This window comes from Meriones unguiculatus, chromosome 21, assembly GCF_030254825.1.
Source record: "Meriones unguiculatus strain TT.TT164.6M chromosome 21, Bangor_MerUng_6.1, whole genome shotgun sequence".
Taxonomy (NCBI): Eukaryota; Metazoa; Chordata; class Mammalia; order Rodentia; family Muridae; genus Meriones; species Meriones unguiculatus.
In genome coordinates, this window is record NC_083368.1 from 12,174,124 (window position 1) to 12,462,481 (window position 288,358).

Consider the following 288,358-nt stretch of genomic DNA (forward strand, 5'->3'; position numbering starts at 1 on the left):
GCTTGTCCATATGGTATGTATGTATTTGAGAATAACCTACAGTGACCAATCCTGGGCTGGCTCTCAGACTGGTGGCACCACAGTGGGTGAGTCAGTTGACAGGGCCATCTCAGGGACGGCAGCTTGCCGCAGACCAAGCATCACTTTTGGATGAATGACAACACTCACACAGCAGTGTCTCTAGGGCAGAATACAGGAGACAGAAAGTCTTGACTAGTGGAGGGAGCTGCTCCAGACCAAGATCCAAGAGTACCAGATGACCCCAACTGCCAAGATCCACAATAGTAAAGACCCTGAGGAGGGGGGCAAGGACTGAATTTGGAAGTCAGTGGGATCAGACCCACTTCCCAAATGATCTGCAAAGTAAAACCTTGTTTAACTCATATATTGCAACTTTTCTTCTTTGGAGGGGGGGAGAGGTATGCAAGCAAGGAATGTCTTACTGCATAGCCTCCACTGGCCTGGAACTATCTACGTAGGCCAGGCTCATCTTCCAAGTGCTGGTAGTAAAGGCATGTGTTACCACATGGCTGTGACTTTTAATGCCACGTTGCTGAGACACTGGGTGATAACTAGAGAATCTTTCTGGAGTGCCGTGTCCCTTCCACGGCTTCTCTACCTGGCCTGCAGCTAAGACATTGTGGCCCAGACCTTGGGCCTTCACTGTGCTCAAAGGAATTATACTCACTCATGTAAAGGGTGGGCTCTGAAACCCTTCACCTCCGTCACGAAGGTGAAAAGGTCCAGGCAGTTCCAGGCAGTCCTTGGGCATGGTCCTGAACTAGGTCTTTCCCCAACCCCACAGGGCATTTCCACAGCCAGAGTTCCATCTTCCATCCAACGTGTGAAAGATCACAAAGATGGCAGGAGACAAGGCCAACCGCAAGTATGCAGCAACACAGTGTCACTTGAGATGGACAAGAGTTTGCCAAGTAACAATGCTGTTCTATAGTCACAGTCCTTCCGGCAGGATCCTGCACTGCCAAACCACTGGTGTGGCATTCAGCCTGGACTGGCCAGCACACTGCAAACTACTCAATAGCTAGGGCTGGTCGCATAATGCACCTGCCCAGCTATGAACCAGCAGCCTTGGCTCTTCTGTGTACCTCTTCACCTAAGCAGCGGCCAGGGTGCACACAGCAGACCCTACATGGATGCTGGCTTCTTCCTGCCGGCTGTCACACTGCAGCAGCATAGGGCAGAACTGCCCTTGCACTTGAGTTCATCTGAAGAGCCAGGCTACCTGAAGTCATGCAGAGACTTGGGGTTAGGGTTAGGATTGGTCTGCTGGCTACACACCTGTGACAGGCCTTGAGGAAGTCGCTGTGGCTAAAATAATAACTGCCCCTAAAGCCTCAACAGCTGTGCTGGGGCAGTGGCCAAGGAGCCTCAGCTGAACAAATCTCTTGCACATGCATCCCAGCACCTTCCTCTTCAGTACTGGAGACTTGAACAGTATATTGTCACAGTCATGAGGCCAGGCTGAGAAGGGACACCTTTCCTCCTGGCCCCCAGCATACTCAATCAGGATGCTGGCCCATAAAGCCACGCTCACTGGGTGACAGCTGCCCTTTGTATGGGACACCAACACAGCTTTTGCCCCCAAAATGTCACTTCATCTTCCATAATTGAAAATGTAGGGGCTAGTGAGTTGGCTCAGGAGGTAAAGTGTTTGCCACCAAGCCTGACCACCTAAATTGGGGCCCCAGAACACATATGGTGGGAGGAGAGGACCAACTCCCCCAAGCTGTCCTGACTTCCACACATTCACCACAGCAAACCCTTGCACATACACACAAAAACACATCCAAAATAAATGCATGAAACTGTATTTAAAAGGAAAATACAACACCTGCTTTTATTTGTCTTAGTAACAGTGCAACTTACAGGCCGGCAGGGAATGACCACAAGAGAGCTGGACTCGGTAATGTTTACATTTTATTTACGTCAGTAGCACTAAAATACATTACACCTTGAGGGTCACAGTTCCACAACACACATTAACACCAATCCACACTCCATGGTAACCGCCCACACCACCTCCCACCAAAATCAAGCAAACACTTCCTGGTAGTCTCCTCAAAGCTTAGGTGACCCTGTCCCGGCTCCTCGCTACGGCAGTGCCCATAACTCATAAAACTTCTCCTTTCCACACTGCTGGACCCAACCGCTGGCATCTCAAGCCCACCAACACTACTTATGATGTACTCACTTGCAAGGGGAAAAAGTTCTAGCAACAGATCCTCATGGCCAAAAAGCAAAGGAACATGTCCCCAAGAGGCACATGCAGCCCAGATGTGAGACAGCATTAAAACTACTTGGTGCTCAGTGCAAACCGCAGGTTAGGTGACAGCATGGCATGGATTTGTGGCAGTGTGATGCTTGTGAAGGGGCCATTATTTGCAATCTAAAAAAACTGAGGTCAAGCTTCTTGCTCCACAGCTGACTATTTAGCATACGCCTCTGTGTGCTGTATGTTTGTGTAAATAGTCAGTAGCACTGACCTAGGAAAGCTAGAAATGGTATTGCTAAGCAAAACCTTTTGACTGAAAAAAAAAAAAAAAAGACAAATATCTCTATAAGAAGAAAAGATGAGATTTCCCAAAAACTAAACTATATTTGGTGTCGAATTTTGACTACCTCAAGAAGATTAAAAGTTGAACAATAAAAATAAATATAAGGAAAGACTCTATATCTGAAGTGGCTCCAAATGGCCTATGTGTTGCCAGAGTACCGTGAATCAAAAGCAACCTGACACCCATGGCTCAAGACGCATCTTACATTACCTGTAAATTCCGCTGTACTTAAAACTGCACCCTGTACTGCCGCCAGTCTATCATGAACACATACCCAGATCCCTACTGGACCCTATGGGCTCCTACAGCTACAAATACCTCAGTGTTCGGAGCAGGGCTTGGGCTGCTGAAAAGAAGAGGCAGATCCTTAAAACTCAAGAGGAAAGCGCTGTGGATTTAGTGTTGGGGAAAAGCAGAGTTACAAGGCTAAGGCAGTGTCACAAGCTTATGCAGGCCACCCGGGATTGTCACTTCCGTCTCCAACACCCCTGATCCTACCGATCCGTGGGCATACGTCCATAATCCTGCTAAGCGAAGTGGCCCTGGGCGGCACTGAAAGGGTGCCGCTGCTGTGCGCTTGCGCACCACACACGAGAGCGGCTGCTGTGGCTGCCGCCAAATCCAGCCTAGCGGTTCCCTTTGGTCGACTTCTTCTTCTTCGTGTCCTCTTTCTGCTTCTGCTTCTTCCTCTTGCCACCTTCTTTGGGCCCTAAGGAAACATGGCTTGTGAAACACTGCACACCAGCAACCGCATCCCCATCAGGTGGGTCACTCACTAGACACTTCCCCATGTACGAAGAAGGCAACAGAACAGACATTAACAATGTCCACATCAGAAATGAACTACTGTTTGGAAGAGCATGCTTGAGACCTTCCACGTGGCTCCCAGAATGCCACTACCACACAAGGAAGTGTGCAACTCACAGAAAGCATCCTGCATTTACCCAGCCACAGAACCAGCTCTGTGAAACAGGCTCTGCCTCAGTCCTGCCAAGGCCCTACCTGCAGAATGAATAACCCTGTCATCTACACGGCCAGGCAGAGTAGAGACCCTCCACAGCTCCCTGCTGCAAGGGGCAGCCTATTTGTCTTCCATAAAAACAAAGCCTCTCATTTTTCCTGTCATGAAAGCCAACAAGTGTGTGACCTTACCAACCAAGGCCACAGTAAGATGGACAGAGGCTCAGCCTCTGGATACTGCCAAGAAGCCAGGAATGACTCTGCCTTCAGTCCTGCAGCTCTCAGACCCTGGCCATATGGAGTAGGTAGGCTGTGGGCCTGATGCTGAACAAGAGCCACAAAAGAGATCTCAGAACTCCAACAGATGCCTACAGATACTTCAAAATGCCGATGGTGAGATCCATCAAAATCTCAACACATGAGTTAGCTGGGGAGGTTGGGAGTGAAAGCATGAGAGGCAAGCCAGCAGCAGGATTAGATACAGGCTCTAGCTCTGTGAATTGCAAGCCATGCTCTGTGAAGGCCACACCCCACAGAGCTACTGAGCAGGCCAGGCCACGTTTGGCAGAAAGAGGAAGGAAATATTTTTTTCATTCATGACTTTTCTCTGATAATTTCACTGAATAATTTCCATTTTTAATGGCCATGTATTCTTCACACTTCACAGACCCATGTTGTGTGGAATCCAAAAAATGCAAAATGCCACTAATCCTTTTCCACCAAAGTGCAGCTTGCCCTCAACAGAACAAACCTTCAAGGCCACAGAATAGCCCACGAAGAAGGAAGAAAGGAGAGGAAGAGCGGCCAACATATACTGGACCCAAGGTGGTCCACAGTTCCAAGGTGCAATCTATCTCTCTCTCTCTCTCTCTCTCTCTCTCTCTCTCTCTCTGACACACACACACACACCAGACCAACAAATCAAAGTGCATTTTGTTTCTACCCCATCACTAGCATAGCTCGGGCCAGAGCCACTTAGACCACTACTATTCTAGCTGACTACAATCCAATCTATGATAAATTCTTGAGGGTCTGACAATCCCAGGTAGCTTTAATTGCACAGTAAGGCCTTCTCTCTTTTTTTGGGGGGTGGGGGGTTCTCTGGACTACCTTGGGTCCAGGGTTTCTCTGTGTAGCCTTCGCTGTCCTGTACTCACTACGTAAACCAGGCTGGCTTCAAACTGGAACTCCAATAGTCTCCTGCCTCTGCCTCCCTGAGTGCTGGAATTACAGGCGTGTGACACCATGCCCAGCTCTAAGTTTTCATCTAGGAAACCCTGCTTCCTGGTGCCAATGGGCCTGGCTGCATATAGGCTGTACCTGGCAGCTGCGAGGCTGACAGCCAATGGGAGCTGCAATTGGGATGATCTGTACAGTTTCTTGGTGTGCTTTTTTAGGAAAACTTGCCCCAAGACTTGGAAATTGAACCAAAACCAGTAACAATGGCAACACCACTGAAGGCTGCACTGGGTGAAGTGTGGCAAGCTTGGCCTGGGACATCTTGCCTCTCAACAGTAATGAGGAAAGGTCTAGGCTCGGTCCCCAACCAACAACAGAGTGCCAGTTTACAAAGACTTCTCTGTTGGCCAGAGGACGACAGCAGCTTGCAGTACAGAGCAAGTGACTGCCCAGGTCACAGCTTTGTTGTGGAAATCAGAAACCGCTATGTACCGTAGCTAAGTTTCTAATGTCCCTCCCAACGGGTTTTTGTTTTCACTTTGTTAAGCCAATTTCTGGTGTAGCTCAGGTGGCAGTTTGGAGAACACCACTTCAAAACAGGTCATCATAGAGAGAAGGTAAGTTAAGGGTTACTCACAGGTTTGCGTTTATTTTTGGGTTTTGTTGTTGTTGTTTTGTTTTCCTGTATGAAAGCATAGCTCCTTAATGGAAAACATGAGCAAAAGAGCGAAGCAGAGGAAGTGCCAGCTACACCCAGAGCCATGCTGGCAGGTGCTCCTGCCTCCAGACTCAGAGCACACAGGGAGGGCCACCTCACTCACAGCTTTCCAGCCTCTCATACCCAGACTTTCTACAGGGATCCACAAGCCCACTAGTTCATTCAAACACACACACACAAAGCTACAAGGAGAGCATGATTTGCTAAACTCCACTGTTTCCAGATCAGCCTTTGGATGATCACCTTTTGTTTAAGAGACGTGGCCCAGGACCAAGAGAATTGCCATTTGCCAGAGTTATACTTCCTGCCCGCATCCCGCTGTGGCAGGCCTATGCACTTATAAACAAGCTCTACAGGCAAGCCTGTCCCTGTGCACCTTCAGAACACCAGGAGATTAAAGACAAACACCTCACAGGACAAGCTTACGGCATCTTTATAACTGAAGAATGGGGGAAGGGTTCCAAAACCTACAAGCCCGATCTGTTCTGTATCTCTCGCCACCCCTCCCAATCTTCTTGGGACTATTCAGCACTGGAAGCAGACAAGGCATCAAGGGAGGTGTCCACCGCCACTGAGGCTACTCAGTTGCAAAGAGCTCATATCCCAGTTACCCATCTGTTTTTGCTGGCATCTCCCCACAAGGTCACTATGCTGGCTACCCAAAATTCCAGTAATCCTTCACCCATGGAGGACTCTGGGTAGTGTGTTCTCTTCTGCTCACCGAACCCTAGAGGACACCTGTTTCATTCTCTGAGGAGAACCAAAGGGTCTTGAGGTCTTGACTTTAATACAAACTTCTGAGAAGCAAAGGAATACCTTTGCCCTATTTCCTACTTGGAGCACTTTGCAACCCAACTCGACATGGACCACCAAGCCTCATGTCCATAGTTTGGCCTACAGTGTTTGCACAGCCACAGGCACAAACTTGCCTTACAGACAATAAAAAAAAAAAAAAAAAAAAAAAAAACCACACTGATACAGGGCTTGGGTCTGGCTGGAAAAGCTCTATGTGTATGCACACACTAACCACCAGAATGTTCTGAGGAATAATCCTGGAGATGTACGCATAGCTGAGTAGAGCTGCATGGTGGACAATCCCTTCATGAGTACAGAGGAAGAAGCCAGGGCCCCACCTTGATCTGTCGCTCCTGGGAACCTAGCTCAACTCTGCTCTTCTGTCTGAAAGTAAAGCCAATAAGTGTGAGTGGCCTTGGGGCAAGTCAGGTTCAGTGACAGATCTCAAGCTCTAGAATCAAAGTTATAAAAAGGAGCGTTTACGGACAGAAATAGTACCTAGCAATTCCTTAGCGGTCAACATATTTCATACGCATCAGAATACTGAGACCCCATTTTAATCATGGGGTTGGCTTTGAGCCATGCAGCTAGGCCGTACATAGAGCAGCTGTGGAAGATGAGCTGGGTGCAGGTATCCTCTCTGCCCCTTTTCGGCAGGCCTGGCACCTACCCCCAACTCCCCATGCCCACTTAGGTTAGAATGCAGCAACACAGGCCTGGCTTCTGTTCTTGCTGTCCTGGGTCTGGGGGCAAATCACTTTGGGGTTGCTCCACACCAGCTCCCTTCTGCACACCTGCTGAGGTCATAGGGGCATTCCAGTGGCCAGGAACCCGCTGCCTGCCCTGCTCTTCATCTTCCCAGTTGCTTTTAGACACAAGTTTAGCCGTCGGGGCAGGCCTGGGTGGCTTCTGTGGGTGAGTGCTGACAGACGGGGCCGAAGTCTGGCCTGAAGCTGGGGCCAGGGGTCGGGCCCGGGAGGGGGGCCGAACTGTTGCTGGGGCCGGGGGTGGGGCCGGGGCCGGGGCCGGAGCTGGGGCAGGGGCCGGGGATGGGACTGGCACCGGCTCAGGGGCCAGAGCTGGTGTGTGTTGGCCTCTCCGATGGCATTCTTCTGCAAAGGCGTTCTCGTCGGCCATACCTGAAAGCACAGCATACCAGGGACAGCTGTAAGCCTTGGCCCTCCCTTGGGAGCAAAAGGCTTCACATTCCATTCCTTCTTCCCCAAAAGATGGCTCTATCTCAAGAGCCACCATACATTTATAAAAGTAGACACTATGCATTCCCTCCACTGCTCTGCTGAGCCTGAACATTCTCTTCCCACTGAAGGAAAGAGAACAATCCCAGAGAAATCAACTGTCTCTGCTGCAATGCCATCCAGGTTCTCAGCAAGCAGTTAAAGCACAAGGCCCAGCAGATACCAGCAGATACTGAAGATGATTCTTGGCAACGCAACAATTCAACCCTGCAAAAACACACCAGACACAGACCAGACATGTTCACAGGCCAACACCTAGGAGGCATCACCTCTGAACAAGCATGAAGTAGCTTAAAGAACTGCAGAACCCTCAGGCACTCACTCTGCCCAGCATGCCTGCAGGGTGGAGCCAGGCTGCAGGCAATCTCCCGGAAGGCAGCACAGCTCATCACAACCCCCCACAACACTTGACAGCCCTCACTCAGAAGGCTTGTTATCTTTAGCAAAACAGAAGGGTTCTGAAGGTTTTATACACTAGATACTGAACATGAAACAAGAAAGCAACAATTAAAGGATCAACTTAGATTTCCTCAACTTTGAGTAACAGCACTGTTATTATACCAACCATAAAACTAATGGCAGTGACTCTCCATTCTCAACACTCAGCTCACCAGGAGGAGGAAGAGCTCACCTCCCACCTGCAACCACCCACTGCAGCCTGTGCATGAACTCAGCAAGAGACATTCGAGGGCAGCCTTCCTTTAGTGGTAACCCAACACAGGTACAGCCGTCCCACATGAAGTTCTCCTTTCATGCCTGGGAGGCACTCGCTCAAGGAAATGTGGTAAGTATTTCAGACCAGCCCTCATCTAGACACCTCAAATGGAGGCAGGCTCTGCTGGGCCCAGACTGTGGCGAAGTCTGGTAGGTAACAAGAAAACCTGACCCCCCCACATTTCGGGGGCCTCTTGAACTGGGTAGTGCAGCTGGGTGGGAGTGGCACAAACCTTTAGCCTCAGCACTCTGGGAGTCACAGGCAGGCAGGTCTCTTGAGTTCAAGGCCAGCCTGGTCTACAAAGTAAGTTTCAGGACAGTCAAGACCACACAGAGAAACCCTACCTCAAAACAAACAAACAAACAACTGTGGTAATACGTCACACCTGGGGCTACAGGGCCACCAGAGCACTGAGCTTGCAAGCTGGATGCTTACTGGCATTCAGTGAAGAAGCCTTACACACTCCATTTTGCATCCATTTAACCATGCACAAAGGTCAGCCAGCAGCTCCAGCCTGTCCAGAAGTGCCACTGTCTCCACCCCACTATTTGTAACCATCCTACATGTTCTGCCAGAGGCTGGGCATCCTCCTGAGCCACACACTTTCTGCACTGAGCTGAGGGTAAAATGTGACACTGGCAAGCTTGCATATCACAGACTCCTCTGCAAACAGTAAACACGTGTGAATGAGACCAAACCCTGAGATCTGGGAGCCATCTTCAGGCACACTGTATTCAAAGACTGTGCAGGGGAAAGGCACAATTTGGGGAGGAACAGGGGCTAGCACGACCTGGGGTTGCTGAAATGAACACATTCCCTGACTACTCAACAGACACATGGTGACAGGGTTCAGAATCTGAATGACATAAATGATGGCATGTGGAAAAATTGTGAATGCTCACCTGGTCCCTTGGGGTACTGTCAACTATCCCTCAGGTGCCCCACAGCTGGCCAGTCACTCCAACACTATGGAGTGACCAAGCACATGAAGGAGGCCCAGACTATTATCTCCTGAGCAGAGAACCATACCTGTAAATTCGTTCCATGCATGGTCATACATGCCTGTAATCCCAACCCTGTGGGCACTGAGGTAGAATGACGATGCTCTAGAGGTCAGTCCGGACTACCTATTAAAAATCACCAGTTGGTGGTGGTACATACCTTTAATCTCAGCACTCATTAAAGAGAGGCAGAGGCAGGCTGCTATCTGTGATTTCAAGGCCAGCCTAGTCTACAGAGCTAGTCTACAGGGTTCCAGGATAGGCAGGGCTGCACAAAGAAACCCTGTCTCAAAAAACAAAACTAAACAGCTGGGGGTGATGGCTCACTTTAATCCCAACACTCAGGAAGCAGAGGCAGGAGGATCTCTGTGAGGCCAGCCTGGTCTACAATTTGAGTCCAGGACAGACAGACAGGGCTTGTTAGCTACAAAGGAACCTTGTCTCTAAAGGACAAAAAACAAAACAAACAAACGGCTGGGGCAGTGGTGACACTCGCCTTTATTCCCAGTGCTGTGGAGGCAAAGGCAGGTGTATTACTGGGAGTTTTGAGGCCAGCCTGGTCTACAAAGGAAGTCCAGAACAGCCAAAGCTGTTTCTCTGACAGAGAAACCCTGTCTGGAGAAACCAAGAGAAGACAAAAGCAAAGAACAAAAGCAGTTCAAGGCCAGCCTGGAACTGCATAGTTTCAGATATGTTTATCATAACCTCACAATTAAATTAAAGGAAAGGAGAGGAAGAAATGACAGGAAGGAGAAAGGGAGGGTTGATCACGTTGTCTGTGTATAACTTGTAAAGGAAACCACTTATTTTCATGTGTGATGCCCCATACAACAGCATGCAAACCTTTATTTTGGGGGTGTGCTGAGTCTCAGGACAGCAGCCCCTTGCTCATCTCACTCAGTGACACTCAGTGCACTTACCTCAGTGACAGGACAGGCATCCTCAGGTCTGCCCAGAACCAGGCTCCCATCCAGCTACAAGAGGGTGCTCCCACATTCTGCTTCAGAAGCACCCTTCCCAACAGTCCTGCTGGATCTGCAGACTCTACCTAGATGCACCCCACAAGATATAACCCCCAAAAGGAATAAGCAAATGTCCTAACATGCCCTCACGCCCTCAGGGAAGCTGTCTTGGTAAGCTTACCATCCCTGTTGGACAAGTTCCCCACATTGGCTTTCTGAGCTTGCCTCGGACATCTATAGCAGGAAGCCAGTCTCTGGGAGGACGACATGTTTCTCACCGCAGGTTCTCTGCACTTAAACCCCCTACACTCCCCAGCCTGAGGAATACAGAGTGTACCTGCTTTCAGAGCACCTTCAAAGAGCTCTGTACTTCCATGTTGAGGAGTCAAACACGCAGAGAGTAACTAACTGGATTTTTGTTCTCTCAGGACAAAGGGCAAGATAGCTCGGAGGGTAAAGATGCTTTGCCACCAAGGCTAGCCTGATACCCGGAAACCTCAAAGTGGAAGGAGAACCAATTCTGAAGTGGTCCTCTGATCTGCACTTGCACAATATGATGCACACATACACACTCAAAAGTAAACCTAATAATTTTACAAACTAAGCTCTTACTGAATGCTCTTCCAGAGGACTAGGGTTCAATTACCAGCACCCACATGGCAGCTCACAACTGTCTGTAACTCTTAAGATCTGGCACCCTCATACAGACATACAAACAGGCAAAAACAACAATGCACATAAAATATATTTTTTTTAAAAAAAATAAGATTTAAATATTGAAGTGGAAACTTTTTTTTTTTAAGATTTTATTTATTTTGAATGCTCTATGTGCGTGTACATCTGCAGGCCAGAAGAGGGGGTTGTGAGCCACCATGTGGTTGCTGGGAATTGAACTCAGGACCTCTGGAAGAAAAGACAGAGCTCTTAACCACTGAGCCATCTCTCCAGCCCCCAAAATATAATATTTTAAAAAAATAAACTATTAAGAACTACAACCCTGAGCCTCACCATCCTTCCAGAACCTGGTCTCGTTCTCATGACAGGTAACTAGGATTCAAAGCAGATGTGGTTTTATGCTTGGGGGCCCTGTGGTAGAGGGCAATACTTCTAGGTTTGTGGCAACTACCCACAAACCCTCTCATAGCTGCCACCTTCCTGTTCAAAGTACCCTCCAGCTCTCAGGGCTTTTCTAAAAATCCTTACTCGGAATCCCCCTGGCCCTGGCCCTGGCCTAGCACTGGAGAGCATGGGGATATGGACCACAAATTGAAGTACCTGGGAAGTCAAGTCATTCCTCTCCTCAAGCATCCTCACTAGGCCCTTCCTAGAAGGGATCACTCACCATGTATTTGTCCAAGCACTCCTTCCAGCCTGCTGTCCTCACAATACAGTAGAGCAGTGGCTCTCAGCCAGCACCCCAAAACAATGAACAGGCTGCGGTGACAAGACCTCTGAAGCTTGTCTACTTAGCAACTGCTGCCTCCAAGGCAGTCTGGACCAGAGCAGGCACAGCTGACCACTGGTACTTGGTACTTTACCAAGCCTGATTCCTGTGTAAAAGGAAGCAGCTGGGTTGGGTTACTGATCCAGCCCCAATAAAGATGGCCCCATAGACTGAGTGCTCTGTGCTTGCAAGCTCCAACAGCAGAATCCCAACAGCAAAGGCAGCAAGTCAAAGGCTCTCTTAGCACAACAAATCAATTTCTCTAAAGTACCATGCTGTGACTTTCATCTAAACCCGCTGGTCTGTGTCTTCATGGCTGCCTATGAGCAGCAGTAGAGGTGCTCTATGGGCCCAGGAGCATAGCCAGTCCATGGAAAACACTGTCTACATGGACCTATCTGTCCTGTTATGGTGGGAACTCACAAAGGTACAGATAACCATAGCACCACCACCTTCAAAATGAGAGCAAACACCTAGGCTCAAATACCTTCATCCTTATCCCTTAGGGTAAAGATGCCTTACAGTTTTGACAAGTTGGCAGCTGACTGAGGACCATCTTCATATCCTGGTCCAAAGCACATACTCCCAATATATAGTGGGCTCATTCTTGCCAACCACGGTATTCACAGCAGACTCTAACAGAGCTGGACACACACACACACACTGTTGCTTCATCATAGAGCAGACAGACACCACAGAACCCAGAAGTAAGGTGGCACCACTTGTCCTACCACTCCCTGTCCCACTCAGAACCTTCTCATGCAGCCTGCAGAGGCAGGGTTGGAGTGCTTGTATGACCTGGCTGTGCTGTTGGTGGGCTTCCTTCTGAAAGTAAAACCACATGTGGTTCTGCCCTCCCCCCAACACACACACACACACACACAGATTTATCCCTCAACACCCAATCAGGCCTAGAGTAACAGGAAGAGCTAGCCCATAGCACAGTAGGTAGGGCTCAGAGCTCATCCACAGGGTCCTCAAAACATACCATGTGCTGTGCCAGTGGCTAGGAGAAAAAACAAATCTTGAAAGGCAGAGCAAGGGCTGGGCATAGTCACTCTAAGAGAAAGTGCTCATTTAGCATTTGGGTCCACACCCAGGACCCAAAAGTCTTTAAAAGGATGAAAACTTGTAAGCAAGGCTGAACATCATAATGTCTTTGAGAGCAAAACAAAGTCCCATCAAAGAAATGGCACCATAAACCAAGGTTCTCAACCTGTGTGTCACAACCCCTTTGGAGTGTTGAAAACCTCTTTCACAAGAGTCACTTATCAGATACCCTGCATATCAGATATTTACATTACAACTAATAACAATAGCAAAATGACAGTTATGAAGTAGCGACAAAATAATTTTATTTTGTTGGGGACAAGGCTGAGAACCAATGCCATAAACTCTAACAGCAGATATCCTCGAAGCTTGATTCTTAGGAGTGGCTTGCTGCGTCCATCTGTCTGAGGGACTCATGTGTCAGGAGCCTAGTATGCACAGTAGTGAGGCAGGCAGAATGCTCCAGAACAACACAACACAAGTATCTAGTTTCTGAGATTAGACAGCATTCACACTTAAAGACTACAGGAGGAGCCCTTCAACTGATCAGCTCTGCTCTGTTCCCTTATCTTCCCTTAACTTCACAATTTAATAGATCAGACTGGAATGAGAATAATAACCCCAGGATTACACAGGGTCCAAGTATCAAGTAAAGCCTACACTGATAGGAAAACACATGCGCAAAGGAGCTCATTTATGCATGACAGTGCACTGACAGAACCTATCAGAACTCCAGGGAAGGACTACTTCCAACTTCACACACAGCAGTTTAACTTCACCTAAAGATAAGCAAGATTTCAGGTTCATAAAAATCCACAAGATCACTCGGCTACAAGATGGCTGGGCCCCAGGCAGTCTGCCCAAACCTGCATGGCTTGAAGCAAACGCCAGCAGCCACCAAGCTCCAGAAAGAACCTGCCCATGACAGGTGCCTCACTTCATCTCACCACACTGCCATCTAGCCAAGGCAAACTGGCTCTGAAGCCTTCCTCTTCTGCTATGGGATAAACAAAAACTTTCTACCCCAGCTCCATCCAGACAACCTAGCAGCAGATAAACCCAAGTCAGTGCCTGGAGGCAAAATGAGTAAGAAGGCCTTCAGAAGGCCTGTAAGCACAAAAGACCCAATCCAAGGGATCAGCTGACCTGCAAAAGACATAACAGTTCCAGTGGAAAGTACCCTTAATGTCACACAAGTAGGAATCAACTGTCATGCATAGAAGACAAGCCAGGCCCCCAGCCAGCATCTCAGCATGCTCACCACTGGCAGCTCTAACATATGTTCAGGAGGAAACATGTGGGTCTGTGTGCACCCTGCATCTCGGTGAGAATACCAGGCCTTGCACAACATTTAACTCACTTCACACACAAAGCCTACACTGAAATGTCAATAATGTGCTGCATCGTTAAGATTTACAGAGGCAACAAAGTTCAGAGCAAAGGTGCTTGCCATAAAGGACAATGACCTGAGTTTCCTGGAAGACACTGACTCTTCAATGCTGTCCTCTGTCTTCCACATGTGATAGAACACACATGCACATACAAGCAAATGTAATTTAATGGAAGATTTCTGGAAAACACAGAAGTGAGCATTTTCTGCAACTGAAACAAATATGCCAGGTCCTCCTGGCAATCCTTCAAAACCAGAGAAACGATCTGAGCTTCAGGAACACAACCTTCCTGCACAGTATGTGACCAGGCAGGGAAGGGCCTGCACGGACACCAGAAGCACAGTCTACTGCAGACCTGGGCACTGCTCCCATCACAGCACTCCCTGTAGCAACTCTCAAGCATACAGAACAAACAACTTTAAGGACTGAGCTCATCATCTCAGCCAGAGCTACTGGTTCCTTCCTGAGCACAGCCTAAGCAAGTGCTAACTGCCACTGGACCTCATCTAGTATAACACCTGTGACCACACGAGCTCTATCACTGCACCATCACTCTTCTTTAAACACTCACCACAGTTTTGGTTTATACTCTGGCTACACTGTGTAGCCTGAGTGTGATCCACATTAGGTTTGGAAAAATTGGCACAGGGACTAGAGTTCAGAGTGTTCAGAGGTTAGCAGTGCTAGTTGCTCTTTCAGACAACCCAGATTAGATTCTTAGCATACACATCTGCCCTATTCTAGCTCCTGTGGGCACGATGCATCCATATGGTACATGAATACATGCAGCCAAAACACCCATACACAACAAACATAATCCATTTTTAAAATCTGGCACAGCTGGCTGGTTGTGGTACACACCTTTAATTCCAGCATTCATTCAGGAGACAGAGCCAGGTGGATCTCTGGGTTCAAGGTCAGCTCTACAGAATGAGCTCCAAGACAGCCAGGGCTACACAGAGAAATACTGTCTCAAAAAACAAGAAAACAGCACAATTTCTGCTAACCAATTCTTGAGGCATTTATTTCATTTTATTTAAAATTGAGGGGAGGGTCTACAACCCTCTGTATAGACCAAACTGGCTTTGAACTCTGAGATTCCATTTTCTCTGCCAGAATTTGTGTTAAGAAACACACAAGCAGGCAAAACCTGCATTTTATCAGGAGACCTAGGAGCCAAGGAATCCCTAAAGTATTGATTTCAAACAGGGTAGGTTTACGCTACCCACTAGCCGCTGATACCTTCTTTTTTTTTTTTTTGTTTTTCTGTCATGTCAGATAGACTGGCTGTGCTAGAATTCACTCTGTAGTCCAGGCTGGCTTCAAACGCACAGTTCTGACTGCCTCTGCCTATGGAGTGCTGGGATTCAAAGTGCGGGGCTGTTTTGATGATGGAATCCAAGCCAGGATTGACCCTAGTCCAAGTCAAGCACTGAGCCACATCCCAGGTCAAATTTATAAAACTATCCAAATTATCCCAGGACAGAGATTGGTTATGAGAGCTTGCATTTGTTTCTGAAAACATCCTGCCTTGGAACAAGTTAAATAAAATTTTAAAACAAACCCATGATCTGCCAGTATTCTGAGCCAGGACACTGAGGTCACCCAGAAGCCGTGACAGAAATACTCGGCAGCTGTCACATGAGTGTGGTACAACTTCAGATGCCACTGAGTCTAGCTAAATGTGAATGCATTCCTGCTCATTTCACACAGCCTCCCCTCGCCCAAGTACATGAGGAGAAAGAAAGCTCAATTTTATTCAATGCCGCCCTGACCCTATCACCTGCTGGCCTACAAGATGAAGTCAGTCACAGCTGGTTCGAATATATGGCAGGCCCTGGAAGACAGGGTTCTTACTCTTAGGCTAGTTTCAAACAAGGGTAGCAAGAGGTTAGTGCTTCCAGTCTCCAATAAGCAGAATGGGGAGCAGCTCTGAGAGGACAGTCATAAGTAGAAGAGCAAGTATGCAGCAGCCAGAAAGGGGAAAACCAAGTGGAGCGTGTATAAGGCCAGCCTGGAATGAAGGAGGGTGAGATGCAGGGAGAAAAGTATGTGTAAAGGTCATCTTGCCATGATCTAAACTGGACTAAAGTGAATGGAGAAGAGTTAAGAAACACACAAGCAGGCAAAACCTGCATTTTATCAGGAGACCAGGAGCCAAGGAATCCCTAAAGTATTGATTTCAAACAGGGTAGTAATTTATTTCTAATTCAGGCTAGACAAGTACCCTACCACCAAGTCACATCCTCAACCTATGAAGAATCTTCAAAGGCTACTTACTAAATATAACCTTTAGGGTCAAAGATAAACAGAGTGATTATGAAGGTAACTGGTGACTGGGTGTGATGTCTCACACACCTGTAATCCCAACATTTATGATGCTACAGTAGGAGCCCCACTAGTATGAGGCTAGCCTAGGCCACACACAAAGTGAGTTTTGAGATGGAGACCCTACCTCTGTGCTTAAGAACTATAGAAAGCACCACAGTTGATGACAAGAATGCCCAGCTTCTGCTGGGAGCTGTGTGTCACAAGCACCCTGAAGTTTCAGAGTCACAGTGGACAAAGAGCCAAATGACTCTGCCCCAGTGCAGTTGGTATCCCCTAACCAGAAAAGTACCAGTTCCATATGATGTCCCCATATAGTATACAAACCATATTCCTCATACCCATTAAAAACCCTGAGTAAAGATGGCCATAGCCAATCAGTTCTCAGGCTGGCAGGGCTGGGACTTAATGGACTTAAGAACACCAACTGTTCCCATGACTGAGGCCAAATGTTGTCAGTTGTAAGACAGTGCTGCTTAGCAACTCCCCACACCCCACAGCTGTGGCCACTCCTGAATGCTTCATGTAGCACCCTCTAGAACCAGAGCCAGGCCTTATGTGGAACACATGCAAGGCAGGTCTCTGCACCCAGGCACCAAGCCAGGTTTCACTGCCCTCTGCCATATGCTCACCAATAACAGGGCAACAAGACTGAAAGGTGCTGGACATAAACCAGATGCCACTTTTAATTTTCTTAAATATTTATTTATTATGTATATAGTGCTCTGCCTGCATGTATGCCTACACACCAGAAAAAGGCATTAGAGTACATTTAGATGGTTGGGAGCCACCATGTGTGTGGTTGCTGGGAATTGAACTCAAAACTTCTGGAAGAGCAGTCAGTGCTCTTAACCTCTCCAGGCCCCTATTAAATTCTTTAGGAGTCATTTTGGAGCTGGAGGAATGGCTCAGCAGCTAAAAATATGCCCCTAAAAAAACAAAATAATGCTGGGTGGTGGTAGCAGCACTCAGGAGGTAGAGGCAGGCAGATGTCTGAGTTCGAGGGTAGCCTGGTCTACAGTTCCAGGACAGCCTCGAAAATAAGTCTTACTGCATCAATAGTGCATTAAGAAATGGGATCACAAGCTTCCACTAATTTGACCAAGAGTGAACCAACCAAGAGTGAACCAAAATGGGGGTTTTTTTACTGATTTTTTTGAGACAGGGTTTCTCTGGGTAGCCCTGGCTGTCCTGGACCCACTTTGCAGAAGAGGCTGGCCTTGAACTCAGAGATCTGACTGCCTCTGCCTCAAGTGCTGGGATTCCGAGCATGCATCACCACACCCATGAATTATCCACTTGTGTCTTTTGTCCATGGTCACCAGCTTGTCTGTTATCAGTTTGTTGTCTGTCTGATCTCTTAACTGTGTGTATGTCTGTCCTATGTCTCTCTAGCCTAACAATAGAGGCTGTGCTCTCTATTGAACATCAGAGGCACCATGGCCTTCTTTACAGAAATTTTCAAGTTTCACAGGGTAAGTTACATTACTGTTCCCAATGACTCAGAACCACACACTTAACAGTGTTTAATAGTGATTCTAACTATACATTTCTGAGGGTGTGCAGCATGTCCCCTACAGCCACCCTACAAGAGCCTGCTGCACTGCCAATCTTCTGAGAAACCACTTGTAAATCAGGTAGCACCAGTACTAATGACAAGAAGATAGCAGAACACAGCTGAAGTCAATCTTATAAAGGCACAGACTCCAAAGCCAGCTCCTGGGTCCTGTCCTGTCCTCCTAGACCACCCAAACACTGTGCAAAGCTAGAGGTAATCTGCAGGCTGGCGCTGCTGCAATGAAAGAGACAAGGTAGTGGAGCAGAAGCAGCTATTACCCAGGAAGAGCAACACTGGTTGCTGACCCCTAATTCCATTGTGTCCCAGCCACAGAATGCTGACACCCATGGCAGGTTCTCACTCTTCCATACATCATAATCAAGACATACCTAGACACCATCTCCCAGTTCATTCTAGGTTCTTGATATCAGAGAGCGAAGGGGGGAGGGGCTCTCCTGTTATTACAAAAAAGTTCCAAAGACAATGGGTGAGTTTCAGGATCTATTTCCCCCAAACTGGTTTTTCTGTGTATCCCAGGCTGTCCCAGAACTGGTTCTGTAGACCACCAGGCTGGCCTCTAACTCACAGAAATCACCCTGCACGTGCGTGCCTCTGTCTCACATGTCCTGGGATTAAAGGCATGTGCCGCCACCACCGAGCTGAAGGGAGGGCTTTTTGTGTATTAATCTTTCGAAAATGAGCCTATCACAAAACATGCCATCAGTGGGCAGGAGAGACAGCTCTGCAGTTAACACATTTGGTATTCTCCCCGATGGTAAGTTTTGGTTCCCAGGTCCTGAAGCAACCTTCTCACCACCTATAACTGCAGCTCCAAAAAAAAGACACCCTCTTCCGGATCTCTATAAGAGCCTGCACTTATATGTACATACTAACAGAAACACATAATCAAAACCAATTCCTGGGGCTGAAAGAAGGACCGGCAGCTAAAGTATGTGCTCTTCTGGAGGATGCAGCTTTCACTCTCAGGATCCACAGTTGCAGTTTGCAACTATCTGTAACTCCTAGTTTCCAAACGCACTAGACATGCATAGTATATACATATGTACAAACATACACATAAGCAAAACATACACAAGTTTTTTACTTTTAAACCCACTGTTACTCTAAAAGTATACAGCTACATAAATGATAATTAGTTGTACAATTATATGTAAAATGTTTGTTTTTTAAATCAAGAATAGGAGCTAGATAGCTTCGCAGTCAAAACCATTGGCTAATCTTCCAGAGGACCAGAATTGAATTCTCAGCCTAAGTATGGACACTCACAACTGTCTGTAATTCTAATTCCAAGGTATCTAAACTAATGCCCTCTTCTGGCCTCCTCAGGCACTGCATACGCATGGTGCACAAGCACACAGGCAGACACTCACACATAAAATTAAAATAAAATCAACAATGGCTAGAGGTAGTCGCAAGCCAGGCTCTGCGGCTGAAGGGCTGCCAAGCTTATAGTAGGCACTGGTTTATGCCTCAGCAATGAAAACAGTTTAAAATAAATAAAAATACTAAGAACGAACCTGAAACTTGCTAAGCCAGGAATAGATGGTAAAAACCACCCCAGACAGTATCACAAGCATCCCACCCCCAACCCAGGTATTAAAAAAGTGAGGAGGGATGGCAGAACACTCATCTAATCCCAGTGCTCAGAAGGCTAAGATGGGGAGGTCTGGAAGTTCTAGGCCAGCCTGGTCTACAAGTTTCTGTCCATCTCTGTCTAAAAAGAAATACATATGAATACATGTGCTCAGTGCTGCTGGAGAGACTGTTCAGCTCCTCCATGAGACCTGGGTTCAAATTCCAGCAGTTCACTCCCAGCACCCACACAGCAACACAACAAGCGCACATTTAATGCACAAATATGAATGCAAGGAAAACATCCATAAACATGCACAGTAATTTTAAAAAAGAAAAGGAAAGTCAACCTAGATATGCTTGAAGTGAGCTGCCAGTCTGGAAATACTAAACTTACTATAAGGTACACTTGGAATAGAAATAAACCCTAAAAACCAAAGTTATTAAAATAAAACCTAGCCCAACAAGATGGCTCAACAGGTAAAAGTAACTGAGTTCAACCCCCAGGATCCCTCCATCCCGACTCCCCCCCCCCTCCACACAGTGAACAGAATACAAACTCACACTGAAAACGTAGTACTTTTAAGAATAAAAACATGGTACATTTTTTATAGCAAATAAAAACATTTGCTAGAAGTTTAGCAAATAATGTTGGCAATCAGTTTATGAAAGAGCCAGTAAGATGGCTCAGCAGTTAAAGGAATTTGCTGTCACACCCTACTACACAGGTTGGGTTCCTAGGTCCCACATGTTGAAAAGAATCATGTATGCTGTGCACGTGCAACCTAAACATACACACATGTATATACAATCACAAATGACGTAACTAGGGAAATAGCAGGGCAAGCCCTTAATCCCAGCACTTGGGAAACAAAAGCAAGCAGACCTGAGGCCAGCCTGGTCTATAGAACAAGTTAGTTCTAGGACAGCCAGGACTACACAGAGAAACCCTTGGGGGGTGGGGGTGGGGGACATCATCACAATAACAATGTGACTTTTTCTTCTAAGACCATGGTTTGCCAACCAGAGTTCAATCACATAATGGAAAACAATGACGTTTTATTTTTACATGTATGCAGTGCACATGGAGAAACACTCATAAATAGTTCTTTTAGAAAACTTTTGAGAAAGGTATTTTTAACAATCCCCAGTGTTTTCCCCCCACCCCAAACAAGTTCTCATATCACAGTGTCCTGCGGAGATTGAGGTTACCTAGTCAAAGAAACCCAGTCTCAAAAACACAACAGAGGCAGGTGATGATGGTACACACCTTTAATCTCTGAGTTTGAAGACAGCCTGGTCTACATACATAGTGAGACCCTGTCGCAAAACAAAACACAACAATGGGGGGATGACAATGGGTGCCTGCACTTGCAGGTAAGGGTAGGAGATTAAGACCCTCTCTCTCCCATCACTATCTGCCAAAAAAAAAAGTGGAAGAGATATGATATTCCTTAAAGAGTACACATGCATCTTGATGAACAAAACTAGAGTTGCTGCAAAGACACTTATCCCACTGTACCTCAAGCACCTCAACACCATAGAATACCCCACACTTTAGCAGTGCAGGCTGAGAACTTTGGTGTATCATCAGCTACATACTGCTACTGAACTCTGCCCCAGTAGGGCGTGGTGATGTAAGTAAGCCTTTAATCCCAGCAGTCAGGAAGCAGAGGCAGGCGGATCTACAAAGGTGTAAGAAGACAGTTGGGGCTGTTACACAGAGAAACGGTGTTTTGAAAAACAGAAGTGAGAAAGAGAGAAGAGACAGAAGAGAGGAAGGGGAGAAGAGAGAGAGCTGCTCTGAACTAACTCCACAAAGCAAGCCATTTAATATTACTGTTTGTTGCACAGCCTAACAGACTAAGCTCCAGAATCAACTCTAAATTTTTGTTGTTATAAAAAGGGAGAGGGGGGAATAATCCCTTACTTCACTGACTCATACCAAGCTGGAGGACACAGAAGGAAATGAGTGAAGCAAAGAGAAATTCACGGAACACAGGTGCTGCCTAAGCAATGACTGCACACAAGTAGTCAGCTCTTGAGCATAATAACCACAAGCTTTCAGCTGGTTTTCTAAGACCAAAGGAAAAAAAAAAAAAAACACTGAAAAAGAGAGACCTTTCTTTTCAAGGTGACAAAGGGACCTTGTTATACAGTAAGTCACTGATGAATAACGTCATCACACTACAACTATTCGAACCCTTCCAAGTGGGATCCACCCTGGAGATTCAGCTCTCTGGAAACCAGATTTAACAAGTGAGTATGTGTCTACACAGCCAGCAACAGAAGAACGAAATAGGATGACAGCTCTCAAGTATAAACATCAAGCAATGGTCCATGTGCCCTCCTCCACCACCAAGCATTTCTGGGCTCTAGCACACCTTGTGTTGTATGACCTCCAATGCTTCAAGCTCCAACATCCCAGTGTACTGCACATGTGCAAAACTAAAACTGAGGCCAAGTACTTGCTGTCTCCTTTCCGTTTCCATATCCTTAGGCAACACCAGAGCTTCTGTATCATCCTGTTTCCAGGTACCTAGCTTGACGTGACCACAAACCGTTTGTTAAACAAAGCAAAAGGCACCAGTGTGTCTGCATACCCACCTCATCCAAAGGCATAGGAGTCACAGCCAGCTCACTAACACATGTTCAAGTGCTTCATCCTCTGCTGTCTTTAGACCATTCACTTTGTGACAAAACTTTTCTTCTCTCCTATGAGAATTTTTAAAATAGCTATTCCTTATTCCAGGAGTATCAGGGTCCTTACAACAATCAGCAAGAATGTACACACTACTCATTCTTAAATGATGGGGCAGGGGCTTAAATGCAAATTTAGTTTAATATTACCTAACTTTTAGCTGGAATTGTTTTAACCACAAGTTGTTTTTGCAGACTGAAAAAGATTTTTACTGGCTCTTCAATCATAATGTTCCACGCACACTGCCCTGAATGATCTTCTGTAAAATAATCCTAAAAATCTACAACAGTTTTCAATGAAAACTTTTAGACTAGTTCCTTTCCTCACACAAATGTTATAATAAAATTTGTAATAACAAAGCATGGTGGCGCATGCCTATAATCCCAGCACTTGAGGTAAAGGCAAGAAGGTCTAAAGAGTTCAAGACTAGACTGAGCTGCTTAGAAAATATTTCAAAAATGTAAGATGAGGGGATATGAGTGGTAAACTGCCTGTTTAGCATTCATCAAGCCCTGAGAGTTCAATCCCCAGCACTGGCCCACCACCCCAAGCCCCACCCCCACCAATCACACTAAATTGTTGCTCATTAGTTACAGGTCTTCATATATCTCTGCATACACTGAAGACAGGTCTGTATGTAACTTCTACTCAGAATCCACCTTAATGATAGAAGAAGGCACCAATAAAGTGACACTAGAAGCCCAGGCACAAAATCACACAGACACAAGAAGGCTGCAGACCCCACTCATGAAAGAATGCACCAAACACATTCGCATTTATTTTCTTTTTTTTTTTAAGCAAATGACAAAAGACCCAAATTAACCAGCTTTTTTAAACCTAAGCTTAACATTACATATTTAAACAATTGTCAGAACTGACAAAGTTGCCAGCATCCATGCACAACTAGAAAACATCCTTAATTTACACTAAACCAGAAATGTATTACCATTGATGCAGTAATAGCTTTCGTCACTAAATACTGAAAATAAAATTGAAATATTTCTGTAGAAGATTCGTCTGGCAATGTTACCATCACAGCAGGCTGACACTACGCACTCACATTTCAACACAATGGGAAGCAGATCCATGCTGGTGTGAAAAACAGTCTTGTCCTAGCACTACTCAAGAGTCACAGGGCTCACCTCAGATTACGTTTTGTTTAAATCAAAGTGCATACAGAGATTACAACAATTTTAAAGACAAAAAAAAAAAAAATGGTCCTATTTTGTGGTCCCAACAACAAACTCAGAAATCTATGACAAATAGGGGCTCCGATGAGCTGTTTTATAAATACTTTAGATTAGGTACAGTTATACAGAAAGTTGAGTTCGTTTGAAATCTTCAAAAAAAAAGTTCCTGTTATTCCTCAAATGGTGCTTGTTATGGTTTAACATTTCAGTTAAATGCGTGCGTTGAATTACTTGTTATCCAAGCGTAGCAGGTGCTCCTTACCATTTATTGTCAAGGACTTTAACTGTCCATCTTCTTCAACTTCTACTCTTTCTTGACCATTCTCCACAATTCTGTAAGAGATGGTTGATTAAGAAACCTCTCTTCACTGGGGATGTACGTATCATGAGTTTCTCTAGCAAACTTACAGCCCTTAGAACCACAAAACTTTTTATAATATTCTCAAATGTTTGAGTATTTCTACAACAGGCCCATGAAAACTGTATCAAGAGTTCTTTCTAAAATTCCTATCTTGTCAAAACTAAGGTCAGACTCAAATACATGAGATGTTACTAACCACAAAGAGTAAGGCTGGGGTTGGGGTGTGACTAAGTGGCTCTAGGCCAACTCTGCCACTGGGGATTTCCTGCTCAGAGCCACTTTCCCTATGCAACACTGACAATGCCAAAGAAGCTCATTACACATGACCACATATTGGCATGCATCAACATAAAATTAAGAAAATATTGAAACAAAAAGCTTTAAAGCTTTAGCTGATTTAGAAATTAAGCACACAGCTGATACTTGAGCTCCAGAAGATGTGCTAAGCAAGCACATGAAACACTGTGCCATTGTACCCTACTAAAAAGAACAAACTACTTACTAAGCCACAGGTGATATGCATGACTATAACCTAGCACTAGAAAGACAGGCAGCAGAATTAGGGGGTTCAAGGTCCTCTAGATCTAGCATGTCTCAAAAACATAAATACATAAATAAAAGCTTTAAGTGATGATGATGATAATAAAAATACTCGAGGCTGGAGATGGCTTAGCTCGGTTTGCAGGACGCTTGTCTAAAATGGGCACGGTCCTGCAGTTCAAGCCCCAACACAATAGTGTCACAAAACTGTAACCACAGCACTGTAATCCCAGGAGGCAGAAGAATCAAGAAATTCAAGAATTTTGCCAGGGGTGTGGTGCCACATGACTGTAATCCCAGCAACTGGGACACAGAGGCAGGCAGATCTGAGTTCAGGGGCAGCCTGGTCTACAGAGCAAGTTTCCAGTATGACTAGGGCTACACAGAGAAACTCTGCCTGGGGTAAGAAAATAAATAAATTCTAGATCTTGGATAAGGTGGATCTCTGTATCTCTGTAAACTGGAGGCCAGCCTAATCTAAGTGAAAGTGAATTCCTCTCGTCTGAGTTTACTGCCTCAAAAGTAATAAATTAATTTAAGAAAAATACCTCTTTGTAGTGATTTTTTTGCCATTAATTATCTTAGTTGAAGTTGATATTGATTTGAAGTTGCCCATTCCACTGCCACCATATGATGCTGAAGAGAATGAAGTAAGACCCCCATGACCTATTGACCCAAACGAAGAGAAGCCTATAAAGAAACAAAAAATACAGTTAAAGGCTGCATACTCCTTTAGTTTCATGCAAAAATTACTAAGTTCAAAATTTATAAGCCTCAAAGAGGGCCAATGAGATGACAAAGTGGCTTAAGGTACCAGTTGTCAAGCCTGAATTTGATCTACCCACATGGTAGAAGAAGTGACTACAAAAGTCCTCTCTGCCTCCATGCACACCAAGTGCCCATTCATACACACAAACATGCAGAAACATACAATTTTAAGCTTTTTTTATCCAAAAGCTGCCTCAAAGAGCCATATGTGAAGATCTTGGTGTAGCACATGACTTTAATCCAAGCATGTGGGACAATGAAGAGGGAGGTGGATACCTGTGAGCTCAAGATCATCCTAGAGATTATGTCTGTGTTTCAAGGAGAGATGAGGACACAATATGTCAGTGAAGAGCATGGCCATCATCAGAAAGAGGTATAGATACTTTTGTTTTTTTAAGATTTAGTTATTCAGTATGTATACAGTATTCTGCCTGCATGTACACCTGCAGGCCAGAAGAGGGCACCAGTTCTCACTATAGATGGTTACGAGCCACCATGTGATTTCTGGGAATTGAACTCAGAACCTCTGGAAAAGGAGCCAGTGCTCTTAACCTCTGAGCCATCTCTCCAGCCAATAGCTACTTTCAGTGGTCTCTCTCCACCCTCTCAGAGGGAACAATCAGGGGAGGGTGGAGGGCGGAGAGGATGGAACAGGACAGGAAGAGAGACTGACAGGAGGGAACTTGCCATTAAAACCTGATGGATAGTAGGGTGCTGTGGCACACACCTGTAATCCCAGCTCTTGGGAAGCAGTGACAGGTGGATCTCTGTGAGTTTGAGGCCAGGCTGGTTTACAAAGCCAAGGCTACATAGAGAAACCCTATCTCAGGGGAAGAGAAAAAATGGACAACCTACAACCCACGTAGAAGGAGAACATCAACTCTAAGAGATCTCCCTCTAGCCTCCAAACAAACACCATGGCATGCATACGGCCAAATACTCACACAGAGAATAGAAATTTTTTAAAGCTAACAATAAGGCCCTGTTTTCTCATATACAGATTCTGAGACCCCCATGAGTACATCACAACTGGTGCACATCTTATGAGCACCTTAATGCAGGGACTACTACATACCCTACCATACCCACAGTGGTGCCAAGGCTTTTATTTTGAGGCAGGGTTTCTTTATAAAGCCCAGACTGGGCTCAAACTTGGAATCTTCAACTGGCATCCAGTGTGGTAGTATTACACCATTACCTTCACACGGAGCTATACACTAAGAATGTCTACATCTCTCAAAATAGGAAACAGATTTCCAAGCAAAGAGACCCACTTGCCTAGCACCATACAAACTTCAAACTATGCTAGCTAAAAGATCAAATCTACGACTTTAATACCTGTATCAAAAGCAGGAAATCCACCGAAGGCAGGAAATCCACCGAAGGCAGAGAAAAAGGAGCCAGTACCTCGGTTTCTACTTCCTCGGTGACCTCTTCGGTTCCCCAAAAAGTCATCAAATGGGTCTTCTAGAAACAAATAAAAGAATTTGTGTTATAAAAAAATTAACTTTATTCTTTCCATAGGAGAAGGAAAATGAGTTAATGCCTTGACATAATCTATTAAGATTATCTTACAGCTCTTGACAGGTAACAGCTCTTGGCAGGTCTGGAGCACATGTGCCCATCAACTTTCACTTACTGGTATCATTCAAATAAAGCTCAATTCTACAAAGCCAATGATCAAATTCCTAATAAGAATAACACATCCACATATACCTTGCTCTTCATCAAGCCTTCAGGGGGCAATTCAACAAAGCTTTTTGCTCAGGACACAATTAGGCTCATTATAAAAGGTATTTTGAGGCCAATGTTGTGATTCACACCTCTCATCTCAGTGCTCCTAGAGGCAGGCGGATCTCTGTGAGTTCGAGGACAGCTTAGTCTGCAGAACAAGTTCCAGGATACCCAGGGCTACATAGAAAAACCCTATCTCAAAATATAAAAACAAGCCAAGCATGGTGGTACATGCCTGCAATCCCAGCACTCAGGGAGGCAGAAGCATGCAGACCTCTGTGAGTTTGAATCCAGGACGGCTAAGGCTACACAGAAAAACCCTGTCTCAGAAAACAAACAAACAAAAACAAAAAACAAACAAACAAAAACACTCAAAAAGATGGTTTCAACCTTAGGTCAAATTTGTCATTTTTCTTTTTAGTTATTTTATACATCTGTGTATCTTTGCATAGGTTGGGTGAATGTGATACGGGTGCACACAGAGGCCAAGTATCAGATCACCTAGAAGCTAAAGTTAAAGGTAGCTGTGAGATGCATGACTTGAGTTCTAGAAACTGATCTTCTGCAAGGATAGTACCAATGAGCCATCTCTCCAGCCTCTGACCTTAGATACTTGTACAGACAGGAGGAGGAGGAGCTTTCTCCAAAACAATCCAGAGTCCAGCAAGGAGGCCCAAACCTTTAAGCTGGAAGATACAGATCTCTGAATTTGAGACAAGCCTAGTCTACAAAAGTTCCAGGACAGCAGCAACACATGAATGTAATTGCTTGTGACTCTAATAAAGTTGTCCCCAAAAGTCCCTTCTCGTTTCTATTTAATTTGATGACTCAAAATCTTTAAAAGATAGGGCTGTAGAGTTGACTGAGAGATAAATAGCACGTGTTAACTTTCACAGTTTCAGTTCCCAGCAGCCACATTGACGCTGACATACTCTTCTGGCCTCCACGGATAGGGCCCATGTGATACAGACACAGAAGTAGGCAGACACTCAAGAACACACAGGAATCTGAACCAATGTTAATCTAAGCGAAGTACTCTTGCTGGAACAAGTGACTATCACTTAACTGGAAACATGATGATGCTCCTGAAAAGAAAAGCTCAACGATGACTCAGCAAGGAATACAGGTATCAACACTGCAATCTAAAGCCAGAAGCAAATTCAGTTTTTTATTATGGCAGCTAACAACATAGGATTTATAGCTATTACCTTTTAAACCTTAGGGTTTTCATTTCCCCTAGAAAAAAGGAAAATCTGTAAAGAACCATACACTACATACTTTCAAATGTAAATGTATAGACATTCATAGATGCATAAATGACAAAAGGGCAAGAGAGTACAAAGCAGGAACTAATGGCTGTCTGAAATCAGATGAACACAACATCCTAATAAGCCCTGGTTCCTGAACAGACATCTATGTCCAGCATTTCCCAAAAGAAAGGCTATGTTCAGGGTTAGACCACAGAGACCAGAGCAAAGGCTTGGTGTACTCCAGAAATCCAGAGGTGGGCAAAGAGTAGAAGCACAAGAAGGTTATTCTGAACAAGGCTGATCAGGCAGCTCTGCCTGAGGGCCCTGGCTAAGTGGCCCTGGCCAGCTTCTTCCAAGATGCTTCTTCCAAGATCTGGCAGTGGCTGGATGACAGGAACTTGCGTGTGTTCACCAAGAGGACCAACTCTACCCAACCCCAGAGCAGGTCAACCAGGTAGACAATTGGAGTAAATTGCTGTCTGGGCTGTGACTAAGGGGTATCATCTTAAAAAAAAAAAAAAAAAAAAAACCCTTCCCCCAGATTTTATTTTTAAATATGTACATGTATGTCTGTGTGCAGGTTTCTTCACTTGGGAATAACGCCCATAAACCAGAAGGGGGCACGGGATTATGAACTGTTTGACCTGAGTGCTGTGATCCAATATAGGACAGACCTTAAAGACTGAGCCATCTCTCCACCTTTTTCCTGTTCTTTAATCATTTAAAAGATAAAGACTAAGCAAAATTTCCCAGTAGCTATGAAGACTGCAAATAAAACTTGGACATTTACTATGAGGCTCTCTTTATTAGCAGCCAATAAGTCAAGTATGTATGCCACTGAAGTTTCCTAGACAGAAGACCTGCAACGTGGTGACTCATGGCTCGTTTTTTTAGATTTGTTTATTTATTATTTATAAAGCATCCTGCCTTCATACCAGAAGAAGGCACCACATTTCACTATAGATAGTTATGAGCTACCATGTGGTTGCTGGGTATTTAACTAAGGACCTTTAGGAAGAACAGCCAGTGTTCTTAACCTCTGCACCAGCTCTCCAGGCCTCCGCGATTCATGTTTTTATAATGCCCAAACAAAAACAGAAGAATCACAGGCTAGTATAGTGTTTATAACTTTAATCTTAGCACTTGAGACAGAGGAAGAGAGATCTCTGAGTTCCTGGCCAGTCAGGATTATATAATGACTCTATCTTAAAAAAATAAATAAATAAAACAATCTCCAACAGCTGGGCTGAGGGTGGAGCTTAGGTTCTATCCCCAGCATTTGTGAACCCAGCACCTAACACTTGGAAGAGGCAGAAGGACTAGATGTTCAAGTTTATCCTCAGCTACATAGCTGAGTTTGAAGCCAGCCTAGTCTCTGATACCCCGTTCACCTGAATTACAAGAAGGTAAAACAAGCTATGTGATAATTCACCAACTGGGGTTAATCCAAATCATCATCATGAAAAACAATTTTCCACAGCTGATCTTAACCCAACCAAGCCTTTGTCATTTTTGAAATCTTTAAAAGTATATGTATGTACACAATTTGGAGTGGAGATACTTACATGCTTTTATGGAGGTCACAGGACAGTTTTTCTCTCTCCTTTCACCTTTACTGTCTTTGGATGTATACAAACAAGTCATCAGGCTTGCACAAAAGTACTTTTAACAGCCAAGCCTTGCCCCAACCATGTCTTTATTTTGCAAATGTTCAAGTTTTATTTAGTGGTCTCGTTTGTTGTTCTTTAAAGGGTACAAAACAATATAAAAGGAGACATTTATGGTAAACTCAAGGGTTGTAAGCTGAAATTTCTCCTTATTGGTTGTTCTGGATTATTTGGGGGCTGCAGTGTAGCTAACTCAATGGCTATTTGCTCTATCCCATGAGCCACCAAAACATCATTTTCAGTTACCAGGTTCAAAGAATGAAAACAGAACAAGGGCTAAGATGCCTCAGCACATAAATACAGCTGGAGGCACGAGTGCAATTCTTGGAACTTACACTATCAAGGTAAAATGTTCTCTGACTTCCAATAGTCAACACACATGATCACACATACTTTAGTAAGTAAAACTTTTAAAAAGGAGGCTGAAGGGGGCTGGAGAGATGCCTCAGGTTAGGAACACTGTTTGCTCTTCCAGAAATCCTGAGTTCAATTCCCAGCAACCACAAAGTGGCTCACAACCATCTATAATGATATCTGGTACCCTCTTCTGGCATTCAGGTGTACATGAATACATAATAAATAAATCTTAAAAATAAAAAAAGGGGGCTGAAGATGGCTCAGTAGGTCAGAGTACTGACTGCTTTTCCAGAGGACCCAGAGGGTCAAATTCTCAGCATATACATGGTAGCTCACAGCCATTCATAACTCTAGCCTTGAATCAGACTACCTCTTCTGGCCTCTGCCAGCACTAGTCATGCACCATACACATAAAATTTAAAGGATGTCTGAAGGAGAAACTTTGTGTGATTCTGTTCTCTGACACTGAAATAACCAATATTCCAGTGACTGAGAAAAATACCTAAGTGGTGGTGGGGGGAGGTGGTGGTGGGGAGGGAGAGAGGAAGGAAGATTAAGCAACAGAAAAGTCAACAAAAGCCTGAAGGAGGTAAATATGTAATACTGATGAAATGCCCAAATTTTACATTTCACACTAATTTCAAATCTGATGCTGCTGTGAGCCCCCTACCAGTGAAAACCCAGAGGAAAACCATGCACTCAACACAACTCACACAACAGGAAGAATGTACTAATGACTCATGGCCCAAACACTCCATCCATCCCCTGTGCTTCCATTATCAACTCCCAAACACAGAAGCCAAAACAGAAAAGGAAAAGGGGAAAGGGACAAGGTGGGGGATGGGGAGGGACACACATACAGAATATACAATGGGAATTCCTAAAACCTAAAACCTCTGTGACTTTAAGACCAAATTATCAATACTACACATTAGCACAGCACTTAAGAGCTAGGCTTTCCAAGGCCAACCTGGGTAATTCATTGGGACCTACTTCCCCCCCAAAACTGCTAAGCAGTTGCACATGGCCCCTAATCCTAGCCCTAAAGAAGCAAAAGACTGCTATATATTCTCAGCTGGCCAAGGCCACATGGTGAAACCAGTTCTCAATAAAAAACAAACCAACAAAAAAATACAGGGCTAGAGAGATTGCTCAGTGGTTAAAAGCACTGGCTGCTCTTCCAGAGTATCTGGGTTTAATTCTTAGCACTCAAATGGTAGTTTACAACTATCTAACTCCAGTTCCAGAGATCTAACACCTTCACAGACATACATGAGGGCAAAACACCAATGTACATAAAACAAAAATAATTTTAAAAGGAAAAAGAAAAAAACAAAACAGCCAGCCATCCTAAAGAGACACAAGGGCAAGCAATAATTCCGCTAAGAGTTAAATTTAAAGTGCTCACTCATTACAACTACTCCAGTTTTTCAAGTGGTATCTTTTACACTTCAAGAGTGGAAAATGACTACTTGGAATTAACAGAAATAAAACCACACTGACCCACAGACTGACAGCCAGAATGGAGACAAGTAAAATATTTCATGTATGTTAAACAGATTCTGTCACTTCCAAACTTCTAAGCAATTTTGTTTACAACTAATCTACTTCATAAGGAGCCCTAAAGACACAATAATCACATACAGGGACACCCAATGGCTCTGTTAGTGGGCTAAGGGGTCCTTTCTGCTCTGTTCTAAGATAATGGTTCAGTATTTAGTTCTATCTTCTATGTTAACTGCTCTCATGAAATGTGAGCCTACTCTGATCTTCCACAAGGTAAATTAGGGAACACATTGCCATTGTTCCTAAGCCTACACCAGGATATACCTATTCAGAATGCAGGGCTCACCCGTGAGTTGTCCACTGTCAACAACACAACATAAAGTATATGAACTAAGCCAGGTGTGATACACACTCCTTTAATCTTAGCACCTGGGAGAAAAAGGCAAAGGCAGGGTTTTGGGGCCACCCCGGTCTACATAGCAAGTTTCAGGCCAGGTGGGGCTACATGTAATGACCTTTTCTCAAAAAAATTAAGTTTTTTAAGTGTGCAACTTGTTTTCATTTTTTTTTCCTTTTTGCTGTTGTTATTGTTTGTTTTTTTGGGAGAAGGGAGGAGTGGCAAATAGGAAATGCTACAGAAAAACCTTAAGAAAGTACATGAAAATTTCATTGCACTGCTCAAAAAAACTGTGGAAGTGACCAGGTATCAGGCTCCTATAGCAAAAAACACAAACCTTAAAAAAACCTTAAATTAATCATGTCCTCTACTTCAGCAACCTTGAATCAATCAGATCATTCCAGAAAGAATCACCAAAGTAGCCTCCATCCTCCTTCCTCATGGCCAGGACAAATTTGAGAGCACAGTTAATTATCAATCTCTAATTTAATGTGGCATCTACATACACTTCAACAGTCCATTTTTAAGAGTATGTAAGGAAGCTAATGAGAGATGCAAGCAAGCTATAGTCTAAAAGCCAATGAAAATGTAGCATTTTAACAACTAGCTGGAAACTGGTCTATAATGTGTTTCTATATACTTTTAAATCTTATCCACCACTCCCCTTCAAATCCCAATGGGAAAATAATACTTTGTCCTTAAAGCAATTGAGGACATCAATTGATCAAACCCAAGATACATGCATCACCAATCCAAGTGCAAGATTAACCCATCTGTTTTGTTGCTGCTACTCTAATCTCTGCATTACATTTTTCCTAACTTCCAGTTGTTCTAAACATTCTCAGCTTTCAGTATTTTCTTGCTCGAAACTCCTAGTTCCTAAACTGTATAGACTAAGATTTAAACCTAAGCAACTGCTAAGAGTCTTGCTGGGCTGGAATCTCATCTCAAAAGATCCTGGGATCTTATCTTACTTTCAGCTCCCAAAAGTAATCAGGATTAAATGGAATCATGGACCGAGGATTATCACTGGTTACTGGAGAAACTGGATACTGAGGTGATAGGAAGACTCACTGAGTCCTCTAGCATGTGGGAGTTGCCTACAGCATGCCTGCCCCAGGTCAGTAGGGACCACGGAATACCTATACTTTGGTTGCAGCACTCTGAGGAAGTTTTTGTTTAAATCACTAAGTACTTTGTTACAGCACTCTCAGTACTACCTGGGCTGTGAGCCTAGCCATCCTACAAAGTGCACTGGTCTAGGGCATCTGGGCCCCCTCCCCTCCCTGGTCTTGAAGTCAACTTTCGTAATCTGACCAAATACAACATGGTGGTGATAGAAGCATCTTTTTATTCTAGGTAATCTTTAAATAAAATAAATAAACTTTCTTATAAAACAGAGACCCAGGCCATTCGTTTTTGTTTATTGTTGAACAAGCAGCGCCTCGGGTTCGGGCCCACTGTGATCCTCCTCGCTCAGCAGCTCCTCATACTCCTCGCTGAGCTCCTCCGCATCCCCGAGACTGGCTTCCTCCTCGCTGGAGATGAGGTCCAGGTCCTCACTGAGAAGTCCGCCCTGGCCCCAGCTATAGCCTTCACTCGACTCATCTTCACTAAGGTCCAGCTCCTCACTGGATATCACATCCAAAACCTCACTGTGCTCGTCACTCAGGGTGTCTTCTACTGACTCCTCAAAACAGGGCTGGTCTAGTTCTTCACTAGGCTCCAAGTCCTCACTGGCCACTTCCTCGAATCCTGGAGAGTAAAATGACTGACTCACTACATTAAATTTATGGCTCAGAAAAATTACCCTCCACACAATTACCCTCCCCCAGAAAGTTTCTTCCCAAGGTTCTCCACACCATGGGCTTCTTCCAATGACCTGGGCCTACTAGTCCTTCCCCAGAGTTCAGAAGTCTTTGTGAAAAAGAACATACTACCAGGTAAAGGGAAAGGAAGACCCTCTCTCTGCCAATCAAAGGCAGTTTGGCCATTCCTGAGAATTAAAATAAAATGGAGTTGAACCCACATAGGTCTCTAGGAAAGACTTCCTGCCATGACTAAATAGAATCAAAAGTCCTCTATTGGGTACTTATCAATTTTACACTACCAGGTTTACATAACCAGGACCCAAGTAATGACGTCCTGGGTCAGCAAAACACATGAAGAGATCATCCTAATTTAAATTTATACACATCCTGTTTTCAATCAACATTTAAACAAAGGTTCAATTGTGGGAGATCCATATTCTCAGAAAGGTTAGCTAGCCTAGTGAGCTCCTTTGGAAACTGCCTATATACTGGCCTTCCTGGAAAAATGCTAGTCACAGGGAAAAGTGTTTCAGCTTCTGCAGGATCCCAAAGCATCTCCCTCTCCAAGGTCTCTAAGGTGAGGACCCCAGCTCTCCACCAGGGGAGATTTTTGAGCATAGCGTAGCTCAACCATATAACAGGACATGAGGACACTGTGAAATCCCAACAATTGGAAGGTTGACTAAGGAACAGTCTGGTCTACATTTTAAAACAAAAATCTGAAAAATGACTTTCTGAGACAGAAAAGGGATAGGGACAAGGTCTATAAAACCCAGAAGCCTGAAACTAGGATCTGTTTCAGCCTCCCAAGTAGCTGTGATTACGAACACAGTACATTATACTGCATCCAGTATATTTATAATAGACTAAGGTACTCTGAAAAGCTAAGCCAAAAAAATAATGATAAAATAAATGGATTACAGAAGTTGGCTGTATGAAAACTTAAAACTGAAAAATGACTGGCTACAACCAAGACACTGTGACTGGGTTTACGAGGGCTCTGGGCTGCTAACCAAGCACTAGATCCCCCAGCCCTGTACGAGGGACCCAGTCTACACTCCACATACCACCAGCAGGCTGCACGGTCACCTCATACACGTAGTAGCCATGGAGCAACTTCTTTTCCTGTGCGAAAATCCTTACTGCCTGAAAATGGAAGTCCCCTAGAACACCTACAAGAATGGATTGAAGAAATATCACTGCCACACTCATCACGGCAACACAGGGAGGGAGTGCATACCTGAGCCATACCTGAGGTGGAGAAGATCTCAGCAAGCCTAGTATATTCTTGCACTCCTGATAAAAACTTAGGCACATCTAATTAAAAGCTCTAATACATACCTTGAATAAAATAAAAAAAAAAAAAACTGTCCAAAGACTAGAGTGTTAGATTCTTTTTCTCAATGAAAACAAGCACTGTTAATTCACTAAAAAAAGTACATGCTTCTTTTTTCAGTGCTAGAGACAGTGCTAGAAATAGAATCCAGAAATTGTACACACGAGGCAAACATCCACCACTGAGCAATATCTACAGCACTTAATTTTTACCTTTCACCCTAAGTGAGATTTTTGGGGGCTGTTCTTACTTTTTTTGTTGCAGTCTTAACTGGCCTCAAACTCATGTTCCTTCTGCCTCAACTTCCCAAGTTCTAGATTACAAAGATGGGTATCACACAACAGGATTTAATTTTTTTTTTTCTTTTTTCAAGAGAGGGTTTCTCTGTATAGCTTTGGCTGTCCTGGACTCACTTTGTAGACCAGGCTGGCCTCACACTCACAGCCATCTGCCTGCCTCCCTGAGTGCCAGGATTAAAGGCACACGCTACCATGGCTGGCTCTATTTTTTTCTTTAGTCAAGAAAGATAAAGCAAGGGCTGGAGAGATGGCTCAGAGGTTAAAAGCACTGGCTATTCTTCCAAAGGTCCTGAGTTCAATTCCCAGCAACCACATGGTGCTCACAACCATCTATAATGAGAACCCATGCCTTCTGGCCTACAGTCATAAATGCAGACAGAATAATGTATAAATAAATACATAAATAAATCTTTAAAAAAAAAGAAAGATAAAGCAGTATTTCAGATGCCTGACTTCCTCAGAGACAGAAAAGTTAGCCTCCTTTATCTTACTAACACCCAAGCTGCAGAAGACAAGTCTTTCACTCAGCAGATAGGACATCAGAAGAGACTCAACCCAACATGCTGCCCCACACAAACCAAGTTGTAAATTACTAAATGCTAACTTTTGAAGAAAAAAAAAAAAACCCTCAGTAATTTTATTGTTTTTCTTATTGCTAGGTAGAGTAACATCCACAAAGCTGGTACTGCAGCTGGGCATGATCTCATCTAATCATCTAGCTATATTTTAGCACATTCAGGTAAAAAAAATACAAGTGTTTGTTTCTATCATATTACAAATATTGTCTGAAATATGTAGAGGCCAGAAGTAGAGATTTACTTTTTTGTTTAGTTTTTGTTTAGTTTTGTTTTGTTTAGTTAGTTTGTTTGTTTTTTAACCTGAGTTTCTCGGTATAGCCTTGACTATCCTAGACTAACTATAAACCAGGCTGGCCTGTAACTCAGAGATCAGCCTGCTTTTGCTGACATCACAGGCATGTGCTACCAAGCCCAGCCTTTTGTTGTTGTTGTTTCTTTGAGACAGGATTTCTCTGTGTAGCTATGGCTGTCCTGGACTCGCCTGGTAGACCAGGCCTGCCTCTGCATCCCTGAGCGCTGCGATTATAGGCATATGACACCTTTTACTTTTCTTTTTAATACACATTTATTATTGTGTTCCTGTGTAAATACTCAAGCAACAATCTTTATTTGCCTCACTCTTATTAACTTGTTTACAGAGCCTTCTGTTTGTTTTTCTGTAATATTAAACAAGCAGGTTTTCAATGTCAAACTGCAATCCATCCCAACCCTCACTCACAATAACCTTTCTATTTAATTTCAGTTATGAGTGAGTATGTGCTCTCTTGACACTCACTGCTTTCCTTCCCTCAGAAAGGCAAAATAAATTATCTCTCCTCCCCACCCCTCTCTTTCTTTAAAAGGCAGGATAAAGAAAAAAGTCTCTCTTTCTCCCTCCCACCCCACACCCATTGAGATCAACTATAGTATCACAACATGAAAAGTCCAAGACCTACCAGATCCTGGGTGTCTTGTTCCTCTTCATACCCATGACATCGTGACATGCAGGGATCCTACCTGTCTCTCTTTGCTATTACTAGTAGAAACAATTGTCCTTTTTCCTCCTGCGAGGTTGCTGGTGATGTTCATGTCTCTTCAGCCTCACAGCATGTTTCCTTTCTCAGTGCACCAGGACAAGAGAGGCAGCAATAACATGTTCAACCCTGACCTCCCATTATCAAATGCTCACCAAAAGGGTCTCAGCAATAAAGAAGATTTCTAATAACTAAATGACAGCTAACAAGGTCATGGAAAGGCACCTGTGCACAATATACCTCAGAGTCCAGGGTCAGGCATCAAACTAAGGAAAGAGATGGGAGAATCTATTTCCCCACAATCCAACAGGTGCTATCCTAACACCATCTGCCTTAACAAAACTACCCTCACACTCCTGATTCCTCCTGCCTTGCTCTAGATGCATCCTACAGAAAAGAGAATTATTTATGGAAACCGTATGTTCTGAACAGTATCTATGATGCCTAGTAAATTTCACAAACTCACTAATACATAAACTAGCTTGTAGAGTGGAGATAGGTCAATGTCAAGGTGTCAGTATATCTAAAATCCTGAGTTCAAATCCTGAGCACCAGAAGCAAGAAATATTTTTTAAAAGAGAGAAGGTCATATTTCCAACATCCTGTCCTACCCCATCCATGCACTCACTGGAGGGCAAAAACAAATTAACTAGGATGAATACACTAGAATATTTATTGCTAAAGTCACAAATTAAAAAACTCTGACAAGGTCGGCAGAAAATGTTTAATGACTCCACTGTTCTATAAAGATAAAGGTCATAACCCAGCACAACGTTAAATGCAAAAGGTGCCACCAGGCCAGACAAAAGGTTGAACTGGTAGAACGAAGTACTTACCAAAGAAGTCAAATGAAAATGGGTCCCTTCCTCCAAAAAATTCCCTGAAGACATCATCTGGATTCCGGAACGTGAAGCCAAACTCAAATGGACTGTCAAAGTGACTTCCACCTATACAAGCACAGCAAAGTGTTTAGCTATGAATTCTGGCATTTCTAAGCAACTGCTTGTTTATAACCCATTATATGCTTCATGGTCTAGAGAGAGAGAGCATATTCTATACATCTAAAACTGTAAGAACCAAAAGCCTTATCATTTATGCTAACTGCACTTTGCCTATCACTGACCACATGAGTGCTCGGATCTCTAGGCCTATGAATTTCCAATCTACAGTGCTCTTTAATATCCGAAATCTGACTAAATTGCTGCTCATTGTTTTTGCCAATAGTTATAAAGGTTTATGAAAGCCAAGAATATATTCACTCCACCAATTCCCCATAGGTACATTAGGTCACAGCAAGACTTCTAAGGACCATGCTGAGCACTTTTTTTTTTTTTAAGATAGGATTTCTCTATATAACCTTGGCTATCCTGGACTCGCTTTATAAAACAGACTGGCTTCGAACTTACAGAGATCCACCTGCCTCCCTGAGTGCTGGAATTATAGGCATAATCCACCATACCCAGCTTGAGCACCATATAGGTAGTATCTACTGTTTAAACCTTAATGGGTTTACTGCTAAAAACAAAGTGAGGTTATCTATCACAGTTAACACCTCAACATAATTTCCTAATTTGACAAATGTGTGGTGGATTTTCTCCCCACTCCTTTTTTTGATGCAAGGTCTCACTACGTAAAAGCAGGCTGGCCTTGAACTCTCAAACCTCCTATCTAATTGTCTTTTGTTTTTTTATTATTGTTGTTGTTGTTATATTCCTTTAAGGAGTCAAAGACTTACTGCAGGAGAACCATAATCATAGAGTGAACTAAAACCCACCAGGCAGGCTTTCAACTCACAGACACTGTCCTGCCTTAGTCTCCTAAGGTATTAGGATTATAAGCAGGTACTACCATGCCTGGCCAATAAGAGATTCTTTTTAATGTTTACTTCTCCATGTTTATTCAAATTTACCAATTTCAAGGCTAATCTATATTGACCATCAGGTACAAATCATACAAACTCAACAAAGACCTTTTTGTCTCCAAAGAGAAAATTCATTGACATACCTCCTCCTCCACCACCATTTAATCCTTCTTTGCCGTATCTGTCATAAATGTCCCGCTTTTTTGCTTTAAATTTGAGGAAAAACAAAACAACAATCATTATGGGTAAGTTCCTTCAAACTCTCAAAATTCAGTCAGTCAATATTTCCTGTTTTAAATCTATATCCAGACTTTAAAAAAAAAAAAAAAACAACAACCTTGGCTTTAAAAGAAAGAAGGCAGGAGTCTTAACTCCCTGCCCTCTCTCCTAAACAACCAGTTGGCAAGCTTATTTGTAAGTACTACAAATGCTTACTACAAAAGTCCGGAGGATAGATGTTAAGCTATCAGCCCTGGGCAAAAAGTGCAAAGTGGATAAGAATACAAAAGGAGGCAGGCCTGTGCTGCACTGCACAAACTCAGGTTTTGCCGAGTTGACCCAAACACTTGGTTGATGGGTACTGTGCTGGCATTCACAAGCCCTGCAGCCTTAGCACTCCCGACTAGGACAGCAAAAGTATAGCTGCCACTTGTATAAATCCTTCTGTTTTCCCCCAAAATCTCATATTCTACAACAATAAAATCAAAGTTGAAAAAACTTGTAAGAACAGTAACATAAGCTCTAAGGCCCAGGCTCCAGGCACTAGAGCATAATAGTCCCACAATTATTAAGACCCTGCCATATTTGCAGGATTTCTGTTATCAGTGTCTTAAGTAAAAAGATAGATACTTGTGAAGTAATGTTTCCAGGGTTGCTTTTAAAACTGGGGAGCGTTTTAAAAGTAAAGTATAGTATAGTATAGTATAGTATAGTATATATACTGTATCAGAGTATAGATAATGCAAGGGGCTGTATGCCAACAAGCTGGCTCAGTGAGTTTTACATCAGGTTCCTTGTCGAAACAGATTTTTTAAGATAGTGGCCTATTACTATTTCCTATGGTCAGTGAATCAGTACCTAACTTTTTCTTAAGATGTATTTATTTATTATATATACAATATTCTGTCTGCATGTACATCTTCACTCCAGAAGAGGGCACCAGATCTCTTTATAGATGATTGTGAGCCACCATGTGGTTCCTGGGAATTGAACTCAGGACCTCTGGGAGAGCAGTGCTCTGAACCGCTGAACTAAGCCATCTCCCCAGGCCCAATACATAACTTTTTAAATGCCTCTGCTTTGACTCATGCCAGGCCACAGCAGGGATGGTGCTTAAAATGTGGGCGGTACTTTTCCAGTTTCTGGCACTGTTGCCAGTCCTATAGATAAAAACTTCTTTCCTTTATCACAAACTCAAAATTTGATAGCTGCCCTAGCTGACAGCTAACCTTCACCTAACTGCAAAATATAACCAACTTTCACAGAGGCATCTAATGTCTATGCTCTAGATCCCAGGTCAGGGATCAAAGTCTAAACTGGAGCAGAATGTTCTAACCCTTCCTTATCCAAGTAGTAAAACCCCATTTACAAGGTCCTGCTGAAATACAACAATGGCTAGAGCCCACAGCCTACAGTTCATGGTTAGATGTATCAGACACAAAGACCACAAGAAAATAAAAACCCTTCGTAAGGGCAAGCAGTCTAGCTGGAAGCAAATAAATTCTGTGTCTATACTCTGCTACCTTTGGAAAGCCTTATTCCAACTCACCCTCTAAGAGCCCTTCACAAACTCAGATTTACTTACCATCCGATAATACCTCATATGCCTCGGCTACTTGTTTGAATTTCCGCTCTGCTTCTTCTTTATTTTCAGGATTTTTGTCTGGGTGCCATTTAAGTGCCTGTTTCCGATACCTTGAAAAATGAAAATGCTGTACTGAGCACATATGAAGACCATAGAATTTTAATAACTACCAAAAGCAGCCAGGCATGGTAGTGCACACCTTTAATTCCAGCAACGGGTCTTTGAGCTGAGACCAGCCCGTGAGATCCTGTCTCCAGAGAGGGGAGGGAAGAAAGGAGGAAGGAAAGGAGGGAGGAAGTAAAGAAGGGAAGGACAGACAAAAAACACCCTACCCTTAAAATGGCTATACTATTAGGTGAAATTAATACTATCTTAGCAGTAAGGCCCTCTTTTCCTGAGAATAAAATAAGCAAGTTCTAATTCAGGATACTAATACAAAGTGGCAAGAAGAATTACTTTTTTTTTAATATTTTATTTTTTTATTTTTTTAAAGGATTTATTTATTTATTACGTATACAGTGCCTGCAACCCAGAAAAGGGCATCAGATCTCATTATAGATGGTTGTGAGCCACCATGTGGTTGCTGGGAATTGAATTCAGGACCTCAGAAAGTACAGACAGTGCTCCTAACCTCTGAGCCATCTCTCCAGCCCCAAGAAGAATTACTTTAAAAATTTGTATTTTGATGATCCAAGTGTCAAAATTACAGGCTCTGGTGATCAGGTTAAGCATGCTCAAAATATTTGTTTAGACAAGGCCTTATCCACTGAGCAGAACAGATAATTTAAATAACTTCTGTTATATTTCTACTTGCTCAGCCAGCCCTTCCTCCACACACCAGTGTAAAGGAAGCACAGGCCACACCATACGCCAGACTCCTAGTATCTTTTAAATAACAACCTTTTCTGGATTGCGTGTCTAAATAAAACGGAAACATCAACTTTTATGGCTAGAGTATGGCCACTGATAAGAGTACCTAGTATGTACACAATTTTAATTTAAGCAAAATATACGTATTAATTAGGGTAAATTCAGTGGTAAATAAGTTGTGTCCCTCATAACCCAATACTAGAACTAAGTAAGACTCTCAAGTACCGAGTGTCCTGTTTAAATTAAGGAGCATATAAAAACCAACTGTGAACTTGACAGAATCTAGACTCACTTGGAGGACAATCTCAACAAGGCACTGCCCACCCTGAGCTGCCCTGAGGGAAGGTCTGTGAGGGACAGCACCATTCCATAATCAAAAGTCCTAAACAGCAAAGAAATCAAGCTGAGCACAAGCAAAAAATATCTACACATTCTTTTTTCTTAACAATTGATATAATGTAACCAGATGTTTGAAGATTCTGCCATGACTTCCCAACAATGATGGGCTTATACGGCTATATCCTGAAATAAGCCCCTTTCTACTGTTTCTTTTGGGACATTTCATCACAGCAACAGAAATAAATATAACAGGAAGACTCAACTGGTTATGCCCCTGGGTTGTCAGGGGCTAGACATGCAAAAAGGATCTGATGCAATCAAGTGAGTTTTACTAGGGCTAGAGAGATGGCTCAGAGGTTAAGAGCACTGGCTGCTCTTCCAAAGGTACTGAGTTCAATTCCCAGCAACCACATGGTGGCTCATAACCATCTATAATGTGATCTTGTGCTTTCTTCTGGCCTACAGATACACATGCAGGCAGAATACTGTATAAATAATAAATCTTTTTTTAAAAAAAATTTTACTCTGAACATGTAATGTACACTTGTAATAAGAAAAAGACAAATATTCTGCTTTAAACTTATAATGAGCTTATAAATAAAGCCACTGCTTAAAAAGATCTAGCTATAATATACATACAAACACACATATATATGAAAAAAAAATATCTAGCTAGATACAGCTCTATTGAAAACACTTATAATCAATAGTCTTTCGTAACTCCCTTTTGTTTAAGGGTTGTCTTTCTTACATAGAGAACCTTTGTCTTAAGAGCGTATAAAAGCCAGGACAGAATTAAAGTTGGTGGTGGTGGTTGACAGGAGTTTTACTCCATCCACCACGCACCAAATATGTATTTTTCTGCTTGTGTATGTTTGTATGTATAGATGTCTGAATAATATATGTATATACAAGTGTGTAAATATCTTGTGTATATGCATGTACATGTCTGATGGGGGACCCCTTGAATGTACATATGAATGTGTACATGTCTGCATGTTTGCCTGTATGTGTGAACTGTACTATGGAATGTGTGGGAAATGTATAATCTGTGTGTGTGTGTGTGTGTGTGTGTGTGTGTGTGTGTATCTCCCTCTAACTCATAAAGAGTTATAAGTCTCTGAACTCGTGCATGGGCTCCAATGCTCATTCCTGAGTCAAAAGTTTTCTTCAGCAGTATAAGTAATTAAGTAGTAAACCCTCAGAGAAAAGTCTGAAGAATAATTAATCTGTTAACTCTGTGGACATCGCCTCGGTTTTTTCCCTAGTCTGTCAAAGCTGGACTTTGACACCTCGTTACACACCAACTTTTTTTGTTTATTAAGACAGGGTTTCTCTGTATAGCCTTGGTTGTCCTCGACTCACTTTGTAGATCAGGCTAGCCTCGAATTCACAGATATCCACCAGCCTCTGCCTCCTAGAGTGCTGGGATTTCAGGTATGTGCCACCAAGCCCAGCTTTTACATCAGCATTTCTAAAAATAATGGTGAAAGCTTACAAGTGGATACTAGACATATAATATAGAATAAACCTACAAAATTCTGAACACCTAAAGAAGGTGAGCTAGGGGTTGAGAGATGGCTCAGTGGTTAAGAGCACTGTCTGCTCTTCCAAAGGTTCTGAGTTCAATTCCCAGCAACCACATGGTGGCTCACAACCATCTATAATGAGATCTGGTACCCTCTTGGCAGAACACTGTAAACATAATAAAAATAAATCTAAAAAAAAAAAAAGTGAGCTAGAAGACAGACCCTGGGTAAGATGATCAATCCTCACTCAGACATTGAAAGAAGGAGAAAACAGGAAACAGGACAGGAGCCTACCATAGAGGGCCTCTGAAAGACTCTACCCAGCATTGTATAAAAGCAGATAATGAGACTCATAAACTTTGGGCAGAGTGCAGGGAATCTTAGGAAAGAAAGGGGAGATAGAAAGACCTAGAGAGGAGAAGAGTTCCACAAGGATAGCAACAGAACCAAAATATCTGGGTAGAGGGATCTTTTCTAAGACTGATAATCCAACCAAGGACCATTCATGGAGACAACCTAGAACCCCTGCTCGGATGCAGCCCACAGCAGCTCAGTATTCAAGTGGATTCCCTAGTAAGGGGAACAGGGACTGTCTCTGACATGAACTCAGTGGCTGGCTCTTTGACCGCCTCCCCTGGATGGGGGAGCAGCCTTACCAGGCCAGAGGAGGAAAATGCAGCCATTTCAGATGAGACTGGATAAGCTAGGGTCAGATGGAGGGGAGGAGGACCTCCCCTATCCATTGACCTGGAGAGGGGCATAGGAGGAGATGAAGGAGGGAGAGTGGGGATGGGAGGGGATGAAGGAGGGGACTACAGCCTGGATACAAAGGGAATAAACTGTAATTAATATAAAAAATAAAAATTAAAAAAAATAATGGTGAAGGGTTACAGATATAGTTCAGGAGGCCTAGACTGGAATTCAGAAACACCAGGGAAAGAGAAAGGCATAATAAAGCAGCACAAAGTAAATATAGATCGTACCCACTGGAACTGTGGATGGAACACAGGGCCTCTAGCACAGAAGGACAAAGGTCCTTATTTTAATATTTCTATTTTGGGAAAGAGTCTGAGATGTCAGGTTTTTGGATGTGTGCGCAAGTGTGTATATGAGTGTGAAAGCCAGGTCCACCTCCTAAAGAACCAACCATCCAACCTTTTGGGTTTTTTTAAAGACTGGTAGGTCTTTCTTCATAGAAACCTAGAGATCACCAATTAGGTAGGATGTTGAATGAGTCCCATGTCTAAGCAGAAATGTCAGCATTTTACTTTTTTTTTTTTGTTTTAATATTAGCATTTAACTTAAAATTAAACCATAGGATTAAAAGCTACTTTAGGTCTGTGGTGGGCAGTAATCCAGTGGCTGCCTATCAAGTATGAGGCCCTTGGATTAGATCCCAGTTCATGGTGGGTGCCATGTTCGGGGCTTGAGAGCACTTGTTGCTCTTACCAAGTTTGATTCCCATTACCCATACGATGGTTGGAGCTATCCATAAAGCCTGTACTGGGGGATCATATACTATTCTCTTCACCCTCGTTGGACACTAAGCACAGGTATACATACAGGCAAGCAAAACATTCACATATAAAACGAATAAATCTAATTTTAAAAAAGGAAAACAAAAGGTTTATTAAGTGACACAAGTTACTCTGTCTATTACCAATGACCCATGACAGAGAATACTTCAGAAATGAAATCACTTACGCCTTTTTAATGTCCTCAGGTGAGGCATGTCTCTGCACGCCCAGAACTTCATAGTAATCCACCATGTTTTAACAGTGTTGGAACAAATCCTGCAAATACAAAAATACAGTCCATGATAACACTGCCCTATCGGTGAAAAATTAGGGGGAAAAAATGAGGTGAGTGGTTCCTTCTCAGTACCTACTGGCCCAGGGAGAACTTCAGGTAGCCAGCCACTAGCCTGTATCTTAGGGCAAGACATTGTCCATAAAATGGGTTCAAGAATATATCCTGGGCTAGAGATGGCTCAGAGAACACTTGCTGTTCTTCCAAACGTCCCTGAGGGAGTTCAATTCCCAGCAACCACATGGTGGCTCACAACCATCAATAGTGAGATCTGGTGTGCATGCAGAATGTTGTATAAATAATAAATAAATCATTTTTTTCTTTTTCTTTTCTTTCTTTTTTTTTTTTTTAAGAATATCCCATCTGAATGGTGGCATACACCTTTGATCCCTGCGCTTAAGATGTACAGGCATACAAATCTGACTTCTATGCTAGCTTGGTCTACAGAGTAAGTTCCAAGTCAGCCATGGCTACAGAGAGAATGACACACACATACACCCCCAGGAGGGAGGATCATTCCCAAACTCTATCTAGAAAAAAAAATGCTTGGATGACCTAATAATAGCTTCAACTATTAACAGGTCACCCGGCTCTGAGGCAGAAATCAGGTGCCACTTGACCAAAGGACTAGCTACAACTGCTTTCCTAGACCACAATCCACTTGGAGAGATTTGGTGACTTCCTTCCCCCGGTGAGTTTCTCCAACAGGCATAAGGCAAGACTGCGAAGATGAACACACTAACCCTGCACTTAAAAGCACCCTTTCTCAGAACCATGTTCTATAATGGGGGTGGCAGCAGCCCCTGATGAAGTTATCCATGAGAAAACCCAACTGTGCCAACAATCTTCTATCAGAAAACCAAAAGGGATAGCAGTAAACAACCAAAGCGGCCAGAAAACACCTCTTCCTCCCTACTTCATTAAATGATACAGGGTTGTGGCAGCAAAGGATCTAAAGCAACATTTTAAAAGCAATGCTAACTACAGGACCCAAGAGACAACTAAGGAAAACATTGTTATGCTAATCCACTCTAAGAGAACAGAGAGCTTTAGTAAGCGCCAAAGCACATGTCCTCTCCTTCCTCTCTAGTTTGTCTAATATTTCCACTGATGTTCATCTTTCCATTATGGGCAATACAAGAACCGGAGCTGACACTAGGAAGGCCAAATAAACCAGCCATGAACGCTGACTACAAGGCAGTGGGGTGTACAGCATCCACTGGCAGTCCTGGTATTCAGGCAATACTTGAATGCTGGCCATCTTAAATGAAGAGTATCCCCTTGAGTTAAACAATTCATCTGGAGAATCCTGACACTGCTAGAGCTGCCAACCCCTTGAAATGGACACTGATTTAAGCTCAATGATAGGTCAGTGTATTTTTCCAAAGCCTTGACTCACTCACTGGTGTCCACTTCTGTCCTATCTCACCATTTGAAATCACCTGATTTAAGCTCAGGAACTCTTAAACTTCCTAGTACCACTGTGTACAATTGAGGGCTATCCTAAATCTCTTTCCTGTCTTCTCAAACCTGCCTTCTTACTCACTGAAAGGGACTCAAAGCCTCTTCTCATCATCTATCTCCCGTTATATAACACCATGAGTCCCAAATGGAAGCCTAAGACTGTAAACAGGCACATGACTGTACAAAATAGCTACTTGGATACCAAGCAGATTTTCTCAAATAGAACATGACCAAACCTTAACTCTTGAGCCTCCCCACTCCACCCAACACACACCTCTCTAGAAAATTCTACCTTTATTATTCTACCTTATTACCTCAAAGCTGCTACACCCACCACATAAAGAAATTATGTAAAGGTAGTATCTTTCACTCTTCCAAAACAGCTTCAACTCCTCTACCTTCAATGTTGCCCTTACTCCTGCAAGGGCCTTTGGGCCACCCCTCTTCTCAATGAAGACATTGAGACATTATTCAAAAGACATTATTCAAAAGAATAATACATTAGGCAATATCAGCCATAAGGGACTAAGTCAACTGGGAAATTAAGAGAACAATAACTCATTGTATTAACTAGTGTCAGTTATGAGAGAGGAAAGCGTTACAAAATACAGCAGAGCACAAACAAAGTTTAAGAGCTATCCCAACTTAGATGAATCAAGTTGGGTATGGTAGGAGGATCAGGAATTTAGGAGACACATGTAACCCTGTCTCAGAAAACAAACAAACAAAAAAACGTCTTTTGGTTTCTTGTGGTTGGTTAGTTGGTTTTGTTTTTTCCCCCAGTCAGGGCTTCTCTACGTAGCTCTGGCTGTCCTGTAATCCACCTGTCTCTGCCCCCTGCGTACTGGGACTAAAGGTGTGTGCCACCACCGGCAGCAACGCTTAACTTTAAAAGTACCTTCTAAGCAGAGTGTGTGATGTTGCATGCCTTTAACCCCAGCAGTTGGGAGGCAGAGGTAGGCAGGTGGGCCAGACTTGTCTACAGATTCCTAGGACATCCAGGGCTACATTGAGAAACTGTCTCAAAAAAAAAAAAAAACCAGAAAAAGGAAAAAGAAAGAAAAAAAGGGAGGGAGGGAGGGAGGGAGGCTAAATAGAAAGAGGAAGGAGGGGAGGGGAGGGGAGGGGAGGGGAGACTGTCTGAGTCTCTCTGTAGATTAGGTGTCTTGTCTGTTCATTGTGCTTTAGGATTGTTTAGTTGGTCTCTGGCCTCTGCTCTTCAGGTATCCAAGCATCCATATATCCAAGTGATCATTAAGACATTGCTAGAACCTAGGCATGGTGGCATACACCTTTGATCCCAGCACTAGCTGGGCAGGAGTAGGTGGCTCTCTGTTGAGGTAGAAGGCACATAATGAGACCAAATCTCAAAAAAGAAAAAACATTGCTGAAAGTCCCCAGAAGGCAGCAGCACCCAAGTAAAAACTTTCCTGGCCAGGAAGGATGGACCCCTGAAGAGACCATGGATGGCATCCTGAGGCAAGTGGACTGCTAAGGAAGACTAGACAACAGAAACTTCTCCATCATAGCAGGAAATAGTGGTACAGACCTATAATCCTAGCTAAACTGAGGTAGTCCTGTAGATGTTCTAGACCTTGGGATGGAGATAGAGTACAGAGTGTTTGAACAAAGCCCTGGGTTCAATTTCCAGCAACTCATGACCTGTAATTCCAGAACCAAAGTAGAGAAAGGGGATCTGAAGAAAAAAAAACTTTTACACATAGCAAGTTCAATGCTAACGTGAGCTACAGAAGACCCTGTTTCAAATATATATGAATATGAATAAATACATAAACAAATGATTCTGAACTAGAAGTCATCGGCAGGGAATCAAACACCCAGTAGCAGGGTGTTTGATACCATGTGTTTAACTAAGGTATTCAAGGCTCTGAATTCTACCCAAACACTAAACTTCAGTCAAAACTGTAACCATGTTACTTTCTGGCCCTACTATCAGCTTCAGAAATAATTCTGTCCCTGCTCAATGTCTTTTATATATACATGTGTCACTTAGTGGGTAGAGGGTTATTCTGGCACACCAGTGGGCCTGAGTTCAATCTCCAGTACTAACAAAAATGGATTGTAGAGGCACATAGGCCTTTCTTTTAACCCCAGCGGTGAAATCTGAGAAAGGACTTAAAGTTCATCCTATCTCAATCAGCTCTAGGCCCATCCATGCTAGTCAAACTCTTACCTCAAAATAATAGAAGGCTGGATTTTCTGCCCTTAGTTAAGTTTACTACCTATTTGTGTTAGCGCCATCTACAGGGGATATGAAGCACTTGCCCACACTGACAAGCAGGCATGTTTGCACATATGATATATAAGGCAAGCCTGTGTCCATAAAGTCTGGAAAAGGGGGGAAACTACAGCTTTGATTCCTATTGCTTTTATCCATTTTCCATCTAACTGTTGGCCCTTTCCTGCTGAGGTCACTAAAAAGCAAGCTTTGACTCTGTCTTCCAGTATTTACTCTTTCAATACAGGGACACGCAGCAGGGGCCAGGTTCCACTAAGTACAGGGAGAAGGGCCAGCTAACAGTGCTTCTACTGAGATGATTGCATGCAGCTAAAACTGAATTAAGATAAAGGCCAACAATGAACTACAAAGATAAATAAAATTCAAAGAAAGAGCCATGCATAAACAGAAATGAAGATGGATGTACTAAGGAGATTGGTCCAATTCAACACGGTGATATATAACTGATGGCAGTGCCTACCAAGAGGCATGCACTCCATTCAAACAAGCACTCAACTGCTGTATTATCCTATGTGAATCCAAAGTTGTTCATCCACTTAGGATGAATGTAGACTAGTCACACTAAATTACTAAAATATTAAAATATCTAAAACCCAAATATACACTAGACATTAACAGAGAACAAGTTTTATCCTATTTGAATCCAGAACACCAACTAGAAATCCATATCCAATGCACTGTTTGACAATCAAGTATCAAAAGTCAGCTGGGTGTGGTGGTGAACTGCTTTAATTCCAGCACACAGGATACAGACACAGGGATATTTTGGTTTCGAGGCCAGCCTGGACTTGAATTCCAGGATATCCAGGGCTACAAAGAGAAACCCTGTCTCAAAAACTTTAGAAAGAAAAATGTTCAAATCCCTTCAACTCACTCATTGTGTTGGGAGAAGGACATTTGGTGGTAAAAGGCCTCCCATATAGCAGTCAGACTCTACCACTGAGATACAGTCATCTGACCAGTACCCCTTAAAGCAAAGTTTCACTAAATTATTCCAGGTGACCTTGGATCTGGCAGTCCTCCTGCCTCAGACTCCTGAGTGGATGGTTCTTACAGGCTTCAGCTACGAGGCTCTATAAATTTATTAAAGTTACTTAGTCTTGCCAATCCAAGATACACCTTGTCTGAAATTTTAATTTATCCAAGATGAAACTGCTACCAAAAGCTTCTGTCTTATATAATTCAACTAGGAGGGGCATTGTGAAACCTCTCAATGTCTACTCATTATAATTTATAATTCCTGGGCTGGAGAGATGGCTCAGAGGTTAAGAGCTCTGACTGCTCTTCCAGAGGTCCTGAGTTCAATTCCCAGAAACCACATGGTGGCTCACAACCATCTATGAGATCTGGTGCCCTCTTCTGGCCTGCAGATAGAACACTGTATATGTAATATATACAGAGTTCCAGGCCAGTCAAGACTATATAGTGAGAACTTTCTTGTCTCCACAAAAAAAGAAAGGAAGGGAAGGGGTTGGGGGGTTTGGTTCACAGCACCTACATGGCAGCTCATACCTGTCTACAATTCCAGTTCCAATAGACTAAACACCATCTTCTTGTTTCATGGACACCAGTCAAGTACATAGTGCACATATATACCTGAAGGCAAAATACTCATACATGGAAAATTATTTTTTTAAATATTAAAACATATCTATTTGACAGCCAAAGCACTGACAGGAGTTCAAGAACAACCTAGGCCACAAGATAGTCTCAAAAAATGAATACCACACCCAAAAAAACTGAGCATGGGTGTGGAGGAACATCGGGAAGAGAGGAAACACTAAATGAAGATGTTCAAAGGTTACACAAGTTGCTAACCCAAGAGAAAGATATCAGCTTTTTAATAAATACAAGTACACTAAACCACTCCCGACTGACTTGTAACATTTTGGGGGCAAGACCACAAACCATGCAAAAACCTACTTCACAAGCTGGAAAACCTACCTGCCTTTGATCACCAACCACGACTCGAGACACACACAGTAAGATGTCCTCTGAACACCACATGCATGCTGTGCCATACATGTGTCCAGAATTCATACACTAACATGCACAGCATGGCTTTTTTTTTTTTTTTTAATTTTGGTTTTTCTTTTCCCACCACCACAGGGTTTCTCTCTGTGTAGCCTTGGCTGTCCTGGAACTCACTGTGCAGACCACCTTAAACTAGTACTTAAACTAGTTTACCTTAAACTAGCTCACCTTAAACTAGTACTCTCATGGCACACTAAGGACATTCTAAGGGTAGAATTCCTGATGTGAGTGTTGGGAACTGAACTCATGCTCTGCAAGAACAGTACCAGCTGCTAGGTAAGAAGCTAGCTTCCCCTCCTGAGAGAAGAAAGCAGCAGGGTAGGCTGGAAGGAAGGAGGATATAAGCAGCATGTGCAAGCACTTTTTGAATCTCAGATCTAAACTTACCCTGGTTTAGTGACTGATTTTCAAGTAAAATGCATTCAATCCTCAAGATGACCTTATTCCATTCCTTTGGACTTTTCTCCTAAAACCACTGGCAGGCCCAGAAATCTGCCAGGGCAGACCTACACGTTGATGTCCATGAAGGCCTGGGCAACAATTTTTTGCAAGAGTCTTGCCAGGTCACTAACAAAAACAGCTCTTTTCCTTTCCAACAAAGGAGGATCAATACTGAAAAGGAGAAATGCAATCCAAGGCCATATTCACTAAAGACTCTCTGCTATCTCTTACAAAAAGGGTCAAGTGAAATGATAAACACCTTTAAGCTCAGCATTCTAAAAGCAGGGGTAGGGGATATTTATGAGCTTAAGGCTAGCCTGGTCTATATAGATAGCCTGTCTCCCAAAACAAAACCAAGAAAAAAATTTAGGAAGTTTTACTGGGCATGCTGTCAAATGTTTTTAATCTAGGCACTTGGGAGGCAGAGGCAGGCAGGTATGAATTCAAAGTTAGCCTAATGTAGAGGAATTTTAATACAGAACATGGCTGCCTGGCAAGAGATCACATCCAAAGACCTTCTAGGTCTGTGTGATTTTGCAGGAATACAAACATGCCTTTAATCCAGAAGAGGCAAGCAGATTCTGAGTTCAAGGCCAGCCTAATATAGAGCAAGCTTCAGGAAAAGGTAGTACATGCCTTTAATCCCAAACAACAAAGGTAAAATTGGCTTGTAAAAGAAAGCACCCATGTTTGAAAGTAGTTCTAATTCAGCGGCAGAAAAGATTTGACAGACTAGAGTATGCCCAACTCTCATGAGGAAAGGGAAGATACTAAAAGGCAATGCAAAGAGAGAGGGGAGGCAGTTTTACCAGGACAGTAACAGACGAGTTGCAGACAGAAAACTCAGGTGAAAACGAATGAGCCAGAGAATGAGAAGGAGCAGCAGATTGCTGGACTTCGATTGAGATCAAACAGCAATTCAGAGACTGAAAGAAAAGGCAGTCTGAGTACATCACCTGGGAGAGGAGTTTGAGCCAGAACAGCTGAATTGAACCAAGCAGCCCAAAGCTCAGAAAGAACAAGAACGGGTGAGATTATTAAGTCTCAGAGGCTAAAAACATTCTATGCCTAGGTCAGACTGTATGGAGGCTAGAAGGCTCCAGGACTAGGCCTAGGTCAGCAACCAGAAGGCAGTTAAGCCTCCAAAACATCAACTGAAACAAGTTTCTTTTACAAACTATTCTACATATTCAGCTACAGGCCATATTCAAGTAAAGAAGGTTTTCACTACACACACAGTCTTGGAAAAAAAATAATTAAAAACTACTATTTTTAATTCATTAGAAAAATTCTATGTGGTGGCATCACACTAAACTATTTTCAGCAAATGTGAAATGGACCAAGCTAGATCTACAAAAAACTAGTACCTAGGAGGTTGAGGTAAGAGTGGAATTCCAAGCCATGGAAACATTAACGAAACCAGTAACTGCCTTCAGTAGCACGCACCTGTAATCCCAGTACTCATGGAGGCAGAGGCAGGTGGATCTCTTGAGTTTAAGGCCAATCTGGTCTACAAAATGAGTCCAGGAAAGCCAAGGCTACACAGAGAAACCGGCTCTCAAAAAAAAATTAAAACAAACAAAAAAAAGTGTTAACTACCAAAATCAGTACAAAAATTTTAGAAGGAAATAAATTATATGCCAGAGACATTTCCCGAGTATCATTTTATCATCTCATGAATTGCCAGAATATATTAAATATATCAATACCTCAGCAAGGTAAGGCACTTGCCACCAAGTCGAAGTTTAATCCCCAGGACCCACATGGAAGGAAACTCCTATAAGTTGTCATCTGACCTCCACAAATGAAACATCTCTCACTGAGTAGGGGAGCAGAACCACAATACACACTCCTTACATAGCTTTGATGGGAAAGAGAATTTTAGCTAGGATCTCACATAGAAGCAAGTGTGTAATTCTAGCTACTCAACAGACTTAGGAACAGTTTGTTGTTTTGTTTGTTGGCCGGTATTTTGTTTCGAGACAGGGTTTCTCCGTACAGTCCTGGCTAACCGGGAATTCCCTCTGTAGACCAACCAGGCTGGCCTCAAACCCAGAGATCTGCCTGCCTCTACCTCCCAGTTGCTGGGATTAAAGGAGTGTACCACCACAGTACCACTAGGTACAAACTTTTTTGAAAGCAGTCTCAACAATTTAGTGAGAACCAGTTTCAAAACTTACCACTGGGAAAAATCCTGGGGTTGTGGGTAGGAAGAGGCAGAAATAAAGTGCCTGCCAAGCAAGCTGTTAGAACTGAGTTCAGATCCCCAGCATCCACATTTAGCCAGAGCAGCAGAGCTGGAGGCAGCCAGAGGCAGATCTGTGGCACAATGCACATTTGATATGCCCCAGATTCAGTGGGATACCTCTTTCAAAAAAAAAAAAAAGGTTGAAAGCACCCAATGGCTACCTCTGACCTCCACAAGCACACACCCACATAAAAACATACCTCACATGAAACTTTTTTCAGGTTCAATGTCATTCCCTCCCCCCACCCAAAAAAAATACATACACACACAAAATTTTACAGGGAACAAAAATCACATGATGCATAAGGAAACCACCTTTCTGAAGCCTCAACATTCCTAAAACACTCATGTATTTTAATACATCACAGTTCAGCAGTGTTGAGGCCAGAAGCAATACCTTTGTTTACTCAGAATGCCTGAAAGGTCCTTATTACTCAGATTAGGTAGACATTTTAAGAGAAAACCACAACATAGGCAAAGTACAGCTTTTGAAATTAACAAAAACTGAAACCTCTTACATGAAAACTGACCCCAGGATATAAAAGTATTTTTAGCATTTTGCATTCTCAGGTAGAAGAGTAACGTGGAAGGAGTCAAGTGTGTTCTTCCTTGGTCATCCAAAATTATGGAGTTTGACAAAACACTTTATCCCTAGCATTATCTAATAAAAAAAAAAGAAAATTTCCTAAGCCAGATATGGTAGCACACTCCTTTAATCCCAGCTCTTGGGAGGTAGAAATCGTAGATTTCTCCAGGACAGCCAGGGCTACGGGAGACCATGTCTCAAACGAAACTAATTCCTACTAGCTGGCTTATCTACTAAGTCAGTCTCCAGGCTTTCCCTTTGTTTTGTTGTTTTTAAGCAGAGTTGAAGTTTATTAAAGGATTTAACAGACTTAAACATGCTTGGGGAGTACGCAGAAGGGGCAATACATACCCCACTGTGTGGTAATGTGGCCTCAGGAGAAAATGGCCCATTTTTCCCTCTCACATTATCTTATTAGGGGGAAGGCCACACTTGTGGAGTCCAGAAGACAACTTTAAGGAATCAATTCTCTCTTTTCACCCTTATGTGGGTCCTAGGAATCAAACTCTAGTACTCATGCTTTGCTTTTGGTGCTGAACCACCCAAGCCCAATTATGATACTAGCATCATTTCTGTCATATTCTTTCACCAGCTCATTTTTCTTCTCATTCACCTAAGTTTTTCGCTTGTTCTCCTTTTAATGAAGTGAGGTCTCACTATACAGGCCAAGATGGCCTCCACCTAAAATTCTCCAGCCTCATCCCCTTGAAAACTGGTATCAAGACTCACAACAGACCACTGCTCACTGACCTCGTTTTTATTCCCAAGATTAAACTCTTCTAACTTCTATACATGAGAAAAGCAGCATAACAATAATTTGCCACTCTACTCCTTCCTACAAAGCAAAGCTGTAACTGCAGGCCCTTCACCACTCACCACCAGATGGTGTTCTGGATTAATTTACTACATTTCTTTTTTTTTTTTTTTTTGCAAAGAAGTAAAAAGAAGTCGGTTTTTTAAGAACACTGCACCCAGGCTAGGTGGTGCTCTCGCCTATAATCCCAGCACTCAGGGAAGCAGAAGCAGGTAGATCTCTGTTAGTTCAAGGCCAGCTTAGTCTACAAAGTGAGTTCTGGACAGCCAAGGCTACAGAGAAACCCTGCCTGGAAACAAAAATTAATTAATTAATTAATTAACTTACTTATTTATTTATTTATTGTGCAATGTTCTATTACCTGCATGCCAGATTTTATTTATTTATTGTGCAATGTTCTACTACCTGCATGCCAGAAAAGGGCACCAGATCTCACTACAGATAGTTATGAGCTATCATGTTGCTAGGAATTGAACTCAGGAACAACCTCTAGAAAACCTGCCAGTGCCTTAACCTCTGAGCCATCTCTCCAGCCTCCCTCACTTCCCCTTTAAGATGGAGGGTCTCGGGTACTTGAAGCTGGCCTGCAACTCTGTAACCTGGTCTGGAACTCACTCTATAGCCAGGGATGACTTTGAATTCCTTCTGCCTCCACCTTCCCTGAAGCTACTGCTGGGATACAGATGTGTATCACTGCCCAGCTTTAAAGGATTTTATTTGTGCCACTATGACCAGCTAAATAAACCTTAGAAAAATTAAAATAAAAAAATTTAAGGGAGTAAAAAAAATCAAGTAGAAGGGCCAATTCTGTTATATTTGCTTGCTCTTTGGGAAGGCATCAGAAGTGGTCTCAAAGTCTATGGGCATCCTTAAGCATTATAGTGTAAAAGGCACACTATCATATTGGGAATAGACAGTGATAACAAAGTGCCTTCCTTAAAACTCTAAGGATGTGGTGGGGCGGTGGCGCATGCTTTTAATCAAAGCACTCGGGAGGCAGAAACAGCCAGATCTCTGAGTCTGAGGCCAGCTTGGTCTACAGAGTTCTAAAACAGCCAGAGCTATTACAGAAAAAAACCCTGTCTTGAAAACAACCTTGAAAAAATCTGGGTTCAGCCAGGTGTGTGCCATAAACCTTTAATCCCAGCACTGGGGTAGGCAGAGGCGGCAGAGGCAGGTGGATCTCTGCCCGGTCTACAAGTAGAGCCCAAAACAGCCAAGGTACACAGAGAAAAACCCTGTGTTCAAAAACAAAACAAACAAAAAAAACCTGGGTTCTGAGTTTGCTGGGTGAAAATTTTAATAGTTGCTATGGGCACAATGCTGCTGGTTCACACAGGAAAATGGTACTATCACTTAATACTGAGAGCAGCTTGAAGAGCAGGGTGTTTCAGGGAATTCTAATTCCATTTTCACAATTTGCAAGATATTCATCACCCAACATACTATGTCTGTCCTTAACCCAAATACTTCACACCAAACAGAACAAGAAAGTGCTTTCTTTTTTTGGGGGGAAAGAGGGTCACCCTACAGACCTCGATGACATCCAACTCAGGAGTCTAGCCTGCCTCAACCTCAAACAATAATTTCTGTTTGGTATTTTTGCTTGTTTTTTTCTGGGACTGGGTTTCTGGTGGGTAGCCCTGGCTGTTCTGAACGCCAGGAGTAAACAAACCTGGCTGGCCTCCAACTCACAGAAATCACCTTGCCTCTGCATCCCGAGCGCTGGGATTTAGGTGTGCAGCACCCTGCCAGCAAAGTGTTCTGCTCTAAAGCTCAGTGACCTGAATTCAGCTTGTTCATCTTCCACTGCACAAAAACAACTTCAAAAGCCAATTTCTCAGGCTATGGAACTGGCTCAGCTGGCCAAATAATTTAGTCCCACAAGTCTGACAACCTAAGTTCTATCCCAGGACTGACTCCAAAAGTTGTACTCTGGGCCAAGCATGGTGGAACACTACTGTAGTCCCAACACCCTGGAGGCAGATATGTGAATCTCTGAATTCAAGGCCGGCCTGGATCTACATACTCAGTTATAAGGCACCTACAACTAAAGTGAGAACTGTAATATAATAATAAGAGGGAAAAAAAAAAACAAAAACAGGGTATGGTGGCACACACCTTTAATCTCGGCATTTGGGAGGCAGAGGCAACCTGATGAGTTCCAGGGCTACATATTGAGACTCTAAAAAAAAAAAAAAAAAAATACAAAAAGAACCACCTCTAAATTCTAAAAAAATCAAAAAGAAAAAAGTGAGAACTTGTTCTGTAGATGAAAAAAAGACATCAAGGGAACATATGCCGTAACATTTCATATACTTACACAAATAAGTACTTTAAAAAGCAAATTTCTCGGGCTGGAGTGATGGCTCAGTGGCTAAGGGCACAGTCTGGTCTTCCGGAGGACCTGGGTTCAATTCCCAGCACCCACATGGCAGACACAAGTGTCTGTAAAGCCAATTCCATGAGATCCAACACCTTCACACCAATGCATATAAAATAAAAACTAAATAAAATTTTAAAAAAGCAAATTTCTCAATGGTGGGGCACTACCTTTAGTTCCAGCACTGGGGAGGGCAGAGGCAGGGGGACCTCTAAGTTCAAGGCCAGCCTGGTCTATAGAGCAAAGTTTCTGGACAGCCAAAACTACATGGAAAAACCCTATCTCCTGTCTCAAAAGGGGAAAAAAAAAAAAAAAAAAAGGCCACTTCTTCAAGAAGCAGAGACACAGTGATGTCAAAATCTGAGCGGTCTGCCTGGGCAGAAGTGTGAATGGAAGAATTACAATTTTTATTTTCTCTCAAATCCCCATACCTACACAAAGACAACATTTCTTCTCACATGTCATGGTTTTCCTAATTCCAAAGGCCCATAGGCAGTAGTGGCGCATGTCTATAATCCCAGCACCTGGGGAGGCAGAGGCAAGTGAACCTTGTGAGTTCGAGGCCTGCCTGGTCTACAAAGTGAGTCCAGGAGAGCCAAGGCTACACAGAGAAACCCTGTCCAAAAATAAAAAAAATAAAAAATAAAAAGCCTCACATGCATTTCATTGCAAGTGTCTGCACTGATAACAGTAATCAGGTGTGACATTCCAAAGGCAAACAATGGAGTCCGGAAACAGTTGCAAACAATTCCTTTCGGGTATCAAGTCTTGTGTGAGGTTTACTTTACAACCAAGAACAGACTAAGTTAGGATACGTTTTCTTTAGGCTGTCCCCTCCTTTGGCTGCTAAAGTCTAACTTTTCTACTGAAGCAGTTAATGTAGCTATCGTTTCTCTAGCGAGCAGAAGGTGCTAAGTTCGATTCCCTAGATTCTAGGGTCTAAAACGTGCAGGATACTATAAAGCCTGACCACAGATGTATGGTTCAAATAAACACGTTAATAAAAACAACGTGGGTGCACTGTGCCTACACTCGCCACCTGCTTAAGCATGCCTTAAAAGGTGGGTCCATCCCCGCCATTCCCTTTCACCGGTTCACACACAACTTCGGTAACACAGCTTTTAAAACTTAACAACACATCTTGTAAAATAAAAATTTTAAAAAATCGCCGTCTCCAAAAGTTTAAGACAATATTATGGATTGCAGTGTAGATAGATTTCTCTTGTCTACACAAATTAAGACTTAGTGTAAACTTCATTCAGTTACATAAACCTTAGTTACATAAAACACAGTAAAGTAACCTTCAAGGCCAACAGCAAACGAGTTTTGGAAGTAAGCTGAGCCAGGCAGGTCGCCTAGCAAACTCCCCAACAGTCCTGGGAGGACCCTAGAAACCGCCGTTGCCCTCCTACACGGCCCCCTAGGCAGCCTGGGCCGCCTGAGCCAGTGATCGCGCCTTCCATGGAAGACCTGCTTTTCGCAAGCCACCTGACCCCTTGCTTGCAGAATGCACTGAGGATGCCAGGACAGGGTGACACAGGCCTCACCGACTCCTGCGGCTCTGCGGCGGACCTCGCGCGTGCCGGGCTCAACCGCCACTGGGGACCGGGGAGCGGACCCCAGCTAAGCCCCGGGCTAGGTCTGACCCGAAACGGCTGATGCTTTCCACAAACCCAGTCTAGGAACGGCCCGAACCAGAAACACCTTAGGCCTCAGGCCTAGTCCCCAGACCACAGCTTGGACTGGAAGCCGTGCGGCCCTAGCCGGCAGTCCCGGCCCCAGCGTCGGCCCGGCTTCCCTGCTCCTGTACGGCAGGCGCCGAGCGGGCTACCCATCCGCAGGCCCTCCCGTCCCGCCGCGGCCAACCCTGCCCTCCGCCTCGGTCCGCGGACCCCTCACCGAGGACGTGGCGGCGACCGGGGGAAGTCGGGCGGCTGGTCTCCTCGCGGCCCTGGCACAGCTGGGCTGGTGGCTGTGGTGGCGTCTTCTCGCGCTTTCCTTTCTCTCTTTTTCTCGAACAACAAACAGGAAGTGCGTCACGCGGCGGCGGCGCGGCGACGTCGACTTCCGCCCGGCCCTGAAGCCACGCAAGCGCAGCAGCAGCTGTCCGCTTCCGTACGCGTCGGCTTCGACAACGTTCGTGTTGCGTTCGGGAAGATTCTGCTAAGCTGCGGACGGCAGGGCCCCGGAGAGGCTATATAGGGGAAGGCGGACGAGCGGAAAGCGCCACCCCGCGCCAGCCCTGAGCCTGGAGGCATTCAAAGCCTAAGGCGATATGTGGACAAACGGTGACTGACCCTGAGGCCTGCAGTTGCCCGGAAGCAGGCAGGGAGGAAGGACGCCTGTGACTGTGCAAACTGACCCATGAAGTTCAGAGATTGCGATCTGATAGCGTAGTGTAGCGTAGTGTGACTCACAGGCCCGTGGAGAGTTGTGGTCCCGAGGTTTGAAAGGCAGGCCAGGCCAACAAACAGTCCCGACTTCGGTCCTCCTTACAGCCCCAGGCCCCAGTCCTCACCACTTATTTGAAGCGTGAAAGGCCCCGCCATTACCAGCACAGAGTGCCTAATCCAGCGTCAGGATTTCAAATACCTTTTTACCACATGAAATTTTTTTTTCTTTGCTCTTTGTTTGTTTGTTTTTGTTTTCGAAGATGGAATTTTATTTTCCCATTGTTAAGACACTGAACCCAAGGCCTCATACATCCTAAACACTCTACCTACCGTAGAGCCCCTGTCTCAGCCCTCATTTATTTTCTGACAGGATGCCACTTAGTTGCCCCTCTGACCTTGAACTTTCCAGCTCAGACTCTCAATTAACTGAGGCTACAGGTTTGGATTACAAACCTCCACCACCACCAGATCCAGTTTACCCTGAGATGCTGAACAGAAAACATTTGGCACATTTCTTCTCCTTAAAGAGAAATAGCAGTTCCAGTTGGGCTTCCTCAAGCCTTTCCCAAAGTGGGTGGGGGTGGAGGTTCATTTGCCTAAGACACACCTTCAAATGCCATACTCAGTGTGCCCTGACTTTGAGGGCCCAGTGAACTGATTTCCTGTTACAGCCTCTGCTCATCTACATGGACAAGGCATGTAAGTTTCTGAAGCCAACAGGAGTGCTGGATATTGATGTTGATATAATGCCTTCATGTGCACAAAATTGTACACACCTTTCTCTTGTTAATAGGCCTACCCTCCATCTAATCCAGATAAAAATTACAACCGGTCGTTCTTGTAGAGTAAACTTTTGCGCTGGGCCAACAGACTGGGCTAAAAATCAAAATGGAGTCACTGGGATCAAAAATCAAACAGAAGCAAGTTACCTGTTTGTGCCGACTAGTTTTAGGTCAGTTTGATACAAGGTAATAATCAGAAAGAAGGGAAAAGGATCAGAAAAGGGATCTGGTTTGTAGGCAACCTTGTAAGGCATTTTCTTAATCAGTGATTGATGTGGGAGGGCCCAGCTCTTTCTGGAAAGGGCTACCCCTAGGCTGTTGGTTCTGGGTTCCATTAACTAAGCCCCTTGAGCCTAGCATGGTGGCCCCTGCCTTTAATCCCATCACTGGGGAGACAGAGGCAAGCAGATCTCTGTGAGTTCGAGGCCAGGTTGGTTTACAAAGTGAGTCCAGAACAGTCAAGGCTACACAGAGAAACCCTGTGTGTGTGGGGGGGGAATAGAAAGCCTCTTGAGCAAACCAGGAAGCAGCATTCCTCTACAGCCTCTGTACCAGCTCCTGCCTCCAGGTTCCAGCCTAGACTTCCCTGCATGTTGATGTTCCTCGTTATTGTGTAAACCAAATACCCCATCTCCCAAATTGCTTTGTCATGGTGTTTCAGCATTACAGCATTAGTAACCCTAATTAAAAAACGACACTTCCTTGAAAAGATTCCCCCAAATGCCCAATTTCAATTGACATGGTAATTGACGTCTTAATCCTTACATGTAGATTATAACCTCTCTTAACCTAGTTAGCCTATTGGTTGTCTTTCTATTGGTTGCCCATTATGCTAGAAAGTAAGTTTGAAAGACCCACTGTTCTTTGTGCCTCTCTTCAGCCTTTCCTTGATCAAACAATACCAAAGGAAGATTTGCCTGATTGTAGAATTGAAAATAAAGTTAATTAAGATTGAATTTAGTAACCTAGAACCCCTGCATAGATGTAGCCCATGGCAGTTCAGCCTCCAAGTAGGTTCCATAGTAATGGGGACAGGGACTGTCTCTGACATAAACTGATTGGCCTGCTCTTTGATCATCTCACCCTGAGGGAGGAGCAGCCTTACCAGGCCACTGAGGAAGACAATGAAGCCACTCCTGATGAGACCTGATAGACTAAGATCAGAGGGAAGGAGAGGAGGACCTCCCCTAACAGTGGTCTTGGGGAGGGACATGGATGGAGAAGGGGGAGGGAAGGTGGGATTGGGAGGGGATAAACTTTAATTAATAAACTTTAATTAATAAAAATAAAAATATTGAGCTTAGCTATGGTAGCACACACACACACACACACACCCTGTCTCAAAACAAAAAAAAAAAAAAAAAAAAAAAAAAAAAAAAAAAACCACTGGGCCCAGGAAGCACCAGCTGGGGCGAAGAGCAAGGCGGTGTTGACACAGGGCTCTTTAATCCCAGGACTCAGGGAGGCAAATCTCTGTGGGTTGCAGGCCAGATTACACAGAGAAACCCTGTCTCAAAAAAGGGGAAAAAAATTAGAGGTAATAGTCACAAATTATTTTACAGAGTAGCACTCACGGGGAGACAGAGGCAGCGGGTTCTCTCAGTTCCAGACCAGCTTAGTCTGCATAGTGAGTTCCAGGACAGCCAAGACTACACAGAGAAACCCTGTCTCCCAGATGGGGGTGGGATGAGAGACACAGGAAAGTCTCCTTATTCCACCATCACTGAAGACTCTGGGCCTGCTCACTAAATTACAGTGCCAGCCATCTTTTTTTTTTTTTTTTTACATTTATTTATTGTGTTCTTGTGTGACAGTCATTCTCAACTAACTAGTAAATTCAATGTCAGCTGGAACTACATAAGATGCTGTCTCAAACAAAAAATGCAGCTGAAGCTGGCCTTAAACTCCTGATCCTCCTGCCTCCACTTCCTAAATGCTGGGATTATAGGTTTGTGTCAGCCTAAGGGGTTAGAAATAGTTTTGGGGCTGGAGAGATGGCTCAGTGGTTAAGAGCACTGTCTGCTCTTCCAGAAGTCCTGAGTTCAATTCCCAGCAACTACATGGTGGCCCACAGCCACCTATACTGGGGTCTGATGCTCTCTTCTGGCATGCAGGTGTTCATGCAGAAAACTCATACATAAAACAATAAATAAAATCTTAAAAAAAGAAAGAAAATCAGCAAGCATTCTTTAAAGCAAAAAAGATTAAAAAAAAAAAAAAAAGAAAGAAAGAAAGAGTTTTGACAATGAAGATGGCCAGAGACTGACCCCTGCTTCTGGTAATCCTGTAAATGACCGTAAATGACCGTCTGGGTTCTCACCTTAGGTTTCTCTTGAGCCAGAGCCACCCTCGTCTTCTCTCAATAGACTTTTAGTCTCCACGTTGGAGTATGCGTTAGCAATCAACAGTTTCCCCGCTCTGCTGAGAAGCTCAGGAAGATAAATAGAGGGAACAGACCCCAACAAAAGAAATGGGAGTGTTTGTAATGAATTCCACCAGAGAACTGATCTGCCCAGTCCTAGCATGCTCAAGGACTCAGTCCCAGCAACACACACACACACACACACACACACACACACACACACACAGGTTCACCTCTGAGTAAATAAGATTTTCACACTGAGCTAGAAAGTAAAGAGATTCCTGTTTCCAGAGGTGTCCAAGCAAAGATTACAGTGGATAATATGTCCTGAAAGTCCAGGGTCCATCACACTTGGCTTCCTTCACCATCATCAATCTGTGTTCTTATTCCTTTTTTATTTATTTTTATTTCATGTGCATTGGTGTTTTGCCTGCCTGTGTGTCTGTGTGAGAGTGTCAGATTCCTTGGAACTGGTTACAGATAGTTGTGAGCTGCATGTGGTTCCTGGGAACTGAACCTGAGTCCTCTGGAAGAGCAGCCAGTGCTTTTTTTTTTTTTAATTGTATGATTTTTAAATTTTTTTAATCTTAATTTTTATTAATTACAATGTATTCATTTTGTAGCTCCCTGTAGCTCCCTCCCTCCCCCACTCCCCAACCAGTGCTCTTAACCACTGAGCCATCACTCCAGGCCCTGTGCACTTATTATTTGTGGGTGCAGAAAGTTGAGCACCAGTGGCCAGCAGAAATGGAGTGACCCAAGGCAGGCTCACAGCAGAAGTCCTTGTATCGTTGTAAGCTTGTGGGGAAATTGCTCACATTCACACATCCAAGCTGTCTGTGGGCACCCAGAAAACACTCACATTTGGACTAACCACATGAAGCACCAGCAGAGTGCTATGTAAATGACAAAGTATTCTGGCTGCCTCCTGAGGGTCCTCCAGCCCCAGCCTCAGGGAACTAGCAAGGCTGACTTGTGTTTCTTTGAGACAGAGTCCCACATGGGCCAGGTTGATCTCTCCCTCACTGAGTGGCAGAAGAGGACCTAGAACGCCTGACCTAGAATGCAGGTCCTTCCTGCCTCCGCCACACAAATTGAGACTTCAGGCATGTACCATCCATCACTTGAGTATCTCTTTTCAAATGCACACAATTCTAGAGAGGCCAGATTTTAATAAAAGTGCTGAGAATGTGGGAAGCTCCCAAGCAGTCCCTTTCATTTTTCTGTGGGTGTTAGCGTGCAGGAGATTCAGCTGACCTGCCTTCAGGGACCTAGCCATTGCTTATGTCATCACCTGCCGCTGCCAGGTATGCCAAGTGTGTGCAGGATATAAGCCACTCCTGTTCTCTCCCTGTTCCAGCGTCTCTCTGTTCCCTCCATTTTATTTCCTCTCTATTCTAGATGTCCCCTTCATCTCCATCCCTGCACCCTCTCTCGGCCCCCACCACTCATTACTTGCTCTCTCGCTGCCTCTACACCTACCTGCCTTGGTGACCCCTCACCACATCAGCGTTATATATCTTAAGACTAGGACCCTAAGCAAACGCCATTCTACCATGACATTCATTTGGCATGAAATAAACCAGATGTAAGGTAAAAGGGGCCTTGGAAATTGGTAGAGGGGGACTCCATTGCCCAGACCATAGAAGAGGCTTCCCAGCTGTTCTGGGTTCTCAGAAGTGAGAAAAGGTATGAAGATGTCCTCACCCACCCCCAACTTGCTTAGCACCCAGAAGGAGGAGGAGTCTTTTGTCTTGCCTATCAGAGTTCCAAAGGCCAGCTAACTTTGCACTGCAGAGTAAGAATGAAAGTGAATGCACTGTTCTCTGAACACTTTGACCCGGGAAATGACAAGCACAGAAGACATGAAGGTCCGTGCCCTGAATTCCTGTGTGGCTCCTGCTCATGTGGGGAATACATCTCTTCAGAAAGAACCCTTCAGAATGGCCTCTTGTTTGCTTGCTTTGTTCTACCACCAAGGTAGAACAAATTTGGGCAGACCTCTTTTCTAATTGACTTTTAGCCCTACGAGGTGGTTGTCCAGGACTGATAACCTACAGGCATGAGTTCTCACCCTTCCTTTACTTTCCTCCACCTCTCCCTCTGCCTTCCCCACTCTCAATCCTCCCACCACTGGCATGAACCAAGGAGCTGGACCTATTGACAAGTAGAAGATTTGTATGTTTGCACGCTCCAAGGCACAGCAGGGTACCCTATTCTCCTACTGCCAAAAACACAAGCAATTCATCGAGGCAGCACAAAAAAGGCAAGGCCAGTTATAAGGCACTGAGAAGGAATAGGACCCTTCACCCCAGACCCCAGGGTCTGGCTGAAGCCTCTTGCCAGATGATGGTTAAGAATTCTAACACAGGGCAGCTGGGCAGTGGTGGCACACACCTTTAGTCCCAGCACTCAGGGAGGCAGAGGCAAGTGGATCTCTGTGAGTTCGAGGATGACCTTGTCTACAGAGCAAGTTCCAGTACTGTCAGAGCTATTACACAGAGAAACCATGTCTCTAACTAACTAAATGAATGAATGAATTCTAGCACCGTGTCTGAAGAGATGGCTCAGTAGTTAAGACTATTAGTTGATCTTCCAGAGGACCTGAGTTCAATCCCTAGCACTCACATCAGGTAATTCAGAAGTGCCTGTAACTCAGCTCCAGGGGATGTGATACACTTTTCTGACATGTGCACATATATGTGGGTTATCCTCCTTAGCTCCTCTCTTTGAAAAGACACAAGTTATCAAATCTATGTCAAAGTCTTTTTTTTTTAGGCTGGAATGAACACATATTTAATCCCAAAATTTGATCGGCAGGGGCAGAGGAACTATGTGACTTCAGTCCATCCAAGACTACAGAATGAGACTGTCTCATAAAAATAAAATAAAGATTACGAGCATCACTTGAATATAGTTCTCTAAAAAGAAATCCTCAGGCTGTAAACACAGGCAGTACTGATATTACTACCTCCATTCTCCTTTTAAAATCTTTTAAATTATTTATTTATTTTTGTTTGTTGTTTGTTTGTTTGAGGCAGGGTCTTACTGTTTTGCTAAGTAATCCTGGTTGACAACAGATAATCCTCATGCCTTAGCGCCTGGAGTTCAGAGACTACAGTTGTGAGCCACCATATTCAACATCCCTTGACCTTAACCATTTGGAAAAAGTGTTCACAGATCTGGGAGGGTAAGACAGAGCTCCAGGCAAGCCCTGTGTGCACAAGCTCCTGGGTGATTCAGCCTCCTGAAAACAATATTCTCAGTGTCCACAAAGACACACAAACAGAGCTAATTTTTCTTTACAAAAAGGTTTTGCCAACAAAGTGTGGTGGTGTACTCCTTTAATCCAGGCACTCTGAAGGCAAAGGCAGGTGCATCTCTGTGAGTTCAAGGACAGCCTGGTCTATAAAGTGAGCCCAGGACAGCCAAGGCTACACAGAGAAACCCTATCTCAAAAAAAAAACAACCAAAAGGTTTGCCATAACCCAAAACTGGCTAGCACTAGCAAGCACACCAGAACAGAAAATTCACTAAGTTTTTATTATTGTTTTGTTTGTTTTGTTTTTTTTTTTTTAAGACAGGGTTACCCTGTGTCATGGCCTTGGCTGTCCTGGTTTAAATATTTTTTCAAGATGTATTTATTTATTTTATGTGTATGAGTGTTCTATCTGCATGTACACCTGCATGCCAGAAGAGGACATCAGATCCCAGTATACTTGCTGGGAATTGAACTCAGGACCTCTGGAAGAGCAGTGTTCTTAGCCATCTCTCCAGAGCTAATTTTATTATTGTTGTTGTTGTTGTTGTTAAATCAAAGATAGCTAGATTGCTAAGGGCCAATATTCCACAAATCTTTCCCACCTTGCAAAACTTTTTTGCCCATCTTCTTCCCCCAACCTCCAGACAGGGTTTCTCTGTGTAGCCTCTGCTTGGCTGTCCTGGACTTGATTTGTAAACCAGGCTGGCCTCACAGAGATCCACCCAGGCTCTATGCATTTTTTATCTTTCCAACCTAGTAAAACTTTGTTCATACAAAATCACCACAGCCTTCCTGAAACATGATGACCCAGACTTCCCCTGTCTTCTTTTCTTTACACCAACTCTTTTAGAACTAGCCAGTCACAAGACAGTGAAGAGGTGAGATTGTCCCAGCCAATGGGGAAAAGACACACTCAGCACTTGTGTTAGGATAAAAACCTAGCTGGGCATTGGTGGTGCACTCCTTCAGTCCCAGCATTTGGGAGGCAGAGGCAGATGGATCTTTGTAAATTCCAGGCCAGCCTGGTCTACAGAGTGAGTTCCAGGAGAGTCAAGGCTACACAGAGAAACCCTGTCTCAAAAATTAAAAAAAAAAAAAAAAAAAAAAAAGTAGGTTATAGATGTGATATCTCCCCTCTGGGTATTTTTCATAGGATTGGGATTGGAAATGGGTGCTCTGTAACCTCGATGCTAGCTCTTGGTATAGATGCTTTGCGCTGAGCTCCTGCATAGGACCCCAGCAGAGTAAATCAGTCAGTCATAGGAAATGCCCCCAAATTAAACAAACTTAATAACAGAGTCCCAAGCAGACCAGCTCTTCCTGAAAATGGAGCCTTTGGGGACAGTGACTAGGAAGTCCCCATTCTCTAAGGCTCACAGAAAGGAACTCAAGCTAGCCACTGCTCCCATGTTTCAAACACCTATTGTTTAGCTATTGCCTAGTGGAGTGCCCCTCCGTTTTTGCCTTTTTGTTTTGTTTTTAAGTTTTTAGTTTTTCGAGACAGGGTTTTTCTGTGTAGCCCTGGCTACCCTGGACTCGCTTTGTAGACCAGGCTGGTCTCAAACATGTTTCCCAGGGAAGCTGAAAACTCCCCATGAAGCCAGGAGATAGTCCTACTTTCAGTTCCCAAGGGTTGAGATTGCAGGTGCCTCATCATGCTTGGCTACTGGGGGCTTTTTTCCCCCCTAGATAGGGTCTCATCCTATAGATTAGGATATGCTGAAATTTACAGCGGTCTTCTTGCATGAGCCTCTTATGCCTTCACGGCGTTTGGACCCACCTGTGTCTGCCTAAGAAGTTCTGGGCTTAAAGGCTTCCTTTTTCTCTTATTCATAGGATGCATCAGACACCTGCTTGGATATTTCTAGTTTTGTTCTTTGAGACAAGGTCTTACTATGAAGCCATGCTAGCTTGGTTCATGGCCATCCACCAGCTTCTGCCACCTGAGTCTTGGGATTGAAGGTTAAAGGCATGGGACACAATGCCCAGCTGTCCTTTGTCCTTATAAGCACAGCATTCCTGGGAAGGTTAGAGGACAACTTCCAGGAGTCTCTTGTTTTCTTTCACTTTATTGAAACAGGGTCTCTCTTGCCATTCTGCCACTGTTCTGTGTACTCCAGAATAAGTTTTTATAGGTTCTAAAGATTCCGCTCAGGCCGCCGGACTTGCACAACAGGCACCTGCTGAGCCTTCTCCTTAGCCCTCTCTGGTCTGTTTTCCCTGTCCAGTCCTCTCAAGCTCCCAGTCATTGTGCTACGTGACTAGATCCTAAGATAGTCCAGACAAGTCACCTGGTGCAATGTCCCACACAGAGCCTCTGTCAACTCCTTCCTTGTGATTATTCATCTAACTGAAACAGACTGAGCTGTCAATGAAGATGACTTCCGGTAAAGCTTCTGTCTGTTTAAGAAGAGTGCCCCAGAGGAGACATGGTAGACCAAGACTTAAAATTCCAGATGCTAGGCTCAGCTTAGGTTTTTGCTGTCCAGCCTGTCTGCTCTTAATCTGGAGACACAAAGTACTTCCCACTTTTGCTTTCTCACTGATGGAAGTAAACCTTGATTACTCATTACTCCATTGCTCTGTCTCTGCCCTGGTGCAAATCCTCCTCAGAGGCCACAAAAACCAAGACTGCAGCTAGAGCTGGGATGAGAGGGGATGAGGGAGGAGACGTCTTTCCTCATCCCTGATAGTTACTTGTCCTTTTATAGCAGGAGCAAGAGTATTCCTGGAAAGAAGCTGTGTTTGCAAAGGCTGATTGAATAAAACTTCAATGGCTGTGGAGAGTAGGGAATGATGCAAGTCCAGAGCTTAATTGCAGTTTATATTTTGGGCTATCTTTAGTCCATTAAATAACCATTCCTTGATCCCCTCTGTAACATCCCCAACATTATGATGAAGAGAAAAAATCCTTTGGAATGTCCTATTTAACAAATCCTTATGCTATGCTAATCAAAGCTTTTAGTTAGCTGCTGAATGCTGTTAGTTAGCAGCTATAGCCAAGCGTTCTCTGATGTTTCTACCAATGTATTTTATTTTTCAGGTTTTTGTTTGTTTTGCTTTGTTTTTAGACAGTGTCTCCCTGTGGAGCCCTGACCGTCCTAGAACTCATTATGTAGACCAAGCTGACCTCAAACTTAGAGATCCACCTGCCTCTGCCTCCCAAGTGCTGGGAAAGATCTGTGGATAGTGTCACAAAATCACATACTTGCCTACAATTTTTTTCTGTCTTTTTGTATTATATTATTATTAATTATTATTAGAGAGTTTGTGGTGTCTGAGGCTGGCTCCCAGGGCCTCTGGCACTCTAAGCAGGAACTGAGATCCACCCCTGAGCAGCACCCAGCCCTGATTCATTTCCTGTTTGAGATGCTGAATTGGAAGGTATGAAGGTCAGAGCCTGGGTCCTAACAAGCTAGTCCTAGCCATAAGTCCTCAACATACCAACTAAACAGACTAGTAAGCGCAGAAAGCAGAGAAAGATTAATTCAGTGTGTCCACAATGAAAAGAGAGACAAACAAAGGGGGCCAATGGTGTCCCCCCATGCTGTTTCCAGGGTACCAACATCAGGTTTAGGGAGTGTTTGCTGGTTTGTTTGAGACAAGGTCTCATAGCCCTGGCTGTCTATGTAGACGGAGCTGGCCTCAAACTCACAGACATCTGCTCTCCCTTGCTGAAATTAAAATCTAAGACACCATGCCCATTGAGGTTGAGGTTTACCCGTTAAGTTTAGGGTCGGCACAGGAGGTATGCATAGATAAAAGTCCTGTTGCGGTGAGGTCCCCTCATCACTGACCATCATTATCTCAGCTCCAGTCTCTCTGTCAAAGCCATCTGACACATTAGGATTTTGTTTAAAAAATTTCCTGGAAAAAAAATTTTTTTTTTCCTGGGCTGGAGAGAAGGCTCAGCGGTTAAGAGCACTGGCTGTTCTTCCAAAGGTCCTGCCTGAGTTCAATTCCCAGCAATCACATGGTGGCTAACAACCATCTATAGTGAGATCTGGCGACTTCTTCTGGCATGCAGGCAGGATATTGTATAAATGATAAATAAATAAATCTTTTTTAAAAAATTCCTAAATAAATTCTCTTCAGATTGCTAAGAGAGCTCTAGCCTTCCTGGGGAAATTTTAATTCTTTAGAGTCAATTGTTTTGTCACTGGTAATGCTGTAGGGCATAGGCCAGAAGAATAGCTCTACACTGCTGCCTGCAATGGCCTGAGGGTTTTTTGTTTGTTTGTTTGTTTTGTCTTTTAAGAGGCCTCTACTCAGCCCGACACCAAAGGCATTCTGAGAGGCAGAGGCAAGTGGATCTCTATGAGTTTGAGGCCAGCCTGATCTACAGAGCAATTTCCAGGACAGTCAGGGCTACACAGAGAAACCCTGGGAGGGGAGGGGGCTCTACTCAGGTAAGACTGGATTCTTGATTTTGAAGAAAAAGAATTTCAGAACAAGCTAGTACAGAATTATCGAAAGGAAATTTAAAAGAAAAAATGTTTAAGATAAATTTATTTTATGTGTATGAGTGTTTCGCCTGCACATATGTATGTGCACCACATACCTGCAGTACCTATAAAGGTCAGAAGGTGTTAAGAACCCTGGAACTAGGTCATGGATAGCTGTGAGCCACATGTAGGTGCTGGGAAGCAAACTCAGGTCCTCTGCAAGAGCAGTAAATGCTCGTAACTGCTGAGCCATTGCTCTCATCAGACTTGAAAGGAAATTTTAACATCAGTATGCTTGAAAGAGAAACATCCAGGAACAGGGAGAGACATATCTGAAAACTGTGGGCCTCTCAAGAGACAGTCCCTCAAGTATTTTTGGGCTTTTTGTTTGTTTGTTTGTTTGTTTGTTTTGTTTTGTTTGATTTGGTTTGGTTTTGCAAAGGTTTCTCTGTGTTGCCTTGGCTGTTCTGGATTCACTTTGTAGACCAGGCTGGACTAAAACTCACAGAGATTCACCTGCTTCTGCTGCTCTAGAGCTTAAGCCACCACCTCCTAGCTTGTTTTGTTTTGTTTTGAGACCCTGTCTTAAAACAGAGAGAGAGAGAGAGAGACAAAGGGGGTGGGGGGAAGAAGGGAGAGAGGAAAGGAAAAGAAGCTGCTTGTGTTATGCCCAGATCTTAAGGTCTCAAAGACCACCAGGAGCTGGACCACATATGTAAGAGCAAAGAGCTGTATTCAGGGTTAAACCAGGTCTCTTCACAGGTCACCAATGCGGTGGATCAGAGAGGAGAGCCCCGAGCAGGATAGGATTTTTATTGGGGTTTGAGGAAGGACCCGGAAATTCTGGCTTAACAGTTACAGGACTGAGTGACGTTCAGCAAGGGCAAGCTTGTTGCAAAGTGGTTGGCTAACATAACATTGAGGGAGCTATTTTTAGACCTCAGGACCGTTAGGTATTTTCTGTGCCAAGAAGTGTTCTACTACAAGGTTGGTGGGCTGCTCCGCACAAACGCCCCACCCTGTGCTAAGATACCTTCCCATTCTTGTGATTATCCTCAGGCTGTTCCTTAGGCAGGGAATCTTGTTTCTGGAATGACCTTGTTTCTGGAATTGGTGGCCTATGGCCTAGTTCCTGGTGACCTTGGGGTAGAGTCCCTAGTTCCTAGTGACTTTTGGGTGATCTTGTTTAGGCCTAGTTCCTGGTAGCCTTTGAGGGTATCAGGCCTGGTACTCTCATTTGCGACATGCTCAAAGCCCTGGGTTCAATTTTAAGCACCACATAAAATCTAGAATAAATATTGCACACACGTAATCCCGGCCCTTGGGAGATGGTGGCAGTAAGATCAGGAGTTCAAAGTCATCCTCAGCTACATAACAAGTTTGAGGCCAGCCTGGGCTACATGAGACCCTGTCTCAAAAATACTATATTTTTGTTTGCTTTTTGAAACAGGGTTTCTCTATGTAGCCCAGGCTATCCTAGAACTTACTCTATAGACCAGCCTGGCCTCAATCTCAGAGATCTGCCAGCCTCTGCCTTCTGAATGCTGAGATTAAAGGTTTGTGCCACCACCACCCAGCTTTTTTATTAAAGGAGACAAAAGACGGCCTACCTAATGGGTCTTATACACACTCCCAGATAGGTCCCATCCCAGTTTCCCACCTAAAAGTCTGATGACATAAAGAGAACACTGAATGTAAAGAAGGGCCAACTCCCCCACAGTTTACTCCTCATTTACAGTGTGTGATCTAAAACGAGTCACATGGCATCACACAAAGTGTGTGGCTGGCAGTACGATCTTGAGAATCCCTTAGTCACAAGGACTTGCTCCTGACCTGAGGATCAACAGCATTCAGCGAAGCATTCAGTGCTTCCTATTGCAGACTTCTAGAAAGCAGCAGAAAGGGTGAGGATGCTATTCTCCAGCTGACCCTGACACAGCTGGCAGCAGGATAAAATTAGGAGGGCCCTTCCCACTACTGTACATAGACTCATCTGCAGCCCCTAGCCTAATAGCGTAAGTCTGTCTGGTCTAGCCAGGTAATAAAATGTTTGTTTGTTTGAGACAGTGTTTCTCTTTGTAACCCTGGCTGTCTCAGGACTCATTCTGTAGACCAGGCTGGAGTTAGATCAATGCCTCTGCCTCCCAAGCGCTGGGACTAAAAGGCATGCACCACCACTGCCTAGCAAAATCAGTTTTATTACAGTAAGAAGAAGGGGTGCTAGAGAAATGTCTCAGTGATTAAAAGCACTGGCTGTTCTTCCAGAGGACTTGGACTTGTTAACCACCAAACATGGTGGCTAAGAACTATCTGTCACACCAGTTCCAGGGGATTTGAAGCCCCCTTCTGGTTTGTATGAGTACCAGGCACACATATGGTACACAGACATACACATGAAGGCAAAAAACGCTCATATGCATAAAATGAAATCAGATAGAGTCCTGGTTCCTTCTATTATTTTAGGTATATGATGTTTTGTCTGCATGTGTATCTCCGTGACACATGCATGCCCGCTAGAAAAGGGTGTTGGATTCCCTGAAACTGGAACTATGAACAGTTATAAGCCACCACACGGGTGCTGAGTACTTAACTGGGGTCCTTTGCAAAGGCAATATGTGCTCTTAGCCACTGAGGGTCTTAACCACTGAGCCATCTCTCTACCCCATTCCCCTCCCTTTAAAATTATTTGGATGAGTGTGCATAGATTTGTACACACACTGATCTCTACTTGGGAGCTGCCGGGAGGATGTTAGACTTGAGAGCTGAACTCAGGTCCTGCAGAAGTACGCATTCTTAATTGCTGAGTCATCTCTCCAGCCTCGGCAGTGAGGTCACCTGAGCCCTGCTCCTATCTCCTCAGCTGGTAAAATGACAAAAGGCTCACCAAGTTGGGCAAAAGTGCTTGTACAGTTTCAGATCTGTGAGGACTGTGTGCTGAGAAGTTTGAGACGTAAATGGCTCAGACAAGGACATAACACATGTCACCCTGTGTGAGCATGACACTGTTGGCCTCAGCATACCGCTCTTGGCACAGCTGCCTCAAGCCTTTTTTTGGGTTTTATTGTTTTCTTCCAGCCACATGTAGTCGAGACTGTTCCTGAGCTCTTGATCCTCCTACCTGCGCCTCCAGAGTGCTGGGATTACAGGTGGTAGGTGCCATAACCAGCTCAAAGACATCTGTGTGTGTTGCCTGGGACCCTCAGAGGCCTAACCAGGATGTCAGATCTCATGAGAGTGGAATTACAGATAGCTGTGAGCCACCATATGGGTGCTGGGAATTGAACCTGAGTCCTCCGGAAAGGTAATAAGTATTCTTATCCACTGAACCATCTCTCCAGCCCCTCAAAGACATTGTTAAGTCAGACATAATCAATGGAGTCTGATAACAATTCATGAGACAATTCCTAGCACCTACACGGCAGCTTACAACTGTCAGTAACTTCAGTTCCAATGGCTCCAACACCCTCACAGGCATACATGCAGGCAAAATGCCAATGCACATAAAATAAAATTAAATAAATCATTAAAGAACAAATTCTACCTCAGGAAAGCCAGCTCCAAAAGGAGCCTAAGAACAGAAAGATCCTGTTTCCCTTCATTTGTTACTTTACTTCAGAGAGAAATACATTTCAAGTGGGAAAATTACAGCAGCTGTGTTGCTCATTCATGAGAATGAAGTCACAATGGTCTCATTGTTAGGATGCCAAGGTGACAAGCGATGAAGCCCAACAATGACTCTCATCCTCTCCTGGGATTCCAGCTCAGGGTTAATGAACCTGAAAAGAACACATAAGTCCCAAGCTGCTTTGCCAGGCTAATGCGACTGACTCTTCTGGTCACTTGAGTGCAGAGCTTCAGTGCCACTCCAGAACAGTCTTACCCCATCTGCTCAGGCTCCCCCAAACTGTCAGTCAGGCTGCACATAACCGCAGCTTCTGGTGTGGCAGTAGGAGGTACACAAGGTCCAGATGCCTCTGCAGGGAGGGGGGGCTAGACCTACAGAGTCTGTCAAGCTGCACGGCCAGCTTTCCGGGACAGATGGAGCCTGGTCACAGCTCCTCTGGGGGTGGGCTACATTTTTGTGGGGTGGATGTGGGGAGATGGGGAACCCAAGACACAGATCACCTGGGTTGGAGAGCTTTGCATTCCAGAGCAGATTAGATAAGGTAGGGATTGTAAAAACCAAAAAAGAAAAAACAAACAAACAAACAAACAAAAAAACCCTCCCAGGTCAAAGCTCTTGGCTAGCATTCCTGTAGCCAGGCTTGGCCATATAAATAAGGAGGGCTGGTGGAAGAGGTAACATAATTAGGAGCATTTTCAGAAATTTTATTTTTGGCAGTGGTACTGAGGGTTTAACCTAGGGTCCCACGCATGCCAGACTCCTAAACCCCAGCTCTTTCCTTTCTCATTTTTTCTTCCTTGCTTTCTCCTTCCTTCCTTTTCTCCTTCCTCTCTTTCTTGTGAGAGGGTCTCACGTAGCCCAGGCTGACCTTAAAGTTTCTACATGACTAAAGATAACCTTGAACTTCTGATTCTCTTGTAGCCTTTGATATGAAGGAGCTATATACAATGCATTCTTAGCACCGTGTAGCTGAGACACTGGTATATCTAAAGCCAGGCCCTGTCGTTGTAGAGGTCTGGGCCAACATCACTTGTGGATACTGACATAAGAGACGGAAGCGCATTCAGGGTTCCACCACAGCACATGAAATAAAACATAGCTCTTGCTTCACGGGAGTAAGAGTTCCTTCTGAGCCAGTCGGTGGTGGTGCACACATTTAATCTCAGCACTTGGGAGGCAGAGGCAGGCTGATCTCTTTAGTTTGAGGCCAGCCAGGTCTACAGAGCTGGTCTACAGGTCTACATAGAAACCCTGTCTCAAAGGACAAAAACAAAACAAAAAAAAAAAAAACAAAGAAAAAAAAGTTCCTTCTGAGCAGAATGAATGAGTGGAACACAGACTCAGTTTGCCTCAATTGTTACCATATAGGCAGCCAGCTTCTGGGTTGCCTAGAAACCTATGATGTCATCAGGTGCCGCTGCCAGGTGCCAGGTGTGTGGTTCAGCTACACACCAGATATGAAAGGATCAACCCACCACCTCTCTCGTGCACTCTCTGCTTAGGTTTCTCTCCTTTCCTGTGTCTGGGGCATGCTCCTCCCCCCCCATGTCTCTCACTCTGTCTCTCTCAGCCCTCATGGCTCACTTAGGCCCTAACTAACTCCCTTCCCCTTCCTCAAATAAATCTCTTCATATCCAGATCTTAGTGTGTGTCTGCTTTTTTAAATCTATCCTAACACCAATGGCATAGGTGGAAGTGGTTGCATGAACTTTTATAGTCATAAATCAATGCATTTAGCAGTTACATAGGTGGGGACATCAGGGAGGACAATTACAGCAAAATAGGGACATCTCTGCTATAGGTCTCAGGCTAACAGGTAACTGGTAACAGTTGGGTTGGTGGAAGATGATGGTCTAAGTTAATGTACCCCAAAGGTTTTGAAACACTTAGCAGTTGTTTTCACTGAAAAGTGTTGATTTTTCACTTTGGTCCCTGAACAAACTGAATGAAGGTTTGGGCAAGGCTGCTCATACCTGTATACAATCCTTGGAAAGCTGAGGCAGGAGAATCAGTGAGTTCTAGGCCAATTTAGACTACCTAACTTTTTTTCTTTTTTAATGTTTGCTTGTTTTGTTTCTGGGAGACAGGATGGCCAGAGCTGTCCTGAAACCTAAGGATCTCAAGCTGCTCTGGGACTCAGAGATCCTCCTATGTCTGCTTGCAGAGTGCTGGGATTAAAAGCCTGTGCCACCACACCTAGGCCACAACGCCAAGCCCTAAAACAAAACAGTGAGCCATCTCTTCATTTAGTGTCTGGGCCCTTTACTTCAGCTGAAGATGCAGATCAACAGAGATAAGCATGTCCTAGAGCTGAGGTCACCTTGGTGAGGACAATTTTTCCACTAGGATGAAGGTACACCCTAAAGCAGAAGGGATCATCCGGTAGGAACCAGGTGACTGTCCCCAAGCGAAGACAGGGAGAAGAAACATTTGGACCACCTTACAGAATGAGGCTGTGATGGAGAGGACCACACAGACTGGAATTGCTTAATGTGCACTCTTCCCCTTGCCCCAGTCCCTCCTTTACTTGAATCCAAAGCCCGTGTACCTTGGAGGTGGACTTGGAGATCATTGGACCCTTTGTGTGCTCCTCTTCTCCCTGAGGCCACACGGAATCTCTCTCTCTCTCTCTCTGTCTTTCTCTGTCTCTCTCTGCATTTTACCATTGTATTCCTCTTTAATTGACATATGGGGATAGTAACAGCCTATCTTGTTGAGACTACAGAGCCTGAGCTTTTGTCCTAAAACTCTAGTTAAATCTTGTTTTGAGACAGGGTCTCACTGTGTGTAGCCCTGGCTGTCCTGGAATTAGGCAAAGCAGGCTCACTTCAAATTCACAGAGATCTGCTTGCCCAAGTGTTGGGTTAAAAATCTTTACCAATACAGCCAACCTCCACCCAGGGATGCCACGCTAGAAGCAGAGGTGGGTGACAACTGGCTATTCAGGGATGACAACTTTGGCTCTGGATTTGTAGCGTTTTAACTCTCCATAGTCAGGAAGTACTACTCAGTCCCAGCTACTTAGTACTACTCAGTGGGGTACTGCCTCCGGCTCATCCACACAGCAGAAAGTACCATGGAATCCATCTCAGGGAGAGTCAAAATCCAGGATTCAGCCCACCAGGTGGCTCCAGTAATGGCCACTGGCTGAACAGAAAGAAAAGCAAGCTTTACTGTATTACATTCCACCAGCATCTTTGTTTTAGTCTTTAGGGTCAATTGACTCAGCTTACTTATGCACATATGCTGAATCCCACGAAAACCATAGCAAAGCAGGGCCAGGGGTTGAGGGTCAGAGTCCTTCCAGGAGCTATAGACTCCTGGGTGGCTGCTGAGAGAACTTTGGAAAACCAGAGGAAATGGATTAAGGTGTGAATAAAGGATGTCTTGTCATGCAGATGAAAGCTACAGCAGTGGTTAAATCACCTGGCACATTTCTTGAGACAAGAATACCAATTTATAATTGTGCAAATTTCCCCACAGCAGGGCCCCTTTCAGAGCTAGTCTGGAGAGTCCAGCTCAGGTGTCCTCCAAGAGCTGTGTTTGGGGGCAAGGGCACCAACTGTGCCTGAAGAACAAGGCTGACTTGCTTTTCAGTAAGTCTTAGCGGCAGGAGAAATGTTTCAGCCTGTAAAATAACCTGAGTTCATTTCCTGGGTCATGCCCAGGACGGGCAGAACTAACCCCCACAAGTCAGCTTCCAGCTTGTATACCCACAAGTGCATTCTCACATATCACTCACCACAAATAAGAATATGCTGGCATGTCACTGAAAGCAGAGCAACCTGAGGCTTCAAGGACAGGAAGCATCTCACCATTCCTTAGGGTACTACAAGCCCACGCAGTCCCTCAGCTCCAGCTCCCAGAAGAGCAATGCCTCTAGGACATGGAAATGGTTTTCTGTGTTCACACCTCCATGCCTGGCGCCTGTCTCTCTCTCTCTCTCTCTCTCTCTCTCTCTCTCTCTCCCCCCTGGATTTTCGAGGGAGGGTTCTTTGTGTAGCCCTGGCTGTCCTGGACTCCCTTTTGCAGACCAGGGTAGCCTTGAAATCACACAGATTCACCGGCCTCTGCCTCCAGAATGCTGGGATTAAAGGTGTGCCCAGCACTAGGGAGACCGAGGCAGGAGGACGTCTGAGTTCAAGGCCAGCCTGGTCTACAGAGCTAGTTCTAGGACAGCCAGGGCTACACAGAGAAATCTCAACACACACACACACACACACACACACACACATATATTTCTATATCTATCTGTATGTGTATATATAATTTAATATGTAGCTCCATAGCTGCTTCTCTAAATGCTTATTCTGCTGAGATTGTATATTGTATATTCTGCTGAGATTCACTGTATTGTACATATTTTTATGTATTTACATTTATTTATATTATATATATATAATTTTAATTGTATAAACTTTACTATAAAAGCTCACAAGTACATAAAAAATTAACACACCAAAGTTAATCAGACCTAAGGTTTACACAACTCAGTGAACTTCTCTGCAGTTAGATAAGCATTTAGAGCAGAAGCTATGAGACTAGACTTTAAATTTTATACTTTCCGTATAAAATATATCAAATATGTTGGGGTTTTTTGTTTATTTGTTTTTGTATTTGTTTGTTTTGTTTTGTTGTCTGTCATTTTGGGTTTTTTTTTGGGGGGGGGTCAGTTCTCTGTGTAGCCTTGGCTGACCTAGACTCCCTTTGTAGACCAGGCGGGCTTGAACTCAGCCATCTGCCTGCCTCTGCCTCCTGAGTGCTGGGAAGCCACCGCCACCTGGACTAGCAAGTACTCTCAAGTACCATGTTTTATGTACTTATCCATACCAAAAACAAACTTTAATATTTATTTATTACTTAATAGAGTGTTTTGCCTGCATGTGTGCCTGCACACCAGAGGAGGGCAACAGATCTCAGCGTAGATGGTTATGAGTCATCATATGGTTGTCCGGAATTGAACTCCGGATCTTTGGAAGAACAGCCAGTGTTCTTAACCTCTGAGCTAGCTCTCTAGCTCTCCAGCCTCCCAAAAATTGTTTGCTTGTTTGTTTTTAGATTTATTTATTATGTACACAGTGTCCTGCCTACATGTGAGCCAGCAGGCCAGAAGAGGGCACCAGATCTCATTATAGAAGTTATGAGCCACCGTATGGGTGCTGGGAATTGAACTCAGGACCTTTGGAAGAGCAGCCAGTGCTCTTAACCTCTGAGCCATCTCTCCAGTCCCCCAAAAAGGTTTTTAATTTAATTTAATTTAGTGTTTTAATTACTCAATGAGGGGGCTGGAGAGTTGGCTCAGCAGTTAAGAGCACTTGTTCCTGTAGAGGGCCCAAGCTCATTGTTCAGGATGTACGTGGCAGCTCACAACCAGGCGTAACTCCAGTTCCAGGAGATCAGATGCCCCCTTCTGCCCTCCTGTTCTTGGGTATTAGAATGGTGCATATATATGCTGTTAGGGTCTGAGAAACATTGAAGAAAGATCTAAGACTAAAATAGTATGCAAAAGCAAGGAGGGCTGTTTATTCTGCAGAAATTTACCAGCACACAGAGGCCGATATCCCTTAGAATGGGGACCACGAAGTGAGCATGCGGGCTCGATTTAAAGGCAATTAGGGGATTTCCAAAAGGAGTGAGGTAACCTTTCATTTGATTGGTTAGGAGTGATTTGATTCAGGAGGTAATGGGGGATTTAGGATTGGCCAAACATTTCAAAACTTCCCAGAGTTGCTAAGGTCTTTTCCTCAGGTTTGCTAAATCATTATACTTAAAGGCTCAAGCCCACGTGTTAACCTTTAGGTTGATTGGCTGCCTTCAAGCTTCAGTTTTTCCAGAAACTGTTTCTCTATGTTCCAAAAAACAGAAACTCAGGCTTAGTTAGACAATGAAACCTGTTAGCTGAAAATGAAACCTGTCATGGAGTCAGATTAGCCAAACAGTTTGGGGCCTTCTGGGCATCTCTCAGGGCTTTGAAGTCATTAGACCTCTCAATGCATGCAGGCAAAACACTCATAAAAGAATTTTTTTTTTCTTTTGACAAAGTTTCTCTGTGTACCTCTGCTGTCTCTGAACTCTTTCTGTAGACCAGGCTGTCCTTGACTTCAGAGATCTGCCTGCCTCTGCTTTCCAGAGTGCTGGGATTACAATTAAAGACGTGTGCCTCCAGTCCCGCATCTGGCTGGGATGCAGATATTACTAAACTCAAGGTTGTAACCATAGACTAAGCAAACATATGAAAATACTGTTTTTACCAACCTTGTTTGAGATGTCTTTAGAAAACACACATTATGGTCAGACGGTGGTGGCACTCAGGAGGCAGAGGCAGGCTGATCTGTGAGTTTGAGGCCAGTCTGGTCTACATAAAAAGTTCCAGGACAGCCAAGTCTACACAGAGAAACCCTGTGTCGAAAAAACAAAAAGAAAAAAAGAAAAGAAAAGAAAAAGAGAATAGAAAGAAAGAAAGAGAATAGGAATTATTTTTGTAGGCAAATTTGGCTCTACCAGCCGTGTGAAGTTCCTTGACTCTCTAAACTGTCTCAGTTTCTTGAAAGGATCTCTGGCTCTCAGCAGATGATTACCTCTACTCTAATCTTCCTACCACCGCCTTGAAGGCTTTCAAGTTCAGAGACCCTAGGATAAAAGGTAAGGATACTGATGTCTTTGTCTTCAACCAAAGTGAAAGAGATGGACATAAATGAGGCAGAGACCTCACTCAGCCTTTCATCCTGAAGCCCCAAGGAGGAGCCGATGCTTTCTTAAGGACAGTTTCCAAATGCCTGTTTCAAGCATATGAAAGCTCACCTTTAATCCCAGATCATGGGAGGCAGAGGCAGGCAGATCTCTGTGAGTTCAGGGACAGACTGGTCTACAGAGTAAGTTCTAGGACAGCAAGGCAACACAGAAAAACCCTATCTCAAAAAAAAAAAAAAAAGCTCAGTTCTTAGATTGTTCCACTTGGCCTGGCCCCATTCAACATCTATCTATATGTGTTAAAGGTCAATACTATCTTGAGGATAGGCAGAGCAGGGGTGTGAGGAGGTGGAAAAGGTTCTGGAGACTCTTCCAAGGCCCACGTTGCTCAGAGAGTAGCCAGCAAAGCTGAGAGGTCACCTTGATGAAGAAGCCAGGGTTGAGGACCCTCGGCAGATGAAGCAATGCAGGTTGCTGTTGAACTAAGGGTTCCAGCGCTAACCCCAACAGGAAGCAACTGGAGACAGATGTTCAACCTGAGAAGCAAGGTCTCAGGGTTACATGAAGGGTTGTCATTGAAGCCTCTAGACTGAAGGAGTGGAAGGACATTTGCTCCTGGGAGTGGGTAGAACAGAGTACACACATGCACACACACAGGCACACATGCACACAAGCACACACACCATGACGGGGGTGGGGGATAGTTTAAACAGTTGAAATGACACAGTGCTGTCTGGTCCTGGGGCTGTTCCTGGCTTACATAAGACTTACTCGCCACCAATTGTATGAATAACAGCACAGACATCTCCTTCGGCCTAAGCCCAAGATTCAAGGAGCACTGAACAGCCCTCCTCCAGCCAGCGCCTTGGAGGGAGGACAACAGATGTCTTCTGGAAGTCCCTCAGCCTGGTGGCCAGAGACATCTTCAGGAAGTTCCACAGGCTGATAGTAATGGCTGAATGGTGTTTCCCAAGAGATGCGTGGAGACGGGTAGTCCTGGAGCAGTGTGAGGTCTACCTCGGTGTGACCCTGTTCTTAGAGGTAAAGGGCTTTGAAGCTAGGGAGCTGCAGGCCAAGAAACACCCCGAACTGTCACATGCTCTGACAGACGGGCAGAGCAGGAAGGACCCTTGAGGAACACAGCCCCATGCACCTCCTCAAACTCACCGTTCTGAATTCAGATGTGGCCAGAGGGTACATGCCTGGTCTGTGAGAACAACAGGTGGCAACAGCTCCTGACTCTGTTCAGGGGGCTTCAGCTGGGTCTGATCCCCACCTGGCCTCACTACAAGGCCTCTCTGTCTAGAGTCTGCCCTGACTCAGTGCCTCCAACAGCCTTGTGTTTTTTTTTTTTTTTTTTTGAAGATTTATTATTTATACAGTTTTCTGCCTCCACAAGGAGATCAAAAGAATAAAAAAATCTGGGCTCAGGGGTCTTTTCTAAGACTGATAATCCAACCAAGGACCATGTAGGGAGATAACCTAGAACCCCTGCACAGATGTAGCCCATGGCAGCTCAGTATCCAAGTGGGTTCCCTAGTAAGGGGAACAGGGACTGTCTCTGACATGAACTGATTTGCCTGCTCTTTGATAACCTCCCCCTGAGGGGGGAGCAGCCTTACCAGGCCTCAGAGGAAGACAATGCAGCCAGTCCTGATAAGACCTGATAGGCTAGGGTTAGATGAAAGGAGAGGAGGACCTCCCCTATCAGTGGACTGGGGAAAGGGCATGGAAGGAGAAGAGGGAGGGAGGGAGGATAGGATTGGGAGGGGATGTGGGAGGGGGCTACCACTGGAATACAAAATGAATAAATTGTAATAAATTAAATTAAAAACATTAATTAAAAAAGGATTTATTTATTACTTACGCAGTTTTCTGCTTGCATGCCAGAAGAGAGCACCAGATCTCATTATATAGCCATCATGTGGTTGCTGGGAATTGAACTCAGGACCTTTGGAAGAATAGCCAGTGCTCTTAACTGCTTCAGCCCCTCCAACAGCCTTTTTATTTTTTAATATTTTTATTTATTATGTATACATTGTTCTATCTGCACGTACACCTGCACGCTAGAAGACACCAGATCTTATTATAGATGGTTGTGAGCCACTATGTGGTTATTGGGAATTGAACTCAGGACCTCTGAAAGAGCAGCCAGTGCTCTTAACCTCTGAGCCATCTCTCCAGCCCCTCCAACAGCCTTTTGATTGGGTCTTTACTTTTTTTTTTTAAGTTAATTTTTTTATTTTTTACAATGTATTCATTTTATATCCCAATTGGCTCCTTACTATCTTATCTAACTACCTGCACTGCCTCTCTGTATCTGTATCAGATTTCCACCTTTACCTTCAGCAAGGCCTCCTTAACCCTCTTGTAGCTCTTCTGTAACGCAAATAAATACATATCTCTGAAGTATACTCTGCAAGCTGAGACTTAATACTACCAAGTAAGTTAGGAAAAGAACCTGTGATGGCTGAGGCAACAGCTATCAAACTCAGAATAACCAGCGAATTACAGCCAACAAAGAAATTGACCTAGCTGATGAATTTGTTATTCAATAAATTCTGCCCTGTCTCTAGGAGTGTGCTTAGGACAACAGGCCCTGCTGGGGTCCCAGAGAGGGCCATGGCTGCTGAAAGGAAGTGGGCCTTCTCAGATCACATTAGCACTAGGGTGCATTTGTCTGCACTCTCAGATGCTGGATGTTAGAGGCTAAAACTCTGATTTGTTCTGCTGATTGCTGGGTGGTGGTGGTTCAGGTCTTTAAACCCAGCACTTGGGAGACAGGACAGCCAGGGCTCTACACAAAGGGTGTAGGTGGCACATGCCTTTAATCCCAGAACTCTGGAGGCAGAGGCAGGTGGATCTCTGAGTTTGAGGCCGGCCTGGTCTACAGAGTGAGTTCCAGGACGACCAGAGCACAGAGATACCCTGTCTTGAAAAACAAAACAACAACAACAAAAAAGACTTGTTGACCGACTCTGGGGCTGACTTTCTTGGTCTAGGATCGCTGGCTTTATTCCACCCACCCAATATATCCGGGCTTGAAAGGAGGCCAGGGAGCAGCAGCAGGTGCTCAAAGCGCAGGGGCAAGGCTGCAGCGGGGGAACACTTCCTCCTTTGCACAGTGAGGGGTCAGGATCCTGTCTGTGGGCCATCAACCTCTTTGTGCACTTGTGTGAAGTATCAAAGGCAGTTGGGATGGTGAAACAGACACTGGAAAGGTGACCAAAGAGCAGCAGCACGGATTAGTATCCAGCAGGTTAAAGTCTCAATGTCAGGACTGGAGAGATGGCTCAGCACTTAAGAGCACTGTCTGCTCTTCCAGAGGTCATGAGTTCAGTTCCCAGCACCCACCGTTTATAATTTCAGTTCCAAGGGATCTGACTCCCTCTTCTGGCTTCTGCTGGCACAAGGTTCACACACCCATACACATAAGAAAAGTTTCATTCAGTTGTGGTGCAAAACAGTCAGGAGTATGTGAAATGGCTCAACAGGTAAGGATGCTTGCCACCAAGCCTGATGATCTACTCCATTTCTGTAACCCAGGAGGTAGAAGAAACAAAGCCTAAAGACTTATATACAATTATATACTCCACTCTCCACGTGCACCATAGGGTCACTGCAAAAGCATTGTGACTATTGCTTTTAATCCCAGCACTCCCACGTAGAAGCAAGAGGATCTCTGAATCAGAGGCCAGCCTGAATTTTATAAGACAGTTCCAGGACAGCCATGGCTGCGTACCTTTTCAAAAAGTAGACAAAACAAATCCCCCCCCCAAAAAAAAACACAAGATGTATAACAAATAAATAAATGGCAAGGAGTGGTGGCATACTCCTTTAATCCCTGCACTCAGGAGGCAGAGGCAGGTGGGTCCAGATTTGAGTGGGTCCAGGACAGCCAGGGCTGTTACACAGAGAAATCTTGTCTCTAAAAACCATACTACTGCTAAGAACAACAATAATAATAATAAATAAATAAAAATAAAAAATTTACTTCCTCTGGAAATTAATTTCAAATCAACCAACCAACCAACCAATTAATCCTTGAGAAAGGCCAGAGAGTGTCAAGTCTAAATCTCTGTTACCAAACCAATCTATTAAGATTCAGGACTGGGGGAGAGGAGGGGGAAGATTCACTGGAGAAGCCAGAGGTGGGTGGTGGTGGCACACACCTTTAATCCCAGAATTTGGGAGGCAGAGGTTGGCGGATCTCTGAGTTTGAGGTCAGCCTGCTCTACGTCGTAAATTCCAAGACACTCAGGGCTACACAGAGAAAGCCTGTCTTTTTTTCTTTTTTAATTTATTTATTGTGTATACAATGTTTTGCCTACATGTGTGCCTGCCAGCCAGAAGAGGGCATCAGATCTCGTTATAGATGGTTATGCACCACCACATGGTTGCCGGGAATTGAACTCAGGACCTCTGGAAGAATAGACAGTGTTCCTAGCCTCTGAGCCATCTCTCCAGCCCAGAGAAAAAAACCCTATCTTGAAAAGCCAATAGATTATTTTATTTTATTTTTTTATTATTTTGAGACAGGGTTTTTCTGTGTCACCCTGGCTGTCCTGGAACTCAGCGTCGCCACCTCCCAGTCTGTTGGGGCTGTTCTTAGCATATAGCCTGCCCTTGATTCCCAGTATGAAAAAAAGAAGGAAGGAAAGAAGAAAGGAAGGAAGGGAGGGATGGAGAGTGGGTAAGAAAAAAAAAAAAAAAAAAAAAGACCGCTACTCCAAGTGAAGCTTCTGTGAAAGGCAAACTTTCCTCTTGATCAAGAGGATGTGTTTGGAAGATTGAGCCACAGAGACAGGGAAGTACACTTGGCTTTATTCTAAGTCAGGTTGTGACTGTGTATTTTCCGAATTGGCTGGGGTGGTGGTTTGAATAGGAATGATCGAAACAGACTCCTGTGTTTGACTGCTAGGCCCATAGGGAGGGGCACTACGAGGAGGTGTGGCCTTACTGGAGTAGGTGTGGTCTTGCAGGAGGAAGTGTGTCTCTGTAGAGGTGAACTCTGAGTCTTTTTTATTTGTTTTTGTTTTTGTTTTTCGAGACAGGGTTTCTCTGTATAGCCGTGGCTGTCCTGGAACTTTTTCTGTAGAGCGAGCAGGCCTTGAACTCACAGCTGTTCACCTGCTTCTGCCTCTCAAGTGCTGGATTAAATGGGTGTGCCGCCATCCTCCCATGGGGCTTAGCGGTTTTCTAAGGTCAAGTTAGGCCTAGTGTGGCAGTTTCCTTCTGCTGCCTGCGGATGAAGTTGTAGAACTCTCAACTCCCTCTCATCACTATGTCTGCATGCAAGCCAGCTGCAACTAAATATTTCTTTTATAAGAGTTGTCATGGGGGGCTGGAGAGATGGCTCAGAGGTTAAGAACACTGGCTGCTCTTCTGGAGGACCTGAGTTCAGTTCCCAGCAGTCATGTGATGACTCACAACCATCCATAATGAGATCTGGTGCCCTCTTCTGGTGTGCAGGTGTTCATGCAGACAGAACATCATATAAATAAATAAATAAATAAACAAATAAATAAATAAATAAATAAATAAATATTAAAAAGAAAAAGTTGCTGTGGTCATGGTGTCTCTTCACAGCAATAAAACCCAAACTAAACTGAGATTTGACCTCATATTCTTATTTAGTTGGCTAATCTCAAAAGAGGAAATGAAGAAGGAAGGGCTCAGTTCCCAGCAACCACATGATGGCTCACAACCATCTATAGTGAGATCTGGTGCACAGACAGAATGATGTGTAAAGAATAAATAAAATCTTTAAAAAAAAAAAACAAAAACAAAAACAAAACCATTTGTATAAAATCTTTAAAAAAGCCGGGCATGGTGGCACATGCCTTTGATCCCAGCAGAGGCAGGCAGCCTGGTCTACAAAGTGAGTATAGGACAGCCAAGGCTACACAGGAAAACACTGTCTTGAAAAACCAAAAAAAAAGAAAGAAAGAAAGAAAGAAAGAAAGAAAGAAAGAAAGAAAGAAAGAAAGAGAGAAAGAAAGATGAAATATTTGAATTCCTTTAATCATAACACTTGGGGGAGAGAGGCAGGCAAGTTCTCTATGAGTTCCAGGCCAGCCTAGTCTACGTAGAGAGAGTCTGTCAAGACAAAAACAAGTTTAAATTCCTTGTCCTAAACAGCATTGTGAAATCTGATAGAAAAGGCTCATCTTTATTATTTCTTACTGAAGGGAGAAATGAAACAGTACTAAACTTTGAGAAGGACATTCCTGGGCTCTGTCACAGCCTTGTGACGGGAACAGCCTTTTGAGGACAATTCATGCAATGTTTGTTTTATTTTTTTATTCTCTTTGTTGCCTTTAAAAAAATGTTTATGGGCCGGAGAGATGGCTCAGTGGTTAAGAGCCCTGTCTGCTCTTCCAAAGGACCTGGGTTCAATTCCCAGCGCATGGCAGCTCACAACTGTCTGTTAATGCTGATTCCAAGAGCTCTGACTCCTTCACACTAATGCATATAAAATCATTAAAAAAAGTTTATGGGTATGGGTGTTTTGCCTGCATGTGTATATGTATGTGCCTGGATGAGAGAAGAGGGCATCGGAATCCCAGGAACTGGAGTCACAGTTATCATCTATGCCATGGGCGATGGGAATCAAAGCTGCGTCCTCTGCAAGAACAGTCAGAGTCCTTAACCACTGAGCCATTTCTCCAGCTGAGAGTCTTATTTTCTGACAGTCTTATTATGTAGGCTAGGCTGGCTTAGGACTTGTGATCTTCCTGATTCAATATCTAACTGGTGGATTACAGGTGTGAGTTACCATGCTTGGCTTTCATTCCTTTGAGTCAGGGTCTCTCTATGTAGACCTGGATGTCCTGGAACTCTCTTTGTAGACCAGACTGGCCTATAACTCAGAGATCAGCCTGCCCCTGCCTGAGAGTGCTGGGATTAATGGTATGCACCCTCACGTGGGTCTCTGTTTTTTATGTGTGTGAATGTTTTGCTTGCATGTATGTATGTGCACCAGATGCATCCCTGCTGCTCATGGAGGTCGGAAGGCATTAGATTCTCTGGTACTGAAGTGGCAGAAAGTTGTGAGCTACCCTGTGGTTGCTGGGAACCAAATCCATGTCTTCTGCAAAAGCAGCAAATGGCTCCTGATGTTAAACCTCAAAATAGTGAGGTGAAAGACCAAGTTCCACATTATTTAATTAAAGCAAGCTCTATTTAGTACTGGCCATGAAGACGGACACTGGCCTGGTCCATGTCTAGGATTCTAGGGAAAAAATGTCTCTGATTTTAGGTCAGTCAGGTGCTCAACCCCGAACAAGGCTACAGTACTTCCTGGCTTCTTCCTGTTGTATCGTCAGAATGAAGAACCAAACACTCTCAGAGACAGCACTGTTGCAAGCAAAGTTTTTACTACAGCCGGCCAACTTGTTCTCCATGGGAGGAGGAGTAAAGCGGCATCTAAATTGCAGCAGGGACATTCTTTTTTTTGTGTGTGTATTTAGCATAAAGGTGTCAGATCCCTTGAAATTGGCATTACAGACAGTTGTGAACTGCCATGTGGGTGCTGGGAATTGAACCCAGATCCTTTGGGAAGAGCAGACAGCGCTCTTAACCACTGACCCATCTCTCCAGCCCCAGGATATCCTTATAAAGCTCCTTCATGACCTTTGCAAGCAAAGGTGGAAATTTTTGATTAGTATTTAGAATAAACACATTATTACAAGATTTTAAAGTAATTGTGTCAGCCAGTTTTGGAAAGTTACGTAGACCTGGTTTTCCAGAAGGTCTTTGTCGTCTGTTGGTTTTGAAAAACAGTCTGCACAATAGGGACATAAATCTCATTTTACCTAAGAAACCCAAGTACAAATATTCTAGAAAAAGTGTGGAAGCTGAAGAGGAGGGATAATGGCTGCCCTGTTATTTAACCCATATTAAAGTCGACAGTGAAGGCAGAAATGGGGAGTCAGCGTCTAACACTCCAGTCAGGATAAGCACACATCCTGAAGTACTACTTCCTGCTTCAGGGTGCTCAGCCACATCCCATGCAGGTGAGTCAGCCAACTTGTTTAGGGAAGTGGAAACTTGTGGCTTGTTGTGTGCACAACAGTCTCCAGCATCTCAGGAAGTATCTGTCCTTAGGCAACTGGGACTAACAGGTTAACTTTACCCCTTACACTAGTCTCTGAGACTTCGGAGACCCCTCCACCTTTACAATTCTTAGTTGAGATATAATGCATATACAACAAACCCCCCTCTCTCCTTTTTTTTTAATTTATTTGTTTTGTTTTGTTGTTTTGTTTTGTTTTTTTGAGACAGGGTTTCTCTGTGTAGCCTTGGCTGTCCTGGAACTCACTCTGTAGACCAGGCTGTAAAACCACTCTCTTAAAGTGTACAATTTACACTTTTACAGGTTCACTGATCTGTACAATGGTCCTGAGGATCCAAACCCAGAGCTTTGCTAACACTCCACAACCTGTTCCCTTTCAGCAGTCATACTCCACCAAATACCCTGCGCTGCTCCAGCCTTTCCCCCTGCATCTGCCCACAAGGAATTCAAGCAACACACTTTTTTTTTTTGTAAGTAGATTTATTTTATCAGACACAGCGGTGTCTGCCTATGTCTGAGGTCATAACATTGGCTAGGTGAGGTTTGTACATCAATTAAGCATAAGAGAAAAACAGGCATCACCTTTGACCCAGTTATTCATAGATGAATTTGCACAAGTGGACAAAGTTAGGCTTGTTAGATTTGTGCTGGAAACTCCGCTGCGTTGGTCACGGGGCAAAACCGCCCACCAGCCCACAGGCTCAAGCCAGGATGGGAAGTAATCAGAACAAGCACTGAGCCAGGAAGTGGAGTATTACAGAAGCCCCCAGGAGGAACCAGAGGTCTTGTGTTCCAGCCTGCAAGGATGCATGCAATGCATTTTTGTTGTCTGACTTGTTTTTGTTTTGTTTTTCATTTGTTTGTCTGGCTAGGAGCTCGCTTTGTAACCCAGACTGGTCTCAAATTCCCAGCAATCTGACTGCCTCCGCCTCCCAAGGGTTGGGATTAAAGGTGTGGCTACATACCGGGTTTTTACTGTTTCCGTTTTTTGAGCAGTGTCCTGGCTAGGTTTTTGTTTTGATTTGATTTGATTTGGTCTTTCTTTCTTTCTTTCTTTCTTTCTTTCTTTCTTTCTTTCTTTCTTTCTTTCTTTCTTTCTTTTAAGACAGAGTTTCTCTGTGTATCTTTGGCTGTCCTTAAATTCACCCTATGGATTGGGATGGCCTCAAACTCACAGAGATCCACCAGCCTGTGCCCCCCAATGCATGTGTTCCCCCACTGTCTGGCCTGTGTTTTGTTTCTTAAGGCAGGGTCTCTTGTGCTGAGCCTGACTTTGAACCTTCTGCCTCTGCCTCTTAGGTGCCGAGATTTCATCCCTGAAATTGCCAGTGTACTCCTTTCCAGCCTGTGGTGTACATGTGTGTATATGCTTGCAGAACATCTCTAGCCCGGAGACTTTTTTTTTTCTTTTTGGAGGGGGTGATGGAAAATATTTATTTTTATGTGTCACCGTGTGTGTCTGTGTGTGTACGCACACGAGTGTGCAGGTGCCTGCAGAGGCCTGAGGAGGTTGTCAGATACCCTGATACTGGAATTATAGGTGGTTGTGAACCTCAGGATGTGGATATATGACTGAGCACAGGCCTTCTGAAAGGGCACCGAGTACTCTTAACCAGGGAGCCATGTCCCCAACCCCCTGGAACAGGTTTCTTGAGGCTAGAAATAAAAGGGAAGGGCTGGAAAGATTGCTCAAAGGTTTAGGGCATTTGTTGTTCTTTTGGTTTTTGGTTTGGATTTTTGAGACCGGATTTTTATGTGTAGCCTTGGCTGTCCTGGATTCGATTTGTAGACCAGACTGTCCTCGAACTCTGCCTTTCCAAGTGCTGGAATTAAAGGCTGGAATTAATGTGCACATGCCTGGCACATTTGTTGTTCTTACGGAGAACACATGGTTCAAGTTCCAACAACCAAATGGTGGGTGACAACCATTCATAACTCCAGTTCTAAGAGCCCTGACATCCTCTTCTGACCTCCTCAGGCACTAGGCATGCACACAGCACACATAAGTACATGTTGACAAAACACTAATAAAGTCAATTAATTAAAAAAAAAAGGCAAAGGTTAGGGTAGAGGGTGAGGAAGAGAGGGTCAAAGAGGCAGGGTCATGTGACCCCAGCACCCGGTTCCTGGAAATCAGGAAAATCAGGGGTTCAAGGTAATCCTCAGCTACATAGTAAATTTGAGGCCATCCTGGGCTACATGAGACAAAACAAAAGATGTCAAATAAGCCTAGGAAAGATAAATCCCAAGCAGATGACTAAGAAAACCACCACATGTGTCAATCGTGGCACAAAGAGCCCACATTGGCTCTGCAGTGCCTATTCAATAGGGGTCCTGTGGCCAGTTGTCCCGAGACTATGCCGTTTGACTAGGCATGTTGGCACCTGCTTTTGATCCTAGCACTCTGGAGGCAGAAGCAGATGGATTTCTATGAGTGTGAGGTTAGCCTGGTCTACACGCAGGACAGTGAGTTCCAGGCCAGCTAGGGCTATAGAGCGAGACACAAATTAAGAAAAACCTGTGAGGTTTTCATCTGCAGGCTGTGGAGCCCGTTATTTCTGGGTGCTGGGGAATGGGCTGAGAAAATATTCTCAGGGGCCACCTCCCCAGAGCATCTTTTGGAGAAGGCTGTCAGTGTGACTAAGCTATGCTTCCTGACGTCAGCAAAGGCTCTGCTCCATGTTGAACTGTGTCCCCAATTTTGTATGTTGAAGTCCTACCACCAGGACCTCAGATTGTGACTATGTTTGGAAAAAGGCCGCTTTGAGACAAAAAGAGGTCACTGGGCCTGGTTCTTATCCAATGGTAGGGACTCTTTATGAAAAAGGAAAGCTGCCCCCAGGGACAGGTGCACATCAGGGAGATGATTGAAGAGACTGGATAGCTGGCCAGCTTTGGGTGATGCCTAGGGCAGATTCCTCAAAACGGTGGAAGGAGACAGCCCTGAGACATTTGGTTTTAGACTCCATCCTCTTGAGCTCAGAGAACTACCTCACCCTTATTTGCCCTGCCATTGGTCTATCTCTGTCTATCTGTGTCTATCATCCATCCTTCTGAGTTGAGTGTAGAAGTCAACTGTCAGGTCCAAAAGAAACTCCAGCTTCCAAAACTCCAAATATCTAGAAACAGGCTCAACTTTAGGAGAATTTCTGACAGTTAGATAAAGCCAGCATTTCTCAGGAACCCGAAAAGCCAGCTTCCCTCTACCAAAAGGAATCATTTCTCTTACTTCTAGCAGAAGGGACATACAGTACCTTAGTCTCTTGTATTGCTGGGAAGAGAAACTATGATCATAGAACTCTTGTAAGAAGAAAGAATTTAATTGGGGCTTGCTCACAGTTTCAGAGGTTAAGCTCATTATTCTCCTGGCCGGGGGCTTGGCCATGCAGAAGCAGACATGATAGCTGATAGTTCTATACTGATCTGCAGGCAGGAAGAGAGACTACTGGGTCTGGTCTGAGCTTTAGAAACCCCAATACTGCTGGGTGTAGTGGCACATGCCTGTGATCTTAGCCCTCGGGGAGGCAGAAGCAGGCAGATCTCTGTGAGTAGACCAGCCTGGTCTACAAAGTGAGTCCAGGACAGCCAAGGCTACACAGTGAATCCTTGTCTCAAAAAACTAAAAGGGAAAGAAAAAGAAAAATAGAAAGAAAGAAGCCCCAAAGCTGGGCTGGGTGCCAGTAGCGCATACTTTTAATCCCAGCACTCTGGAGTCAGAGGCAAGATCTCTGAGTTTGAGGCCAGCCTGGTCTACAGAGTAAGTTCCAGGACAGCCAGGGCCACACAGTTATCTCAAAATAAATAAACAACTAAATAAATAAAACAAAAAGGGGCCAACAAAACCACACCTTAGATGTCCCTCTTAAACAATGCCACTCCAGAATTCCCAAGCATTCAAATCTATGGGAGCCATACCCAAACTGCCATATTTGGCTACCTCTGGTGCCTATCAGCATAGCAAAGCTCATGCTGGTCTCCAGGTTCCCTCAGCACCACAAGAACCTTTATACGCTTCAAAGTCTGCGCTAGCACCCTGGCCTTCTCCTACCCTAAACTCCCTCTTCCTCATGAGCTTTCCTCTCCTCAGCTACTCAATTTCCTTATGACCCTGTTCCCATTATATATATTTTTTCTCTCTTGTTTTTGTTTCTGTTTCTCTTTTCTCTATTCCCTGCTATTCTTTCCTCTTGCTCAGATAATCCTGGCAATGTCCAGCCCTGCTGACCATGTTCAGTCTACTTCTTTCTCTCTCTCTTCCAGATGCCTCTGGCTGTTCTCTCTCTCATATCTACACAAACCTTCCCCTTAACCAAGAAGTGGTCACGTGGCCAGTTTATACAGGATCAGTGGAACAGCGGAACAAATCCTTTAAGCTGGGGCTGCAGAGAGGACTCAGCAGTTAAGAGTGCTGGTGGCTCTGGCAGAGGACCCAGGTTCGGTTCCCAGCAGTCACACAGCAGCTAACCATATGTAACTGTAGCTCCAGAGTGCAGGGGGCACAGAGGTCTCTATGCTCATAGGTGCGGATTGGGGGAATGGTAAACACAGGGGTTGTTCCTTCAAGGGAGGGAATGCAAAACCTGTTTTCTGCCCAGAAGGCTGGAGTGGACTTGCTTTCTAGTGGTGACCTTTGTGCTATGTGGCCTAGAGACCTTCCCAGCACCAGACCTTTATGATAGGTTGTTCTTCTCAGCTGATCTATAGAGCCTCTTTATGGACTTTTCATACAGTTTCATGTAGTCACGTCTGATCTGTATTTAGCTTTCTTTGTTTCTCAAGGAGATTTATGTATGTTTTGTTGTGCGCATGGGATTGAGTTAATTATCACCAGATAGTTTTCAGGTAGTGCTGTGCTTCAATATGCCAAAAAAAAAAAAAAAAAAAAAAAATCACTCAGGGTCAGACTCCTGAAGTTTGAACCAAACCAACACCCACTATTAAGTTATGTAGTGCCAAACTGCCTTCTCGCTTCCCCAACCCCCCAAGGGGTGGGGGGACAACACCCTCTTTTGGCCTCTGTAAGCACTTCACATACGTAGTATACATATATGCAGGCAAAACACTCATTAAAAATAATAGGGCTGGACAGATGGCTCAGTGGTTTAGAGCACTGTCTACTCTTTTGGAGGTCCTGAGTTCAATTCCCAGCAACCACAGGGTGGCTCCCAACCCTCTCTACTGGGATCTATGACCTCTTCTAGCGTGCGGGTGTACATGCAGATACGAAAGTCAAATATGTAAAATAAATAAATCTCAAAAAATAATAGCCATAAATTAAAATAATATGCTCTAAAATGTTGCACAGAATTAAAAGTCTCAAAGATTTTGTATCCTCTCTCCCCACCCTCTTTCGTTTTTTTGTGCTGGGGATGAAATCCAAGATATAGCACATGTGAGTCAGGGGCTCTTACACTGTGGAAGAGTTTTAGCTCTCTTCTCTGTAAGATATTCAGCTGTGGTCTCCATCTCATCTCTCTCCCTGCCCCTCTCCTCTTTTTCTTTTTTCTTTTTTTTTTAATTTATTTATTTTATGTATATGAATGCTCTGTTTTCACACACACCAGAAGGGGAAATCAGATTCCATTACAGATGGTCTTGAGCCATCATGTGGTTGCTAGGAATTGAACTCAGGACCTCTGGAAGAGCAGTCAATGCTCTTAACCGCTGAGCCATCTCTCCAGCCTTCCTCTCTCTTTTTCTGATACAGGGTCTCATCATGTAACTCTGGTTGGTCTAGAACTTGCTATATGGACCAACCTGATCTCAAACTCACAGAGATTCTCCTGCCTCTGCCTCCTCAGTGTGGGGATTAATGGTGTAAGCCACAATGTCTTGCCAGGCTTTTTGTTTGTTTGTTTCTCTGTGTAATAACAGCCCTGGCTGTTCAGGACTGGCTTTGTAGACCAGGTTGGCCTTCAACTCACAGTGATCTGCTTGCCTCTTGCTCTTGAGGCCTGGGATTATCATGCTATCATGCCCAACTGGGCTATGTTTTTTAATGTTTAGCCTCTGGTTTGTTAACTATCTAAACATTGCAGCAATAGCTGGTATCTTTCTCTGGTCACTCGGCTAGATGGCAGATCTCTTTGTAATATTCTTATTTATTTATTTACTTATTTTTTGGAGACAAAGGCTCAAGTAGCCCAGGCTGACCTCAGACTTGCTCGATAGCTGAGGATGACCTTAAGCTTTCAGCTCTGCAGCCTCTGCTTCTCTGGTACGAGATTACAGGCATGCTCCTCCTACGCGGCTCTATGCAGTGCTGGGATCCAGCCTAGTGACCTGTGCATGCAAGGCAAACACTGACAAGCAATAGGTTAGAAACGGGGAGCTGGAAGTGAGACTAGGGCGTCTACAGGCCTGGCTGTGACATGACTGAAGGGCTCTAGCAGGCCCGAGGATGGCAAACATTGCAGACAGGTTTTTGCCCTTTTCCTCTTCATTCTTAAAAACTGGCTTCCAAGCTAGTTTTCCTGAAGCTAGCTCCCAAGTTCTGTTTCCTTATTTGGCTACTGACTCATTCCTGAGACAAAACACCCAGGTCCAAAATTCAAAAGTCTTGATTCGGCTAACATGTCTAATCAGAATTTACCAGCTCTGCCTAGCACAGACTCCCTCTTTTCTCCTTAAAAACCCATTCCTGCAGAAACCTTCTCTCTCTCTTCTTTTCATTGTTTGCTTGTGCTTGCTGCTGCTGCGGCCCTTGCACACCCTCCATACATTACCCCCCCCCCAACACACACGCACACACTCTTTGTTCCTCCAGGATAAGAAATCTCCTTTGTGCTGAGAATTTGGTGCCTGGGTATGTCCTGTACCGATTCCAGGGGGCTGACCTCCTTTACAATGAATGGCCCTGTTATTTTCAAGAGGGGAGAGTGGGTGTGTTGGTCGGTAATTTAAAAAAAAAAAAAATGAAAAAAAAACTGCACAAAATTGTTTAGTTTTCTTGGGCTGCAAAGCACCCACTCAAGTTGCTTGCCCTAAAGAAATATGGCCTGCCACCATTTTGGAAGGTGACATTTGAAATCAAGTGTCATCGGGCCATTCCTTCTAGAGGTGGGTCTGTCCCACGCCTGCTTCAGCCACAAGTCCTAAAGTCCCCGGTGTAAACACACCTCTCTCCAAACAGCCTTTTGCCACACAGCCTGTTTCCTTGGGAGCTGGTTTGGATAGTCTAGCAGGGGAGTGTAGCTGATAATATGCCCTTGACCACTCTTGACCAAAGACTGGTAATCCTCTGTAGGTCACCGTCTTCAAGTCAGCATGCAGCTTTGAGAGGAACCTAAACAGAGCTGGGGGAGGCGGGAGAGAGAGAGACAGGTCTAGCTAGCCAAATCAGCAAATCAACTCTAGCCATCCATGGGGTAACACATGTTGCGGCCAGATGACCCTCACATCTTTTTTTTTTCCTTCCTATCATATCTACTTACCCTTCTGCCTGGTTGTGGTGTTTTGATGAGATATGTCCCCCATAGGCTCACATATTTGAACAACTGAGCCTCTATTGGTGGTCTGGAGAAGTTATGGAAGCTTAGGGGGTAAAGCCTTGTCAGAGGAAGTGTGTCGCTGGTGGCCAGCTTTGAGAGTTCCTATGTCCACTTTGCTTTCTCTCTGTGTGGTTGAATATGTGACCTCTCATGTCAGCTTCCATTTGTCCTTCGCCATCATGAACTCTCCCTCTCAGATAAATTTCTTCTTCCTTAAATTGGTTCTGGTCATTAAAAAAAAAAAAAAGAAGTTTATGTATATATGTATGTGTTTGTGTACAGGTACCCAGAGACCAGGAAAGGGCATCCTGTTTCCTGGAGCTGGGTTTATAGGAGTTTGGGAATGGAACTCAGGTCCTTTGGACAAACAGCAAGTTCTTCTAACCACCGAGTCATCTCTCCAGCTCTGGTCATGGTATTTTACCACAGAAACAGGAAGTAACTAATACACCGATACTCTGAGCTGGGGTCTGTGCCCTCATATGTGCTAGGCAAGCATTTCACTGCCGAACCACACCCCAGCTTTCCCTTTGCTTACAAGAGTAGCAATCATTATACTCAGGGCCACCTTAACCCAGCATGACCTCATCTTAACTACTTACTCTGCTCTGCAAAAGCCCTGTTTCCCATATGAGACTGGAACATCAACATCATTTCTAGGAGACATGGTTCCAGGGGTTTGTTTGCACGTAATGAAAACCTTCCCTGCCCCTCTGGGCTGTCTGGGTTCAGCACACACAGTACCAGGAGGACAGAGACTCTCACTGCAACAACAGGCCAGGAGACTCACAGCTGACTCACCTTGGCTTTACAAACTCACACACAGAGCAAACTTTGACTGTGGGTGAATAATACATGTTTATAAGTGTATGACATGGAATGTTTAGGCTGTTCTAATTAGTGAGGCACAAACTCATTTGAACTGTTACTGAGGGCTGGGATACAGGTTGGTATAGATAGCTTGCCTTGTTGGATAGAGCTTGCCTGGCGTGTGGGAGGCACTGGATCCTATTCCCAGCATGGCAAAAATAAAATAAAAGATAAAATATCGCTGCATTTACAGTGGGCTCTGGGTCCCTAGGGATTTTTCTCTTTCAATAAATAGTCAACTTTTTGAATGACCACAGTAATTAAACTTTTGTTTTGATTTTTGTTTTCTGAGATAGTGTCTTACTCTGTAGCTCTGGCTGTTCTGGAACTCACTATGTAGACCAAGCTGGCCTTGAACTCACAGAGATCCGCCTGATACCCTGTGCTACTACAGCAGCTGATTTAAGATTATTTACTTTTATTTAATATGTATGGGTGTTTCACCTGTGTGTATGTCTGTGTAACACTGTGTGCCGAGTACCCACAAAGATCAGAGGTCAAATGAGGTCAGCTGATCCCCTGGAACTGAACTTACACATGGTTGTGAGCTGGCATGTGGGTGTTGAGGATTGAAACCAGGTCCTCTGAAGGAGCAGCCAGTGCTCTTAACCAATGAGACCTCTCTCCAGCTCCCTTTAATAATTTTTAATGTTGTTCTAGTTTCATTTCTGTTACTTTAATAAAACACTCTGACCAAAAGCTACTTAGAGGAAGAAAGGGCTTATCTGCCTTACAGGTTCAGGCCTGAATCCATCATTGAGGGAAGTCAGGGTAGGAATTCAAGGCAGAAATTTGAAGTGGAAACCATAGAGGAATAGCTTAGGTTTATAGGCTCATGCTGAGCTAACTTTCTTTCTTTCTTTTTTTTTTTTTTTATACTTTGTGATGTTTTTATTTCTTACGTTTTTTTACCCTTCTTTCTTTTTTTAAAGATGTATTTATTATGTATACAATGTTCTGTCTGCCTGTATACCTGCAGGCCAGAAGAGCACACCAGATCTCATTATAGATGGTTGTGAGCCACCTTGTGGTTGCTGGGAATTGAACTCAGGACCTCTGGAAGAGCAGCCAGTGCTCCTAACCTCTGAGCCATCTCTCTCTAGCCCCTAACTTTCTTACACAGCTGAGGATCTCTTGTCTAAGCGTGGTACCTCCCACAATGGACTGAGGCCTCCTATATCAGTTACCAATCAAGACAGTTCCTCACATATATGGCCACAAGCCAATCTGATATAAGTAATTTTTCCGTTGAGGCTTCTCTCAGATGACTTGAGGCTGTGTCAAGTTGACAAGGCTAACTAGGACAGATGTTAATCATAGGTTTCATATCTCAAATGTTGGAAGTAGACTGTCTAAATAATGGTTGTGAATCAATGCTCCAGCAAGGCTGACTGGGCCAGAGACCACAGGTAGCTGTCCTTCCTGCCACACAGCCTCCACTGGCGAGGTATCTCCTAATGGCAACCTGTCCTTGAGCTGGAATCTGAGGGAGATCTTAGCAGGGACAAACAAGCTCATCAGCCAAACCTTTTGGCTTTCCTGCAGGAACTGGCACCTCCGTTTTCAGCCAGACAAATTTCTCCTGAAATCTCCGGTGAGTTTGGAGCTAGGCCCAAGGGTTGGGGTGGAGAAGCCTTGCTGCCAGAACAGAGGCTGGAGGTGGGGCTGTCGTGGCTCCCTCCCGAGTGCAGCCTGGTGATAACTCATTGATTGAAATGTAAGATTCTTCCAAGGGTGAGTGAGGTCTAAGGACCCTCATGGGCAACAGACAGCAACGTCAGGACAACTCTGTGGTGGGGGGCTGTAGTACCCAGAAGACCCTGTATCTTATCCTAGCACGGTGACAGTAATACACAAGCCAGCGCCTCACCCGGGAGCTTCAGCTGTGAGGGCTTCGTATATAGTGTCCATTCTTTAGTATATAGTACTCACAGGCACTGGGGATGACATCAGCCTCCAGAGGGACTGACCCCCATGCTCAGAGCCCACCATCGGGCCTGGGGAGGGCTCCTCTGCCTACAGGAGAGCTAAGGTGTGAAGACCCACTCTGGGTTTCGGAGCTAGAGAGGTACACTAGCTGTCAGTCCTGTAGGAAGGCCATGTGGTCTCCGACAATTCCTGTTCTGACCGTGTCCAGGTGAGAAGCTCCTGTCTTGTGGGTCTCTGCTTTTGTAAGTCTGGGATGTGGCTCACCATTCATGGTCATGTGGGTGGGCTTTGCCTGGAGCTAGGCTCTGAAGGAAGGGTCACCATCAATCATAGTACAAGATTGGACCTCACTTTTCTTTTTTCTTTCCTTTTTTTTTTTTTTTTGTATATAATTTTTTGGTTTTGTTTTTGTTTTTTCAAAACAGGGTTTCGGTGTGTAGCCCTGGCTGTCCTGGACTCACTTTGTAGACCTGTAGACCAGGCTGGCCTTGAACTCTTCTTTCTTTTTTTGACATTGCAGACCTAAGCAACTATGACTAGGTCTGGAGACTGGCACCAGGGCTCATGAACTGACACCAGGCAAGGACTATATCAAGCTGTATCTCCAGCCCCTGAAAACTTCAGCTTGAAATACCACACTCCACTTCACCAGGCAGGGAACCCCAGAGCAAGTGGATATCCTTGCTCACCCCACCCGGGCCTCCTGTCTTCCTTTCTGTATGTCTGCTCCTCTGGACAGGTTACCTCCTTCATCTGGGACCCCCTCCCTGTCTGCCCCACCTGCTAGTTAACTTCACCTCATTTTTCAGAGTTCATCCCAAATCATATTTATTTATTTGAGACAGGGTCACTCTGTGTGGACTTAGGCTCACTATGTAGACTTAGGCTTCAACCTTACCGATCAACTGTTTGTGCCCTTTTCGTGCTGGGGTTGAAGGCAGAGAACACCACAGTAGCTCTAGTCATTTCTAAGATTTATTTTATTTTATGTGTGTGGGTGTTTTGCCTGTATGTATGTTCATGCAGTGTCCACGGAGGCCGAAAGAAGGCATCAGATCCTTTGGAACCGGAGTTACCCATGGCTGTAGTCTGGCATGTGGATACTCAAACCAGAGTCTGTGGCAGAACAGCCAGTACTCTTAACTGTTCAACCATTTCTCCATCTCCTATTTCTTAAAATTTAATATTTATTTGTACTTAATAAATATTAAGTGTGAATGGGTGTTTTACCTGCCTGTATGTCTGTGTACTGTATGCATGTGTGGCTCAAGGAGGCCAGAAAAAGCTGTCAGATCCATGTGGGTGCTGTGAACTGAACCTGGGTCCTCTGTAAGAGCAGCTAATGCTCTTAATTGCTCAGCCATCTCTCCAGCCCGTTTATTGATTGACTGATTCATTCATTCATTTATTTATGAGACTAAAGTGCTGGGATTAAAGGTATGTGCCACCACTGCCTGGCTCCAAACCATAGTTTTAAAAAGTGTCTGTTTTGTTTGAGACAGGAGTTTATAAAACTTAGACTAGCTAATACTCACTACGTGTGGGAGGCTGGCCTTGAACTTCTGAGCCTCCTGAATGAACGTTGAGATTGTCGGCGTGGTGCTGTCTCACCTGACTTTTGTGGCCCTCTCCGTCAGATGACTCTGAGGTGTGGGGTTCAGCACCGTCTCCTTTGCCAGAGGCTGAACGGGTCCCGGATGTCCGCTGGCGCTGCTCTCTACACAAGTAAGCCCGGCATGCGGGGAAATGGTGACAACGGTCTGTGCCTGCCAGGCACGGGCTTACGCTCAGCTTCTACCCTGAGAACCAGGGAACTCTGCATTCATAAGAAGTCTCTCCTCCTAAAGGATGGCTTCCCTAGACCTTTCCTGAGCTGGACCCAGGGTTCAGTCGGGGCCAATGCTTCTTATGTGAGGAGGTATCACACATAACCAAGGAGCGTGAGCTGCAAATAATTGCTAGGCAGGAAGGGATATTTGCTCTCCTTTGCTCAGCAACCTCTTCCCCCAGAACCCACTTGGCCTTAACACAGGGCACTCAAACAGTCAGAATATGGAGTGTGGGGGACACCCTTTTGTGCATAAGGTTGATTAGGGCTAGAAGGCCTTAGGACCCACAACCCAGGAGATGAAGAAGGAGGACGAGGAGGAGGAGGAGAAGAAGAACAAGAACCTTGGGCCCTTGGCTTTCCTGGAAGAAATGAGCCACTCTTTATGGTCGTCTTGGCTGATGTCAGTGTAGGCAAATACCCTGAGGTATCTCTGTCAGCCGAGGACGGCTTCGTGGGCTGTATCTGGAAATCCCCATCGGCTGCCACACCCTGCCTGCCTGTGAAGGCTGAGTCAGAATAGCAGCCTGCACCAACTCGCATCTGCACCAGGCCAGGCAAAGTACTTCTTGAACTCTCATAGCCCCAGTGAGCTATAGTTCTGTCCCCAGCAGTCATCTATGCCTTTAGCACTTCCTCATGACACTTCTGTCTATGCTGCCACAGGCTCTTCTGAGGACACCTGGAAAGACAGATGACTGACCTAAGGGCTAAGTGTGTGTGTGTGTGTGTGTGTGTGTTGGGGGCGGAGCACTACCGCCAGTGTGGACTCGGGAGTCTCATGCTCTCTCGGGAAATGAAAATGGCTTCTTCAGGTGTGGACTGGTCAGTTGACTGCAGAGCCCTGTGGACCTACAGGAGGACAGACATGTACATGCCTATATTACCATCATGCCTGCGCGCGCGTGCGCGGGCACACACACACACACACACACACACACACCCTATGCACTTACTGTTATAATACTAATGAATGTGGCATTCCACAGATCTGGTACAAAGGAGGTTTATCATAGGAAAGAGGATGCCCATGACAGAGACAGAGATAGGGAAAGAGAAAGCAGAAGAGGCTAGTGGGGTACTTTTTAATCTGTTCCACACCTGGTGGACACCTGGCGGCAGCAGGTGATGATGTCAGAGGTTGCTAGGCCGCTGAAAGGAAGACGCCTGTGCGCTACGCCCCCCTTTTGTTTAATTAAAATACGGCAAAGTTAGGAAGGTGAGGTGGGAATAAAAGCATTTTCTTCGAAAAGGCTGCTTCCTGCTGGCTTGGAGGTGACATCTTTGGGGACCTTAAGAGAATGGAGGTGCTGGCGAAGTGCTGGGAGAGCCAGCTGTTTTACTGCTGTCCGGAATCTGTGAGAACATCTGCAGCAAAATGTAGGCCCAGCTGACAATCTTTGAGGTTAGACTAGAGCACCTGTGGGCAGCTGTTTGGTGCTGTTGTGGATGTAGGAAACACCTAGGCTTGCCAGGATGCTGAAACACGTATATGGGCAGGAGACAAAGTTAAGCAAGTTAAGGAGAGAATTCTTTTTTAGGTGTACATCTGAAACTTTTGGACTCATGGTTTTGGTAGTCGGGGGAGGGGAGCCCCAAAACTAGGGAAAAAGGGAGAAATCCCATCCTCTGGAATAGGCAATCGGTGGGAAACTTCAGCTGTTGATTGGCAGTTCTTATCTGCAGTCCATTCAACTTGAGAGGTGGATTCAGGTGGATTTCCTATACAGGAATACTTTTTTTTTTTTAAATAATTTTTGCCTTTTAAAAATTTTATAATATTAATTACAGTTTATTCACTTTGTATCCTAGCTGTAGGCCCCTTCCTCCTCCCCTCCCAATCCCACCCTCTCTCCCTCATCTCCTCCTTGCCCCTCTCCAAGTCCACTGATAGGGGAGGTCCTCCTCCCCTTCCATCTGACCCTAGCTTATCCAGTCTCATCAGAACTGGCTGCATTGTTCTCCTTTGTGCAAGAATCCTTTTTTAAGTTTACAAAGAACATAAGCTTTAAACATGTTACCATTCCCATTTTTTGTTGTTATAATCTGCAGTAAAACACACACTGTCGAAAAAGTCAGTAGATACACATCTTTGTGTCATAGCATAGCAGAGGCTTGGGAAATGATTTTGGGTTAACAGCATGAGCACTCTTTAAGGTGAGCTCAGGGAAGACAGAAGCCTTATTCGAAGTAGGGGCAAAAGCTCACTTGATCTTGGAGAGAGACTTTTTCCTTCTATCCAGAAGACTGGATGTATGTAAATTTAGCACAAGGAGAAACATTTTTAAGTCTATTTTTAAAAGACAAACCAAAGGAACTCTAAAATCTTGAGTGTGGAATCATGATAGTGGAGCATACAGTAGATTTTTTTTTTTTAAACCGGAGTTAGGTTACTAAATCAGAGCTCCAGTGATTAATGTCAAAGCTCTGGACAGTGTTAATAGTATAGCAATGGGGGGAAATCTGAAGCATTTTTAATTAAAAAAATTTTTTTAATACCTTAAAACACTTACTTATGGAGGCCAGCCTGGTCTACAAAGTGAGTCCAGAATAGCCAGTGCTACACAGAGAAACCCTGTCTTAGATCCTAAAATAGGTCCTCACAACTTAAGCTTTTATATCCTCAGGCCTTATAGAAGCTTTACATCTTTCTTCTTCAATTATTTACCACAAGACACAGTGACTCAGTCACTGTCCTTTAGCTAAAAGGATAGTAAAAAGTTATATATGAGACCTGTTTTTCTGAGTCTGGTAATAAGATAGACAGGTATAGACCTAGTGGCAGCATCTCTAGGAGTGAGGATTAAGGCCTGATTTTTTTTTTTCTGTCTAGGACTCGTTTTGTAGACCAGGTTGGACTTGAACTCATAGAGATCTGCCTGCCTCTGCCTCCCAGAGCGCTGGGATTACAGGCATGTGCCACCCTGACCGACTAAGGCCTGATTTTTACATATGAAGAGGACTGGGAAGGCATCTGAAGTTTTGGATTCTACTGTTAAACTGATAAATCTTTCACTATCTTTTAAACCCATCAGAGACCTGAGATAGAAGGCAGGGTCTTAGATGGAAAGAAGGAAGAATTCTGTCTACTCCCAGGACAGAAGTTGGCAATGTGACCTTGAGACCTGGGTGTGAGGTTAAAACAGACCTGCAGTGTTACCCTGGGCTCACAATGGAGGTCACTGAGTCTGGGAGCAGTCAGTTTGAAGGCTGGAAGTACCTGTGATGCCTGAGCTGGCTGGGCTGGGCCTCTATGCCCAGCATGGGAGCATTCAGACTTCTAGTGCTCAGGCTGCCAATGGGCAGGGCATGGGTTAGTGGGCTGCTGAGGGTTGGGGCAGCTATAGGACCCCGGTATATCTACTGGTTACATTTGAAACAGGTCCCTGGCAGAGTTGACTTAGGCTGGACCTCAGAGTGATGTGACTCTTGTTTCCTCTGCAGGAATGCTGATAACCTCAGAGCAGCAGCCAAGGCCTGGGCCTGGAGCGTAGCTTTCTGCTGTAGCAGAGCCTGTCAAGAAGAATCAGCCACCTCCTCTTTGACTTTAAAGACTTTAAAAACCATTTCTACCAACTCCTGTATGAGGGATTAGGGACCATGTGTCTATCTAAAATGGATTTAAATAGGTAAATTTTGCATGTTCCTAGTTACTTTCCATTTAACTTTGAAAACATGTACAGGAGGCTAAACAAAGCTTCATCTTGTAATTAATCACATTGGTTCTTAGAGTGAATACAAATATATTTATGGAGCCATTAAAGGATTTGATTATTTATGAGATGATTGACTATTATTAAAGACGAGGACTTTAGGTATCATTCCTGTTAGGTCGGAGCCTTAAAAATCGTAAACATGGTTCATAAAGAGCCTGGGAACTTTTTTGACCTTTATGGTGTGTCACTATAGAGCATAACAATATCCTATATGACTTAGTTTATAAAAAGTCTATGGCTTATAAAAATCTAAAGCCATACTATAGATTAGAAACAGTAGCAAAATAAGTCTAAGCATATTTAAGGCAGTGATTTTTAACCTTTTTTGAGAGTGAAGATAGAACAAAATAGCCAAGTTCTGGCATTGCAAACAATTGGCTATCTCTAAAAGTGGTATATTCACCTTAAAAGTATCCTTGGAGTTATGTCTCCTGGTTTAAGATTATCTAAGCACAAGATTTTAAATAATAACCCCAAGTTATGAATTTAACTGAATCCTTTTTATGATCCTGTGAAGAGTTTAAGTTAGCATGGGTATAGTTAGCCTGAGTATAACTCCATTTTAAAATAAAGAGCCATCCTAACTAGGACCTGAATTCAGGTACCAGGAAATATCACAGAACGTACACCTGGCAGAGAACAAAGTTAACTCTCCTAGCAACGGCCTCCAGGAAATATAGCAGAATAAATGTTTCATAGAAAATAGAGACAAACTCCCTGGAAATAATCAATGGAAATTGGATGGGAATCAATCAGATGGGAAAATTCTCCCCAATGTTTCAGATATAGTTTAGAAAAGTAGCCATTGTGATTATATACTTTACCCATTGTGATTATATGCCTTAGCCATTGTGATTGTGTGTCTCAGAAAAGGTCACCCCACCCTGCTAAACTTCATCCAATTCTATAACGCCAAGGCTTGTGTTCCCCTGCTTGCTGCCATGGAAACCCCCTGCTCACAGACTTTCCCTTTAAAAATCCTGTTCATTTAGAGCTCGGGGTCCCACTTCTCTACTACTGCGTCAGTGAGACTTGAGTCCCAAGTTCAATCGCTCTTATAATAAAGCTCTCTTGCAATTGCATTGAGTTGTCTCCTGGTGGTCTCTGAGGGTCCCATGAACCTGGCATTACACCTGGACTTCAAAAACATGCCTGGGTCTGAGAAAGCATGAACAATAACCCATTTCTAGAGTCAGCAATACCATAGAACAGTATAAACAATTTTAAAATTACATTTGAATTCTATATACCAGATCCTTTGGCCAGAAAGCCTGGAGATGAACCCTCAGCACAGGAAGCTGTTGGCAGGAGAAAGAAACAGCTTCATTCATGCATCCAAGAACTAGCAAAGACATTGAGGGGAATAATTTTTAACAAGTGGAAACCAGATACAATAACTCAATAACCTCCCTGAAAACAAGAAATAACTTAGTAAAGTCCCCAAACACTTGACCAAACAAATTAAAGATCACTTAGAAAGCTTTGTCTAGCTAGTCACAATGATGCCTCCTTACCTGGGTGCTCTCTTACTTGGGCACACTTTGTTACCTGGACACACCATGAAGTCCCTGAATTGAAGAATCATGAGTTTCCCTGGGTCCCCTAGATCAGCACCAACCAATCAACATAAAGATTATCTAACCATATTGGGAAATCTCCTAACTGTCTTGAAATTGAGCCTGCCTGCTCACTTCAGGATTGCCATTCTATGGAATGGTGGCCCCAGCATCTGACAATTTCTGCAGAATGAACGCTCCTTGCTTTTGCATATTACCTGAGTCTGAAGTCTTCCTTCAGCGATTCCCAGACCTAAAAACATAAGTAGTTAGACCTACATTTTAAATTAGCTTGTTAATCTGAATAGATCTTTATAACCTTGAAAGTTGACCATCACATTAAAAGCATTTTGAACCAGGGTTGAATCACATACATAATATGTCCTAAAAAGTATGACTTTGGATTTCTAAAAAATCCATACCAAATTAAAATGAGATTTGTTGATTTCTTAGTCTAAAAGGAGATAAAATAATAAACAGAGAGTTCATTAGGACTAAGAGGCTTTACAATTGCTGCTTTATACTATGTGGTTATCTTAAGATGGTGGAGTCACATGGCAGGTGGTTTGACATGGCTGTTTACATACACATTTGTGCACATGCTTATGTCCTAAACACAAGTTGAACTGAGACTTCAAACACTGTGCCCAATAAGTAAACTATAAATTCCTAGATAAGAATTCACAGTAAGCCAGCAGTGGTGGCAAGCATTTAATCCCAGCACTCAGGAGCATCTCTGTGAGTTCAAGGCCAGTCTAGTCTACAGAGTGAGTTCCAGGACAGCCAAATCTACACAGTGAAACCCTGTCTCAAAAACCAAACCAAAACAAGAGTTTATGGTATAATCTTAAGATACATATTTTTTCTTTTGAGAGCAGAGTGTAAAGAAATCAGAGAGGGAGCTGGATAGATGGCTCAGCGGTTAAGAGTACTGTCTGCTCTTCCAGAGGTCCTGAGTTCAATTCCCAGCAGTGACATGGTAGCTTGCCACCATCTATATGGGATCTGATGCCCTCTTCTGGCATGTAGGTATTCATGTGAACAGAGCACTCATCTCCATAAAATAAATAAATAAATAAATATATATATATTATTCTTTTTTTAAAAAAGAAAGAAAGAAATCAGAGAGAAAAGATTTTTAAGAGTTGGGAAAAAAAAAAAGAGTTGGGAGGTAGAACCTAATTGATGAGAGGCTTTGGGAGCATAGAGCAGAGTTTAGATATCTGGGAGTCACTTGTCTCTGGTTGTAAGAATTTGAAAATGTGGCAGGCCAATATTTTGGCCTTTAATGTGGCCACGTTTTTGTAATAGAGTGTCCATTGAAGAAAGAATGTGCTTGCAGTCCGGCTGCAGGAGGTAGGGAGGGATGAGTAGACCTGTACGTACGGAGGGAGAGGCTGAGAGTCGAGCCACAGGGAGAAATTGGACTCTAAGGAGAATTTAGAACCAAATTGACAGACAGGAGGTTTACACATACCTCGGAATTAGTCAGTTAGACAGAGTGAGTGACAGAGCAGTCTTTCAAAGTATAAGCCTGACACATTCGGCTGGTGATACCATAGCTGCTGGCGCTGACTAGCTGAAGGTAGAGCCAGACAAACATATTATGTACTCACTTATAAGTGGACATTAGTTGTTAAGGAAAGAATAATCATGCTGCCATCCATGGACCCAGAGATGCTAAGTAGCAAGATATGCTCAAAAGGGAACACGTGGATCTCCCAAGGAAGGAAAAATAGAATAGATTTTTCAGGAAGACTTGGGCTGGTTAGGGATGGGAATAGGAGGGACCAGGTATCACGGGGAGGTGGAGGGAGAGAGTACTGGGAAAGAGGATTGAAACTGGTAGCACTTAGGGGACCATGTGGAAACCTAATGTTAGGGTCCACAAATCACCAAAGAAAGACCCCAGACTTAGATGGTATGCAAAAACAAAGAGTGTTTATTCTGCAGAGGATTCCAGCATGCTGGGGTCACCAACATAAGAAAATGGAGGCAACCCAGCTGGCTTTATAGATAGTCAGCTAGAGGAATTGCAGGAATGACTAGGTGACCTTTACTTTGATTGAGGGGCAGCTGGCCAAGGGGTATTGGGAGCTGGAATGGAGGGAACTGAGAGAGGCTGGAACAGAGAGAGAGTGGGGGTGGCGGGGGCGGTGTCCTTATTTCCCGAACATATTTGGCACACCTGACAGTGGCATAAGCGATTGCTAGGGCCCTGAGGGCGGCCAGCAGAATTCCCTGAGCATTAACAGGCATGGCCAGCCACTTCTCTAGGGGAGCATATCTTGTTTATCTAGTTGAGCTCATACTGTGGGAAACTCACTATGTAGAACAAGTTGGCCTCAAACTCACAGAGCTCCACCCTCCTCTGCTGGGATTAAAGACCTGCCCGGTGCAGTGAGTGCTCGGGGAGAAGTGTTGTGAATGTGCACATATGCAAATATGTATCTGACTGTGTCTCTGTGTGTCAGAAGCAAGTCTAGGGTCCTAAAGAAAGACCACCACTCCAGGTGGAGGTCTGGACAAGGCAAAGCTTCACTCTTGATCAATCAAAAGTGTGTACTGAGGAGAGTAACACAGAGACAGAGTGCATTCGGTTTTTAACTCAGGTGGTAACTTTGTCTTTTCATTATTGGCTGGAGTCCTACCTCCCAGTCTCATTCAAATGGCTAATCTGAAAGAAATTTGTGTACAGAAAATAAAGGAGAAAGGGAGAAGGGCTCACTGTTCCAAGGAGAAAAAGGACATTCTTTGTTCCCAGCCAACAGGTTCCTGGGATATAACTGGGGGTCTTTCCAGTAAACAAAGGTTTTACTGGGGAGGGGATATAAAATTTTTGCACAAAAGTCTTAGAAGGTAGAATAAATTAAAAAAAAAAAAACAAAAAAAACAACAACAATGATTCCTTGTCCTAAATACAATTTTTATAGTATTTAGTAGAAAAGGCTCATATTTGATATTTCTTCTTCTGCTGCTGCTTCTGCTTCTTCTTCCTCTCCTCCTCCACCTCATCATCATCATCATCATTCTCTCATATATTGCATCTGGACCACAGTTTCCCCTCTCCCCCCACTCCTCTCAATTCCTCTACCTACCCTCTCCCCCAAATCCACTCCTCCTCCATTTCCCTTAAAAAACAGAGCAGGCATCCCAGGGATATCAACCAAACGTGGTATAACATATTACAATAAGACTAGGCACAGAACCTCCTGTCAAGGCTGGATGAAGCAACCCAGTAGGAGGAAAAGGGTCCCAAGCGCCGCAGAAGAGTCAGAAATACCCTCCCGCTCCCACTGTTAGGAATTCCACAAAAACATCAAGGTACCGAACTATCACATACATGCAGAGGACAAGCTTTGAAGGATCAAGGTTTAGTAGTTGCACCAGAAAAAAATGCAGACAGAGCCACCTTATTTGTATTTGGGACATAAATTATACCCTCAGACTATTATGTCTCAGAAAATTCAATTAAGGAAAGACAACCTAAAAACTTTAAATGATTTTCAAAAGTTGTTAGGTGATATTAGTTGGCTTAGACCTCATTTGAACTTAACTACAGGAGAGTTGAAATCACTTTTTGACATTTTAAAAGGAGAGGCTTGTTCTTTGTCAAAAAGGGAATTTACCAAAGAAGCTCATAATGCTTTACAAAAGATAGAATCAGCTATTGAAAAACATATTCAATATGTAGATTATTCAAAAGAATGGGGTGCATATATTTTGGCTACTGCTCATACTCCCACTGCTGTACTGTGGCCAGAAGAACCATTATTATGGTTGCACTTGTTTCTCCTGTGCAAGTTCTAACGCCGTATTATGAAGCAGTGGCTAGTTTAGTTCAAATGGCTTGCATAGAATCTCGAAAGTATTTTGGTAGCGAGCCCTCCTTAATTGGAATTCCCTTTACCAAACAGCAAGTAGATTGGTTGTTTCAAAATGCAGATTGTTAGGCCATAGCTTTTGCTCATTATTTAGGACGTATTGACAATCATTATCTAAAAGATAAATTACTTCAATTTGTCAATGAGCATGCTCTTGTATTTCCTAAAATATTTTAAGCAAAAGCCATTACCTCAAGTTCCAACAGTATTCACAGATGGATCTTCAAATGGAAGAGCTGTATATGTACTGCAGGGACAAACTTTTGTTTTGCAAAAGTTGCCAGCCTCAGCTCAAGTTGTAGAATTATGAGCTGTAGGTGCAGTCTTTAAAAATATAGCTTTAACTTATACACTGATAGCCATTATATTGCTAAGGCTTTGCAAGTCCTAGAGATTACAACATATGTTGATCCAGCTAATAAACAAATACAAGATTTATTTAGAGAGATACAACAAAGTATCCAGAACTATGTGCAGCCTTGTTATGTAGGGTATATTAGAGCTCGTTCAGAACTTCCTGGACCTCTAACTTTAGGGAATGATTTAGAAGATCAAGCCACATGTTTGGTCGGATTAACTCAACAAGAATTGGCTCAACAATCTCATGCCTTACATCATCAAAATAGAGCTTAAGAAAGCAGTTTAATATTACCAGAGAAGTCGCTAGACAAATTTTAAGATTATGTTCTTCTTGTTCTGAACAGTTTAATATACCTCAATATGGTGTCAATCCTAGAGGCTTCACTCCCAATCATTTATGGAAAATGGTCATAACTCATGTCCCAGAATTTGGAAAACTAAAATATGTTCATGTAACAATTGATATTTTTTCAGGATATATCATGGCAAATCCCTTAACAGGAGAAGCCACCAAACATGTTATAAGTCATTGCTTAAAATGTTTTGCTGCAATTGGTATTCCTTCTATTATAAAGACTGATAATTGCTTGGGATATACAAGTCAAGCTTTTCAGCATTTTTGTACACAAATCAATCGAAGTCATAAAACGGGCATTCCATATAATCCTCAGGGTCAAGGAATTGTGGAAACGTGCCCATGGATCTCTTAAGAACCAATTGCAGTAGGGTTGGGGATTTAGCTCAGTGGTAGCTGGGTTCAGTCTTCAGCTCTGGAAAAGAGAGAGAGAGAGAGAGAGAGAGAGAGAGAGAGAAAGAGAGAGAGAGAGATAAAGCTTATTTAAAAAAAAAGACTCCAGTGTATAATCCTTAAAAAACAACCAATTGCAAAGAATAAAAAAGGGCAAGTTATATCCCCAAACACCACAGAATTATATTAATCATGCTCTCTTTATTTTGAATTTTTTAAAATGTGGATCTACAAGGCTGTTCTGTGGCTTATTGATTGTGGCACCCTAATACCAAAGATAATTACGCCCAAGTGAAATGGAAATACCCAATTACTGGAATATGTCAGGGCCCCCACCCTGTATTAATATGGGGAAGAGAGTATGTTTGTGTTTTTTTGCAGGACGCAGAAGGAGCCAGGTGGATCCCAGAAAAGCTGGTGTGATTTGCAGTAAATGCTCCCCAGGAGGAGGATGTTGCTGCTGCAGACCATAGTGAATTCTGTCTTGATGGCAAACGGAAAGCTGTATTGGGCTTATGCTCCTAACCCACCTTTGTTTCATTCTGCTCCCAGAAGATGTGTACAGAGAAACCTTTTAGATACAGTGTGAGTGGACTTGATTAGTCCAGGACAATTAATCAGGACAATTCTCAACAAACTCGTGAAGAATAGGAAAGAGACTGACTATGGGACTTTGGTCTGATTCTGGTTTTCAGCAGACCTATATTTGGAAGCTTGTTTCATATGCTTTCAGGAGGCTCTGTAACTGCCTATCTATATTCTCCTTATGTTTTGTTGTTTAGGAATGTTAACATTTTTATACAAGATCTAACCTTTAATATTTCTTGCCATCAATGTAAACTAATAAACTATTTCTAAGCTTTCAAATGGACAGTAGGTCCCAGTTCTTCGACAGCCTTATTTTATTATGGTTCCTGTGAATGTTTCTCAGGCTTGATATTCTGATAAGGGATTAGAAGCAGACCTAAAAAGATGGTTGGGTTAATTATCACAGGTATTATGGTCCTCATGGTCATCTTTTATAGGACTCGGCTTATTACTCTTAGGAGCATGTCTCCTACAAGAGATAATTAAAACCTTCATCAAGGCCTTCTGGAATGTTAAAGCTGATCTGCACAAGATTAAACTCCAGTGTCTACCCTAGCAGAGTTTGGTAGTCAGAGATGGGTAAGACCTCTCTGAGGTGTATTCAACCTAAGGCAAGGCATGAATGGTGGAATTTATGTACCAATGATGGGTAAGAATATATCTTTTAAGAGAGACAACCTAAGACAGACACAATCTTCTGCTCCATAGCTCTTAAGCTATGGTCTTTTAAAGTATAAAAAAGGGAGACCTTTGGAGAGCTGCTTGTTAAGCTGCTTTGTTATTTATCAAAAAACATATTTTCACCCTGGCCTTTACCTTGAGACAGAGAAAAGAGGAAGTTCCTTAGAACTTGTTCCAAGTTCCTTAAAGCTTGTTTGTATGACCTTGGACCATACCTGCTATAGGCAAGTAGTTTTAGAAGTCTGGCAAGTTCCATGAACTTTTTGTATTGATGTGACTTGTTTTTGCTTTGCCTATAAAAAAATGAATCATGGAATAAACCCATGTTGTAGTCTTACTGACTGCCCTCTTGAGCAGATCCTGTGTGTATTGTGACTTGCTTTAATTATTTCAATCCTCACTCCCCACTCAGGAATTCTGCTGGCTGGCATCCACCATACCAAAACAAAAACAAAAACAAAACAAAACAAAAACACACACAAAAAAAATTAAGATAGGATTTCTTTGTGTACCCCAGAAATATTCTATGTAGATCAGGCTGGCCTCAAACTCTTCCTGCCTCCACTTCCTAGTTTTAGGTCTCAAACTTAAGACAAATGGCTAGCTGGGGTACATATTTAACAAATCAAAGTGGACGCTGGCCTGCAGGTTCTCCCAGCAACTCTCAGTAACTGTTACAAAGTCACCCTGGCTGGCATACCCTACTCCTTACCCTAAACTCTCCAGCCCAGGGACTGGTCCTCTTCTCACAGCTTCTCTTCCCAGCATTTTGGCTACATCACTCTCTTGGGCTCATGTCCTCTTGGCTCCTGATCCCTTTTCCTACCCTTTTTCCTTTTTCTCTTTCACTCTTTTTTTCCACTTCCTTTCATAGCCATGTTCACTTTGGACCCCTCCAGATGCTTCCAGATGAGGCTGCTTTCTCCCTCATATCTACAATACCCATATAATAGTTCACAACTGTCTCTAACTCCAGTTCTAAGGGACTTGACACCTTCACAATAATGCACATAAAATAAAAAATTAAAACAAAAGTAAAAACAAAAAACCCAGTAGCCTACAGAATGGAAAAAGATCTTTACTAACCCTCCATCTGACACAGGGCTAATATCCAAAATATAAAAAGAACCCAGGGAATTAAACACCAACAAGCTAAGTAATCCAATTATAAAATGGGTTACAGGTTGAGTGATGATAGTGCATGTCTTTAATCCCAGCACTCCTGAGGTAGAAGCAGACAGATCAGGGTTTAAGGTTAGCCTGGTCCAGGACAGCAAAGACTACACCAAGAAACCCTGTCTTGAAAAATGAAAAAAAAAAAAAAAAAAAAAAGGCAGGGGTGGGATACAGAGATTTCTCAACAAAGAAATCTCCAATAGCCAAAAAGCACTTCAACAACTGTTTAACTTCCTTAGTTATCAGAGAAATGCAAATCAAAACAACTTTGAGGTTCCATCTTACACTGGTCAGAATGGCTAATATCAAAACCTCAAGTGGTAACACATGCTGTCCAGGTTGTGGAGAAAGGAGAACACTCCTCCATAGCAGACTTGTACAACCACTTTGGAAATCAATCTGGTGGTTTCTCAGACAATTGGGAATAGTTCTACCTCAAGATCCAGCTATACCATTCTTGGGCATATATCCAAAAGATGCTCAAGTACACAACAAGGACATTTGCTCAACCATGTTTGTAGCAGCTTTATTCGTAATAGCAGAAACTGAGAACAACCTAGATGTCCCTCAACCAAAGAATGGATAGAGAAAATGTAGTAAATTTACTTAGTGGAATACTACTCAGCTGTTAAAAACAAAGACATCATGCAATTTTGTAGGCAAACGGATGGTGTTAATAAATATCCTGAGTGAGGTAACCTAGACCCAGAAAGACACACTTATATGTGGATCTTAGTAATATAGTACAAGATAATCATGCTACAATGCACAGACCCAAATAAGCTAAGTAACAAGAAGGGCACAAGGGAGAATGCTTGCATCTCACTCAGAGGGGAAGTAAACATGGAGGGAGAGAACTGGGAGGAAGGAGGGATGGGAACAGGGGTGGTGATCAGATTTGTGCGGGGGACTTAGAGAGAGAATGGAAATCCATGTGCGGAAGCATTTCTGGTCCTGGAACCCTAGGGAAGTGACTCTAGCTAAGAATCCTCACAGTGGAGGATATGAAGCCTGCAGTTGCCACTTTCTGTAGGCAGGTGAGACTTCCAGTAGAGGGGGGTGGACACCAACCCACCCATAAAACTTTTAATCCAGAGTTTGTCCTGCCTATAAGAAGTCTAGGGATAGTGATGGAGCAGAGATTGAAGAAATGGCCAACCAATGACTGGTTCAACTTGAGACCCACACCATGGGAGACACTATTAATGATACTCTGTATAATTGCAGACAGGAGTCTAGCATAATTGCCTTCTGAGAAGCTTCATCCAGCAGCTGATGGAAACATATGCAGAGAATTACAGCCAAACAATAAACTGAGCTGGGGGAGTCTTGTGAAAGAGCTGGAGGAAGGATTGAAGGAGTTGGTGGGTGGTGGTCAAGGGCATAAGAAGACCTACAAAGTAAACTAACCTGGGCCCTTGGGGCTCACAGAGCCTGACCAACCAACCAAAGGGCATGCATAGGCTGGACCTAGGCCCCCTACACATATGTAGCGGATGTGCAGCTTGTTCTCCATGTGGGTCCCCTAACAATTGGATTGGGGGTTTGTCTCAACTCAGCTGCCTGCCTTTGAATCCCTTTCCTATAGCTTAGCTGCCTTGTCTGGCCTCAGTGGGAGAGGATGCCCTTAGTTGTGCTAAGACTTGATGTGCCAGGGTAAGTTGGTATCCATGGGAAGGAAAACAGAGGGAGAGGAATGAGGGTAGGACTGGGAGTAGAGGAGGGAAGGGCCTGCAATCAGGCAATAAAGTGATTAAATGAATGAATGAGTGAATGAATAAAAACCAAACCAAACTGAATCAGAACCAAGTGACCAACCAACCAAACACAAAACCAGGCATGGTGGTGGCACACACCTTTAGTTCCAGCATCCCAGAAGCAGAGCCAGGCAGATCTCAGAATTCAAGGCCAGCCTGGTCTACAAAGTGAGTTCCAGGACAGCCAGGACTATACAGAAAAATTCTGTCTCAACACCCTCCCCTCTCCCCCACCAAAAGAGAGAGAGAGAGACTAGAGAAGAAATTAGAGAAAAGATATATAGAGAGAACATAGACTAGCGGGGTTGTAAGGAGAATGAGTAGCTGAGGAAAGGGAGTCCTATGAGCAGGAGGGAGTTTAGTGCAGCAGAGGAGGTGAAAAGGGCCAGGATGCTACTGTTGACTTTGAAATGTGTCATAGATACTTGTGATACTGAGGGAGCCTGGAGGCCAGCACGAGTTTTGAAATGCTGAAAGGCATTATAGGTAGCCACTTGTCCCTTGAGCCAAAGGTAAGGGAAATGGCTCCTTTTGGTAGACAGGAACTGGCTTCACAGCTCCTGAGGAGTTCTGGCTTTTGTCTAACTGCCAGAAATCCTCCTTTAGTCCAGGTTGTACCTGTTTCTGGATATTTGCACTGTGTTTTGGGGCTTGTGAATTGGAGTTTCCTTTGGAACTGACAATCTGCTTGTAGCCTGCTCAGAATGTCCTTCCTCAGAGAGGCTAGGTGACCTGGGAGTAAATTCCCATTCCATTTTCCCCAGTCATTTTTCTGGGATGGCACTCCTGGGCTGTGAGGGGCAGGGATTGACCATATACCAGCCACCAAGAGGGCAGTCCTGAGGATTGTAAAACCTCATAGCCACCTTGCTCAGAGAAGGAGGTCAAGGCCCTTGCTATTGGCTTCCCAGGAGCCATAATAGTTCCATCCTCCTCTTCCTCTTCCCCTTTGTCCAGCTCTGCCTTTGCTGTACCAGGTGATGTCTCCTCTCTCCTCAGCCTCCTGGGCTTCCGGTGGTGGCCTCTGTGAAGCCCTTTTCTGGTCATAGGAATTTCAGGTGAGCCACATAGCCACATAGCGTGTGCATCCAACCGGGAACAAGGTCTTTTCCCCAAGACCTGAACGAATGGGCAGTGTGGATGTTTTCAGACACTGGCTGACAGATGAGGATATAGCTAGGACAGAAGCCCTTCTGGGCAGGTAGTCAGATCTGACCCCGAAGGCCACCCAACCACCTGTTCCTGCTCCAAACACAGCTAGGCAGACCTGTCTGCCCTACCCACCTATGACTCATTCCCACCTACACGCCTCCACCTTACACATTTACATTGCTGGGGAGCCCCTAATTCCTCCCATCCTCTCCTCTGGGGCAAGCCGGGACTGGGCAGCAACCTCCACTCAGTGCCACCCTCAAGAAACACCCCCCAAATAACCCTGAGAAAGTCCTCATGATGCTCCTGCTGATAGTGGGCTCCCTGGGCCCTCCTCTGCTCTGGGCTAGGCTCCTAGTCATTCAGTCATTTACACGATAGCCAGAACAAGCTGACTCTGCCATCTCAGAGACAGAGGCCCTTTCAAAAGAAAGGGAATTTCAGGGAAGATCTGGGTGTTTCCAGGAAAGCATGTCTGGGCAGGATACCCAGACAGGAACTCTAAAGTTTTCTAGGGCAATGCCTTGAGGTGCTGGTGCCCACAGGCACACAGCCTTCCATGGGAAGCCCCTGTGCCCCAGTCTAACTCAGTCTTGCCTGCAAACTGTTCTTTTCAGTTTGGAGCAGGGAAATTTTGTTCCTTTCTTCTCCCAAGGCTGTTAGATGGCTGCTTATGGGCAAGTAGGTCTATCTGCTTCCCTGTGTTTTCTGTCTTTCATCCTCTCCTATGTCCTTCATCTTGCAGTCCCTGCTCTGGGTTCATCTTCCATCTTGCAACCTCCTTCCTGTATCCAGAAACCTGTATCCTGTTCCATCAACCCTGCGTCTTGCATTCTCCATCATGCATCCTGTATCTTTCATCCCCCATGCTGTGTATTCCACCTTCCTTCCTATATCCTGAGTCCTCCATTCTTCATCCTGTATCCTTCAGCAAAAGTGCCTGGGGCATTTGAGGCTAGCACATCCTATCTCAGCCATGCTGTGGGACTTCAATTTAACAGCTCTTTGTCTTGAGCTATTGTCCTCCATTGGGCTTCTGCTCATTAGATGCCCTGCCCTAGCTATCTTCAGACATGGCCAGTATCCCCTGGAGAGACCAGAGTGAGCAGTGGGTTGATTATAGTGCACCAGACAGGGACCCACAAAAAGTTAGCCATCTCCCAGGTCAGGAGCTCAACCTCAGAGCAAAGAACATTTGCTGCTTACAGCTCTTGGGTCCTTGCTGTGTAAGGACATTTACTGAGTGGGCTGTTGCGTGCCGCTTGGCCTGGGTGGGGCTGGCAGCTGAGCTAGCTCTGTGTGGTGCTGTGGAAGCAGTTCCCATCGCTGGCTTCTTTGAATTCCTTGAAGGTAGGAGTAGCCTGGCCAGCAACTCAGCTCTGCTCATCTGTCCACACTGAGCCAGATGGCTCCTGCCTTGTGGGGCGAGGCTCCCTGAGTCATTCCTGTTACACCCAGAACTTGGCCTAGGACCTCCATGCCCTGGAATGTGTGCTTCCCGACTGGAGCTTTGCATCTCTCGTCTTTCCCAGCCTGCATGGATCCTGGAAGCTCCCTGAATAATTCCTAGATGCCTTTGCAAGGCCACCTCCCTATTGTCTCACATGGCCAGTCCTATGCTTACCAGTCTTCTCCCTTTGGGTGCCCACTGTCTTCTCCCATGAGGTCCAGCTGCACTTGGAATCCTGAGTTTGTGAAGAGGCTCAGTGCTAGGAATGGTCCCTTACGTGACTTAGGCTTGCTATGACACACAAATTCAGAAATAACATCAACCCATCAGGCCGGTCAAGGTGTATACAGATGGCCAATGTAAACAGCTGGTGCATAGCACATACCATCTACATGTCTGTCTGTAGTGTCTATGGTCGTTGACCCTAGCAGAATCTGAAAGGCAAGCCCTGTGCCTGATGGTATCCTGACACTGTTGAGGAAGCTTACTCTTTTTCTTTTTCATTTTTGGTTTTTCTGTGTAGCCTTGGCTGTCGTGGACTTGCTTTGTAGGCCAGGCTGGCCTCAAACTCACAGAGATCTGCTTGCCTCTACCTCCCTAGTACTGGGATTACAGGTGTGTTCCACCACACCAGGCTAAGAAGCTTAGCCTTAAAGGGAAAGAGACAGCCTGAGAGGAATGCCATGTACAGGTTAACTCGTGACACCACATTCAAGCGATCAAGGGACATGTAGTTTATCGTCAAACTCACATGGTGTGGGTTTCATACTTTGGAGTTTTCCTTGTCTATCTGAAGTTCGGGCCTGGGCAGGAGCGCAAATGCCCAGTGTTACCTGTAGTGGCCTCCAAGAACACGGAAGGCTTCAGCAAGGTCTATTGTGATTATAAGCTGTGAGGACTTTGGGCTGGGATTGTGGGGTCTGCTTCCTCCTATCACCTCTAGCAGAAGACAGGTGAGGAGCCTCAGGGAGGAGGTGTGAGGGCTCCAAGATAGAGACATAAGGGAGGCCAACAATGCCAGCCTCAAGTTTTTTTGGGGAGACTCAGTGGGAAAAAACACAAAGCAAAACAAGATGGACAGGTCTGGAGCCAGGGGCAGCATCCAAGCATCCTAGTTCCTTTTCCCCCAGAACCCTGCCATTTGACGGCTCTTGAGACTAAGATTGCCAGAAACTCTACCAGGACATAGCTGCCTTGTTCTCCTTGCCTGGAACCAAGGTGAAGAAATACAAGGTGTGGCTCCTGCTGGCTTTCCCTTCTTCCTCTGGCCTCTCTCTATTTCCTTTTTTTTTTTTAAAGTTTCTAATATATATACTTTTTTTATTATTACAATTTATTCACTTTGTATCCCAGCTATAGCCCCTCCCTCATCTTCTCCCAACCCCACCCTCCCTCCTTCTCTTACCATGCCCCTCTTCATTTCCTCTTACCTCTGGGGCAAGTATGGTTAATTCTCCTTTCTCTCTTGCTCCCTCTCTCTTGACAGTCTCTCTATGTAGCCTTGGCTGGCCCTTAACCCGAGAGAGATATGCCTGCCTCTGCCTCAGGATTGCTGGAATTAAATGTGTGTGCCCACTATGCCTGTCTTCTGTCTGGTTCTTTTTGTTTGTTTTTTATCTTTTTGAGACAGGGTTTTGTGTGTGTGTGTGTGTGTGTGTGTGTGTCTTTAGCTGTCCTGGAACTCCGTCTGTAAACCAGGTTGGCCTCAAATTCACAGAGATCTGCCTGACTTTGCCTTCTAAGTGCTGAGTGTAAAGGTGTGTGCTACAACCACATGGCTATCTCTTGTTTTTGTTTTTCAAGACAGGGTTTCTCTGTGTAGCCTTGGCTGTCCTGGACTAATTTTGTAGATCGGGCTAGCCTCAAACTCACAGAGATCTGCCTGCCTCTTCCTCCATCTCCCTGGGTGCTGGGATTACAGGTATGTACCTCCCACGCCTGGCTATCTCTGGGTCTTGAGAGGACTGTTTGAGTTGTTTCCTGACCCTTGCCTCACTGCCTCACTGAGGCCCCACCTGGGTAAGATGGTTTTCCCACTCAGGATGGACCATAATCTCAGTGCTGACTCTGCCATGATTCACCTTTCATTTTTCAAACATTTAGTTCTTAACTTTAAAAAAAAAGTCTAATTTTTTAATAAATATTTATTTCTTTACTATGCATACAGGGCTCTGCCTACATGTTTGCTTGCACACCAGAAGAGGGCACCAGATCTCATTATAGGTGGTTGTGAGCCATCATATGGTTGTTGGAAATTGAACTCAGGACCTCTGGAAGAGCGGCCTTAACCTCTGAGCTATCTTTCCAACCCAGTTTTTCTTAACTTTATGAAAAGAATATTTTGGGCAGACAGGGTGACTCAGAGAAAAGACACCTACTGTCAGGATTGATAACCCGAGTTTGATCTCCGGAAACTATGACACAAGCACTCCATGAGATGGTTCTCTCTCTCCTCTCTGTCTGTGTGCTGTGTGCACAAGAGCCATGGAGGTAAAAACAGGGCATCAGATCCTTGAAACTCGAGTAATGGTGGCTGTGATTCAGCTGTAAGGCACTTTCTCAGTTACTGATGGAGGAAGGACCAGCCCTTTGTGATTGGTTCCATCTCTGGGCTGGTGGTCTTGGGTTCTATAAAAAAAGCAGGCTGAGCAAATCATCGGAAGCAAGAAAATAGCAGCATCCTCCCCGCCATCAACTCTTGTCTCCAGGACTCTTCCCTGTTTGAGTTTCTGTCCTGACTTTCTTTGATGATGGACAGTGATATGGAAGTGTAAGCCAAATAAACCCTTTCCTTTCCCTACCCCAATTTGCTCTCTCTCTTTGTCTCTCTTTTTTTCTTTCTTCATGAATCTTTATTGGCCATGGCTACTTGAGGGGGATGAAAACAGGGAGGAGTGGGTGGCAGATACCAGCTCTGCCACACTAACTCCAGAGTCTATGTGAGCATAAAAATGTGCTATATAAGCATAAAATTATGCTGCTAAGACGAGGAGACACGTTTCCTATGGGAATCCGCTTCCTGGAAGTCACTGGATGTTCCCCCTGGCCATCTACGCCAAAAAGATTTTCATCTACTCTGAAAATCCTGCTTTTTCAGATGAAGAATTGAATGAGCCTTTTGATTTTTTTCTCTATAATTCCTGTTACAGCACAACTAACTATTCAAGGAAATATATTTTTGATAGATTATTAAAAGCTTTAGCAAGAATAGAGTAAAAGAAAAATAAGTAATGAATCAGATTTAGTATTAGAAAGCATTATAAGAATAGAAAAAGAAATAATGGGCTCCTTCTTAGGAAAAAATAGCATAAGCAAGTACAGCAGGCTTGAGCATGCCTCCCTTTAACGTCTTGTTTCTAAGGAAGATTATAAATCTTTAGCAAGACATATGGGAGGATGGTTGACCAAGGTGTATTTAGACTTTAACGTAGAAAAAGACTTTGGCAGGTATTTGACTTGGCTGGGAGGACTATTACAGCTCCTGACTTCCCCCTTCACTAGTCAGTGGTAATGAAACCATAGTTTGAGTTTTTGTTTCTTGTTTGCGTTGATCAGAAAGTTACTAGGCCAAGATTTCTTGTGGGCATTGCTTTATGCTTAGCTGCACTTTCCAGTTAAAACATAAACTTTGTATCCTTGGTAAAAGTTTAAATGTTCTGGAAAGCATGCCAATTTTAAGGTGCTTCCTTATGAAATCACTATAAAATTATTAGCCTGACTTCAGTAAAATTACAGCAGGGTCAAAGCCATCTTGGTGTCGTCTCTGACTGTCATTCGCCTGAAGCTGTGCCTTCCTGATATCCAAATACCCTGATACTCCCGAGGTTGTGGGACTCGGCTGGGTCGGTCCATGGCACAGCTCTGCTTCAAAAGGCTTGTAGGTGATGGTGAACACGCCAAGGTAGCGGCTGATTATCTCTGGTTTGGTTTCCACTTGGCTGAAAGTCTTGCCATTGTACAAGCCCAGCATGCTGCCTACCATCTCAGGCAGGACATGTCCCTCAGGTAGGTCTTCGCCATCTCGGGCTTCTCCGTGGGTGGCGCCTTCTTCTTAGATTTTCTCAGGTGGCAAGTGCTGTTCTGTGCAGGCCACAGTTCAGGCTCTGCCTCTGGTGGATAGGGCATGTCCTGCTGGACGTGGTCCAGGTCCACACTGTGGTTGGTGAATGCGTGGAAGGTCTGCTTCTTCTGCTCCTTCAGCCATCTTGGTGGCTGCTCCGGTCTTGGTGTTTCTTTGCAGTAAGAGAAAGCCTAAGACAGTCCGGTTGTATGTCTGTGCACCACATGTGTGACTAGTACTCATGGAGACCAGAAGAGGGTATTGAATCTCCTGGAACTGGAGTTACAGGCTGCTGGTGTTATAAAATATAAGAAGGTGGTAAGCGGGTATGATGGCCAGCCCATGCCAACGTGTGCCCGAGAAATTACACCATGCAACACATCTGCTATAAAGGGGCTTACTGGGAGAAGGGAGAGAGTAGGGCCTTTGATCCCAGAATTTGGGAGGAAGAGGTGTGCATATCTCTGTGAGTTTAGGCCAGCCTGGTCTAATAATTTCCAGGACAGCAGAGCTATAAAATGAGATACTGTCTTTTTTGTTTGTTTTTCAAGAATGGGTTTCTCTGTGTAACAGCTCTGGATGTCCTGGAACTCACTCTGCAGACCAGGCTGGTCTTGAACTCACAGAGATCTGTCTATGCCTGCCTCCTGAGTGCTGGGATTAAATAAACAAATAAGCAAACAAACAAAAAAATAAAATTAAGGGGCTGATGAGATGGCTCACCGTTAAAGGTTGATCCCTGGAGCCTATGAGGTGGAAGGGGAGAACAGACTCCCACAAGCTGTTTTCTGTCCTCTGACTGTGCACACCTTCCTTTGCCCCCACAAATCAGAACAGCCTGGAGAGCTACCCTGGCACTAGGAAAAGCAGGTTTGCATTCCTACTATCTGGTGGTCACCACACGATGGAGAGACACGAGGACAAGTCTGCTCAGTCTGTAAATAGATTAAAATGCCATGATTTTTCAGTTGCTCCTAGCAGTGTCTGCGAAAGGGGCTGCAAGGGACCTCTATTGGAGAGTGGTAATTGTGCCCGTCAAGCTGCAGACTCGTGTTGACCACTAGGTGGTGCATGCTCCCTGTTCAGACTGAGCCTGACTGACATCGGCCACTAGGTGGCACAATCTCCCCATTCCCACACAGTTTGCAAGCAGCAGGTGGTTTAGGAAGGATCTTTGTGGCATGCACCCACTCTCTGCACTCATCAGTGCAGGTCAGAACTGTAGGCATGCTTTGGGGCTGGTAAAACAACAACAACAACAACAAAAAAAAACAGCACCATCTGTGAGAACACGAATGCATGTAGGTCTTAACTTAAAATGAACTCAGCAAAGCCTTTCTTAAAATTTGGTGTGTGTGTACAGGTGTGCGCTTGCCACAACCTGCTCATGGAGGTCACAGAACATTCTTAGTAGAGTCTCTCCTGCCACCTTGTGAGATCCAGGGATCCAACTCAGGTGGAAAGACCTGCAGACAAGCACCTGAGCCATGTAGAGGGGCCCAGCAAAGCTTTCTTGGAGCAGATCCACCACTCACCAAATATTTCTGAGCACTTACTGTGCACTAGGTGTTATTCTAGGTGCTGAGAACCCAGCAATGTGTTAAACAGACACAATAATGAAACTTAGACTCTCAGGAACAGGGAGAAAAAGATGAGTGCCATGGTGCAATGTGCCAGATGGGAAGTAGTGTGCCAGAAGGGAAGGAAGCTGGGTGATGGTGCACGCCTTTAATCCCAGCACTCAGAAGGTAGAGGCAGGAAAATCTCTGAGATTGAGGCCAATTTAATCTACCCGGTGAGTTCCACAACAGCTGGAGCTACACAGTGAAACCATGTCTTGAGAAACAAAACAAGCAAACAAAAAGAAGCAAAGGAAGATGAACTTGTTAGAGATAGAAAAAAACTAAACTGTGGGGTTTTCTGCTTGTTTGCAGCTGGAGTCTGTTGTCAAGGTGGCTTCAAGCAACTCTAACCTCAGCCTCCCGAGGAGCTGGGGTCACACACGGAGGTTGCACAGCTGGCAGGACTGTTATAGGAGCCACCCAAACTGCCACAATAGAGGTTGAGGGAGAATTAAGACCGAACTTGAGGTTGGGTGTAATGGCACAAACCTTTAATCCCAGCACTGGGGAGGCAGAGGTGGGTAGATCTCCGAGTTGGAGGCCAGCCTCATACTTGACTACATAGTAAGTTCCAGGACAGCCAGGGCTAAGTATTGAGACCTTGTCTTAAACAAACAAAAAGGTCACACTTGGTGCCATTGTATGCCTCAGTTCTGGCCAAGACAGAAAACATCAAGAGGACTTCCCAGAGCACAAAGCCCTTTGTCTCTTGGGTGTGCACATGACCGGGTTATCAAGGTGGTTAAAAGATAATAGCATAGAAGTTGGGGAGCTGAAGACTGTGATGGTGAATCTTTTCACTTGAAATGCAGCACTGGATTAATAGAGTACAACTTTTGAGTCTTTGTGAGGTTTTTCAGGAGCCCATTAAGATGCAGGACTCTGGCCCATGAATAGAGTCCTTGCATGGGCTCCTAATATTGTTGAGAGTGGGGGAAAGGAGGTGCGGTCCAGTTCAAGGAAGTGGTCACTAGAAGCATATCCTTGGGGACAATCCTGTCCTGGCCGCTTGCTGGCCCTTCTGAGATGAGTTCTTCATGGCTGCATATTCTACAATGATACTTTGCCAACCTACATGAAGCAAATGATGATATACTGAACTCCTTAAAATTAGGAGCCAAAAAAAAAAAAAGTTCCTTCTTCTCTTTGATTCAGGTAAGAATTCAGTCATAAAATAAGAAAGGGAACTTACATGGAAGGCAAGGATGGCCTAATGTATAAGGCAGCCTGCAGCTGAGAAGCTGACTAGAAAACCAGGAGGGCTGAGCAGGTACCTGTGTGTTTGATGCCTAAGGTATAGTCAAAGCCATGACACCTGTAAACTTCCCAGTGACATCTGACTTGAGAAGTGACCGGCCCAGCGAGTGATGGCAGCAGTAATACCAGAAGCCTATGCAACTCTGCCTTAGAAGGTCTTAGCATTGAAAAAAAAATTGTTTTCTTTCTTTTTTTCTTATTTTAGATGGTGTCTTGCCATGTTGCCCAGGTTGGGTTCAACCTTTTAGGCACAAATAATCATCCTGCCTTAGACTCCCCAGAAGCTGATAATAGATATGTACCACCACATCCTGCTTAGAAATTTCTGTTTTCCAGAAATTACCTAGATAGGATTATCAAGGATTCATGATAATCATACATGCCTTTAATCCCAGGACTTGGGAGGCAGAGGCAGGTGGAACTCTCATAGTTAGAGGCCAGACTGGTCTACAGAGTGAGTTCCAGGATAGGTAGGACTACATAGAAAGACCCTGTCTCAAACAACAACAAAAACAGTGTTGATTAGTTGGTAGAGAGAGTATTTGTCTATCATGCATGATTCCCAGCACTACATAAACTTTAGCCCTTTGTGGGTGAAGAGACACAGGAGTTCAAGGTCATCCACAGCCACATAGTGAGTTCCAGGTTAGCCTAAGCTACACGAGGCACACTTTCAAGGTTAGCTAGGACTGCTTGTTAGCAAATAACTTAAGCCTGACCATCCGGTTTCACTGTCTGTCCTGCCCCGCCCCTTATGAGCTAATTGTGTTTTCCCTTTTATAAACTCACTGTGGAAAATGGGTCGATATCACAGTTAGGCTTTTGAGTTCCTTTCCATGTCCCTGGTCACAGCCAGTCTTAGGGTTTGGGGTGTTGTGTTCAATAAACCATCCATACCTGACTGAGACTGGAGTCTGAATGGTTTGTGTGGTTATTCTTGTACTGTAACAGTCTATCTGAATAGGAAAATGTTGCTTATTTCTAGCTATTTACTATCTGATTAACTTTGAAAACAACTACAGGAGGCTAAATAAAGCTTATTTCTGTGATTAACTAAACTAGTGCCTAACATGACCATAAGTTGGACTACTAACTTGCATTTCTTTCTTTTCCTTTTTGTCTTTTCTTTCCTTTTCTTCTGTTACCCTTTTTCTTTTCTTTTTCTTTCTTCTTTTTCTTTCTCTCTCCTTCCTTCCTTCCTTCTCTCTTTCTCTCTTTCTCTCTCTCTCTCTCTCTCTTCTTTCTTTCTTTCTTTCTTTCTTTCTTTCTTTCTTTCTTTCTTTCTTTCTTTCTTTCTTTCTTTCTTTCAACACAGGACTTCTCTGTGTAGCCTTGGCTACCCTGAATCACAGTGATCCACCTGCCTCTGCCTCCCTGAGTACTGGCATTACACCCAGCACCACCACACCCAGCTTAACTTGCATTTCTTAGTTATCCTAAACAGTTTGTAATAGTAGTTTTCAAAAGGACTAAAACATCACATTACACTTTTAAATGAATTACATAGTACAATACTTTAAAAGAGTTGAAACATGTATACAGTATGTTATAACAAAATATAACCTTAAATTTGTATCAATATACAAAAGTTTATACCAATGTAAAATATTTGAGTCTTGTTGCTTTCTAGTCTAACAGTAGATTCAATAATCTACCCTTTTATCCTATCATTCTCATATCACCTCTTTTTTCTTTTTATCCCCTCTACACCCTTTCCCCTAACATTAGATAAGAAAGAAGAATAAAGGAAAGAAACAGAAAGAAATTCCTGAATTTAACCTCTTTTAGTTTGTCTCCTCCCTGACCAAGACCATTAATAATTTGCAATCAATCCCCCTTAAATGATGACTGTTGGTATAACGTTTTTGTGGAATGTAAACAATTTACCCTTGTTCCTTCAAATGCTGATTTCTCTACCCCACTATCAGGTTTCAATCCAGACATTGCATTGTGATGCTTATTTTCCAAACATCACCTGTCTCAAGTTTGTGTAAACATGCCACCATTTGTTCTCTATATTGTCAATTAAAACATCCACTCAGTGCTGAGCAATGGAGAGAATAGGGTAGGACATCCTGGTCTGGAGGGGAGGAGAATGAAGTGAGTGGGAGGAGTCAGAGGAGAACTGCAGGAGAGGACTTGGAAGCATGAGGTGAGATGAACAGGACCTTAGATAGGACTACAAGCAAGTATAAGGTGGGAAATCTGAATGGGAGGAAACTATGTGGGCTTGGAGGTTTAGGATAGAGTAACCATTGCCCAGCATTGTGCTCTATGTTAATTAAATAAATCCTAGTCTCTGTGTGGTGATTTGGGTATACAGCTGGTTTAGTATACACTGTTTAAAAGATAAATCAATGATAAATATCATTGATATGATAATCAACAACAGATGACAAACGTCTATTACCCACGGAATGACCAAAATCCACCCACCCAACCTCTTGGGAATGAGGTAACATTCTCTTAAAATTGCTTTCTGCTGTATGGGGCTTGATGACATCTTCTGGGGCCCCTAAGAAAATTGGGATATTGGCCATGTCCTGGGAGATCTAGCTGTATCATTTGCTGTCCAGTCTCTGTGGGATGGGAAAGTATACAGGGCTTAACTGAAGTCTTGGCTGGAACAGTCTGAGATGCTGGACCATCTTAGCTAGCCACTTTGAAGTTGTCCTGGATGCAGATTCTTGAGGAAATAGCAACTGAGGCAGTCTATGAGGCTGGATGATCTGGGATACTTGTCTTTATTGGTGTCTGGTCCTTCTGTTCTGAAAACACAGAAATTTTGAAAGGTGATATGCATTTCTATATTAACATATGTATGGAACGTATGGCGTGCACAAATCCGAGAAAGATGATTTTTCTGCTCTTTGTTTGCAAGCGAAAGGCATCAAACTTGGTAAGTCCACGTGGACCGTATAGACATTCATGTCTCAACCAGTCTCAGAGATGCTCCCAAGTAGACAAATCAGCATATCTATCATCTGTTGTGTTGTTCTTCTTGGTTTCTTCTTTCTGTCTGTAGCCAGAATTTTCAGGTCTCCCCTGGTCAAATGTAATCCTTATTAATTTTTAGGAAATCCACACCTTTTCACTCTGTGGAAACAAAGACCTAACTACCCACCTCCTCATGCAACACATTTCCACACTTCTACCCTGAAGTTAAACATCCTTAAAATATAAAAACTGATCTAATTTAATAGTCTTTTCTTAATTTTTTTCATCATTTGTGCTACTTTCATTTACATTAAAAAATTTAGTCAATAAAGCATTATTTAATCTATCTCTGGGAGATTTCATAGTCCCCTTCTGTCTAATCAGCATTTCCTTTAACGTCCTGTTAGATCTCTCCACAAGTGCTTGTCTTGTAGAATTGCAAGATATGTCTGTAACATTTTCTATGCCATAATGTCTAAAAATTTGTTGTATTTTACTGGATACATATGTCAGAGAATCATCAGCTTCAATCTGAAAAGGCATATCCAAAATAGCCATCACCTCTAATAAAAGTAAAATCTCAGAATCACCCTTTTTAGAATTTAAGGCAAAAGTTCATTAGAATTCTGAATATGTATCTATGGTTTGGTGCACATACTTTAATTTTCCAAAACGGAACACATAAGCTATTGCATGACATTGCTCTAAAGTGGCATCATCAAACAAAATATGTATTCCTAATTCAGTTTATTGCCCCTTACCTAGCAACTGATCCTTGACAGTATAAATATAATACCTAGTCTGATGATGCTCTAGCTAGTATTTCTACAGGGAGCCATGCTAGAATTCCGTCACAAAGTGGTGCTGTAGGCTTTAGATTGGATTAGTCTGCTGCTCCCTCGTTGTCATCATCATCATCATGTTTTTTCATGACAGGGGTTCTCTGTTTTAGCCCTGGTTGTTCTGGAACTCACTCTGTGGATCAGACTGCCCTCGAACTCACAGACCACCTGCCTCTGCCTCCAGAGTCCTAGGATTAAGTGCGCGTGCCACCACTGCCCAGCTCGATCCTTTATTTTGAATCGAAGGATTTTCCAACTTTTCTATCACCTCCACTCTAGCACTTCTTAGTTTTCTTCTCAGACTGTTTTATTGTGATCTTTCTTAAAGAGGATATACAAAATTGTAATCATTACCGAAATATAATTATTTGATAATTGAAACAAAACTATATGGGATCCGAATGCCCTCTGCCATTGTATTTTCCATTTTTTAACATAGAAAATTTCTTTTTTTCTTTTACCTCTCTCCTTCCTTCGGAGACTTAACCTTTTATGCATATTCACAAAGCATCATATTTTCTTTTCCTTTGGAGACTTTATTATGCATATTTATAGAGTATTTTCACTTACTTTTTTTCTCGCCTTCCTTTGAAGACTTTATATTTCTTTCTCCTTCTTTGGAGGCTTTCTCTTTCCTTCAGAGATTTTATCTTGCTCTTTACTTTCTATGTGCATTTATTTTTCTTTTACTGCTTTGTAACTTAATATTTTTCTGCACTTAATTTTCTCTAAACTCTTTCCCACCTTTAAGCAGCTTATTCTTTTTAGATTACTTAACTCCCTCTTTAAGGACTTCACTTTATTATTTTTAAGCTATTTTTTTCTATGACTCTTTATACCTGTTTCTTTTTTCGTTTACTGTTTTCAAATTGAATACATTACCCTTTTAGAAGTTTGGGACTTCAGCTTTTCAGTCTGGGCTTGGATTTCTTGAGTCCTGTTCCTGGTACTCCTTCTGAGTTGTTAAGTTTAGCACCTGGTGGTGGCAGGTGGCTCTGCTCCCTTAGGTTGGTCCAGCACTCGGCCCCTGCTGTGCTTCTGCATGGTGCAGGATCCTTTTCCAGTTCAGCTAGCGCATTAAAATTGAGTGCTGGCCCTGACCCAGGCTTTCTGCTCACAGGGAAGAGGCGGTTTGTCTAAGAGGCTGCCCTTGCCAGTTTTGGGGCTGGGGACAGTGCCCTTCCATGAGAGCCTCATGTCCTCTGGAACCATGGCTACTTGTCCCAGCTCTGAGCAGTTGCTAGCTTGTGGGGCATGATCTGGGCTCTGGTCCGCCAAGCCTCCCACTGAATAGCATGGGCTGACCTCAGCTGCTCCCCTTCTTTCAGCTCTGGGAAGGGAACATTTTCCCCACTTTCCACATGGGACTTTTCTCAGGCTCTAAGCTTGGATTTTGCCCAGTGTTGGTGTGCCAATTATAACTGTTGGGTACCAATTATAAACGAACTTTATTGGACAGGCAGCTCCCAACGACACTGAAGCCTTTTATTAATTACTAATGCTCGACCTTAGCTTAGGTTTGTTTCCAACCAGCTGTTTTTTTTAATTTTTATTAGTTTATTCACTTTGTATCCCAGCTGTAGCCCCCTCCCCCATCCCTTCCCAATCCCACCCTTCCTCCTTCTTCTTCTCCTATGGCCCTCCCAACCATTATACTAAACCATTTATACTAATCCACGTGGCTTGTCAACTTTCCTCTGTCCCGTCACCTGTTTCTTTTTGTGTCTGGCAACTCTGCCCACCTTAAAGACTTTCCCAAAGTTCCTAGCTCTGCCTGGAAGTCTCACCTTCCTTTCCTGGCTTTGAAGGCCTTTTCCTGCCTTCAGCTCTTTATTAAACCAATCAAGAAGTATTGGGGCTGGAGAGATGGCTCAGAGATTAAGAACACTGGCTGTTCTTCCAAATGTTCTGAGTTCAATTCCCAGCAACCACATAGTGGTTCATAACCACCTGTAATGAGACATGGTGCCCCCTTCTGGCCCGCAGGCAGAACACTATACATAATCTTTTTTTTTTAAAAAAAAAAAGATAATGTGTGTGTGTGTGTGTGTGTGTGTGTGTGCGTGTGTTTTAAAAGTGTTGGAGCCAAAAAATAACAATACCAGTCTGGCCTGTACTTAGTCTCTTGTTGATACAGAAACCAGCATTTGAATAACAAAGACAATCTTAACACAGTTCACAAAAAGATCACCCAAGTACAGGCTCTAAGAGCAACAATCAATGAATGGGACCTCATGAAACTGAAAAGCTTCTGTAAAGCAAAGGACACTGTCAGCAGAACAAAACGAATGCCTACAGATTGGAAAAGAATCTTCAGCAACCCTCTGACAGAGGGCTAATATCCAGTATATATAAAGAACTAAAGAAGCTGAAAAGCAGCAAACCAAGTAATCCAATTAAAAAAATGGGGAACAGAGCTAAACAGAGAACTCTCTGTAGAGGAATATCGAATGGCAGAGAAATGTTCAACTTCATTAGCCATCAGGGAAATGCAAATCAAAACAACCCTGAGATTTCTTTCACCTTACACCCATCAGAATGGCCAAGATCAAAAACTCAAGTGACAACACAGGCTGGAGAGGTTGTGGAGAAAGGAGAACCCTCCTCCATTGCTGGTGGGAATGTAAACTTGTACAACCACTCTGGAAACCAATCTGGCGCTTTCTCAGACAACTAGGAATAGTGCTAACTCAAGATCCAGCTATACCACTCCTAGATATATATCCAATAGAGGCTCAAGTATACAATAAGGACATTTGCTCAACCATGTTTGTAGCAGCTTTATTTGTAATAGCCAGAAGCTGGAAACAACCCAAATGCCCCTCAACTGAAGAATGGATACAGAAATTGTGGTACATCTACACAATGGAGTATTACTCAGCAATGAAAAACAAGGAAATGAAATGGTGGGAACTGGAAAGGATCATCCTGAGTGAGCTATTCCAGAAGCAGAAAGACGCACAAGGGTATATACTCATTCACATAGACATATAATATAGGATAAACCTACTAAAATCTGTACACCTAAAGAAACTAATCAAGAGGGAGGACTCTGGCTAAAATGCTCAGTCCCCATCCCGAAAGACAAAGAGGATGGACCTCAGAAGAAGAAAACAGGAAACAAGTTAGGAACCTGCCACAGAGGGCCTCTGAAAGACCCTGCCCTTCAGACTATCAAAGCAGATGCTGAGACTTATGGCCAACTGTTGGGCAGAGTGCATGGAATCTTATGAAAGAAGTGGGAAATAGTAAGATTTGGAGAGGACAGGAGCTCCACAAGGAGAGCAACAGAACCAAAAAATTTGAATACAGGGGTCTTTCCAGAGACTCCTACTCCAGCCAAGTACCATGCATGGAGATAACCTAGAACCCCTGCACAGATGTAGCCCATGGCAGTTCAGTGTCCAAGTGGGTTACATAGTAATGGGAAGAGGGACTGCCTCTGACATGAACTGATTGGCCTGCTCTTTGATCACCTCCCCAAGGGGGGAGCAGCCTTATCAGGCCACAGAAGATGAGATCTGATAGACTAGGATCAGAAGGAGAGGAAGACCTCCCCTATCAGTGGACTTGGGGAGGGGTATCGTGGAGAAGGGAGAGGGAAGGTGAGATTAGGAGGGGAGAAAGGAGGGGTTTATGGGGGGATACAAAGTGAATAAAGAGTAATTAATAAATGTTAAAAAAAGAAAAAAAAAAAAAAAAGAGAATGTGTGTGTGTGTTTTAAAGGTGTTGGAGCCAAAGAATAACAATACCGAAGTCTGGCCTGTACTTAGCTCTCTGCTGATACAGAAACCAGCATTTGAATAACAAAGACATCAACACAGTTCACAAAAAAATCACCCCAACACAGCCTGGGCTATGTCATGAGACAAAACACCAACCAACAACAGGCTTCTTTCCGTTAGCCTGACTGATCACCAGCTTCACATTTCTACAACTCTTCCTTCTTGCTAAGTCTTAAGTGACGTACTAGCCAGTATGTGGAGATTGGAATGGAATGGTGTAGGTCCAGAGGCTAATTACTTACCTTAACTTAGGCCAGTTCTAGCTCTCAAGTACAGCCATTCCTTACATCCGTTTGAACTAATATCTGTGACTGATTAAAAACTCTTGCAATCTATTAACTTAGTGTTATCTTTTACCAATCCCCAAAATAAGAATGTCATCATAGAGCATCTTGGGCCTATAGAAAAACTGCCATATTACCTGCCTCTTAACAAATTAACTGCCTCTTTGATGTACCTAGAAGTGTATTTTAAACTTGCCTTGATTTACAATTTTTGTTCTGTAAAACTATAAAACTTCACAAAACTGTTTCCACATTGGAACATAGAATTTGGGGCAACTTGAATCTGTTCCCAGGCTGTGGTCACTCAAAATGGCTCCAGAATAAAGCAGCTCTTATCCTAAAGGGATAAGAGCAGACAAAAGTTTTCACTGACAACCTCATTCCTAAGGCCTTAGCCATTCCTCTGACCAGGATGTGGTTGGCGTGATCCACCCACCTCAGTTAGACTTCTCCATAGCCAGGACCTGCTGCCTTTTCTTAACCTGCACATGCTAGAGCAGGTCAAGAGCTTTTTGTCCATAGTTACAGCCTGGTTAAGGCATAGATGGCCTTGCTTTCAGCCTGGATTTCTGAAACATGATCTGGGTAGGTAGCCCTAGATAGACTACACAATCCAGACTGGCCTAGGACTTGTAACTCTTAAGGTGTGTGTCTCCACAGTTGGCTCTCATCGTGGTTTTCAACATGTCTTCACTAAACCTAATCATTTCTAGTTTTTGCTGTTTTTAAGGGGCTGACAAATCCAAGTTCGCACTCATGAGAGACAAGTGCTCTCTTTTACTTTACATGCAGAGGCCACTGTATGGAGTTATTAACTGGCCTGACATCAATAGTTTTGTATTTGTGGGAACAGAGACACTAAGAGGAATACTTAGACCACTTTTAATAGTCAGAACATGATATTTATGCATTAAGTTTACTATCTTATCTGGTATCCCAAAACAATTTTCTTTCTCTTTTCTTTTCTTGGACAAGGTTTCTCTGTGTACTCCTGGCTATCCTAGAATTCAGAGGTATGCCTCTGCCTCCCAAGTGCTGGGATGAAGGGGGTGTGCCATCAATGGCCTGGCCCAAAACATTTTCTTGCAAAATAACAAAGACTGCTGATCACAGACAACCACTACTACGTAACAGTGGTCCAGTAACTTTGAAATGTGAACCTGCCACAAAATTCACAGCCCACACTCATGGACTTACTATGTACATCCTGTAGAAGTACAGTACCTGGAAAGTGCACTCAGTTGAAGTATGCTCATGTGTATAGTCACCCAACCTTCAAGTTTCTGGAACAAAGGCCTCCATGTGTTCAGTGAACTCATGCATTAATCTGGACCCCTAGTCTGTTTAGGTCACTAACCAACACCAGACCTTAAGGCCTTTTGGGCCTGCTCAAATGCAGTGCTGTCTGGGGAGCATGGGATCTTCTTCTGGGAGGCCTGTGGCCCTTGGAGTGGGTAAGTATGCCCTGGAGGCAATGACACTAGTGTATAATTGACTGTAATGACAGTTTGTTTCCTGTTGAATGTCTGGGTGGATGCGAGTGAAGGAGCAGTGGGCTCTTAATTTCCATTCGAGTAATTATAAAGTTTTCAGTTTATACTGCTTTCAGCAAACTTTTAACTCTAACACAAGCATTCCTAAGCATGTACACAAGGTGCCAGCAGTTCAGTGCACTACAGTTCACACTGGGTGGCTCCAGACACACTGTGCCCACTTAGTGACAATGCACACCTGGTGCTTATGATGTGGTTGGAGAACACTTATCTGGTAAGCCCACACACACCAAAGCAAAGCTCTCTAAGCATGTAAAAGCCCAGGAGAAACACCTGTAATAACCAACCACTAGCCCAATGTTTAAGTCTGAGAAAAAAAGTTACCCAAAGAAACTAGGCAGGGGTGGTGCATGACTTTAAAAAGTTACCCAAAGAAACCAGGCAGGGGTGGTGCATTTGCCCCAGCATTTGAGGGGCAGAGAGGCAGGTGGATCTCTTGGAGTTCGAGGCCAGCCTGGTCTACAAAGTGAGTTCCAGGACAGACAGGACTACACACAGAAACCCTGTCTTGAAAAACCAAAACCAAACCAAACCAACAACAAAAGACCCAAACCCACCAGCCCCCCCCAACCAAATCCAACCCAACCCAACCCAACCCACCCCCCCCCAAAAAAAAGTTACTGAAAAGTAAGCAAAATAGGCACAAACACAAAGGCACCTAAAACAATGAGGAAATGAGAATCTTCCTTTAGGAAGATTGTATTTTTCTCTTAGTAATTTAATATAAGACCCAATGAGCTGACACCTGAGCCTCTTATTCCTGGTGGGTATTCCAGGGATGATGCTGGCCCCAAATAGCTGAATTCAAGAGATCATAGGTTGCTTAGCTTCCTATACTGCACACATATGTGACCTGGAAAAGTAAGTCTACTAGAGCAGAACACAACTGACCAGTGACCTGGGGCAGCACTCCAACATGATCTTGGGGAAAAGATTTAATGTAAATATTCATCCATCAGGACATACAAATAAATAAGCTCAGAAGAGCCGACAGAAAAAAAACCCACAAATATGCAAACTGCCAATTTATCTTCAGTTTCAGATACTTCAATTCTAAAATACTAATACACAAATTAATAAAAAGATATAGGACATTCAATATAAACATCCCCAAACAAAAAAAAAATATATATCAAGGATAGATGCTATTTCTTCCTATGTATCAAGACTACAAATAGCATTTAAACACTTTATTATTCAAATTAAGAAATTACACATTTTGTCTGATAATGGTCATTGTCTTAAAAGTGTCATTCTGTTTTCCCACATTTAAAAGTATATTGCTAATTCTGGTCACCTAACCCCAACAGCACAAAGAGCCTCCTAGCACAAAGATGCTGGACTTGGTAGAAACGCAGGATCTGGAGTCTTCACCAGCTCTATGTTGATCCTTGCATGCTGACCTCCCAGATGCTTCCCTGCTTCCTATCTGCAGAGGCTGTGGTCACCATGCAACAAGTCGGACCCTGATAAAGTGCCTAAGTGAGAACCACCTGGCCTGATGCTCTTCCATGACACATGCCAGGGACACTGTCTTCTTATCAAAACAGCGACAGGAAGCAGAGGTGCTGAGGCCTGGTAAGAACCCCCAAAATGCCCAAGATGATAGGCAGTATTGCTGGGCCAGGAGGGCGTGTGGATCAGGGAGAGACGCAGCCCGCCACTTTGGTTCAAATGACTTTAATAAAAGCTGCAGTGCCCCCATCCCCCAGCTGCCAACTCACTGCAGGTTGACACAGTATCTCAGGAAGTGCAGGGACCCTCCTCCTCTGCCTCCCTGGAAAGCTTTCCAGGCACAAAGCAGAGACAGGCAAAGAGCAATGAGGGCAGCAGCCACCTCACACCCACACAGCCATGTCCAAACCTCATGATGAAAGGTCAGCAGGAGTCCGAAGACAAACATGCGAGTCCCACTTGGGGGACATGGCTTAAAAAGCACAAATAAAATAATACTAGTGTTATCCATTTTCCAAGCCTAACCACTTTGGGAAAAGGCAGCAGGAAAAATGCCTTCAGTTTCTACAATTAGGCTTGTAAACAATCAACCACATGAGAAGCAGTGGCTCAGGGCTTTGTGTATCAGCCCCAGATTCTGTCTGCAGATATCTGACCCAGGAGGGAATATAAACTAGGTCAGCAAGGCCAAAGCTTCATCTTTGGTTAATTTCACTGAGTTGTCACTACTCTAAAACCTGTGCTCTTCTTGGCAAAATTACTAAACCAGCCACATGGCACATAACAATGGTTAAGTTATGTGAAAAGCAATGTCCATCTATGTAAGTGACTATGTCACAATAAAAATCATCTAAAAAAAAAAATCAGAAAGGAAGGAATGCCAGATAGAAGGCCTGAGGAGAGCTAAGGGTCCCGCCTGAGTGCTCTCATGGGTCTGGGAGGTGCTGGCTGCCTTTGGGTCAAATCAAGTTCCCTGGGCTCAACTCAGCTCAAAGCCAGCAGCACACTCGATGGCATACAGCAGCTTGCTTCGAAGCAGGGCTTCATCATAAAACTCTGGGAGCTTCAGCAGGTTCATGCAGGTGCTGGCTGTAGGTAGCCGTTCAAGGTCAGAGCCTCCATTGTGAATGCAAAATGCAGGGTACAGCTCCTAGAAGACAGGGCACAGGATATGGTTAGAGGGCTCTGGCACAGCCTGGAGCCCACCAGATCTTGCTTGCCAGAGATGTACTGATACTCTGGCAGCTGCTTTTCCCAGAAGTATTTTTTCTTTTAAAAAATGTTTTTATTTTAAATTATGTATATGAACATGTATGTGTGTCTGTGCATGTGAGGGCAGGTACTCAAATTCTAGAAATGTTTGGATACTCCTGGAGCGGAGGTTCTAAGTGGTTATAATCTACTAGACATGGGTGCTGGGAACTGAACTCAGGTCCTCTAATAAGAACAGTATGGGCTTTTAACCACTGAGCCACCTCTCCAGACCCTTGCCTTTTTCGATATTTTATGTATGTATGCATGCATGCATGTATTTATTTTTGTTTTTCTTTTAATGATGTTTAATTTTATGTGCATTGGTGTGAAGATCCTTTGAAATTGGTGTTACAGTTTTGAGCTGCCATATGGGTGCTAGGTACTGAACTCAGGTCCTTTGGAAGAGCAGATGGTGCTCTTAACCTCTGAGCCATCTTTCCAGCCCCTATTTTTGTTTTTTTTGAGACAGGGTTTTTCTGTGTGGCCACGGCAGTGATGGATTTCAATCTACCGAGCAGGCTAACCTTGAACTCGAAGATCCACCTGCTTCTGCCTCCCCAGTGCTGGGATTAAAGACATTTGCCACCATCAACCTGGCTTCATTATGTTTGTAAATATCTTTAAAAATTCTATTTTATTTGTGAACATTTGTGTGTGGATGTACATGTCACAGAACATGTAGAAGTCAGCAGACAACTAGTTGGAGTCAGTTCTTTCCTTTTACCACATATGCTGGGGTACTGAACTCAGGTGGTTAGGCTTAGTGGTAGGTACTTTTACCTACTGAGTTACCTCTCTAGCCACACACATACACATGTGTATGCATGCACATGCACACTGGTGTTTTGCTTGTATTTATGTCTGTGTGAGGGTGTTGGGTCCTCTAGGAGTACAGTTACAGACAGTTCTGAGCTGCCATGTGGGTGTTTGGAACTGAACCAGGGTCCTCTGCTCTGACCAATCTTTCTAGCCCTATTTTTCTATTACATAGAGGATTCAGCTCCAAGTTATGGCAAAGATTAGATAAATTGCTTAATATGCTTATATTAAAATTGGAAAGACAAGCTGCATGTGGTGCACGTGGTGGTACACCTCCCCACCCCCTTTTGGTTTTTTTGTGTTACAGCCCTGGCTGCCCTGGAATTCTCCTTCCTTCCTTCCCTCCCTTCCTCTTTCTGTTTTTTGTTTTTTTTTTTAAGGTAGAAGTTCTCAGGGCTGGCAAGATGACTCAGTAGGTAAGAACACTGTCTTGTTCCTCCAGAGGTCCTGATTTCAACTCCCAGCAACCACATGGTGGCTAACAACCGCCTATACCGGAATCTGATGCCCTCTTCAGAGAGAACACTGATACATTAAAAAAAAAATTTCTCTGGGTAGCCTTGGCTGTCCTGGACTCACTTTGTAGACCAGGCTGGCCTTGAACTCACAGAGAGCTGCCTGCCTGTCTCCTAAAGTGCTGGGATTAAAGGCATATGCCACCACACCTGGCTACCCAACCCCCTTTAAAAAATTAGTTTATTTTTGTTTTATGTGTATGAGCATTTTGCTTGCATGTATGTATGTATGTGAACCACATGTGTGCCTGGTGCCTAAAGAGTTCAGAAAAGGGCATCAGATCATTGGAACTGTAGTTATAGCCAGCTGTGAGGTACAGCTCTTAGCTAGTAAGTCATCTCGTCAGCTCCTGATACCCACCTCTTATCTTAGGAAACCTCTTACTTAGGAAACTGAGGCAGGACTAAGATTGAATTGTGAGTTTGAAGCTGGACCATACTACTAAGTCAGATCTACATCTCAAAAAAGAGGGAGGAAAAGAGAGAGAAGCAAGACAGAAGGAGAAAGAAAATGCTCAAAAGGGAGAAGACAGCAAGAGTAAGTCGGGTCATGTCATATAAACTATAGTATGCATACTGAACTTAGAAGCCATGTAGATGTATCAACAACACACACAAACAAACATGACAGAAATGCAAGCAAAGTACAATCTTTATACAGAGAGCAAGTAATTTGAGGGACCTGTTCACTGGAGGCTTACCCACATAGCCAGCATGATTTCAAGTTACCAAAAAATTTTAAATTGAGCCAGGGAATGGTGGTGAAGGCTTTTAATCCCAGCACTCGGGAGGCAGAGGCAGTAGATCTACTTGAGTTCAAAGCCAGTCTGCTTTACAGAGTAAGTTCCAGGACAGCCAAGGCCACATAGAGAACCCCCGTCTTTCCAGACAGACAAAACAAAAAATAAATAAAAACTAAATCATAAACCATGAAACACATATGGAGGTCACACGACAACTCACAGGAGTTAGTTCCTACTTTCAACTACGTGGGACACAGCAATCAAACTCAGGTCATCAGGTTTGGAAGCAGGTACTGAACCATCCATCTCACCAGCCCCATAAATGTTTCATTTTGTTTTTTGTTGTTTTGAACTGGCAATACAGTCTGAACTTGTGTGAAGGGCAAGATGGCTTCCAGGTGTTAATGAACTTTCAGAGCTGATACTCAATGAAAGGGACAGCTCTGAGGACTTTACTCTAGCTTTTCTCTATGTAACCTAACGGCTAACTAGAAAAGCTCTTTCTAGAAAGTTTTAGTTGGTGATGAAATGATATATACTTTGAACATGACTATAGTTGTGTGTGGACACTAGCATCACTTGGTTAGAGGTGACAGGGTGCTGAACCCACAGACCAATTCCAGCCCAGGGATGAGTCTCCTCTCCCACCTTGCTTGCAACAAGATCTGAGGAAAAGTTACATCTGTTTGTTGCTGCCAAGAAAGATTCAAACCTAAAAACTGAAAAACAAAACAAAACAAGCAAACAAACAAACAAAAACCTCCAAAAACAAACAATTTCTAATGGTTTCTAATGTTTCTCCCATATAATCATGTCATAGACAGGAACATAAAGATGAGCCAAGAACATGCAGCTTGTTTACAGCAATATCTTGTCTACTGTACTGGGTATGTGGACAAGATGGTACCAATGAATGCTATCTAAAGATCTGACAGTGCATGCTGATTATTGTTGTTTTTAAAGGTTCACTTATCTTTATTTCATATGAACGTTTGCCTGCCTGAATGTACGTATGTGCACCACATGCATGCGTGGCGCCTTCAGAGGCCAGAGAATTGGATTGTCTGAACTGGAGTTGAAATATGCTTGTGAGCTGCCACATGAGTGCTGTGAACTGAACTCAGGTTCTCTGCTGAGTCGCCCTCACAGCTCATGTTGGTTATTTTTAATGTATAATACAGAACCCCTCATTACTTTTTCTTTTCTTCCTTTCCTCCTTCTTCTTTTCTTTTTTTTTTTTTTTTTGGCTTTTTCAGACAAGGCTTCTCTGTGTAGCCCTGGCTGTCCTGGACTCACTTTGTAGACCAGGCTGGCTTGAACTCACAGAGACTGGCTTGCCTCTGCCTCTCAAGTGCTGAGATTCAAGGCTAAAGGCATGTTCCACCACTGTCCAGCTATGCCGCAACTCTTTTTATTTTATTCTTTATTTTTAAGAACTCCTCATTTCTATATTACAGATACCCACAATCTCTTAGGTATGTCAATAGACATTTAATGCAAAGAAGAAAATGTTTTCCTCTCTCCCCACCCCACCTTGGTTTTTGGAGATGGGGTTTCTGTGTGTAGCCTTGGCTGTCCTGGACTTACTTTGTAGACCAGGCTGGCCTTGAACTCACAGAGATCCACCCATTTCTGCGTCCCAGAGTGCTGGGATTAGAGGCATGTGCCACCATGTACAGCTTCTTCTCTTATTCTCTATCAGCCCACCATGGCCATCATTCTGTGCCTTTGTCTTTTTCTCTGTTAACTATGCAGTGTTCCCATCCCACTGCATAGGAGCACAGGCAGAGTGTAAAGAACTACTTGTTTGTTTGAGACTTATTTGTGTTAAATTCAGTATGTAATAAAGGATGACTTAACTCCTGATCCTCCTGCCTCTGCTTTCCAGGTGCTACAATGGATACAGGTGTCTCTCTACCTCTAGAAAGAACTTTGTGATTAAGTTCACAATTACACATGTCTGTAGGCTAAATACATATCTGTTAGATGCTGATGGTAACTGCAGACCTGTATATGAGGGCCAAGGAAAGAAAGGCTAGATGGTACAAGTAACCAACAGCAACACCTTATTATTACCCAGGAATACCATCAGGTACCATCTCACACCTGAGCTATGACTGTGTTCTTTTCCACACATAACAAAGCAGAGAGTGCTCTGAACTGGCTTATTCTCCCAGCTTGGCTAGTATAGATTTCAGATGCCTGTCTAGTTCGCCCCTCTTTGCAGATGTCAACAAGATGAGGCCCACAAAATGGTACCTGCATATCTGACTGTTGACTGGGATTTTGGGGGTCTCTGCTTTTCAGCTGCTGCGACTTGAGTAAAGACAAATCATTTAAGGCCACATTCTGGGTCACTACAACATTCATTACAAATACTTCAAGCTGTGGCTGTTGTCCCAGCATTTGAAAGGCCTTAGCCTTCTGTGCTGGCTAGTCAACTGACACAAAGCTGGCATCATTAGAGAGCGGGCCTCAGCGGAGAGAGAGCCTTCTGAAGATCAGGCTGTAGGCAAGCCTTAGAGCAGCAGTCGAATAACCCCTTCACAGGACTCACCTAAGACCATCAGAAAACATGGATATTTACATTATGATTCATAAATGTAGCAAAATTACTATTATAAAGTAGTAACTTTTTTTTATGGTTGGGGGTCACCCATACCACAGCATGAGAAACTATAGTAAAGGGTCACAGCATGAGAAAGGTTGAGAACCACTGTTGTAGGGCATTTTCTTGATTTGTGATTAATGAAGGAGGTCCCAACCCACTGCAGGTGGGGCCAACCCTGGGCTGATGGTTCTTGGTTCTTTAAGAAAGCAGGCTGAGCAAGCCAGCAAGCAGCATAGCCTCTGCATCAGCCCCTGCTTTCAGATTTCTACCCAGCTTCAGTTCTAGTTCTGACTTCCTTCAATGATGAACAGTGATGTGGAAGTGTAAGCCAAAGAAACTATTTCCTCCCCAAGTTGCTTTTAGTCATGGTTTTCTTTTTTCTTTTTTTTTTGTTGTTTTTAAAGATTCATTTATTATATGTATACACACCAGAAGAGGAAATCAGATTCCATTACAGATGGTTGTGAGCCACCATGTGGTTGCCGGGAATTGAACCTCTGGAAGAGCAGCCAGTGCTCTTAATCTCTGAGCCATCTCTCCAGCCCCCAAATAGTAACCCTGACTAAGGTACCTCTTCTCCTCCAAATTAAAATTAAAAGAATACCTAACACATTTACAAAAAAAAAAAAAAGAGTTGATATTTTGAAGTGGTACTTGGGTTCTAAGTCAGAGTTTTTACATGCTAACCGAGTGCTTTACTTGTAAGCTATATATCCAGCCCAAGATAATGCTGAATAAAAGCAGCAGCTTAATGAATGAAACAAAGAATAACAGCGGCCTGAATGGGAAAATCTTTTCTTCTTCTGCCTAACTATTGCTCTGCTTCTCATTTGCTTTGTTGACAGATTTTGTCAGAAGGAAAAACATATCCAACAAAGTAAAAAACAGTAGTTACTTTTCAACTATTACAGCAGAACAGAGAACAAAATTTAAACAACATTTACCTTGTGACAGTGGACTCCTGAGGAGCCTGACACAAGGCATGACACACTCAGCTAGCAGTCTGAAATTGCCACTTCACCAGACTGCCGCATGTGCCTCTTGAACTCAGCATGTATCTTATGTTTTCCTCACTGAATAAGGATACAACCTGGAAAGTGCCATATAAAAATCTAGATGTGCCAGGCATGGCAGGACATGCCCTTAGTCCAAGCACTTGGGAGGCTGAGCTACGTAACAGAGACCTTATCTAAAACAAACAAAAGACCTAAATGTTTATCTATTGTCCTGTCAAACCAAAACTTTAAGATCTATGTGTGGCTATAATGTTTAAATCCTTATTGGGGTCTGAGTGTGAGGCTGCAGTCCTGCAAATTCCAACAATAGGAGGCAGGAGGTCTGCTGTGAATCACAGGCCAGCCTGGACAACCTGAAGTTCTGTTTCAGTGAAACAGAAGCTGGCTGAAATATATTAACAATACCCTGTCTCAAAACAAACCACAAACATAAACAAAGCTTTCTCTTTTTATCTCTAATTACAGCATACTGTGTCACAATGAATCTCCCATAAAGAATAGGAAGCAAAGCAGATTCAAGCAACATTACATTTCTAAATATGCAGTTCTGAGTACACAGGGGCAGCCAGCTACTCAAGTGCTTGAAGAAACAGAAATAAAAGCATCACAAACTTAAGACAGAGATTTGATGGAAGGGTCATCAGTGTCTTTGTAAATAGAAAGTTCACTTCACAGTGAAACACTGTGTCTTATTTCTTTCATAATGCTAATTGACTTTCCTACTTGGAATCTTAAAATTGAAAAGATGAAGTTCTTTATTGAAATGTGAGTCAAGGGCACCATTTTATACGTAATTAAATACAATACAATGAAGATTTGCATTAATTAAGAAAGAAAAACCATCATCAATTTACTGTGTGGCCTGATGGTAACTTAACAATTTTTCCACAGCACTTAACGATTTTTGTCTGCAACAATCCCATTTATTAAACATATCAGCTCTAATTAGCTTTTAACAGATGCTGTTTCCCCAAATACGTAGAGGGTGAGTTTCTTACTATTTGCAGCCCATCAGATCTATGTCCTCTCTCTATGTCTGTCTGCTTTGGAGTATTCACAGCCACCTCTGAGAAGCCACAAGGTCAATGTGCTTTCCTGACTCTGACACAATTGTAAAAACTTTCTTGGAAGGCAAGTTCTTGCTATATACTATGGAACAGCTTGGAACTACTAGTCCTCCTGCCTCAGTTTCACAAAGTGCTAGATTACAGGAATGCATTACTATGTAACTTTTCCTTTCCTAGGTGAAACAGCCTTGGTATACTTTCTTTATTGAACAGTTCATGTTCATCTTGTTTTCATATTTTCCATTTCGTGATTCCTGACAACTTTCTTGTAGTTGTTTTTCTGAGATAGGGTTTTTTTTGTTTGTTTGTTTGTTTGTTTGGTGTGTGGTATGTTTGTGTGGATGGGTATGGGTGTGCATGTGTAAGCAAGAGGCTGGATAACTTTCTCAATAGTCCTCCACCACACACACACACTACACACACTACACACACACACACACACACACACACACACACACACTATATATATATGCACATACGTATACACACATACACACACACACTATATATGCACATACGTATACACACATACACACTATATATAGTGTGTATGTGTGTATACGTATGTACATGTAAATTGAATGAGATCACAGGACAACTTTAAGGAGTATGTTCTCTCCTACCACTTTCTTTCAAAGCAGAATTTATGCTGCATTTTTGCTGCACTGTGTAATACACGTTAGTTACCTGGAGCATCTAGTCTCCAATTCTCAAAGTACTGTAGAGTGCTGACATTACAAGAGCACAGTACTGAATCAGGATCATACTCAAGTAGTCAAGCTGGCAGGGCAAGTGACTTTACCTGCTGAGCTGTCTTGCTGGCCCTCCATTCATGTTTTAATATAGGGTCTTTCACTGATCTTCAAGCTTGCTAATTCAGCTTGACTGGCTGGCCAGCAGGTTCCAAGGATTCTCTTGTCTTCATTTCTCTAGTGTTGGGATCACAGGCCCAGCCTTCTTTAACTGAGTAATTGGTATCTGTTTATTTTGTTTTGTTTTGGAGACAGCAGGATCTCACTATATAGCTTGGAACACACTTTGTAAACCAGGTTAGCCTACATCCCACAGATATCAGAATCCTGGCCACCTGAGTGGTGGGATTAAAGGCATTTACCACCTTGTCTGGTAGGAACTGGGTATTGAATTTAGGTCCTCCTGCTTGCATGGAAAGTACTAATTAATTTGAACCATTTCTCCAAACCTACAAATAATTTTAATGACTAAAAAACAGTAAGTCAAGTTATATGAGATTAACACTTATTTTCAGAAGTAATCAAATGAGGCTAGGATAATATAAAGCCAGTGGTAATAATAACCATGACCAAAAATCTACTTCTGCTTATTTCCACAACACCAACATTTTAGGTTGTATAGTCTTCAATTCAGAGTAGAAATGGATCACCATGGATTGATGAGGCTGATGATTTCAATTCCAGGCAGCCTATTTAAACACAGGCTCTCTAGATAACAAAAGCCTATGTACAAGTATCACAGCACTTAGTACTTAACATGGGTCAGAAACAATAACCATATAGTAGTCAGGTCTGTATGGTTTTAAAGAAAAATGGCATGAAAAATGCATACCTTGAACCCCAGGAGAGGGGGGCGAGAGCAGCTTGTTACAAACTTCAGCAATTTGCGCTTTTCTTCATCAGTGAAACCTTCTACAACTCTCCAAAAGATTTTAATGACTGGATGATCGGCAGAATAGCCCCCTACAACAAAATGAGCACATGATGCATTAAAAATAAAATTGAGCCAGATATAGTGGCAAACACCTCTAATCTCAGCATTCTGGGAAGCAGAGGCAGGTGGATCACTTTGAGTTCGAGGCTGGCCTGGTCTACAAAGTGAATGCAGGATAGCCAAAGCTACACAGAAAGACCTTGTCTCAAAAAAAAAAAAAAAAAAAAAAAACCAAAACAAAACCAAAACAAAACAAGCTGGGCAGTCCTGGCACATACTTTTAATCCTAGCACTTAAGAGACAGAAACCAGTGATCTCTGAGTTTGAGGCCACCCTGGTCTACGAGCGAGTTCCAGGACAGTCAAAGTAACCCTGTCTCCAAAACAAACAAACAAAACCAACCAACCACAAACAACCCCCCCCACACACAAATCAATGCAGAAGCAACAAATTTGGGAGTGTAACACCAATGTTTTGAGGGGCCTGTCAGAGAGGGGAGTAGGTTTTCTAAGAGCCAAACTGGAGGATACCTGCCTCTGGTCCTTGGTAGAGGGGCAGGTGTGACCAAGATGGAACAAGCCAGAATAGCAAGATGAGGGCATGAAATGATGCCTAGCAAACACTAGAAACCAAGACCATGTGCAGTAGACCCTTCTTGAGCAGGAACTGACACTTGGCTATACATCTAAAAAAATGGCAGACCCTGACATCTTCTTCAGAGAGCTAGGCATTTGGCCAATGTGATCTCCTTGTCTTGATAATTTTATTGTCTCCCTTTCTGATAATAAGGTTCAGACTGTGGCTGACAACCAACCCTGCCTGTGATTAGACACAATTCTAAAATGTACTATATGCTACTTATAGCTTTTAATCTCATTAAGTGCTTCCTAAAACTAAAATAATTGCTATATATTGTCCCCTCATTGTTAATACTCTAAGAAATAACATCAATAAGATATCTTAAGTGCATTAATTGGCACCAAAATGATTATGGTAATATTTTATATCTATTTACTGGAATAGCTGGAATCCTTAAAGTTATAAGCTCGCCGTGCAGACAGGGAAGGAAAACAACCCAGGGCAATTTCTTGGCAAAGAAAGGTCAGAATGATGGCATTTTCTTAACATATGAATGGAGAGTGCAGATACTATGACCTTATTTAATGCCTTATATTATGGCATTATCTGTTTTTATGTAAGATTAGGTTTCAAACAGGAACTACAGAAGAAAAAGATGCACACACACACACACACACACACACACACACGCACGCAAATTTAAGTGACTTTTAGTAAATTTAGAATCACCAACACATCCAGATTTAGAATAATTCCATTTTTCTCATGAAGATTCCATGGGCACTTCTGACCCACTGTCTCTAACTCCACAAATGGTGCATACAAAATGCCTTTTAATCGAACACAGGAACCTTAATTAGTTTTTTTTCCTTCTTTCCCCTTTCCACCTGTCTCCCTCTGGTCTCACTTTGTAGTCCAGATTTGTCTTGAGCACAGAAATTTTGCCTCAGCTTCCTGACGTCTATGCCTAGCTTAGATTTTTTTTTTTAATTTAAAAATTATATTTGTATATTTAGTTAGTGTGTATCTGTGGTTTTTCTTTTTCTACCATGTGGGTCTCTAGGATCAAAATCAGGTCCTCAGGCCTGGCAGCAAGAACATTTTAGTCCTATACTTTCTTTTTTATTTTGTGGTAAAACATACAACATAAAACCTACCACTTAAACCACTGTGACAATTCAAGAGCATTGATCCCATTTATTTTTCCATACAACTATCACTTTCAACTGTAGTAGGATCCCTACCCTGCCTTTTTCCTTATTAATCTCCAGTTCAGTCTCCTTTATGAGTCTATGAGCCTCTTTCTGGTACCTCATATAAACAGAACCATCTGCTACCTGTCCTTTTTGTCTGGTCTCTTTCACTTAGCACAATGGGCTCAAGATTCATCCATGCTGGGGCCTGTACACGAGCTCACTGGGTCTAGGCACCTGCCACAAAACCTGATGATCTGACCTAAACTTCTTGGTTTCCCATATTAAAAGAAGTGACTTTCACAAGTTGTTCTCTGACCATCACAAAAATGCTGTTGTGCGCGCGCACACACACACACACACGCACACACGCACGCACGCACGCACGCACGCACACACACACACACACACACACACACACTGGTAAAAATATTTAAAGAGAGGAGGCTGGAGATATAGTGCAGCAATTATGAGTACTGGCTACTCCACAAGAGGACCCAAGTTTGAGTCTTAGCATCCTTCATGGTGTTTTACAACTACTTATAACTCAAGTACCAGAGGCTCTGACACTACATGATATACAAATACACATTCAGGCAGAACACCCATACACATAAAACAATTTCTTGTTTTGTTTTTGCTTTTGAGACAGGGTTTCTCTGTGTAGCCCTGACTGGCCTGGAACTCACTCTATAGTTTAGACTATCCTGAGATTTATCTGTCTCTGCCTCCTGAGTGCTGGGATTAAAGGCATGTGCTACCACTGACTGGCTTGTTCTGATTTTTCATTATTTGGTGGTGATGGAAACTAAGTCCTTTTTTCCTTGAGACAGGGTTTCTCTGTGTAGCCTTGGCTATCCTGGACTCCTTGTAGACCAGGCTGGCCTCAAACTCAAGAGATCTGCCTGCCTGTATCTCCCTGAGTGCTTACAGGCATGTGCTACCGTGCCTGACTTACTTAATTTTCTTAATGGTATCTTATGAAACATGAAAGAGCGGGACTTTGACTGAGTCCAATCTAACTTAAACTGTTTGACTAGCCCAAAAATATGAAGACTTTGACCTTCTTGCTAATTTTAAATTTCACAGATTTCACTCATGTCAGTAGGGCCATTCCATTCTGTGTTACTACTGGGAAATTGTGTAAAGTCAGTTCACAAGAAAGTTGACAAGAAAGATGGCCTCTAAGCTGTTTGGATGGTCTTGGTGCTTGTTGGAAAAGCAGCCAAACTTGAACACCAGGATGTGTTGTGAACTCTGGTTTTTGAGTTTATCTGTCCCCATGCCACTGCCTCATTGCCACTGTGCTATTTCCTAATTTTTAAACCAAGAAAACGAATTCCTTCTTTAAAGCTGAAGAGATGGCTGAATAGTTGGAGCACTGGCTGTTCCTGCAGAAGACCCAGATTTGGGTCCCAGCATCCACATGGTGGTTCACAACAGCTGAGAACTCTAGCTCCAGAGAATCTAATGTTTCTGGCTTCTGTGGGCACCAGGTGTGCATGTGATGCACAAACATACACTGGAAACAAAACATACACATAAAATAAACAAATAATCTGGGAAAAAAACTGATTTGGCTACTGTAGATCTGTTATGTTAGCAAAGAAAATTTAAAATTAGTAGCTTTGTTGTAAACTTTGTTGGGCTTCTGACACACAGACTGAATTTATAGGTCAATTTGGAGATACTTAGCATTTTAACAATAGCAAGTCCCTCAGTCAATGAAAATAGTTTCTTCGTTTATTTAAATCTCCCTTAATTTCTTTCTTTCATTTTTATTTATTTTTTTTTTTTTTAAACACTATAGCCCTGGCTATCCAACTCAGTAGTCCTTGAACCCAATTTACAGATCACATACCACACGGCCTTCCCAATGCTAGGATTAAAGACCTGTGTGTCTCCTTGGCCCTGCTAGATCACTTTTACTTTCTTACAATTTTTTTTTTCAGTTTTCATTATGTATCTTGTGCTTACATTACTGGGTTCAATTGCAATGTATTCTTTTTTATGTTATCAGTGGAACGATCAATTCTTGGGTTGTGCATAGAACTTTTTGTTTTTCAGAAACCCATCTTATTTATTAACCTAAAATAAATCAGTCTCCCTGCCACTTTTCAAACTGGAGGTTGGATCTAGAGTCCCAAGCAAGCTGTAATCAAGCACCTCAACACCAAGATTAATAGCTTTTTGTTACTTTCTTTATATTGAGACAAGATCTTGCTAAGTTGCCCAGGTTGGCTTTAAGATTTCCAACTTCTGACATTCCTGACCATCTATGCAATATCAATTTCCACTTTTGACAAAGAATCCTAGGGTTTAGCTCTAGCTGGCAGGAAATTCACTATGTACTCTAGGCTGGCCTCAAACTCAAGAGACACCCTCCCCACTTACACCCCATACCTCTACCTCCTGAGTTCTGGGATTAAAGGAATGCACCACCATATTCAGTGTAAGTCAATTTGAAGAGACTACTTAACAAAAGAAGGTGGGGGCATGGCGCAGTAGCGCACACCTGTAACCCCAGCGCTCAGGGAGGTAGAGGCAGGTAGATCTCTGTGAATTTGAGGGTAGCCTGGGTCTACAAAGGCGAGTATTGGACGGCCAAGGCTACATAGAGAAACCCTGTCTTGAAAAACAAAAATAGAAAACAAAAACAAAAACAAGCCAGGTGGTGGTGGGCACATGCCTTTATATAAACCTGTGTGCATGCAGTGTCTGGAGGAGGATGTTCAGTGTCCTACTCTATAATTCTCTGCCTTATTCCTTTAATAAGGAGTCTTGCACTAAACTTGGAGCTAGGCTGGCAGCCAGCAAGTCCAACAATCCTCTTGCCTTTCCTCCTCTTGAACCCCAGGACTACAAGTATATATGGCCACACCTGACTTTTTATGTGAGTGCATGGAATCTGAATTCCGATTCTCAAACCCAAGCAGAAAGTGGTTTTGACCACTGAGCCATCTTGCCAAGTCCTGAATCTAAATTTTCAGTCTTTTACTAGTATTTCTCTTATGGTAATAGAATGACTAGTACTGTTTTATTTATTTATTCATTCAGTTAATAATTCATGTGCTATGACTGGAAGCCAGAGACTCACACATGGTAAGCAAAATTTAACTACAGAGTGGTACAGTAGCCTATGCTTTTGAGACAAAGTCTCTATACATACCTGGCTGCCTGGTAACTCACTATTATATAGACCAGGCTGGCCCACAACTCACAGCTAAGCCTCCCACATGCTGAGATTAAAGGAAAGTACCATTGTACCCAGCATGTCACCCCCTTTAAAAACAAGATTGGAAACCGCTAAATGTCTATGAGTAGAAATAAAAAAGGTAAGTTATGAAGAAAAATTACATAAGATACAGAACACTATAACAATCAGAAAACGCTCATACTTGTAATTGCTGGTAGCTCTGCAAGTGACTGAGGACAGTGATTCAGAGTAAGGTAGACAGAAGACAGGAATATAAGGTTACAGGGATAACTGACCTATCGGAAAGACACACCCAAATGTGGTGCCACATACCTGAATAGTTTGTAAAGGATTTTAGGTCCTCCAGACTTACAGGAACTTGTGCACCAGAAATTAATACCTGGAGGGGGGGGGGAGGGAAAAAGATTAAAATTGTAAACCTGAAGAGAGATGTTCAGAGAGTGTTTTATTTCCTTAGACAACTGGGTCTTTGACAGTAATAGTTGTAACACCTGAATTTCCTGCTGGTCAAACATTCGGAGCCACTCTAGGCTCACAACATTGGCCAGGCCCTGGCGGAAAGCTAGGCAGTGTGGTCGGATCTGCTTGTTCAGCCGGTAGTCAGCCACCAGGTGGATATAGGCAATTCGGTTAGCCCCAGTTACCGGGATGTCTTTCCCACCAAATTTTAGTTCAACCACCTGTAAACATAAAGCACAGGGTTTTAGAGGTGTGCAAAACTGGAAAACAAAGGTTTCAGAAAACAAGAATGCAACAGACAACAGCAGCATAGGCACACAGGATAGCTATGGCAATGAGGCAGCACCGTTTGTCTTTCTATCGTTAAGTATCCTGTCTTCTCCCAGCACCAAGGAATCATGAAGTAATGGAATTGTGACAACCTCATTTTAAAAAAGTAGAGTCATTAAGGGCAAAGTTATGAATCAGAGGATCATTTTAGTCAGAAGGAACAAGGTAATCATTCTGGAAAATAAACACTCATCATATTTCCCTTAATAGTTTTAGAATGTTGCTTCTACTGTAAAATGTTTGATTTAAAGGACAGCGGTAAATGATTTTTGAGGGAAAGGGAGAAAGATATATTGACATGCCTATTAATTCCGTAACTTGGAAGGCTAAGGCAGAAAGATTTCTAGTCTATCCTGAGTTACACAGTAAAAACTCCATTAAAAACAAAATGCAAAACAAAGAAAAAGACAAAACAAAAAATTGGCTCTCCTATACAGCTACACTGTGCTTCTCCTGCCCCCTGCCCCACCATATTTTTGTTATTATTGTTGTTGTTTGTTTGTTTTTCCAAGACAGGGTTTCTTTGTATGTAGCCCTGGCTGTCCTGGAACTTGCAGTATTCCAGGTTGGCTTTAAACTCACACAGAGACCTGCCTGCCTCCGTTTCCCAAGTGCTGGGATTAAAGGCATGGGCCACCATGGTCTGGCTACAAGATGCAGAACACTGTGTTACTAACTCTGTGTTTCTAACTCTACAATGAATCTGAAAACAGCTCTGTAAATGTCATGGTGGAGCCAGTGTGAAAGCAGCGTAGTGGAAATGCAGCTCTCACCTTAACACGAGCCCTTGCCTCAACAATAGGTACCGTGACTGTGTGAACTTTCACATACAGAGAAGAACACCACAGATGTGGTAGCATGTTCTGAAATGCCTTGTTTATAACTATGTAAAAGAAATGCATTTCTGGGATTAGTGGAGGTTACCTATTCCATAGATAAGGAATATAAAAAAAAAAAAAATCAAGTGTAGGGCTTCATACTAGCACTTGGAAAAGGCTGACAGCTAATTCAAGGTCATCCTGCGCCACAAAATGGTGGCACAGGTTAGGGGCTCAAAATAAAGGAGTAAAGACATTTTTGTGTACCCACATTAACAATGGCACTCCTGCTAGTGAACTAGGAGCGATGGTCTGAAATGGGCTCTGTGTCTGGGGAAGGCGCTTATAATACAGATCACAGAACTATTGGCACCACCACCACCTCTCCCCAGCTCTTAGGCTCTTTATATCTCGAGCATAACAAGAACATACTACTAACCTGAGTAGTGGCTTTTGACCCCCCAAGTTTACCACTTTAGGATATTTCAATGTGAGGTGAAGAACTTTAACTAACCTGGTACTGGAAGGCATGGTAAAATTACTCTTTTATAAAAGTTAAGCAGCTTTAAACTTGAATGCTAAACTCGGCTGATTCCCTTGCTGCAGTATTTCACATTTTAGATATTCAATCTTTCTTACTAATTTGCTTTCTCAGTTTGGGACCCATCAAATCTCACTATGGGCTTTCAAGCCATTGTCTCCAGGCTAAGTGAGGACTGTTCATTACCTTAATTCCTCTGCTTGTATTCAGCTGACAGTTCATCTGTTAACCAGGCCTCCTGAGGCTGGCTATTATATTTCCATATATAAAAACACTGCTTCCTTTAAATGGATTAAGGTAGGTAATAGATGATGATGTGATTGTATGATGTGAAGACAAAGAAAAAAAATTAAGTTTTCAGTTAAAGGGACTTCCAAGACCACCAATTATTCTGCCTAATAAGACAACAGTGGAATTTTTAATAACTTAATAAAATTGTGACACTACCTTCAATTTAAAATCTTCTTTCAGGCTGAAACTAAACATCTATGTTTAATCTATGCTTATTTAAAAGTCACTCAAATGTGCCACAATTCTAGGTTTCATGAGTACATTAAGATATTCTTTGAAGCTTGAGCAGGAAGGTCATGGACATAGCTTAGTGGTAAAGGAAATGACCAGCATGATGAGATATTGGGTTCCACGCCTAGCAGTGCAACGAAACAAACAACACACATACACACACACACACACACACACACACACACACACACACACACACACACAGCACAGGGAAACTCTCCTTGTAGGTGTCTTCCTTTGGCACTTCTGAAGGCCAGCTATAACAACACTACAGCTACTCCCGCAACAGGGAAGGCCCTATGACTAAGGCAACACAGCCAAGAAGAAAATCGAGGACTCCAATCAAGGTCTTATGATTCCAGCCCAACTGCTCATGATTACTTATGGTCTGGTTACACGACTGACTTTTTCCTCCAGTAAACATGAATACACCAGCATCTAAACATTTAATTTCATTACTGGATTAAGAACAGACATATTGCTCACACTAAAGGAAATACCCTGGGAACAGAACTGCTATTTTATAGAGGAAGGGTAGTGGCACACGGCAGAGATCTACACGATTTTATCTACTTCTGCAGAAGTCCCTTAAAGCTGCTTTACATTGTGTTGCTTTATTCTTCTAGTCAGATCTTTGGTATAGCAATTTCTACATTACCTTTCTTAATGCAGAGGAAAATTCTATGTTACCAGCAGCTGCCTCAGGCAGCACCTCACAGTACTAATCATGTGTGCAAACTAGTCTTTACGTTCGTTTGACATAGGAAAGAGTCATCTGGGAAAAGGGAACCTCAATTGAGAAAATGTCCCCGTCAGACTGGCCTTGTAGGGCATTTTCTAGATTGGTGACTGATGTGGAAAAATACGGCTCACTGTGGGCAGTGCCACTGCTGGGCTGGTAGTCCTGGGTTCTGTAAGAAAGCAGGCTGAGCAAGCTGCAAGAAGCAGCTCTGTATCATTTCCTCCCTCTGGGTTCTTTCCTTGCTCCTGCTCTGACTACTCAATGCTAAAAAATAATAAACTCTTTCCTTCCCAATTGCTTTTGGTCAGTGTTTTATCATAGTAACAGAAATATTAACTAAGAGATCATGCTACCAAGATAACAAGATACATGGCAACAGTAGCACACGCACTGGCTGTACAACGAAAGCATCCTTAAGATGGTACAAACTTCACTGCTTTTTAATGCTGGGATTACAGGTCTGTAACACCAGGCTCAGCATGAACAATCTCTTCCTAGTTCACTTATTCCCTGGGTGTGACTAGTTGGTGACTTCTGGAACCCTGCCATAGAACACTTCCAGGATGTTTCCAGGTCATGACATCTGGCCTATATGGGCAATGGGGATTAATTCAGGTCCTCATGATTGAGCAGCGAACATTTTATGGACTGAAATTCCTCTTCAATCCCCTAAATTTATTTTCTACTTGATACATAAAAACAAAAACTGTACGCATTTATGGTTCCTATGTGATGATATATGTCTATATTTAAATCAGGTTAAACATATTTCCACCAATTCTTATCATTTTTTTCAATGATAAAACCAAACAAACTCCTTTTTTCTAGCTGTTTGAATTATGTGAACATACACCAGAATTTTACTTGTATTTCATGCACTGATGACCTTTGAAAATCCTACATTAGAATCAAATGACAGGCCGGGCAGTGGTGGTGCACGCCTTTAATCCCAGCACTCAGGAAGCAGAAGCAGGTGGACTGCTGTGAGCTTGAGGCCAGCCTGGTCTACAAAGCAAGTCCAGGACAGCCAAGGCTACATAGAGAAACCCTGCCTCAAAAAACAACAACAACAACAACAAAACAAACCATACACCACCAGCAACAACAGCAACAACAGCAAAAAAGAAAAGAAAAGAAAAAAAGGAACAAAATTTGGCCAGTGCAACACCCAGGCCTTTAATTCCAGTACTTGGAAGGCAAAGGCAGGTGAATCTTTGTGAATTCGAGGACAGCCTGGTCTGGTCTACACTGTGAGTTCTAGAACTGCACAGTGAGACCCTATCTAGAAAAACAAAACAAAACAAACAAACAAACAAGCTCAAAATGGAAAACAAAATTTAAAGTAGTTACTAACCCAACTATTAAACTCAGAAAGAAATTACTGCTCTACATCAAGGGCTATCAATGATGTTTGGAGGAACAGTACCAGCCTAGTACACACAGGACCCTGGGTTCCAACTCTAGCATGAACTGTTAATAAAAGAGTTTTCACCTACAACTTGTTAATACTTTACATTTTATAACCTGTGCTTCGTGAACTCACATTTGGTCTGGGGGCTAATAATGATCCAATCATGAAGTTGAGGTATGTTTTTTTCTTTGTTGAGACAAATTCTGGATAGAGCCCAACACGACTTAGAATTTTTGATTTTGCTTCCTCAGCCTCTCCGTTGCTGGGATTACAGCACTTATCAGTATGTACAGCTTTGAGGGTGAATTTCATGAAATGTGACTTCTATAATGATAAAGCTGGTATCAAGAAAACTAGTTTGGATGCCGAGTGGTAGTGATTTGAGTTTAAGGCCAGCTTGGTCAACATAATGATTTCCAGGACACCCCAGTGTTACATATTTTAATCCTAGCACACAGGAAATGAAGTAGGCAGACCAGTATGTTTGAGACCAGCCAGCTTCACCCACATAGTGAAACCCTGTCTCACAAAACACAAACACGTACACATCAAACAACAAAAGCCAAAGAAAAAACAAAAACTAATCTGACTCTAATACAGGCCTTTCTTTTTGTAAATAGGATGAACACAGCAGGTGCAACCAGGTAGATATGAGGGATGGAAAGTCTGGCAGTCCATCTCCAGTATGGAAATGAGAGATGCTCCAGCTCCAGCACAACTAAGGGTACGATTCAGAGGGAAGGACTGCCAGGCAGGGCATGTTCTCCCTACAAAGATGCTGAGAACAGGCGTGAGCTGGAAGGCCTGAGCTGCTATGGCTGACACACCCCAGCCAAAAGTGCTTTCCAATTGAGGACAATGCCATGGCGACAGCAGCAGGAGGAGCACATTCCCACTGAAAGGATAAAATGTTCCCCAGCTTACCTGGGCTTCCCCCAGGTCATTGTTCACTACTGTAAAGTTCAGTCCCAGCTCCTCCACATCTTCCTCATAGCTCTTGAGGAAAAGCAAGTTCCTATAGACTTCAGGGTCCAACGAGGCCAGATGGTGAATGTCGACATCTGCACTGGTTCCCAGCAGCTTAGATAGGAAAAAGCCAGCAAAGGGTAGTTCCACCAGCATGTTTTCATATAGAGCCTTCAGAAAGACCAGAGGGCAGACAGGGATTAACATTCAATATTATCTGCATGCTTCTTTAACCAGGCTGATTCAATAGCGACACTGTCCTGAGAGGCAGACCCTGCTTCCATGATAATATACAATGCATGTACCATGTGCCAGGCCAGGGCTGAAACCAGAGTGCTGACACCAAATGGGACTTTTAAGTCCTTCATGCTACAGTAGGTCAGCAAATGTTTTCCATAAACAGTCAGATATGAGCACTCTAGGGTTGCAGTATGTTGAGTACCAAATGACCTCAAACAGAAACTCAAACACACCAGAGTACTATCTCACAGCTCTACAGATGGATCTTTTACTCCCCTTCAAGTTCCTAGCAGCTCTGGACACTCTGGCATCCATGGCTTCAGCTGTATCCCACCAGTTCCTGCCTCTGCACCTGCTGCCTTCACTGTGGGTCAATTTTGTGTTACGTTTTTCCTTTATCTTAGAAAGTCACTGCCATTTGGTTTTGGGACCTCTTCTAATTCAGCATGACTTTAAATTTTAACTTGACTACGTATTTCCAAATGAGAGCATGTTCACAGATAGGGTGTAGTAAAGTCAGAACACAGCTCCCAAGAGGTTACAGACACGGTCACATGAGCACTGTAAATATAGCTGCCCACTCTACTTCTGTAATTCAGAAGACTGCTGTTCTTCCAGAAGACCTAAGTTCAATTCCTAGCACCCATATCAGGTGGCTCACGACTACCTGTAATTCTGGCTCCAGAAGAACTAAGATATACCTCTGGCTTCTATGAACTGAATACATATGGAGCACACATGCATACATATACACACACACTCCTAAAAAAGAGAATAAATGTCTTCACTGTAAGTTATTCCTACCCTTATCGCTAACATTTTTTGCAATTATTTACACTGTAGTATAGATAAACCTTGCATGACCATTTGGTGCATTTCTTTTTTTTTTTTTAATAATTTATTTTTATTTTATGTGCACTGGTGTTTTGCCTGTATGTATATCTGCATGCAGGTGCTGAATCTCCTGGAAAACGGAGTTATAGACAGTTGTGAGCTGCCATGTGAGTGCTGGAAACTGAACCCAGGTCCTCTGGAAGAGCTTACAGTGCTCTTAAACTCTGAGTCATCTCTCTAGCCCCTTTGATGATTTTTTTAATTTGGTTATACCTGAGTAACTTCAGGGAACCCCCTCCACAGATCTACTCTTACTCTGCTCCCTCAATCAGTAAGTTTAACCACTCTTAAGACTCCTCATAATATGGCAAAAACCAGGTTTCGGTAATTCTTTCATTTACTGTGGTGTGATAGATTCACCTTGTTTACCTGGTGATGGATATGTGTGGTGTTTCTATTTATGGACTTTATGAACGTATACATAGGAACAGAAAACAGAGCACAGAGGTGACCAGCACAGGGAAGACATCATTTAAAGTTTCAAAAATGCTAGGTGTGTGAGGACTACCGCTGACCCTCACACTCCCACCTGTCAGTACTGCCAGCTTTTTAATCTTTGCCCTGGTGGTTGAGGCAATGGAGCATCTCACTGTGGCTGGAAGTTGCACTTCCTGACACCCACTAAATTAATTAGTGTTAGTGAGTTACTATGTAGATCTCCAGAGATTCCCTAGCAGAGATGGAAAGTAAAATTATGTAAAGTTTCTAACATCAGGTCAGAGAGTCATGCCACACGATAAATATTTCAACGGCCCATGGTTGTAAAATGCAATTCAGGCTCAGAAATGTCTGGTGAGCTTTAAAAACAACACATTTTTAGAGGCTGTGGTGAGGTCACTCAGATAGTGAAAGCTCTTACTGCCAAGCCTGACCTTTGGGACCACTTGGCATAAGGAGAGAACTTTACTACTCATGTGTACCACGGCAAATGGACATATAAACAAACAAACAAATAAACAAAAACCACCCCATATTTTTAGTGTTTTATTCTTAGAGGCAAATTTGAAAGCCATAACCAATCTTTGTCAAGTTTCTTGGTTAACAGCTTGGTTGCTACTCTTGAACACTCTTCTAAATACAAGCATCACTCTGAGCAGGCCATGACTGACTCATTTTCCTAAAGCCTAACATGCTAAGAAACCAATTCCTATAGTTCCATAGAGGTTTGAGTTCCTTCACGTCTCCCCCCACCCCCAGCCTATCAGGATATGCCTAACTCAGAGATCAGTGTTCATGGTGAGTCTGTGCTCCCTCCCAACCTCACAGGCTAGTTACATGTCCAGGTAATGTCTAAACAAGATACAATATCATCCATGGGCAATTACTCTCAAAACAAACAAACAAACAAAACCCCCAAAACAAAAACAAACAATAAACAGTTAATACTATTAACCTGGAGTACTTATATACACTATTACTTCTAAATGAAGGATGAGTTCAAAGCCAAGGAGAACACTTTGCATAAAGCTGCATGACTGATTTCCATGTATTGAGAAAAAGCCCTCATTTACACAGTGGACTTTGAAAGTAAGCTGGAGTGTAAATCATTGGATGTTCAATATGAAAGGTCATTGTTTGCCATGTCTGCATTAGTAACAATAAACCAGATAAATTTGTTAAATATATCAGGGCTACCTGAATTTTAAGCAGAAATCCCACCGTGACTCATAAAATGTAAATGCATAGGTATAATTTTTTAGATAGGGCAGGTTTAAACCTTTAGAACATTTAATATACAAGCTCTAATAAATGATAGCACTGAAAACTATGATTGCATCAGCTAAATGGATTATAAATTAAATTTCCATAATGTATGCAACTGAGATACAAATGTAAGCATAAATCAAGGTATTTTCTAAATACAGGTTAGTTATACAACTCTAAAACTGTCTATTTTTTATGTAAAATAATCCACTTAGCATTTTCCAGCCCTTTAGACCACGCTTGTTCCTAGAAATGTATCAATAGCTACACATCACACACACACACGCACACACATATACAAAAAGCCTATGCTGTATTTTCTAGCTATGTCCTTTATGAATGTTTATAGCCAGAAATTGTGCCAAAATGACTTGAAATGAAAAGGATTAATTATAGTGGAAGGCTTTTAATATAAGTGAGTGCAGTCTCAATGTAATTAATGCAAATTGTGGCTCTATCAGGAGAAAAAAATGTGAGCCACAGCACAGGCCACTTCTGTTTGCTGCCAAATAACTTCAGTAATTTACTACATTAAGAATCAATAAAAAAAATAATGCTTTTCAAATGCATCTCTATCAATCTTCAGGTAATTCTAAAGTGAACATTTATAACTTAATCTAAAAACTATAGGAAATGATGTTTTGCTTTAAAGCCACCCAAAATGCGTAAGCAGATAATTTTAATTATTTCCAAGCATGCTAACCACACAGCTTGAAACACAAAGCAGAGCTCTGAGCTAATATGTATACCAGAGTAACACACTCCAGTGTTGAACTTTGGAAACAGAAACTAGACTGGCCCCTGAGGGTCTGGAGCCCTAAGCTCTTCCTCTGCAGGACAGATAACTAGAATTTGATATAGTGGCCCAAGTAGAACCAACAGTACTATCTACCTGAAACAGTTACTACTTGCCAACTATGCCAGGCACCATTTTACACACAGGGATTCTACTTCTGTGAGTTTGTAAAACCACTTGTCCTTTCCTGACCCCTTCAGGTTACCTACAATCATGCATGCCATCTAGACTTTTTTAAATTGCCAGTGTGAATGTTAGCTTCAGTGAGTGTAACTAGGGAAGCAACTGAACACACCTGGCTGTTCCGTTATTTGAAGAACAGGAGCAGACTTGGAGAAAAAAAATCTCAAACTGTTAACTTTTGATTAAATGAGCTGATTCTCTTTTTAAAAATTAACCCATTCAGTTCTGTGTAGATGTGTCTATGAGTGTGAGGCCAGAAGAGGCACAAGAACAGACTTTTTCCTCAAAGCATGAGGTCTGTGTTGCATGCAGAAAGTGAGAGCAGCAGTTTGCTTGTCTATTGTTCATGAAGATGTCCTTCATTTTACTGCTTTTTAGTCTGAATGCATAGCAGTTCCCAGGTACAGTCACAAATACAGAGCACAGACTGTGCCTTAACTGCAAAAATACTATGGTCCATGACCATCTGTCAAGGTTTTGCTTCTATTCCATGCAGACTGTCCACACTAATAAATGACAAAGTCACCTCTGTGGATATAAATATTTTTTGTTTTAATCCCAGGTGTGGGATGTGGGATTGATTCAGATAGTCCACAGCAGCAAACTATTTGCCTCATGGGGGCTCTGAGAGGAGCTCTTTGCCACCTGCAGATAGTTTAAACATGAGAACTTTGGAGAGAGAAATGCCAGAGCCCAGAGAGTGTTGGGGAGCTCTGAGAAAAAAAAAAAAAAGGCTGCTGCTGCTGCTTTCCCCCTGAGGCTTCTGGTTGCTGTTGATACAGTGAGACAAGTTAGAGATCTCCTGAAGCGAGGATTGGACTGGCTCCAAGGAACCTGATGACCCTAACCAGCAGGAAGCAGCTTAGAGAAAGAACTATGACCCTTGTCCTACTAACCTAACCCTTTCTCTCTCCTACCTGGTTTTGGGGTGTTGGAAGGGATTGGGGTGGAGTAGGGAGAACGAGATGTAAAAAAATGTAAGTAAGAGTTTTAAAAAAAAAAGTACACCAATACACCTCTCTGTTCTACTGTTATTTGGCCCATCAGTAAGTAACATTACTTAGTAATTATCCCTTCCGCTCAAGACAGTCTTTATCAGGCTTCTGAAAGATTGCACTCTTATTTTTTCTTTTCTTTGTGGAACTCTGTTCCATGGGATATGGCTCCTAAGCTCCACCCATACCAGCCCGCAGCTTCAGTACAGACCTTGTTTGTGAATACAGAGTCTGCCTAAATTCTAAATTCTAAGGCATGCCTAACGTATCTAAATTGAATACTTCTCAGTCTTACCCAACCTTCCCTAGTTTAGCCAAAACCACTTTTACCCTTCTGTTCTCAGAACAAAAACAGACAGCCCCCTTCTTACCCTCTTCCTTTTATTCCTGATTCATCAACAAATGCCCTCGCACATGACTCCCTTCCAGCTCTACACTACCAGGGCTAAGATTCCACTGTTACCAATCTATACCTAGCTTTCTCATTTGAATGCTTGCTCTACTGATTTACAACATCAAAGTTAAACACATTTCAGGTCATGCAATCAAAATCACAACAAGCTGCTAATGCCTGGGTCATTCCTGGAGACATCAGCCTCCTTTCCACACAGGCTCTATTCACTCTTCTATGATTCCCTTTGAAGCATACCTCCCATGACCTCACTGAGGTCTCTCTGTTTGTACATATAAACATATTCCAGGGAAAGCACTGAGACTTATTAGCACCCTGGCTGCCTTTCTGTCTTCTTTACCTCACCTAGTCTAAACTACCCTAAAGATTGAGCTCAACTACTTATCGTTGCCTTTCTAAGCTAATCTTGTTTAAGAGCAAAACAGACATACATTTAGTCATGGCCACTAAATCTGTTGTTCTTGTTTTGTGAGATAGGGTCTGACTATTTAAGTACTGGAACTTGCTTATGTAGACAAGATTGGCCTTAAACTGCCTCTGACTCCTGACTACTGGGATTAAAGGTGTGCCTAACCATGACTGGCACAGTAACTAAATTTAAATTGTGTAATAGGCTCTGCTCAGCTTTAGAAGGCCTGTGCTACTGTAAAGATCACAAGTCTAAGGAAAGCCTTGGTCTGATCATAGTGAGTGAGGCATGGGACATCAATACTAAGCTTAGAGCTCAACACAGACTGCAGAGGGGAGGAGCTGTGTCATGTTAAGGATGGGGCAAGCAAGGGTCCAATTGTTCATCTCAAGCTTTACAGACTTAAATGTCAAAACCCAGAGAATGTTTTCTAAAGGACACTAATGACATATAAGAAACCTTCAGCTTCCAGAAAGGTCAAGATCAATTGCTAACTGTCAACATCACACTTTATGATACATTAACTGCATACTAGCTCTACGGAAATAAACAATTATAAAGCATGCTGAAGTTACACAATCTGCTAATTAAAATTTTCAAATATATTACCACGGTATTACCAAATAATCTGATTTATAGGCATTCTGTTCCAATTAAATCGATATTCTGAATCAAGGGGAAAAATTTCAAGTAGAACTCAACTTAAAGGATTTGTTCCAATAAATATTCTGAACTTAATTGGCTTAAATGGACTAAGGTGCTTCTGTCTGTAAAAAAGTCCAACATGACATGACCACATCCCAGGCTGTTTACTTATCCCTGTCTTAAGCCTGATTTACAGGCAGCAAAGTGCAGCCATGACCCACAGCCCAGGCAGGAACCATCTGCTAATGGAACTTTTAACTGAGAAGTGACCAGTGACGGGAGGTAATTCTTCCTGTGCAAAGCTGCTCTGAAGACCTTTGTGCACTTTATCACAGTAAACAATCACTAACATATGCATTAAGAAAATTTAAATATATTATGACCAATAAATACATAATCAATCAATAGATGGTTTTCTTCTCTTGCAGATTTAATGCTCAGGTGCCACACTATTAGCGCTGTCCCGGTGCATTCATTTGGATGCAGACATTCTGATGCAACGTTAACTACTTACAATCTGATGGTAAACAGGCTATTTCAGAAACTCTTTAGGAATTCCCATGTAGAAAACTCTGAAGAACTAAATCAACCACCTTTCTCAAGGAGCTACAGTTTTAAAAATAATTTAATTAATTCACTTCTATTTTTATTCTGCAGCCTTGGGGGTTCAACAACATGTATAAACACTTGATCATTGAGCTATGTGCCAAGCCTTGCTTTTTGAGACAAGGTCTTGTTCAGGCTAGCCTTGAACTCAGAATCCTTTTGCCTTAGCCCAATAGGTCCTAAAGCATGTGCCAGTACACTCTTTTGGTTAAAGTATATTAACTGTACATATGAATGGGGCTCAGAGTGTAAACATTACCTCACATGCCTATAGTGCTCACTGATCAAATCCAGCCTCCGTTATCTCCTCTTGTTTCTTCCCAACTTCTATTCATCATTATTCTACATTCACTAGTTTTTAGCTTCCACATAGCAGAATGCACATGTGGTACTTGTCTTTCTCTGTCTGAACTACTTCACTCATACAATGTCGTTGAGTCTCATTTATTTTGCTGCAAATGGCAGGTAGGACCTCATTCTTTACAGGTGAATATTATTGCATCATGTATATATACTATAATTTCTTTATCTGTTCCATGGTTGAGCATCTAGGTTAATTTCACATTTTAGCTCTTATGATTAGTGTAGCAATGAATATGGGCAACAAGGACATGCTGACTTCACTTTCTCTGGGAATATATCAGGCCTTATAAGAACGAGCCACAACACCTGAGGGCTCGGCTTGTTCTCTGAGGAACTTCTCTGCTAGAGTCCCTATACATATACACATCCTCACTAACTGTGCATCAAAACTTCTTTCCCCTTTTCACATAAGCATTTCACCTACCCATTCCCCAAGCTGATATGGAACGTAAATAATCATCCTGCATTCCAAATATTGGGATTATAGGCATGAGCCACTATGAGCTGGCCATGTCTTTCAACAGCACTATTGTAACCAGATAGGATAGTATCTCAATGTAGTTTTATTTGTATTTGGTTGACAGCTCAAGATACTGGAGTTTTACACACACCCATTAATACATTTATTTATTTAGTTTCCATATGCATGCCAAGGGACAATTTGTGGGAGCTGGTTTTCTTCTTTTATAATGTTGAATACAGAGATCAAACTCAGGTTATCAGGCTTGGTAATAAGTGTTAGTTGTGGGCATGTTGTGTATACACTACAATGTTACTTTATATCACCAAATATGCTACATCTTTCTATATTTTAAGACCCAGAACTCAGGCTGCACATGTTGGGTCATGCCTTTAATCCCCGCATTCAGGAGGCAGAAGCAGGAGGATCTCTGTGGGTCTGAGGTCAAACCTGGTCTTCATGTGAGCTCCAGGACACCTGGGCTATGTAGAAAGACCCTGTCTCCAAAACAGGTGCATAACTTAAACGGAAAGTGCGCCAGGTGAAGAAGAGAGGGCAGGTGAATTACCTCCTCCCTTGGCTGTGTTGAGTCCTCAGCTGCCCAGCTACACCTGGCTGGGTATTCTGTTCCTCAAGGTACAAGGACTCATACATAATGGGTTTCTGAGTCACCGAGTTTGGAGTAAAATCCTTTTCTATGTCATATTAATAAGAACTGGGCAGTTAAGAGCCTGACAACAGGGCTGGAGAGATGGCTCAGTGATAAAGAACAGTATTCTGTTTTTCCAGAGGACCTGAGTTCAATTCACTGTTCCCATGTCAGTCAGTTCACAAGCGCCTGTATCCCCAGCTTCAGAAGGATCTAATACCTCTGGGCTCCAAGGGTTCCTGCGCACACATACAAATATCCATACACAGATACAGAACTAAAAATAAAAATAACATTAAAAAAATTGAGTCTGATTGCAGAGATCCATTGGACATACCTCATTTGTACCTTGCCTTCTACTACAAAACTGTATCTGTCCCATGGGATCAAACTAGAGCTCAAATACACTCATTTAAGACACAGTAGGCATGAGTTTCAGCCACTGATCTTACTGGAATAGCCTGCTAGACATATTCTTCCACAATTAACAGAAACCAACATTTTTACTTAAAACACAAGTAAGCAAACAAAATAAAAACAATCTAGAAATATATACTTGTATATAAAAGCTCCAAATTTAAAAATATGAGTAACCAGTAAAGATAACAGCTACATTTTGTTGGGACCAAGGGCTACTTATGAGGAGCCCTTGTCTTGTTTTTGACTTGAATTAGAGGGAACACTCTGTACATTTCACCATTAAACCTGAAGCTTGAATTCAGTTAGTTGTATATTCCCCTCTCATGTAACATGTCTAAACAGCATTGAACAAATTTAAAATAGTTACTTTTAGGGCTGAGATAATGGCTAAGTGAGTAAAGTGCTTACAGGAGGAGTTCCATTCCTAGCACTTACATTAACAAAACAAAATCACAAACAGCAGGCATGGCAGCATGCTTCTATATTTCCAGTGCTGGGGAAATGGGGAAAACTGGGGCTTGATGGTCAGTCAGTCAATGGAATCAACTAGCTCTAGGTCCAGTGAGAGAACCTGCATCAAATAAGGAAGGTAGCCGAGAAAGACATCAATGTCGAATCATACACACACACCCCAAAATAAATAAATAAATCTGTAGTTTTATTAGTACTTCCTGTTTTTGTACTATACCAACTAGTTTTAGGCTAACCACTGCCCATGCAATGTGTGCTAAAACATAGGTAGAGATCACCAGAATGATCTTTAACAATTTTGAATGATTATTATTAATGAAATTTAGACTACAACTATATAAAAACAGTGAAATGACATCTTTTGTTTTCGGCCTTATTTATATATATAAATAAATTACCTTTCCAAGCATTCTGCCTAGGAAGTAGTAATGCCTTGCAAAAGAATCTCCCACTAGCATCTGAGCAGCAGGGTTGGGGTACAGAAGCCCTTCATTAGTAGTCTTAAAGAACCCCTGGTTGGGGTTAAATCCAGATTTCAGTAGTTCATTTAAAAACTCTCTGAAAATACCACCACCATCGATGCCAGCTTCATCCAAGCCATGGGCATTGAGCAAGTGCACACGAATCCGTTTTTTCAAATCAGGTTCTATTAAAAAGAGAGCAAAAACAAACAAACAAACAGTATTACAGAAACTATTATGTAAAGGCATTGAGACTATCAACCAGGGACATTTAAAATTTATGGTTTAACAAAGCAGAAATACTAAAGAGACAATGACATCAAAGTTATTTGAAATGCAAATAATCAAAATAAACGTAATCCAGAAATATCAACTTTTATGTAGACAGTCCCATTAAATATATTAGTAACCAATAAACTTATGGGAATTTCCCCAGGGCCTACATAAAAAGTCTTTTCCATGGATATATCAGAGAGGAGATGGTTGGCCAGTGAACCAGTGGGAGAAACATTCTGAGTAAGAACAACCCACCATCTCTGAAGAGTAAAGTTAGGCAATCGGATGAGCTACCCACGGTACACAGGGAGAGAGAGATAGATGTTTGAGGCAACAAGAGTAATAGACAAGGGAGGGGAGGAGGGATGGGGCCACACAAGAATATAAAGTGTGTGGGGGTAATAGGTAATAGTGGATAGTTAGCTCTAACAACCTTGTCTTAGAGCTCATCACTGAAGTGATTCCCAAAGCAGGCCAACCAAAGATGAGCCTCAATACAGGCTGAAGATACTGTCCTTCTTGATTTGAAAGGACACAAGCCAGTTTTCTAGAGCTAAAAACTTACTATAAAGATTCACAGCAGGGCTGGAGATGGCTCAGTGGTTAAGAGCACTGTCTGCTCTTCCAAAGGTCATGAGTTCAATTCCCAGCAACCACATGGTGGCTCACAACCATTTATAATGTGAACGGATTCCCTCTTCTGGCAGGTGTAAATGCAGAACACTCATATACATAAGATAAATAAATCTTAAAAAAAAAAAACCCACACACACATAAACACATGTATGTGGGTTTAAAAAAAAAAAAAGATTCACAGCAGACTAGAAAAGCATCTGAAAAAGGAAGTAAACTACTAGTATCTTCTGCACCACCCTTGTAGTAGTTTGAATAACTACGGCCTCCCTAGACTCACGTGTTTGAATGCTTGCCCTCGGAGAGTGGCACTATTAGGAGGTGTGGCATTGTTAGCATAAGTGTGTCACTGTGGGGATGGACTTTGAGGTTTCCTACACTTACGCTCCACTCACTGTGCAATGAGGGCCTCTTCCTGGCTGTCTTTGGAAGCCAGTCTCCTCCTAGCTGGCTGGATCAAGCTGGAGAATTCTTAGCTCCTCCAGTACCATGTCTGCCTGGATATTGTCATGCTTCCTATCATGACAATAATGGACTAAAATTCTGAAACTGTTGGCCTGCTCTAATTCAACATCGTTTATAAGAGTTGCCATGGTCATGGTTGTCTCTTCATAGCAATGGAAACTCTAACTACAGCAACCCTGTTTAATCAACTATGGTAGAGATACACACACATCTCTTTATTTTCTACAGCAATGCCCTGACTTCTAGATATGTAAGTGAAAACTGGAGAAATTTTACTTCCATGCCTTAGATCTGAGACTTAGTTGCGCCTTTTCATTGACCACCTTTGCTGAGTTCTAGTGACTACAAAGATACAATACACATCAGGCAGCTTTGTTTAGCATGTGAAATTTGAGTGTGTTTATGAAGCACTTCATGAAGTTTGTAGACAACAGTGACCTGAGAGATTATTTAAAGAGTGAATTGGTTTGTGACACAGGAAACTATAGTTTTTATAAGGATGCTTCTGTTATACAACAGGATTTAATACTCTAAAGATAACAAGTGTCGTCTTTTCAAAAAACATTATTTATTTCTATGCTAGGCACATCTTTAATCCCAGAACTCAGGAGGCAGGGTAGAACGACCTCAGTGAGTTCAAGGCCAGTCTGATCTACATAAAGTTCCAGGACAGTCAGGGCTATATGAAGAGACCTTGTCTCAAAGAACACAAAACAAACAAAACATTAAAGTTTCAGGAAATCTAATTTTTCCAGATAAAAATGTCTAAAAATCCAACTGGGCATGGTGGTATATGCCTTTAAATTCAGCACTCAGGAGGCAGAAGCAAGTGTATCTCTGTGATTTTGAAGCCAGGCTGCTTCACATAGTGAGTTCCAGGACAGCCAGGGCTTTGCAGAGAGATACTGCCTTTAAATAAATAAACAAACAAACAAATAAATAAATAAAGTAAGTAAGTAATTTTAAAGGGGGCACTGACCTTTTTAATACCATTTATTAATATCAACTATAAAACAAACTTGGAAAAATACTTTGTTAACCCCTTTTCTTTAAACTTGATTTATTTTTTTGTATATTTGGTCTTTGGCCTACACATTTGTCTATGTGAAGGAGTCGGATCCACTGGGATTTGAATTACAGACCAGACAGTTGTGAACTGCTATGTGGGTGCTGGGAATTTAACAAAAGACAATGCTCTTAACCACTGAGGCATCTCTTCAGCACCCATTAACCCTTCTATATATAGAACAGAGTCTGAAAAATTAAATGGGGGTAGAGGGTGGAGAGACAACCCCTACTTCCCAAGAAGAATCAAGCTGGGAGGAAAAAAGTATGCTTGGAAAGAGTTAAATACTTCCCACAAGGGGGGCATGAGAGACTAACATGTCGGAAGACTAGAAAAGGGATCAGTGATATCATATGATACAGAACTAATCACCAATAAATGCCACTTCTGCCACCCACAGAGCAGGCAAGAATGAGGGCACTCACTGGACCAAAAGCAGGGACACACTCATACCTCCCACAGGAATCTGGCAAACAAACCTGCCTTACAGGATTACAGGTTGCTTTTCATCTTGTCTAGGAATAACAGTGGCTATCATAGTAGAAGGTATGCTGGAAATTTATATAACCTTTTAGGTTAATAAGGAAGGGTACTAGTTGCAGTAATAAGGCTGAGAATGACTTATTCTAATCAACATGGTTAATACTACAATGGGTCTCACATCATTTAAAATACCTTTGCTGCCAATAAAACCTTGGCTCTTGTCCACTCAGGTACACTCCTCTGTGGTCTTCACTACACTCATAAGAAGAACAAGCTTTTCACTGATAATCCACAAACATGATGTTTGTATCTATTTTGGTTAATTGATTATGAAATAAGTTCAACAACAGTTCCAGATAAGGGGCAAGAGAGGTGGCTCAGTAGTTAGGAGAACATTTTACTAAGCCAGGTGGTGTAGTATATGCCTTAAATCCAAGCACTCAGGAGGCAAAGGTAGGCAGATCTCTGAGTTTGAGAACAGCCTGGTTTATAGAGAGTTCCAGGATAGCCAGGGCTACACAGAGAAACCCTGCCTCAAAAAAAAACAAAACCAAACAGAGCACATACTACTCTCAAAAAGGACCTGAGTTTGATTCCCAACAACTATGTCAGTGGCTTACCCATAAATAACTCTACCTTGTAGGTGATCCAACACGTCTAGCCTCACACAGAACCTGTTGCACTTATGTATTTTTAACCCATGTCCCCAAATCAAACAACAATAATAAAAACCAGCAGTTTCAGATAAAATGTCATCTGAGTAGCAAAAGGTATTGTAAAACCAGCCGAGGCTGGGCTAATGAGGTAACCCAGGCAAGTAAATGTGCTTGTAGCTTACTTGTGCCCAAGTCTGACCACACCTAAGTTTGATCTCTGGGACCCCTGTGATGAAAGGAATTCTCCTCTGACCTTAACATGTGCACTGTGGCACATGCACCACTCCCTCTGAAAAAAAATTTTTAATGTAATAATAACAACTTAAAAAGTGCTTGGAGGGGGCCTCCCCTTCTTTGAAGGAGGAGGGGGGATGGGGATATGAGGGTGGAACTGGGAAGAGAGGAAGGCAGGGGCTGCAATTAGGCTGTAAAGTGATTAAATAAATAAATAAATGAAGAAAAAAGTGCTGGAACTTGAAATAAACCCCTAGGGAAAAAAATTTCAGAGATGCCATGTAAAAATATGAATTTTGATATTTATGCCCATCTAATCTCTGAACAATCAATCTCAAGAAGAATATAGGAATATTTATTTGCTTTTACACATATGACCTCGAACTCACTGCCAAGGGCTAATATGAAAACTTTTACAACATTTTAAGGGTGAAAACACTCTGATGAGAATTTGTTGCCTTTAGTCATCTTTGAACCTCTCCCTTAAAGTTCAGAACCAACACAAAAGGGTTCCCAAGACTATCCTCAGAGTACAGCTTATCAAGGATTCTGAACTTTCTAGAAGCTTACTTATGGGAATCACAATATATAATTGAATGTAAATACTTCCAGCATAAAATATAGCCTGTAATCTTGACACTATTTGTTTCTAAGAAAAAATTAGAAATACTTGATTTTATTTTAAGGTTTTAGTGGGAAAAGAAAGTAAAAACATCAATTTGATTTTATCCTTAACTAATGTAATTAATTCTGCCCATTAAATGAAATAAAACCAACTTCCTGAAGAAGGCAGTCTTAGGAAATGACATCAAGGTTACTGGCAGCCTAACCCCCATAGGTGCACATTGCTGGGAGCACAGTTGGACCACATGCAACAGGAATTATGGCAAGACAATCTCACTGTCCTCAAAGCACTCCTGGGTAAACACTACTTCACATTCTCTCTACAGCATAGTCTCGTAACACTGCAACACAGAACTACAAAGAGCAAATAGTTTCCATAGGTGAGGCCAAGTCTGCAAATATCTGTTATCACCTTCTCCAAGCTCTACTTGATCGACTTTGTGAAGCGCTAACTCTAACTGTTCAGAAAGTGTCTGAGATGAAATGAGATCATGAACAACAATACAGGATTGGCTTTAAATGACTAGATGATGAGATAACCACATCAATAGATTGTATGTAAATTAACAGTTAATACAGCATCTCAAACTCTTTCTGGTAAACAAATAAACCTTTACCCACAGTCTAAAAAACTCATTCCAACCAGGTGCTGTAATCCCAGCACTCAGGGAGGCACAGCAGGTGGATCACTGTGAGTTCAAGGTCTACAAAGCGAGTCCAGAACAGCCAAGGCTACACAGAGAAACCCAGTATCGAAAACAAACAAAAAACTGCAACCAACCAACCAAACAAAAATCAACAGCACTTATTTTAATATAATGTTACCAAAAATTGGTCACACATTTATATGAAAAATACAGAATGCAAAACCATTATCATAGCACTTAGGAGGCTGAAGCAGAAGGGTTATGGATTCCAAGTCAAGCCTGACTACACAGAGAGACCCTGTCTCAATAAGAATAACAAAAACCAGAATGAAATGGGTTCCTACCCTCAGTTTTGGAATTACAAGCAGCAAAATGGTAATGAGGACAAACAGTTGCCTTTAAAAGTAAAAATTGCTAATCTAAAATGCTTGCTGTGATAACTATCAATTTTTAAAATTTATTTATTCACTTTTTGTATCCTAGCTGTAGCACCCTCCCTCGTCCCCTTCCAATTCCATACTCCCTCACCTCCTCCCATAACCCTCCCCAAGTCCACTGATAGGAAAGGTACTCCTCCACTTCCCTCTGACCCTAGCCTATCAGGTCTCATGAAGATTGGCTGCATTGGCTTCCTCTGTGGACTGGTAAGGCTGAGGGTGATCAAAGAGCCAGTCACTGAGTTCATGTAAGTGACAGCCCCTGTTCCCCCTACTAGGGTACCCACTTGGACCCTGAACTGCCATGGGCTACATCTGTGCAGGGGTTCTAGGTTATCTCCATGCATGGTCCTTGGTTGGAGTATCAGTCCCAGAAAAGACCCTTGGGCCCAAATTTTTTTGGTTTTGTTACTCTCCTTGTAGAGTTCCTGTTCCCTCTAGGTCTTTCTATCTCCTCCTTCTTTCATAAGATTCCCTACACTCTGCCCAAAGTTTGACTAAGAATCTCAGCATCTGCTTTGACAACCTGCTGGTTAGAATCTTTCAGAGGCCCTCTAGGGAAGGCTCCTGTCCTGTTTCCTGGTTTTCTCCTTCTTCCAATGTCCGTCCCATTTGCCTTTCTGAGTGAGGATTGATCATCTTACCCAGGGTCCTTCTTCTCGCTTAGCTTCCTTAGGTGTACAGATTTTAGTATGTTTATCCTACATTATATGTCTAATATCCACTTATGAGTGAGCATATACCATGTGTATCTTTCTGCTTCTGGGATACCTCACTCAGGATGATTTTTTTTTCTAGTTCCATCCATTTTCCTGCAAATTTCATGATGTCCTTGTTTTTAATTGCTGAGTAGTAGTCCACTGTGTAAATGTACCACAATTTCTGTATACACTCCCCGTTGAGGGACATCTTGGTTGTTTCCAGCTTCTGGCTATTACAAATAAAGCTGTATGAACATGGTTGAGCAAATATCCTTGTTGTATACTTGAGCACATTTTGGATATATGCCTAGGAATGGTTTAGCTGGATCTTAAGGAAGCACTATTCCTAATTGTCTGAGAAAGTGCCAGATTGATTTCCAAAGTGGTTGTACAAGCTTACATTCCCACCAGCAACAGAGGGTTTTGCTTTCTCCACATCCTCTCCAGCATTTTTTGTCACTTGACTTTTTGATCTTAGTCATTCTTATAGGTTTAAGGTGAAATCTCAGGGTCATTTTTATTTGCATTTCCCTGATGACTAAGGACGTTGAACATTTCTTTAAGTTAATATTCCTTTATTGATAATTCTGTTTAGCTCTGTACCCCATTTTTGAAAAAAATTTCAAGTCTCTGAAGAAAGAAATTGAAGAAATGGCAGAAGATGGAAAGATCTCCCATGCTCATGGATCGGTAGGATGAACATAGTGAAAATGGCCATCCTGCCAAATTCAATACAATTCCCACCAAAATACCAACACAATTCTTTACAGACTTTGAAAGAACAATTCTCAATTTCATATGGAAAAACAAAAAACTCGGAATTGCTAAAATAGTCCTGTATAACAACAGATTGTCTGGAGATATCTTCATCCCTGATCTCAAGCTGTACTATAGAGTAAAAGTAATAAAAACTGCAGGGTAATGGCATAGAAACAGAATGGTGGATCAATGGAATCTAATAGAAGACCCAGAAATAAACCCACATACCTATGAATACTTGATTTTTGACAAAGAAGCCACAACCATACAATGGAAAAAAAGACAGCATCTTCAACAAATGGTGCTGGTCTACCTGAGTGTCTACATGTAGAAAAATGCAAATAGATCCATATTTATCACCCTGCACAAAACTAAAGTTCAAGTGGATCAAAGACCACAACATAAAACCAGACACACTAAATCTGTTAGAAGAAAAAGTGGGAAAGAGCCTTGAACTCATTGGCACAGAAGACAACTTTCTAAACAGAACACCAACAGCACAGGCTCTAAGAGAAACAACCAATAAATGGGACCTCATGAAACTGAAAACCTTCTGTAAAGCAAATGACACTGTCATCAGACAAAACGACAGCCTACAGACTGCGAAAGGATCTTCTCCAACCTTGTATCTGACAGAGGGCTAATTTCCAGAATATATAAAGAACTTTAGAAGTTAAAAAACAACAAATCAAGTAATCCAATTAAAAAATGGGATACAGAGATAACTATCATTTTAGGAATAATATTTGATGGTTCACCTTTTCTAAATTTTATCTGTTACATTTTAGTTTTAAAAAAATCATACAGAAGGCTGGAAGTCCAGCTCAGTGGTAAAACACTTACCTGGGTTCCCTCCTTAGTATAAAACAAACAAGCAAACAAAGTTTTTTGTCTCTCTCTCTTTTTTTAAGACAGGGTTTCTCTGTGTAGCCCTGGCTGTCTTGGACTTGCTTTGTAGACCAGGCGGCCTGGAACTCACAGAGATTTGCCTGTTTTCATCTCCCCGAGTGCTGGGATTATAGACATGTGCCTCTGCACCCAGCATAAACAAAGTCTTAATAGAACAAATTATGAACAGGAAAATAAAATTTCCTCCCAAGGAATTGAATCTAGGTCCTCAGCCATGTCAGTCCATTAGTAAAGTACTCTGCCTCCTGTTTTATATACATTATGTATGTACGTACATACATACATCCCTATGTAGCCTTGGCTACTAGGATTAGAGGCATGTACCTTAACATCCAGCAGCAGTTCAACGTTTTTGTTTTTGTTTTAAACCATTTTCTTTCTATCATTCAGTCATGCATTCACTGAATTACTTGAGAGAGGGGCTTACTATATACCCCTGGCTGACCTGGAACTTAACATGTAGAACAAGGTAGCCTCAAAGTCACAGAAATCCACTTACCTCTCTGCCTTCTGAGTACTGATTTTAAAGGTGGCTCAACTCCTCTCTTGCCCTCTTTACTTTGCTTTCTCTCCCTCTCTCTGAGATGCCTCATCCCATCACCCTTTCTCTTTTCTCCTGCGCTCACCCACTCTCTTTCTCTCATCTCCAAACCCTGAACGTTAAATTTCTTCATTCCAAAAGAGAGAGAGAGAGAGAGAGAGAGATATTAAAGGTGTATACCATAATGGCCAGCAACAATTTTCTACAATAATTCCCCAGTTCCCACTGACATATGCAGGCATTCAGAGAATAGTATATAAAAAAATTTATGTACCATTTTCTGGAGAAAGTTTGTCATAAGCATCTTCATAAATATAATTTCTTCTTATAGTGACATTGATTCCATCCAGAAATGGACCATCTCCTTGAACTTCTTGCTTATCTGCATAAATCAACCTTTGAAAGATCTAACAAAAAGGTGAAGTTGTAAGGTTATTAGAACCAAAAGACTTGCCGGTATAAGCACAAACAAGCTAAACAAAACTGTCAAATATAATTTAATTTTGTATTTCTACAAAATTATGGCATCAGTTTTATATACAAAGTAGCAAATATTAACTTTTTCAATAAATGAATATTTAAGTATTTCTAAGCCGTTTCTCCTGATTTTACTGTTTTAGAAGACCCATGCCACGGTATGTGTTTCTTTATTAAGTATTTCTTAAAAATATGGACAGGTAGGGGGTGTTGAGATGACCCAGTGGGTAAGGCACTTTCAGGCAAGAGTTATGACCTGAGTTCAATCCAGGACCTGCATGACAGAGGGAGAGAACATACTCCTAAAAGTTGTTCTCCAACCTCTGCATGAGCTCTGTAATACACATGCACACACACAAACACATCAAAAACAATATTTAGGAAGGAAGTAAAGCTCTTACAGCACTATGCTAATCTTAGAGGAAATATTTCCACCAAGGATAAAATTCCTGTCTATAATGTTGACATATCAGTAGAAGCAGGTCAGGAGTTGGGTACTATGGTGTTTTGGCTTTTTCTTTGTTTGTTTGTTTTTCCAAGAAAAGAGTTTCTCTGTGCAACATCTCTGGTTCTCCTAGAAGTCCCTTTTTAGACCAGACTGGCCTATAACGCACAGAAATCCATTTGTTTCTGCCTCTCCCAATGCTGAGATTAAGGGCACGTGACACCAAACCCTGCTGGGGCTGGCATTTTTATAAACACCTAGAGCGCAGTTCTTAAACTGTGGGTGTTGATCCCTTTGGCAAATCTCTTTCTCCAAAAATATTTACATTACAATTCATAACAGCAAAATCACAGTTATGAAGTAGCAACAAAAGTAATTTTCTGGTCGGGGGTCACCACAACATGAGGAACTATAGTAAAAGGTCACAGTATTAGGAAGGTTGAAAACTACTGACTTAGAGTCTATATGTCAGTCTGTCATTTTTGTTTGTTTGCCCTGAAAACAAAAATAAAGGCCTGAAAAATATTGAGGCCTGTACCTGGAAGAATCTAGTCATTTCTAGTAAAAACACAACAGTCTAAGTTAAACTGGAAACAAACATAGGCAAATGTTTAAACATGTTTCAAAATCATTTGGCAAGGAGCTAAGATATCTGTCCATTTTTCAAAGCAGTGATCGTCATAGTAACTTTTTTATGAATGCACACAAAGTACCTTTACAAAAAAAAATTGGCATTTTTTGGTAACAATGAAAACTTTGACAGTTTAAACAACCCTTCTTCACTATCAAAAATCTCTAGTGGAACAGGCTGCTCAGCTAGCTACAAGGGAAAGCAGAGCTTTAGCTTGTACAGAGAAGTATGTGGCTGGATTTTAAGGATGAAATTGGAGATTTTAAGTGGTGTGTTAACTTTTTAACTATGTTAAATTAGCATCACGGGTCTGAACACCATACCTTCACTCGCTCCTCAAATGGAACCACAAAAGGCAGTTCTGTCAGGATGGCAAGCTGTCTTTCCTCAGACACAGACAGGGGTGGGGACTCCAGACCTACTGCAACACATGTTAAAACTCGTTACTCCCTCCGTATCCCCTTTCCGTTCACTGCCAGCTATTAAAGTCAGGGTCTACAATCAGGGTCTAAAATCTGAGTATGATTTTAAGAACCTGAAATAACCTGGTGATTCTATCTATTTCTCCTTCCATGAACATACCCTCCAGCCCAATCTGAAATCTCTGAGGTCATTCCAGTCAGGTAAGTGATACAGGTGCCGAGTGGGTACAGATGATCATCTTCAGTTGTTTGCTCATCCCACAAACACAGCTAGCACTCACAGGATAAGGCCCAGGATGTCAGAGCTAAAATGGGAGGTTCCTACATAGCTACTTTTTCCTTTGAGTTGTGTATGCATACATGTCAAGAGGTATCTAGGAGAAGGCTGGGTATCCAGTGGTTCCATGTTGGGGATTGGTCTGGTGCTATGTATTCTAATGCTAATTACTGGCCCCCAAAATCTGGTTATTGCCCAGACAAGAGCACAATCTCACCTGTCTTTATTGTGTAAACTTTGCTCTACCTAATTTAGAGTTGACTGGCTAATAAAAATGGTGAAGCCTATGACTTGGTAGAAGAAAGGTAAGCAAAGTTTAGGTTCCTGGCCTTGGGGTCAGGAGACCACAAGGCAGGGGGAGGATGTGGCAGAAGGAGCAGAAGATGGAGAAAGATGATGTGGCCTGATGGGGCATATCCAGCCCAGAAAGACTTACTGGTAAGTAACTTTGGTTGTATAGCTGTGAGATAGGTAAATAGTTTAGAGGGTTGATATCTGCCTAGCTCCAGTGCTTTAAGCTTGTAAATAAATCATAGCCTCTCTGTATCAATTATTTTGGAAGCTAGCGGGGTTAAAGAAAACTGTTTGCCTTACTAATTAGTATCTTACAGGCTTATATTGGTACTTTACTAGTAACCTGCGGCTCTGTTCTTTCCCAATAGTGAGTAAACAGGCAGGCATACTGGCACAGTGAATCACAGTTAACCCTTTCAAACTCATTTGAACGAAAAAACAAAATCTGGTTAACGTTTAACACTTTAAGATTCCCTTATAGCTAGGATGTGGGGGCACACGCCTTTAATCCCAGAACTTGGGAGGCAGAGGCAGGCAGATCTCTGTGGGTTGGAGACCAGCCTTGTGTACAGAGTGAGTTCCTGGATTGTTGGGACTACATAGTGAGATCCTGCCTCAAAAAAGAAGAGAGAGAGAGAGACAAAAAAAAAAAAAAAAAAAAGCCACAGAGTGGCAAATTTTATAACAGATAAAGAAAAACTATAGCCATAACATTAAATTTTTCTAAATGTAATAGTTAAAAAAGAAGCACATGAAAATACACTCAATACCATCAGTCAGCTGAGAAATGCAGATTAAAATCACGGTAAGATATCATCTTATTTAATATTCAGTAGAGCTAGGAATGAAACACAGGATTTGGTCCAGATTAATTTAAGCAAGTGTTCCAACACTATGCTACATCCTTTTAAAATGGCTACATTTTTAGCTTAAAAAAAGTCTTGGCAATTTTACACGTGAACACAACAATGTATGATGATCATATTCATAACTTATTATCCTCTCTTACTCTTCTTCCACTCTCGCTGACTACTCTCCTCACAACTAGTCTCCCTCTTAACTTTCATGTCTTATTTTTTTCCTGTTTAACCAGAGTTGCTTATCAGAACGTGGGAAGGGAGTATTTACTGAAGCATGGACAACCTATCAGGGGTTATGTTACTGAAGAAAATGACTCCCACTTCCTTACCAAACTTTAACTGCTAATAGCTCTTCAGGGAGTTGTGAAGCCCACAAGTTCCTCTATCATCCATGCCTGTATGTTGATGGGCCAGGCAATCATAGCTATTATTCATTACTGCAATGGCTATGTCAGGCTATGTCATATCCACAAAATAATCCTTTTAAAATGACAATCCCAGGGGCTGGAGGGATGGCTCAGGGGTTAAGAGAATTGTCTGTTCTTCCAAAGGTCCTGAATTCAATTCCCAGCAACTACATGATGGCTCACAACCATCTATAATGAGATCTGGTGCCCTCTTCTGGTGTGTAGGCACATACGCAGGAAATATTATAAATAATAAATATAATTATTCATATTTTATATAATTATAATAAATATAATAAAATTATAAATAATAATTTATAAATTATAAATAATAAATAAACCTTAAAAAATGACAATCCCATTAGGGCGTGGTAGGACACACCTTTAATCCCAGCACCATTTTTATTAGGCAATCAACTCTAAATTAGCCACATCAAGGTTTACACAATAAAGACAGATGTAGTGAGACTGTGCTCTTGCCTGGGCAGCAACCAGATTGGGGGGGGGGGGCAGTAACCAGCATTAGAATACTTAGCACCAGAGACAGGCAGATCTCTAGACCACCTACAGCCACGGAGTAAGACCCTGTGTCAAAGAAGCAAAAAAACCAACCAAAATAAAACATGACAATCCCAAGTATTGGCTGGTATACAAAGTGCCAGAGCATAAAACATACAACTCTGGTCTGAATGAAAGCTGGTATAACTACTTCAGAAAACAGTTCTGCAGTTTTTTGTTGTTGCTGTTTTTTGGTTTTTTTGTTTTGTTTTAAGACACGGTTTCTCTGTGTAATAGCCCTGGCTGTCCTGGACTCAGGGGCTTACTCTACAGACCAAGCTTGCCTCGAACTCAGAGATCTGCCTGCCTCTGCCTCCCCAGTGATTAAAGGTATGCACTAATATGCCAAGCCTCTGTTTTGCTTTTTAAATAAAGTTAAGCACGTCATTGCAGTGATGTAAGATTCTTTATGTTCACACACTTGTATATTGATAATAATAGCATCGACATTCATAATCACCAAAGACTGGCAAAATAACCAAATGTCCTTCATATGATGTAACTCCTCAATGGAATTCTACACAGTAATCAAAAGAAACAGCTATGATTCACAGAACCCCACTGCCTCATGCTGCTTGTTCTGCAGTTCTACCTTTCAGAAAAGATGAGCTAACAATCCTTTTCTACCCATCCATTAGGGAACACAAGATTATTTTTTTTGGAGTGATGAAAATATTCTGTGAGATGTTCAGCAAAAATCACAGAGCTAACAATAAAAGGAGTGAATACTGAAGAGTATTCACCCTTGTGACAAGAAGTTTGCCAACTGAGAACTTACCCTCCAGGGTGGACTGTAGTGGGCCAATCCTGCCCATCCTCCGGAACCGCCAAACATTTCTAGATGCAGGTACATAGAGCTGTGTGACCTGTGGGAATCAACTGCTGTCAGCACCTCCTTCTGCCGCAGTACCACCTGGTGGCAAGTGAACAGACTCAAGGCCTACATGCTTTTAAAGAGCTGACTGACTATCCCTGTCCAGTCCAGGCTGCTTCTCCAGTTCTCATATTTTAGCCCTGAACACTTTAAAGTGAACCGTTGAGTGTCTTGGCAGAATAAATTACCATAATGATATAACTATGAAACAAAGCTTATCACATTTAAAAAATAACAAATATACTTACCTACTTCCTCTAAAGTGTTTTTAATTACCAATTAATTTGTTTGAATTAGTGTTCAAGCAAGATAAGCAGGTGTTTTCTCTTGTTTTTCTTTAATCTGTAAGTTTTTCTAACCCCTTAGTTTTGATCTTTGTAATTATTTTTTTCATGAAGGTATAAGCTTTTGCTTATGGTCTGGATCGAACTCACTACTTGCAGAGGCACCTGAAGAGGCTTAGAGCAGCAGGCCCAATGTGCGAGGTGGCATGTTACACCCTTCCCAAAACTCACAAAATAGGACACCCATTCTATGGAAGAAATGCACAACACAAAGACACCCATGCTATCTAGATAGCCTTAAGAGCGGCAGGTCAAATGTTTACTACTTCTTCCTATCAGTCTTCAGAATGACATGGTTCCTTTACACTCTGTAAAGTTGATGGAGAAAGTCTTTAGCACCACTGAATCTGTAGAGTTACTGTATGAGGCCAGTCCACGCAGCTATTTTCAGTGTTACTCAGTCTCTAGGGCAGTATTTATGTCTGGGAGGAAAGGCTCTTAGGAGTTCCTGACCTTTCTTCATTCCTCAGCAGCTTCTACTATGACAGGTCACTAAACTTCAAACCTAGAACTACCACTATGCTAAAGTCCTTTTGTGTTGGTGGGAAAAAATTCCTTAGAGTCACCTACTTGGTCCCTGGAGCTGTTCACTTTGCAAGATCTGCCCATTTGCAGACTCTGCCAATGGGTAGAGCCGGAGGCCTCAGCCTCAGCCTCAGCCTCAACGTGAAGATGTCTTGTCCCTGGGAATACAATTACTACCTCCAATGTCCTGCCACACTCGTTTTGGTTTCTTGCAGCACCAGTACTCCTGTTTTCCCTACATCTCCCCAATGTCTTAAACTCTCGAAGATTCTAAAATGCATCAGTGGTGACTTTCTCTGAGAGCACCTGATGCACACTTTTCCTTATCTTCTGGAAGATTCAATCTGCTTTAGGTTCCAATCTTACTAATATTCAATTGTTTCTGCCCCTTCAGACAACCTAGGATAAAGCCCATCTATTTTAACTAATGAATATACTTTTACTGGTAGTATTACTAAAAGTGAAATTGTTTCCAACTCCAATAGACAATTATTGGGCTTTAATCCAATCTGAGGAAATAAAAATACAATTAAGATAATGATTATCAGGATATTCTTGAGGCCAAAGCTGTTGCTACATATCCTGCCCTTTGACCAAGAGTTATTTAGCATTGCAGACAACATATATACCTACTCAAAAGTTAAGTGAGGAGTTAAAAGCAATTTAAAAAGGCTTATACTCCCTAGAAATACAAAAGCTGAGAAACCATCTTTAATGAAACATAATAGGGAGATTTTCTACTAACTTTATCTGCTTTGATATCCTCTTGTTCTGACAGCCAGTGGTTTGGAGGACAGAAATTTCTCCTAGTATCTCTAGACTTCAGCATTTTCACTAGGTTGGTGATAACCTGAAAAGGAAGAAGAGGCCAGTGTCATACAAACAACTCAGTGGCTAACACTTCACAGAGCAGGCAACACCACTAACCAGATGCCAGAAGACACTAGCACTGGTGCTTCTCCACCTGGTAAAATGGGTGTGGACTTCCCCAGCTTACAAAAATTCTCCTTTCAGAGACTACAAGAACATACTGGAGGAACAAACCAGTTTTCTGCCAAAAGAAACAAAAAAAGCACACAGGCGCACACACACAGTGTCTTTAAAAAGGAGGTCAGGTGACCCTGTCTTGAAAAAAAAAAAAAAGTCAGTTCACTACTTCTACCATGAGGGAGTCTGTGATCCACCAGATGGTGGTGGCACATGCCTTCAATCCCAGCCAGGGTGTACAGACAGGCAGATATCTGTGAGCTCAAGGCCAGCTTGGTGTATACGGTGTATAGAGCTAGTTTCAGGACAGTCAGGACTACACAGAGAAACCCTGTCTCAAAAAACAAAACAAAACAAAAACAAGAAGAGAAAAATAACAAAAAAAAGTCAGGGGACTGGAAAGATGGCTCAATGGTTAAGAATGACTCCCTTCTTTTGTAAAGGAGCTAACTATGTGGGTCCTAGGAACTGAACCTTGGTCCTTTGCAAGAGGAACAAGCGTTTATAACCACTGAGCCATCTCTCCAGGCCCTTGGCTAGATTTTCAAGACAGAACTCTGACAGTACAATAGCTCATCTGGGCTGATATAAAGCTTATTCTGTCACTATGTGAAAATTTTTTTCTAGTTTTTTTTTTTTTTTTTTTTGAGAAATTCCACATGAGGGATGTGGGTAAAATAGTATCCTACTGAATCCCTATTTCCCCCACACACCTTGCCTGTGCCTCTGGAGCTGATAAATTTCCTATAATCTCATATTTTTGTAATTTCCAAGATGGCCATGCAACATCCCATCTATGTATGTTCTTTGCATGTTCCTGAAACAATAGCTCTGCTATGGGTATGCCATGAGCTCTTTGGGAAGAGAGCCAAACAAATTACCTGAGGACCTAGTATTTTCCAGCAACTAATCTGGGATCAAAAGTTATTTGATAAGATTAAGAAATCTAGCAGTACTAACTAAAAATGATCTACTTTCTACATTGCATAGATGTACTTTGTAGAGCTGGCAAGATTACTCAATGAGTAAAGATGCTTACTACCAAGACTGACACAGAGTTTAATTCCCCAGGAACCACATGATAAAGCAGAGAACCAACTTCTACAAGTTGTACTCTAACCTTCACATATGTGCTGTAGCATGTATAAATAAATACTTGTAAACACATATCTATAAAATCCTCTAGTGGCAGTTTCATATAAATATGAAGCAATTTTAAAAAAATAGATAAGCAGGAGAGACAGCTCAGAAGAGTTCAGTTTCTACCATCCACACTGGTGGTATGACTCACAGCTGCCTATTACTCCAGCTCCAAGCGATCTAACACTTTCTCAACTTCTGATGTAACCTACACTCACATGTACAAAACTCCAGACACATAATTTAAAAAATAAAATAGTAGAAAAGATGTAAATAGAAAAAGTTTGTCTAAAAATTTAGAAGGTTAAATTACCTTTTTAAAAGTGTATGTGCTCAGTTACAGATTATACATTAACAAATAATATTTTCACAAGATCCTTATGCTTGTAATGTTCTGGTTTTGATCTTGCCTACAGGGAATCTTGCCCACAGACTAACAAGCTCAGGAAAGTTTCCTACCAAGTTATTACCCAGCTATTGTATCATACCAACATATAGTACTACCATGTAATGAATATATCTGTAAACTGGATGACAAGACTTGGATGGAGATGACTGGTGAATGAATAGTCTATTTTGAAAAGCAACTGTAAGATGAAATTATAATCTAATAAATAAAACCAAAAGGCATAGCTAATTCTTTTATTTTCTTTTTGGTGACACTAAAGATTTAATCTAGAGCCTCATGCATTCCAGACAAGGGCTTTCCCACTGAACTACATTCCCAGTTCTCCATACTTTTTATTTTGAGACAGGGTCTCAGCAAGTTGCCTAAGTAGACCTTAAATCTCTTTATAGCCCAGGCGGCCACAAACTTGCAGTCATGCCTAGTGCCAGAGATTCACCAGCCTGGCCTGGCTGTGGCTAATTCTTAAAGGAGCTCCATACAAAGGACACTCAGCAGTGTCCTTTAGAACTCTAGGTACTAAACACGTGAAAGGAGAATTTTTTAAAAATCTGATTTCAAATGAAGAACATATTCAAAGGAATGTGAGAACAGTGGCATGCGGCTATAGGAGCATCACCTGACAGAAGACGTTCTCCTAATGGGAATAGAAAGAACACAGTGAATCAACAACAAGCCCTCACTACAATGATACTGCCCAGGCCCAGGCTGAGTTCATCTGCCATTCCCTAGCACAGGCTAGTCAGCAGGGCAGTCAGCTTAAAGAATCAACGGTGAAGGCTTGGGAGTGTGAACTACTGTAAGTACATGTGAACCTGTTTTACACAGCTCTCAGCTATCACTTGTTAAAAATAGTGTATTTTGAAAGACATGATTTTCTTCCATATCTGAATTACTACAAAACCATCTTCTTAAAGTATTCATTTCAGTTAGCCACAACAAGGTAAAAATAACAACAAACACCCAGCCAACTTTCAATAATAAGGATAGGCCCAACTCTATAAGTACAGAACACAGGTCTGCCACTCTGTGACTCCTGGTGAAAAGTGCCCATCAGGATTGCAGCCAGGACACTGTGATTGCATCCATTTACTTTGTTAAAAAGATGGGTTGTTGCTCCTCACCTCAGAGATCTGGAGCAGTCATACTGGCACAGCCATTGCCACGACTTTGGCTAGAGATCTATCATACCTTTCCTTGAAAGGAAAAGAAAAAAGCAGCCCAAATTCTTATTTCATGGATGTGAAATGTCCAGGTTGCTGCAAGATTACTACAATTTTCAACCATGCTCAGACAGTGGTTCTTTGTTTTAGGTTGTTCAACAGCGTGTGCCAGGCCACAGGAGAAAAAGGCAGGCTCACAGAAGGCTATTCATTTAGAAAGCAACATTAATCTATTTAAGTTCCTGAATTTGTTTTTCACAGAAACCTTATCAGGTTCAGTCACTCTACCAAGACAATGTAATTATGTTTGATTTTTATAAAGTATATAACAATAATCTATTTTGGCATCAGTTTTTCAATAAAGTTTCAATTATGGAAAAAATATTTGGGCTGTTGTCTTTTTTCTTCGGTGCTGGGGACAGAACCAAAGGGTTTGTACTGGGCAAAGTTTTACTTACTAATAAGCAGCATCGTCATACCTGGGTGGCTTTTAAAAATGATTTTGAAATTAGTATAAATTATACATAAATCTGGGTTTTTAATTTATGACACTTTCATACATACACATAATACACTTCAAGTAATATTCATCTCCTCCTTAGTCTCTCTTGCCCCCATCCGTATCCAGTTCTCTTTCCTCATCCCTTGTACTTCCATGTGTTCTTGTGTGTGTGTTCCAGTAAGATTTGTTATACTTGTCACCTGGAGCACAGATGAGAGTTTGTTTACAAAAATCATGAGCACCATACCAGTGACTATAATATTGAAAAAAATTTCACTCCCTCTTTCATTAACTGCCTATCTTATCTTCTTTCAGGAGCTCTTCCCATTTCGGGGAAGACTATTGAAGGACCTAATATTGTGAAGACAAGTAGTATAGCTCCTGTGAGTTCAAGAATGCAGCAGCCATGTCATGCCTGAAAGTCGGCATTTCACACCTATTCCCTTTCTCTAATTCTTGCATTCTTTCTAATCAGTCTTCTACGATGTTCCATAGCCTTGGATATTATAGTGGTTTGAATGAAAATGGCCCCCATAGACCCATAGAGAGTGGCACTATTAGGAGGTGTGGCCTTGGGAGTAAGTGTGGCTTTGTTAAAGGAAGTGTGTCACTCAGGGTAAGCATTGAGGTTTCAGGGTCCAGTATTACTCTCCTCCTGTTGTCTTTGTATGTGGATATAGAACTTCCAGCTACTTCTCCAGCAATGTCTGCCTATATGCTGCCATGCCTCCCACCATGCCAATAAACTGCAAATCAGCCCCCTGTTAAATGTTTTCCTTTGTAAGAGTTGCCATGGTCATAGTCTCTTCACAGCAATAGAAACACTAGCTAACATCAAGCATGGTGGCGCATGCCTTTAATCCTAGCACTCAGGGAGGCAAAGGCAGGAGGATCACTGTGAGTTTGAGGGCAGCCTGGTTTACAAAGGGAGTCTAGGATAGCCGTGGCTGCACAGAGAAACCCCGTCTTGAAAAACCATAAGAAAAAAAAAAACAAACAAAAAACCAACAACAACAAAACCTTAACTAAGACAGATATGCATGTCCCATTTATGGGTCGTTTATTCTCAGTAATTTGGCCAGTTATGAGTCTCTGAAGTTGCTGAACACTGCAAAGAGAAGCTTTTCTGACAAAAGCTAAGAGCAGCAGTATTCTATAGGCATATATTTAGAAGGTAATGTAATGTGATAGGTACATTATGTTCAGTTAGCAAAGAACAGCAGTTTCCCAACTAAGGCATTGGACCTCCCTAGACATAAGCTTTTGACCAGGTCTACATTATGAGTCAGCAGGGAGGAAGCTGATAGCTAAGTTTTAACTTTGTGTTTCTATGTGCCTCGACCAAACTGGCCTTAGGTTTTTAGAGACTCCCTATATATTCCAGGTTGGCCTGAAACTCATGATTTTTCTGCCTCAGTCTCTTGAGAGCTGGGACATACCAGGTTTACCACCACATCCAGCAAATTTTTTCTTTCAAATGGAAAGTACAAACCAACAATCAAAAGAACAAGAATCATCTACCACAGCACACTCTGCTCTCTCTGAGGCAGTGCCTCCCCGACACACTGCCTTTGATAAGGAAGGCCTAATAAATGTGGCAGCCAGATACAAAGACATGCCAAGCAGGATTTACTGCCTCTTTACCGGGTTAAAGTAATTATAGCCATAAATTACACTTCAAAAAGAAGTTTATAAAGTTGATAAATGTATGATCTGTTTTAACAGCATTGATGCAGAACTTAGAAACCGACCTTACTTCCTACAGTGACAAGTAAAGATGACTTTAAGCACTTAAATTCTGTGTTCTGTGACCAGCCAACAGAGCTGCTCACACAAATTAATTCAAGAAGATCATCTTTGACTGAAAAATGAAAATGGTCTACATTGAAGTACAAAGCCCAGTCTCAGTGTTTGCAATTCTGTCAGTCAACACAAAGCCAGAAATCAATGGCAAATGCTTTTACCTCCTTTGGTTGGTTTTACTGTGAATGTTTCAACTTTAATTTGGTATTATACACATAAATGGTGTTGACATTTTATTTGATACTTTCAGAAAAACATGGCTGGTTTTGTACAGTAGTCAACACCTCTCACACAAAATCACTACCATATAAACAGACAGGTAATGCTTGTTTTTAGGAAAAAGTGACAACTCCCAATTGTTTGTGATATAAAAGTCATTTTCTCCTATAAGAAAAGCTAACAGCAGCTGATCACTCATGGGTCATACTAGTTTCTATTATTTCTGGGACTCAACTCATAGCAGGTGGTATAAAATAGGCTGGGGACATGTCCTTTAAACAATTCTAATCTAAGGCCAAAGGTCTTTGTTAAAACACAATTTCAAATCTAAATCAATCCCATACTAAAGAAGGGGGGAGGGTTGGATGTATCTCAGTGGTAAGATGTTTACTTAGCATGTACAAAGCCCTGGGTTCAATCTTTCTCTTTCACGTACATATACATTAAGAAAGTAAGAATCATCTACCATAGCACACTCTGCTCTCTATGAGGCATAGATGTGCTTGCCTCCGTGACAATAGGCCTTTGATAAGGAAGGCCTATTAAATGTGGTAGCTAGATACAAAGGCCTATCAAGCAGGATTTATTGCCTCCACACGGGGAAGGTGTTTCAGACAGGGTCTTCCTTAATTCACCTTGAAATCACTATAGCCCAGGCTAGCCCCATGCTTGTAATCACTCTGCTTCAGCAGCCTGAAAGCTGGGATTACTAGCATGCATCACTGCACTTGGTTCCACAAAATTTTTATTTAATGTTTAAACAAAACAACATAGGGTCAGTGAAAAATATCTCATGTTATTAAATTCAGATATTCCTAAGCCCCAAAGATAAGATTGTCATATGAAATTATAAAACATCCACTAGGAACTGTAAAACAGTGAAGTTATCTTCCAGTGTACATAAAACCTGGTATCCCATGGAAGGTAAGTGTTACTAGCAACGCTCCCAGAGCTTAATTGCACACAGACAAGAAAACATACATGCTACCATATGGCCCAAATCCATGAACGCTTACATAAGCATTCCAAGTCTGAAGTAGATCAGATAGCTTGTTTGTAACCTAGAAGAGGTGCAAAATAGCACATCTCCCAGGAAGGGCTCGGTAGGCAACTTTTAAGGTTTACTTAGAAATGCAGAGAGAAGTGATTAAAATAAATTGTGCAAACATGTATTACATCAATCTGTACAAATTATGAATTCAATGATGCATTAGCCCTGTATTCACACAATCAAAACATTATCAGTTACTTTCACTGCTGCTAATGCTTATGCTTCTAAGTGAAATGTGTTGTAAAATCAGGCAGAATGGGCTGCAGAGAGACTCTCATGGACTTGTAGATGAATAAGCAGTCCTTAATTAGCCCATCAGGTTAAGTGCAAGCATTAATGGGTCTTTCCTAAAGTCTAGCCTGACATCTTCCTCCAAACATGGCCAAGAAGAAAGTTCCATTAGCAATATTAATACAAGCTTAGTTGATCATTTTCATTCAATTAACTTCTTTCAATTAAATAGATAGCTTGACAAAAGCAGTGATAAAAGACCTGAAGGGACAGCTGATGACTCTCATGGAACATTAGTGTTCGAGAGGTCACTGGTACTAACCGGCCTGTAAATCTAGCATTCAATTTGGAAGATGCATTTCTTCTGCTCTCACTCCTTTAATGAGCAATTTTAGCTGACTAGATGTGTTTGCAGCAGAAATTGCAAGGGGTCAGTCAAGCACCTTTTTCCTGCTCTTTTTTTCACCCCAAGTCACCCCATTCCTGACAGCACTAGAGCCATGGTACTCTTTTTCTCCATGGTTAGAAATAAACATTCTAGAGTAATTTAAATACAACATGAATTAAAAACTAAGATTAATTCTACCTTTGATTATATCTTATAAAAGAAAAAATTTTGGCACCAAGATCTTTTATTAAAAATTAAAAGTGAAAACATTTAAAATTTTTTATTATTACTTCAGCTTATCAAGGAAAGTCTTAAGACATTTTACATATGAATTAACTATGAAAGCAAGGTTTTGATTTTTCATCTAGCAGGTGAAAGTTAGAAGACTTGAATTTGTGAGTCAGTTCTCTCCTTTCACTGTGTATGATACAGGGCTCAACTCTAGTCTCCAGGCTTGGTAGAAAGAACCTTTATCTACTAAGACATTTCATCAGCACAAAAGCAATGATTTAAAATGAAGCAGATATAAAATAAAATAACAATCAGGCTTTTCTTTAAAGGTTTCACATATTAAAGTTATGCCTGAAACCAACCTCCAGATTTCTATTCTTTTGAAAGGAACTAAACAGAAACAAGTTTGTGCTGGATTCATTCTCCAATATGCCACATACCTTGAACAACTGAACCCATCGCTTCTGTTCCATCTGTATGCACTGTTGCATCTCAGAATTAGTAGTGACCCCAATACTCTGAAATGCGGTGACATATTCTTCCCGAACTTCTGGCTTTGTTTCTGGATATGCTAGCTTGATGATCCCCAAGCAGGCATCCCGAAGGCAGCGAGACAGTAGGATTAACTCCTCCAGAGTAAAAGGCATCATGGATGATTGTCTCTGACCTACAACTAAAACAACCCAATTTTCCACCATTTTTTTAAATCAATATACACATTATGACTTAAAGAAGAGAGTGAATGAGAGAGAGAAAGAGACAGAGATAAAGAGAGAGAGGGAGAGCCTTTCAATCACCCATGAAAACTGACAGGCCATAAGGCTAGCAGCAAACCCGTTTTTCAAAATTCTCACCTTCTATGGGGTCACCGAAAAATTCATTGTCATGTATGGAAATCAGTGAATGACTGAACAAGGAGCTGAAGAGGTAAAAGAGTGGGATGATTCGACTAGAATCTTCAAAAGACATAGGTGAACCCCTTGATATCACCTGAAGCAATGGCACCATAGACCTAAAGTAGGGGCAGGAGAAGCAAAATGGCTATTTTAAGGTGAGTTTTAGCTTAGGAATTAAGACATCAGATACATATATTTAGTGAAAAATAAATTTACATCAACAATGAAACTAATTAAAGGAAGGAAAGGTCATGTCCAGTCCTTTCACCCCGAGACAACACAAGTTAGTAACTGGCACCAGAAAAGACAAGAGAGCCCACCAGGGGCTGGAGAGATGGCTCAGAGGTTAATTCCCAGCAACCACATGGTGTCTTATAACCATCTATAATGAGATCTGGTGCCCTCTTCTGACCCGCTGGCTCACATGCAGGAAAAATACTATACAAATAATAAATAAACCTTTAAAAAGAGAGAGAGGGGCCACCAGATCAACCTTCTTGGTGTGTTCCTGCCACCTGCAGCAATAAGCAGCTAGGGAGAGCAGAGAATCCCAAGCCAAAGTCCTGGAGAGTTTTAGATGAATATTTGGTTCCTGCATGGAATATAGTTATCCCCTCTCCTTGTATTTCTATTTAACAAACGCCAACATCTGTGGCAGGACAGAACATTTTACCTAGCTCCTTACTTTCAGGAAGGTTTAGAACAGTTCTGCATTAAAGCCAAATTAAAACCTTCAGCTTTAGCTTCTCTTGTGGGCCTTGTTTCTCCTGTCCATATTTGTAAGTGGTTCCCTTGCCTGCCACATGGATGGGCCTGGAGAAAACTTTGTGTCTCTACTGCTTACCACAAGCTGTGATCTGTTCCGTTCTTTCTCATGGAAGTCTGTCATATGGGAAACACAGCTAGTTCATTCCAAATAAGAAAGCCTCCTGTCCCCTCTATAGAGTGGAGACCTGAAGGTCATCATCACACCCTCTCGCCTCTCTGAGGATCTCTTCCACAAAAGTGACTTTGCTGTTGCTGTTTTGGTTTTGGAGACAGGCCAGCCCTGGCTGTCCAGGAACTCAGGGATCCACTGGCCTTTGCTTCCCAAGTGCTGAGATTAGAGACCTGTACTACTACAACCAGCTCCCAAAAGTGACATTTTGAGGAACAGGAGTGAAGGCGGAGAAACTAACACCACATATGTATGATGGCAGAGTAGAAGCCTACCTGTTCTTACCAGAGGTGGGGGTGGGAGGGTTGGGGGAGTGCTGGGGGTTGGGTTGGTGAGTGAGGCAGATGCAGATGGGACTCTGAATCTGCATTGTGCTACCTTCAGGGAAAGGTCTAGAATAACAGAAACTCAATGCAGCTCAAACAATCTGTAACTCCATTCTCAGATGCCCTCCTTGGGCACTGTACTCCCATAGGCATACATACTGTATACTTTACTACCAAAGCCAGGAAAGCAGAGAGCTGACTTCAGTATGCACAGTCCCATGAGAATAGGACCCAGCATATACTTCCTGAGCAAGTCCTCGCTATGTCACCAAGCTACCCACAAAAATTTTGCTGAGATTCATATACTTAAGGGAACAAGTGTTACACAGTTGCTGAATGGCCAGTGTTTTCTACATTTAAGCACTGAAGAATCACTCCCACGTGAATCCTGGTCCTGACATTACCATAAGCGACAGCAGAATCATGCTGGCAGGCAATTAAGGCTGTTAACCAACATTAATTTATGTGTTTTCTTAATTCCATGAAGTGATCAAAAGAAGTTAATCATTCTCAGCTGAATGATGGAAAATGGAGCTTGGAAGAAGAGTCATCAAAGCACCAGTGGACTGCAGCCAGGGACAAATGAAACACAGGCCTTGCTTCCTGCTAGAAACACCAACTCAAACAACCTTCTGAGATCAGGTCCACCTGAAGAGACTCAGGAACAAATAAAATGTCCACAATTTAATGTGATGGGCACACCACCAAAAGCTGGCTGAACTACAGATAATCAATGGGACTTTAGATGAATCCCTACCATCTATATCTACCCTCAGAATAAGGATTTGCACCTGTGTGTGGAGACTACTAACTTCAACTGAAGGGTTTCCAGATTTTCCTGCTGAATGGGCTCCTGGCTACAGATATCCTGAGGGGCCCTCTGCAGAAAATACAGTGCCCACAAGCAGAGTAGCCTTTTGGTACCTTTGGTACCAAAGATTGCTAACTGCCAATTGCTTCAGCCTCAGTAAGTCTGTCTCGTTTCAACAGAAATATTGGACAGAACACACTTGAATAAGAACACACCTTGCAAAACATCTGCCCATGGGCCTGGGCCTGGGCAGGCAGTGGTGATCCGGGCCTTTAATCCCAGCACTTGGAAGGCTGAGGCAGGCGATCTCTGAGTTCAAGGCCAGTCTGGGCTACAGAGAAAGTTCCAAGACAACCAGAACTGTTACACAGAGAAACCCTGTCTAGAAAAACAAAACAAAACAGCCTGGTATGAGGGACAGGCTATATCTCAGTTGGGCCTGGAACCTGTTGGCTATCTGAATGAGGCAGAGTCCCAGGTCTGACCCAGATTTCCCAGGTAAGCTAGTATTGCTGTAAAACTATCCTCAGACTAAATTCAATGTCATTTTTAGAAAATCAAGTGTTTCGTTTTAAATTTTACTCCCAAAAGTAGTATGATGAGATAGTAAGTAGGAATATATTATTATACAGTTTATGTTCCTGCAAGGGATTTATTTAATAAATGCATAAGTAACAAGAAACTCAAAATTCTCAACTGCCTTAAAAATTGCTTTAAAAACCTATATCTTTATTCATTGTAAAATAGTATTAATTATTTAATATAATTAACTGTATCATTTTTCTTTCACACATCATGACTCCATTTCCTCACCAAAAGACAAATGTCATAAACAAACAAGCAATTATCAAGCAAAGCATGCCAGTATCTCTGTTGCTAAGCTGGAGTACTCATAGGTCAATGATAATTTCCTGTTCTAACGATCTCCAATCTCCTCTTGCCCTAAGTAAACTGTTGTTCATGAAAGTTCAAGGTCAATGTCAGAAGGATTAAAATGTGCCAAAACCTTTTATTTTAAAATGTCTAAGTATGAATCTAATCCAAATGTCTCTAATTTTTGTTGACTCTGATAAATCACTCAGCCTTCATGAGTGTCACTAGGCACAGTGGGCTGAGAAAATTCTCTTATTCAAATAAGAATCATTAAGATCAATGAAAAACATAAAATTCCATCCCATTAAGAGGTTTCTGGTTGATGAGAACTGATAAGACTAAGATCAGAAAGGAGAGGAAAACCTCCCCTATCAGTGGACTTGGGGAGAGGCATACATGCAGAAAGGGGAGGGAGGGTGGGACCGGGAGGGGAGGAGGGAGGGGCTTATGGGGGGATACAAAATGAATAAAGTATAATTAATAAAAAATTTAAAAAAAAAGTGGTTTTCTGGATATGATGGCTGCTAATACTCCAAAAGCTGAGGTAGGACTTTAAGTTCTAAGCCACTGGCTGCACAGTGAAACCCTGTTTGATTTTTGCTTCATTTAAAGAAAAAAAAACAAAACAAAACAAAAAGTAGAGGAAGGGAGTAGGAGTAGAGAGATGGTTCAGCAGTTAAGAGCACTGGCTGCTCTTCCGAAGGACTGGGGTTTGATTCCCAGAACCCACATGACAGCATACAACCACCAGTAACTCCAGCTTCAGGTGATTCGACACCCACTTCTGACCTCTATAGGCATAAGCCACACATGTTGTACATGAACATACATGAAAGTAAAATGTCAGCACACATAAAATGAAATAATTTTTTCAAAAAGAAAAACACTCAATGTCTGAAATTTTAAAAACAAATTTCCCTTCAGATAAAAGCCACATTCTAATAAAGTTTAGTTAGTTAAGTGTAAAATTAAGCACCAATTTTTCTTTTTTTGGATATTTATGTGTGAAATTAAGGCCATTCAGAATACAATTTTCTAAAATGACAGAACAAGTGTAACCAGTAACTAAAAATGTCCTTACAACACTTTCTTTAGGCTGCCACTTTCCAAGCCCTTAGGTTCAATCTGTAAGCTTGTATAACACGTACCCTGTGATCATCTGTGTTGTCATCGAAGAGATGAGAAACCAAAGGTGCCTCAAAAACCTGGCATTGAAGGCTAAACTGTAGAGAAGTCTGAAAACAAAAAAAACAGAAGAAGCAAAAATTTGTTCACTCAAGTTATACATCTATACAGTGAAGACAGTACACAATTTAAAGAACACACATTAATACCACAAAAACTCAGACCTGATACAGGCTCTTTGGTAAAGAAACTAAAAAGAGCCATGTACCCCAACTGCAGAAAGGTGGGGCTCTCATCCCCTGTTACTGTCCTGAGACTGAGTCCAGGATCCAGCAGCCCTGAGTGAGGATGCATGGCTGCTTTCATTCATAGGCTCCCCTCTCCACAATATGGCTTACTAAAACACAGTAATATTAATTTAAATTTGCTTAGTGCAGAGGTATATACTTGTAATCCCAACTGTTGGGAGATGTAAAAAGAAAGACCAAGTATTCAAGGCCAGTCTTGGCTATATGAGATCTGGTCTCAGAAACAAACAAAACCAAATTTTATTCTAAAAATACAAATCCCTGTATGTGAGATAAAACCAACAAAAACACAGATGATAAAAACATATGTTTGTAAGACAGGAATGCGATTTACTAGAAACATTTTGGAATAAAGTAGGAAAACAACAATTGGTTAGGTGGGTGCAACTAAACAATTTTCAAAATGGATTAGAGGCACATTAGGAATGATCAGGAGATAAAAATTTAAAAGCAGTACCACCACAAGAGAAGACTGTATATTCTTAATATCAACATAGTAATTTCATAACTTTTCTATGGTCCCTCTGTTCCTATCATACACTGAGCCTAACATACAAAGAGGCAGAGAATCCAAATAATTAGCACCTCAAGTCAGCTTGTGGCAGAGCAAGCCCAGAATTGTTTGGAATGTCTCAACCAAATCATTTGCCTACAGACTTTTCAGATGCCTCTTGTTCCTCCTATGGAAACAGTTGTGATTAAAAAAAAAAAAAAAAAAACCACATAAACAAACAAACAAAAAACCAAACTAGGCAGTGTGTTCCACAATTGACACTATTGGAAGATGTTTTGCATATAATTGACTAAATTTTGCAAGAGAGTGTTAACTTAAAAGCCCATAGAAGGATTGGAGAGATGGCTCGGGTTAAGAGCACTGGCTCTTTCAGAGGTCCTGAGTTCAATTTCTAGCATCTACATGTTGGCTCACAACAATCTGTAACTATAGTCTCATGGACCTCAGGTGACCTCTTCTGATGTGCACATCTATGTACATGCGGACAAAACATCCATATACATTAAATAATCTCAATTATGCCAGCTAATTTCCTGTATTTAATCCTGTATTTCATACATATTATTCCATATTTGTATTTGCTGAGTACACAATCAGAACTATAAATACTATCTTTAAAATTTCACTCGTTTTAAAAGGTGTATTGTGGTATGAAAAAAAATGGTCCTATGAGGGGCTGGAGAGCGATCTCAGCAATAAAGAACATTTGACTATTCTCACAAAGGACTGATGTTCGATTTCCAGCACCCACATAGCAGAACTCTAGTTCCAGGTGATCCAATACTTCTTCAATCCATAGGCACCAGGCACATGTGGTGCACACACATTCATACAGGCACTCACATGAAATAAGTAAGCCTTCCAGATTTATTTGTTTTATATTTGAATGTTATATCTGCATGTATGCCTGCATGCTGGGAGCGAGTGTAAGATCCCAGTAGAGATGGTTATGAGTCACCATGTGGTTGCTGGGAATTGAACTCAGAACCTCTGAAACAGCAGATAGTGTTATTAACAGCTGAGCCATCTCTCCAGCCCCAATAAATAAATCTTGAGGAAAAAAAAGGACGGAGCCAGGCCATGGTGACCATGCCTTTAATCGCAACACTCAGCATTCCAGAAGCAGAGGCAAAAAAGCTAACTGACTCTGGTGCACATTTTTCCAAGTTTACTTACGTCTTTCCCTTCTTCTCTTTATATTGAAAGTAGGGTCTCATATAGCCAAGGATGGTCTTGAATTCTTGATCCTCCTATCTCTACCTCTCCAAGCACTATATGAACATGCTACTAGACCAGCAGTACATTATGTCTTGAGAATTCTCGTAAGTGTTTAAAAAATATTTACTAGTTTTCAAAATTACATACATTATTGCAGTAGTCACTTTCACAAAACAGTCCTATTTCTATTAATTACTGTGTCTAAAAGAAAGCTGCTTGAAATTAGCTTAAACTCTATATAAATCCAAAATAGAATTATTAAAATGTTTAAGTTTTAGTTTTATATGATCAACACTCATGATGAAATAAAATCCAAATTTTAAAAAATGAACAGTTTATTAAACCTACTGATTATTCTGACAATGTAACTTAAAAAACATTAAATTATAGATGAAGAAATAAAATGTTTCCAGCCTTACTGTTTTCTTTAAAGCATTGTAGAAATACTTATAATCCACAAATAGTATATATTAGTTAATGCTGCATATACAACAAAACACAAAATGCAGTTACTAGTGTATCTACCCTAAATTATAAAAGGACAAGACGTGACCCTGTAACCCAAGAGCTAAAGAGTCATCATTACCACTGCATGTTAACAGTGCTGAGAAGACACAGGGCACCCAGCTGTCTAAATTACAATGACTAATAAAAAAATCCAATTGAACTGACTTATTCTGTTAGATTTTAGAGGAAAAATCAAGCTTATGTGGAGGCAGAACTGACTTGGATGCCTCACGGACACTTTAATATCAAAACTACAGGCTACTGACTAATACACATATTCAAAAATTAATCTCAGCTTTTAAGCTCAGTTAATAGAGCAAAGAACCAAGTCACAAAGAGCATGAAGAGCATGCCAGCCCCACTTTAAGGCAGGGAAGAAGGAGGAGGGTGTCCAGAGTAATTGCACAGAGGAACAGGATCAAAGGACAAACCAGTGATTAAGGGTGTTTAAGGCAAAAACATTTTGTAAGCAAAAGTAAAGTTAGTAAGGTAACTAATAATACTTGAAGAAAAGATGACCCTGAGAGGCAACAATGCAAAAAAAAGGGTACCCACAGGTGAGCCTTACACCAGACTAAGAAACTATTTCTGCTTTTTTGATTATCTATCTAGCAAAACATGGCCTGAAGAACAAAGTTCTGACAAAGTATGTTGACTCAACATGCATTGGGCTCTTTGAAGAAGACATAACCAGCTATAACCTTACAACAGTGTGTCTGATGGGATTCCTCTGAGAAGGGCTTGTTCTAATCTGTCTGCAGTAATCCCTAGCCACACTGACTAGTATAACTGAGGATTTGAATTTACTTATGTACTTATACTGTGCAGGGAATAGTATTTCAATGTTGCGGCCCAGAGAGGTAAATGATGAGCCCATTTTTACTGTAATGAAGAAGAAAGCAAGTTTCTGGGAGATGTGGGATTCCTAGTGGAAAAACATGATAGCCCATATGACATGACTCTAGCAGTTCAACAAGATTCTGGAGCTTTAGAAAGTTATTAAATGAAAGACAGAAATTTAAGAGCCAGAGTACGAGCTGAGAGAGAAGAACTATACAGGTAAACATAAAAAAAGCTTAGTAAAAACAAGAAAACAAACAAACAAACCATGACGGAAACTAAGCAAGAGAAGGGTATTTAAAAAACAAACTACCACCAATCAGTATCAAAAAGAATGAAAATACAATATCTATAAAGGGGAGCACGTAAAAAAGGTCAAAACAATGAGGGAGGAATAGTCTTGTGAGTTCCAGCCAAAGCAATACTATTTTGCAGCAGGCCACTGTTCAGCTTTCCCAATACACTGAGACTATGAGCCAGAGTGCAGCAGAACAAAAACAAACTTCCCAATGCCAGATAGCTCTGAGATCTTTAATGAACTTACTAAGAACAAGGATAACTGCGTAACAGTATGTAACTCTTCTAGACCTGGTTTGCTTCTGCCATCTAATGGGTGCTGCATAATTGTCAGGCTCTATAAAGGAACATGGTTTGGGTTGGTAACTAGTAGCTGCCAGAAAGCTGTCCAAAGGTGTGTAGGCCCTCCCTAATCAGATCACTTACTCATCAAGCTGGCCTGGCTGGAGTCATTCTCTAGTCTGTGGGTACCAGTCCAGTTCAGACAGATATACACACTAGGCCTATCAAAAACTGCACAGTTGGTTGGGAGGGAATGAGGGAGTAGGATACAGCTGGGATACAGAATTAATAAAATATAACTAAAAAAAAAAAAAAAAAACAAACAACAATAATAACAAAACACCCTCTTCTTCCCCCCCCCCCAAAGTTTGTTGAGGAAGGCAGGCAAACCTGAGGGAGCTGATAGGGGCCCTGGTTGGCCATCTGGATATAACAAGAGAAGCTGCTGTGCAGACTGGTTGGGCAGTGATAGTCAAAGGCCCACAGTGCTCATCTCAATGAAGCACATGTGCAAATGTGCACAGATCCATTCAGTGCTTCTGGAAGTGAAAGGCTGGAGCACCTCATGTCTCTGCTGATACTCCCTCACTAACTTCAAATTTCTGAAATAGAATGGTGCTCTGCCACCTTTATAATTTAGTCGGATGACATTTATTCATAATTTTAAATAGGAAGACATAATATTTAAAAGAAAAAGTTAGGTACAAAGTTTCTTCTCAAAAAGAAGTTTGTAACAAACCTAACAGTTTAAAAGAAAAAACTTAGGTGCCATGCAGTGGTGGTACACACCTTTAATTCCAGCACTTGCGAGGCAGAAGCAGGCGGATCTCTATAAGTTTGAGCCCAGCCTGGTCTACAGATCAGGTTCCAGGACAGCCAAAGCTACACAGAGAAACCCTGTTTCAAAAAAATGTGTGTGTCTGTGTGTGTGTGTGTGTGTGTGTGTGTGTGTGTGTGTGTGATGACTTGATAGCAAACTCAACACAACGCTAGAGTTAAGAGTGCTCCCCACCTCTGGAACATTCTAGCTAACTATCACTTTCCTGAGTTTTTGTAAGTGCAGCCAATCTTTTTATACAATGAATACACTGTCATCCTTTTTTCCAATTTTATGGAGAACTGAGCCCTTACGTACAGATCTCTTTTTTCATATCCATAGTTGTCTCAGAAATCTCGATCAGTGTATAAAGAACCACCTGATGACCAAATCTAAAAAATTAAATCCATCAAACCCAGTTCTGAAAACAGAAAATATTCAAAAAACAAAAACAAACTGAAAGCAGATTAAGTCCACAAGTCTATTTGCTGTTTTTTTGCTATATGCGGCAAAAAAAGCATAAATTTAAAAATATACTATATTAAAAACAAAACAAAGAGTCCTGGAATAGTTGCTCAAAGGAATAGGGCTGTACTCACGAAATTGAGCAAACACAGAAAGTTGCTTTAGTCTTGAAACATCTTTGGAATGAAACACAACCAAGGCATAAGTCCAACATATATCCAACAATTACCAACCAAAGCAAGAGACTCCCTACTGTACAGCATGTGTCCCGGTCAAGGTGAGGAGCCTTCAGGTCTCACACCTGCTCTACTGTAATTGACTACAAGGAATGAATGGCTCATTAGAGCAGAGAGCCCAGGTGACAGGCCATATTTTTTAGCAGGGTGTGGTAGCCCACGTCTGTAACCCCAGCACTCTAGGAGGCAGGGGCAGACAGATCTAGAGGCAGAGTTCATGGCCAGCCTTATCTACAAAGTGAGTCTAGGACAGCCAAGGCTACACAGGGAAACCCAGTCTTGAAAAACAAAACAAAAAACAAAGCAACAACAAAAACAAAACAAAACCCAACCAACCAATCAAAACAAACAAACAAACAAAAAACAGGTTTGTTTGTTTGTTTTTATCCTAACCAAAAGTTTTTTGTTTTTGTTTACGGTTTTTTAGTCAGGTTTCTCTGTGTAGACCAGGCTGGCATCAAACTCACAAAGATCTGCCTAAGTGCTGGCATTAAAGGTATGTGATGCCACGACCACCATAGATTTCTTTCACAGTTTTTTCTTGTTTTTGTTTTTAACTGACCACAGTAATTTGCCAAAGATATCATGACTAGAAGGCTCTATGAAAAAAAACTAAAAAGAAATTCAGCATACTGATGCATAGGTATGAGCCTAAATATTAAAACGGAAGTTGAGGTCTAAACATTCACATTCAAGACAGTATTTCAAGAAAAACTAGCTGAACGAAATTTGCTACTAAATCACTCAGGGCCAGAAAGAATATATAATAATAAATGGTTTCAAAAAGGAAAACAGACTCATTTTTATGAATGGTTTGGCAAATCCAGTATCCTGTGTCCTCTTCTATAAGAAAACAGACAAGCAGGTCACACACAGTCCACACTCCATGAATCAGAGAGATGGCACACTCTCCCACCTGCATACACCGACCCCAAGAGACCTGCCTGACTTTGGGCACCATCATACGGTGCTGCACCATCAGTGTGTGGCAGATGGAAGCCATCCTTGTGAAGACCTCCTCACTGGCCGAGTCCCTCCACACCAGGTTCAACAGGGTGTTGGTCTGCTGCTTCGTATCTAGCTTTCTCAGACACTCTTCGGTAATGTATGGGGCTGAGACCCTGCCATCCTCCTAAACACAACAGAAAAATGAGTCTGAGTAAGTGGAATGCTGCTGAAACTTGCCTACCCAGCAAATCGCCTGTCACTTTACATCTTTCTGAAGAGAAAACACAAAGCCTTACCTAATAATTAGCCATATCCCATTAAGCTCCCAATATAATTCCAAACATATCCATTGAGGTAATCTAACTCCTCTAGAGACATAGAAACCATCAGACATCAACTCTGTCTACCACAGTAATAGAGCAACTATGAATGCTCAAGTTTTGCCTACAATTCAGCATATTTTTAGTACATCTTAAGAAAAATTCATTGCATGTATCATAGATCTGAATTGTACTAAGATAGGAAACTCACTGAAACTATCATTTGATGACATTTCTACTTTAGATTATGAGACAGTTAACAAAAAATACAAAGGATATACATAATATTTAATAACTTTGGCATTTGATATCTTAATTTCTCTTTGTTTGATGTACTGAATAAAATATATGACATATGGTTTACTAACTTAGTATTAACTAAAGATACATGCTTTTTTCCAATGTATGTGCATGACAAAATATATATAAATATGAGAATATCTATGGTAGTTCTGCCAACTATACTGTTTAAAGGCTTGAATATTCAATTTATAGTAATGTACCAAGTCCAACGCTCCTCTAGAGTAAAGTGAACAGATTGTATTGAAACCCTGAAGTCAAAATAACGAAGGTAAACTTTTTTGGGGAGGGGTGAGACCTGGTCTTGCTACACATACATACATAGTTCATGCTGCCCTCAAACTCATTAGGTAGCTCAGGGTGGTTCTCCTACCTGGGTTTCCCAAGATTATAGTAGTGAGCTTATGCTTCACTTATAAACCAACTCTGACCTTAAAAAGGTCTCCTACAATCAAATTAAGTTCTACCTAATTAAGTGTCAGAGGAAGAGAAAAGGCAGTAACATGAACATAAAGGCTCTGGCCCCCAAAAAATTACTGATAAATTATCCTAAGTTATCTACTCAGTAAAATGATCTACCTATACTAACTCCCAGGTGGGTTTTTGTTTTGTTTTGTTTTTTTGTTTTTCCCCAAGAGGGCACACTGAACTGGGTGTGGTGGGGCATGCCTGTAATCTCAGCACTTGGGGAGGCAGAGGTAGGCAGTTATCAGTGAGTTTGAGGGTAGTCTGGTCTACAAAGTGAATCCAGGACAGCCAAGGTTACACAGAAAAACCTAGTCTTGAAAAATCAAAAAGAAGGGACACTGCTAGGAATGAAACAGAATCTAAAACATGCTAGGTAGGAGAACAACAGTCTACCAGTGGATAACATCCTCGATCCCACTGCCATCATGTAATTCTTCTTGTCTGTTTGTTTTGTTTTTCAAGACAAGATTTCTGTATGTAGCTCTGGCTGTCCTGGAACTCATTCTGTTGAACCAGGCTGGCCACAAACTGGCCTCCCAAGCGCAAGGCCTAAAGGCTTTGGCCACAAGGCCCAGCCCATCATATAATTCTTCCCTCCCCACCCCCAAGACAAGGTTTCTCTGTGTAGCCTTGGCTGTTCTAGAACTCACTTTGTAGACCAGGCTGTCCTCCACATCAGAGGAGGTCCACCTACCTCTGCCTCCCAAGCACAGGGATTAAAAGCATGCTAACACCACCATCCAGCCATGTAATTCTTAAGAGACAACAAAATATATTTAAACCCTTAAGAATTAAAAAGGAGTCAGGTGGGCTAGGGATGTAGCTCAGAGCTTACCTAGCATACTCAAAGTCATGAGTTTAATCCCCAATCCTACAAAATAAATAAATGAATAAATTTAAAAATCTAGTTTTTCAGATTTCTGTGAATTCAAGGCCAGCCTGGTCAACAGAACAAGTCCAGGCCAGCTAAGGATACACAGAGAAACCCTGGCTTGGGGGAGGAAAAAAAAATCTAATGTTAGCAGGTATATGATAGTGCATACTTTTAATCCTAGCATTCAGGAGGCAGACTCAGGGGTTCTCTACGAGATTCAGAGACAACCAGGGCTACACATTGAGACCTTATGCCACCCTCTCCGCCAAAAAGAGTTACGTGTGGTAGCTCACACCTGTCATTCTAGCACTTAAGAGTCAGAGAAATGAGGGCAGCAGTAAGTGCTAGGTCAGCCTAGGCTATATAGTGAGTTCTAAGTCAGCTAGAGCTACACAATAAGATCCTGTCTTTAAAAAAACTCTGGAAACGGTGGCTGGCCAGAGAGTTCAGTTATTAAGAACACAAGCTGCTCTTTTAGAGCACCTGTGTTTAATTCCCAGGATCCACATGATGGTTCACAAATAATTTTAACTCCAGTCCCCAAGGGATGGAATACCCTCTTCTGACCTCTGAAGGCACTGTATGCACGTTGTACACAGACAAACAGGTAGTCAAAACAACCCATAAACATACAAGAAAAATAAAATCTCAAAACAAAACAACAACAATAAAAAAACCAACAAGGCAGGCTAAAAGGTCTGGCCCAGAAGTGAGTGTTCTTGGCTTATTTATAATTGAACAATTAGTTCTCAATCAAAATGTATGTAGAAGAAGAAACAATCTCCAGGGCAGTAGAAAAAAAAGAGGAAACAAAACTTACAACTGTGTAAGAGATGCCCTAAAGCCATTGTGTGCTATGAGGAGGGGGAAGACCTAAAGTGGAGTAGAGTACTGTTTACAAAGATGGAAACAATAACAAAACAAATCCTAAATTGCAAGTACTAAATAGTCAGGCAGGAAACATACATGCTTCTGTTCTCAAGTCTTAGACTCTGCCCACAGGGAGGAAGAGGTTTCTGTAACAAAGTCTATACACACATCTTAGCACATACAGAAAACCACCTGCATACAATGTTACTTCCTCGGCCTCTCTGAGAGGGAGCTGACGGTGGTTACGCAATAGCGAGGAAACTACCTGAACTGTAAGCACAGCATTTATCTCTGTTACTTCTGTGGGATACCTGAGCCACTCAAATTGACTCTGGGATTAGAATCAGATTTAGAAATATGGGTATAAAAGGATTGGGAACAACCAGTTTAGCTTAAGAGGGCTGCTTGCTCCCGGGCTGCAGAACTAAGGCTGAGAAGCCAGAAGAGTACTTCTAGTATGGTAGCTTACAGGGCCGGTGGGCTGGTCAGTCTCCTCATTATCATCCTCAGAGTCACTGGTGGAATCAGGGCAGCCTGCACCGGTGGGTGAAGCAGGTAGCTGAGAGAGGAAAGTCTGAAGCACTCGCAGATAAACCAGTAGGCCATCCTCAGAGAGTGCTCCTTTGAAAGACATCAGCACATAGTTACTAAGAGTTAATTCAGACAGTTGGGCATCACTTTCTTTATCAAAAGAGGTACTTCTTTATGGGCCTTACTGTTTTAATTAAATCCAAACTGCTGCATGACATGCAATGTATTTTATCTTTGTCTCTGGGATCCTAAGACCAGAACACCAGCAGTATCTCTAGTCACTCCTGCAAGCTTCTTCTAGACACACCCACTGAGTTCTTGCTAGAAGATACTGAAGATTTAAACAACCTAAAGGTGGGGCTACTACCTAGATAGTTAAAGTGATGAGCAGTCTAGAGTTTTAATTTTAAGCTGAACCACAGCTTCTATGGAGAGCCAGAAGGGTTAGTAAAATTACAACAAGGTTCCAAGCCTCTCAAGCCCCGTACCCTCCCCACAGACCTTGACTAGTATTATCACCACTGCTGACTGTCAGCTGCAGCCTTTATAATATAATAGTTGATATGCTTCTCAGACTCTCACAAACTATCAGGTTGAAGAAAGGGGGTGTAGAAACCCCAATTTTTATTACTTGGTCAGAAGCACATGTAAAACAACCCATTTTGTGTAACAGGGTTTGAAATGTAGACAGTTTCTTGGGACTAAGCTTTCAACTTTCAATCTGTCCATTTCTCCAAGTAGCCAGTGTCAGAACTTAACAGCTGAGGGTTTAGGGAAAAGACCACGTCTTGCATCTACCTTATAGAAACGTGTCATGTAGACAGGGAAAAGTCTGGATTTTCAAGATTTCTAACAATTTGTGAAATTCGTGCTAAAATGTCACTTTACTCTTCTCCTGATTCATCTGCTCAGCTACTTATATAGGAATTAGGAAAGATTCGTCTTATATTTCATACCCAAATAATTCTCGCCAACAGTTAAAACAAAATAGAAGAGCCATGGCACTCCATTACTCCGTTTTGAATATCGACTCTCTAGTAACAATAACGCATTCAGAAAGGGCTCATACGGGAACACAGTTTGTGCATCTGCTAATGCCGGAATGACAAAATGAAAAATTTGATCGGTGAAAGGTGCTGCCAGAAACTCCTCTGTGAAGGCCGAGAAAACTTGATGCCTGAAAGGAAAAGGGATTTCAAGAGAATCAAAACATCATACCTATCTAATCATGGGTTAAAATCACTTCCCCAAACGTCCAAGTAAATAATCTATATTCTATATTATTCAGTAGAGACTAGAATTTGATCTTCCCTTTTCTATTAATTATCTTTTGTGATGGAACTAAAGAACAGGAAATAGCCATACCAACACAATACAAATATATTAAGCTAGGCACAGTTAAGGCAGAGAAAGTATAGTATAAACCGTGAAACATGACATACTAATAAAAACAAAACAAAACAAACAAAACATGTGACTGCCCAGTCTCCGCTCACCCACCTTGCACCTTCAGGACAGGAGCTGTATGTAAAGTGCAATGGTTTTAGGACATTCTCCAACAAAATTTTTGCTATAGGGACTCGAGATAAATCGGAATATTCAATACTTGATGGAAGCTTGCTATTAATCAACAAGTAGAGAGATCTATAATATCCTAAAAGAAAGGAGAAAACTCATTTATATTTAATGCCTTTTATTACAATGAAGAAGAACTAAAAAAATTTAAATACATTTATTTTGGAGAGGTTCAGAAGATAATGTGGAAAGGTCTGTTCTTCTACCTCACTGAACCCAGGAACTGAACTCAGATCATTAAGTTTTTGGCAAAAGGTGTCTTTACTCACTGACTTATTTCAACTGCCATCATCAATTTTTTAAAGCTATATGATAGAAAGGGAAGGAACATCTTCCTTTATAGTTCAGTCTGGCCTCAGACTCAAAACTATCTTCCTTCCTCAGCCTCCCAAATGCTAGGGTAACAGTGGTGAGCCATCACATCCAGCTACACTCATTTTGCTAAGACATGAATGGCACATAGACTTTCATGTCCACGGCTTTAATTACTATCAACAATGCCTACAATGTCAGCCTTCTCTTACTGTTACCCACTCATTCAGAAGCAAATCGAAGACATAATTACTACAGTAGACAATGAAAGAATAAAGATTAAATATTTTAAAGGGATCATTATCACAGCTAAAAGTGATCATGGTCACATTATATCACAAACAGCTTCTATGTAATCAAGCTGGCAACTGTCTGGTGTTATTAATTTTATTAATCAACATGCTTGACTCCTAATCCCATAATTTCAGTAAGGTCCATATTGTGACTTTTTGATCCTTCTCCCAGGCACCTTAGTATGGAACTAATGCTGTGAGATCCCTTAGTGTTAGAATGAATTCATGAGTTCAGACACATTAACATTCCTCTGTCTAAAGTAGCTGTAATCCTCAAGATGCTCATGCTGCTACCAAGTGGCTGCTGGTAGCAGTTTGCTCTGACGGAAGGAATGCCTATCTCGCCTTGCTCACCCAACTATGACTTGTGTGTCTGTAGGAGCTCTCAAGTTCCTTTTAGAGGAAACAACATACTTAAAAGCCACAACGTGAGCTCAACGACTTAGAGAGAAGTTTATACACACAACTTTTGCTGCTCTTCTTTTCTTAAGCTTCTTTTAGAGATATTTGCCCTTTTGTAAAAAAAAATTAAAAAGGTTCAGGCCCTGTAAATACTTCATTTTGGGCACAGATACAACCATCTGCTTGGATTATTTCATATGTACTGACTACATGTATGTATGTGCACCAAACACATGGTTGGTACATGCACGGTTCAGAAGATAGCACCAGATTCCCTGGGACTGAAGTTACAGCTTGTTATAAGGCTGCCATGTGGGTGGGAACCCAGGCCCTCTAGAACAGCAAGAGTTCTTGGTCCTTGAGCCATTTCTCAATCCCAACACAAGAGAACTTTTTGATAACAAGCCTACAAAGCCTTGTACCTGAGCTATCATTGTCAAAGGACCCAGTGCTCTATTATCAATATTGTGTTGCAGCCAGGCAAAGGGGCCTTGTCTGTCATCCAAGCTTTCACCAGGAAGAGGCAGGAAGCTAGTGAGTCCTAGGGCCAGCCTGGGTGACAACAGTAAGACTCTGTCTCATCTCAAAAATCAAAACCAAAAAAGAACATTATGCTTCAGAACCACTCCAATTCTGCCTGGTACACATTGATTACCAGTGTAATCACAAGCAAGTCTGGGGGAAGGGAGTCAGTTTTACTATAAAACTGAAAAGACAATTTTTTTTAAGAAAACAGAGTAAAACCTTGTGTATATCAGAATAACCAAGAGCATGTCTAGAATGCTAAGTTCTACACTGAATTGTACACACTATACACTAACAATAAGTATGAAGGTGAAATGTACAGAACAGTAACACTACAAAATAATTCATTAAAGCAACTGAAAAACAGCCAGGCCACTGTACACAACCAAAGCAGCAGTTTCAGTGGAAGATTTTCAATCTTTTTTTTTTTTAAAAAAACATTTAAAAGAAGGCACAGCTCATGGTTATCTTAACAGTTTATAGGTTTCACTGTGGTTTTCACTACATCAGTAGTTTTCTGAAATTTTTAGCAAGTTTTGGATTTTTTTACACCTACTAAATTCAACAAACAGTAATAAGACATTAATTTTTATAATTTTAATCTATATCAGCTAGAGTTAATCTATATAGGCTGGTACTTAAAACAAGTTATTTATACTTTTTAACAGAAACTTATGGTTTTCAAGAACAACCAACTCCTTTTATGATTAACCAGATGAACTTGTTTGTTTTTTCTAAAACAAAGAAGAATTAATTATAGACGGTGAAAAGGCTTCTGCATCTTCAGAGGCCAAGACAAACACTGGACTCGGTGTTGCTGTCACTCTCCCAGGAGGCACACACAACTTCTGCTGTGAGGATCACAGCATGTTGATCAGAGCAGCACCCTTCTCAACAGCACAGAGGCCTGAGCATGCCTCCACAATGATGCCCACCTCCACAGGTCTGGCCCCCACTTACCATTATGAACCATGTAGTGCAAGATTTGTTCAATCACTGACACCACATAGCCAGAGTCTTGTAAAACAGGCAAGTATGTATTCTCAGATGAAAACACCTCAAGCATTCGCATTGGAAGTGCAACATTCAAACTGTCATCACTACAGTTCTGCAGCAATCTGTAAAAACAAATTCACACACTTACTAGAAAGCCAGAGTTGCCATTTTTTGGACTCCTCCAGCTCCTGTGATAAGCATGTGAACTACTGCACCACTGCCAGTGTCTCTGAAAATAAGCAGGGCTCAAGCAACAATGTTTAGACTCTTGAGACTTTTACTGTGACAACAGCATCCCTTTAGCGGGTAGATATGAAAACTACACAGTCTCAGAGAGGGACAGCAGAGGACAACCAAAGATTGCATCCCATGGATTGCTGCAAGAGAAGTATTTTTCACCTGTGTAAGGCTTTCTGGAAAAAGTGCCTATATCTACAACAGTGACACCAGGACTGCCTAGGTCTGCAGGTCCCCAGCAGTAGAGTACAACATACTCTTTGGTCATGCATTGTCCTCACTGAAGCCTCTCCTCTTGCTAAGAGGACTACAGGCAAAAGGGGTCTTATCTGTCACAGTCTGATTTTAAGATGGACTACAGCCAGGTGTGGTAGCTGTATTCTAGTACTCAGGAGGTGGAGGCAGAGACAGAGGTAGAGGCAAATAGACTTTCTGTGAGCTCCAGGCCAGTTGGGACTCTGTATGAAGAGCCAGTCTCAACAAACAAACCAAAAATAAAAATAAAAACAGGCTCTATGCCTTTAGAAAGAAATCTGAACATGTCTATGTGTGTATGTGTATATGAGTACAGGCACCTGTGAGAAGCCAGAGTGTGTCAGAGCCCTTGGAGCTGTAGTTACTGGTGGTTGTGTGCTGGGAACTGAACTCCAGGCCTCTGCAAAAGCAGCAAGCACTCTTAACCACCAAGCCATCTCTCCAGCTCCTCCATGTCTTTTCTTAGAAGTACTATTCTATACCCCATACTTAAAAAGACATGAACAAACTTGAAAAGGAAACTGATGCCTGAGAGCAGAGCCATGGCTCCCACCAAGCACTAAATAAGCTGTATAAAGCAAAGGTTTCACTCAGGAAGAAAAAGCAGATTACTGTCAGATACGCCATTCAACTACCCTTACAATGAAATACTAGGGCCTGACCCATAGTCATCTGAGAATCTGGCTTTAACCATATTGAGGCTCAGATGAAAGTATTCATTATGACCTGTCCCTCTTTTCCACCTCAGTTTTAATCAGCTGGTTCCTTCTCTTTTCAGCGGCCCCCAAAGGGCTAGTCTTGTTAATCTTTCACAGAATCCATTGAGTCCTATCAAGGTTGATGTTCTTCTAGCCTCTAAAACCATGCATTTCAAGTGGCTCCACTGAAAACCCATATGTATCTTGAACTCCTTCACCAGAGGCCCAGCGCTTACTATCTGCCTATTCTGCCTATCATGCAGTTATTTCCAACATAACCAATGGAGGAAGGTGTTGGAGGGTAAAGTTCTGGATGCAAATATCAATGGCACACTGTCATCACAGATTCTGTCTGTGATGATTAATGCAAAAAGGAACCCAAGAATGGACCGAGTAATTTCACCCAGTGCCTACTGCTAACCTGGGCTGTCAACACAGGTGTCTGGCCTCTCTGTATTTAGGTAATACCCATTTTAATCATTTTCATTTTCACAGACTATAAGCACCCTTCTTTTTAGAACTGGATGTGGAAGTATCTGGGGGAGACAGAAATTACAATGGTTCAGCAAAACACTCAACTAGGTGACTGCAACAAGAACTGACTCCATGCTGGCACAGTGGTGCGTGACTTTATTAACCCTAAACCCAGCCTTGTCTGGATAGTCCAAAAACCCGCTGACTTGAGAAAGTACGCAGTGAGTAAGTGCCTAGCACAGCATCTTTTTACTCCCTTATGTTGAAAAAAAAATTTTTTTTTTTAAGTTTTACTTATTATGTGTACAGTGTTCTGCCTGAAGGCCAGAAGAGGGCACCAGATATTATTATAGGTGGTTCTGAGCCCCCATGTAGTTGCTGGGAATTGAACTCGGGACTTCTGGAAGAGCAACCAGTGCTCTTAACCTCTGAGCCATCTCTCAGCCCTTATGTTGAAATTTTTAGGAAAAAATTTATGTTGTGTGACCTTGCTCAAAACTTTCCTTTGGCTTCCCTACTTACTCACACAAAGCCAAGATCCTTAAAACTAGCTCTCCCCTACAGGCTAGCTCTGACCTAGCACATCAAGAACTACTCCTAGCAACTGGAAAGATGGCTCAGAGGTTAATAGCACTGTTTGCTCTCCCAGAGGACGCGGGTTCAATTCCCAGCACTTACATGGCAGCTCACAACTGAATGCAACACCAATTCCCAATACCAAGGTATCTATCACCTTCACACTACTGCACATATAATAAAATTAAATAAATCATTAAAAAAAAAAAGAAAAAAACCACTCCTACCTCCAACTGATCTCCTCACGAAGACCTTTCCATTAAGCTACCTTATATTTTCTCTTTTCCTTTTTAATCCTCCCAGTATTTGCTAACACCTATGTCTTCCTACAATGGTATCTACACTTTAGTACAGCACTTGAGAGGCCAAGGCAGGAAAGATGGATTCAAGGCCAGCCTGGGCTGAAAAACTAGATGCTATCAGAAAGGAAAGAAGAGAGGGGAGGGGGAGAGGAAGAAGAGAGAAGGGAGGGGAGGGAGAGAAGGAAACAGAAAACCACAGGATATAGAGAGATGGCTCGGTGGTTAAAAGTACTGGCTATTCCTCCAGAGGACTGGGGTTAAGTCCAAGAACACACATGGTAGCTTACCTTTGTAAGTCCAGTTCCAAGGGATCTCATATCCTTTTCTTGTGTCTGGCCTCTTTGGTGCACAGTCATATGCACCAAAACATCCATATACATTTTTTTTTTAATTCAGAAAACCAATAAAATAAAACAAAGCTGCTTTCCAAAGCATGTAAACACTAAAGTTATCATTCTCTAAGTTTCCAACTCTGACAAAAGTTACCTGCAACAAAGGCTCATCAACCTCTTTATTTGAAATAAACATGTCAGTCTCTCTGATCCATCCAACTGCTTGACAAACAGAGAGCTGTGTTTAATTAAGTTCTGATATAGCCATATCTGTAAAAGTAAAACATAAAAAATACAGTATTTAACCCATAAATATTTGCTTGCTTACTTAAATACTAAAAATGTCTTTACATATTTTCAACACTTAAATAATCTAATCAAAACTTGATAAGAGTAAGGTCTCTAAGTGAGAATATTCAATGTTAATTTACATTACATTAGTCTCTAAACAAAGAATACATAAAGCTCATTCTACTTAAAAACAACAATAATACATATGCAAAGGAAGCAATACACCAGAAGAACACATGGGAAATCCAGCACTAACCTGAAGTTGCCCTTTCTGTGTATAGGCTTGTACAGTCTCAGCATCCTTTCTTTCTGATTCCTTTCTCTAACTCAATGCCCTACTTAAGGGTTTGTTGTTGTTTTTAAGTTATCTACACTTATTTACTACAGGGAAACTTGTCCCACACACTCCTCATAGGAAGGCAATCAGTCACATAACTGGGCTGGTCAAGTGTCCACCCTTTTGAGATGCAACTACTGGCCTGTGAGTTTAGTAAAGTAGAATGTTAGATTTGGTTGCTTGTGTTCACAAGGCTTGACTATAAACAGTATGCATGTGGATGCCGCAAATGATTCTAAAAACTCAATACCTAACAAGGACTCTCTTCTATTTTCTTCACTATGTGTTTATAAAATAGGCTTGTATTCTGTTTTCATGTCATAAGACCTACTTATATTGCCTGAAAATAGAAGATCACTCTGAAATATAGGGGTCATGAGCTTTGCTTTGACTATTATCTTTAAGCAGTTTCTCCTTGATATGAACATTTCCTTAATATGTTTTTAAAACACTGAAAATAATAGGAAAGTATCTTATCTAGTAAATTATAGCTGGGAGGAAGTAATTCTGTGATACATTGTCGACTTTCATATGTCAACAGATACAGCTTCTTAAGGCATCTGGGGCCACCATGTCCATTTTCCTGGGAACCAACATGATACAAACTTTCTACCTTATCTAAAATTTTGTGGCTCCTATTAACAAATAAAAATAAGACAAAAAACTATTCATGATAAAAAAGCTAAGAGACAGTTGTAGGAACTCCAAGAATAAAATATTGGTCCCGGGAGTCCAACTCAGATCATCACACTTGGGCACACGTGCCTTTAACCTGCTGAGCCATCTAGTCCTCCCCCAGATTTGACAAGTGACTGACGTACATTATCCAAAAAGCTGCACTCATTAAATATATTTTGCTTAATTTTTGTTATTTACTAAAGGTAGATCAGTAAATATTTAAAACTATTTTGCTTTGTACGTGTTTGTTTCTGTAGTTTTAATGTCAACTTGACACAAGCTAGTCATCTGAGAGAAACCTCAATTGAGAAAATGCCTCCATAAAATCCTGCAGGCAAGCCTTTAGGGCATTTTCCTAATTAGTAATTCATGTGGGAGAGTCCAGACCATTGTTGTTGGGTTCATCCCTGGGCTGGTGGTCCTGGGTTCTACAAGAAAGCAGGCTGAGCAAAACACAAGGAGCAAGCCAATTAGCAGCACCCCTTGCTGGCCTCTCTGCATCAGCTCCTGACTCCTGGTTCCTGCCCTGAGTGCCTGACCTAATTGACTTTAAACTCTTTCCTTCAGTTGTTCTCCATGTTTCATCAGAACAGAAACCCTAACTGAGACACACATTTGAGGTAAGCACAACAGAACTCTATCTCCAGAGCCCCAAACTGTTCTTACATATCTTAAGTGTCCACCAAGGATGAATGACCATTAGTAACCAAAACAAACAAACAACCCCCCCCAAAAAAAAACCAAGAAAGTAGAGAGACATAGAAGAATAAGGAAAAGCAAAACAAAGGCTTTCCCAGGATAACAACAGGCCTAGAGAGTGCTAAGAATAGCACGAAAGAAGGGACAGTCCAAGTCTTAATGAAAAGTTGCAGGAAGAATGGAGCATAGAACTGCTGCCAGGTGGAAGAGATCAAGAGATTCAAAGGAAAAAAAATCAATTAAAAGTGAGGCAGGTGCAAACTTAAGTATAGTTTAAGGTAAGCTACACACAAAAAAGAAAAATGAAGTCATAGCACTGTCTTGGCAGAGAACCATATTAAAGTCACAATAAGAAATAGAGTCGCTGGGCAGTGGTGGCACACACCTTTAATCCCAGCACTCAGGGAGGCAGACACAGGCAGATCTCTGTGAGTTCAAGGCCAGCTTGGTCTACAAAGTGAGTTCCACGACAGCCAGGGCTACACAGAGAAACCCTGTCTCGAAAAAACAGACAAACAAATAAATAGATGATAAATAGATGGATGGACGTGTGTGTGTGTGTGTGTGTGTGTGTGTGTGTGTGTGTGTGTCTGTGTCTGTGTGTAAAGGGGGGAAGGGCAGACATAAAGGTTTAACTCTGCATTTAGTACCACTTAAAATTTATCCAAGATGACAACCTACTTTGTATCTAAGTGGAAACTGGGAAACTAATTAGGTGATTTTTCCCACAGAGCACTGTTCTTGCATGTTTGCTAGCAAACTGAAAATATTCACGATCTCTTCCAAACTTCTTTCTTTGAGAAAGGGTCCCACTTGTAGCTCAGTTAGTCACAACTTACCACAATCCCTAGTGCTTGAATCATAGGCATTCACCATCACATCTGGTTTAAACTCACTTTTCTTACATCAACTGTCATGAAAGGCATTTTCTCTATTCAGTACTTCACAATGTGCACATGAACTAATTCCTTTACATGTGCCTGGAGCTGTGGTCAAAGCCTTCATTTCACTCCAAGGTTTCACTGCCAGCTTCTGAAGCAGGTCTGTGCGTGCCTTTTTTAGAAGCAGACCACAGAAGAGCTCTCATATACCAAGGTGCTCTGGAGAGACTCCCAAACTTACATGTTTTATGGTCCATGGCAACCTTTCCATATTAAGGAATAGGGAGGCGTAGGGTCAAGGCCAGTCTTTTGAGAGGGAAAGTTACATGCCTGCTACTGTGCTTCTAGGACTTCAGACAGGAGTCCAGATGGCTGCCCAGAAGCAAAGTCCAGAATGGTGGGTAGATAGACTGCTGTTGTACTTCTCTTTTTTTAAAAAAAAAATATTTATTTTTGTATATGGACCTGCTGTCTGCATGTTTGTCTGTGTACCACATGGGTGCCTGGTGTCCTTGGATTCCCTGGGACCAGAGTTAGACATTTTTGAGCCAACATGTGGGTGCTGGGGATTGAATTTAGGTGCTCTCAACCACTAAGCCATCTCTCTAGCCCCACTGTACCTTTCTTGATCAGTTTCAGTTATACAAAGTTCTTTCATGCCCTAGCCTAGCTCAAGTTCAGGCTGCAGAGCTAGATCTACAGCCAAGCTCTAGATCCACAGTAGAGCAGCCTTTGCCTTGTACTTGATCCATGTAGAGGCTCTGTCCAGCACACAGTTTTTATAGACAAATAAAAATGTCTAACCTAACAATTATATGCAAATCTCATAATATTTCCTAGAAGCCATGAAACATAAGGGTTTGTCTTTCTTTTTTGCTGTTGTTTTGCTTTTTAAGACAATGTCTAATGTGGTACAGCCTAGCCTTGAACTCCTGATCCTGTTTCCGTGGCCTGAACGTTGTTAGATATGAGCCATCACACCTAATTACAAGTTCTACTTTATTTTCTTATTTTTTGTGAATATCACACATTTTATTTGCTCATTTCCTTACAGACACACCTTGGGTTGTTAAGTTCCACTTTATTAAGAACACAGTCCATTGACACAATGCTCCTATCCCTCATTAGCGACAACATCCTAAGATATTTTAGAACACAGTCCATTGACACAATGCTCCTATCCCTCATTAGTGACAACATCCTAAGATATTTTAGAACACAGTTCATTGACACAATGCTCCCTATCCCTCATTAGCGACAATATCCTAAGATATTTTAGAGAAATGGGTTACAATGTTCTTAACGGGACCCTATATTTAAAAACAAAAAGTAAAAATATATATGCACATAAACAATATTGAAGGTGTACCTCACAGCAGCTGGACAAAGACAGAGAGGCTGCTGCACAGAATAAAGTGAGCCACACTGACGGACCGTCTGCATACCCTTATAACATAAAAGTTCCATAATAAAAAATCAGTTTAAAATGTACATTGACTTTAAAAGTAAAACACATCAACACAGAGGTCGCCTGTTATAGCTGGATGAAAAGAAGAAAGGAGAGGGAGAGGAACAAGAGAGCTCACAAACACTTAGAATCAGGGTGGGATTATCTGGCTTCCTGGTCTACTTCCACCCCACACCCAAAACAAAGAAGACGGAAAATAGGCCAATAAAGCTTAGTGAAAATGTGTTTATACTCACCAAACGTTTGGAGTCTTCACTCTGTTTGTAAAAGAACAGAAGCTGCCTTACCAAGAGGGTAAGGTTGGGACCATCAGCAAGGCAGAAGGTGCCACCAGTCTGAGCTGAGTCGGCACACTGGTCAAATGCACTTCTTTGGATGGAGTACTGGAAGCACAGAAAGCCATGCATCAACATACTGCTCAATAGTTTTCATGATGGAAGTAAGCACTGAGTATTTTATAGGTATGATGACTAAAAACTAAGAGTTACTGGACCATCGATGAAAGATTAAAAAACAAGCCAGTAACAAAAGATCCAAAATCAGAATCAATTACTCCTCTGTTCTTTGTAACCACCAGCTAGCTGTCTTACTTAAAATTTCCTAAAAACTCACCTATTCATAAATCTTTAAGAAAAACAAATACATTTTCTTAGTAAAATTTATATAAGACAGATACTATTTATACAAACTAATATTATATCTAAAATAAATTCTTATACAGGCTTCTAATTCCTTCTTAGTTTTTCTTTTTCTTTCCTCCTCCTCCTTTTGTTTATTTCTTCGTTTTGTTGTTTCTGCAACATGATCTCTCTACATAGCCCTGGCTATTCCGGAACTCACTATGTATCTCAACCAGGTTAACCTTGAACTCTTATAGAGATCTGCCTGCCTCTGGCCTCCTGCTCCCATGCTGGGACTAGAAGTGTGCACCACCACACCCAGTTTATTTTTCTTAATTTTATACTTATTTATTTTGGGTATGTATGTGGGTATCTGAAATGGAAGTTTTGGCTTCTTTAAAAACTCAGTTATGTAAATATGTTTTTGTTTTAATCCTAAGTGGGATTTTAGTTTGGGCTTTGGTTTGTCCACAGCTGAGAACTGCCTCCTGCGGGGTGTGGTCTTTGACAGCTGGTAATAACCTGCCCCATACAGCACAGAGAGGGACACTGTCTAGGACTCTGAGGGCTATAAACACGAGAGAAAGAGAAGGGGTGGCAGTTTGGAGAAAGCAGAGATGGATAATGTGGCAGGCTGAAGAGACAAGGAAAAGATGACTTGTTGTGCGGTGCCTAGGAGGAGACAGACAGAGAAGACTGCTTGCTGCTTTTGCTGCTGACAGAGATTGGTATAACCCCAAAAGAACTCATCAACCCTGAACAGCTGGGAGAAGGAAGGGGTTTGTAGCCCCTCTCCCCACTCACCTTCTCTCTCCTACCTAGGATTAAAGGATTGGTGGAAGGGAAGTGGAGACTTAAATACCCCAAATAAAATGGAGTTTTAAAATGAGTGCAACACATATGCTTGTGTTTTGGCATGTTATGTGGACATTACAGGAACTGGTTGTCTCCTTTTACCATATGAATTGTGGAGACTAAACTCAGGTTGTCAGGCTTAGACTTTACCTGTGAGCCATTTCTCCTGCCCACTCTCATTTGTTTTTCTTGTTTTTGCTGTAGTTTTGCTTGTTGGTTTGTTTTTCTTTTTTCAAGACAGGGTTTCTTTGTGTAGCCTTGGCTGTCCTGGACTCCATTTGCAGACCAGGCTGGCCTCGAATTAAAAAAAAAAATCCACTTGCCTCTGCCTACCCATACCCAGCCCCATCTCTCAGTTTTAAGAACTTACTTGTTGTTTTCTATCTCTATAGCCACGAATAAATGACTGAATTATTATTGCATTTTTCAATCTTCGCCTTTCTTCCTGAATAATGAAGGAAGGAAAAAAGAAACAATCAGTTAGATATCAGTAAAAAATGACATTTAGCTGTATGCTCCATAGACAAGATTCATTCTTTTAAGTGTATCACTCTCTGAACATACATTTTAACGATTCATTTCATTATATTTTGTTTGTTTCTTTGTACACAGGGTCTCTCCATGTAACCCTGGTGGTCCTCAAACTCACAAAGATCCTTCTGCCTTTGCTTCTCAGAAGTTGAGATTAAAAGTATGTGTCACTATGCCCAGCATTTTAATTTTTTTAAATTACATGTCATGCCTGTGTGTGGGTATGTGCATGTGAGTGCAGGTGCCCGTGGAAGCCAGAAACATTGGATTCTTTGGAGCTGTGATTATAAGCTCCAAACAGTGTTGTATCTTATATGGTTGTAAGCTGCCAAACATGAGTAGTGGGAATTGTACTATGCATTCTTGAATACTGAGCCATCTCTCTAATTCCATCACTAAATATATTTCTAATGTACTGAAAATTATGTAGCCATTACTACCACCTTTTTTGTTTGTTTGTTTTGTTTTGTTTTTAAGAAAGGGTTTCTCTGTGTAGCCCTGGCTGTTCTGAAACTCACCAGACCAGGCTGGCCTTAAACTCAGAGATCTGTCTGCCTCTGCCTCTTGAGTGCTAGGATTAAAGGTGTGTGCCACCACTGCCTAGAGTATTACCACCACCTTATTTCAGAGCATTTCATCATTCCCCAAAAGAAGCTCTTTACCTATTTTAGCAGTCACCCTTAATTCCTTGACCGAACCTTCATACACTTCATACGCTTTTCTCAATGGATTTTCCTAGTCTGTGCATCTCATTCAATAGCGTCATTCAATCTGGCCTTTTTCACTTGGCATGGTGTTTTCAATGTTCATACACTCTCTAGCATGTCAGCATATCATTCCTTTTTATGGCCAAATAATATTTTATCATACACTTATCTCATATTCTGTTTATCTGTTCATCAGTTGGTAGGCAATTGTCCTGTTTCCACTGTGGACTATTATGAACAATAGTGCTATAAACACTTATGTCCACTTTTTTTGAAGGATATATCCTTGCATTTCTTGAATACAAACATTTCTATGACGTTTTATAAGATGGCTACCACCATTTTACAATCCCATCATAGATATATGAAAGGAAAAAAAAAAAAGAGAAAAGGACATAAGAAACAAAGTGTCAGACACACTACAGAACTTCCTCAAAGAGTGGAAAATACCAACAAGTAAATACCTTTCCAGGTATTGCATTTGAATCTCAACTGAGGCGACTTTACCTATGCAACTGGTGATCTGTCATAACTGGAGGGAAGAAATGCTGCTGAGAGGACAGTCCTCACAGATGAATAACATTCTATCCAAAAACGTGAACAGTGATGATGCTGCAAATTGTTTCTGATATTATGTACTAGGAATGCTCTTCCTTCAGCTTGCACAGCAGCAACCTCTCAGCCTTCTCTCTCATGACCCTACCTTCAGTGCCCATCTATCTTAGCCTCCTCATTGATTAGCCATGACTCTATTGTCTTAACAGCTCTCAGTATCATTTTTTTTTTACATAATTTATATTTATTTTTGGATTACAGATGGTGATATTTAGAAATATCTCTTCAAATATAGCTGGTAAATAAGAAAAATGAATTATAACACAAGTATCTCTTAACATAGTATGGGTTACAGATGTATTGTGAATATAGTAAAGATCTTTATAGTCCTTTTCTGGAACAGAATATTCACAATTAAATCAATAAGCATATGTTTTAAGAAAAGAAAAATAAAAGAAAAGAAATTTAAAATATATATATATATATATATATGGTCTAGAAAAAAAATCTGTGTCTTTATGACTCATGATTGACTAGGAAACTTGATATTGCATTGGTGTTATTTGTATTTCTCAGTATCATTTTAGTCCTTGGCTATTACCCATGAGTAACCACCACAGAGCAAGGTCTTGTTTACTACCTGTATCTCCAGAAAACACAACAGAACCTGGCAAACCACAAGCTCCCAGACATCTATTAAATGCAAAAATGAATTGTTGAAATAACAAGACCCAGGGCAGTGGTGGAGACAGGCAGATCTAGGAGTTCAAGGTCGACCTGTTATATAGACAGAGTTCCAGGAGAGCCAGAGGCTACACAGAAATAACAAGACCCCCAGCCTACAGAGAGACCCTGTCTCAAAAAACAAGTAATAAACAATAAATAAGTAAAATAACAAGACCCAAAACTCGTATCTAGAAAAGCAGGCCTTACAATATAAGTTATGATTAACCATCGAAGTTATTTGAAGTAACTATGCCCAAAAGATATAACATCAAAGTCAGACACAATGACACAAAACTGCAATTCCAGCAATCCAGGAGATAGGGAAATGGAGTTTTAAATCAGTCTGGGCTACACAGCTAGGCTGGCAAGAAGAGCAAGAAACAGGTATTTAAAAAAAACAAACAGGTTGGAGAGGTGACTCAGGTTAAGAGCACACTGGCTACTCTGTGGGTACTGAATTCAATTCCCAGTACCCACATGGCAGCTCACAACTGTCTATAACTCCAGTTCCAGGGTATTGGACACCCTCACACAGACATACATATAAGCAAAACACCAATGCACATAAAAATAAACATATACAATTTTTAAAAAAACTATAAAAACAAGCAAACTAACAAAGAAAAAAAAAGAATTAGCTCCTTTTATCTTTTTTCTAAATAGCTAAGACAAGAACTTTAAAATTGCGATTTCTTCTTATTTGGAAAAATATGAACACTGCACATTAAGCTTTTCTAGATCTTCTAGAAATCTTCTTATAAGCATTAAAGGTAACCAAAACCTCACCTCACATTCCTCTCTAGCCAGAACTCGGCCATTAGCCCATTTTTTTTTCCCTACAGTGGTTCCAGAATAAAAAACTTACTGGGAAAATTGAACACATTCAAAACTTTTGCAAAAGATAAACACATGTAACATATATACATGTAAATCAAAACTTAAAAACAAAACAAAACAAAAAAAACAACAAAAACACTGCAGAAGAGGGTCTATAAAGAATAATATAGAATAATCAAAACCATTACCTCTCTCTTCCGTCTTTCTTCCTGAGTGCGATGTAAAAGAGAAGCCTTTTCTTCCTAAATCCAAAACCAGACAAGATTAGGATTATCATTTTAAGCCTGAAAACATCATCATACAAAGATTACAAAATGTTCCGACCCAAAAAGGATTCCCAAAGATCTACTTAAATTAAGACTCCCTGTTTTTTCTGGCACATGGAGAACAACATATGCAAATGAACACTGTAAAATAAGCATATACATTGACAGACAATCACATAATATATAGAACTAAGCTTCTCCAGCATGATACAAAGCTAAATAAAACTGAAGTTTCATCACAGAAAACATCAAATAACAGCCTTTAGCTACCATGTGTCCAAAGGCCACACAATTTCCTTTCAAGTTATTAAAGGCTTCCCCATTGTTACTAAAAGTTGTTCCTGAAACTGGCCTTTTAAAGTCTTTAGATACAGAAAAGCTACAGAAATACTATCTGTCAAAAACCGTCCTTTTTCAAATGGAGCTCCCTAATCTGAACAGTCTTCTCCACTGATTCTACACAACCAGATTATCAACAGGAAACTAATACAGGCTCAATCTTAACTACACAAGCTTTCTACTAGTGGACTTTACCTGCTCCCAAGGCCCACTCAGCATCCCACACAGCACTTAGCTGTCCCCATCAACACTCATCCATAACAGTTCCTGTCTTGAATTTATATCTTGACCCTGTCTACCAGCTTGTTTTAAAACATTATCTCAAGATTCAAGTAACATTACACAGTAACAATAGTCTTGTATTTTAATTCATAAGGCCAGCTCTATTTCCATGTCTCCATTATTAGACAAGTAACTGAATAAAGAAGTGGGAGGAAATCTGATCTTCACTAAAATTAGTCAACAGACAGAACAGTCTTAAGCACCAAGCAGTAACTGCTAAGATAAGACCCACTGAACCATGCTAATACTAGTGGTCCAAAGCTTAAGAATACGGATTTCCCTTGCCTCAAACTCATGATATTCACAATTACCAAGGAAAGATAGCAAATCACAACAAAGAAACCTTGTAGACACCAACCCAGGGATTAGAGAAAGATTATAAAAATAAAACCTCAGGGGCTATCAACTCCAGTTTAGAACACAGAAAACACAATGTAACTATTCTGATAATTTTTCCAAAAACTAAGAATATGCATTTATTTTAAGAAAAGCTCTTATAGCTCTATGGTCGAAAACATACACTTATAATAAACCCAATGAACAAAATATATTACCTTTAAAATTACATTTTAAACCAAAAAAGGCTTATAATCCCAGCAACTCAAGAAGATAAATTTAAGGTAAGCCTGGGTAACTTAGTGAGATTTTGAGAATTTATCTTTTAAAAAAAGAAGGAAAGAAAGAAAAAAATGAAGAGAAAAAAAAAAGGTTTGGTAGGGGCAGCTGGAGATATATATCTTAGTGCCTTTATAGTGTGTATGAAGGCCCCAGTTCAACCTCCAGTATTACCAAAAGTGACAAAAATATCTATTTAGTCTTTTTTTTTTTTTTTGGAGACAGGGTTTCCCTCTATGTAGCCCTGGCTGTCCTCAAACTCACAGAAATCCGCCTGCTTCTGCCTCCTGAGTGTTGGGATCAAAGGTACACACCACCATTCCTGGCAAAATAAAATAATTTTAAATTAAATTTAAAGAAGGGTTGTATGAGGTGTCATTCTGCAGGAACTGTCCACCTTGGGTTTTTTGTTTGTTTGCTTGTTTTTTTTAAATAATTGATTTTATTTTATTTTATGTTCATTAGTGTGAAGGTGTCAGATCCCCTGGAATTGGTGGTACAGGCAGTGCTCTTTACCCACTAAGCCATCTCTCCAGCCCCATTTGCTTGTTTTTGGTTTTGAGACAGGGTCTCATATAGATCAGGATTGTTGAGATTCAGACTTGGGATTAGCGGCTGAGGTGCCTATTTAATATACCAAAGCAGATCAGTCCTCCAGGTTCTCCCAGCATCCCTCAGTCCCTATCTTAACTGGGCTTCCTCCCTCGGATGTTCCTCACTATATAATCCAAACATTTTTGGTTCTCTCTCTCTCTCTCTCTCTGGCTCCCGCTTTTCTATCTCCCTCTGAATGGCAACTTCCTGGCCCCATTCTGCAAATGGTGAACCCACCCAAGAACTGTCCCCAATAAACCCGCCTTTATACTTTAATTTGACTTGAACTGGCTCATTTCCTCAGTAGAGAACATCTATCAAGGCTAACTTTAAATTCACAGCGACCTACCTCCCTCTGTATATTAAAAGTCTCCCAGTAGAACCTGGAGCTCCCTCATCTGGCTAGGCTGGCCGCCAGCAAGTTACAGGGATCCTCTAGTCTCCACCTCCCCAGCACTGGTATTGCAAGCTCATTCATTGCTATTATGACTGAGGGTCAAACTCAGACCATCATTCTTACATGGGAAGCGTTTTATCAATTGAGCTGTCATATCCCACCCCAGCTCCCATATAATTTTCCCCCTTGGTTTTTCAGAAAGAGGTTTCTCTGTATAGTCTTGGCTATCCTGGAATGCACTCTATAGACCAGGATGGCCTCAAATTCAGAGATCCACCTGCCTCTGCATCCCAGAGGTTTAAAGGCATGTGCCACCACTGTCTAGCCTAAATAATTTTTTAAAAATAAAGACTGTAATAGTATCACTTTGGAGATTGAAGGAGTATTAGGAATAAAACTAAAAAACAAAAACAAACAAACCAACACACGCCAGACAAAACTCTGCAGTCCAGAAATATGGCATCCTCCTGGACAAAGAAGGGCTCCAGCAGCTTCCAGTGTGGAAGAGAAGCAGGTGGCTGCCTTCAGAAGCCTGGACCTGTCATCTGCTTTTAACCAGGGTAGACACTGACACTGTTAAATGTTCCTGCACAGAGATTAGGAATGCTGCCTATGGAAGGAAGTAGATTTGGTTTTGGATAGTTTCCAGTACTGGAGTGTACCAGACTGTGCCCTCTTGTTTAGCCAACACAGTACCTCTGCCTTTTCTGTTACACCATACTTTGGTCATGATCCATCAATAGACTGCAAAGGATTTCCTCTAGCTTAGAGATTAGAAAAGTCTTTGCAGCCTTATTCAGTATAGGAGCCTATTCTAGCCTATCACAGGTTGCTCCTTCCTAGAAACAAAGCCACTGCCCTGGAGAACAGTGGCTCCACAATCTGGTCCTGTCTATCCTTGGACTGCAACTATAAAGAATCTTGTCAACTATCTTATTTGATTTGTCAAGAGTCATCACTTCTAACCCTAACTTTGGCAGCAGGTTACTCAAGCAGTTTTGTAGCCATAACCTTTACAGTTGATCAGGCTCCAACAGAGCTCTTAAAATGGCTACAAGATAAAAACCTGTGAAGGTGGAGTCCCCTGGAATTGGGTACATACTAGGGCAAGTTCATTCTCTCAGTCACTGCATTAAAAAAAAAATCTTAAAAGGCTCAATCTACTTGTTGACTCTTTGTAGTTAGCGAAGCCTTTAAAGAGTCAGAAGTGTGACGGAGATACACCAACCATCCTAGTCATAATCAATACCTTTGTTTATATAATCATCTTTACCTTCAGACTTCAAAAAAAAACCTATTTTCCTTTAATATCTAACTGGTATCAGGTTCAGCAGTCAACAGGAATGAAAAGCACAGGCATGACCCTAATTTTTAATGTGACTCATACTAGCAAAGTGCAATTTCACCATGCTGCTAGAAATGAACCAGACTGTAACAAGGCAGTCAGAAATTCTGATCATAATCCACAAAGTAACATAGGCTATGAAGCTCCATCCTGTGACTGCATCACCAAACCACAGCTATTGAATTCTTTGTTAAAATCAAGATGCAGTTTCTCTGCGTGGTCCTGGTTGTCCTGGAATGCACTCTGTAGATGAGGCTGGCCTCAAATTCAGAGCGCTGGGATTAAAGGTGTATGCCCAGCCCAAATAGTTTTGTTTGTTTGTTTGTTTGTTTTTTCTTAATAAAGATGTAACACCATCACTTTGGATATGAAAGAAATTAATTAAATTAAATCTCAATGTGGAGTTGGCATTCTCTAAAATGGCTACAAAGTTTAACTCAGAAGTATAAATTTGATCACAGAATTCAAATTTTTTACAAAGTACAACATCATAACCAAGATTCAAGACGTGACAAAGTGGAAACAAATATTTGGAATAGCACAAACATGACTTGTTACAACAACCAAAGAGAAAAATCAGCAAAAGTATATGCACCACATAGAAAATAATTTTTGTTTTGTTCTGCCCAGTTCACAAACCCCAAAAGACCAGGAATAAATAGACTCCACTGTAAATACATGAGGTTCTTTTTATTACAAATTACAAGCTGCAGCTTAGGCCCACACTCCCCACCGCTGAAGCAGTGAGTACAGAACCCTGTGCTCAGGTTAGTTGGGTGATTTAAAGATTCTGGTCCCTCCCAGCTTGCCCAAGGCAGGGGCGATTCCTGCCTGGCAAGCATCTATTGGTCAAAATGCTGCATTTTGAATTGATTGGCTATAAGAAGGTCCCCAAACCATTAATGATCTGGTGTCCCTCCCTAGGGGGATAGGCCAGTTCCCTAGCAACTGTATCTCTAGTGAGTGGGGAAAGAATGCTGTAAGGCGGGTTGCGGGTTCTTCCCCTTAGGGCATTACTGGACCTCACCCAGCTAGTTCAGGCCTTAAACTTTAATAATAACTACTGATTTTTAATCTTCTGGTCTCTCAGTTTTTTGAGACTGGGTTTCTCTATGTAGCACTGGCTCCCCTGGCCTCTGTAGACCAGTCTGGCCTCAAACTCACAGAGATCTGTCTGCCTCTGCCTTCCTTGAGTGCTGTGATTAAAGGTGTGTGCCACCACCCCCAGGCAAAAATAAATCTTTTAAGCACAAGAACTTCAACTTTACTTTAAGATAAGAAAAAAAGTTAAAACTTACAATGAAATAAGGACTTTTTACCTACTGTGGAAGAAATATCAGATATGAGTCTTTCTAACACTATAAAACTTGTGTGTAGGACAAGGAATTGATCTTTTTAATTAATCTTTTGTCCATCCTCCCCCACCTTCTAAGACTTGTAAATATTTTAATCTTCCCCATCCAGTAAAACCTCTGTTTATTCAAATGCACAGTACTCCATTCTAGGAACTTGATGCCTGGAGCGTGGTCCTTTTCTCCTAAGAGCAGTGACTCCCTTCCTTCTTCCTCCATTTCCTATGAATCAGTTCTTTTCAGACTAGCCAACAGGGAAAAGATAGTCACCACCTTCCTCAGTATAAAAATCAAATGCACTTCCTGTCTTGGTGTATGTTTGCTCTTCCAGAGCACACCCTCTTGGTCATAAGTCAAGCATCTGCTTCATTCAGACACTTCAGTTAAAATAGTGGTCTCTTTCTTTGTGATCCTAAACTCATTTCTAACATGTGTTTGAAGTATATAAAGCTAACTAATGCAATGTGCAGGACAGATAGGAAGAATAGGCTTTTATACCCTGACATAACTTCCTCAGAGGTAACTTAGAAACACCTATTCAATCCAAAGCCTTGCACATGGAAGTTTCACTTCCAGGAATTTAATCTATAGACTGTCACAAGAATACTCCTTTAAGTGTTATTTGAATGGGGGGTGGGGCGCAGATACTGCCTGGTATGGTAGTACATTTATATGGTAGCATACACCTATAATGTCAGCACCTAGAAAGTGACAGGAGGGTAGTTACAAATTTCAGACAATCTGGGTATACAGCAAGTTTCAGCCTAGCCAAGACTTCATAGTAAGACCCGTCTCAAAAAAACATAAATAAATGTTAATATGCTTATTCTATATTATATGTTTAATGTCCATTATAAGTGAGTGTATACCATGTGTGTCTTTCTGCTTCTGGGATACCTCACTCAGGATGATCTTTTCTATACCCACCATTTGCCTGCAAATTTCATGATTTCCTTGTTTTTAATAGCTGGATAGTATCCCATTGTACAAATGTACCACAATTTCTGTATCCATTCAGTTGAGGGACATCTGGATTCTGGCTATTACGAATAAAGCTGCTATGAACAACATGGTTGAGCAAATGTCCTTTTGTATGCTTGAGCATCTTTTGGATATATGCCTAGGATCTTGAGGAAGCGCTATTCCTAATTGTCTGAGAAAGTACCAGATTGATTTCCAAAGTGGTGGTACAAGTTTACATTCCCACCAGCAATGAAGGAGGGTTCCCCTTTCTCCACATCCTCTCCAGCATACACATACAATATAGTATTAAACATACTAAAATCTGTACACCTAGCTAAGCAAGAAGTATGACCCTGGGTAAGACAATCAATCCTTACTCAGAAAGGCAAACGGGACGGACATTGGAAGAGGAAGAAAACAGGGAACAGGACAGGAGCCTACCACAGAGGGCTTCTGAAAGACTCTACCCTGCAGGGTATTAAAGCAGATGCTGAGACTCATAGCCAAACTTTGGGCAGAGTACAGGGAATCTTATGAAAGAAGGAAGAGTTAGTAAGATCTGGAGGGGATAGGAGCTCCACAAGGAGAGCAACAGAACCAAAAAGTCTGGGCACAGGGGTCTTTTCTGAGACTGATACTCCAACCAAGGACCATGTATGGAGATAGCCTAGAACCCCTGCACAGATGTAGCTAGCCCATGGCAGCTCAGTATCCAAGTGGGTTCCATAGTAATGGGAACAGGGACTGTCCCTGACATGAACTCAGTGGCTGGCTCTTTGATCACCTTCCAGAGAGGGGAGCAGTCTTACCAGGCCACAGTGGAAGCCAATGCAGCCAGTCCTGATGAGACCTGATAGGCTAGGGTCAGGTAGAAGGGGAGGAGGACCTTTCCTATCAGTGGACTTGGGGAAGGGCACGGGAAGAAATGAGGAGGGAGAGTGGGACTGGGAGGGAATGAGGAAGAGGGTCATAGCTGGGCTACAAAGTGAACAAACTGTAATTAAAGACAGACAGACAGACAGATAGGTATAAAAACACAAACAAAAGAACCTAAACCAATCAATCTTGAAAGCAACTCTAAGGGCCATTTAAAACATCAGCAATGAGAACATTCACCGCAACCGGTCCCAGAGCCACTCAGCAGTGGACGCACCAGCCTGGCCCTTCTCCCAGCTGGATTATTAGAGGGAAGAGACAGGTACAGGGGCTCAAGGAGCTTCAGAATGTGTTTTAAACAAGGAGAGGAATGTGAACACCTTAGGCAGCCCTGGAAGGCTATGAAAAGTCAAGAAGTCAAGTTTGAAAAAGAGAAATAAGTGTTGGAAAGAAAGTAGAGGACAAAGTGAAAAGATAAGCAGACTATTTTTTTTTCTTTCCACTGTTTGAATTATTGCCCATGTAAACTAGTTATTTTCTTGCTTTTTAATCTTTTATTTACTTATTCATTTATTATTAGGTTTTTGTTTTGTTTTGAGACAAGGTTTCTTTGTGTAACCCTGGCTACCCTGGAACTCGCTCTGTAGAGTTTACAGAGTAGGCTGTAAATTCACAGAGATCCACCTGCCTCTGCCTCCCGAGGGCTGGAATTAAAGGTATGTGCCACCACCACCCAGAAATTATTATTTATTATTTTTAACTCACAGAGATACTCTTGCTTCTTTCTCTCAAGTGCACAACCATACCTAGCCTTCATTATTCTCTTGAATTCATTATCTACATTTCCAAAAGAACCACTTCCCAAAAGATGTCCTCTGAATTCCACATGCACACCACAACACTATCACCTCACACACTCCGGAGGCCATTTACTAGAAACTGGAAATATGCATAGGATGTATTTGTGAGTAAACATGTGTATGCTCTCTTGTGCATACACATAGGGAGGCCAGGTCAACTTTAGTATCTTCCTCTACTTCTTTCTCCCCACCCTGTCCCAACTCCCACCACCTCCCCCAACTACTATGGTTAGTTAGAGGCATGCTCTCAGGAAGGTAAATTAGAAGCCATTTTGTGAGACTTGGTAATGGTCTCTAGCTGTACTCCCGACACACAGTTTCACTAGCCTGTGTATTTACACCCATCAGCAAGAGGACTTGAGACTCTATGAGTGGCCCTGGCCTCAGTGACCACTGAACTTCTGGCACTGTGGCTGGGCCTACACAAGCCTGCCCAACAGAGCTAGCTGTTGATCTATACTCTCAAAGACCTCCTGGGACCTCCATCAGTACTGCTCTTCTAGCTTACTACAACTGAAGGACTTTACAGAGGACGCAGATTGAGCCTGCAAGTTTCTGAAGCATCCTCACCAGTAAGATTCCCCAGCAGGACGCTGCAGCAGCATTTCTGATCAAATAACTCCCCTGCTTGATGAGACATCAGTTTAACTTTTACATTAACATGATCTTAAAAGGAGTGTTTGTGTGAATAAACTGAGCATATTCAAAAGACAAATTTTGTGGGGCCCTCCCAAATGCGGATGGATTACAGCCTACAGACCCATGTTCTCTTCATATGTACCAGCCACCATACCCAATTTTCACATGGGTTCTGGGGAATCCAAACTCAGATTTCCACACTTGTGCATCAGGTACTTTACCTACCCCTACTTGAGGCACCTCCTTGACCCCAAAAAAATGTTTAAAACAAGGAAGGTTCGTGATAATATGGCTTCCTCATTATCAACAATTTTAGTTTCAGGGACTGAAAAGCTCAGTGGTTAGGAACACTGGCTATTCTTCCAGGGGTCCTTGGTTCAATTCCCAGCATTCACACAGCATTTCACAATAACCTAAACTCCAGTTTCAGGGATTCTGACATTCTCTTTTCGGCACCAGGCGCACACACACAGTAAACAGACATATGCAGGCAAATATTTAGTCACATAAAATAAAATGTAAAAATTATAGCTTCATGCCAGGCATGGCGATTTATGTCTTTAGATCCAACACTTGGGAGACAGAGGCAGGCCTGGTATGTATTGAGTTCTAGACCAGTCAGGGATACACAGTGAGCCTTTGTCTCAAAAACAAACAAACAAACAAACAAACAAACAAACAAAACCCACAAAAGTACAACTAAGCCATAGGCCATTTCCCAGGGAGCTTTTGACAGTCATCCTTTATAGTAAATGGTTTTACAACACACAGGCACCAAACTATTTGCCAGAACACCAGAGCTTACTAGCATAACTAAAAGAATTATGATTAAAACTACACCATAAGGAAACAACATTCAGACAGATTTAGAGCCAAATGCCCCTTTCTCTACTGTTCTACAGGTATAGTCCTGCTTGTGAGATTCAGCAAAGCAAGGTTCCTATTTAACATAACAAAATGGACCTGGCCTCGGGGTTCTCCCAGTATCCCTCAACCCCTACCAGTTACAAGGCATGGCCACTTCACAATATAATCCAGACATTTTGGTTTGGTTTGGGTTCTCTCTCTCTCTCTCTCTCTCTCTCTCTCTCTCTCTCTGTGTGTGTGTGTGTGTGTGTGTGTGTGTGTGTAAGTTTTCTCTGCCTGCCCTGGTTTTCTGTCTCCCTGTCTTTGTGGAGACTTTCTTGACCTCTTTCTGTGAGACCAGCAAATCCAGTGAACCTGCCGGAGAGCTGTCCCCAATAAATCTGACCTTATATACTCTTAATTTGGCTTTTCATCAGCAGAGAAAACCTATCAGTGCTCACAGCAAGGAGGCTGCACAGCATTGCCTCACATTGGACTGAGAACAGATCAGGGCTCAAGTGTCAGGGCTTAGTGATGTTGTTCAATTACCCTTGATTGTTTTCCTCTACAGAACACTAACAGCTCTGCTTCACAGAACAGTTAATGAAAGAGGATCCTGCAGAGGAGACAACTGAGAGCAACAGGTGTCTAATGCAATATACAAGGAAACAGAAGCAAGCACCTTCCAAAGAAAATGCCCTGAGAGGTTCCCCCAATTCAATGCACTCTTCTGGCTCTGCAGGCACTAAGCATGGATGTAATGCACAAACATACACGCAAGGAAAATATACATATAATAAAATAAATAAAAAATAAAAATACAAAAAGCAACAATACTCTTTGCAAGAAAGTATACTGGAGCTGGAATGATGATTCAGCAATTAAGAGCACTTGTTCTCTGACAGGACCCCCAGGTTTAGTTTTCAGCACCTTCATGTTTCAAAGCCATCCATACTCTAATGCCATGGGATCTGAAGCCTTCTTTTAACTGCCACAGGCACAAAGCACATACATAGTGCACATGCTGGAAAACACTTACACATAAACTTTTTTTTATCTTAAAAAAAAAAAGTTTATTTATTGAATGAAGATTGGGTAGCAACAAAAGGAAAACGACACACCTTCCCCCCCCCCAAAAAAAAAAACCTCTAACTTGGTAAGCCAAATAGTTTACTGGATTACTTACAGAAGCAAAGTTTACTTACTGGACAGCTCAAAGACGGCTGCACCACTAAAAACCTCACCCATCATGGACCCTCACAAAGTGGCATCCCTGGAGCTCTCTGCAGGGCATACAGGAAACTCACACCGGAAAGTCTCCTTACTGTTTATAGAACCTTGAGGAGCAAGGGACCTTTTGAAATCTTACAAGTTTCAGAAACTTCCTGAGATTGAGTTTCTTTTCCACGTCTTACTGATCCTCTTTCTAGAACGGAAATATTTCATTTAGGATATTGCTACACAACACTACACTCATGCCCAAATAAACAAAAATTTTTAAATAAAATAAAACAGTCCTGGACAGCAAAAGACACTGTCAACAAAAAGAATATAACTTTTAAAATAAGCAAATTATTCAGAGAGTTCTCAAAAGAAGAAATATAACCATATGAAAAAGCTGCTCATGCCAGGAATGAAGGTACATGACATTTTTTTAAAATTTAATTTACATTGGTATTCTACCTTGCCTGTGTGCAGGTGTCAGAGCCACTGAAACTAGAGTTACAGACAGTTGTAAGCTGCCATGTGGGTAGTGGGATTTGAACCTGCGTCCTTTGAAAGAGCTTGATCCCCAATAGCATTAAAACAAAAAACAAAATACAACTAAGGAAATGACAATGTTCAGTATGCTCAGTATACTTCATGCATGTCCTAAAATGGCACTGTGCTCCATAAATAACAAGTTATGCTTATCATTCTTGAAACTTTAAAAAGGATTAGAGAGCTTAAAATACAAGCCCATTAACACTACTGAAAAATAAGACAAAAGAAAATCTGGGTGATATTAGCTTTGATAAAAACATTTTAGATATATTAGAAATATAAACTATGAAAACAAAAATAAATTGGAACTCATAAAGAGTAACTCCTTCTGCTCTATAAAAGACATTGGTTTTTGTTTTGTTTTTAAAGTATATAAATGCGGGTTTACTAGGAGCAGCTCTCGGCCTCCACACAGGGGTAGTGGCAGTGAGGAAGAGAGACAGACAGACAGAGAGAGAGAAGCTCACAGGGGAAACACAGAAAAGAAGAATGAGCAAAAGACACTGTTACAAGAATGAAAGAGAAGCCAAGACTGTGAAAAATACTTAAAAAAGACACGTCTGAAAACAGACTTGTATCTACAGTATACACAAGATATAGCAGTAAGAAATCAAACAACTCAAGACACCTCATCAAAAACATACAGGTAGTACACACTTACAATCCTAGCACTTGCTGTAATCCCAGCACAGCAGAACCAGGAAATTCAAGGCTAGCCTGGACTATAACTGTTTCAAAAAAACAGGGGCTGGATATACGGCTCAGTAGAATAGTCTACCATGCACAAGGTCTGGGTTCAGTCCCCAACACTGCAAAAAAATATTAAGAATAAAATGGATTCTCCTTGGTATTTATCCAAATTCACAACTTATATACACATAAGTATTTATAGTGGCTTTATTCATAATTGCTCCAAATTACTCATTTGGAAGCAATGAGTCTTTCAATACAGCTGTTTTATATGATTCCAACACTGACATTTTGGAAAAAGCAATACTATGTAGACAGGAGAAGAATAGCAGCTGCCAGGGGTAAGGAGAGTGAGGGCAGTGGCTAGGCTGAGAACAAAAGGGGTTAAAGGCAATGGGAACTATTAAGCATGATGCTTAATACTTAATTAAGGGGTTAGGGTTAGGTCATTGTAATAGTCATTTGTCAGAATCATAAGAGTCACAGTGCAGAGAACTGTGGACTTAAGCTGACAATGCTACACAGGAACAAATTCATCAACACACAGGAACTCTACTACCTGCTCCACTGTGTGTAGCCTAAAGCTAATTTGAAAGATGAAGCAATGAACAAACATTGAAATGATTATAATTCAACTATCACTATCAGATTAAGTAGCTACAGAAACTTGCAAAGGTATTGTTAAAGTTTTTTCTCCTACCTACAACTTATCTACATCTACATCCATTATCATTTTCAATCTGAAAGTAGTTCCCAACTGTATATAGCTGGTTTTTCCAGGCTCTTCCCTGTGTTTTTATGCCCTGCCTCCCCTCATCTTTCTTTGTCCCATTATGTAAACTTGTTCAAATTGCCCTATTGCCCAAACCTTCCTTTGACTTCAAATTCTTTCTCCCTGTCCTCCATCTCGTCTTCTAGTCTTTTACAGAGTCACTATACCCCTCCCTCCACTCCTCACCAGACTGCAGTCTTGACTTCAGCTCCTATTACCCTAAGGGACACACTCTTCAGTGTTGGCATAATCTTTTGTACACTGTGAAAAGGCTCTATCTGTATATTGAATTGTTGATTGCTAAACAGGCAGAGAGCTGAGTACTGTCTGGACTTTGGTATTGTTATTCTTATGGATCATCAGCTGCCTTATATTTTGAAAACACTCTTCTTCCCTCACATTTTGATTGGCTTAATAAAGATCTGACATGGCCAATATCTACACAGGAGAGGAAAGGCAAGACTTCTGGGCTGAGAGAGGGTCTCTGGGAAAAGAATCAGATGAGGGGAATTCGCCTGTGTGACATGGGAAGGAACATATGCCGGCACTGAAGAAAGAGAGTTAAAGGTCCATGTGGCCTGGTGTAGGCCAGGGTTTGTCAAGTTAGAATATCTGAGAATCTGCCCAGCTCTGATGTCTAAGCTTTTATAAATAAGTCTCTGTATCTTTATTCTAACCATTGGCAGGTCCAAGAAAGTCCTGCTATATTCCAGTCACCAGTCTTCCAATTCCAAATCTAGATTACGGTGTTATCTAGAGGTATCCATTCAGCATTCAACACCTCTGTCCCACTCCTTCCTCCTGTAAACTCATTCCCCAGACATCAGTCTCCTTAGGTCCCAAGGTATATCTTGTACTCCTTCCTGTCCCAAACTTGGATCAGTAACTAAGCCATCAGTTTACTGACATCCCTCACACCTGCATGTCTACCCAGATTCCTCTGGTTCCACATATGTCTAAACCCCACAGGAACTTCAGCATTCATTCCTCACCCTATTCCCCTGGACTCTTTTCCTAGCTTAAGCACACACCTAAAATGATTTGTTCTGAAATACTCCCTCTCCTAACCCCTCAAAGGTTGGGACCCTGCTCACACATGGAAACCATGACCCAGCCAAGCAGATTTCCTCTCCAGAGATTCAGGAATGGAGATCAAGGCACTCAGAAAATCATACATTGCTACTGGTTGGCTAGAACGACCAGACCTATATACAGAGACAAAGTCAAGAATGCTGTTCAACCAGACAGTGGTGGCACATGCCTTTAATCCCAGCACTGGGGAGGCAGAGGATGACAGATCTCTGTGAATTTGAGTCCAGCATGGTCTTCTGAAAGAGCTCCAGGAAAGCCAGGGTTACAACATAGAAACTATGTCTCAGGGGGAAAGAAGAAGGAAGAAGGAAGAAGAAAAGAAAAGAAAAAAAGAAAAAGAAAAAGAAAAGAGACAGGAAAGGAAAGGAAAAAGACAAGAAAAAAAGAATCCAATTCAAAGAGAATAGCTGAAATAAACTACATTGGTACTGGTAACATGGAAACTGGACAGTTTTTGACTTGTACATTCTATGAAATATCATGCCTCTCATCGGCTTTTTGTTTGTTTATTTGCTTTTCTGCACTTAGTTTCAGTGGACTTTTGTACTTGCAATCAAATAACTGCTAAGATAGTTTTGAATACACACAGAGACACACAAAGCTGCCAAATAAACTGTGCAATCAGGATGTATCCTGATTTCAGAAACACTGACTTGTAGCTGGGGTTGCTACATTCCTGTCTGTGATTCCAGCACTTGGAAGGCAGAGGCAGGAGGATTGTATTTAAGTTTGAGGCAGGCCTGGGCTCACAGTATTACAGAATAAGTATTACAGAATAAGGCCCTGTCTCAAATATAACAAAATACAAGTAGAAAACTGTGGAACCAAAGCAGTGGAACCTAGCACACACCTACTTCAAACTTCCCACACTGTCCCTTCAAACCCATCCTACTTCTTCCCACCTTTCTGGACCAAGCCAACTTGACCACTGGTTTCCTAGAATGAAATATATGGACCAGACCTAGAAACAGTGACTAAGAATGCTGCTCAACATTCTTGTTTATCAGCCTGAGGGAAATTTTAAAAACAAACAAAAGTCAATAATACACCATTCTTTAACTTGTCAAGGTATAACTCTTATCTCCCCAACAAGACTATAAACTCATCAAGTCTTGGACTTTTCCAGCATATAGCCTTTACAGATAATAAACATAAAAATATTCATTTAACTTTAAAAAAGGAAAAAAACCTAGTCAATAAAAAAATCTAATTTTTCACTCAGCTCAAAAAGAGAAGATTTCAAATTATAATTTAAGACACGAAAAAAGTACACCCACTAGAATGGCCAAATTCCAAAAAGTATCAATACCACGTATTGACTCAGATGGTGCCCTCAGACTCTGCTGGCTATAGGGTAATGGGCACATCAGCTAGGGAAGCAATGTGCACCAGCAGAACACATGTGTAAGGTATGACCCAGCTTACCAGCAACATATACTAAGAAACATGTAATAAGCACCCATGAAAAACAAAATGAGTTAACTATGTTGTACTTATGACCTAGACGAACAAGGACACTGTGATGGAAGAATCTATCAAAGACAACACCTAGCTGACATGTCGGAAAAGCAGTCACCTTCAATAAGAACAACTATAGCTAGGAATGTCAGGAACATTCTTTATCAGAAGTAAGGAGTTTCAAATAAAGTTGCTTTGGTTTTGTTTATTTAAAAAAAAAAAAAGAAGTAAGGAGTTAATCCCAGCACTCAGGGAGGCAGAGGCAGGTGGAACTGAGTTCAAGGCCAGCCTGCTCTGCAAATCCAGTCCAGGACAGCCTAAGCTACAGAAAAAACTATCTCAAAAAAAAGAAAAGAAAAGAAAAAGTAAGGAGTAATCATTTACATATGGATGTGTCCAAATAAAGTCCTTTGAACTGAGGCTGGAGCAGTGGTCCTGCAGCCCTGCTCTTGCACACTCAATAATAATAAATAAAAAGTTGACAAAAGAATTTACCTTAAAGGACTGGGAAGATGGCTGCACAGTTAAAATCACTTACTGCTCTGGCAGAGGACCTAGGTTTGGTTCCTAGCAACCACATGGCAGCCCACAAATGTCCTTAACTCCAGTTCCAGGAAATTCGAAGCCCTCTTCTGACCTCTGCAGGAACTAGGCAAGCATGTGGTGCACATACACATATGCAGGCATAGATGTAATCATACACATAATTTTTTAAGATGAAACTTTAAAAATTTGCTTAAAAGAAAAAAAAATCTTTTCACTGAATTCTAGGGATCCTGTGTGGATTGCGGCCTCGGCCTAGAGCACCAGGGCCGACTGCCCTCCTCCCTCAGACTGCCCCCAAATGCCGGGCTGTGTCATTCCATCTTTACCAGGAGAAGTTCTAGACACGACCCGGCCCAGGCCTCAGGCAGGCACAACTCTGTAATGCCCCGGGTGGGCCGGGCAAAGGCGAGACGACGGCTACCGAGATCTTGTCCCATCTGGCCCCTCCCACTTCACGAGACTGTCCCTTAAGCCGCTCTAAAGGACAGGACACGGCGCGCTGGGGAAGAGCGGGCCCGTCAAGCTGATGGCGTGTGGAGCGCACTCGGTTAAAGCACGGGGTCCGCGGGGCACCCGGCCCGCCCAGCTGGAGAGCTAACCGCGTAAACGCCCGGGCCACAGAGTGCCGGCGCACGTGTCTGTCCAGGTCAGAACTGCGGCCCGGGCAGGCGCGGCGAGGTGGCGACGGACGACCCAGCCGCTCACTCCGCAGCCCGACGGCGCGCCACAACAGCCTCGGAGACCCGCCAGCACTGCACCGCCGCCGCGCCCGGCCGGGCTCGCCCAGCAGCGGGCCGCCCAGCAGCACGGCCGGGGAGCTGACAGGCCGGCGCTCGCCGCGGGCCCGGGTTCGGTTAACACCCCGGGCCGCCCCGCCTCACCTTCCGGCTCGCGCCCCCAAGGGACACCTTGGGCCTCGTCTTGAAGTCGCCTTCGAAGCTGAACATCTTCGCCGCCTATCCCATCTGCGCGGCCCGGCAGGCGGCGGAGCGGCCGGGGGCGGGCCCGGCGGGCTGGGCGGGGCCCGGCAGGGTCGCGGCCTCGCTGTCCCGCGCCGCCCCGCCTGCGGCTCTGCACTCTCCGCCCAGCACGCGGGAGCGAGCGCGGCGACGCTGGAGGCCGGCCCGTCCACGCTGCTTCCTCCACGGCGCGCCTCCGCCGAGCGAAGGGAGGCCCGACTCGCGCCCGCACCGCGCTGCCGTCGAAGCCAAGATGGTGACCGCCCGCCCTGCGTGCGCGGCCCCGTAAAACGTGCGCGGCCTGGCTATCGACGGCGTGGCGCTCCTCCCGGCAGTCCCCGCGAGCGCCGGCCGCGGCCATCGATAGCGCGGCGTTCCTCCCGGCAGCCCCTGGGCTGGCCTGCGTGCGCGGCTCCGCGAGGCGCGCCGCTCTTCCGCGCGTGCGTCGTGCCTCCAACCAAGTCCCCGCCCCACCGCAGGGATTCCGACGGGGTCGTGCACGCTCCAGGAGACCGGAATCCCCGCAGAGGAGGCCGCACCCGCCCTCCAGCTAGGTGTGCGGGAACAGGTTATTAATGCAGAGAATCTGCCCATGACTCAGACCGAGACGAGTAATATATGACATAACAACAAAGGTATTCGTTGACACATACACGTACGCCATCACATACAGGCACAAATGCATACCAACACACGTAAGTTATACCACACTACATATATAAAAATATATAGCTAATATACACGTACACACGTTTAAGATACCATAGTTCTGTGCAAATACACCCAAACACACCAAATCAACTCCACACACTACATGAATATTTAGTAAACATAGATGCATGTCAAATGTATAAATGCATCATAGATGCATACAGAACACACAAACATACCCTAACATATATCCCCGCAGTTGTATACATGTCTAATGTATGCATGCACATGTATTAAAAACATCATAGACTTACCTATACACAAACATAAATACACACAAAACAATACAGATGAATCTACACCATATACAACATAAATATACACACATACACATGGTATACAAAGCAACATATATGTCCTGTACCCATGATATATGCACATACACATAAGTATGAAACAATAAGCATGTATGTATGTAGAGTTTGATAAACACATGCAAATACATAAACACATACCATGCATACATAAATATATATCCACATATATTTCCTATATATGTGTAGTATATATATATCATATATGTTCTCTGCACATACAAATGTATGTTATGTGTATTGTATATACATAAATATACACATTCATAAATATTTCTCATATACATGTATATAACATGTGCACATGATTGAAAGTATAACCTTTGGGGGTCATTGTTTTTTTCTTTAAAACATTTATGTTATGTTTATGATTATTTCGCCTGCATGTGTGTCTGCTCACCATATGTTTGTGTGCCTGGTGCCAGAAGGGAACATTAGATCACTTGGAACTGGAGTTACCATGTAGGTGCTGAGCACTGAACCCAGGTCCTCTGCAATAAGTGCTCTTAACTGATGAGTCATGTCTTCAGACCAGTTTACAGCACTAGCTGGCCTGGACCTCACAGATAGCCTCTGTCCACTGCCTCCAAGTGCTGCGATTAAAGACGTGTACCGCCATGACAGGCTACCCCTTTTTAATTTAAAAAAATAATAAATTTAGTTCATGGGGTAGGGCACATGCTATGATAAGCATGTGGAGGTCAGAGTACAATGGTGGTTCTCTCCTTCACCATATGAGTACCAGGAATCAAACTTGGGTCATCAAGTAGCCAGCACCTTTACCTTTCACCTGCTGAGTCATTTCACCAGTGCACTCTCTTCAAGAGATTGAGCTCAGTCATCAGGCTTGATGGCATACACCTTTACCAATGAACCATCTTGCCAGCCTGAAGCTGGCATTAGATATGTCGTTATCTTGTTTGTGGTGGTAATATCATGGGATTTAGCTTCAAAATAATCAGTAGTACACATTAAATACAAACATCTCCTCTTGTCCATCATTTCAGGTACTGACAATCAGTTATGGTTTAAAAATATCAAATGGAAATTTCCAGGTATAAACAACTCATAAATTTTTAATTCTGTGCTCTTCTAAATAATGGGATGAAATCTTACTGTTCCTCTTATACTCTATACTCTTTTTAAAATATATATATTTATTTATGCATATGAGAGCTTTTAGCTGCATGTACATGTGCATGACAGAACAGAGCATCAGATCCCATTATAGATGGTTGTGAGCCACCATGTGGTTGGTGGGAATTGAACTCAGGACCTCTGGAAGAGCAGCAGTGCTCGTAACCTCTGAGCCATCTCTCCAGCCCCCTAAATGATACTCTTATCTGATATTCACATTTGTGTTTGCTACCCTCCCATTAGACACTTAATAACCATCTTTGGTATCATATGAGTTTTCATAGTATCTTAGTGCTTGTGAAGTTGTCTAGTGCCTCCTTCAAGGGAAAAGGTGCAAGCCTGTCAAGTATGTGTGGGAAAACACTGTACGTATAAGGTTCAGCACTATCCAAGCTTTCAGAGTCCCACTGAGGAGCTGAGGACACAGCCTCATGAATTCAGGAGACACAGCATGAGTAGCTCTTTACACAGAAATTGTACAGAAAGCCACCAATGACTATATGAATACAGTATCAGCCTAATTTGGATATTGAGCCATGCTGATTTAAAATATCATCACAGCTAGAAACTAGATGCAGGATTTCTAAGACACCTATGTACCACTTTGTCCGTGCTTGTACACAGGTGTGAATGAGTGAGTGAGTGAGTGAGTGCATTTGTGTGTGTGTGTGTGTGTGTGTGTGTGTGTGTGTCTAGGTAAGAGGACAACCTTGGCTGTTGTTCCTCAGGTACCTATCCCCTTGTGTTTTTAAGAAAGGATCTCCCAGTTGGCCTAGCAAGCCCCAAGACTTCTCCTTACTCTTCTTTCCAGAACTGAGATTACAAATGCATCTCACTTATGTCCTCATGCTTATGTAGCAGGCAATATTTTTGCAATTTGCTGTGGATATGAATAACTCACTCAAAATAACAAAATTTAAATGCAGCCTAAAATAATAACAAACATTCTGCAGGAGGTTTGTGTATAGAATATGGGGATTGTAGGCATAAAGTTATCATGTAATTCAAATGCTGATTTCTGTATCCCCTATATCTGGTTGAAAGTCTTCTGAGACTCCCCTGCTTGTCAGTTGTCCCCTGATATGCCAATAAGTCAGCTTACACCCAATCACTGAGCAAGGGAGGGAATAAGGCTGGACTTCCTCTCAACTAGAGGAGGAGGTGTTAGAGGAGGAAGTAGGGGATTCAGCCAAGTGATTGAGCCACAGGCAGATGTCCAGGCGGGACCAAGAGAGAGAGAGCTCAGCAAAGAAAGCTACAAAGTACAAGTATCTCTGGGATGCACACTGGAAGAAAACCAAATTAGCTTAGAGGGTTGAAAATAGAGTAATTACTGCTCAGTTATTGCATTGTGAAGCTTATTATTAAATATAAAAGAGTCTCAATTATTTGTGTGATAGCTGGGTTAAGAGAGAAACTGAGACGTAAAGTTTTGTAAAAATAACCTTCAGAGGGGGTAGTTCATTTTGTTTCCAGATGCTAAGGAATGTCCAGATGGCTGCTAAAACATTATTTTGGTTGTGTCTGTGAGGGCATTTCCTGGAGAGATTAGCATTTGAACGGTACTGATTACGGTTCTGTTCACTTCTCTGGGCTGGCATCCTCTGGCCTCTGCAGATCTGATAAATGGGTGAGGAAGGACAAATCCTGTTAGTTCTCAAGCCAGGAAGCCCATCTCCTGTCATCAAATCGTAGAGCTTCAGATCCATGGGTCCTTACAGGCCTACATCAGCCCCCAGCCTCTGGCTCGGGCAGAATCACACCACCTGTTCCCCTGGGTCTCTGGATTACATTTGCCAGGAATGATCTTTACCAGTATCCATAATCACTTTCCTGAGATCAGGTTATGCCCTCCTCTAAGTTACTCCATATTGTGTAAAAGTATTTCGTTTGTTTTCAGATGTGCCTTGCCTTTTTACAGGCAGCTTTTGACACCAGACTGAGAATGGAGGATGATTGTGGCCTGGGTTAATGCACAAACACCACCATCTGTCTGACACCTCCTATGTAGCACAGACTGATAAATGAATTACACCTGGGAGTAGAAAATAATGTCATCCTATAAATTTATGGGGTGAACTGAGACTGTAGGGGCACATGGGTCATTTAAAATTGTATCAGAAAAAAACAGCCTAAAACTTACCTAACATGCCAAATGGCAGAAAAGGTGTAACTCCCTCACCTGGACCCATAGAGTGGTGAACACCTAGCACTGTGATGACACAGTTCTACCGATCTGACTCCTGGTGTGTGAGTCAAAGACCAACAAACAGAGAACGCGCAATTATCGCTAGATTTCAGCTTGGCTCAGCCCTCCTTACATGCAGCCTCCTCGACTATCTGCTGGTCCACCTGCTTCCCCATCTGGACCAGAACCCACAGTTCCTGCTCTGGATCAGGTTTTGCCCTTCCATCTCTGCAGCTGGTTGTATCTTCACTCTCAACCCTGGCTCTCCTGTAGGCTGATTTCTAGAAAAACACATTTTTTTTTTTCCTGTGGCAGGGTTATGTTCATTATTGTATCAATACAGACTCTATTGAATTTCTTTCAGTCCACTTTAAGCAACACATTTTAAACTGCTGTGGGTTTTTTGTTTTTGTTTCAGTACTGAGGCAATATTAACTTTAGGGCCTGATAGATGCTACATAAGGGACCTATCACAAGCAAGGCATGGCGGTACACACCTTTAATCCCAGCACTCAGGAGGCAGAGACAGGCAGTCTCTGAGTTTGAGGCCAGCCTGGTCCACATAGTGAGTTCCAAAACAGTCAGGGCTACATAGAGACCAGTAGACACTAGGTTTTCAAATGCTACTTTATTTGGGAGTTCCTGAAAGTTTATACCTCCCTTCCAAACCCCCAACCCCAGGTAGGGGAAAAAGAAGGTTAGAAGAGGAAGGGGACATAGACCTCTTTACTTCTTCCAGCTGGGTAGGGTCATAGGATTCTTTGTGGGGGCAACACCAATCTCAGTCATCAGGATATCCAGAAGTCCAGGTAACCCGCAAACCAGAAAACACAGCAAGAAGTTCTCCTCTGCCTCCTCCAAGCCACCGTGACTTCTTCCTCTGGGCTATTATATTTACACCCCTCAAGGTCCTCAGAATTCAACTGACTCCAGCTGGCAAAGACCACACCCATGCACTAGGCAATTATCAGCTGTGGACAAACTAAAATCCCACACTTGGGATTATAACAAAAACATGTTTACATAACATGACTGAGTTTTTAAAGAAACCAAAACTTCCACTGCAGAGACCTTGTCCCAAAATAAAATAAAACAAAATAAAATAGGGACCTATCACAGAGCCAAAGTCCCAGCTTTTATGGTGTATGGAAGTCTGTGAGAGTATGATTTGATGTCTCTCAGAGACCAGATATTTGAACACTTGAGTGTTTTGCCTGCTTTGAGAGTTTTGAGTGTATATTTATGTTAAACAACTGGCTGGCAAGCACAAATTGTGCACCCAGTTGGTAGCACTGTTTAAGGAATTTTAGGACATGGGATCTGATCAGTGGGAGGGCCCCCAGTCAGGGAACACAAGGGTCTCCTAGAAGTTGGAAGAGGCAAAAAGCCAGGTTTACTGTGCAGCTTCCAGAGGCCACATTATAGCCACGTAGTCTGAGGTCTGCAAGACTTCTGACTTCCAGAATGGTGATATCATAAAAGTGTGTTATTTAAACAGCTAAGTTTGTGGTTACTTGTTCACATGTCTGTCATCCTCTTGATCATGCAAGTATATCAGTGGGGTGGGCTTTGAAAGTATATAGCCTCACCATACTTCTGCTTCTCTCTGCCTTCTGTCTGAGTTTAGAAAAGTGATCTCTCAGCTTCCTGCTTCTCCTACCCTGCTCACTGCTTGATGCAATGTCTCCCCACCATGATAGATTCCATGTTCAGAGAGACACTGTCTTAGAAAACAAGGTGGAGTGCAATAGTAGACACTAGATGATGACCTCTGGCCTCTGCACATGCGTACTAAGGCAAGCACAACCACTCTTGCTCTTTGTTTTGTTCTGTTTTTTTCAAGACAGGGTTTCACTGTGTAGCCTTGGCTGTCCTGGAACTCTCTCTATAGATCAGGCTGGCCTAGAACTCACAGAGATCCACCCACCTCTGCCTCCCGAGAAGTACAGCCACTCTTGCTCATACACATACATGTGAAGAAATAATCACAAACTTAGCTATCTAGATAACACACTTTTATGATATAACCATTCTGGAGGCCAGAAGTCTTGTAGAGCTCAGACTGCATGGCTATAGTGTGGCCTCTGGAGGCCATATGGTAAATCAGTTTTTGTTGTTGTTATTCTTGTTTGTTTATTTGCCTCCAACTTCTAGGAGCCTTCTGTGCCCCCTGTCTGGGGGCCCTCCCATTGATCATATCCCTCTGGTCCTAGTGTCTGTCTTCTGGTTTATTTCTTATACTGAACTTTCTGCTTTCTTCCTGTGAGCACTCTATGATTGTTTGGGGTTTCCGAAGATAGTTCAGGGACATCATTCCCCTCTCCGCCCACCACAACTCTCAATTCTAGGCATTGGGATGTAGGATGTAGAGCTCTTTACAGGATATTTATTGTGTGTAAAGTATTATCTCTATAGGAGTATCCTGTTTTAAATGAGATTATATTCCTTCCTTTCCTCAAACTTTTTATTTTTATTTTTTTGTATCAAAATATACCACAGGTGGAGCTGGAGAGATGGTTCAGTGATTAAGAGCACTGGCAGCTCTTCTGGAGGATCTAGCTTTGGTATACACCACAGATATCCTTTGATAAAGTACCTAGAAATTTACTGTACTAAATGTGATGTCCTCTTTGAATTCTATCCTATCCATATGGTTCTATCATAACTTATCACAAACATTTCTGATTGCTGGATGTGCTCATTGGTATCTTTACTGCAGCTCCTGCTACAAGAACATTTCTGCACATGAGTATGAGTTATGTCTGCAGAAGGGATATTGACATGGCTCAAGCGGAACATGACAGGGTCTCAGCATCACTGTCAGGAAGTGCAGTCAAAGCCTCAGGGGATATCATTCCACTACCCTTGTGAGGATGGCTGTTACAGGGGCAGGGGGGAGAAAGGAAACTGCATGCAGAGCAGAGTATGGTAGCATATGCCTTTAATCCCAGCTCTCAGGAGGCAGAGGCAGGAAGATCACAGTGAGAATTCCAGCTCTTGAAAAGTAGATGCAGACAGATTGTTAGGAAACAGTTTTCTGGATCCATTTCAGCCATCTCAGGAACAAGTTCCATCTTGCTGGCAGGGTCAAAACTGAGTTCATATTCCCAGGCCCCAGAACCAAAACACCTGCTTCCTCAGGTGTTTTCATGTTTGTCTGTGGCCAGTAAAGGATGTCAAGAGGAAAGTTGCCGTTATCCATTAGCTAAAGTAAGGCACACAGGCTATAAATGTGTTTCTTGTTTTGACTTAAAGTTTACCCACTCCTTTGTTCCCCTATCATTCTAAATTCTGGACCAAAATCCAAGAAAGGATGTGACTGCAGATAGCTGAGTCAAGGGTCCTGAAACCAGGTGACCTGGAAAGGCCCAGTCACTCACGTTTACTTCCTTGTGCAATCCCTTGTGTTAAAATATGATTGGTCAATACAACAGCCCACCCTGCTCCTGATTCCATCCTTTAAAAATGTTGTACAATCTCCCTCATGTTCAGATCCTGCACTGGCCACCTCCCTGCGCACACAGAAAAGAAAGCTTACATTTTAAGCTTCTGTCTCTGAAATGAGTTTTCTCAGCTTCTACACTGAACCAAACAAGATCACAGTGAACTGGGGGCCAGCCTGGTCCACATAGCAAGTTCCAGTCCAGCCACAGTTACATAAAGAGACTGGTCTCAAATAAAATTGTATGCAGATTTATAAAAATAAATTATAAAAAGATAAACAAAATGGAATTACTGAATGACTCAGCTAGCCCATTTTAGAAATAACCCCTCATAGAAATAGCTGCACTTGGGACTAGAGATGGCTCAGTGGTTAAGAGCATTTGCTGCTCTTATGGGGCACCTAAATTCAGTTTCCAGCATCTACATGAGGCAGGTCACAAAATTCTAGTGTCTGACAGTAGAGAATAGTGGCCATAAGGCATGCAAAAGCCCCAGCAAGTGGAGCCCTCTGCTGGCCTCAGGACTAGGACTCTTGACTAGAGGTGGGAGACTGAGACCCTTAGTCTGAAAACTTGACAGTTTTCTTGGATCTTTTTGGCAACTGAGCCTACAAGTTGTCTTTTCCTTCCAGCCTTCATTTGGATAGCTATGGCTACTGTCCAGCTGTTAAGCTGCTCCCATAGCTGACATCCACAACTCAGCGACTGCCGTTGGTATGATTGAACATACCCTCCTCGGCACCCAGGAGGCAGGGGTTATCGGGATCACTCAGGCACAGGCAGCCATGCTGGACCGCCACTAGCTGGGCTCAGACTCCCTTGCAGCGTTGACTGGGCCCACAAGTGGTGCCAAGCGGGTTCAAGCTTATGTGGTGAGGTCCTTAGTCACACCTTCAGCGCATTCAACCTCCATGTCATTGTGGAGTTCACATTTTATCAACTGTCACCATGGTCTTTGCCACCTCAGCTTTCTGCTGTTTCTTTCCTTACTCCCAGCTCAGCCCATACTACTGAAAGTCCATAAGAAAAGAACACTGGAGGAAAGCCCTCATTGGAGCTGGTGTTGCAAAACCATGTGAGGTGGCATAAGAGAGTGTCTCCCAGCTAACTCATAGGTGAGCATAATTGCCTGCTTCTAAAGAATGTTTGTACCAATCATAGCCATACTCCTTAGCACCAATAGCAGCAATTCTTTTCTGGGGAAGTGCATCCCCTCAGGCCACAGTGGAAATGGTTCATTGAGGCTTATGGTTGTAAAGCTTGGCACCACCTGTCTCCAACAGCCCTGGCGGAGGCTGAGCCTTCAGAAGCCAAGCCAATCTTTGTACATGTGTCCTGAGGTGTCTGTTGAGTGTTCAAAATGGCTGGTCCTGAGTTGGCTGTCTCCTTCCAGGGATGGAACTCAGGTTGTCAGGCTTGGCAGCAAGTGCCTTTACCAGCTGACCCACTTTGCCATTCCTAGGTCTTAAGACTCTACCTTCCAAAGTGGAATGCTCCAATTTAGAAGTTTCTGAGTTTACAGAACCCCTCTTCTCCAGGGTGCAATGTTTCAACTCTGAAGAAATTGCTACACCATAGTCACTTAAGTTGTACCCAACTACCTGTCCCCTAGACCTGTCAAAGTTACACAATGAGATCAGCCATTGTGGTGGTTTGAATGAAAATGGCTTCATGTTTGAATGCTTGGTTTCAAGTGTGTGGAACTGTTTGGGAAGGATTAGTAAGTCTGGCCTTGTTAGAAGAGCTGTGTCACTAGGGATAGCTTTGAGATTTCAAAAAATCCGTGTCATTTCCTGTGGCCATTCTGCCTCCTACTTGTAGATCTAAATATAGGCTGCTGCTCCAGCTACCTGCTTTCATGCCTTCTTCATTCAACCCACATAAACCTTACCTTTTGGAACCTTAAAACAAGTTAAACCCTCTTTTATCAGTTTCCTTGGTCATAGTGTTTTGTTTTCGGTTTTCAAGATAGGGTTTCTCTTTGTGACAGCCCTGGCTGTCCTGGACTTGCTTTGTGACTAGGTTGGCCTCAAACTCACAGAGATCCACAAGCCTCTGCCTCCCTGAGCACTGGGATTAAAGGTGTCTACCACCACGCCTGGCTGATCATAGTCCTTTTATCACAGCAATAGAAAGTAACTAATATATAAGTTGATGCTTGAAATGGTATATTGCTATGACAGACCTCACTTTGTGAGGTGTTTATTTTTGTTTTGATGAATGTGAAAGACTTTGAGACTTTGTGCTAGGAAAACAGTTGAGATTAATGGGCTATCTCGGTAAGGACTTGGAAGATAAAAGTCCTGAGAGTTAAGTGGACTGTGGAGGCCCAAATCAAAAGGCTTCAGAGAGGAGCAAGAACTTTAAAGCAACAGGACTAGAGGCCATTCATGGGATATTTTGGCAAATAATCTGAGTCTCTTCTTGCCATATCCTAAGAATTTTCCAGAGGCTAAATTAAAAAGTTAATAGACTAATTTCTTTAGTGGAGAAGGTTTCAAGACAGATTAATCTTGACTCTTGCACAATTGCTAGTGATCACCCTTGCACAGGTCTGCAATGAAAAAAAGAAGAAAGTGGGGCAAAAAGAAAAGGGCTTAGGAGATGGTATAGTGATTAAAAGTATTGGTTGCACTTCCAGAGCACCAGGCTTGGATCCTCAGAGGACTCTCAGCTCGCAACCATCTGTAACTCCAGTTCTAGGGGATCCAGTGCCCTCTTCTGGCTTCTGTGGGTGCTGCATGTATGTAGCGCATAGGATTACAAAAGCAAAACACTCACACACATAAAATAAGAAAAAAGAGGGTTTATTTTTTTAAGAAATACAAAATGTACAGTTTGAAGAGCAAAAGACTACTAGGAAATTGGATGTTGGAGCCAAAGCCTGCACTGAAAGAGATACTGAGATTAAGGCAAGGCCTGATCTAATTTGGAATAAAGAGAAGGGTATCCTCAAGGTAAGACACCAGCCAACTAAGCTTCCAACTTGTAAAATGGAAAGGACTGGGGAATTTTCTGCTCCTGAAAACAACAAAAATCCAAAGCTGCTACAAATGTGATTCAAGGATGCTGGGGTTCACCCAAGGTGGTGGTTGAACTTGGCAGTGTTGTCCATGTAGGTCTGGCTCTAGAGTCATGAAAAATACACAGGTAAAGGTATTGTGGAATCTTCCTTGGTGGTTAAGATTGCTCCTGAGGTCAGTCCCTCGCACAAAGGCCCCTAGAGAGCGAGAAGCCCTGAGAGGCCATTGTGTGAATTGGATTGTACTGGAGATGCCAAGATGTTGTTCAGATCCATGGGATATCTGCCAAGGAGAATTGCAGACAAGGAGTGAAACCAGCCAATGAGCCCAAGAGAGAGAAGTGTGTTAGAGTCAGCAAAGCTTAGAAGGGAAGAGCCATCTAATCTCTTTGAAATCAGATGTGGGGCTACAGATTTGGAATTTGCCCTGATGGATTTGATATCCCTTTTTTGTTTGCTTGTTTTTTGTTTTTTTTTTTTATTTTGTTTTGTTTTTTCAAGACAAAGTTTCTCTGTGCAGCCTTGGCTGTCCTGGAAGTCATTCTGTTGACCAAGCAGACTTTCAATTCACAAAGATCTGCCTGCTTCTGCCTCCCGGGTGCTGGAAATGCCACCACCACCTGGATACCCTGCTGGGTCTTAATCTTGCTTTGGTCCAGTATTTACCTCAATATGCCCACATTTCTTCCTTTTGGAATGATAATATATAGTCTGTGCCATTGTATGCTTTTTTATTTTACTTGGGATTACAGTTAGGAAGAGACATTAGACTTTTAAACAATGTTGAGACTGAAAGATTATGGGGGCTCTTGAAGTTGGACTAAATGTATTTTGCATTATGCTATGACCATAAGCCTAAGGAATGGCATGTGACTGTTTGAAATAAGAATGGCTCCTATAGGCTCACATATTTAAATGGTTGATCTGCAGTTGAAAAGTACTTTTAGGAAAGGATTAGGATGGCCAGCATGGTAGAGAAGAATGGCAGTAGGCACGCATGTGCATGTTGAGCTAAGAGCTCACATCTTAAACTGCAACCAGGAAGCAGAAAGAGACTGGTCAATTTGAGAATGTTGCATTAGCTTCGAAACCTTAATGTCAGCCCCAGTGACATACTTCTTCCAGCAAGGCCATACCGCCTAAGCTTAACCAAACAGCACCACCAACTGGAGACCAACTATACAAATGCTTGAGAGAATACGGGAGACATCTCATTCAAACCACTCCATCTACTGATACTATTTTTATGCATTATTTTCAACATCATTTTAACAATCTAAAAAGACCAGCCAATTAAGAGTGTTCCCATTCCATTTGTGGAAACAGACAGCCAGAGCACAAGTGACCCGTTCTGCCTTGCCAGCTGTGGGCTGCAGAACCAACCAGGAGCGACCACTACACCAAATTCTGGGAAGATGTGCACAGGCTCCCTTCCACTGTCACCTAGAAGTAATTAGGTCCTGGGGTATATAAACAAAGCGGGGAACCAAAGGCCCTGCAGGAGCCTGCTAGGGCTCACTAGTGCTGTACAGCCGCTCACTGGCTTCTCCCTATAGGCAACCCTGGGAGGTAAATAGGACTGACCCATTTTACAAACAAAGAACCAAAGATCAGAAAGAGAGTTAAGCAAGGGGCTTCCTGGCTGGGAGGCCCTGCACTCAGGACTAGAACCAGTTCCTCTGTAATTCCAGAGCCTGGCATTCCCCTCATGCTCCATCTCTGTGAACCCATCGGAAACCTGGGTTCAATTTCTAGCAATGGAGATGAGGCTTTGCCTCAAAGATGCCCATAAAACTTTTTTTTTTTGTTTACTCTGGGGGGGGGGAACTATAAAATATACTGATTGTCTTTAGACAATATTGAAAATGGCACTCCATTTAAGTACTTTCTGATAGTTAAACATCGGGTGGCAGAGTCTGCCAAAGAATGAGGACATTTTATTTAAAATTACACTGGCGTAAGACCATCAAAGTATCCTTAACATTTTCATTAAATTGAGATACAGAAGAGTTAGGGCAGTAAATCTCTTCTGATACAAGGAGTTCATGTAAGAGCCAAGGCTAGAGGCAGCAGTGGGGGCTAATATAGCCACAAGCTGCTGAAATCTAGAAATATCCAAGACTTTGGGGAAAGTGTTTTGTATGCGTCCAGGCCAGGGGGTGGGCCGATGGTGACTGAGCAAGGTTTCAGTGGCTCAGGCCTCCTGAGGCCTGTTCAGCCTGCTCTCTTACATTACCCAGGACCACAGTTCCAGCAATGGCACCACTCACAATGGACTGAGTCCTTCTCCATCAATCACTAATTAAGAAAAAGCCTTACAGGCTTGTGTGTTTACAGACCAATCGTGTTGTGTCAAGTTGACATAAAATTAGCCAGTACAGGGGTTAAGCCTCAGGCACCAGCTGTGACTGCATCAGGTGTCCTTGAGACTGCCTTTTTGAGTGTTACTCAAGATGATAAGCTGTTCCTAGTTTATCAAAGATTCCAGTTTAATGCTTGACAGTTTATAGGTATAGTTAAATCCTAGTGATGTGAATCTTGTGGGCATTTAAAATATTTCCAAAGGTTCTTTAATACTTTTAAAGATGAGGCTCAATGCTTTCCTGAAGTGGGGATTCAATTTAGGAGTCTGTACCTAAGGAGAAAAACTACAGATTAAAAAGCACTTGTTCAAGGTCGTGCAGGTTACAGGATCTGTGTGTTTCTTATCTGGGTTGCTTGCCCTGAAGAATGTGCAGTACCAGGTAATGAGAACCTGAGAGGCAGCAGGTGATTCTAGGGATTATGTGATAGGAAACACTCAGGACCCTAAACTAAGGGAACTAAACTAAGTCAAGTTTAGGTATAGAGTCTCCCAAATCAGGGGTGCTTAGGATCATAACAGCCTTTCTGGTCTTCACATGAGCCTGCAATGAAGACAGATGACTTTCCATGCCAGCTAACTTCTGGATGGGCACAGGAACTCCAGCTGCCTGGGTTTGGGGCCTGTATCACCCCCACACAGGCAACCACTCTCCACACAGAGACAAAAGCACTGTGGTCTGGGAGCCACTGGATGCTTTGGTTAGAAGCAGCACACCAAGCTTTTGCTTGCTGACTTTTGCCAAAGCTGGTCTCACATCCCCTAGAATCACACAACCACGGGAAGTTAAGAAAGTAAAACTATCTGAGGCCTGGGAGGTGAGAGCAGAAGCACGCCATGCAGACCCCACACAGGTGTATAAGCACCCACTGCGGATGCTGAGCCACAGACTGGCTGCTTCCAGGAAGACAAACCCTAGCTAGCAGGACCAACACCCTAGAAACCTCTCAGCTTATAGGAAGGGATACTAAAGGTATTTTTGCTGCCAAATGCCATTAATAAACTACCTGAAAAGCCAGGGCCAGGATTGATTTTTTCAAACTTATAATGAAATACTTCAGACACACAAATGATTAAAAAAATAAATTATGAAGTTCCAGTGTGCTATTTCCCAACGTGAAAATAAAGCATTGACTTCTCTGGCTGCATCTGACTCCCTTTCCTGAAGAGGCATCAGGCTTTTCTGTCTATCACTCCCAGCATGAGGACCAACTACGAGACACCAACTGGACTTGTATAATTAGTATTCTCATTTTGGTTTTGAATTTTAAAATACTGAATTAGAACATTCGTCATCATTTGGATAGAACTTCACAGCTTAAAAAATTACTTGCTAAATACTTTCCCTCTTACTTTTTCATTCAGTCCCTGAATGAAAACCTTATGAAACCTTATGGTAAAGCTGTGAGACATATTACACAACGCCAGGTTCCAACCCTAGCTGTCCTCAGACATTTTTTTCCTGTTCCCTATCTTTCATTCTCTTCTTCCTAAGCAACCATTGTTTATGTGTTAGGACCAACTTTACTATTTATTAATTTCACTTTGGCTCATATGGTGAAATTAAAGAGCTTTACCAGGGCTAGGGCAGGGGCTCAGTTGGTACAGTTTGTCTACCATGCACAAAGCCCTGGACTCTAACCCCAGAGCCATGAAGACTGTAAAGATGCATGACTACAATTCCATCTCTCAGGAAGTGGATGCAAAAGCATCAGAAGTTCAAGGTCATCCTATACTACAGAGTGAGTATGAATATGGGCTTCATGAGACTTTATCTGAGAGAGACATTAGGCAGGAAGGGATAGAGAGAAAAAAAATCCTTTATCAGTACAAACAGTAGTTTTCTTTCCCTCCCTCACAAAATAAGGATTCTGTGAGTCTGCACAAGACACCATTTCCTCCTCAGAGTAGCCATGGGAAGCTGTCCAGTCTGAGCTTCCATGCAGAACTTCATCTCTACTGACAAGTGGTTTAGACTCTCCTGTAAGACACTTGAATTTGTCCCTGTGGTCAGCACTCAGGTGACAATAAAGGGGAGTCACTTCAAAGGGGATGCCAACCAAAATCAGATCAGGTGGCAATGAGCAACGGGGCTTCCCTGCCCCTCCTAGGACAGTGGATCTCAACATGGAAGGCAAGACCCCCATGGAGGTTGCATATCAGATTTTTACATTACAATTCATAACAGTAGCAAAATTACAGTTATGAAGTAGCATTGAAATAATTTTATGGTGGGGGGGTCACCACAACATGAGGAACTGTATTAAAGGCATTATTAAGGTTGAGAACCACTATCCTAGGAGCTCAGTTATGCTGGAGAAATTCTAGTCACCCACAAGGATTACCCATCAGTGGGGTGGATGTCCTTTCTGATGACCATATTGCTAAGTTTGGGAGGCTCCAGCTGAAGCTGATGGAGCAGTGACCAGCCAGCCCTAAGAGCCTACTCAAGTCCTAGTTTCTTTATACCACTAATTTGTGGGGTTGACCCTTAAGGCAGAGAGACCTAACCCACAAAGGGATTTAGCACTCCAGTAGGAGAGATTCACAGAAGGGCTGCACTCTCTGTTCCCCCCTGTTCTTACCTGCTCCCCACATTTGTAACATGGCAGCTGTGCTTCTGGGGTTCATGTACACATTACATTGCAAGAAGGGAAAAGGTGAGGACATTCACCTCTCTTAGAAGGTCCAGATATGTCTCCTGGCATCTGTTCTCTTCCTATGGTATCCTGAGCCCATTGCAAACCAGTCTCAGTAGCCTGGGAAAGGCCACATACTATACTGTTGGCTGGGACTCATCCAATCATAAAAAACGAGGGGACCCTTGCAGTAGAGGATAGGTTGATTCTTTCATAACTCCCCACTTGGACAGTGAGGCACAGACAGGAGGGCCTGGACACAGCCTCATTGTCCGCTCAATCACATTAAAAGGGAGAATTCCTCTATGGTCCCTATTGATTTGCTATTGTAAAGGACAATTTACATAAATAGAAAGTTCCTTATAAACTCCTGGTGCTTAAAGGCACCTTGCAATCATAAAAGGAAAATAATTTGCAAATTGAAAATAAAGCAAACTACCAAACTGTTACAATTCAAATTAGCAATATTCATGTTCTATGATATGCTGATCTGGCTAAAAGTAAAGTTGATGCTCATACATCAAGAGGCACCCTCTGCCAACAGACAGCCTCTCCCAGCTCAGTGCCTTGATTACAGCTTTTGCCTTCAGCTTCAGGTTTCCCTTAATTTTCAAATGGATAAGTGCAATCTTTCTTGGGAGACCCAAATAGGCTAAGGTGCCAGTTCCTCATGAAGTTGTCCTAGAACAGCCCAGGGAGCTGGGTACACCCTGGAAACGCTGTACATCCAACAAGAAAATGGAAATGAGACCAAGACCGGTGGAGTGCTGTCCCAGTGATGTTCTGGAATAAACAACACTCTTGCTTTGAAGCTAGCCTCAAACTCCTGGGCTCAAGTGATCTGGGGTAACAAGCACACTGCCACAGCTGACTGCATGTTGGCCATTTTTAAAGTGTGGCTCGGTAGCATTGCATATAGTCACATTGCTGTGCACCCGTCCTCATCGTACATCTCTCAGTTATCGTTTCCCAAACTGTAATCCTACCTGACAAACATTAACTCCCCCCAGTCTCCCTTCCACCAGTGACAGAAACTTCCAGTCTTTGAACTTGAGCATTCTGGGTATCCTACGAATGTATAATTATCCAGAACTTGACCCTTGTTCCACTTTATTTAGTAGCTAACACTTCATAAATATCTGCCTCATTTCCCTCATCATGTTTTCAAGATCAGCCTGTGCGGTTGCCTGTTTCAGATTCCCCTTCCATCTTCACACTGAATCATTTCACTGTGGCTGGGCATACCACACTTGAGTTACTTCCTGCCATGTTTTCATTATTCATTTCATTATTCATGAGAGCAGTGCTGGACATCAGTGGGAAAGCATCCGCTGGAGCTTTGCCTCTCAGTTCTTCAAACAGGGATATTCTGACGTCTTCCTTTCCTGTTTGTACACATTTTGTTTCTTTTTCTTGTCTTATTGCTCTTGCTAATATTTCAAGTACTAAATTGGGTAATGAGAGTGGGCACTCATCTCATTAGTAGTTGTAGAGGAAATGCTTTCAGTTTCTTCTTATTTAGTATAATGTTGTCTATGGGCTTGAATATAAAGTTTTTACTATGTTGAGCTATGTTCTTTTTCTTTAGAGTTTTCTTTATTCAGGGATTTTACCACGAAGGGATGTTGAGTTTGGTCAAAGGCCTTTTCTACATCTGTGAGATGGTCATGTGATTTCTGTCACATGCCTGTTGTATTATGTGTTTTGATTCATGTTGAATCAACCCTGCATTCTTAGGATGAAAACAACTTGGTCATGGTCTTAATATGTTCTTAAATTCTATTCTCAAATACTTTGTTGAAGATTTTTTCATTTATGTTTGTCAGGAAAAGATATCACTTAATTTCTTAAGATTATCTTTATTTTCTAACCAAGGATCATTCATGGAGATAACCTAGAATCCCTGCACAGATGTAGCCCATGGCAGCTCAGTATCCAAGTAGGTTCTCCAGTAAGGGGAACAGGGGCTGTCTCCGACATGAACTCAGTGGCTGGCTCTTTGATCACCTCCCCCTGAGGGGGAGGGCAGCCTTACCAGGCCACAGAGGAAGACAATGCAGCCAGTCCTGATAGGCTAGGGTCAGATAGAAGGGAAGGAGGACCTCACCTATCAATGGACATGGGAGAAGAGGGAGGGAGGGCAGGACTGGGAGGGGATGAGGCAGAGGGAAACAGCTGGGATAAAAGTAAATAAATTGTAATAAATAAAAATTAAATTTAAAAAGATTATCTTTATTTAAAAAATAATTTTTTGTTTTTGAGACAGGGCCTCACTATGCAGCCCTGCTTATCCTGATATTCACTATGTAGACCAGGCTGGCCTCAGACTTATAGATATCTGCTTGCCTTTGCCTACAGAGTGCTGAGATTAAAGGCAGCGTCCTACAATACTCAACAATATTCTTTCTTCCTTTCTTCCTTCCTTCCTTCCTTCCTTCCTTCCTTCCTTCCTTCCTTCCTTCCTTCCTTCCTTCTTTCCCTCTGTATCTGTGTGTGTGTGTGAGAGAGAGAGAGAGAGAGAGAGAAAGAAAGAGAAAGAGAACAGTGCCCTAAGAGGCCCAAAGACATTGGATCCACTAGAGCTGGAAATACAGGGGCTTGTGAGCTGCCTGACATTGATGCCGGGACCCAATTCAGGCTCTCTGAAAGAGCAGTACATTCTCTCAACTGCAGAGCTGTTTTCTTAGCCCCACTGTCAAGCAATTTTGGTACGTCATTTTTAACTATAGCAACATGCTGTTCAATGGATCTTCTAATGACCTATTTTTGAAGAGACCAGGTTCTTTGTCCTTGAGCGCATGGTGTACTGGTGACAGATGTGAGAGGTCACTGGGATAAAGTTCAGATTCCATTTTGGCTGCTACCAGAGTAGTATCCTCTGCCTGGTAGACTAATCATCCTGAGATCCTGTTGGCTATTACCATGAAGATAAGGAGAGATTCTGGTTCATGGTTCTAGTCGATTCCTTGTTTGTTTACTAATGAAACAGAGTTGTGGAGAGGTACATTCCTCAGTGTAGGGTCTAATTCATACAAGACAAGTTAGGCTTCCTGCGTATTAGTTCTTGGCTGGCTCCACATACCAGCTTTGAGATACCAGGCTGTTTTGTGAGCATCCTTAATGTTTTCAAGGTATGAATGGAGTATTTGGGGTTCAGGAATGGGGCAGATGGGGTAAACTCACTCCCAGTCACTGTGAGAGAACATGCTGAGAAGGTTAGCCATTAGGACTACAGCTAAGATCACCAGCCCCACTCCACTTTCAGAGGGATGCACATGGCAAGACAGCAGCCCATGGCAAGATTTGATCTGTGGTCTGTGAAGAACCTTGACTCTGTCCCCCAATCAAGAGTAAGTTTCAAAGCATGAGCTGATAAAGTCAAGGAATTTTGTACTATTACTCAGGCTTAATAAAGAAGAAATTCTGACAGATGTAGTGGTGCACACTTGTGATTAGAGCATGCCAGAGGCCACGGCAGAAGAACTGTGAATCTGAAGCCAACCTAAATAAGAGCTACAGAGTGAGACCCTCTCTCTCTCCCAAAAGAAGAAGAAAAAAATCTGGCGTACACTTTCAATCTCAAAACTCAGGGGGCAGAAGCAGGTGGATATCTGAGTTGAAGGGCTAGCCTAGTCTACAGAGAAAGTTCTAGGACAGCCAGGGATACACAGGTAAACTGCCCCCCCCTAAAAAAAAGTAAAAAAAGAGAATTCTTCCTCAAGACCAGAGTAGTGTCGGAGGCACTGCCCCAAAGCTCTGGACAGCAGCACCCTCTCCTCCCCTTATCTGCTCCTCCTCTGATTTTGCTTTATTGATACATGATAATGTCCGTGTTCATGGAAGTTCCCCAGAGCTTTTCCCCTGCTTCCCTGCACAATGAGCCCTCAACGATCAATCCTTGACTCTTTAAGATTGTTGTCCAGGGAAATGTGAGACTGTAGCACAGGAGCTTCTGAGAGCTGCTCGGAAGTCCGGTCCTGCCTCTTATGTGAGGGCCTTAAAAGATGAAAGGCTGTTGGCTGTGGCCTACTGGCACAGATTTTTGTATTTTTAAATTGGCCCTCACTATGTATCCCAGACTGGCCTCAAACTCCTCCTGCCTTGGTCTCCTGAGAACCACCATGTTCAGCTTGGGGAGATATTTGTAGGTCCCTATAATTGTATCAACAACATCTATCTGTTGCCAACCTGCTACAGATGAGAAGCACTGAGAAAAGCTGGAGAATGGGCTACCAATGCATAACCTTAAGAGAGGCATGTGCGTTTTAAAGATATGAAAGAAGAAATGAATCTTGAAAGAAGATGAAGACACCTATAACAGTCATCAGTGGGACCTGAGTCCTCCTGAGCTTCAAGATAATGTCACTGACCCTAAAAAGAAATTCATTTTCAGGAATTATTTTTAAAAGCTTGAGCCTTTCCAGCAGTCTTGAAACATAAATCATGCATTTCACGAAGACCCATAAAACACTCAGCCTGTAGATGAGATGGAATCAAGACAGGTTCAATCTGCAGCTTAGCCCTGAGATGGGCTTCAGCGGGATCCTGGTTCCCAGAGAAGAGATTTTCAAAGCACATACCAGCCTGGCTGTCATGGTCTCTACTCACTGGGTTGGTGCTGTGGGCTTCTCTCCACCCCAGTGTAGCCCACTGTCTGCTGGAGCAGGTCTCATTCTGATGGGCACCACAGGCAGTTTCTTCAGAGCCAGCCTCCAACAACTCGGTTGTTCACAGGGGCAGCCTCACTTGAGAGTCTTTCATGCTGTTTCTGACCAAGCTGGCATGACCAAGTGCTGGTCATGATCCCCCACAGTCCAAGCTCCATGTCACAGCCCATATGAGTTCCCAGAATAGCAGCCTGCTATACCTGAAGGGACCCACATGGAGCTGGAGATCTGGAACCTTCTAAGTGACACCAACCTTCAAAATGACAACTGAAACAATTTCCCAAATTAGAATAAGCTGGGCACCAAAGTACATGCCTGTAACTCCAGCTCCTGGTGGGGTAGAGGCAGGAGCAGCAGGAGTTGAAGGTAATTCTCAACTCCATATTGAGTTGAGGCCACCCTGAATGACCTCCATGGGACTCTGTCTCAAAATACAAACAATAAATAGACAAATGAGAAAACAGAGACAGCAGTTAGGAGCCTTTGCTGCTCTTTAAGAGGACCAGAGTTTGGTTTATAGCACCCATTTTGGGTGGTTCACAACTGCCCATAACTCCAGCTCCAGGGATCCAAAAGCCCTTTTCTGGTTTCTGAGGGCACCTGTGCGTGCACACACACACACACACACACACACACACACACACACACACACTTAAAAACAAAATATCTCAAAAATCAGAGCAAGATAAGCTTTAACGCTTTGGCTTAGAGTCTAAACCAAAATTCTCCAAAAATATTTACATTACGAATTATACCAGTAACAAAATTAGAGTTATGAAATAGCAACAAAAATAATTTTATGGCTGAGAGGTCACCACAACATGAGGAACTGTTATTAAATGGTCCCAGCATTAGGAGGGTTGAGAACCACTGGCCAGAAGAAAGCAAGTGGCCATGTGGCACTTGTAGGAAGGTTTGTGTTAGCTGGAAAGCAAGTGTCTACAAAGCTCAGGCCCAAGGCGTCCTTGGGACCTCCATGTCACATTGCTGCTAATGTTGTCCTAGAGTTAGGTGACAGATAGGGACCATCTAGGTCCTCCTCCTCTAATCTCCATGGGCAGCAATGTTTCCTAAGGAGAGAGGGACTTGGTCCTCAGCCAGACACTCGGCACAGGACTTCCCAGCATGTTACACTCTGCTGTACAAAGCAGGAGATCAGACCCTCTGGGAGCTAAGGCTGATATAGTCCACTTTGACTTAATTGATGTAAATTCTTCTTAAATGTTTTCAGATTTGTTTAATTTTCTGTATGTAAGTGTTTGCCTGCATGTATGTATCTGTATTACATGTTTTCCTGGTGCTCAAGAAGGCTAGAAGAGGGTATCATATCTCATATCCCCTGGACCTGGGGAATTACAGAGGAGCCACTAAGTGGATGCTGGGAACCAAACCTGTGTCCTCTGCAAGAGCAGCCAGATGCTCTTACCTGCCGAAACATCTCCTCAGTCCCTTAATATAAATTCTTTTAGTCCATGTTCCTCTTGTGTTCCCTGGGGAGAAGCATACTGTCCTCATGGCTGTGAGTCCTGCCATCACACAGCACTGCAGGCCCAGATCAATGGAGTTTGGTTTCTGCTAAGCCCTTCCTGCCTTCAACTGTCTTCTGAACCCAGGAGTCAGCTCCCAGCCCCTTCGCAGGTACAGCACACTACCTCCATGATTGCCTCTTTCCCTTTGCCTTTGATCCATGGCACCCTGTCGGCTCAAACCTGCCTGCCCTAGTTCAGCCCTGAGGCCCCTAGATGTGGACCTGTTGTTTAAGACCTACACTGTTCTCAGGGCTCAGGTCTGATGGCATTCTGTGACTTGAAGAAGTAGATTGGCAAGCCATATTTTTCTCATGATGAGACCCCTGGCCACCACTGCTTGGGTCCTCTTGCCCTGTGGTTCTAAGGAGAGGAGAGAGGAGGCTGGCTACTCAGGGAACCCTGTTCTGCTTAATATGTCCTCCTGGGCCCCTAACAGGGCCAGTATCTGAGGGTGGTGAGCTATGCAGCCCCTTAGGAATCCAGTAGCCCAATGGGGAGCTAATTCCTGTATCACACCAGTGCACAGGGTCCTGGGTCGAAACTGATGAATCCAAATGGCTACCACTGGCATAGTCAGGAGAAAAAGGCCAAATTCATTAAATACATTTATTTTAGTCCTGAGAGAGAACTCAGAGGTTAAGAGCTTTTGTTGCTCTTAAAGATTATCATGGTGACTCACAATCATCTGTAACTCCAGGTTTGCCCTTTTTTGGCCACCTGGGGCACCGCATAGATGTGGCACACAGACAAAAGTACAGGTAAAAGTACCCATACACATAAAATTAAAAAAAAAAAAAAAACTTTTAGGGGAAAAAAAAAACCCTCTATCTTAGAATTAATCTCAACATTCGGACACTCTTTCTCAGACTTCAAGAGGCAGATGCTGAGATGCTGGTACACGCAGCCCTGTAGGCAGGCTTTATCTGCACCTGCGAGGGTGGCTCAGAGTCCGGGGACATCCCTACTTTACCTAATGCCTCCGACTGTCTAGAACAAGATGATCGAATGACCCTTCCTTGGTTGGACTTCGGGCATCCTCCTTTAGAAGAAATAAATCAGACTCCTTAATGAACAAAGGCCTCCGTGATTGCCAAAGCCATGAATTAGTTTGTGCTCTACCTGCGGGATCACAAAAGTACAGTCGTTACAATTAATGGGTCCAATCTTAAACGCGAGGGCCTCCGCATCAGGTGCTAACACAGTCCATTCTGGCATCCTTATCGCTCTTTAATGATAATTGATGTACCTGGGAAGAATGTCAGCTGCATCACTTCCCACAGGTGCTTGCCCCTCCTGCTTCCTATCCTGCTGGCCATCCAGGATGACAAGCAACGTGGTTTTGATGAAATCCAAATTTATTAGGGTTATTAAAAGTCATTAATTATTTGGCACCCTCTGGATTTCATTTGCTTCATTCTTAATGAAAATTGACAGCTTTATATTTTTTAGGTGTAAAAAGTTGAATTTAGCTTTAAATACTTCCTGTCCTAGCTGCAGGGCTTGGGACTCCCCTATCTTTCCCAAGTTTTTGTTCTGACCTTGCTCTGCTCCCCAAGTATTGATTAGAAACAAGTTCTGTTTCAGGCAAACAGGTCATTTGTCTTTCCCTAAACCCCCCTCCACAGCCCCTGTGGAGACTCCCCCCAAACTCAAGGACAGTGATCTGAGTCCAGAATGGCTTCTGGAGGGGGGTGGGCTCTACAGAAAAGACAGGGCTAGAGACCAGGAGCCTGTGCATTCTGAAATGAACCCCATGATTTCTTCTCCCACAGGTGGGGAAGGCCTGTGTGGTCATCTGGGTTCAGCCAGAGGAAGGAGCCTCGTGTGTGGCCCTTTCAGCCAGACTTGGCAGGTAATGGTGTTTGTGTTCTTAGGAAGGGCCTGGCTGAACAGTTTCCCTCCAAACAGAAAACAGCAGGTTGGGACAGGACTTCAGTGGGGGCCCTTTCCAGAGGACTCATTTTCAGCTCTGCAAACCTATCCTAGCTCAAAGAAGCCACGCACTCTCTGTGCTCTTCCGGTGTGTTCTGGGAAGAGGGTAGTAATTGAAGATGTCCAACACTGGTAGGATGTCATCCTGCCCCCCAGGGAATTGACTCAGATTCTGTGAGGTTCACCTGATGAGGCCAGCAGAGCTCCGCCAGGCTCCGCTGTGCTTGCTTCTCACTTAGGCAGAAAGTTTAGGCACGGAACAAATTATGGGAAGGATGTCGCTACATCCGTCATCCTTCCTCAGGAGCAGTGGCAATTTGGAGAGTTTTAGCACTCTGAAGGTCAGGATTAAGAACCGAGTAATTAATTACCACTGATTTAGAGATAACATTGTGCCAATTAATCAATTGCTCAATGTGAAGAATTGACAATTAATTGACGGTTTTGTTCCAGCCTGGCAGCTCTTTTGGAGTTTCACTGAGAATGAGACGAGAGCTCTAAATTGAAAGGTTACGAGGGTATCTTCCAAGCTTAAAGTGGAAAAAAAATAAAATAAAATAAATAAAATAAAGTGAGCCATTCACAAAACACCAACTTGGGACACACCTGCCTCACGGCCTTGACTTAGAGCAAATCAGTTCCACTGAGTGGTCAAGCTTACATACGGTGGCAATGAAGACGGGCTTTTAAAGACTGACCAACACATGCCTATTTTGTCCTTTGAGCGACACTGGTTCTCTTTACAAGTACCCTAGGAATTGTGAACCCCTTCATCTTCCAGAGAGTGAGGTCGCTCAGAGGAACAGCTAAAACAGTGTTGGCAGTTAGGTCTTTTCTGAAAGATTCAAAGCAGGTCTCCCCATCCCTTCTGAGCAATACTGAGTGTTTACTGCTCCAAGGGCCAAATCCAGTGTCACAAGGGCTACAGCCAGCTGTCGGGCTAAGATGCATTGTCCCCCTGCTCTGCCAAGTGAGGCAAAGTGGAAAGGCCTGGGAGGAAGAGCCACAGGACTCAGCCAGGACACGAGCAAGGGACAAAGCCATCACTCTAGAATACCAGCAGATACCTTGAATCTCAGCAGAGGGCAAAAGGCATTCCAGAAAGCCTGTGAGATGGGGTGAGTGAGGAAAAGCTTAAAGTGTGGGGGAAGATCTTGGCTGCTCCTCCAACCTTTAGAATCACTTATGTCATTGATGCCTCTGTTTCCAGCTTGTTCAGAATCATCGTGACCTCTATGTCCCTGACCTCGGCTCTGCTGGATGCCCCTCTGTTCCTAGCCTCTCTGGCCCTCCCATCTTGGCCCACTCACCTCTGTTCTTCCATGCTGAATAAGAAAGGTGTTAGAGCACAACATTGAAACTCAGGAGGCTTTCCACAGGACCCTTCCAGAAGAAATGGCAATCAATAAGGCCCTAACCCCAAAAAAACCACTCTGGACTCGCTACCATCATTGCAGATGACTTTTACGAAGTCATTGAGCGATAGGAAAGGAGCATTCTCCCCACTGCATCTCAACAAAACTAGGAGGGAAATGGAATCAAAGAGGAAGTCTAATTGCTCTGTATTTAGCAAAATTCCTCCAGTCTTCAGTGACTTCTCTCCGGCCTTAAATGAATCTTGCCACCTGGCTCTAGCAGCCAATTTCTCTCAGAGACATTCTCTTTTGAAGTCTTGCTCATTTCCTCTGATTAGTGCAGAAAACCTAGCCAAGTTCCTGTCAGAGGATAGAAGAGGAGGAAAACCAAAGAAGACACTAGAGCTCCTTGTCACAGTGGGCACAGCCTCGGAAAGGTCTCCACTGTCCTTCTCTGGGGTCTGTTCTTGCCCAGGTTTGCCTCTGTGAGTTCCCTGGGAGGGCAGAGAGGGCTGAGCTCCTCTTGTGTCCAGTGGGACCAAAAGCAGAGGCTGGTATAGGAATATACAAGGAAGGCTGGAGAAGAGGTCACATCCAGCCAAGCTGAGGAAGCTCAGCACGTGACAGTCAGGACCAGAGGTGCTGATGCATCTGTGGGGGAAGCTGACCACCTGAGAAAGGAACACAAAGAGGGACTGGCCAGGACTGTGGCCCTGAGAAATCCTTGGTCCTCTCCAGACTCCTGGGGTAACCACTGGGCACAGAGTCTGAAGATCTGCTGCCCCTGGAGAGGAAAATCTACGTATCTATGAGGATGCAGCCTCCTACAAGGTACAAAAAGCTGGGAGACCCTCCTCAGGTCACAAGAAGTCCAGGGCAGATGACCTAGACAAGTGCAGCATCTTGAAAGTATGCCAGAGATACAGATCCTTCCCATCTCTGTCACTTCCTAATCAAAGGATATTTCTGTTGTCAGGCTGGCAGAACTTTCTGGACTTCACGCCCATATTCTGATCTTGTCTTACTGGCTAGAACTGGCTTATGGGAACCTGAACTTCGCAGAAGTCATCCCTGTGCTGTGGGCATTCGTTTTTTTCTGAACTGAGTTATACAACAGCCTCCCAGACATCAGTGTTCATCCCAGTGGACACACAGAGTCACATGACCACTTGAACTTTTCCCAGAGTGTTGTTATTTCTTACACCATGGCTGCCATCTCTACAGGTGAGCTTAGAGAGCACTGGTGTGAGATTTGGCCATTTCCCAATTAACAGACAAGGCCTAGGCCTTCAGAGCAAAATGCAATGTAAGAGTCTAGTAAAAGTGACTGGCTAGAAAAAGAGGACCAACATGACATGAGCTTTGTCATCCCAGGCAGGGAAGTACCTCAGGCATGCTCATGAGGAAGGGTGACCTGGAAATCATGATTCTCCACAGGGACACTTGGTTTCTAGATCAAAATGTTCTTCAAGTAAATTGCAGATGGAGACCGTTGCATCATTTCTCTTAATTAGGAAACCAAATTTATTTCAGAGCTAGGAGTCCAAAAGTGAAATCTGTCATTATGAGTTCTCTGCGTAGTCTCCAAGTCAGGCAAGGGGTGGAGGCTACAGGGGACTTCCCCTCCCCCTTCTAAGGGTGCTGAAGCTACCTGGGGGGAGACAGCCCAGCATCCCATCCTAAGAAGCCCAGCAGCATCTCTGAGCCCTTGCAGTTGCAGCCTGGCAATAAAGTAGCTCTTCAAATGCTGCTGGAGCCTGTCCATAAGGAGGAGATAATGAAAAGGACTGCCCAAATGGGCAAGGATAATACAGTTAATGCATTACTGCTTTTATTATTTTATCATCTTTCATTAATTGCTGGCAGCGTGCCTGCAGGAGTTGGTTGTATGGAAAGGGCTTTTAGTTAAATGTCTAAGTGAAACGACCACTTAGAACCTGGGAACAAGGTTGAACCAAGGTTCACTAGACTTCAGTAAATCTTGTCTAAAGGGGTACAGGGAGGTAAGAAAGTGCTTTATTCGGGGACAACCAAGCCCTGTAAGGTTTAGACATCACAAGCTGTTCAGAACCCACGGTCTCAAAAATCGGAAGCACAAAAACAATATTCAAAAATGTAAAAGCCTCCTCTGTCTGTGCTGTCTCACTGTGTGACCTTGGACAGGTGACTTGCAGCCTCAGCGTAGGTCCCTTTGGCTGTGTCTGACTCAGCAAACACTTTTCCTGGCCCCAAGCTAATTACCTGTCGATTTAAGGGTCACAGCTCATTGTTAATAGATGGAGGAGGGGTGTGAACAGGCTGCTAGCTGCTGGGGACAGCTCCAGGTCCTTGGGACCCACTCGGCCCTCCAGGGTGCCTCAAGCTGCCCTTCGCTTTGCTTTCCATCCCCTCTGTAGATTACACAGCTACACAGTCTCTCGGGGTGAAGCAGGCACAATGCAGTGGAGATGTTCTCCTGGCCTTTTTGTGACCCAACAGCTGGCTCCCCGCATTGGCCCACCAAGAACACAGAGAATATGTCACCTAACTCAGCACTTCACACCAGCTCGTCACACTTTTCCAGGCCACCCACTTGAGTCACAGCTAACTGGCACCTGCTATGCCCATCGTGGGCACTGGACGTCAAGGCACACCCTGCGGGAGCTGACTCTCTCCTTCTACCATGCAAGTTTCCTCACCCTCCACCCCATCAAACAGTGGCAGCCAGCATCTCTAGCCACTGAGCCATCTTGCCAGCCCCCCATTTTTAATTTTAAAAGGAACTGCCAAGCACTGAAGAGGCGAAGGAAGGAAAATTGTGAGTTAGAGGCCAGCCTGGGCTATGTAGCGAGAATCTCAAAACAAAAACAACAACAAAAAGACAAAACAAAAACCACAAAAAATTAAAAACAAAACAAGAAAAATTTAAAGGAACCACCAAGCTTATTTTACCATAGCTGTGCTGACTCACATTCTCACCAGCAACCTGTGTGTGATTTTATTTCTCTCTATTCTCATCATTTTTTGCCACTGTTGCAGGTTAAAAAAAAGAAGCCTATTCTAATAAGTGATCATCTCTAATTAGCAAAGGTAATGTCCATGTGCATCTATACTTCAGGGAGCATGGTCTAGAAACACACGTGTCAGTGGGCAGTTGTATCCCTTCTCTACCCTCTGAGCCCTCTACAAGGATGGAAGACTTCTTCTGGAGAAACTGACCAAAAGCAGTCTCCCCTCGCACACACACCCTCGGGGGACACACATACAGAAGAAGTAGAAAGAGGAGTTTTCAGAATGCAGGCAGCCATAAGCTGTGCCACCCCACCCCCAGCCCAGCCCAGCCAGCACTTGGGAAGGAGGTGGAAGTGTCTGAGTATCTTTGCATTCAGGAGCTCCCACACCCTAAGCCCAGTTTATCACCTGATCACACACAGGCAGACGGTGCCACCGTGTACACATTGTCTAGTACCGTGCAATAAATAGGTCACTTCAAAGTGTATTGATACAAAACCAAGGGGCCATCTCCTTTCTCCTTCATACTGTGTGGTTTGCCTGAGGCTGCAGGGTCAGCTTCTGTGACAGCGCCCTTGCAGGGCTGGGTACAGTTCCTCGCAGTTAACCAGGGCCTCTGCTTCTTTCCTCATGGGCCTCTCAGTCAGGTCGCCCGGGCTTCCTCACAGCATGATGCTGAAACTGGTAACCGGAACTCTAGGGAGCAGAAACCACTAGCTGACAAAAAGCACCTTAAGGAAGGAATGATCTGTTTTGCTTCACAGTGTGCTGTACTGGCAGGGCTGTGAGGCTGCTTGCTCATGTCAGGGCAGGTCGGGAAGCAAAGCACGTAAATGCTGGTCCTAAGGCTTAAGGAGACTGCACTGAGGACTCAGCTCCTTCACAGACCCCTCAGAGACCACTGTGGGGGCAAATTTGCTCTGAGGCTTTTGAGGTTAGTGGAGGACTCAGAATTTCCAAATAACCAAAGTGCTTTCTTTGATTGTTCCTCAGGAAAGTTTCTGCCTTCCTCCCCAATGTATGTATGCAGGGGTGCACATATGCATTTGTATGCACTTGTTTGTGTGTGTGTATGTGTGTGCATGTGGAAGCCAGGAAACAAACTCGGGTATCCTCAGGTTCTGTCCACCTTTTTCTCAAGGGTGGAGGATAAGGTCTCTGACTGACCTGGAACTGGCTAAGTAGTTTGGCTGGCTGGCTGGCTGGCTGGCTGACCCATGAGTCCCAGGGCCTAGCTGTCTCTTTAGCACTAGAATAATGTGTTGCATATAGCCACGCCGGTGTTTAAAACAAGCAGACAGACAAACAAAAACCCAAACCAAACTGGGTTCTGGGGCTTGAACTCAGGCCCTTGTGCTTGCAAGCCAAGCACTTTACCAACTGAACTGTCTTCCCAGAATCCCCTCCCCACCAGGTATTTGATCCTGAATCAATATCACCAAAGTACTCCCCATTCTCATATCTTTGCTGACATGTGAGCAGTCTACAGCCAGCCAGCCATGTCCTTTATGGAAGCCACAGAGGTGAAGTCCAAAACAACCACCACTTCAAGGACCCCAAACAGGACTGAAACTGTGCAAGAGCCTGGAGGTAAAAATCGGTGCTCATGCCAGACGCCAAGTCAAGAAATGCAGCATTGCTGGATCTTGACCCAGAAACCTGGGTGGTGATGTTCTGAAGTACCCAATGTTTGAAGCTGGAAACTGGGACAGGCTCATTTGTGTGTAGGATGCTGATTGCCAACAGTTAATCACCAAGGGTAAGTGAAAGAAATCATTCCTGCTCATTTGCAAATGGAAATCAAATGAGGACTGAGGCGAGCACCAGCGCTTTCATTTCCAAATGCAGGTTTGCTGACCTTGGGTTGCCTGGCAGGCACAACTGAGTCCAAACTTCTGCTTTGGACACATCTGGGAAAGCTCAATATGTTCTCAACATCACCGCTCATCTCAGGGGCAGATCTATTTAGTCCAGAAAGTCTGGACCATTTTCAGATGCTATGAATTCGTGTGCGCACACAAATATTCATGTCTTCCTTCTTTATTGCTCTGCAGAGACACACTTCACCTTGCTTGAAGGGCCCCAGCAAATCACACTGAAACTCTTCCAAGAGCCAGGCAACACACTTGTAACCCACTCCCCTTGTTGAAATGCAAACCCCAAGTTTGTGATGCTAAAATGCTCATATACTTGGGGAATTGGGGGGGGGGGATTTTCCTCCCTCCATCCCCAATTGTGGGGTGTTTTCCATTTACAGGGCAGTTTGTTAATATTGCATTTTATGCCCTCAAAGGCATGCACACTGAGTCCTGGAGTAATAGCCCTGTGTATGCAGTGTGTAATGGATTTCACTCCTCGCTGTGGGATTCATTACCATGATTTATGGCTGTTTTAATGTACACAGCCTTCTCAAACAACTTAGAGTTGATTGTTCTGGTACTAGACTTGGATCCAAGATTGCTTGGGAGCAAGGCCATTGTGCAAAAAAAGTTATTGTTGTCTTTGAGGTAAACAACCTTGGACCACCAGCTTCAGATTTGACATGAATGATGACCAGTCAAACATTCCTGCCCAGAGCCATCAGGAATCTGTTTCAGGCTTGAGCTTCTACTGCTAGGCTTGTGTGGCCCAGTACCACCCAGCGGGAGGGCTGTGCACCCTAAGTAGCTTCCCTGCATTCTGTAGTTGTCACAGCATATTTGCAAGTGACAGGAGAGCTTCGGGCAGGCCATCCACCCGCTGTCATCACTGAAGATAGTCATCGGGTTGCTCAGGGCATAGAGATAAGCTTTGTGCGGTTAGAACTCTTCCAGTTGAGCTACACTCATGAGCCCTGTGGCACTGGTTTAAAGATTTCTAACTCGATTAAGAATGGTTTAGTGTATTGTCACAGTACATGGCCATAATGTCTCCCTAAACCAAATTTACCTTCAGGGAAGGTCTTTCTCAGAAGACAGAAAGGATGAATGAGGAAAGATAGGGACAGGCTGGAGAGGCCCCATTTCCTTTATGAAAATAGGGCCAGGGCTGTCTACGTGGGCTTTGGCAGGATAGGACTGGTTTCCAGCCCAGAAGGCTCCAAAAGGTGCCGAGGGGCTTCAGGGCTCAGCAAAGGGAAAGAAACTCTGTGAAAGTCACTTCCAGAAGGGAGGACCACTGTGATATCCTCAGTCCAAAGGCTTCAGGCCGTCGTGTCCAAGAGGGGACCCAATAAAATCTTTCCAGAGGGCAGGGCCCAGCACTGGGACCTGTCCTTCCTCAGAAAACTGAGCTCAGAGCTGGGTGGAGTGGAACAAACCTGACTGCAGCACTCAGGAGGCCAAGGCGGGATGATTGCCTGCAAGTTTAAGGTCAGCCTGGTCTCCACAGTGAGTTCCTCTAACCAGGGCTACATAGGAAAAATCTCTCAAAAATAGCAAACAGGACGCTGGCGCGATGCCTTGGAGGTTAAAGGCACCTGCTGTGCAGCCTTGGCAACCTGGGTTCAATTCCTAAAACCCATGTAAAGGTGGAAGGAGAGAACTGACTTTACAAAATTGTTCTCTAACCTACACACACACACACACACACACACACACACACACACGTCATGGCACACACACATATACACACACACACACAAATCTTAAAAAATGTTTTCTTAGTGACTCCTTCACAAACCATACAACCCAAGCAGAAGGTGTGGTGTTCAGCCGGTGGCTTTTAGCATATTCACACTTTACAATAACTTTGAACACTTTTACCCCAAAGAGACCCCCAAGGCCAATTGGCAGTTCACCTCCCCAACCCATTCTGCCAATGCATTCATCCCTATTCCAGCCCCATGCAACTGGAGTCCATTTTCTGTCTCAAGATTTGCTTTTGGGGGGGCATTTCCCATCACTGGAATCATACACCACAGGGTCTTTTGTGACTGGTGTCTTCCGCTTAGTGTAATCCTCTCAAGGGTTCTGTGTGTATTGTGCTTTACAGCTGCGTGGATAGACCACACTTTGTTCTGTGCGCCACACCACACCTGAGAACATTACCTAAGGAGGACTTTCAGTTGCTGGGCAGTTGAGCTACTTCTGCTTGCAGGGTGTTTGCGCATATTGTGTATGAATTTCATGTTGCTCAGAAGTGGGCTCCCCGGGTTGTATAGTATATTTAACTTTTTGAGAAAATGATAGACCAGTGGCATGGGGCTGTACATTTAACATCCTCACTGTGCGAGAGGCCTGAGCAGCTTTCTGATTCTGAAGAGCCTGGCAGGTGAGGAGTGGTGTGTGGAGTGGCTCTGACTTGCATTTCGCTCTGGACTCCAGAGCCACGGACTGCTTTTTCTGTTGAGAACTGTGCTGTAGGCAAAGTGGGGAAACTTGATTATAATGACAAAACAGAGTGCAAATGTAAAACTTTAGCCTGTTAAAATGACAGCCAAGGAAAACCAGAAGATAAAGAGGAGGGATGTTCAAAGAAAACCAACACATTAAAGTCCTCCTCTCCCCTTGGGGAGGAAACAAGAGAATGAAATGTGTTCATTTGAATAACAGCACCAGGAAACAAAGAGAAGTGAGAGGAGGCATCTGCAGGCCTGAAGTTCATGCTGTATTTTTTTTTTTTGAGGGGGGAGCATATTGCCAATACATATTGCTTATATAGATTCACCACAGTAGAAGTTATATGCAATACATTTTGTGTGTGTGTGACAGGGTTTCTCTGTGTAGTTTTGGCTGTCCTAGACTGGCTTTGTAGACCAGGCTGACCTCCAACTCACAGAGATCTGCTTGCCTCTGCCTCCCAGAGTGCTGGGATTATAGGCGTGCCCCACCACACCCAGCTTATGTAATACATCTTATATGTTATGTACTTTATTTTACATTTGAGAAAAATATCACTAGAAAACCATGCTGGTCTCAAATTTCCTATACAGACCAAGCTACCTCAAACTCACAACAATCCTCTTGCTTTATTATGCCTCAGCTTTATTATGTATTTACATTACTGCATATTACTTACAACTTCTCTGGTAGAACTAGCCATAGGCTGTTAAGAGTAGAGTAGAGGAGGGGAAATTTTCATTTCACTAAAAATGTACATAACTCACTACTGTGTATTGAGCCACTGTATTCATATGCCAACCTGTAGCATACAAATGGAACTCTCTGTCTTTCTGTCTCTGTGTGTGTGTGTGGGGGGGGGGTAAAGAAGCCTAGAAGAATGTGTATGAGTCAGATGCAGAGAGTACAGGTTGGGCATAGAGAAGACCTTAGCTTATTATAAGTCATAAAACTACTTAGGTAACTTGCTCATAGTTTTGGTTTCCTATCTGTTTGCTTGTTTCTGTTGTGTTGAGACCAGACATTGCTCTATAGCTCAGGCTAACCTGACACTTGTGATCTTCCTGCCTCAGCCTCCCAAGCGCTGTAGTCACACATGTTCTACAACACCCTGCCTGTCCACTTTGTGTGCGAACGTACCTGCGTGAGGATGAGGACACTGAGTGTCTTCCTCTATCCTCCGCACATTCTGTTTTGAGACAGGGTCTCTTAAGGAAGCTGGAACTCATCGGCTGTCTAGACTAGCTGGCCAGCAAGCCAGGGATCTTCCTATCATTCTTAGATTACAAGCATGCAGCCCATACTTGGTTTTTTATATGGGTGCAGGGGACCAAACTCAGGTTCTTCTGCTTGTGTGGCAAGCACTTTACCAACTGGTCCATCTTCTCATCTTCATTTTTAAATACAAATCAATTCTACATTCATAAAAACAGCCCCCACACACAGAAAAGGAAATCTCCCCTGGCTCTTTATTTGCTACCATGGTTTCTTTCTGAACATCCTCTCCACTGTCTCTCAGCAGATGATCACAATGTCTTTTGAAGTGCCATCCTTCTGTGCAGTGGTGGGATTCTACCCATGTTCCTGGGCCTTTCTTTTGGGGGGGGATGGAACAGGGTTTCTCTGTGTTGCCCTGGCTGTCCTGGACTCACTTTGTAGACCAGGCTGGCCGCAAACTCAGAGACCCTCCTGCCTCTGTCTCCCTGTGTGCTGAGATTAAAAGTGTGTGCCACCACGCTCAGCTATCCCCTGACCTTTCTAAGCACAACAGCGATTTCTCAGAATATGTCAGTAAGAGTGGCCTGGGCTGGGGCTGAGGGGAGAGCCACAGAGAGCATGCAGGTGCCAGTCAAGGACACTGCCTGACTGTTCGGCTAGGAGGGGCACTAGGAGTGGGTGAGCCAAGCAAACCACAGGAATGTTTAGCAGTCTCAAGGTGGCAAAGGCATTCTCACCACACCACAAAGTCCAGGAGTGACAAAAGAAAAAAAGTGATACATTTTGATTAAATAAAAGCATAACATTTTGCAAAGAAAATGCTCAAATCAAGCCAACAGACCAGAAACAAATTGAAAATGGATATCTGTAACATATACAGAATGCTGAAAGCTAATCTTCTCAATTTGCAAAAAGCTCCTAAAAATCAATAGGAAAATACCCAATAATCCAGGAGAAAAATTGAGCCAACGACATAAATAGATGAGTCTGAGGAAAAGAAATACCAATGAGCTTTTGTTTTTGTTTTGCGTTCTTTTCAGGCAGAATCTTGCTGCATAGCCTTAGTTAGCCTGGGACTTGCTATGAAGTACAGACTGGCCTTTAACTTGTGGCAATCTTCCTACCTCTGCCACCCAAGTACTGTAATTGGGATTACATGTGTGTGCCACCATGCGAGGTTTCAAATGGTATATACATAAGAAAAGAACCCTCTGGTTCCCAAACCCACCCACCTCTAGTCCACCTGAGAAGTCTGTTCTAGTTCCTGAAAGGCAGATCCTTTCCACCCCTCTGAAGTCCTCGTTACTAGCCTCTCTGGGTTTGTGGACTGTAGCATCATTATCCTTTACTTTACAGCTCACAACCACTTGCAAGTGACTACATACTGTGCTTGTCTTTCTGGGTTTGGGTTACCTCACTGAGGATGATGCCCCCCCACCAGCCCCCAGTTCCATCTATTTGCCAGCAAATTTCATGTCATTGTTCTTAACAGCTGAGTAAATACTCCATTGTGTAAACATACCACATTTTCTTTAACCATTCTTTGGTTAGGGACATGTAGGTTGTTTCCAGTTTCTGGCTATTTTGAATAAGTCTGCTATGAACATAGTTGAGCAAGTGTCCTTGCGGTAAGGTAAAGCATCTTTGCCCAGTAGTAGTATAGCTGGATCTTGAGGTAGATTGATTCCTAAATTTCTGAGAAACCACAATATCAATTTCCGAAGTGTTTGTACAAGTTTGCACTCTTACCAGCAGTGGAGGAGTGTTTTTGCCTTCCTCTGCCTCCTGAGAGCTGGGATTAAAGGCATGCACCACCACCACCGCCTGGCTCCTCACTTGTGTTTTAAATCTTAACCATTCTGACAGCTGTAAAATGAAATATCAAAGTCATTTTGATTTGCATTTCCCTGATAGCTAAGGATGTCGAACATTTCTTTAAGTGTTTATCAGCCATTTGAGATTTCTCTGTTGAGAATTCTCTGTTTAGGTCTGTATCTCATTTTTAATTGAATTATTTGGTTTGTTGGTGTCTAGTTTCTTGAGTTCTTTATATATTTTTGATATTAGCCCCTATCAGATGTAGAGTTGGTGAAAATCCTTTCTCATTCTATGGGCTGCTGTTTTATCCTGTTGATGATGTCCTTTTTCTTACAGAAGCTTTTCAGCTTCATGAAGTCCCATTTATTAATTGTTGATTGTAGTGCCTATGCTATTGGCGTTCTGTTTATGAAGCTGTCATCTGTGCCAATTCAAGGCTATTCCCTACTTTCTATTCTATGAGGTTCAGTGTATGTGGTTTTATGTTGAGGCCTTTGATCCACTTGGGCTTGAATTATGCAGGGTGATAGGGTGTGGGGACAGAGAAATGACTGGAATTTAAGGTTTTTTTTTAGGGGCAAGGTAGAAACCCAATGCAGTGGAAACTCCATAGAATCTACAAGAGTAACCCTAACAAAGACTCCTGCTAGTAGTGGGGGACACAGAGCCTGAACTGGCCATCTTCTGTAGCCAGGGAAGGCCTCAATGGAAGGACTGGGACTAGAGCCTAGCATAATGGTCAACAGAGAGACCAGAGAGACTTCATCCAACCACTGATAGGAGCATATACAGTACCCCACAGCCAAACATTAGACAGAGCTTGGGGAGTCCTGAGGAGGGGGAGGAAGGATCAGAGGAACCATAGAGGTCAGGGACAAAGCATGAAAAATGGCCCACAGAATCAACTGACCAGGACTCATAGGGGCTCACAGAGATCAGGGAGGCCGTAGGCTCTGACCTAGGTCCTCTGCATGTATGTTATCGCTGAGTAGCTAGTTGTTTTTGTGGAATTCCTAATAGTGGGAGTGGGGGCTCTCTCTGACTCTTTTGCTTGTTTGGTGGGACCCTATTCCTCCTATTGGGTTGCCTCTTCCAACCTTGATGTAATAGTATGTGCCTGGTCTTATTGTAGCTTGTTATGCTGTGTTTGATTGATGTCCCTGGGAGGCTTGCTCTTGCCTGGGGGGAGGGGGAAGGGGGATGGTTGGATCTGGGTTAGCAAGAAGGTGGAGAGGAGATGCTGAGAGGGAAGGGAAGGAGGGGAAATCACAGTGGGGATGTAATATATGGGAGAAGCGGCCCTGGCTCCAACCCTGGGCATCTTTGAAACTGTGTCTTGACATTCTTCCTATAGCTAGCTAGATCACGTAGCAACTCCTAACCAGAAGAGAATGCTGAGCTAATTTCCCTCTTCCCTTGTGAAACAGAGACCAAGAATTATCAACTGTCAGAGATTCTTGAATGTAAGGTCAAATATGCTGAGACAGAGTCTGAGCAGAGGCTAGTCAATGTGTATACTAGTTTACACGCTTATGTGTGTCTGTGGTGTCCTCGGATGTGTATGAATGTATGTGTATGCAGACCTGGGCTATCCCTCTATGAAGGGTGCAGGGATAGCAAAGCCACACAACACCCATGCAAACACATGTAAGCATAGGACGTCTGTCTGCACAAAACTGGAAGAAGTCTTGTCCTCCATAGCTCAGGATACCTGGGACACACATAGCTTCCCTCTGTTTGGCTCCTGTCTGCAGTGTAAAGCGGCCAGATATTCCTTCAGCAAGCCTGTGCAACCCAAGCAGGCCTGAGGCGGGCTTCTAACTAGAAAGCCCTGGTTAAGATAGACACTTCCTGCCAGGTGGTGATGGCACACCCCTTTAATTCCAGTACTCAGGAAGCAGAGGCAGGTGGATCTCTGCAATTTGCAGGCCAGCCTAGTCTACAGAGTGAGCTCCAGGACAGCCAGGCTACACAAAGAAACCCTGTCTTGAAAGACAAACAAACAAATAAACAAACAAAAAGATACATTTTACACAGAAGCACAACTTCAGGGCAAGGGATTTGTGGCTGACCCTACCCCTCTCATCCTCCTCCTGTGCATATAGGATGTGTATAAGATGAAAGACTGCACAGGGCTACAAGGCCTCAGAGCATTCCCCTAGCTTAGATCCTCACCAAGTACGTGAGGAAAGCTAGCTTGGATAAAGATGCTTGTCTCAGCCAAAGGCAAGGCTGAGCCCTGTGTGCACTTCTCCAGCCGAGCACTTTCTACCCTGCCTGATGCACCCGCTAAATGCAGGCCTCGCCCCTATCAGCTATTCCTGCACCCTTCACAGGAGGCATAGCCCAGACTAACCAGGAGAGCCTAAGTCCTTTGTTGCCACTTTCCGCTGTGAATAGACACCTCTATTATCACAGGGTAACACTATGATACATCTGAACCGCAGCTGACGTGTGTTAATCAACTGGACACTGTGATAAACGGCTCTGCCTGACACATTGTCAGCGCAAGCTCTGATGGTTTATAGCTCACTGCCTTGATGGAGGGAATTCGAAAGATGAGGAGAAAGGCAAGCCAACACCAACACATGCTGGACAAGGTCCATCAGCCTCTACCATTCCACACAGCAGTCAGTCTACCTAGACAAGACCAGGGCTCTGGGTAAAGTAGGTTACTAAATTCTACCAGGCCTCTGAGACAAGAGAACATTGTCTCTATAAGAGGAGCTCCCCATTTCATAAGAGATGATATGCATTTCAGGTTATGACCCCTAAATATCACAGGCTAGAGTCCTAATGACCCCACGGACTTTAAAAATGAGATTTAGAAAATGTAATCAAATTAAGATGAAGTCATTAGGATGGTCCCAAATCCAGTGTGACGGTGACCTTACAGAAAGAAATTGAACACACAGACAGGAACACACAAGCATAGGGATGCCATGTGAACAGACAAGTAGAGATTGGATGATGTATCTACAAAACAAGGACCATCAAGAATTGCCAGCAACCAGGAGAAGCCAAGAGGGGCTGAGACAGAACCTTGCTCACAGCCCTCCCAGAGAACGAGTGCTCAGGACTCATTGACCTTGACTCCCAGCCTCTAGAACCAAGAGCATACATTGCAGATGATTAAGCTGACCAACGGCATACTTTGTTACAGGATCCTAGGAAGTCAATAATACAATGAACATTATAAGTCGCTGTGGAAGGCTGGCTCCCTGACCCCAAGAGAAATACAGCCAATACCAGATCCAAAGACACAAGTCACAGGGGTTAATATGCCCCCTACCAGTTCATCTAATCACAAGGTAAAAATAAGAAAAGTTTATTGAACAATTGCTACAACTGAGTCCTCACTCTTCCCCCAGCAATTTGCCAGAACCGACTTTTCTTTTTTGAAACAAGGTCTTATATAGTCCATGCTGGCCCCAAACTCACTCTGTATCACAGAGTGGCCTTGAACTTCTGCCCCTCCAGCTTTCATCTCCCCCGTACTGGTATACAGGTGTGTACCGCCATTCCTGGTTGGTGTGGCACCTGGGATGGAACCAGGGCTGTGTGCATGTTACACACGTGCTGTATCAACTGAGCCATGTTCCTTAGCACCCTGACTTGAGGTTCTACTTCAGGAATGTTTTTGTTCCAGGACTCTGGGGTTGGGGTGAAGGGGTCCTTCCGGAAAGGTACAGAGTGGCTGGCTGCTGTGTGCTGAGCAGGGACAGCGACTGTGACCCAGTTAAGGACTACAGCAAATCCAAAGATGCAAGCACATGACTGCATCAGTGAAGGGGCGGCCCGTGCTACTACTGACTAATGGTTTGTCTGGGGCCAGCAAACTGTCTTCCCGTGAGAAAATATATTATTCTATAATTTCCTTAAAATATTAAAAGCGGAGTTCCACTGCAAGAGCCCAACCTGCATGCATTGGCACTGTCTGCAGGACGTCGCTGAAGGGCTTTGGGAAGTGGAGCCTGCTCTGGCTCTTGAGTTTGGAAGGCTGTCTGGGATGAGGGGTTTTTCTGCTCCCAGCAGGGCCCTGAACATGCTCAGACTCAACTACGAAAGAACTTTGAAGGAATTATGCTGTGGTGGGCATAGACAGAAACAAGTCCCTTCAAATCCTGGACCCCACACAGTGGTGCATTGGGGAAAGCGTGATGAAGACCTCACTGTGACAATGCATAGGACATCTGGGTCTTCTTTAGCCAGGCTTTTATTCTGAATATTAGAGCTCATCAAGGAGTCTACAGATAAAATTCTCCCCAGTCTCCTGTTCAGGGCTGGGGAGATGGCTCAGTACTAGCTGCTCTCCAAAGGACCCAAGTTCAATTCCCAGCACCCATATAACAGTTCATAACTGTCTTTACCCTTAGTTCTAGGAGATCTGGATAGAAATATTACAGTTGGCCATGGGACTGACCCCATGTATCTGGAAGAGGAAGGGAATCTCAAGCTCCAGAAAGATAAGGAATTTGGGGTGAGAATCATATCAGACATTAAGAATATTGCACTTAGCTGAAGTACCCAGGCAATGAGGGGATAGAGAGGGCAGGGACTTGAAATCGGGATCATAAAAGCTACCGTTTCCCATCAAATCAGCACTGTGTCCTTTTGTCTTTTGTTTAAAATGAAAAAGAAACTGTCTTGCTTTCAGTATTTGCAGTCTCACTAATTAGTTATTATAGAGGAATGGTCTTGTTTCTCACACCCACAAAAAAAAGTCAAAGTTACCTGTGGCACTAATCTCAGCTTGTAATCTGGGTTGGGGAACTCATCATCAGAATATGCAACCAGGACAGCAGGATACAGGTGAAGGAATTAAAACGAGGTTGTCTTAGTCATGTTCATTGCTGGGAAGAGACATCATGACCATGACAACTCTTATAAAGGGGAACATTTTAATCGAGGCTGGCTTGCAGTTCAGAGATTCAGTCCATTGTCATCATGGCAGAGAGCATGGCGACACGCAGGCAGACATGGTGCTGGAGAAGTGCTGAGAGTTCTACTTCTAGATCCTCAGGCAGTAGGAAGAAGAGAGAGACACTGGGCCTGGCCTGAGCTTTTGAAACCCCAAAGCCCACCCCAAATGACAGATTTCCTCCAACAATGCCATACCTCCTCCAGCAAGGCCACACTTTCTAATCCCTCTTAAATAGCACCATTCCCTAATGACCAAGCATTCAAATCTATGAGCCTCCGGGGGTCATTCTCATTGAAACCACCACAGAAGGCTTGGCAATAGAGCACCAGCTTCATGCACAAGGCCCTGGCTCCAATCTCCTGTTTTGCCTCTCTCCAAAAATCGGGATTTGGGGTGGTGGCTACTCGGGCGACAGTAGAACAGGTAAGTGACAGAAATGTGGCAAAGCCTCACTACTATTCTCAAAGCAAATAGGACTATAGGGAGGTGAGTCTGCCAGATGTCAGAGGCATCTGGAGCCACTGAGATCCCCAGACCCTTGCTGAAGAGACATCTCCCAAATTCTGGCTTTTCTGTTCATCCTGTGACCCTGGTCAGATAGCAGCTCCCGAGGAGCCTATAGGACTCAGCAGCTAGGAACTAGAGCAAAGAGGAAAGGGTGTGGCCAGGGCCCAGGGCAGCAAGCCCATCTGAGGGCTCAGCCCTCCTCTATGGCCTTGCCTTCCATGGGTGCTCTCCTGACCCACACAGTCACAGCCTCACCACTGCAACAGTTCAGAAACTCAACTTAATGTGTCAACAGCATGTCAGCACAGTGACCACCTGACACGGGACTGCTTTCCAGGGGACAAGCCTCACTATGCCCAGGAGCCTCTGTTGCAGCTCCACTGGCCAGGCCTTGTAGGGCACTGTAAAAGCAGCAGGGATGGAGCCCACAGGAGGAGTGCTAGCTGGCCACCTCCTTCTGCTTATCGCATCCATAATAGCAGGTCATGTTGGGCTACAGACACCACTGGGAGACACAAAATGAAATAATGGAACCCTCATATTGATTCATTCATCAGCAGCCAAGCTGGTCTAAAAAATACAGTAAATATGGGTGGTGTCTGCATGAACTAAAACAATCACTGGCTTATTAGCTCTTGGCACCAGGAATAGGCTGGGATTGATGCCTGGGATTCCCTCTAATCTTATCTATTTTACAAGCGAGCCCATCTTCCCACTTCTTTGTAAGAATTGCAGTTCTACATCAATTACATTTCAATTAGCATTGCAGATCTTCCTTTCCTTACCACCAGCAGGCTACACACATACTGAATGTCAATATTTTCTCTCATTTTATTATGTTAATCACACCAGGAGTGGGGAGAGAAAGGGTTGCTGGGTTCCTGCTGGAGTCTGAGCTGTCCACTCTACTCAGATGCACATTTACAAGCAGCTTTTTCCCGGGTAGGCACTTCCCACATCCGCAAACATGCAAAGCTAATGGGCTGGAGTAAAGAATGTGTCTGCTGAAGTGAACTCCTCCTCCTCAGGCGTCGGAATATTGAGAAGCCATACAGCTCCTCATCTGTGTATCTATCAGCTGCCGCTCTGCCGTGCAGCCAGCAGATGCAGAAGTGACTAAAGCTGGAAGAAGTGAAGCTCAGAATCAGGCTTAGGAACTGAGCGCCACTGGTGTCCTGTGCTTGATCTGCTCATCCTGTGGCTCTGTCCTGTGTGAATGCCAAGGCTGACATTCTACAGTCATGTAATGGCCATCCCACAAAGAGCAAATAACATGTATTTAATATCTCTGTCCTCTGCCAGCAAGAAGAGGCAGACAGTCCCTGCTTAAGGAGAACTTCTATACACAAAAATGTGCAGGTTTTCGAGGTAGTGCCCTGGGGCAAAGCGCCTGCCCCAGAGTAGTGGGTCCAGCAAGTGGGTCTGCACAGAGGCTAGGCTTGCCAGAACAATTCTTCAGGGCAGCTCTTCAGAAGGCATTCGCACTGCTCTGATAGGAAGAGATAGGTCTTTGCTCACCTGCTCCGGGGCTACCAGCCAGTCCTCCCAACTGTGGGCAAGCCCAGGACAGACCCAGGACCTGGATACCCTCCTGGCCCAGTAGCCTACTGATGATTTTCTCTTCTAAGACACTGTCACCCTGTGTTCCCTGTTGGATGAGTTTTTCGTCCTTCACAGAAGCCTAAACCTGTTCCTGCTCCATGGCTGTCCCATTCCTCCCATCCATTCCTGTCCCTCTTCCACTCACCTGAACATTTCTCCTCATCTCCTGTTCCTCCTCCAGTCTCCTGTCCTCCCCTGTCATTTAACTATACAAATCTTCATGTCTTGAAGCCTACTCAGATAAGAACTTCTAGTCTACTTGTTCCACCCTCCCTTGCGTGGTTCTCTACATAACACATATTAAATTAATTTCATCCCCACACTGAAACTCCATGATGGTGGTGCTCTGGATGAGACTATAGCCTCCAAAAAAAAAAATACTGATGTCTTTGCCATAATACCCTAGCATGTGACCTCATTTGGAACTAGGATTGCTGCACAAGCAATTAGAACAGAGAGAACTGCCCAGGCCAGGTAGGAGAGGAGAAGAAGGAATTCATATGCTTGAGAATGAGGCTGTGGTTCAGTGGTATAGCACTACCTATGGGGGTGGGGGGAGTTCCAAACCTAGGACAAACAAAGAAGGAAAAGAAGGGAGGGAAGAAAGGAGAGAAAGAAGAGACTGAAAGGGAGAGAGGGGGAGTGAGGGACAGAGAAAGAAAGGGTCCTTATATTTTCTAGGGGTCACTGTGGGAGCCTGTCTGCCTATTGCTTAGTGTAGTGGTTTTGTTTGCTGTTTATTTTCAGTCTATCTTATTGACCCTCTGCCGAATGACTGGAGATTAAGGTCTGGACATCTTTGGGGTTTTAGAGCTTTATTCTGCCTACCACATTCATCCATTCTAATAGAAACACCGACTCCTTTCCTCAACCCATGTCCCTTCCAGGGTATGGGCATGGCCAGGGCCTCTGCTCTCCAGAGAGGAAGGCAGCCTGGGCAGGAGAGATAACTGCAGAGGAAGCTCTCACAGAATTGAGAGAAGCCTCTGACAGACCAGACAGAAAACCAAAGAGGTGCCAAAAATGAGTTTGAGCTTTCAGCAGGAGTGGTGGAAGGACAGGGCCATAGTTTCCTAAGGCAGAAGAAAGGCGTGTTTGGAGGAAGAGGAGGCCAGGCTCGGGGCCTGGACCTGTTGAGCCACAGGTTCTGGGAGGAGACAGGAGTCTAAAACCCAGGGAAAGATGCAAATGCTAGTTATCTGTGTGGGGTAGCAGTTACACACTTGAGACCTGATGAAAGCCTCTTGACACTGAGAAGAGATTTGAGATGTCCAGTCGTAGAAACAGGAAGTGAGAGGTTGGCAAAGAGGCCAGAGGAAGAGAAGTAAGGAAAGTCAGAGAAAAACCTGAGAAAATCTGAAATCCAAGACATAAGTAACCCACAGCAACCATTGCTAGATGCAAACTAAGAATTAATTTGCTGTTGGCAACACCACAGGTTCTGAGCATAGGGAGAGGCATTCCAGGGTCATGGGAGGGCAGGGCTAAGTGGAATGGGTCCACAGACTATGGAAGATTGCCATCCACCAGAGGAGAACCTAGAGAGAAAATTTAGCTTCCGAATTCCAAAATACTCCCAAGCTGCAGAGTTCAAGACAGAGTGAGGCTGGCATGGGATAAACATCCGACAATGGGGCAAGCCTTGCTTGCTTAGTCAATGTGTTTCAACAGTTACAGGACATGCCAACACCAAAGAGATGGTCTGCTCCAGACAGATGCACGAACAACTGGATATCTGCGGAAAAAAGAAAGACGGCCTCTTTCTCCTGCTATTTTTATTTTTGGTTGTGAGCTTAGACGTTAGTGGCTGAGCCATCTCTCCAGCCCTTATGTTGTTGTTGTTTTTAATGTAGGCTGGGATTAGAGAGATGGCTCAGAGGCTAAGAACACTGGCTGTTCTTCTAAAGGTCCTAAGTTCAATTCCCAGCAACCACATGGTGGCTCACAACCATCTGTAGTGAGATATGGTGCTATCTTCTGGTTTGCAAGCACACATGCAAGCAGAACACTGGATGGATGGATAGATAGATAGATAGATAGATAGATAGATAGATAGATAGATAGATAGATGCAGGCTAAGAGGACCCAGGTTTAGTTCCCAGAATCAACATGGCAGCCTACAATCATCTTCAACAACTCTTCTGGTTTTCACAGGCACCAGGCATGCATATGGTACACAGATAAAATACACACATAAAATTAAAAAAAAAAAAAAACTTAAAAAAGATAAACAGGGACACCCAGATGACCTCACCTGCCAGAGGCCCACGAGACATTAAAATGAGCAAGCAAGTGGTGCAGAGATGGAAGAGAAAGAGAAGCATTTGTGCAATAAAGAGAGGATGAACTGAAGACCAAAGGGTACTGAGGAACAGCCTGATGTGAAGAGCCTTGCGCTACCAGAGGCCGCAGCACTGGCCAGGAGCAGCGGGGTCTGTGTCAATGTCCATGGCCCATGTTACCACTGAAGGCCACGTAGACATCCCTGTGCGCCCTGGGATCATGTGGTGTCAGAAGGCTGCACCAGAGCTCGCCTTGCCCCTCACCAGTCACCAGTCGTTTGGTGGTGTGGGTGAGGTAGGTATGGCCCTGCCCCTTGAAGTGCCTGCATCTCGCCAGGGAGGTGCTGGAGAGCTGGTGACCAGCTCGGTTATACCCAGGCCCAGATCCAGGGCTTTGAGGTGGCCCACCCCAACATCTATGCCATCTATGAACTTCTGGAGGGCGTCACAGAGTCCCATCCTCTAGAACGAAAGCCGCAGGATTTCAAGGACACAGGGCAACAACAGGATATCTGAGACGAGTCCCGGTGAGGGTTCAGTATTGATAGTGTAGCAGAGAAGCCAGAGGCCTCGAACCAGATCAGTGACTCACTGCAATAAACATTTGCAAGGAAAGCTATTTGGGCAAAACGGTATGCTGTGTGACACACCATGACACACCGAAGCTTCCACGGTGAGATTTTTGTTTTGTTTGGGGGAGGGGCTTGTAAGGGTGGAGGGTAGATATGGAGGGATAAGTGGGACTGGGATGCATGATGTGAAATTCACAAAAATTAAAAATAAAAGGTTGTTTTTTTTGTTGTTTTTTGTTTTTAAGATAAATAGCATGTTAACACTGGGGGAAGGATATGAGTAAGAATATCTTCAAAGAATTCATACAGAGGGTCTAACACTTGAAAGAACGAATGGTGTCACCAGTGCTCGAAGTAAGGCCACACTGAGCCCCGGCATGCCACCCACTCGGCTACCTGTGATACTGGAGACACTTAATGGGTGCTGCATGGGTGTGGCAGGTGACTTCAGAAAACATGCTTGCAGTTTCTGCAGAGTTAATGCTAGGTGTGGTAGCACAGCCCTTTGATCCCACCCCTCAGGAGGCAGAGGCAGTTGGATCTCTGTGGGTTTAAGGCCAGCCTGGTCTACATAGCAAGTTCCAGGCCAGAGCTACACAGTGAGATCCTGTCTCAAAAACCAATGACAAAAGTGTCAGAGTTGGGTCAGTAAGACAGCCGGTGTAGTGTTCACTGCTGCATACTCCAGGTGTGTGGAGCCTGAGCTGCCAAGGACTTCCCTTTCTCCACTCCTCCTGTCACTGCAAGAACTTGTGCCACTGGGTGTGGCTGTGGCTGGAGATCTGAGCTCCTTATCATCTTATGCAGTAAGTACTTTAACCATCAGCCATCTCCTCGCTTGCTCTTCCTCCCTTCCTCCCTCCCTCTCTCTCTCTCCCTCCCTCCCTCCCTCCCTCCCTCCCTCCCTCCCTCCCTTCCTTCCTTCCTTCCTTCCTTCCTTCCTTCCTTCCTTCCTTTCTTCTTTCCTTCTTACCTTCCTTCCTTCTTTCCTTCTTACCTTCCTTCCTTTTTCCTTTCTCTTCTTTTTAAGATAGGGTCATATTATGTAGCTCTGTCTGGCCTAGAACTGGCTATGTAGATCAGCCTAGTTTTGAACTCACAGATCTGTCTGCTTCTGCCTCCTGAGTGATAGGATTAAAAACATGTCCTACTAGGATTTTCTTTAGAAGTAAAAGTATGTACAAATTATTGCGGACAATTATGCTTTGATTAAAGCTATTGGGGAGAGAGAGGCAAAGGAACATTGCCTTAGAGAAAATATAAATACTAGTCATGTATAATGCGTTCAACACTTTTGATAGCTGAAGAAGAAAACGTGAGGTTCCACCTTCATTCACCAGATGGGTGGGTGGAGACTCTGTTAAAGGCCTTACTGGGTTTTGGTGAGGGCTCCAGCAGGCAGGCACACTCACTAATCAGCTTGCCTCTGTTCCATGCTAGAAGTGAAGCAATATCTGACATTACATATGGCCCAAGGCTGTGGGCAGATAGAGCCTCCTTCCTAGAGCTTCCAAATCCACACGTGGCCACAGCCAGGCACACCCACAATAAGCATGAGTCTCCAGGTAGTGCCAACCTGGAAGTGCCAGAGCCTGCTCTGATCCTTCGCTATGGAAGCCCTTTTATGAGGTAACAAAGATGTTATTCCCTTGCTTATTCCTAAAGTGAGTCTGTGGGCTGCCTAATCATAGTCTTCTAAGAAGCTCTGACTCCTGAGTCAGGAAACCAGAATCTGGGAATTTGACTTGAGCCAGGAGCAATTCTGAAAATCATCTCCAGTCACCTTCTCTGTAACCATCTGTGGGTGTGATGAAACTTTGTGAACATCAGCAAGATTGCCCCTCACAAGGAAGATGATTGATAGGTGGGCTGCAAGGATACATTTACCCCAGGGCAAGGATAGCCCAAGTTTAAGTTGACCTGGCCTTAAGATCAGGTTCCTACTCAGCCATAGCAACGCCTCAAGAACAGAATGACTCCTCCAGAAGAATGAGCACCCTGTGTGGAGGAGCCAGTACTGCCCTGGGAGGGGGCTTAAGGGACATTGGTCACTGGTAGAGACCACAACTTTCCATATTTGCCCAGACAGCTACCAGAGCAAAACTGAGCCCCAGGAGGACATAGACAATTTGGGAATATAGCCATCAGTCTTGGATAATGTAGAAATGACTAAAAACACTCACAGATATTGATCAATACATGGGTGGCCTTTCTACAGGTTGGGTTTGGTTTTGTTTTTTCCAGACAGTTTCTCTGTGTGTAGCCTTGACTACCTGGAACTCATTTTATAGATCAGGCTGGCCTCAAACTCACAGAGATCTGCCTGCCTCTGCCTCCCAACTGCTGGGATTAAAAGTGTATACTGCCACCATCCATCCTTCTCATGAAGTGGAGGGAGCTACAAATACAATGTTCTTCTTACACCTCTGTAGAAATTGCCAACTAAATTTGTACTCAGAGAGGAACAGATCTTCAAAGGGCAGGAAAGAAGCATCTAGTTCCAGGGTACCAGGCAATTTGGGTGAAACAGCTGAGCAGCAGCTGCTGACCTACTCTTGACCCCAAGTCATAGTGTTCTGGGGAAAGATACCTACCATCTATGCCAGTCTATCTGCCCAAGGCCAGCTTTTCTCCTGTCCTGCCAACTTTGACCTTTTCTATTTCAGCTCCCTGTAGATTGTTGCTCGTCACATACTTCACTGGGCTTCAGTGAGGATCAGAGGAAAAAAAAATAGCTGCAAAAGTCAATCAAGAAGGAGGACTCCGGCTAAGATGCTCAATCCCCATTCAGAAAGGCAAAGAGGATGGACATCAGAAGAGGGATAAAACAGGGAACAGGACAGGTGCCTACCACAGAGGTCCTCTGAAAGGCTCTACCTTGCAGGGTATCAAAGCAGATACTGAGACTCATAGCCAAACTTTGGGCAGAGTGCAGGGAATCTTATGAAAGAAGGGGGAGATAGAAAGACCTGGAGAGGGCAGGAGCTCCACAAGGAGAGCAACAGAACCAAAAAATCTGGGCACAGGGGTCTTTTCCAAGACTGGTACTCCAACCAAGGACCATTCATGGATATAACCTAGAACCCCTGCACAGATGTAGCCCATGGCAGTTCAGTGTCCAAATGGGTTCCATAGTAATGAGAACAGGGACTGCCTCTGACATAATCTGATTGGCCTGCTCTTTGATCACCTCTCCGTGAGGGGGAAGCAGCCTTACCAGGCCACGGGGGAAGACAATGCAGCCACTCCTGATGAGACCTGATAAATTTAAGATCAGAAGGAAGGAGAGGAAGACCTCCCCTATCAGTGGACTGGGGAAGGGGCATGAGTAAAGAAAGGGGAGGGAGGGTAGGATTGGGAGGAGAGGAGGAAGGGAGCTACAGGGGGGATACAAAGTGAATAAGCTGTAATTAATAAAAATTAAAAAGAGATTTTCCCCTAAATGTATGGGAGTATGTGAACTGAATCACTTGATTTTAAACAAATAGAGAAAAAAAAATAGATAAATTCTACTCATAAAACTAAAAAAAAAAAAAAAAAAAAAAAAAAAATCATTGGTGACCACATCTGGCCTCTGCATGCTTTGCTGGGGCTCGCTCCAAGACAGGAACATTGAGGAGACGCCTAAAGTGGGGCTTGGACAGCCATACTCCATGCTGTGATGGAGTATGATGAAGAGGTGCTAGTCATGGAGTGTATTCTCTCACACCCAGACCTCTGTTACCCAGAATCCCTGAGAACCTCATTCAGAGTCTAGCCTGCTTAGCCTTGGGCTCTACAATGAGAACCCCAAAATATCACTGTTTGAAAAATGATACATGGGGCTGGAGAGATGGCTCAGCAGTTAAGAGCATTGGTTCAATTCACACACACACATGTGAGCTCACAATTGTCTGTAACCTGTTTCGGGGGATCTGACACCCTCACACAGGCACGCAGGCAGGCAAGACACCAATGCACTTAAAATAAAAAATAAATATTAAAAAAAAAAGAAAAAAATTATGTGTTCATCTCCTAGGATTGCCAGAACACAATGAAAACTGGGAAGCTCAAATAACAAGTATTCATTTTCTCATTCAAATGAAATAGATAGTATACACATTGGAAAACGCCATAATGAAACCTAATTTTTTTTTCAGAAAGTGAGTGTATACTAATAAAAAGGCCATTCTCTCACACTCCAGAGGACAGAGTCCAGTGTCCTGGTGTGGGCAAGGTCACTTTTCCCTGGCTTTCAACCGCTCTTGGCTTGTGGAAGCGTCAGGCCCGTCCACACATGACATTCCCCTGTGTGCACTTCTGTCTCTGTTTATAAGGTCACTGTTCATACTGGATTGAGAGCACCATAATGACCCCTTCTTCATACAATGGTCATCTGTGAGGACCCACCCTGTCTCCAAACAAGATCTGAGGTCCTGGGGATTCAGACTTTAACACATGAGTTTAGAGAATACAGCTCTGTCTCTGAGCCAGGAGAGAGCAGGCTCCGCCAAAGGGACAAAATGCAGAGCTTTGCAAGAAATCCGTGACAGGATGCATTCCAGGACCACTGTTTGCAGGATGACCACAAAAATGAGCTGAAATTAGGACACCCTACAGAGATACCGTCCGCATCGCAGGATGCCCAGATTGAGCCACCAAGCAGCATGGTGGAAACAGGACAGATTTACATCACTGTGGCTTTGATGGGTTCACTATCAGAACGGAGGCAATTGATGAAATAAACAGCTTCAGGAGAGCTCAGTATTAAACTGTCATTTTGTCAATAAAACGTCATTTCATCAATATAATGTCCATGTGCCTGAATGCTTCTGCATAGTTAATTCTGCTGATGCATTAGGGAATGTTCTACACAATATTAATCAAAAAAGCAGTGTCAATAGAATGGCAATATATAAACCCAGATATAAAGATTACAAACCTCTCTGAAAACAGTATTCCCACCAAGACATTTACATTTGTATTTTTTTCATAATGCTGCGATTTGAAAAAATTAGTCAATGAAAAGCAATTAGAGTAATATAGAGAAATCCCCTGGGAAATTAATTTCTTCAAAATGTTGTTTGATAAATTGCACTTAGTTTGGAAAGTCTTCTGAAGACAAAAATGACCACGTCTCTGGTTCCTCTGGATGGTTCTACTCCCTGGAACCTGGAACCTGACAGAACTCCGGGTCCTTGAACACAGCCTGAAGCTGCAGGGCTCTGAACATCTCTGTTAAGTTTGGGTTGTTTTAGGATCTCCTGATCGCCCACCTGCTAGCAGGAAAGCATCTGCCCAAAGCCCATGATCATTCACTGTGTTTCCTACTCTTGCTCCAGCCTGGGACTCTTGGCATTCCCTCCTTCCTTGTTACCCCCCCCCCCCCACTTCACTCCTGGCCTTACCCGTACCCTGTTCCAGCCCTTATCGCCTGTCCTGAGCCTGTATCCCCCTGAGAGGCCTCTGGGCCCTAATTCTCGTTCTCAAAGGGACCACAGTACGCAGGGAACTTGTAGTCTTCACCTGGGATCAAGAGGAACAATGGACTAGAGAAAGAATTTCTACAATGACAACAGAAACATACTCACCACCTTCCCATGGGATTTGTGGTTTGGGTTACCTTGTCCTGAGCAGGTTCTGCTAAAGATTGGACCCACCATACCTTGAACCCAACACAACTGGGCCAGAAACCCCACCTGCCCAGCAGGAGCTGGGGCTGTGCTGATGCACACACCCGCCTGGAGCCTCAGGCCTCACCTGCTCCATTTTGCTATTGCTGACCTAAGGAGGCAGTCTTGACTCCAGACCCAGTGAAGGGGCAGAGGTCTGGATTCCTGGGACTAACACAGGCTTTGCCATGGGACGCTCTGCTCCTCCAGCAGGGACTTTTCCCATTGTGCGCTCTGAGTAGAAGGGTTAAGGCCAGTACCAACTATTCACGGAAACAGGAAGGCTTTATGGTGGTTGGGAATGTGCTTTCGGAATGTACTCGGCAGTCCAGCATTTGCCTAGCACATGAACCTGGATTCAACCCCAGGTAGCCTAGCGACTGTCTTAGAAAAGCTGCCAGTTTGATAAAGGCTCAGAGCCCCCTGATCTAGGTTCGGCTACCTGCTCTCCTCTGCAGCTGACCTCATCCCTGCCAGAAGACGCTACCCCCTGGTGACGGTTTGAATAAGAATGGCCCCCATAGGCTCTTATATTTGAATGCTTAGTCATCATGGAGTGGCACTATTTGAAAGAGGAAGTGTGGCCCTTTTGGAGGCTTTGAGGTTTCTCTTGTTCTCTCTCCCTCCATGCCCGCCCCC

The 288,358-nt window shown here is 43.0% G+C and overlaps 2 protein-coding genes and 1 long non-coding RNA gene across 8 annotated transcripts; 1 reads left to right on the top strand and 2 right to left on the bottom strand.

The window, feature by feature from the left end:
* Positions 1-1,920: 1,920 nt before the first annotated feature.
* Dnajb6 (DnaJ heat shock protein family (Hsp40) member B6) lies at positions 1,921-59,578 on the bottom strand. Of its 5 annotated transcripts, XM_060373939.1 has the most exons (10): positions 59,376-59,531; positions 45,142-45,230; positions 40,700-40,809; positions 39,039-39,101; positions 37,871-37,981; positions 26,425-26,553; positions 24,867-25,008; positions 23,680-23,750; positions 7,023-7,367; positions 1,921-3,285 (listed from the first exon to the last, which is right to left on the bottom strand). In XM_060373939.1, the coding sequence occupies exons 2-10, from the start codon at positions 45,204-45,206 to the stop codon at positions 3,203-3,205; spliced, it is 1,119 nt and encodes a 372-aa protein (XP_060229922.1). In that variant the 5' UTR covers positions 45,207-45,230; positions 59,376-59,531; the 3' UTR covers positions 1,921-3,202. The 5 variants fall into 5 exon arrangements, with proteins under 5 accessions (XP_060229922.1, XP_021517642.1, XP_060229921.1 ...); XM_021661967.2 differs by lacking the exon at positions 7,023-7,367; XM_060373938.1 differs by having other exon boundaries at positions 3,245-7,367; positions 26,425-26,550.
* Positions 59,579-98,771: 39,193 nt separating this feature from the next.
* LOC132649669 (uncharacterized) lies at positions 98,772-105,054 on the top strand. Its single transcript, XR_009588145.1, has 3 exons — positions 98,772-99,066; positions 101,039-101,126; positions 104,674-105,054. It is a non-coding gene; the product is annotated as an uncharacterized LOC132649669 (long non-coding RNA).
* A 30,759-nt stretch (positions 105,055-135,813) lies between these two features.
* Ube3c (ubiquitin protein ligase E3C) lies at positions 135,814-236,794 on the bottom strand. 2 transcript variants are annotated; one of them, XM_021662259.2, is made up of 23 exons: positions 236,459-236,794; positions 220,070-220,123; positions 216,896-216,970; positions 215,287-215,433; positions 210,851-210,966; positions 207,787-207,944; positions 205,220-205,373; positions 204,676-204,896; positions 203,658-203,809; positions 200,353-200,540; positions 193,948-194,034; positions 189,811-189,968; positions 189,397-189,629; positions 181,581-181,685; positions 179,871-179,958; positions 176,598-176,695; positions 174,996-175,128; positions 166,228-166,475; positions 156,541-156,753; positions 151,285-151,473; positions 151,106-151,172; positions 145,703-145,833; positions 135,814-137,243 (listed from the first exon to the last, which is right to left on the bottom strand). In XM_021662259.2, exons 1-23 carry the CDS (start codon positions 236,522-236,524, stop codon positions 137,073-137,075), a joined length of 3,252 nt encoding a protein of 1,083 aa, XP_021517934.1. In that variant the 5' UTR covers positions 236,525-236,794; the 3' UTR covers positions 135,814-137,072. The 2 variants fall into 2 exon arrangements, with proteins under 2 accessions (XP_021517934.1, XP_021517935.1); XM_021662260.2 differs by having other exon boundaries at positions 176,598-176,692; positions 236,459-236,659.
* Positions 236,795-288,358: the final 51,564 nt, after the last annotated feature.

Coding starts and splice junctions, on each gene's coding strand:
- Dnajb6 (XM_060373937.1), bottom strand. CDS start 45,206: ATGGTGGATTACTATGAAGTTCTGGGCGTGCAGAGACATGCCTCACCT. Junction 40,810..45,141: donor CCTGAGGACATTAAAAAGGC/GTAAGTGATTTC, acceptor TCATTTTTCAAG/GTATCGGAAACAGGCACTTA. Junction 37,982..39,038: donor AAATGGTGGTGGAGGAGGAG/GTATGTCAATGA, acceptor GTGCTTGTATAG/GTGGAAGTCACTTTGACAGT.
- Ube3c (XM_021662259.2), bottom strand. CDS start 236,524: ATGTTCAGCTTCGAAGGCGACTTCAAGACGAGGCCCAAGGTGTCCCTT. Junction 194,035..200,352: donor ATGATGGTGCCCAAAGTCAG/GCAGGTCTCTTG, acceptor TTTTGTTTTCAG/ACTTCTCTACAGTTTAGCCT. Junction 151,474..156,540: donor ATGACCTGGGGGAAGCCCAG/GTAAGCTGGGGA, acceptor TTATGTTTACAG/GTGGTTGAACTAAAATTTGG.